This window comes from Monodelphis domestica, chromosome 4, assembly GCF_027887165.1.
Source record: "Monodelphis domestica isolate mMonDom1 chromosome 4, mMonDom1.pri, whole genome shotgun sequence".
NCBI classification, from domain to species: domain Eukaryota; kingdom Metazoa; phylum Chordata; class Mammalia; order Didelphimorphia; family Didelphidae; genus Monodelphis; species Monodelphis domestica.
The window spans coordinates 242,038,653-242,303,331 of record NC_077230.1 but is presented as its reverse complement, the minus strand read 5'-3'; the positions used below and the strand labels follow the sequence as shown (position 1 = coordinate 242,303,331).

General features: G+C 37.6%; 2 protein-coding genes and 1 non-coding gene across 4 annotated transcripts; 2 read left to right on the top strand and 1 right to left on the bottom strand.

Annotated features, from left to right (window-relative positions):
• Positions 1–30,932: 30,932 nt before the first annotated feature.
• On the top strand, positions 30,933–198,247 carry SIK2 (salt inducible kinase 2). Of its 2 annotated transcripts, XM_001371286.4 has the most exons (15): positions 30,933–31,281; positions 54,949–55,065; positions 58,656–58,719; positions 140,848–141,009; positions 166,825–166,949; positions 170,762–170,885; positions 172,290–172,510; positions 174,312–174,464; positions 178,584–178,748; positions 185,401–185,629; positions 185,973–186,257; positions 186,409–186,572; positions 190,448–190,558; positions 191,109–191,200; positions 192,023–198,247. In XM_001371286.4, exons 1-15 carry the CDS (start codon positions 31,147–31,149, stop codon positions 192,636–192,638), a joined length of 2,763 nt encoding a protein of 920 aa, XP_001371323.1. In that variant the 5' UTR covers positions 30,933–31,146; the 3' UTR covers positions 192,639–198,247. The 2 variants fall into 2 exon arrangements, with proteins under 2 accessions (XP_001371323.1, XP_056650393.1); XM_056794415.1 differs by lacking the exons at positions 30,933–31,281; positions 54,949–55,065; positions 58,656–58,719 and adding an exon at positions 136,095–138,017.
• An 11,211-nt stretch (positions 198,248–209,458) lies between these two features.
• PPP2R1B (protein phosphatase 2 scaffold subunit Abeta) lies at positions 209,459–235,664 on the bottom strand. Its single transcript, XM_001371255.5, has 15 exons — positions 235,450–235,664; positions 234,319–234,409; positions 233,783–233,883; positions 231,288–231,520; positions 230,897–231,044; positions 227,143–227,298; positions 225,327–225,441; positions 224,881–224,951; positions 224,440–224,574; positions 223,374–223,547; positions 219,302–219,362; positions 212,645–212,799; positions 212,134–212,276; positions 211,526–211,617; positions 209,459–211,087 (listed from the first exon to the last, which is right to left on the bottom strand). The coding sequence occupies exons 1-15, from the start codon at positions 235,561–235,563 to the stop codon at positions 211,071–211,073; spliced, it is 1,806 nt and encodes a 601-aa protein (XP_001371292.1). The 5' UTR covers positions 235,564–235,664; the 3' UTR covers positions 209,459–211,070.
• An 86-nt stretch (positions 235,665–235,750) lies between these two features.
• On the top strand, positions 235,751–235,806 carry MIR12351 (microRNA mir-12351). The gene has a single exon (NR_162907.1). It is a non-coding gene; the product is annotated as a microRNA mir-12351 (primary transcript).
• The last annotated feature ends 28,873 nt before the right edge of the window (positions 235,807–264,679 follow it).

The window sequence follows — 264,679 nt, the reverse complement described above, 5'->3', positions numbered from 1 at the left end:
CCATAAGATTCTTGGAAGTCTTCATTTTGGGATTTCTTTTAAGAGGTAATTAGTGGATTCTTTCTATGTTAACTTTGCCCTCTTATTCTAGAATGTCTAAGCAATTTTCTTTAATGGTTTCTTGAAATAAACAGGGGTTTTTGCTGTGGTTTTCAGGTAGTACAATGATTATGACAACCCTAACCATGTAACTTAGAATCAATATTAAGTATTGGTTCCAAGGCAGAAGAGTGGAAAGAGGTAGGAAATTGGAATTAAGTGACTTGCCCAGAGTCACATAGCTAGTATATTTATAAAGGAAGTATATTATAATGATTCCTAAATTATCTTTCTTTGATCTGTTTCCCAGGTCAGTTAATTTTGATATGAGATATTTTGCATTTAATTTCATTTTTCAATTTTTTAACTTTGTTTTAATACTTATTATTTCATAGTCACCAATTTCTGTTTGGTCCATCCTAATTTTCAAAGAGTCTGTTACTTGGAAAAGGTTTTATGCTGTTAATTCTTTTAAAGCCTTTCTTCCAAAATTCTCATTTCTTTTCATTTTTTTCCTTCAATACTTTCATTTAATTTATAATAAAAACTTTAAATTATTTATGTTAATCCCTGCTTCATTTCTCCTAGGAAGGCTAACTGATATTTTCATGGCCATGCTTTGAGGATTTGTTTATTGGTGTTTTGGAGTTGTTCTACTCTTCTGGGTTTGTATCTTGGATGTGCCCAATTTTATAACAGTACTTTATTGTTTTGTCATTCTTCCAGTCTTACTTTCCAGATTGTGACTTTGTGTTATGGCCAGAATTTACTCACTTCTGATGGAACCAGCATGGCATTATATAGTCCTGGCTTATCTTATCTGGGTCCATTTAGTGTATTATATTTCTATTGTGTGTATATATATACACACATATATGTATGCATGCATATATATACATATGTGTATACATACATACTATATGTAACAACATTCCTCAGCTATTGAGTGCTGTGTCCTTCAAAGATCACAGGAATAGCACAGGGCATAGAGCTGCAAACTTTCTGCAGATTTTTTGAAGTCTGAATAAGGGCACAGTCTGCTGCCCTCATAGGATTTTGAGGGTGTAGACCCTGGTTTGGGCTTAAGCAACATAACTACAAAATTTCCCCTAAGTGGAGTGCCAGTAGACAGTCAATATCTCTTGGCAAGGAGATGAAAGGCTCTGCAGTTTCTGAGCTTTATTACTACCAGATCATTACTATTCTGAGCCATGGCAGTTGAGTCTGAGGATCCTGTTCTGGAGTCAGAACAACAGTACTGCTGACCTAGGCCAGTTCCAAGGGTATGGTTTGAGTTGGCAGCTCCTCCTTTGGAGTTACCAAAACAGCACTGAATCCTAATTTTGAGACCAGGGCCTGGGTCCACAATCCCAGCCCACTCCTGTTCCATAGGTCTTATCCTGGTCACTTGCCTGTAGGATGAATCTGTGATCTTGGACTGGAAAAGTGACCCACTGTGATTTTTCCTTAGATTTCCCCATCACTCTGTTGCTCTTCTTAGATTTTTAAGGAATAGTTGAGGGGGAAATTTGGTTGCACTGCTTCCTCCTATTCCAGCATTTTTGCTGGTTTCAGTATTTGTCATTCTTTTCTGAGAATTCCCATGCCTAAAGCCTATTTCAGCTCTTTTGATATGCTAATCAATCATATCTAGTTGGCAAAACACAAAATTATCAAATCAATTGTCTCTCTTTTTGACAAGCTTGGACATTCTGGAAAGGACAACCAGATGACCAAATATTTGAATTTAGGTGAGTAAATTCCTTTTAGGTTCCATCATGCCCCTGGCAACTAACACCTAGAGGATCATTCAAATTATCTTGGAGCTTCAGCTAGCAACATTGGAATAGAGTACAAAGACCTTTGCTCTATATTTGTAGGATAATAGGAAGAGACCCAGGATTCCAACCTCTTCATTTTACTGATAATGAAGAAACTGAGAGATATAAAAGTTATATGACTTGCCCAGGGTCACAAAGCTAGTAAGCTGAAATGCTAAGCTACAGCAAGGTCACTGCCTTTTTTATATTTGCTTTCTTGAAAGACTAGCTAACTTTTGTTCTAGAAAGAGAGTGACTTCTTTTCTATAAGGAAACTTGCTTTTTTAGCAGGTTTTAGCAGTTTAATAAAGTTTTCCTAGATTAGATTTGGTTGAACTAAACTTATTTTCTCCTTTTATTTCTTCAAAGAAGTTTGCTTAGATTTGTTGAGTCAAGATAATTTCACATTCAACAAGCAACACTCTTCAGCTATGTCACACCAGATCCTTTCCCAAATGGGTGAAAGAGGATGTTTTGTCTGTAGAAGAGTTGGGTTTTTTTTTCAGCATTATAAACTCCCCAAAAGCTACTCCCCTGGGAAAGAATGGAGCATGATACAATGTACAGCGTGTTGAGAGCCCTGAAGTAGTTGGAACTAAGATGGTGAAAACAAGGATAAGTGTCCACTAGACTATTGACCCTTAAATTCTTTGCCATGGGGGAAAAAGTGCTGTCATATTTTTATACATAGGAGTCCTTTCCTCCTGTTTTTAGTTTCTTTGGGATACATGCCTGGTAGTAGTATCACTGGGTCAAAGAGTATGCACAGTTTAATGACATTTCAGGGTATAGTTCCAAATGTCTTAACAGTATTCAAAGGTCTTTTACTTCATCCATACTTGGTCTCCAACCAAAAAATGTGTTTGCATACAAAAGGTCAAAGTGAAACATAAGTTATTTGTTTATGCTGGCAGGAAAAAAGGAGAGTAAGATAAAATCTAAGAGTGTCAGCTCTTCATCTTTTATGGAGAACTGAATAAGAGGATATGGTGCATATGGTGCAGCCTAAAGGTATAGCTTAGACCTGCAGAAACACTTCCTAACATTGACAATTCTTAGACCCTGGACTGAAATGCAGAAGAGTCTATGGACATTTCTGGAAGATTACACAAAGGGAGCAAGAGATAGGATTAGACTGTCATCTAAGTTTAGCTAGTTTAATAGAGAGGAATGAGCAAGATGACCTTTCATGGGCCTGTCTAATGCTATTACTTTTTAAATAAGCAAAATAAAACAGAAAGCAGGGGATGAAATTGCTTTCTGGAATGGCTGGACCAAATCATAGCTCTACTAAGAGTAAACTAGTGGGTCTGTTCTCCCACAACCCCTCCAACAATGTCTATTTTCAACTTTTGTTATCTTTGATCTGACAGGTGTGTGGTAGAATCTCAGTTATTTCAATCTACATTTCTCTTACTATTAGTTATTTGAAGCTTTTAAAAAATATAGATGTTGATAACAGGTTTATTCATTTGAAACTTGCCTATTTCTATTCTTTGTCTATTTATCTATTGGTAAATAGTTCATTCTTACATATTACATATCTATATAGTTAACATATCAAAAAAGTTTACTACAAATATTTTTCCCAGTTTGATTCTTTCCCTTCTGATTCTAACTACATTAATTTTGTTTGCACAAAAGGCTTTCAATTTTATGTAATTATAACTATTTTTTTACATCTAGCCTTTGATTAGTTAAAAATTCTTCCCTCTAACCATAATTGTCTTCTTCCTTTCTCCCTTGATTTTTTATGTTATGATATTTAATATATAGGTCATATATATTTTAGGAGCTTATTATGATGTATGGTGTACGCTGTTGATCTAACATGTCATTTCTGATAGTTTTCCAGTATTCCTAGTGGTTTTTTTCAAATAGTGGCACAAAACTGATTTTTAGTAAGTGCTTGATGAATTGATTTGATTTAAATCCCCACAAACAGACTAGAGGATAGAGGCAGGATTGACCTAGAGTGGGGACCTGAGCAGTTCTTTTACAGGAATGGGGAATTGTCTATATACATGATTTAATTAGAAAATTCATGGGTCCATTGAGCTATACTGATTTATCAATGAAGATTTAGAATAATTATCTTATAATATTTACCTTTTCACATGAAGTATTTTGATCTAAAACACTGAACTATACAGAGACAAAATGATTGTCTAAATTTGGGTTTCTAATGTAGTGCAGTAGATCACTTGTTTTCCAGTTCCATGCAGTTTGCTGTTTAAAGAGTTAATCCCCCCACCCATCCTCCCAGCTATTAGAAACACTATTGGTTCCACTTATCCCTATGGACTTCCATTCCAACTTTATTTCTTTAGGCTCCCAGACATGTCCTCAGGCCTGTTCATGTCTTACATTGTCAATCCTTCCACTTCAAGCAAATAGCCTGGTGTGTGTGTATAATTATAGCCTATCCTATCCTATCCTATCATGTCATGATGTGTCATATCATGTCATGTCATGTTATGTTATTCTGGTTAGTGAAATTTACTAGAAGAAATTTCCATTGAACTTGGAAATGGAAAAACCCAGATTCAAATCTCACCTTAGATAATTACTAACGGTATGACCCTGAGCAACTCACTCCCTCAATTCAACTGAACTTAGAAATGAGAAAACACAGGTTCAAATCCCACCCGAGATAATTACTAGTTGTAAGACCCTGAGCAACTCACTCACCCTCATCACTAACCTAGGGATAACAGTAGTTCCTGCAGCACACAGCTTCCACAAGAATCAAATGGCAAAATGTACTTTAAAAATATTACGCAAACCTTATGTGCTGCACTCACACTAGCTATTTGTATTAATATTATTTCTGATGAATACGTGTTATTGTTCAGTCCCCAGCTCCAGTGAGTCCTTCAAATGTTTGCCTCACCAGCTCATACTCCCTGCCCTTTACTGGCTTATCTGAATTGTGATCATTTTCTGTACACATGCATGGGTGGATATGCCAAAAGTAAGTACAAACTCAGCAGCTTGGATTTTAGGCAATTTGGACTCTATCCGAAGGAACTGAAGTAGCAAAAGGTAGAAAGAGGTAGAAAGTGTATTAATATAAATGTTCTCTTTTTCCTTTACGCCTTTCCAGGGAAACTATAATAAATAATCATTATATCTAAGCCAAACAAATCCAAAAGAACCACCAGGAATCCCCAATGTGCAAATGGGCCAACATTTTTTTTTACAGAACATGTCCATATGGGAGGGAGAAAACAACAGAAGTGATTTACAGGACTTTCCTATGAATGGGAGCTGCCAATATAGGCTCTGAAGTCAGCCCAGAAGCGAAATACCAGCATTTGTTTCCCAAACATTGATTAAAACAAATATTTTTCAGTTGCCATAGCTTTTTGATCTATTTTTGCACAGAAAGTGAATGTAGAAATAATGTGGCTTTCTCATGCTTGTCTGACATTCAGAATTCTGCCTTTTCTGCCTAGAAATAGGAAAAAAAACAGGCTGATGGAAGCAAAAGACATTTTCTTAGTCTAAGATCTATGGGCTGATTAAGAACAGGTAAGTCCTTGGGGCATTCCAATCCCAAGGAGCCTCCTCCAAGAGGAGTCACTATTTATAATGCTATTTTTAAAGTTAAATGGAATTTTGGATCCCCTCCTTGTCACCTAAGGGCAGCTGTCCCTTTTCCACTAATCCTCTGCACTTGGACCAATATTCTGATCAGCTTTGAGGTTTGTTACATTGTTTGCGTTTTTAACTTTGACCAATGTCACATAGTTATACACAAACCATCTTTAAAATAACCTTCAAATGCTGATAACAGTTTAAATGAGTCAGAAATCAAATGTGTCAGAGGTGTCAAGGGTAGCCAAACCAGATTAAAATGGAAATAGAAAATATTTAACAAAAATAAATGAAAATACAATAGAATATAGATAATGTTAATATATTATTTTCTAAGACAACATGCGGCCCACAAAGATCCTTATATATGACTCCTGTTTTCCTTTGATTTTGATACTGCTGGCCTAGACAATGAAATGAAAACAAAGGCTGTGTTTAGCCCAGCTAAGAGAGGGCTGGATTTGGAGACCAGGCACCTTGATTTGAATCTCAACTGGGCTGTTTGCTACTTGTTTGGCCAAAGGAAGTCATTTAACCTTTCTTCAGACTCCTCAATTATTAAATGAGAAGATTGGGCAGGGTAACCTTTAATGTCCTTTCCAATTCTAAAACTATTTAATTTGGTTCTCAGTTTTCCCATCTGAAAAAAAAATGAGAGGGTTAGACTAGATGATGTTGAATGTCCTTTCTAGTTCTTGAGACTCTGATTTTATAATTGTGAGACTTCCCTACATCAAGATTATTGGCAATAAAGCTATGACTTAATAAAATAAATCCTAGAATATCATGTGAGATACTTAGAGGTTGTTATTTGCCCAAGGTAAATATAACTAGTAAGTTGCCCTTCTGAGATTTGAATTTATGTCTTCTGAGCTTGTGGTTCTTTACTCTGTCTACTATGCCCACACTGCTTCTTATAGGGAGAGATAATAATGTCTTAAAGAATTCTTTTGTCTTGAATTATCCATTTATTAATTCTGACCCAGCCTGTGAGAGTTAGTTAACAAATATTTATGGAATATTTGTTTATAGAACACACAAGAGATAGCCTTAAGTCTTCAAAAATCTCTAATTTTATCTTCTAATAATATAGATCACAATCCCTTTATATCTTAGGTAGTTTATGAGTTGTTATCACCAAAAGTATTTATCACCTGTCAGCCAGCCATTTAAACTTGAATAGACTATCCTTGAATGATAGATAACCACTTCCAGCCCCATATTGAAAGAATCGGATAGAATTTGCCAAAGTTTGCACTTGTCCAGCAGTCTTTGAGATCCCAGAGTACAATAAGGCACATTGTACAATCTGATATTAAAAATTTTTGGGAAAATAGACATTAACTAACAAGAGACACAAAAAAGAGAGGAGGATTAATACGGAAGTGTGAAGAAGCCATAGAAAGTTAGAGCCAGAAAGGGTCTTGGGTCAAAGTCCAAATCTTTCATTTTTTACAGAAGAATAAACAAAGGACAAGAGATTAATTTCACATGAGGTCACTCAGGTAATCATTAATAAAGCCATGACTAGAATTCAGGTCCATGGACACCCAGGGCAATGTCCTTTCCAAAATTCCTTGCTGTCTATCAAAAGCATAATTAGGGGAGGGTAACTAAGGGCTTTTCTCCAAGGCACTGAAATTTAAAGGCTGTTGACAACACTAATACACCTTTAGAAATTAATATAGTCTTGCCAAAGCAGACCTCTCTAAATGTACAAGTGATCCCATTCCATGTTGTCTTCTCCAGTAGATATCCCCCTCTACCCTCCCTACTCTCACTTATCTTCAATCTCTACCTGTATATTGACTACTTACTTATTACCTACAAATATGTGCATGTCTCCCTCATCCCAAACAACTCTCTATTTCTCTCTTTCCTGTTGAGACTAAACTCTTTGAGAAGGCTGTCTACAATAAGTGCCTCCATTTTCTTTCTTCTCATTTTCTTCTTAATTCCCTACAGTCTTGCCTCTGACCCCATTATTCAACAGAAATTGCTTTCCCAGATTACCAACAATATCATATTGTTAAATCTTTTCTCCATCCTAATACTTTTTGACCTCTCTACAGGCTTTGACCCTGTCACTCACCTTCTTGTCCTTATTACTCTTTTCTCTGGGTTTTCATCCTACTAGTACCTCTTGGTTCTCTTCCTACCGTTCCTTCTCTATCTCCTTTGCTGCATCTTCATTTAGGCATGTCCATTAACAGTAGAGGACCCTCAAAGCTCTGTCTTAGGACTTCTCTGTGTGTACTATATCACTTAGTGATCCCATTAGCTCCCACAGATCCAATGGTCATCTCTATTATGGTGATTCTAAAATCTACATCTCTATCCCTAATCTCTCTCCTGACCTCTATTTTTTAAACTTTCCAATTACCTATTAGTTAAGATGTCCCATAGACATTTTAAACTCAACATATCCAAAATAGAATTCATTGTTTCCCCAAAACTTTCCCCTCTTCCAAACTTCTCTTTTACTCTTGGATGTTGATTATCTGTGAAAACTTGGCTATTCCCAGCAATGCAGTGATCTGAGACAATTCTGAAGGACTTATGACAGGAAATGCTATTCACCTCCAGAGAAAGAACTGTTGGAGTCATCTTTCACATTAGTACATTTTTGGTTTTATTTGGGGGGGTTTGGTTGTATATGAGTTTGCTCTTAGGATAATGACCACTATGAAAATGTGTTTTTGCATGACAATAAAAATAAATTTTAATTAAAAAAAAGAAATTATAATTGAATACATATGAACCAATGAGATCACCAAGTTAGTATAGAGTGAAAAGAATGGGTTACTCAAGACAAAGGGTTTAGAGATACCCAAAATTGATGGGCATAACATAGAGACTAAGAAGTTGCAATTCAACAGATAAGAGAAGAACCATAAGTCAACAGTGTTATAAAAACTTAGAAAGGAGTGGGCATCTAGTTGGCTTAGGGGATTGAGAGTCAAGCCTAGAGATGAGAGGTCCTAGGTTGAAATCTGCCCTTAGCTACTTCCTAGCTGGTGACCTTGGACAAATTATTTAACCCCAATTGTCTATCCCTTACCACTTTTCTATATTGGAACCAACACTTAGTATTGATTCTAAGATGGAAGGTAAGGGTTTAAAAAAAATTTAGAAAAAGAGAAATCATCTAAAAGCAGAAAATGATCAATAGTGTCAAATGCTGCAAAGACCTTAACTGAGAAAAGGCCAAGAGATTTGGCAATTATGATCATTGTTAACTTTGTAGAAAGCAACTTCAGTTGAATGGTTAGGTTGGAAGCCAGATTTCCTAGGAGTTAGGAAAAAGTGAAAGGAGAAGTGGAGACTTGGATTATAGATCACTTTCTTAAGGAGTTTAACCACCTAGAGGTAGAAAGATATAGGACAGTGATGGTGAACCTTTTAGAGACCTTGTGTAGTGCTCCACCCTGCCATACTACTGCATGCCATATTCCACCTTATCCCAAAGTGTGTCCTCTTCCCCTCCCCCCCACCTTACCCAAGATGGGGGAGAGAGAAGGGGGGAGGGTGGTGGCAAAAGAATTCCACTCAAGAGAGGGAGTAAGTACAGGGAGGGGGAAGGTGAGGTGGAGAGTGGGAGGGGAGCAGCTACACCTGAGTTCCTCTGGCTTTCTAGTAACTAACTGGTGGGAGTGGAGCACACCACACAGAGGCACGAGATTGTACTTTTCAAGGACAGACCTTGAGGTTCAGTCCCCTTACAGATGAAGAAGTTATATCTTGTGGAGTCCAAAGAGTCCCAAAAGAAATAAGCAGAGGCATAGAAGCCCTGGCAGGAGGCTGAAATGTCTTTCTTGTTCTCAGAAGCAGAAGATAGAAAGTCTTTTCTGAAAGGCAGTTAGGAGATGGTCCTAGGGAGGGGCCCCACCAAGGTGGAAGACAAAAAGTGACTCCATAGACACACGTGTGACCCAGGAGAAGGCCCAGGAAACCAGAGGGGGGGGGGTCAAGAGTCTACTCTCTTCCTTTCCACTCCCACACATAAGTGAAGCCTAGCACTAGAGGCAGTTTTTACTCAGAACCCACAAAAAAGAAGTCAGCAGGAACAAAGACAGTTTCAATATGGTTTTTTTTTTTTGACCTCTGCTTCTGTTAGAATTAATACAATTAATTGGTTCCAAGGCAAAAGATCAGTAAAGGCTGTAGTCTGTTTAGAATCAATACTGCATATTGGTGCCAAGGCAGAAAAATGATAAGGATTAGGCAAAGAGTGTTAAGTGACTTGCCCAGGGTTATATCACTAGGATGCATCCAAGGCCAGATTTGAACCTGGGACTCTGATCTCCAGATCTCTCTCAATCCACTGACACCTAGCTGTCCCCTCAATACCTTTTAAGGAAAAACTAGTCTAACTTCTTGTGGGGATGGAAATACATTTAGCATAGTGTTCCAACTACACACCACTAGCAGGAAACTCTCCAAACCCTCCTTGTCATGCCTCCCAGACAAGTTCTGTGGCAACCATCCCAACAGGGCTCTCCAACCAGGGCAGGTTGGTGTTCCAGAACTGTTTCCAACTCTAGGGTGAGGGTCCATATCTTTCTTCTCTCCCAGCAGTATGATACAAAGTCAGAGGACCTGGGTTTAAACCCCAGATTTGCTAATTACTTATATGATCTTTGCTAAGTCAATTAACCCATATGGACCTTAGTTTCCTCATCTGTAAAATAAGAATGTTGAATAATTGACTTCTGAGATCCTTCCAGTCCTAGAGCTATGATCATATGACACAACTGAATTTGGCTTTAAAAGTTAATTCGAAGGTATTTTTTTAAGCTTTTTCCTCATTGCTAGTTAAGATGCTGTAGGTTCCCACATCACTCTCCTTCTTTCCAGAGCCCTTAACTTATATCCATCATCTAAAGAAAAAAACAGGTGCAAGTTAGGGAAGATTTCACTCAGATTCACTTAGGTAATTGAGACCCAAGAGTATACAGTCCTCTGAGTCTTTTACAGACTCAAAGAGAACACTACCTCTCTGCTCTTAACAGAAAAAGGATCTGTAGTTGTTTTTCTAGCAGTCACCATGAATTCTACTGAACCACACTTATTTTCTCCATTAATTTTCCTAATGACAAATGTCACCTATTTGCAAAATGTCTGGCCAAGATTGAAAGCTCCTAATCATGCAACCAAACACAGCTAATTAAACCATGTAGAAACTGAATCTATGACCTTGGCCTTGTTAGCAACACACACACACACACACACACACACACACACACACACACACACGCACCTACACGTCACATATAAAGTTAATTGATAATGTCCCAATGCCTTACTGCTCCTTTAATCAAGAAGTCATTTTTTAACATAACCAAAATTCCAAAATTTAATCTGATCTCCTTTTGGCCTTTTATCAATAGACCAAAAGAAAGATCACTCATTTTCCTTTATCTCAGGTAACCATAGGGATAGGGACTGGACTAGGGATTTCATTAGTATAAGAAACTCACAGATAAGGGAACTTCTTTGACCAACTCAGTTTAGCATTTTTCTTTCCTTAATAGTCTTAGAGAGCTGTCCAGAACACTAAAAGGTCAAGTAATTGACCCAGAATCACATAGCCATCATGTGCCAGGCATCCTGACTTTTGTCTTGCCTCTGGACCTGGACTACTCAGGAAGAGAAAGTGAGGCTGACAGCTCTGTGTAACTATGCCTCACATATAACTCATGGGCAAGTCAAGATATCACCCTGTGATGTCACTGGTCCTCTTCAAAAACAAAGAAGAAAAGCACAACTAGGTGGCTCAGTGGATTGAGAGCCAGATCTAGAGGCAAGAGGTCCTGTGTTCAAATCTGAACTTAGACATTTCCCACCTGTGTGACCCTGGGCAAGTCACACATTAACCCCCATTGCCTAGCCCTTACTGTTCTTTTACCTTAGAATCAATATTGATTCTAAGACAGAAAGGAAGGAGTTTTTTTTAAAGGAGGGAGAAAAATGTTTTAAATTTTAACCTACATTTTAACAAAAATCAATCATTTTATTGTGCAATCTGAATTAATACAGTTCTTTTATTTTAAAAGGTAACATCTAGAACCTCCAGATAACTTTTAAAACTTACTTTGCTTGGTAGATGGTATTTTCATGCAAATATATAAGGGAGGGACTTTATATTTTGTAGGGGTTTTTATCCTATTTTAATGTTCTTTGTAAGGCAGTATGTATATATGTGTTAAGTCCTCTAATAATTTCTTTCCTAAAAAATCTTTGAAATTATTACTTTTGTGCAATTGTTTTGAATAAAGCCACAACAGCTTTAAGTTTTTAAAAAAGAGGAGGGAGAACAACAGCAATAATGTATCACAGGCAGGACTTGAACCCATATACTCCTGGCTTTCAGGTCAAACCATTATAATACATTGCCTCCTTACATACTTTTTCAGTCATTTTTCAATGTCCAACTCTTCATTACCTCCCTTGGGATTTTCTTGTTAAAAATGCTGGAATGGTTTACCATTTCCTTCTCCAGTTCATTTTACAGATGAAGAGCAGAGGCAAACAGGGTTAAGTGACTTGCCCAGCATCACACAGCTAGTAATTGCCTGAGGATGGATTTGAACTCGGGAAAATGAGGCTTTCTAACTATAAACCTGGCACTATCCACAATACCATCTAGTTACCCTTCTCTATATACTTATTTTGGTTCAAATATAAGCCACCCCTGAGTATAGGCTGAATCCCTAATGAGAGGTTTATTTGAAAGGGGAAAATGCCTTGAATCTTGTAAATGGAATTAATAGTTCTAAAAAGAAAAAGAAGGGGAAGAGAAAAAAATGCCTATACATAGTCAAAAAAAACTAGATATCATATATTGTAGCTACAATGTAGGAAAAAGTATAGCAGCAGAAACACAAAAATTCAGAGGACATGAATCCGAGACAGAAGGCAGGAAACAAAGTAAGATACACAAACATGCAAACTATGGATAACATGCAAGGTAACCAAGAAATTGTAATATAAGAAAGCAAAAGTGATCTAAGAGCTACCATAGATAGTTAATGAGATGAGACTCCAAATTGGGGTCTCCTTCAAAAGGAATGTTCTATATTATCCAAAGGGAACAAGTAAAAGGGAGATTGATGCATAGTAGCACAGTAGATATGTAAAGAAGATATACTCATCTGAGGAAATCTAGGAGCTAAGAGAGGAAATATGATAGAGAGTATTTAGGTAAAGCTCTTTAGAAGCAGGAAAAGATGAAATTGTGACTGTATACTGAAGGCCACCCTACAGAAAGTGGAAATAGATGAGGAATTTAAGAAATGAATCACAAGCCTCAAAGGGAAATTTGATCTGATGGAGAAGTGAATAGGGTACTAAACTTGGAACCAGGAAAACAAGTTCAAATCCTACCTCAGATGCTTACTAGCTGAGTGACTATAAAGTCCTAAGCTTTCTCAGCCTCACTTTGCTCATCAATAAAATGGAGATTAATAAAACACTTGCCTTACAAGATTGTCGTGAAGACTAGTAGGGATCACCACTTTTCAGACCTTAAGGAGCTATATAAATGCTAGCTAACATTGTGGGACTTTCATCTGAATATCAACTAGAGCTCTCTTAACACCAGATGAAAGCAGCTAATTATTTAGTTGCCTTAATGTAAATTTCATTCTTTAAAGGCGAAAATTCTCTTCTGGATCTGGTTCACACTAACAAGAAGTTATTGGTTGCTTGGGTAGAAATGATGGGCAACTTATGGGGAAATGACTACTTCTTGAATTTTTGATAAAGGAGAAAAAAGCTGGACACTCTCTAAAATGCACTTTTGACTTTAGGAAAGCAAGTTTCAAAGGTCTGAAAGAAAAGAGTTAAAATTCCACAAAGAAAATAAACCCAGAAGGAATAGAAAGCTCTTAAGAATTAAAATTCTGAAGATGAAAAGAGATTAGAAAACAGAATGGTCATTTAAAAAGTGGTGTGAATGTACAAAGAACTCATCAACTAGCTTAACTTTGAAAAATAAACAGGAGGTAGAAGGGAGATCAGCTAATAAAGGACAAAAAGAAATGTGCCACAATTTTATAAGAATAGTGTAAGGTTGATAAAATTCTGAAAAAGCTGAGGCAAGTATGGAAAGCTAAGAATAAAAAGATATTTGTGGTGTAGTTTTCCTGATTAACTAAACTGAGGAAAAGAGGATGAACAATGGAGAAAGAACAACCACAGAAAGTCAGAATTTCAGAGTTGGAAAGAACCTTACTGTCCATCTAGTGCAACCCAGATGCAAAAAAAGATTCCCTACTATATTATATCTAACAAGTGCTCTTACAACCTTTGTTTGAAGAGGTATTCTGAGGGGTAGAATTCTACCTTCCAAAGAAATCCATTCCTTTCTAGGGTGACTCTAATTGTTGAGATGTTTTCCTTACTTCAAGTCAGACTTGGAGAGAAAAGATGGCCAGTTGCAATATCTTTCATGGCTTAGTGGCATACTCCCAACTCTTATGGGGATGACATTTAACCTTCTACCTCTAAGAGCTACTCTAAGTTCCTGCACAGTTTCTAAAGACAAGTAAAATATAAATAAAGAATGGAAGTGCAATCTGTGCATCAAAAGAGACTGATTACTGATCACATTATCTATAAGGCTTTTGTGAGAGATGGAGTTGAGAAGAATTTCAGAGAAGAGAGACCCTAATCCTTTGGTTTCTAGCTTCAAGAAGGAAGACATGGGGCTCTAGTTTCTCTTGTCCCTAGATAGAGAGAAGACTCTAGAAAGAAGTTGATGTGTAAAGGAATGGACACTTTTATCATGTTCCTATTCTGTTCGTTACAATAGAGGCTTTGGGGAACTTCTTGGGTAAAATCTGGAACTCTCACTCTTGGTTTAGCTGAGATATTTCTCCCATTCATCACTCTGTATATTTACAGACCGGTAATATATCATCTACATAACTTTTATGATGTTTGCTACTTCACTATTTGTGAAACTTTGTGAAACTTTGATGTTTGCTACTTCACTATTTGTGAAACTTTGTGAAACTTATATTTGGTAAGAAGGGGTTCAGGCCTTGGATTTGTAAATGGGAGCACCGCTTCCCCATTAAAAGATAGCAATCAGGAGCTCATCGTGAGTCTAAAAATATCATTTTCCCTAAGCTAACAATATTTAAAGGGGCAGACAGAAATAATTTTAACCTACTACCCTCCTAGGAGAACTTTGCACCCTGAAAAGCAGGAATCAAAGTCTTCCTTTGAAAAGAGTACCTCTAGAGATATCTATTCATGCTTCCTTGTGAGTAAAGTCTAGCTAGACCATGTGAACACACAAAACCTATATAAGATAACACAGTCCACACCATGCTTTTAAGGAAAAATAACTATGAACCAGTGGATGTTATTCTTTGTATGGGAACTTTGTGTTGCTGTATCAGGTAAAGGGAAAGGGTTTCATTATCCAATTATAGTCTTATGCCAAGATGTTTCCTGTATCTAATTAGTAAACCCTTCAAAAATCTGGAATCAGCCTCATCTAGTTTTTCCCTCTCTAGAAAATATTTCAGTGACAGTCTCAGAATCTCTGAATCTAGTTCTCTAGTGGTCATGTTCATGTTCGTCTTTCACTATTTGGATTTGGATTCCCCTGGGCTACTGGGTGGTAATGTTTCTGTTTCTAAGTGGCTGATTAAGATGGTTGGCTAAATAGTATAATTAGTATTTACCATTTGTTGTGCACCACTTGGGCACTTGGGGCTTTATGCACCAAAATTAGATGTAATCTCTGGTCTCTGGGCTCATAATTTAACTTTGATGGATCAGTGAGATGCTTAAATACAGGGTAAGGAAGAGAACAGTCTCAGGTTCTGAGGATACAATGCCCAGCATGAAAACATGTGCCTAATAAGTACTGTGTCATGAAGGTTGGAACTGGTGTTGTGGATTTATATTCTATTTCCAGAGCTGAGACTCTCCAAAAAAATTTCCCCCCAGAAGTTCATCTATATGGTACCCACTGCTCAGTCACATGTGGTACACATACTTATGTTCTAGATACCTAGCAACTCCTGATTAAACGCAGATCTGATCATATCATGCTCTACCTAAAAATGTTATTGGCTTCTAGAATAAAATATAGAATCCTCAGCTTGTCATTTAAATCCTTCCCCAATATGCTTCCACTTACTTTTCCAGGCTTACTACTTCCTTTTATACACCTGCTAATCCAGTCAAAAGCCAGCTGTACTCCACACATGATGTTACATTGCCCATTCCCAAGCCTCTGAACAGAGGTCAGGAATATCCTCCTTCATCTCTGCTTATTAGAATCTATGATCTCCCTCACATCACAAGTCTGGCAATGCCTCCTAAAAGAGCCTGTATATTGATTTCACTCCTTGCTCTCTTGCTACAAATTATTTTGTGTGACTTTATATAGGTTTTGTATTTGCTTAAATCTGAGCAGGACATGTGCTTAGAGTAGAATATAAGCTCCTCAAGGGCAAGGACAGCTTGGTTTTTGACAAAGTTACAGTGCTTTTAATGCAGGAGACATTTAATAAGTATTTGTTGAATTGAATCACATGGGTTTTTTTGTCTTCGAAATATGATTATATATAGAAAACTTTAGATCATTCAGGAGTCTAAACGTTAGAAGTCAAGGCATTTTGACTCTTTGCGACAGTCCTCTGTCATTCAGAATAGCTTTAGGGACATGATTATGATAGGATAGATGTCCTTGACCAGTAGAGGGAGTATTGGCTTTATAATCAATGTTCTTTAAGAAAAAAAAAGAAAATTGTCTTTGAACAGGGACTGGGGATTTGGGGATGAGATCACATAGTACAATAAATTAAGAACTTGGCAAAAATACCTTTAAAAAGAAATTATTGTGGTATGTGATAAAGGCTATGCCCCAAAATATAGCAAAAAAAAAATGTCATCGTGAGGCTCAAGGGGAAGCAGAATAGATGTATCTAGCCTTTTCTCCCCTCATATTTTTCCAAGGGAGACTTTATTTCCTGCCATTAGGGGAAACAGGACATTGGGGCCAGAAGCTCGATTATTCTGCTCTCCTCAGAGAGAGGGGATACCAGGATGAAATGATATCTATCTTCTACTTTAAATATTGTTGGTCTAGGGAATATTGTTTTTAGGTCCAAACTAACTTCTGGTCACTGCTCCATTATTGGTGGATTCAAGCCCTGACTCCCCACCAAATGCCAGTTCCACAATGAATATACACAGGAAGTAGGAAAAAACTCATTTATCCATCTCATAGAAAAACGGAAATTAAAAAAAAAAGGTATTCATAAGAGAATATGTTCCAGATATTATAGAGTAAAGGCGCTCTCCCATTGGAAGCAAAGTAACAGCTCCAAAGAGCTCTGGACCTCCCCCCAAGGAGTTCTTCAAAGTTCTTCAAAGGCTCTAATGTAATGAGCAAGAGATAGGGACATGATGGAGAAGAGATGCCACCTCCTCTCATGTTGGTTTCCTCTCCCAACGTTTTCCTAAAGTAGCCCAAAGTGGGGCTGGCATCTTCCATCTTCTTTCTCAACACAGGAAGGGAAGTAACTGTTGAGCTTCATGAGACTGGAACAAAGCTCAGAGAAGACTAAAGACACTACAGCTCTGTCCTGCCCTTCATGCAGACACAGAGTATTGATTTGCACCAATACAGAAAGAATCCCGTACCAATGAGCTTTAGGACTGGAATTATAAATGTTTCTCTTTTTCTCCTCATAGTCACATGCATTTATTTGTACACCTACATTTAACATGGGATACTGTGCTAAGGAAAAATCTCACATTCTTAAGCCTGAATGCATTAGAGAGTTCTCAGAATTACTTATATTAAAACTCCATATGAATGTAATGATATTTATTATTTAGACTTTAGTAATAACTGGCATTCGTATAGCATTTGCATAGATTATTTCATTTGATCTTCTTTAAGCAACTTCTGTGACAGATACTAAAGTTATCTCAATTATTCCTAAGAAAATTTCTTAAGAAAGTTTCCATAGAGATGGTTAATGACTTACTCAAGGTCACATAGCTACTAAGTGTTAGACATAGGATTTAGACTCAGGTCCCCTCTAAATCTGGATGGAGGTCTTTTCATTGCACCATACTGTCTCTTAGAATCTAAACAAACTTCTTAGAGTCCATTTAAAATGTCCTTCAGATAAGGAATCTGAGGTTCAGAGCTCATAAATGACTTGTCCAAGGTACACAGCTATTACATTTTAGAAGAGAGTTTACTTAAATCCAGATTTCATCATACTGACTCTTGGGGGTGGGATACACAAACTTTCTATAGCACTGCTTTGAAGCTTTATAATTTCCAAGTTTCACAGATCTCTATACCTCCAGTTCCCTGAATCTGACAAGTTAGATGCATGAGCTCTCATTTCACTTCTGCTAGGATTACATCTGATCCCATCAAAGTCACTCTTTGCTGGTCATCTTCTGGCTATATAAAAGAAGGCAGCAAGGTGACTCAGTGGATAGAGTTCTTGACCGGGAGTTAGGAAGACTCATCTTCCTGAGTTCAAATCTGGCCTCAGACTCTTACCACCTATGTGACTCTTGGCCAGTCACTTAACCCTGTTTGCCTCAGTTTCCTCATTTATTAAATGAGTTGGAGAACTAAATGGTAAACTACTACAGTATCTTTGTCAAAAAAAAAAAAACCCAAATCAAATGGGGTCAGTAAAAGTTAGACCTGTCTGGAAAATAACTGCACCAAAAAATGATGCCTATTTATAATTAGTGAGAAATAATAAAAAAATAAATAAAAGTAAAGTAAGAGTAAAATAACTTTGCAAATGAAGTGCTCATAAAATTAGCCTTTCCTGTGTTTAACAAGTCATTTCCCACATGAAATCTCCCCATAATCTCTCAGCCCCACAAGACTTTCCCACACCAGCTCATAATAAATTGTAACTGTGTGCCTTTCTTTTTAAATCACTTTCACATTCTTCTTTAAATAAGAGCTACCTGTACTTGTATATCTTACCTTCCTTACTAGACTGTAAGTTACATTCAGGCAAGGACTGTTTTATTCTCCCTGTTTTCCATAGTGCCTTGCTGGTACTCAGTAAATATTTGTTATTTAGTAAGTTATTATTGTTAACATGTGTGGAACCATCTCAGTCACTGAGATAATACTTGGCTTCACTCAAATGTTTCTCAATTTTTTTAATGATTCAGTTCACTTGTCAAAGCTATCTGGTTTTCAGAATAAGTTCCCCTAAGTGGAATAAATAGTACTATCATTAGTTATTATTAAAAACAATAACAATCAGCACAAACCCTTAAGAAGTTACAGTGGCATAGCTATTTGACCTTTATTTCTAAGAGGACAAATGGCTTTATGGAGTGATGTCTTGACTTGCATGTAAATTTGATTTGTGAGGCAGAGTTGCACAAAGTCATCAGTCTCACTCTCTCTTCCAGAGTTATCAAAGATCAGTGGCAAGATAAAAGTCTGGATAGTTACTGATAACTCAAGATGCAGAGGATGGAGGGTAGCTGGGTGTCTCAGTGGATTGAGAGTCAGATCTGGAGACGGGAGGTCCTAGGTTCAAATCTGGCCTTAGACACTTCCTAGCTGTGTGACCCTGGGCAAGTCACTTAACCCTCATTGTCCAGCCCTTACCACTCTTCTGCCTTGGAATCAATATGTAGTATTGATTCTAAGATGGAAGGTAAGAGTCTTTTAAAAAACAAAAAAGATGTAGGGGATGACCATGGCATCTTTAATATCTGACCAAGCTCTCTGTCATGTTCTATTAGAATGTAAGATCCTTGAAGACAGGGGGGCTTTATTGGTTGCCTGCATTTGTATCTTGAGCACTTAGCATAGTGTCCGTCAAATTATTAGTGCTTAATAAGTGATTTTTAAAATTCATTTTCCACTTAGTATGGTAACTCAGGCTCAAACTACCTCTTGAACTTTGCATGAGGCTTCGATCTTTCTGCCTCCAGATGCTTGAGATTTCTGATTATACCTAAGATAAACTTTCCATTTTCCCACCCATACTTCAAACCTGAATCTTTTTTCTAGGTTAGTTAAGGCAGAAATATTCTCTTCAGAAGGTCACTGTTAAAAAGACATCTAAATTACTTGGGAAGGTAGGGAAGGGGCCTAGAGATGTCCTTTGTTAGTCTAGCCCTCTTCTATTAGCACATATCAATACAATTCATGATCTACCCAGAGAACTTGACCTGGAAGAGATGAGACAATGGAAAGATAAGCTTTTAGCAAAGGCACTGCAAAATCCAGAAGCACCTCAGTGCCACATGAGAGGTTAACCAGGGAATCCAACCCAGATGGAAAGCTACAGAGAGACTTATGGGCCCAGGACAGTCAAAAGGCAGCATTATGGCACCAGCACAAAGAGGAAGCCTACATCAAATCTTGCTCTGTCCAGACTTTGTATTAAAACACATCCTTTCTAGGAAAAGTTTGTGAAAACATTTCAAAAGTCCAAAAAAGAACTTGGCATGAACCATCACAACAGAGATTTAAAAGTCGGCACGGCACAAGAGGAACTGGTAGCTCTACAAAATAAAACATCACTGCCTAGAAGTGGAAAGGCTTAACTCAACTGTTAGTGGGTTCCCCCTTATGGAGGTCTTCAAACTGGATCTAGATGACCATTTGTCAAGGATGATAAAAAGAGGATTGTTTTTAAGGTATGGGTTAGATTGGGTGGTCATTCAGATCTCTACTGTCTTCCAAAGTCTGTGGGTCAGTAAAAAGGTGTAAGGATAAGAAACCGAACCAGGGATGACAATAAGAGATTGACATAAATCTATAAAAATAATAAAACTCAGAATAAACTGAGATTTGTGAAAAATGCTAAAGGCAACAATGATCACTGCCATTTTCCTGGCCTTTCTTTATCTCTCTTGAATCTTACCTTTGTCTCATTTTTTCCAGGCCAAGCTCTGTGCAGACAGCTTGTTTAAGTGATTAACTTATTATTAGAGGAGTATAATGTTAACAGATGGTAAAAAGAGTACTGGAGGTTGAGTCAAGATGGCAGAGGAGTAGAAAAAAGTACAGCCAAGCTCCACCACCAAATCACCACAAAGTTCTATAAAATTCACCAGTCAGAATTCTGACCAGGAAATCCAAGAAAAAGTCAAAGTGAGTCATTTTTTCAGCTCAAATAAATTTAGAGAGATAGACAAAGAGGTCTGCAGACATTGAGGATGCAGTCTGGCCAGAAGCATGCCATGTATGGGGTATTCCAGTGTTCAGGAAATAAAGGAAAACCTTGACTGTGTACCAGGACAAGAAAAAACTGAACAAGAAGAAACCCCAGGGACTCCCTGAACTAGCCAGACTATAGGAATCAGTGTCATCTGGCAGTTCTGTCTCCTATTATACAATTCCAGTTGGGACTGAGGGAGAAATTTGTATCTAGAGGTGGTAAAGAGGAGAAATTAGTAGCAGAGCCCTGGATGTATACTGAGCAAACTGAGCAAGAAGTCTTGATGCAAATATAAGATTTTCATCCCAAGAGCAGAGAAAGGACATAGTTTTAGTCTCCAGTGCAGGTGTAAGCCTGCACTGGAATAAAAAGTTAAAGTGTCCCACAATAAAGGGGAGCCTGTTTTTCAGTCTTTATAACCTGCAGAGTCTCCTAGCAGGTTACAAGGAGCTGAGTGCAGCAGCAATCTATTGAAATTCCCAATCAGAGACAAGTCTACAAACCCTAAATTCAGTCAGAAACTTACAGAGCTCAGACCAGGTGGGTAATGAACAGACTTTACTTGGGAGTACCGAAAACTCACAGAAGCCCAATCTGAAATGTGAAAGTAGCAGAATGACTTTAGAGGACAGAAGCTCAGGTCAGACATTTCTGCCAGAAGTGTATACATAAAGACTAGCAGGCTGAAAGGATGTGCAACAAAAAATAATCTAAACAAAAGAAACTATTATAGTGACTGAGAAACTCAAGACAGAAACTGAAAAGAAGAAAATGACTCAAAAATAAATATACACAAGAAAAGTTTCAAAGAAAAATGAAGTTTGAATACAAAGCCAGCCAGAATTCCTGGAAGAGTTAAAGTAAGAATGCTTTTTTAAAAAGAGTTAAAATAATTTAAAAAATCAAGAGGATGGTAGAGGGGAAATGGTAAAATCAAAGTGAACTACAGAAGAAAGGTATGAAAAGATAATTAATAGCTTAGAAACAAAAGAGGTATAAAAGCTAAGAAAATAACTCCCTGAAAATTAGAATTGATCAAATAGAAGCTAATGACTCCATGAGATTTCACGAAATATTAAAACAAAGTCCAAAAATGGAAAAATAGGAGAAACTGTGAAATATCTCATAGCAAAAACAACTGACTTGGGAAACAGTTTGAGAAGAAATAATTAAAGAACCATTGGACTACATAAAAGCCATGACCAAAGCAAAGAGCCTAAATAGCATATTTCAAGAGATCATAAGAGAAAACTGCTCAGATTTCTTAGAATCAGAGTATAGGCAAAGTAGAAATTGAATGAATCCATTGGTCACTTCATGAAAGAAGCCCTAAAATGAAAAATCTAAAAATATTATATCCAAAATTCAAAGATCCTAGGTCAAATAAAAATACTGCCAAAAGCCAGAAAGAAAGAAAGAAAGAAAGAAAGAAAGAAAGAAAGAAAGAAAGAAAGAAAGAAAGAAAGAAAGAAAGAAAGAAAGAAAGAATCTATCAAGGACCCACAAGATGAGAGCTGGAAATATGATACTCCACAAGGCAAAAGTCCAGACTTTCAAACAAAAGTATTTACTCCTCCCTCCAAAAAAACTATAATCCTACAGCAGAAAAATGAATCTTTAATTAAGTCTTTCAAGTGTTTCTGATGAAAAGATCAGAGCTAAGTAGAAAATTTGATACACAAATACAGGAATCAAGAGAAGCATAAAAAAAATAAACATGATCAAGCAATCATAAGAGCCTAAATAAGATTAAACTGTTTTCATCACATCTGGATCAAAAACTAGAATCCAACAATATGATGGTTATAAGAAACATATTTGAAACAAAAAGATACACAGAGGGTATTTTTTTAAGGAGTTGGAGCTTTTTATGCTTTAGCTGAAGAAAAAAGGCAGGGAACTGTGAGCTCAGACAAAGCAAAAGCATAAGTAGACCTAATTAAAAGAGATAAACAGTGAAACTACATTTTGCTAAAAGGTACTATAAACAATGAATTCAAATAAAGATTAAACATATATGCCCTAAATGACATAACATCTAAATTCTTTAGAAAAAAAGTTAAGTGACTAATAGAGAAAAATAGAAAATAAAACTTTAGGAGCGGGGAGTCTCAATCTACCCTTTTGGGATACAGATCAATTTAAAAACAAAAAAAGAAATGAAAGACCTGAATAAGATTTTAGAAAGGTTAGATATGCTAAATCTCTGGAGAATACTCAATGGATAGAAAAGAGTATACCTATTCTCAGCTGTGTATGGCACCTTCACAAAAGTCCACTATGTATTAGAACATAAAAGTCTCACAAACAAATGCAGAAAGGCAAAAATAATAAATGCCTTTTTATATAATATAATGCAATCAAAATAATGTTCAATAAAGGATCTATGAAGCAAAGATTAAACACAGTTGAAATGGGACAGGTGGATGGCTCAGTGGATTGAAAGCTAAACTCAAAATCTATTTTGCTTCCTTCTTTTTTGGAAAAGAGATTTAGTAGAGCAAGTTTCATTGAGAGCAATAATGTCCAAGATAAAAGGGATTCTAGTCAAGTATCCAGACTCAATAAAACCCTAGATACAAAAAAACTCAGACATAGGTGCAATGGAAGGAATACTAGATATGATTAGAAGAGCTGAGTTCAAATCCTAACTATACTACTTAATACCTGTGTGACCTTAAGTAACAATATCTCTGGGATTATTTCCTCTTTTATAAAATGAGTTTACACAACTCATTTACAACTTCAAAACTATGATCCTATGGCCCTATGTCTGTAAATGTGCCAATATCCTTTTTTTTAACCCTTACCTTCTGCCTTGGAAGAGTGGTAAGGGATAGGCAATGGGGGTTAAGTGACTTGTCCAGGGTCACACAGCTAGGAAGTGTCCGAGGTCATATTTGAACCTAGGACCTCCCATCTCTAGGCCTTGTTCTCAAACCACTGAGACACCCAGGAGCCTTCCACTATCCTTTTTTTAAAAGGTGAGTTTCAGAAATGATTGAATTGTAAGATAAATATTTCATGTCAGTTTATTAAGAAAATGATTTGTGGAACCTTAGAAAAGAAATTAGTGCCATGAAGTGGTATAATAAATTCATTAAGAACAAATATTTAAAAAATTTCATTTCCTTTAATTTTACCCAAAGAGTGTTGACTAATGGATTGATGTCATCCTAGAAAGAGGTATCTAGAGGCCTTTCACAGCACTATGACTTTGGTTCTGTCCTGTTTATCACTTGTATCAGTGACTTGGAAAAATGTGTTCCTAATCACATTTATGGCAGACACAAAGATGGAAGGAGTAGTTAATGTAATGGATAACAGAATAAAGATTTTAAATTATCTTGATGAGCTTGGCCCAGAATCTACAAGATTAAATTTAATGGAGAAAAATATGAATAAGGCACAACTAGTTTGATAGTAGTTCATGTGAAAGAGAGAGGGGGGAGGGCAGTGGAGGATTTGACCATAAACTCAACACAAGCCAACAATATGACTTGTTGCTAAAAATGCTAATGCAATCTGACTGTACAGCAATAAATTTATAACATCCAAATCAAGAAAGATACTTATTTCATTATGTTTGTGCACTGGTTAGACCACATTTGGAGTATTGTAGTTAGTTTGGGATGCTACATTTAAGAAGAAAGGCTGACAAATTCAGAAGAGGGAATAGTATAGTAAGGTATCTAGGAATGATATATAAAGACATTTTAAAAGAGTTAGAGGTGTTTTAATTCTTTTTTTTAAAACCCTTACCTTCTGCCTTAGAATCAATATTGATTCCAAGGTAGAAGAGCGGTAAGGGCTAGGCAATGGAGGTTTAGTGACTTGCCCAGGGTCACACAGCTAGGAAGTGTCTGAGGCCAGATTTGAATCCAGGACCCCCAGTCTCTAGGCATGGCTCTCAATTCACTGAGACACCCAGCTGCCCCCTTCAACTCTCTCTTGAATTAATAAAAGGCAAAAATCTGGACACGGTCTATGAATAAGGAAGAAAACTAAGTAGCACATAGTTTATTGTCCTAGTTCAGAGACATCTGGTCTCAGCTATACCTTCCGACCTACCTACCTACCAACTGACTTACTGACCAAATGATCTATCTATCTATCTATCTATCTATCTACCATCTATCTATCTATCTATCTATCTATCTATCTATCTATCTATCTATCTATCTATCTATCTGATCTATCTGTGTGTGTGTCTCTCTATCTGTCTGTCTATCTACCTATCTGTCTATCTATCTATCTGTCTATCTATCTATCTATCTGTCTATCATATATATATATACACACATAGTGGTAGTCTCTCGGTGACCGAGAATGACTATTGTCTTTGTGCAGTTTCATCTACGGTGTACCCTCATGTGGCTTTGGAGTCCAAAGGCTGAGGCGCACAGTTTGTGGCACATGGGGCATGGGATGCCAGTTGTTACGGGAGGTGCGGTTGTGGCCCCTGTTCACTGTGTCGAACGCCTTTGTCAGGTCTATGAAGACAATGTAGAGACTTAGGTTCTGCTCAAGGCATTTTTCCTGCATTTGCCTCACCATGAAGACCATGTCGATGGTGCTGCGATCTGGTCGGAAGCCACATTGTGATTCAGGCAGGTTCTGCTCTGAAACAGATGACAGGAGTCTGTTGAGTATAACACGGGCGAGGATCTTCCCAACAGTGGAAAGTAGTGAGATGCCTCTGTAGTTGTCACAGGCTGCTCATGGGCCTTTGTTCTTGTATAGGGCTACGATGGAGGCATCTCTGAGTTCTGGGGGCATGTCTTCCTCTTCCATATGCTGGTCAGCACTATGTGGAATGCCTGGAGCACCTTTCCCTTTAAGGCCTTGTACACCTCGGTTGGGATCCCGTCTTTACCAGGTGCCTTGCCTGCACTTTTGTTTAATGGCTTTTTGGACTTCCTCTATTGAAGGAGGGACATCAAGTTGTTCAATGGTGCGGTTTTGGGGGATCTGGTCAAGGGCGCTTTGGTCGACTGAAGAGGGTCAGTTGAGAAGCTGATTGAAGTGTTCTTTCCACCTGTTGCTGATGCCTTTTTTATCTTTTATGAGAGTGTCACCGTCAGAGGATAGCAAGGGAGTGGTGGTGGGTTTTAATGGTCCATAGACAGTCTTGAGGGCACTGAAAAATTGTTTGTAGTTTTTCATATCAGCAAACTGCTGGATTTCTTCTGCCTTTTTTTCCCACCATCAGTCTTGCATCTTCCTGATCTCACGCTGCGCCGTGGCTTGGAGAGACTTGAATCTGTCCTTTTTAGGAGCAGAGTCTGGGTTATTTTGCCACTCCATAAAGGCTTTGTTCTTCTTGCTCAAAAGGTCTTCAATAGCAGTGTTGTTCTCGTCAAACCAGTCCTGGTGGTTGCGTTGTTTTGGGCCTAGGACTGCCTTTGACGTTTCCTTCACTGCGTCTCTGAACTGGTTCCAGTTCTTGGTTGAGCTTCCAGTGAGTGGTCCCTTGGCAGACAGCTTGTTGTCCAGGCAGGACTGAAATGTTTGCAAATAAGATGGATCTCTAAGATGACTCAGGTTGTAAAATGCGCAAACTGTCTGGGCCATTTTGGATTGAGGGGCAATGCACATTTGAAGAGTCGCTCTAACCAATGGGTGGTCTGTCCAGCATTCAGCTCCTCTCATGGCTCTGGTGATCTTTACATCCTGAATATCTCGCCAGCATACAATGATGTAGTCAATGAGATGCTACTGTTTTGATCGTGGGTGCATCCACGTTGTTTTATATTTGTTCGCCATTCTGAACACATATGTGTATATATGTATACAAACACACTATATATGTATATATATATATATATATATCACTGTGATTCAGGGGTTTTTTCATTCTCACATTTTTCTCAGTTTTTTCATTCTTTTTGTTTCCTTTGTTCTCAATGAACTCTGCTCTAGTATTTCATCTTCCATAAAGTCTCAAGTTTCTCATTTTTGTTATTAGTGTTATTATCATAGTCATTATTATTACTACTATTACTTTCCAAAGTGCTGAAGGAAAGGAAGCAGGGACTACTTACAAAGTAATTAAGTGGATTATTTATTGCTAACACTTTGGAAATAAGTGTAGCAAAGACTACAGAATCTTGATTCCAATTCTTGTAAAAATACTAGCTTTGGAAGACTGATTACAAAGAGTCAGCATGACTTCATAGAGAGCATGTCATGTCAGGCTAAACTCATTTCCTTTTTTGACAAAATTAGTGAGCTAGAGGATAAGGGGGGATGCTGTGGATAGCTTACTTAGTTTTTTAGCAAAGATTTTTCATTAAATATATCATACTATTCTTTTAAAAAAAAACCTTTATCTTCTATCTTTGAATCAAATTGATTCTAAGGTAGGAGAACACTAAAGGCTATAAGACTGGAGTGAAGTGACTCGCCCAGGGTCACAGAACCAGGAAGTGTCTGAGTTCAGATTTGAATCTAGGTCCCTTGCCCTAACCTCTAAGCCTGATGTTCTATCCATGGTGCTACTTAGATATCCCTTCTTACTATTCTTATGGAGAAGATGGAGAGGTACAAATAAAGGACTGGAATGGCAATTCAGTGCTATAGATAAATCCTGGAGAAGGGAGCCCCATCTACTAAGACAGGTAGTTTAACTTCATAGTTAAGAAAGACTGATAAACTACAGATACCTTTTCTACAATTTAGTCATAGAGAGTTGCCTAGAATACAGGGTCACACAGCCAGTACATATCAGAGTCAGATCTTAAATCCACCTCTTTCTGGATTCAAGGCTAGCTCTTCTCCATTACCCTATAGCTGCTAAACAATAATACAATCAAATGAATTCAGAATTAATTGTAGGGCTGAATTCAGATATTTATTAATGGTTCGTTGTGGATGTGGAGGTCTCCAGAGAAGTATACCAGGGATCTGTTCCTTGGCCTGTGCTATTTAACATTTTTATCAATGAATTAGAAAGCGAGATGGCACAGTGGTTAGAGCCCTGGCCATAGACTCAGGAAGATTCTTCTCAAATCTGGCCTCAGACATCAGTTTCTTTGCCTCAGTTGCCTCATCCATAAAATGAGCTGAAGAAGGAAATGACAATTCACTCCAGTATCTTTGCCAAGAAAATCCCAAAAGAGGTCATGAAGAGTCAAGCATGACTCAAAAACAACTTAAAATCAATGACTTGGAAATGGCATAGATTTATCAATTTGCAGATGACACAAAGGGAGGATAACTAACAGCGGATAATACAAAGGTGTGATTGAAAAAGATCTTGATTAACTAGAGAAGCTGAATTTAATAAGATAAGATTCAAGAGGGATAGATGTTAAGCATTGCATATGGGTACAAATAACTTTACAAGTGGTTGTTCTGAAAAAGATCTGGGGGTTTTAATGGATTGCAAGCCCAATATGGATGATACAGCAGCCAAGAAAGCTTTTGCAATCTCTGGATGTTTTGAGACTGGCAAAGCTTTCAGGAACAGTGAGGTGATGATGTCACTATACTCTGTCCTCATCAAACCTCATCTGGAGAATTGTCTTCAGTTCTGGACACCACAGTTTAAGAACAGTGATAAGCTGCAGAGTGTCCTAAGGAAGGCAATTTGGATGGGGAAGGGCCCCATGGAGTTCATGCCAGATAGTGGTCAGTTGTTTGACCTAGAGAAGAGATGATTCAGGAGACATTTAATAGATGTCTTCAAATGTTTGAAGGCCCATCATGTGGAAAAGAAACTAGATTATTCTGTTTGATCCCATAGGACAGAACCAAGAATGTAAGAAGGTTGCAAAGCAGGATGTTTAGGCTTGATGTGAAGAAAAGCTTCTTAATAAGCTGAATATTACTTGAATGGACAACCTAAAAACAACTCTAAAAAGGGATTCCCTTACTTGAATATTGTCAAGCAGTGACTGAATGACCACTTATTAAGTCTTCTATATTGGGTAATTCTTTCATACATGGGTCAGACTAGGGAGCCACTAAGATCCCTTCCAACTCTCAAATTCTGTGATTTGATGTTTCTCCCTTGCCAGCTAGGATGAAGTGGTGCCATCTATACTCTTTCAAGAAGAAGTCCTGAGTGGGTAATTTGAATAACATAAGCCATCTGCCTAGGAGAATGAAGGGTGGAGGGGATATGAGATATAAAGCAAGGAGAGAATGAATAGATACGCTTTTCCAAACTCCAGGATCCTGAGCAAGATGCTTATGAGCTGAAGATACACAGTCTTGTGAAGGGGAAAATAAAGGCAAGTAGTATTGACTCACTATAAGTCTGCATGAGGTTTTAAGACAAAAATGTACTTGAGTGGAGCAAGCAAGAAGCTCCTATAACTATGCTCTCCCCATCCCTCTATTAAACCTATCATGTGAGGTTTGGGGCTTTGTCCACATTGAGAATTAAGGATAAATGGAATGTAGAGGGTTTGAGCTACTAAAAAAAAAATACCCTCAGAGACTTATTCTATATAGGCAAGGTGACCAATCTGCTCCTGTTCAAAAGGAATCAAACACTATTTGAGAAGGAAAGCCAAATTGTGGAAATTAGTGAAATAATGAGAAGGGAGTGACAGGAAGCAAAGACTATAGAAGTAATAATATCGAGAGAACTGTCACCTGCTGGGGACTTAATTGAGACCTGTAGTAGAATAATGAAGGATGTGAACAAGTAGGAATAATGGGAAAGAGTAAGGGGTGATAGTTTTTAGGAGTGGAGGAGAGATATAAGTGGCAAACCATAGATAAACTTCTAGTGAAGCATTGATTTGGGAGGACAGTTCTCAATTCCCACTATCTGGAGACTTCTAGGTCAATATGATGTCATTGAGACTGTATAATTCTCTGGGGAAATATTACTCACTAGGGGTATTGCTACTTTTATGGGTTCAGATACAAATTGGATCTCTTTCCATTAACTTATAAATAATACTCTTCTTATTTTGAGCTTTTGAAGCTGAAATGGTTGTAAAGAAAATCTAGAGAGTACCTCAAGTGAATGCCAAAATGTTGGAATTCCTAGATCTTCTTTAAGGGAGCAAAAAACCAGAGAAGTAAGATATCTCGAAAGTTACTTGGGCCTTGTATAACTGGTGGGAGTCTCTAACAAAGAGTTATACCAGGAAATATAAACTACAGCAGAACCAAAGCATTTTCAGGATAATTATAAAAGTCTAGTAATAATGAGGGAAAGGGAATGATCTGGGATAAGAGGATACTACATATCTTTATATCTAGTTCCTTGTATTCTTCACTTTTGGGGGGCGAGGGGAATGGACTGAAAGAGAAGCTAACTTGAAAAGGAAGAATGTGACTATTATGGATTGAGGAGCCTGGGTTGAATCTAAGCTGCTTTTCAAAATTAGTTCTTTTCTAGTACCCCACTGAAAAATTATCACAAAAACAGCCATTAGGGACCTGGAAAAAATTGTGAAATAGGAAAAGTTTTTCTATGAGATGCTTTCTGAGCCTTTCTCCCACTTCTTGCATCCCTTTCCCTTGTTTCCTAATGCAGCTCGTCCAATAGCCCACTTCCCATGGGAAATGTGGCTTGCTCTGGCAACAGGAATTAAGTCACTGATACTTTTGCTTCAGGAAAGGTTGCATTATTATAGCTCTGGCGCTACATTTGTGTCACGCTTCCATTCCAACACCCTCCCCCCCCCCAAAAAAAATCCTTCCTTGTCCATCATACCTTCACACATGTTAATGCTATTAGAATATAAGTTCCTTGAAGGGATGGACCCGCCTTGTTTTTTGTACTGTATTGTATAACACTGAATCAAGCTCAGTGCATTGTCTCCTAAACTCAGATACTACTGGTCCTTGCCAGAATAGTCAGCTTAATCCTAAAACTGAGGCGGAAGGGCATTGAATCATCTTTCCAAGTGAGGAAGACTGCACTCTCAGCTAAGCAGTTTGGGCTGCCTCTGTCCCAGCAAGAGCGGGGGAAGTCTCTAAGGGGACTGCCGGGTAGAGGATCCAGGAAGGGGGGTGGTTTATACAGTCGTTGCATCCCTCTCCTCTGTCCACCAGGGCTCGCTCTTTCTCTTCGCCTCCTCCGAGAGCAACGCCACAACCCCGAGCTCACCTCACCTCCACCCCTCCCGACCCGGAGGGGAGAGGCGGGGGCGGGAGCAAGGAATCTTGGCCCCACTTGCCCCTCCCCATCCTTTACTCCCTCCATGTCCCAACACCAGTGCCGACGTCGGCGTTGGCTCCAGTCGCCATGGCGACAGATCGAGTATCGGACCCGCCCCCCTCTTTGCTTCCCTCCCCCTCACCCCCATCCCGGCCTCCCTGACGTCGGCGAACGTCAGCGGCGGCGCGCGCCTGGCTGGGCCCCGCAGAGCGGGAGGGAAAAGGGGCGAAGGAGCGAGCGGAGCCGCCGCCGCCGTCGCCGTCGCTGTTGAGCCCGAGCCGGAGCCGTGTCCGCGCCCGCTTCTGCCCGCCCGCCAGTCAGTCCTCGAGTCCGCCCGTGTCCAGCAGCGGGGCCCAGCATGGTCATGGCGGATGGCCCGAGGCACTTGCAGCGCGGGCCGGTTCGGGTGGGGTTCTACGACATCGAGGGCACGCTGGGCAAGGGCAACTTCGCTGTGGTGAAGCTGGGGCGCCACCGCATCACTAAGACCGAGGTGCGGCTCGGGGACCTGGGCACTGGGAAGGAGGGGGGGCGGCCAGGAGGACTGCGAGGCCGAATCACCTAAGCGGAGGCCAGCGCGGCCTGGGGGAAAGCCCGAAACGAGGGTCCGACCCGAGGGCACCGGGGCCGGGCGAGGCGCCTCGGCTGCGAGCGCAAAAACCTAACCTCCCCCAAGTCTGCACCCGGCCCGGGTCCCGGGGTCTCAGCCCTTCCTGGCGCCCGGTCCGGGGAGCTAGATAGCTTCGGTCCTCGTGGGGCTGGGTGGCATCACCCGCATTTGCAGGAAAGGGACCCTACTGCTTTCTTCCCTCCCCTTCGGGGCTCGGCTGGCCGGGTTTTGTAAAAGGGACGGAACATGAGATTCTGCGAAGCAGGGGTGGCGGAACTTGACCCTCCAGCGACCACTGAGAGGGTCTTCCCATTTCCCCGCACACCGAGAAAGTCCCCCACTCTGGGGAGATCGTGCCAGCCACTGTCCGTTTCGCCTCTCCGGAGAAGCGCTTTGCAGTCTCTGGGTTTGGGGAGCTGAAGTCTCTCACCTTGGTGGCTTTTGCATTTCAATTCGTAGACAATAGAACTGGCTCAAGTATTTAGTGCTTTTGAAGATGTCAGTGGTTTGTTACCTCTGGGTCTACGGAGCCGGGAATCTGCTCTTTAATCTAAGGGGTTGTGCCTTTGCCGCCGGCGCTTGGGAGTTGGGAGCCTATTCCTTTAAACCACCGAAGATTTTGACTCCTTACTAAAAACCGCTTCATTATTAACAGAAGGCAGACATCCTTCCATGCCCCTCACAAATCTCACTACCTTCCTTCAGTAGTCAAACTCATTCTCTTGCAATCTTTATTTACTACCTCAAGCTGCTTTCTTCTTTTTCCCTATTTTAAGTCTTTTAAATTAAATACCTTTGAAAAACCCTGGAAACAAAAGCCACTTTTCTTGGAGGGTAAAACCCTGTATTTTTGAGGTAGGCTATTGTGTCTTATTTTAGTTGCTAATGGACTCTTTATCCCTGGCCACCTTTTTCAATCTGTACTAATGGCCACCTTAGTTTGAACGTGGGGTAAAGTTAATGTACTTTCCCTTTCTAAAGGTTTTCAAAATGCCAAGTGGCCTAGAAGTGTAATTATTATTTTTTGCTAATTTTTTTTTTCGGTTGGCTTTCAGAATGATTTTTCTCCCAAATCTTTTTCTAATCTGACCTGGGGGGGCCTATTTCCTAGGAGAAAAGAGCTTTGTTGTTGTGTCATCTTCTATCTTTGGCCTCTCTGCTGATGCTAAAGCATCCCAAATGTGAGAGATACCTCCTTGTTCCTTTAACAGCTGGACCAAGGTCACAAGGTTGTTTCCTTTTGGTCACTAAATTTACCAGTATTAGCTATCTGTATCAGATTTGTGCTGACAGCCAGGAAGCAAACATAATGGAATCACCAGTTCCTTGAGCCATATGTCCTACCACCTATATAATTTTAAAACTAGCAACAACAAAAAATATCAGATTGCACACAAATTCATGCCATCCCTCAAAAATTAAGAGCTAACATAATGAATTAGATACATAGAAATTGTATTTTAACAACTTTTTGGTTAATAATTATCAGGAATGTAAACTAAAGATCAATGTTTCCAAGCAGAAATTCAAGGTATTTCATTATTTGGATCTACATGTTTCACACATTGTGTAAAATTCTAAACAGTGCAGTCTGGCATTATATTTTAAATCCATTCTGATGGATCTTAGCAGAATTTAAATAGGTCATGTCACTTGACATGGTTCACCTGGGTGTACATGACCTTCGAAAGATGGCAACTCAAATCCTCTCTGTATTTCCTTTTGAGCTGATATTGGATTAATACATTATTATGGAGCTAGGTGTCACTATGCTGTAGGTACCATCTTTTGGTAGCTGTATAAAAGTGAAGGCTCTGATAGCTTTGTGTTAGATATGTTGGAATTCTTTGTAATAGTATGGTAGGATCTAGTAAGGACTGAGTGTACTAGAAACTAGATTCGTATTCTACAGAGAAATTTATCCAGCTTTAAAGATGAGTTTATATTAGTAAGTAAAAAGAAATTTGAAGCTCATTTGGAAAAGGGAGGGAATCATATCCTCTTATACTACCCTTCCTTCTCCCAGTTCTTGGGCTTGTTTGTGGTGGTTTGGTGAGTGGCCTAGTAGTGTTAGCTTAAGTTAAAGAAATAATGTGAGAGGAGTAGAAGGGCAATAGTTAGCCAAAAGAGCAGGATTCCCTTTAGTTGAAGCTTTAATTTTCATGATGGCTTCTAAGTAAGAATTTCTTTACAAATAGTACAGATTCAGGTAGTACTTTACCTACCTCACAGAGTTTTTGTGATTAACAAATGAGAACATATAAAAGACATTTCAAATCTTAAAAAACTATAAATTCTAGATATCCTTAAATAGAGAATGACTTACATGGATAGGACCCAAAGAAAGCATTTGTTGTCTTGAGCTGTCTGAGATTTGGAATCATTTATAACCTATTCAGCGAAGAGCTATGGAATTAGTAACTTCATTTTACTTCCTATTTAACATGATGAAATTTTACTTCATGTGTTAAAATTTTCTTATATATTTTGGGATGGTTTTTAAAAATAGATTTAATAATAATTATGTCAAAGATTAGGAGAACCTAGATTTAAAAACAGCTATAAATTCAAGTTACTAAACTAGGCTCCTTATGGAATTATTTCCTACTTTTATTTTTAATCATTTTAAGTTCTAATGCCATTGAATGAATTATGAGAATTATAAGGAGAACATTTAATTAGAAATAAGTAACACACTTTGGAAGCTTACTTCTGTTTTATTTTTAAATTTGTATATATAGCAATAAAATATGTATGAACATAACATTATTAAATATATAATTTTATTTATAATTTTTGGGGAAAATTTTGTTTTGATTTGAATTGACTTCAGAATCTAATACTCTTGGTGTTAGTATATGCTTTGTAAGTTAAAAATGAGGGTTTGTTCCTGTTTGACCTAAAGGTAAATTCTAGGTTTTCCTTGAACATCATAAACAATTAGACACTCTGTTTTTAATTGACTTACCTTTTCCTCTTGTGTCTCATTTTTTAAAAAATAGCATATATTAGTTGTCCACAGGCAAGTCACATATTCTTTCAGTGTACCAGACAATTCTCTAAAACTAAGTTGCACTGAAGGTGCCTTCCTGCTTTGGTAGAGAAAAGATTAGTGAGAGGGAATTGCCTTTATTTGCTGAAATAATAGGTCCAGTTCCCATCCCTATATACATTGTAGGAACTTTAAATTTGGGTTTATTTCTGTGTCTCAATTGTAGCAAAACTCCAATAGCTAAAGTGAAGAACATTGATTTTCAAGTTTAGGACTCTTGCCTTGAAATCCTACTTCTGCTACATTCTCCATATGACCTCAGGCAAATTTCTTCTTCTGTAAATAGGGGTGGGGGTTAGTTTTGATGATCTAAGGTCTCTCTTAACCTTAAATCTTATTAGATGCTTTTCATTTTGTTCTAATCCATTCTACAATCTAACTGCTGAGCCACATATGAGTCTTTGAGTATGTACTTGCTTCTTTTTTAAGCCAAAATAAAGGAATGAGTCTGTACCTGTGTGACTCATTGCACCAACTTGTCCTGGATTAGGAATAATTGAATCACTAGCCTTGGAGTCTATTAAAGCTCAGGCTAGAGCTCTTAAATTTCCTTTTTTTCCCCTTCTTCCCTCCTAAGCAACTTCCATCTTTTCCATTCTCCTCTCCTCCCTTAACCCTCTCCCTTCCCTTTTGAAGTACTCTGCTTTGACGTTTTCTCTTTAGTAGTTAATTTTATAAATATTAAGCACCTACATGCTACATATGGAGTACTCTGCCATAATAAGGAAGATAAAAAAGTTTAACTTCGACTCTAGTCTCTTAGGATTTAAGGTTTATAGGGGGCATGATAGACGCCAGAGCTGTAATACAAAATAATGCTTATGAGATTTGTTAAAATGCTATATGAAGTCTGCAGGTAGCAAGGGAATATAAACTTCTTTTTTCAGGGTCCTTCCATCATTTTCTGGGCTAGATACATAAGCCTTTATAGCTTATAGGAACTTTCTAGGAAGAGATTATTATTTTTTTCTATTATATTAACCTTACAAATAATAATAGGAATTGACATTTGTAGAAAAAGTGCTTTAAAGGTTACAATGCTTTATAAATATTCTCATTTGAACTTCAATACAGTTATGTAAGGCAGGTACTATAGATTTTATCCCAATTTTGTTTTTGTTTACAGATGAATAAACTAAGGCTTAGAGAACTTTGATTTGCTGAGGGTTCTATGTTAGAGGTAGAATTTGAATCTAGGTCTGATTGATTCAAAGTTATCCTTCTATGTACTGTATTATGCTACCTCTTGAAATTAAGTTAAACAGTATAGAAAACAAAACATGTGGAATTAATGGAACATCCCTCACATTGTTTAAATACATATAATATGTACACAAAATGTTACCTATTTTTAAAACCATATTCTAAATCTTAAATAACTCTTCTCCCTTAAAACAGTTTTTGACCCCTTTCCTAGTCTTTCAAATCATTTCATATTAGCTAATACCTTTGGATTTCTGAAAAGGTTATTGTATCTACCTTTGTTAACTTAATTTTACATAAAAGAGGAAACTAGACATTATGGGAATGTAGCCTATTTTTATTATGGTTCAAAAAAAACTTTGTATTTTATTATGGCTTCTTCCAGTCTGTATCAGAGAAATAAATTGTATGTTTATATGTTATTGAATCTGTATAGATTTGATTATTGTTTCTCCTCTAGCTTCTCATCATGTATGATCTTTACCCATGTTTTCCCAAGTAAATCATCTTTTCCCCTAAATTGATCCTTCTTCCTAACATTTCTTTTTTTGACTAATTCTTTGAATTTGAAACATCAGCCCTCTTCGGCTCTTCAATCCCTACCTAATTAGTTGCTAAATCTTATGAGTTGTTCCACAGCCCAGATCTCTCTTGCATCTGTCCTTGTCTTTGTACTCACATGGCCACCAACCCAGTTCATTTCTCCCCAGAACTGTTGCAGCAGTATTCAGGCTACTTTTCCTGCTTTAAGTCTCCCCTCTCTAATCCATCCTCTACATATTTGCCAAAATAATATTCCAAGAACAGATCTAACTGTGTCATTCTAGGGGTGCCCTGTTTCCTGTAGGATAAAATACCAACTCCTCTGTTGGGTATTTAAAACAACTTGGCTGTAACCTAACCTTTCTAGATTTGGTACACATTACTACCCTTCATACATTCTACATTGTAACCAAACTGGCTTCTCTTTCCTTGCACATAACGATACATTGTTCATCTTTATGTCTTTGTATATGCTGCCTCCCATGTCTGGAATGTACGTCCTCCTCACTTCTGCCCCTTAGAATTCCTAGAGTCCCTCATAACATAACTGAGGTGCTGCCTCCAACCTGACACCTTTCTGGATTCCAAGCGTCTTTGCACATATGACTTTGTATATATTTTGGTTTCACTTACCTGTGTACATATTGTTTCCTCAGTTACAGTGGAAACTCCTCTAGGGCAAGGACTGTTTTCATGTCATAATGCTTGATATGTTTTAGGTCCTTAATGTGTAATTTTTCTTCAGTGTGTAGAATGGATCTTTAATCAACTTATCAATCATTTTTGTTCTTTTAGTGTTTCAGTATGCCTGTTTTTTATCTTGATTCTTCATTTTGATGTTTAGTCATTTCTTTAGTTGTGTCCAATTATTCCTGACCCCATTTGGGGTTTTCTTGGCAGAGATAATGGAGTAGTTTACCATTTTCTTCTCCAGCTCATTTTATTGATGAGGACACTGAGGTAGACAGGGTAAAGTGACTTGCCTAAGGTTACACAGTATCTTATTCTTAATTAGTCCATCTATTTTTCCAGGCATAGATGTTCTCAATAATGTCTTTTATGCTATTTTTCAAGAAGAAGTTATCATTTGTAACTTGCAGTATCCTGTTACTCTTTTTATTCCACTTTGGATAATGTGTATTTTTTATTTTTTCTACATTATAGTGTTAAGTGATTCTCAGCCATGTTACATTACTGGTTAAGTATTGCTGTTAAAAGAGATGAACATGTTGGAAAGCACTATATAACTTTCCAGCTCTGATTTGCCCTGATAACCTTTTCCAGCTCTAAGTCTGGACTTGGCTTATTGTCCATTCCAGTGCCTACTTGAGTGATACAAAATGCTGAGCTAATTCAGGGGATTGCCCATCTACCTGGATCTCATCTGTAATTAACATGCAAAATGAGTCACAACTCACTGACCCTAAGTGAATTCCTGTAGGCAAAAGTGATGGTTTATATGCTATCCAGGCTATGTCCTTGCTAGTGCCTTTTTTTGTTTGTTTTTGAGGGGGATTTTTTGTTCTTGCCCTGTGATTTCATCAGTAGGAAGAACATCCCTCACTTTAGATTAAGTTCTACTTAATTGAAATTTAGCTGTGGTGTTAGAACAGGAGTTTCTCTTACTGCTGAACAACAAAATTTCTGTTTCCTGATTCCCTTCAGAGTCTTTTCCCAAATGTCTCTCTTCTACTTAGTCCTTCTTTTCTCCTTCAACCTTCTATATCCATTCAGCTGTAGTTTATGATGGCCTACTAAGTGTTGGCATTGAGGATACAAAGATAAAAATGAAATGGGAGTTTACATTCTATTGGAGGAAAACATGTATGGTGAGAAGTAACTACAAAATAGTTTGACAGAATGTCTCTAGTGTAGAATCACAGGCCCAGAGGCTGAGCCCTTTGTATTTAATCTGTCTCTAATAAAGACTAGATAGCAGGCTTTTCACATTTGCAGGTAATACAGAGCTAGGAAGGAGAGCTAACACACTGAATGATAGAACCAGGATCCAAAAGGAGCTTCAGAGACTGGAACATTGGGCTGAATCCAGTAAAATAAAATTCAGTAGGGATAAATTTAAGTCTTAAATACTTGAATTTGTTTGTTTTTTTAATAGCTTCACAGGTATAAGACAGGGAAGCCTAGTTAGACAGAAGTTGTTCTGAAAAAATATTGGGAGAGGAGGAGAGTTAGTGGACTGTAAGCTCTTCATGTCAGTTAGCCAAGAAAGTGAAAGTGATTGAAGGCTGTATTCAAAGAGTCATAGCTTTCTAGAAATAGAGAGGTGAGAAGTCTCACTTTATTCTGCTTTTTTCAAACCTTATTTGGAGTGTTGTCTTCAATTTGGGTTGTTACCTTTTAAGAAGACTGTTGATAATCCAGGAGAGCCTCTGGAAGAGGCAGCCAGGATAGTGAAGGTTTTAAATCGGTGTCAGATGATTATCTGTTGAAGGAACTGAGCATGTTCATCCTGGACAAGGAAGGATTCAGGATGGGGTTAGGGGGGTGCTGCCGATGATAGCTTTCTTCAGATGTTTGAAGTGTTGTTATGTGAAGGAGGAACTTGACATGCTCTGTTTGGCCTCAGAGGGCAGAACAAAAACAATGAGTGGAAGTAAAGAGGCAAACTTGACTTTGGTGTAAGGAAAATCTTTCTAACCCATTCAAGCTGTCTAAAAGCGGAATGGGTTCCCTAGAGAGGTGGTGGAGTTCCCCCTCTTTGGATGACTTCAAGCAGAATTTGGATGACCACTTGTTAGTGATGATATAATGGAGGTATCTTTGTGCATGCTTTTGGACTAGCTTACCAAATTCTAGGGTTCTATATATAAAGCAATTTTGAGAAGGAACACCAGCCACTGGAAACAGGATATGCCTCATGTTGGAGAGTTTTGAAGGAAGCTAGGGAGTCTAAGATCTCCTTACTAGCTATCTTACTGAGAAAATACACATCATCTGCCCTTGATATCCCATTCTCCAATCTAACCCTCTAAATCTTCTCCCATTTTCAAACCCTTACTTTCTGTCTTAGAATTGCTCCAAATTATCAGTTCAAAGGCAGAAGAGTGGTAAGGGCTAGGCAATTGGAGTTAAGTGATTTGCCCTGGGTCACACAGTTAGGAGGTTGTCTCTTTTTCTGGATCATCACATCCATCTCTTGTCCTTTTAGTATTGATGTTCCCCAGGATTCTGCCCTATGCCCTGTTGTCATCCCTTTTTACCCATGTTTGCTTGGCAGTCTTATTGGGTGCTATGGCTTCAAGTGTCTTATCTTTAAGTTACCACCCAAATCTGTTTATCTAGCCCTAATCTTTCTTTTGTACTCTAGTTCACTTACTTATCTACTATCTACTGAATTTCTCTCCTTCCATGTTCCATAGACACCTCAAACTCAGTATTTCCAAAATGGAAGTCATTACCCCCTTCCATAAAAAACACCTTTTCCCAAATTTATGTATTTCTGTTGAGAGTACTATTATTCCATTACCTAGATTCATAAATTTAAAGTCATCCTTGACCCTTTCCCCCTCCTTATCCAAACTCTAAAGTGTTTTATTGATTCCACTTTTGTGGAATCCATCCTTTGCATCCATCCTCTTCTCTACTCATATAGGCCTTTATATTAAATGTTCAAGATCTTATTACTGTTTTCTGGACTTCTTTAATGTCTGAATTGGACTCACTTGCCATTATTTTTCTTTTCAAATCCATCCTCTACAAAACTCCTAAAATAATCTTCCTAAGGCACAGTTCTATTTATGCTATCTTCTTTTTCAAAATTCTTTTCCACTTAACTGTTTCCCACAAACTTTTTAGCCTTGTATTTTAAGGCACTCTTTTATTAAATAGTCCCCACCTACCTTTCCAGGCTCATTTTATATTATTACCCTCCCGGATGTTTTGTGTTTTCCAACCAAATACTAGCTGTTCCCTGAGCTTATTATTCCTCTCTGCTTCTCCTCATTCACACAATCCTGTCCCTGAAATGTGTTCTTTCTTCAGTTACTACTCTCAGAATCCTTATGTTTCTTTAATATTCAATTCAGGTGTCACCACACCTACAAAGCCTTATTTTGCACTTCACTGAGCAGCTAGATGACTCAGTGAATGGAGCACCTGACTTGGAATAAGCAGGATCTGAGCTGAGATCCTACCTCAGATACTTAATATTCATATGATCATGGCAAGTCACTTTATCTCTCTGAGCTTCAGTTTCCTCATCTATAATTTGAAAGAGTTGTGCTCACTGGCCTCCAAAATCCTTCTAGCTGTAAATCTGTGATTTTATATGATTTTTTAATACCAATAATATTCCTTTCTTATATGGCCATTTATTCAACCATCTCAAATTGATGCATTCTCACTTTGTTTCCAGTTCTTTGCTATGACAGAAAAGTGTTGCTATGCTTTTATATATGTAAACCTTATCAAGCCTCTGTCTTTGACCTCCTTGGAGTTTGTGCTTAGTACCAATATTGCTGGATCACATATGCACAGTTGAATGACTTTTTGAGTGTAACTCCAAATTTTTTACCAGAATACCTGGACCAGTTGACAAGTCACCAACAGTATGTTAATGTGCTTATCCTTTCACAGTCCCCATACACACAAAATTTCTATTCTCATTTGATAAGTATGAAGCAGGACTTTAGAATTGTTTTAATTTGTATTTCTCTTATCAGTGATTTGGAGCATTTTTATATTGTTGATAGCTTCTGTTTTTCCCCCCCAGAATTGATAGATATTATCCTCTAACCATTTAACTACTGAGAAAAAGTTCAAGTTTTTTTAAATTTCTTATCAATTCCCTAAATATCTTGGATATCAGACCTTTTGATCAGAAATTTGATGCAAACACTTATTTCTGAATTAATTATTTCCCTTTTGCTTAATGAATTAATTTTGTTTGTGCAAGAGCTTTTTAATTTGATGTAATCAAAATTGCTATTTTTATCTTTTTTTTATTTTTATTTTTAATAATATTTTATTTTTTCACCTATTACATGTAAAAAACAATTTTTTCATAGTCATTTTAAAAAATATTTTATTTGATCATTTCCAAGCATTATTCATTAAAGACATAGATCATTTTCTTTTCCTTCCCCCCCACCCCCTATAAACGACGCGTAAATCTACTGGGCATTACATGTTTTCTTGATTTGAACCCATTGCTATGTTGATAATATTTGCATTAGAGTGTTCATTTAGAGTCTCTCCTCTGTCATGTCCCCTCAACCTCTGTATTCAGGCAGTTGCTTTTCCTCGGTGTTTCTACTCCCACAGGTTATCCTCTGCTTATGAATGGTGTTTTTTTCTCCTAGATCCCTGCAGATTGTTCAGGGACATTACACAGCCACTAATGGAGAAGTCCATTACGTTCGATTATACCACAGTGTATTAGTCTCTGTGTACAATGTTCTCCTGGTTCTGCTCCTCTCGCTCTGCATCACTTCCTGGAGGTCGTTCAAGTTCACATGGAATTCCTCCACTTTATTATTCCTTTTAGCACAATAGTATTCCATCACCAACATATACCACAATTTGCTCAGCCATTCCCCAATTGATGGGCATCCCCTCGTTATCCAATTTTTGGCCACCACAAAGAGCGCAGCTATGAATATTTTTGTACAAGTCTTTGTGTCCATTATCTCTTTGGGGTACAGACCCAGCAGTGCTATGGCTGGATCAAAGGGTAGATATTCTTTTGTTGCCCTTTGGGCATAGTTCCAAATTGCCCTCCAGAATGTTTGGATCAGTTCACAACTCCACCAGCAATGAATTAATGTCCCTACTTTGCCACATCCCCTCCAGCATTCATTACTTTCCTTTGCTGTTATGTTAGCCAATCTGCTAGGTGTGAGGTGATACCTCAGAGTTGTTTTGATTTGCATCTCTCTGATTATAAGAGATTTAGAACACTTCTTCATGTGCTTATTAATAGTTTTGATTTCTTTATCTGAGAACTGCCTATCCATGTCTGTCCCTTGCCCATTTATCAATTGGAGAATGGCTTGATTTTTTGTACAGTTGATTTAGCTCTTTATAAATTTGAGTAATTAAACCTTTGTCAGAGGTTTCTATGAAGATTTTTTCCCAGTTTGTTGTTTCCCTTCTGATTTTAGTTACATTGGTTTTGTTTGTGCAAAAGCTTTTTAATTTGATGTAGTCAAAATTATTTATTTTTATCTTTTATAATAGAAAATGTATTGAATTTGGATTCAGACAACTGGTTCAAATCATAGTTCTATCACTATATGATAACTATGTGACCTTGGGCAAGTCACTTCTTTCTGTTTCCTCATTTGTAAATTGAGAGGTAGATTAGAGGTATGAAACTCATTCTTTTTTTTTTTTTAAGTCCTTACCTTCCATCTTGGAGTCAATACTGTCTATTAGCTCCAAGGCAAAAGAGTAGTAAGGGCTAGGCAATGGGGGTCAAGTGACTTGCCCAGGGTCACACAGCTGGGAAGTGTCTGAGGTCAAATTTGAACCTTGAAGACCTCTTGTCTCTAGGCCTGACTCTCAATCCACTCAACTGCCTCCGTGAAACTCATTCTTAACCTACACTAAAACATAATTGGGAAATGTTTTACAAAATAAATAAAAATACAGTTCAACATGGATATTAATTTGAAGTTTTCTATGCCCTAATTAAAATGTAATTGAGAGATGTTTATAAAAATATAATAATGGTAATTTGTATTTTTCTCAGTCAATATGCAGCTCAAAGCGGTCTTTCAAGTTTGACATCAATGGGCTCAACAACCTGTAGGTCCCTTTTGGCTCTGAATTTGAGTTTGTGATCTATCCTCTGTCACTAGATGGTTACATGAAGAGTTATTCCAACTGTTTTATTGTTGAGTAGTCACATTATCTAACATTTAATAAGCATCAAGTAAACATTGAGTATTAGTAGTAAACTTTATACACAGGGACTATTGTAAAATGGAGATTTGAACCCTAGACCTCAATCCCCAGAAGTTCTTGGTATTTCCCAGAATTCCCTATAATCTCACCTGAGTTTCCACCTGGGTGAGATCACAATGAGTATTTAACTGGCTCTCTGCCTAACAGGCGCCTCTCTACCCAGCCATTGCAGTGGTTTAGTAAGTAAGCTAAGCACAGGCATTCTGAATTGGCTAATCAGCCATGGACAGTGGTATATTTTCTTTATTCCTTGATTTTCTAATAATCCTTAATAAACCTCACAAAAATATACTATTAATATTACTAGAGACTAATTTAATTTTTTACACTATCCACATATAAGCAAATTAAGAGATTTTAGCTATGATATATTTGGTACTGAGGCAGCCAGGTTGCACAGTGGGCAGAGCACTGAGTTAGATCTGACTTTAAATCTGGTCTTAAACACTTACTAACTGTATGACCCTTGGCAAGTCATCTAACCTACTTTGGTTTGCCTTGGGTGCCCTTATCTGCAACACAGGGATTAATAATAGTTCCTGTGTCATAGGGTTTTTGTGAGGATCAAATGAGATATTAATGGTAAAGTTTTTAGAGCGGTGCCTGGTAGACATTATGTAAATGTTAACTATTATTATTACTCAAGGATTAATTCTGTAGGAGAATAAATTAATTAATACTTTAGCCACATAATAAAAATGCTATACTTAATATTTTATAATTTCTTTGTGTAATGTTGTATCACTAATTTTCAATAGTAAAGTCTGTGTGAAATTGTTTTTGAAACATTTTCTCAGAAAAAAAAATTTTTTTGCAGTGGAAAGATACAATGAAAATGCAAAGTGACTATTGTGTAAAATGTTGGCATTTTCTAGAAAATTTTAACTTTAGCAGAGTTTTAAATACTTCTGATGTAAAACCTTCCTCCTGGGAAATTCATTTACTTGACAGAAGGCACGTAAGAAAACATTTATTTGGAAATAACCAAAACTGACTTCTCTTCTAGGCGTCACATGAAGGCATTTGATTAATGGTCTATTGTAGATTGCACATTGATTTCTTTGAAGCTAAATGGATTCCAAAAGTTAAAACATTTTCTCTGTTTATCTCTTCCCCATCTTTTTAATATAAACTATTCCTATAAAGTGTTTTTTGTAGGAATATTGCTGAAGAATGTTTTTTGTTCTATCAGAGAAGATATAACTCAGCAGCAGTTCTAATTCAGTCATAAGCCATAGGGTTAACCAGAAAAACTCATAACATTAATATTAAACATTAATGTTAGATCCATAATGAAGCAAACTGAAAAACTGTACTGCAATTTGAGTTTTAAGTACTACTTAAAATAGTAAATTGCTGCAATTTATGTAATCCTGAAAAGCATAAGAATGCTACATTTTTATTGATATTAAAGTACTACTTTGACTTTGAATAGTTCTCCAATTCAGGAAAGTTTATACTACTATTTCATCAGCTTAAGATTTTGCCATTTATTTTTGTTACTAAATTCTTCCATATTTGAAGTATAAATTTGAAAAGAAAATCCAAAAACATTTATTCTGAAAAGTTTAGAGATCAATTAAATTTTAATCCAGATATAAAATTTTAGTACTCCTTTCACTGATTTTTTTTTTGGCTATATTCTTTAACATCCTGTATAGTGATAGGATTTTGAGTCTGGAATGATTTCCTTGATCCCACCTGGAGCTACATTTTTGAGCTTGAAAGACTGTATTCCTGCCTTGGCACTTCCCATTGTATATTGGGGATGGTAATGTTTGGTGCCTTGAAATTGAAGTTTTAATGCATTATTAACTAAATGGCAATAAAGCATTATCTGAACCAGCATATATATATATATATTAATCCTTTCTTATGTGATGGTCAGAAAAGTACTTCTAACTATGTAACTTCTTTGCAAAATCCCAAAGCCACTTTTTTGCAAGTCTTCCTTTTTTGTGTGAGTTGATGGATTCTCTGCAAAATGTATATTATGCCGGATCTGGTCTGATTGGGGGGAAAGGGGTACTACGGAACTAGCACTTCCTTCTTTTTTTTAATTATTCTTCTCTTGATGCAGCCGAAGATCACATGAGCATTTTGAGTTGCTATATCACAATATTGACTGGCGTTTTCAGTCCACTAAAATTCCTATTACCTTTTTTTTCTTTCAGAAGAATAATTATATAACTGTGCCTCCCCCATCTTGTAATTGTGAAATTGAGTTATTGAATCCACAATTAAGACTTTATATTTGTCTCTATTGGCTACCAACTTAGATTCAGTTCTAGCTTGTTAAGATATTTTTTAATCCCGACTCAGTCATTCTTGCCAAATGGTATCCTTTGAAAACTTAATAAATGTTATCTCTTATACCTTTATCCAAGTCATTAACAAAATTGTTAAATGACATCAAGCAGAGTGCCCTGGGTCACTTTACTGGTGAACTCCTACCAAGATGACATGAAATCATTAATGACTATTCTTTGATCCTGGCCATTCAGCCATTTCCAAATCTATCTTTCATGTTTTCCATCAGGACAGTATAAAACTGCAAGATTTAATAAACTTTTTTTAGTCCTGATCCATCTTGACCTCTATAGCATTTGACACTATTAACCATCCCACACTTTCCTTATATTCTTTGATCCAATGACACTGACCTCTCTGCTGTTACTGAAAGAAGACATTGCAGCTTCTGACTGGATATTTTCAATGGCTATCCCTCATGCGTGGAATGCTTTGTTTCCTTATCTCTCCTTCCTTCCTTCCTTCCTTCCTTCCTTCCTTCCTTCCTTCCTTTCTTCCTTCCTTCCTTCCTTCCTTCCTTCCTTCCTTCCTTCCTTCCTTCCTTCCTTCCTTCCTTCCTTCCTTCCTTCCTTCCTTCCTTCCTTCCTTCCTTCCAGTCCTAATTGAAATCCTACCTTCTTTGGTAATTCCCAATGACTCTTAATTCTAATGCCTTCCCTTGATAATTTCCTATTTATCCTGCATATATCTTGTATGTACACAGATGTGCATTTTTGTCTCCTCCATTAGATTATGACCTCCTTGAGGGCAAGGACTTTTTTTTTTGGCTTTCTTTGTATCCCTATCTCTTTTCACAGAACTTGGCATGTACTAGAAGCTTGATAAATATTTATTAACTTCTCTAGCATACTTTCTTTTTTCTGGGTTTTGTGACACTACTCTCTAGGGTCTTTTCTTACTTTTTCTGGCTTCTCCCTCCTTACCTTCACCTCTTAGAATCCCTGACTTTCTTCAGGACTCAACTGAAATGCCACCTCCTATAGCAGGACTTTCCTAGTCCCTCCAGCTACTAAGAGTCTTCCCTGCTAAGGCTGCCTTGTTGTCTATGTTTCTGTCTGAGAGAGAGACAGACAGAAGCTGAGACAGAAACAGAGAAGAGGAGAGGAGACAGAGAGATAGAATATGAATTCTTCTGCCCACTCCCCAATGGAATGAATATAAGGTCTTTGAGAGTAGGGCCTGTTTTTGCTTTTTCTTTGTAGCCTAAGCATTTCTTAGTATAGTAGTAAGCCCTTAACAATTATTTATTGGTTGCTTGAGATGTTTTAGCAAATCCTCTGCTAAAATCTAGTTAGGCAATATAAATAGCATTGCTTTGCCCAGACTGTTTGGTAACCAAATCAGAAGAGGAAGTAAGATTAGCCTGTTATTACCTGCCCTTGATAAAGCCATGGTAATTCTTTATAATCCACTTTCTTTTCTAGACATTGACTAGCCATCTCTTAATAAAATGCACTAGATTTTTTCCATAAATCCAGGTCAATGTCTCTGGCATACAATTTGAAGACTTCCTCTTCCTTTTTTTTGGCATTTGTTCCTCTAATCCTATAGACCAGTGATGGTGAACCTTTTAGACACCATGTGCCATGCCCCCCCACCCCTCAGATTGAGTCCTACACCCTCTTCCCCATCTCTCCTCACCATACCCGAGACAGGGGTGGGAGAAAGGGAAGGAGTAGCCCGGCTCTCCATTCAGGCGAGAGAGTAAGCACTTCCATTGGGTATCTGGGCAAAGGGGCAGGGAGGCAGGATGGAGAGGAGGAAGAAAACAGTTCTGCCTGAGGCCCTCTGCCTTTCTAGTAACTAACTGACAGGTGATGGCACACATGCCCACAAAGAGGTCTCTGCATGCCATCTTGGGCATGTGTGCCATAGGCTCACCATCGTAGCTATAAGTCATCTTCTGTTTTCCTTCTCTTTAATATATTACTGACAGTGTCTCAGCAGTTGACTAGCTAGTGAGCATTTTAAAGCTCCAATTATATGCCAGGTACAGAGTTCAGATATAGGTACAAAAAAACTGAAAAAGTTCTTACTGTCATGAAGCATATATTCTGTGGGTAAGACAACATATACATCTTTTAGTACATGCAGAATGAATATAAAAGAGTTAAATATAAGCAGTTTATCAGGAAAAGTTTTGTGTAAATTTATTTTTTAAAATCTGAACTTAAAAAAAAACACCAAATAAAGGATCATTTTCACATATGTTATAGAACTAACTAACGGACTTGTTCATGAAACTGGAAATATCTGTTGGGTAGAATTTGATCTTCTAAAAGGTTTTTGAGCTATTCCTTGAAGGAAGAAAAGGATTCTATGAACAGAGGTCATCTCCGCCCCTACTTTTAAGTGTGTTTCATTTGGGCCAAATAAATTATTTTAATTCCTCGAGGTCAGTAAGATACTTTCTAATTATCTCCTTATTTATATTGGATATCAACTGTCTACTAGCTAATTTATTCTTTCTTTTATAGTACAAAGATCCTTCTTAATAGAGAAAACTGAAACAAATTTAAGAATTGAACAACTTTGCTTTTTCTCTTTTTTCAGTTATTATTGCCCTATCTTCCCTAAAGAGTGGTCTTTTCCCTTTGGAACTCTTCTTTCCTCCAATAAAGCTAAAAAACAACAAAACTTTCTGGTGCCTTTAGCTTCCTTACTGGCCTTAGCTCATTATAAACCCTAACACTCTGGATAATATTTATATGAAATTGCTTTTGTATTCATCCTCTGTTATTTGCTTTCATCTTCTATGTTTATCTTTTTAAAAACTTAAGGTGATTGATGAGTTTTCTATTCACCTGCATTCATTTCTTTATATAACTTCCATTTTTCCTTTTCATTGGAAATTCATTCCTTCATTTCCATTTCATTCATCCTTTGTGCCTACATTTCATTATTTCATTCTTGAGAGTTTCCATCTCTCCTGGGCTGATTTTCCCTCTAGAATTTTGGAGTATGATGTTCTACTTGTCCTGCCTCTGAACCCTTTGAAATTGTTCTACCCGAATCTTGTTTCATGTCAGTCCATGCCCAGGTTTCCTTTCTTTTATCACAAATTATAAGAGGGAGTGGTCATTTCTCCCTCAGGATCCCCATCATTTCCTATGCCAGCAACAAGTTCTTTCCTGTTAGTGAAACTCAGATCTAGAATTGAATTTCTCTTTGTTGGTTCTTTCACTTTTTAAAGAATGGGATTATCATTAAAGCTGTTCTGCTTTTGACAGAGAAAGGCCCGTAGCAAATGTCTGGATAATTGAAGACCCTCATTACTATTCTTATATTTGTGCCAGGATTATAATCAATTTCCAAAACTCTTCATGTATTTCTTCTTTCTGTCTTAGTGGTATATGCCCATAACAAAATCTCTTCTGTTTTTTTCTTTCATTGATCTTTACCCAAATGTTCTCTATCACAGAATCCCCTCTGGTTCTCAGATTTTCTCACATGAACATATCTAATTAATATACAGCGTTAAATAACTTAATGGTCCAAAACTCTAGAGAAAGTCAACCCAGGTGAGATAAGAACTTCTCAATAATAGGGCACAGTTGGACATTTCCTATGAAGAGTTTGTAAACAAACATTTATTAAATGCTTACTATTTCCTAGGTAATGGGCTAAGTGCTAGGGATTCAAAAAAGGCAAAAAATATGCCCTGCATTCAAGAATGCTATATTGTAATTTGGGAGACAAGATGAAAATAATTAGGTACTTATAAACTATACAGAGTTGATCAAAGTAATCTGAAAGGGGAAGGCATTAGAAACAGGGAGATCAGGAAGGCTCTACAGCAAAAGGTGGATTTGAACTGAGTCTTGAAAGAAGACAATAGAAACTAAAAGGCAGAGGTGAGAAGGAGAGCATTCCAGGAATGGGATACATAGCCAGTACAAAAGCACAGAGCCAGGAGATGGGAGTATTATGTTTGAGGAACTGCAAGTAGACCAATATAACAATCATGAAGAGAAAGAAAGGCATAAGAAGGTTGGAAAGGTAGGAAGGGGCCAGGTAATAAAGAGCTTTCAATACCAAACAACTTTGTATTTTATCCTGGATGTAATAGGAAAGCCATTAAAGCTCATTTGGAAGGGTAGTAGTCATGGTCAGACCTACACTTGGCAGCTTCGTAGGATAGAGGATAGATTTGAGTGGGGAGAGATTTGAAGCTAGAAAATCAATTAGAACATTATTGCAGTAATAAAAGTGAGATATGATAAGGTCTTGAACTAGGATTGTTACTATATGAGTGGAGAGAAGAATTTCACTGAAGTTGGGAGCCTAGAGCAATTGGAATGATGGTGATACCCTCAAAAGAAATAGGAAAGGAGAGAGGAGGCAGTTTTCAGGGAAAGATAAGATCAGTTTGGGATATATTGGGTTTGAAATTCATAGATGGGACATTCAGTTTGTGATGTCCCAAAGACAATTAGAGGTGCATAACTTTAGATGAGCAGATATCCTAGACCTGTATGTAGAGATCTGGAGATCATCTACATAAAGATAATTGAACCATGATGATGAGAGGAATTCCTTCTCCTCCCTCTTTTTTAATGTACTATTTCTTTTGAAAAAGATACACTCATCCATAGCTATATCCTAGGTATGGGTCTCATTTCATCAAAATCTTGGTGATACTTCTTAGATCAAATTTGCCTTCTTGTATTACGATTTATAATTCATATTGCTTATTACTTAAACTTTGTATACTTAACATATAGACATTTGGGACCATAAGTTTTATTTTTAGATCTTTTTCTTGGTTCCTGTCTTCTGAACTTCCTGCATGTAACAACTGATATTTTTCTTACATTTTATCTACTTAATATGAGATCTAGTTTTGGGGGGGGATATATATATATATATATATATATATATATATAGGCAGTTTTCTCTCTCCTGTGTCCCTTGTAGAGTAAAGCCCTTTTGATTAAATTTGCAAGACACAAGACAAATGCATTTTTAAAAAAATGAAATTGATTTTTTTTTAACAGCAAAAACTGATATTCTTTCCTCCCCCTTTCCTGAATTTGTTTCTACTCTTTGTCTCTGGCCAGAAGCCTGTGACTCCTACTTTTTAAGCTATTATAGAACTCCAAATTATGTTCTCAGGTAAAAATTGAAACTTAAGGTCATTTCCAAAATTAGTTATTTCTTTACATCCCTTGCCTTCAGATGGCAGTAGTCAGTCAGATGTCATTTGTACCCATGTAGTCTTCATTTTATTATCCAAGACAAAATTATCTTTGGCAAGATAATTTGTACCACTATGAGTCAGCAGACATAGATAGTCATCTTCTGTTTGGGCATATCTTAAGAGGTTTTCTGTTATATCTAATTCATTCCATAGAAACTAGTAGACTTCTATGCTGTTTTCAGGTTGAAATATAGCTGCTCTAGCATCCCATGAGCTTGGAGTCACCCTCTGCCATTATTCTTCTCTTCTTCCTTTGAACCATACTGGATGATCATTTACTTAATAGCTCCTGTACTTCTGTTTTTATTCCTTGTAGGATAAGCAGCTGCTTCTTCCTCAAAGCATTGTGATTGCTCTTCAAAAAGTTTCATATTTGGGTTTTTTTAATTATAATTATACAGTGGCTCTTTCTTCTCTCCCCCTTTTCTCCTCTGTGTTTGACATTCTTCTATTTGCCAACCTTCTTTTTTTCAATAGTCAGTTTCATTGAAGTCCCACTTCTGGTTTGTTGTTGTTGTTGTGTGTGTGTGTTTTTTTTAAAGGAACACTTCCATCAATTCTGATGCCCTGGAATATAGTAAGATATTTCTTGAGTCTCTTCACCTTTTTCTAGGAGGGACACCAATCTACACTTTGAACATAGGGAACATTTATTTGTCTGTGGCAGACATACAAATATTATACAATCAGTATGAGTCATTACAAATTCCTCTCTGCTTTCTGTACTGATTGAAATTGTGAGCCCCACTTTTCACATTTTTAATGGGTTTTTACAACTCTCCTCCTCATTAATTCAGACCTTTCTAGACTTCTATCACTAGGACAAAGACAGCTTCATTTAACTTCCTTTCTCTTCTTTCACTAACTTCTTATTTGTTTTATCTACTTACCCTTGCCTTAGCACCTATCTTCTCCTTTAATTGACCAAGTTCCTAATTGCTGGAAGACATGAATAATAACACAGCAATTGTAGGACACTTTTACTATTCTTCTGATGAAAGGTAGAGAGATAAGTCTAACACTACCAAGAAAGGAAAAATCAAAAGGAACAAGAAGGTGTAAACATTAGTAAAAAAAAAAAAGACTTTAGTAGCTTCCAAGTGGTTATTTTTTTATGCATATTTTCAATATCCTATGGTATCCTTATCATGGGCAAGCATATAAAGAAGTAAAATGTAAAAAGGTACAAATAATGCATACTTCTTTTGCAGAGAATAATTTAAAAAATCATAGACAATGATTTAATTCTTATATTTGTCTGAATTCCTTATTATTGTTTTTTTTCTAGCTGTATGTAGACATACCACTTAATGCAGACCATCAACAATTATTTTAAGTGCTCCAAATCCTTAATAACAATAAAAATCAAAATCAAAACATACCCGAAATTTTATACCTATCAAGTGGCAAAAATGACAAAAAGAAATAGGACTGAAGGGGCTATAGGAAGATAGATATACTGATATAGTTTTGGAACTGTGAATTGGTCTAACCTGGAAAACAATTTGAAATTATATGAATTAGAAACTCCAAACTATTTATGCCATTGATGCAGCTGTCCCTATACTGGGTGTGTAGTAATGGGGGTGGGGAGGGGACCTTCAGAGATAGGAAGGAATGTCTCAAATGTATTTAAATATCCAGAGAAGTTTTTAGCCTGCTCCTCTTGCCCCCCAGAACCCTGGAAATGAAGTTAGTGCCTATTGATCAGGAAATGTCTGAAAAAATTGCATTATGTGAATTTAATAGAACATTATTACATTATAAGATACAACTCATGGAAAGTTCAGAAAACTGTGAGAATATTCATGAAATCATCCAAAGAAAAGAAATTAGGAGCAGGAGAACCATATAGAGTGACTGCAATAATGTAAATGAGTGTGACACTAAAAGGCAGCTGAACAAAATGAAATATGTTTGCCAGTACTGGCTCCAGATGACAAATGATGAAACATACCATTCTTCTCTCTGTTGGGGTTAGTGGAGAATATGAATACCGAAAGATACATAAGTTTGTTAGACATTGTGTTGATTGCTTTTTCTTAACTGTTTTTCTTTGTTAACAAGAGAGTACTGTATGTGGTAAGGAGGAATATTGGGAAATTACTGTGGAGTAAAACCCCCCAAAATTCAATAAAATTTAGAAAATAAAATTACTATAAAGACTACAGTTCCATAGGCCTTTACATAGCTTGTCAACTCTGATCTAGAATATTGTGTCTAGTTCTGGTTGCCAAATGTTGAGGGAGGGGGAGTAATTGCATCTATTAAGAGCTTACTTTGCCTAGCATTCTATGCCTGGTTGGTGCTACGAATGCAAAGAAAAAGAAAAATAGCTTTTGCCCTCAGCAAGCTTTCTTTCTACCTAGGGAAAACACAGCACCAAAGGGAGCTGAAAAGCAAGGGAGTGGCATTGTTGATTTAAAAAAAAATGCCCTGGGAGAGGTGGTATAGAAGTCTGGAAAATCAAGAGTACATCTGGAATGGAAGGAAGACTGACTTTCTTGGGTACTTCCACAAAATGGAGACCTCAAGAGGAATTCACTAGAATGAGAAAGTGACAGGCCTAATGGAAGGATATTCCAGGGTGGGAAGGCAGCAAGGGCAGTTGGATAGTCTAGAAAGAGGAGATCTTAAGTACTGAGGGGAATTCCAAGATGAGACAGTAGGAAAAGCATGGTTTTGAAGTCCAGAAGTTTGTTGACAAGCTGGAGAACATCCAAAGAAAGGACAGTAAGGATGTAAAGAAATATTGAGGCCATTCTATCTAAGAACTGACTGGAGGAACCAAGAATGTTTCTTCTAGAGAAGAGAAGATCTTTGGGGAACATGATAATTATTTTCAAGTATTTCAAGACTTTTCATTTGGGAGAAGGGAGTGTGCTTGTTCTGTTTGACTTCAGAGGGCAAGACTAAGAGTTGGGTATAAAATAGATAACTAAAACATTTATTAAGGGTTTTCTACTTGTTAGGCATTATGCTAAGTACTAGGAATACAAAAACAAGCAAGGTTCAAGAACAAGCTGTTCTTGGTTCAAGAACAAGGTTCAAAACAAGCTGTGCTCGAGAAGCTTACATTCTAGTTGGGGGGGAAGACACCTAAGAGGGAGCCGGAAGTATGGGTGTCTGTGCCAAGATATGGGTATGTATATGTCCTGGAAGTGCTTGGGGGAGAGGGATTAGTGGGGATGATGGATTCTGGGCAAGATAAAGCCAAAGCTGTTCCATTAAGTAAGGTCTAAGGTCATGCCAGGAGGAGAGACCAATTAATTCCCTGATTGAGAGGAAGAAGATGGCCCCATTAGGCCAAATCCCCATCTACAAATGGGATAGAAATGGCTACCAAGTGCTAGAGAAATGAATTTTAATTCACCATAAAGAAACACTTCCTAATGATTAAAGCTGTCAAAAATGAATATACACTAAATTAAGAGATAAGCAGACTGTCTTAGACATTTCCTAGCTGTAAATTCTTGGGAGAGTTATTTAAACACCACCCTATCCCCCTGAAACCTATGTTTCTTCATATATAAAGTGAAGATAATAATAACCTCTATCTCACATGGTTGTTGTTCTCCTCTTCCTATAGGAAGGATGGAGTTTTAAGACAAGTTGTTCAAACTATTATACACTTAGTCATTTCATAGGTTTTATCTACAGATAAATCAATTCTTGAAATTCTAAGTTTCAGACAACCCACTTAAAAATAAACTGAAAGCATGATGTATTTATAAATGGAGTGTTTCTTGTACATTAAGGGAGAAAATATCTAATACTTAACTTATTTATTTGTATTACTACAATTTTAATTTTCTTATAATTTATAACCTGATCTAGACACATTATTTTTCCTGTTTTCACTGCATTTCCTTATATTCTTACTCATTTTTCAGAAATATATCTCAATTTAATTAAGAAATATCTGTGAGTAGCATAAGTACTCAGTATTTAAATTGGTCCTTTCCTTACTTTTGGTGTCAGTTATTTGTTAATGATTTTGGTATAAAGCACTGAGAAATTTATTTTTGCTGTGTTTGTAAATGTAGTAAATAAATGTTAAGTTTTGTAAACTTAGTGGTATTAGAAGATAAACTGTTTTAGAATCAACATAGCACCATATTCACAGCATGATGATGATATCTCCAAACCAAAACTATATGTATGTTATAATTGTTGAATGAATAATTTCATCAATAAATATCAAAGCTAAAAGAGCTAATATAACTTGTGGTACTTAATGAAATTTCAGATATCCTTTTTGTAATTTTGTAAAGGTTAAATTCTCTAAACTTTTATTTTTTATTTTGTGATGCAGGTGGCTATAAAAATCATAGATAAATCTCAACTGGATGCAGTGAATCTAGAGAAAATCTACAGAGAAGTCCAAATAATGAAAATGTTAGACCACCCTCACATAATAAAACTCTACCAGGTATGATTTAAGCTTTCCAGTTTCAGCTGTACATTTTAATTACAGAATTACTGTTCGTTTTCCCAGTTGTAAAAGAAATATAATTCTAACTTTTATGTTCAACTGAGTGGGTTTGATATTGACTATTAAGATTATCTCTAAGTGGAAAATGTTGAAAGTGAAAAGTGAAATGCACTGATACTTTTCTACATCCAGATTGGACCTGAGGGTAATTTTATAAATTAGACTTGAAGATATTTTTAGTGAACATGTCTAATTATGAACCAGTTATGAATTTGGAGCATCTTAGTAATAGTGTCCATGGTGTGGGCATTTACTTTTTTAGCTTCAGAGTACCTTGTTAAAATTTTAAAGTTTATAAAGTCTATAACGTGTACATTCGTTATTTATTTTATCTATAATCTAGAAATAACTATGGCTTATATTTTATTTTAAATTATTTTATCAGCTATGCTTACTAAGATGAGTTTTTGAATGGAAAACGTCTGCTTTTTCTTAAGAAAATACACACTTAGGGCAGTTAGTAGTAGCACAGTGGATAGAGTGCCAGGAATCAGGAGGACCTGGGTTCAAATCTGACCTCAGGTACTTTCTGGCTATGTGACCCTGGACAAGTTACTTAACCCCAGTTACCTAACTAATCCTTGTTGTTCTTCTGCCTTAGATACTTAGTATTGATTCTAAGGCAAGGTAAGGATTTTTTAAAAAGAGAATTGATAATAAGATGGAAGGTAAAATATATCTAGTGTTTAAAAATTGTTATAAATATCCCAGTTGATAATATATAACATTTTAAAGTTTTCAAGTCATTAATATTTGGATTTTTTTCTGGTTTGAAAACTGTTTTTCATCTATGTATAACAATACATTTTTTCATATGCTTTAGAATAAAAGAGAATTGAAGAGGGGTTGTTGTTTCTTGGCAAGACAAAGCCAAAGCTGTTCAAAATATTATATATTCTCCATCTACAAAAAGGCATTATAAATATCATGTAATATCCCAGCTGGAAAAGGTCAAAAGACCATGTAGTTCAACCCTACTGCTTTATAGATGTGAAACACTGAAGCTTAGAGATATAACATGACTTGGCCGAAGTCACACAGCTTACTAGTAAGTGGTAGAACCAGAATTCTAAGCTCTTAAGTGAAAGCTGTGGTGACAGAAGGTATCCAATTATATAAATCCCAAGTATGAGAAACTAAGGCCCAAACTTATAGCTACCAGGGAACTGCTTCTACATTCAAGCAGTAACAGAAACTTCCTTTTCATCATTCAGTTCCAGGAGATTCACTAATTCTGTGCTTCCCTTTGAGTTGTAAGTGAAGCACATTTTAGTCAAAGTCTTGAAAGATCCACTCTTGTTACTTATTTCTACCCTTCTTGATCATCTACCATTGATAAGCTGGAGAATGTTCAAAGAACTAGAATGGTGAAGGGCCACAAGTCCATGCTAAGCAAGTATCAGTTGAAGGAAGTGTATAGTGTTATATGGCCTGGAGAAGGGAAGGTCTAGGGAGGGCTTGAAATATTATCACATCATTTGAAGACAAATATATCTTCAAGTATTTGAAAGGATATTATGTAAAGAGTGATTCAACTTGTGTTTGACTAGAGGTCAATTAAGAGCACTGGGTCAAATTTGCAAAGGGGCAAATTTGTAATTGATGTCAAGAAAAATTTCCTAACATAATTCAAAAATGGAATGGACTGCTTCAGGAATTGATGGGTTTTCTCCCTCATTTAGGTTTTTGTGAAGCTGGGTGACCACTTGTTGGGTATGATATAGTCAAGATTCTTTCTCAGATATGGGCTGGATTAGATGACATTCTGAGATTCCTTCCAAATCTGAAATTCTGATTCTTTTTATTTATAGGAAATAGATGAAGGAAAACAAAGAAGGATAAAGGAAGAGGGAGGGTTTTTTTTACCTTGTGTTTTTGCATTTTCTAGCAATAGGAACTTGTAGGATCTTTAAAAGGACTATGCACTTGCTTTAGGAGCAAGAAAAACAGCTAGAGAAAAAATAGTAAGAAAAACTATTGTTTTTCTCATTGAGCTAATGAAGGAGAGAAAACTTTATCCAACCTCTAGGCCATCAAAAAAAAGGAGATAAAATGAAAGGAAATCCACCCCACATAAAAAGTGTCCTTGGGGCACTTTATGCCGTTTCCCTACACAGTTCCTCACCTTTGCTTGCCATTTCTCTCCATCCTTCCTGTTCTTTCCTCTGCTCATGTCTTTGCTGCTGCCCCAAATCGTGGAAGCTGCATAAGTGACTTAGAGTTTTCAGAGTTGCTGTCTTGTTATTGGGGTTCAATTTCAGTGCAGTTGTGTTCCAACATACTTAGAATGTATTTGCTCCTATAAACATCACTACGTATAGTGCAAAGGGTTTATATTTACATGATGCAGAACTATACTCCAACTACTTTATGAATAGAGTATATTTTCATGGGGATAGCCTGGAACCTAACAACTGTTTGTGGCATTGTTTCTTTGGGAAAATGTGTTCCAAGGACCAAACAACCAATTTATGAATGAGCTTTTAGAATACAATTCTTTCAAAACTGGAACTGCCTTACAGCAGAATCTTGCTTTTCTTAGGCTATTTTTAAAGACAGTAATTATAAGCAACTATTCAAATACTTTCAAGATTGTGGTGAAACTAAAGGCCAAAGTAAGGACAGACATTACCAGTGAGTCACACAGATAATTTTATCTTAGTCGAACCAGAGAAGTTACAATCTTATTAGTGTCTAACTTGTTGAGGTCCGAATAGTAGGTAGCTCTTAACTCAGTCTGATTGAGGAATAGGCCATTTTACAGGAAAAATAATTTTTAGTCTTTCAGCAGGTAGTAGCAAAGTTGTATTCTTTCTAATGAACATTATAAAAGAATGAGGAATAGTAATTAGTTTATGTTTAACATCGTGAATATATAAAAATTATCTTTCCAAATAAGCATAGCTTAAGAAGCCACATTTAAAAATTTTTTTTACATTATTTTCTAAATTAAGTTAAATAATTGTTATAGAAACACAAACATCAGGCTACAGAGAAGAAGCTTCAGGATGGTCTCTTTGAATTATATACTAGGCAGGTGTATAAAAGTAGTATCACAATACACTGATCAATCAATGAGCCTATTTATTTAAGTGCTTGCTCTGTGTCAAGCACTATTCTAGATATTCAGAATACCAAGACAAAAGTGAAACTATTTCCTCCCTAGCTAGACTAACCATTTTATCTTTTTCTTCTATTTTGTGGGGAGGGGATAGGAAATCCATGAGGGCTTTTGTTGGTGGGGGGAAAATAAATCCAGAAACAACAGGGCGTTCTAGTACAATGTTACATATGTCTTTTCTTATTAAGCCAATAAGAGAATGTGCTATAAAATAGATATTCAGGACTTCTGGGATGTGGATTCTTCTTAATGACTGTAACATTTCAAAACGGTCATTTGGCTTCATCATAGTCAGCTTTCCATTCATAACTTTAAAAAGTAGTTTTAATTAGGTAATCATATAGACTTTGATGTGGCCATTTCTTTTTTTTCCTATTAAATTAATATGGAATTCTTTATTAAATAGGTGATGGAGACCAAAAGCATGTTGTACCTTGTCACTGAATATGCCAAAAATGGAGAGATTTTTGGTAAGCTTCTTTCTTTTTTCTTTTTTTGTTTGAAAAAGTGTTCTGATTAGAATACTGTTAACCAGATGTTCTTATTAATACAGTTAGCCAATACACCACTCATGAGCATGAATTTTCAAATAATTAAAATTTAAAATGCACAAATTTTTTTTAAGGATATAAAATATATTTTAATAGTCTAGTTCTTTGACTTGTGCTGTGGAGATTGTACTGTTGAAGACTGGAATCCTTCTTTGAATATATATGAAGTTGAAAGGATTTTTTCTCTCACAACTCTGTCTGGAGTGAAGGAAAAAGTTGTGGCTTCAGGTGTTGTATTTGTAGTCTTTGAAGTGAGAAGTGGATAATTGTTGTATATATATATATTTTTTAGAGGTTTGATAAATTCAAAAGTCTAAATATTTTAAATTTTAAAAAGCTTAGACATATAATTTTTCGAATATCTTGCAAAGCACTTACATATGGATTTTATAGAATGGAGACTGAGGTTCAGTGGAGTAGAAATGTTAGTACAGTATATGTCTAGAAGGCAGACTTACATCCTGGTTCTGACTCCAAGGTCAGTTCTTCCTTTTTTTGGTCTTTTACTTCTATATACTTCTGGTCTACTTTTTAAATTTACTTAAAAAATTTTAAGAATAACTGTTTAGCTTTGGTTGTGAATGTCACTTGACTTTCAGGAAATACAGCCTATCTAGCCATAATCCTCTCCCTTGCCTCTTTCATTAGATTTTTTTTTTAAGGTTAATTTCCTTCTTGGACCTACTAAATAGTTTTGTTTTGTTTTTTTAAACCCTCACCTTCCATCTGAAAATCAATACTGTGTATTGGTTCCAAGGCAGAATAATATTAAGGGCTAGGCAATGGAGGTTAAGCGCTTGCCCAGGATCACAGCTCAGAAGGGTCTGAGGGCAGATACTTAACAGTTTTTCATTCATTCAGTAACTACTTACTGATATATGATATCTGGAGTTCTATATTCAGGTATTGTTCTCTTTGATACTAATAAGATGATTATGTGATTGTTTCAGATTTGTTCTGAAATGGAAGGATTTCTCATAATTTTTATGAATGATAAATTACATAAGTTACAAAATTAATTGAGTAGTTTGAATCTTATGTTTTTATCAGCTTTTAACCCATTGGAAAGGATTCAGTGAAGATGTCCTTTTCCTGTATTTTAAATTTTGAAAGTGATCTTCCACATTTTATATTTAGCTTGTATTTGACACAAGGGCTCTTGACTTTCCTTATCTCAAAACTCACCAAAAAGAAATAACTATCACAAGTAAGATGTAATTGCATTGCAAATAAGGTGCTAGAGATTGTTTTTTGCTGTGGTCTTTTGATATAGATTTGGGTTACATTCTTTGATATAAATCAAACCACAGTTGGAACATTAATGTATAAAACTGATTTTTTTATGTGAAATCTTTTATGTGACATGGTGGAACTTAATTATGAAAAAAAGGATCTGATTTATAAAAGAAAAACTTGAATCATTTTATAAATAAGTGCAATGAACCTAATTAGCATACAAAAAATATAGTTTTCAACTTTTTTATTGGCCTGATTAAATTGAACAAGAAAGTTGATACCGCTCATACCACTTCACTTTTACTTCTCAGTGAAACCTGCTGCTTAGGGGAAAGATTTTTTTTTTTAACTCTCCAGATATTTATTTATCTTCAACTCAGGAAAGAGAGCAATCTTGGGGAGGGGCATCCTCAACTCTTTCTTTCTCTTACTGCCTATCTCTAGTCATTTACCAAGTCTTGTCATCATAAGTTCTCCTGCATACATTTTTAGTCATTCAACTCATGTAGTCACTATTGCAGTACAGGCTTTTATTATTTCAAACTTGGACTATTGAAACCTACTTTCTGATTGGTTTACTAATTGGTTTCTAATTTCTTCTCTCAATCCATCATCTACATAGACTAGAAAATATTCCGCTTAAAGTATCTATTACTCCCTGCTCAAGAATTTTTAGTGGTTCCCTGATGCCTCTAAGATAAGATAAAAATTTCTCATCTTAAAGTTATTTATACTATTTTATTATTTCTATTTTATTTATTATTATTTATACTGTTATTTTATACTCTGCTCTGAGAAACCACAAACATGGCAAATATAGATAAGTATGTGAGAAACAATAAACATGATGAGTATAGAGAATCACAAATTTGCATGAACTGATACAGAATGAAGCAAGCAGAATCATGAAGACAGTATAAATAATGACAACAATGTAAAGAACATCCACCACAAAACAACTGAAAATGAATATTGCAGAATTACAAAAAAAAAATATGCCCCCTAAAAAAATGAAAAGATACCTCTTCCCCCAGCTTCACTCTCATTTCCACTCTTTTGCAAAAGTAGAAAATCCACAGTTGAACATATTTTCAGATTTTTTTTTTAGATATATGTTTTTCTGATTTTTTTCTCTTTCTTTTAAAAATATTTTTAGTCATAGGGAATGGTTCTGTAGGAAGAAAAGGAGGAGGGAAATAGGGGGAAATTTAGTTCAAATAAAACCAAAATATAATAGATTTGGTTTTTTTTAAATAATGTAAACAGAATAACAGCAATTACAGTCAAAGCTGAATGTTATGACAGTATAAAGAACAAGTTGCTTCAAGAAAAGATATGAGAAGATACCTCTCCCTGTTCCTTTATAAAGGTATGAGGGGACTAGAGTTCACAGGTATGGAATGTACACATAATGACAGATTTCTTTTGGTGTATTTGTTGGTTTTGATGTATTGATATGGCACTCAGAGAAGCATACAAACATTCTTAAGAAATTATTGGTGTGACTTTATATTGATAGGGAGAATTACCAACTCATTAACATAAATAAGGAAATAAAATCAAAGGGAGGAGTGGATTAGAGCTAGAGTTCAGTTTTAGGCATTTTAAATTCGAGGTGCCAGTGAAACATCCTGGTAAGAATAAATAAAAAGCTAAGATTGGAGCTTAGGAGAGAATTTTCTGCTAGAAATATGTATTTGGTAGCCAAGATGTAATAGAACACTGGTATTGGCTGCCAGCAAGATTTTCCTAAAGCACAGGTCTGACCATGTCAGCTCTCTCATCCCCAGCTTAATCACTCTGGTGGTTCCCTGTTGTACTTTCAGGATCTAATATAAACTCCTCTGCTTGGAATTGAAAGTCCTTTTATCACCTAGTTCTTCCATGCACTCTATGCTCAGCTGTGCTGGCCTAATTGCTGTTTCTCATACACATCACTCCATCTCCCAGATTGGGTGTCTTGTGCCTTTTCAGTAAGTGCTTCTCTTCAAGTTCTTCCTCCTTAACTTTTTGACTCTTGGCTTCCCTGGCTTCCTTCAGGACTTAGCTCAAATCCTACCTCTGGCAGGTCTTTGTAGATCTCACACTCCTTGCTCCTTGTCCCTTTCCTCTGAGATGACCTTCTATTTTCACTGTCTATGTCTTATAGGTACATAGTTTTTTTGCACATTGAGTCACACATTAAAATGTAAGCAGAATCCTAGAGAGCTGGGAACATGTTTTTACTTTTCTATGTAATATTTACCTTCAAGTAGCCTCACTTACTGGCATCTTGGTGGCACAGTGGATAGAATGCTAGACCTGCAGTCAGGAAGACCTGAGTTCAACTCTTGCTTTAGTCACTTAGTTTCTGTTTGCCTCAGTTTCCTCATCTGTAAAATGGAGATAACAATAGCATTTACCTCACAGAGTGAGGATCAAATGAGATAATGGTTGTAAAGCAGATAGCACAGTACTTGGTGCATAGCAAGCACTATGTTGTTAGCTGTTATTATTATTAATTACCCCAGTGATTGGCACATACTAAGTACTTAATAAATATTTGTTGCCTGACTGAGTTTTGAGTTCCAGCTGTGATGATGAGCAGGTTACTCTCTAGAATCCATTAACCTCCCAAGCACACTATGGGCTCCCTCCTCAAAAACTGACTCAGAACTCTGCTGAGCTATTTCTCAGGTCCTTTTGACTCTTCCAGGACCTCTGAGTAGATCCTGGTACTCTCTTCACAACAGACAAGACTGAACCCCTGATCTACCTTCTCAGAACTTTCAGAGAAGAAAAGTTTTAGTGGGAAAAAGATATCTGTCTTGAAATATTTGAAATCTTGTCACATGGAGGTGAGATTGGATTTCCTTTGTTTGGTCCAGAGGACTGCTGTATGAGCAGTGGATGAAAATTTTAGGAGCTGATTTAAGTATAACATAAAGAAAAATTTCCCAATTATTATAGCTCTTCCTTCAGACTGAGTAGGCTGCCCAGAAAAGTGGTGGGATCCCCATCACCAAGAGACTATGTATAAATTGGATTATTAATTGTTGAGAGTGCTGTAAAGAAAATTACTTTTTTTTCATCTTTGGTTTATACTTTTCATCTTCAGTTTCTGAGGACCCTCTTTAAATTTTGTGACTCGTTATTCTTTCTAAGACTCAATTTTTTCAATTGTAAAATAAGAATAACAACACCAGTATTATCTACCTCATTTGGGATATAAGGAAAACATTCTGCAAACCATAAAAAATGCCATACATAAGTATGCATTGTTATTATTAATTATTCTATAAAAATGATTATTAGAACTGTAAGGGAAGAATAATTCAAAAAGACATTCCAAAACTAAGATAAGTAATTTTCTTTATACCAGCCCCTGTCCGTACTCTGGTTATTCTCACCTCTGAACCTGTGATTATGCTTTCTCCCCATCCTGAAATACCCATTCAAATAATATTTTTTCTTTAAGACCTGATTTAATTCTTGTCCAGAAAACATTGTCACTGGTATCACCCAGTATCATTGGTATTCTTTTCTTTGTTTTGTATTTTCTCAGCATGTATTATCCTTATTTTTTATAAACCTTGCTTAACCTTGTAATATCCTCAAGATACTGCCTGATATTTCATGCTTTTCACAGACAAGCTTTTTTAAAAAAACAAACAACTTGTTGCCTACCCACATATTTCTCAACGTCTTGCAATCTAGCTTCTGACCTCATTACTCAAAACATCCCTTTCTAAAGTTAACAATGATCCTTTAATTGCCAAATGTGATGGCCTTTTCCTCAATTTTTATCCTTGACCTTTCTGCAGCATTTAACAGAATTGACCAACTTCTACTAGATACTCTCTGTTCTTTGGGTTTTTATGAGATTACTCAGGTTCTTCTTTCATGTCTGAGTGTCCCTTCTCAGTCTCCTTTACTGGGTCATTTTTCATGTCTTGTCCTCTAATTGTGAATTTATCCCCAAACTCTGCCCTCAGTCCTCTTCCTTTGTCTCTCTATACATTCTGTCTTGGTGACCTTATTAGCTCCTGTGGTCCAATGATCATGGCTATGTATATGACTTCCAGATGTACATAACCAGCTCTAGTCTCTCTGTAGCTCTAGTTCTGTGTCACTAGACATTTCAGACTTAAGCATCTCAAATTCAACATGTCCAAGATAGATCTCACATCTTGGCCTACTTGCAGCCTCCAAAACTTGAATTTATTCTAACTTCCCTATTTCTGTGAGGACTCTCTTATCCTTCCAATTATGTAAGATTACAATCTCAGTCCTATTTGACTCCTCACTTTCCCTCTCCTCATATATGTTTCTAAGTCTTGTTGCATACATTTTACATCTGTCCTCTTCTCTCCACTCTAGGTCAAGCCCCCATCCTCTCTTGCCTGTACTGCTGCCTCTAATCTTTCTCCATTCAGATCCATCCTCACACAACTGGCAAAATAATATTCCTAAAGTCCAAGTTTGACCTATGACCATGTCAATCCCCTGCTTGATAAACTCTTAATCATTTTATATCATTTCTAGTATATATAAACTTCTGTTTGGCATTAAAAACCCTTCATCACCTGATTCCAGCCTACCTTTCCAGGCTTATGTATTCCTCTCTTTTACTCATATTAACTAAACTGACTTCCTGGCTGTTCCTCACATATCATACTCCTATTTCTGGTCTCTCTTTTTGAACAGCCTGTTCTCTGTGCCTGAAATGTTTACTCTCTTTGCTTCTGCTGCTTTGAATCCTTTATTTCCTTCAAAGCTCAGTTTAAAAGGTCATCTTCTTTTAAGTCTTTACCTGACCTTCCTCCCCCCCACCCCCAAATTACTAATACTTCCTTCTTTATCATGTCAGTTTAGTTTGTATGTGTTCCAAATCTCATAGCTATATAACAACACTGGTAGAACATTGGTATAAAATTTTTTGTTTCTAGGAGAAGCTTAAGGTCATTAAAGGATTTTTTCAATTTACAGAAGGCAATTCACCCCTCTTTTCTTCCTGTGAGGTCTTGGTCCAACTTATCTATCTGAATTGTCTGCCTCAGATATACATAGTGATTAACCCCTCTACATTTGGCAAGTAAGTGAAGTGTTTCCTGAGTAAGGTGCTTCGTAGATTCCTTTGGTCTCCTTTTTAATAGCATTTGATTTACATCCCTTAGACTCTATAAATTATTGTGTTGTTGACAATGTTCTTTCTGTTGTCTAGTATTCCATTTACTTGTTGAGGTAGTTTAGGTTTCAGTTAATTCAGTTGCATCCCATAGAATTTTCTAACTTTTCTGCCAACTTTTTAATAATTCTCATCTTTGCTTTATCAATGATTTCTCATATTATATTAAAGAAACTTTTCCTGTCTTTTAAAATATAATCAACTTAATTTTTGTACAATTTTATTTGGCTATCATGGTACGCAGGGCTTATGGATTTTTTTCTCAAAGAAAATATTTATAATGTAAAGCTATGAAGCTTTGGTGTCTACAAGTCTTCATTTTCTTGCATTGCTTCTTCTTGCCTTCTACTTTCTGATGTGTTTTTTTTTATCATTTTCACCCATCTCTATCTTTGTATTAAATTACTGAGTATCAGAGTGCATACTGATTTAATTTAAAAGGCCTTGTTGAATTCTTTTTAGAAGTTCTCATATCTTCATCTTCTGCAACCAATATTGAGACATAGCTGCAATTATTTTCGTGATGCTTTTTTTGTAAATATGTTGAAGCAATGCTGCAATACAAGATGAGATAGCCTATGAAATAATGTCTCATAGTTTTCAGTCATGAACTGCTTTAAATCTTATCTCTTTTTTGGGTGGGGAGGGATCCTTCAAGGAATACCATTTAACTGAAACTTACTTCTTTTTTCTAGTTTTGTCCATAGGGAGATTCCAAGATCATTACAATTTAGCTTCTCCAATTTTATGTTCACTTGTTGGTTATTGGATAAGAATCTTAGTGCTGAGAGCCAAGTTAAAGTTTATAGATGGCATAAATTCTATGTTATTCTTATCGACCTCTTCCCTCATTTTTGGTCACATTGCTACCACTATTGAAGAAACAGAAGAGGGCCACATCAGAACAAGGATCACTTGGTACTTTTCTGAGTTGCATGGATTTTAACAACCAAATAATTCATAATGAAGTAGCTAATCTACTAGTGATGAGTTTCTCCATATTTAGCAAGGCTAAGCAAACTGAGTCTGTTGTTATATTCAAAAAAACTTTCTCTAACACAATAGGCAGTCTACTAATATTTATTAACTCTATGCCAGGCACTGTGCTAAAACTGATGATCCAGAGAAAGGCAAAAAACAATTCCTGTTCTCAAGAAGCTCCCAGTCTAACAGGGGAGACAATGTGCTAGTGCAAAAAAGATATATTCAGGTTAAATTGGAGGTGAGAGGAAGGACACTAACTGACATAAGGCAGATTAGGAAATGTTCCTTACAGAAGGTGGAACTGGAGCTGAGACATGAAGGAAGGGAGAACAGTTCAGTGGTAAAGATGAGGAAAAAGGGAATTCCAGATAAGGGGTATAGCCTGTGGAAATACTCCCAAGTTGGAGAAGATGGAATGTTATATGTGAAGAAGAGCAAAGAGGCCAGGCTCCTGAGATTGAAGAGTAACTAGGGAACAGTGACAGGGATGTAAAGTATGAGAAGACTAATAGGGTAGAAAGGAGGGAGATTGTGGAGATCTTTATGAGTCAAACCAAATTTTATATTTGATATTGGAGTAAACAAGAAACCACTGGAGTTCATTAAATGGGGAAGGGGAAGGGTAGCACAGTTAGTTTAGGAAGATCAATTTGACAGGTGAGTGGAAGTTGGATTGGGCTAGGCTGCAGTGATGGCTAACCTTTTAGAGACCAAGTGCCCAAACTGTACAGGAAGTGCTCCCATTCAGTTGCTGGACAGAGGAGTGGGTGATGAGAGAAATGTCCTCAAGCTCAGTGGAACTGGGGAAAGGAGCAGCCCCCTCCGGTACACGTGCCATAGGTTCATCAACAGGGGATTAGGGAGAGACTTGAGTGAGCTTAGCTAGAAGGTTATTGCATGTCGAGGTATGAAGTGATGAAACCTGCACCAGGGTGGTAACAGTGTCAAAGGAGAGAAGGGGAACTTATAGGAGAGATGTTAAAAAGATAGAAACTACAGAACTTGGCAACTGGTTGGATATCAGGGGTGAGATAGTAGTGAGAATGACACTTGATTGTGAACCTGAGTGACTGGGAGGATAAGGGATACCCTTGACAAAACTAGGGAAGTTAGGAAGAGGGGAGGGTTCTGGGGAAAAGATAATGAGTTCAGCTTTGGACCCAGTAAACTTATGATGGCTGTTGGACATTAGTTCAAGGTAGGCAGTTGAAGATGTAAGATTTAGTATTTTAGACAGTGATTATATCGAAGTCTAAAGGATGCTTAGTCCTTTCCCCTGGTGGACCTATAACATTCTAAGAAAAATATTAATTTCTAGTAAAAACCTTATATAATTCATATGTATTAGAGACTTTGATGTTTTAAATCTTTTCAATTTTCTTAGTAGACCATAAATATAATTAATAGAGGGTAACACATGACTTCTCGAAATACTTTCCTGTATTTATCTTTTTGCTTACATGATATGAAGGTGCAAAAATCTTAGGGTGGTCTTTTTATTCAGACAATTTGGGTACTGTTCAAACAATTCAACCATTGGGACAGCCAGCAGATTCCAGCCCATAATTAAATTACCCTGGGATTTTGTTTTCAGATCTTTGCTCCTTGATATAACTATCTTTCCAGGCCAAGCATGTGCCTGAGGTTTGTTGATTCATTTCCTGTCATTCCTTCAGTGGTAACATACTAAGCTGCTGGCACTGGAAACTTTAGAAGGGCCTTATTCAATCCTAAAATACCTTTAGATACTTAGTTGCTTAGTAATAGGACCTACCAGGCAATGAAGTTACATTAGGCTACTATTTTACAGCTTAAAGGTTTTTTTTTTTTAAATTGTTATGTTCATCATCTCCAGCATGATTTCAGTTTTAACTATTTGAGCAGTAAGTTTAGCTCTAAATAACCAATGTTAATATACAGTAGATTTAGATAACTTTGCATTGTCCAAGCACCTAATTTTCAGACATTAGATGTTAGTTTTTGAGTACTCTTCTTGTAAACAGTGTTCTACTTATGGATTAAATAGTCTGGATTAGATCTGATCAAAGCTTTCAAATATTATAGAATCTAGTAGATTCATTTACTTGCTTGGGTCCTTTTTTGATTATAGGTGACAAGATTAATTAGTATTCTTAGTTTAAAATAGATTTTATACACATTTTAAGTTAGTGTGATTCCTTAATAACAAATTGTGGGGATGGTTTTCAAATGTCCAAAAGGTACAGGTAGCAGTTGTGATCTAATTCTTTTCAACAAATATCTTGACTTAGTAAACTACATTAACATTATCTATGCCCTGTTGTATTTTTATTTATTTTGATAAATATTTCCTGATTCTTCGTGCTACTCTGGAGTGTTGTGGGCCCCAGTGCATGTGTTTGGCACCTCTACTTTAAGGGGAGGGAGGTGGCAGCTAAGCAGTACCTGGTCTGGAATCAGGAGGACCTGGGTTCAGATTTCACTTCAGATACTTCTTAGATTTTTGACCCTGGGCATAACCCCATTTGCCTAGCTCTTACTGCTTTTCTGTCTTAGAACTGATACTAAGAGAGAAGATAAGGATTTTTTAAAATTAAAATAAAAAAATAAAAGAATCTTTGAGGTACGATTGAGAAAGGAGTATACTCTAGTATAAGCAGAATCACCTTTTCTGAAGCAGGATATGAAATGTGGTAACAGAAACAGGATATGAAATGTTAACAAGCTATTTTAACCTGAAAGTTTAGTATATGAATGGGAGGGATATGAAATAAATCTAGAGGTATAGTAGAGAGCCATATTATACAAGGTTTTAAGTGCTTATTTATAAGTAAAGCACTGTCCTAAATTTTATAGATACAAATAAACAAGACAATCCTTGCTCTTAGGGAAGAAACTTATGTAGAAAGTTTCAGCTATAAGTCAGATGAAAAGGCTCTTAAAATGCAAATGGAAAAGTAACTGGTAATACATCATCTTTCATATCATTTTTGTTAATAAAACCATATCAGTTTTGAATAGTGGACCATTTGAAAGGCTAGATTGTAAAAGGGAATTCTTTGTTCTCTCAGAGTTTACACTTGTGAAAAAGAATCCTTTATTCCCTTTGTCTATTTTGAGTTAAAATGTTAGTTAACACTAACTTAAGTACCCCTACTTAAATTGTAAAGATAGGATTAACTCCCATTTGTCTACTTTTGAACTGAATCAGCAAAATATTGAACACCCTACTTAGTACTAGGTGAGAAGCTAGCAAGGTACTTAGAGCACTCACAAGTCTCTTATTTAGAGAGCTCCACCCTTTTAACTCAGTCCCAAAATTGTGAATCCTATGATCATAGTTTATACCCTCAGAAACTCAATCAGCCAGGAATCTGTGAACCCTTTTGATGAATATTCACCCCTCTAGAAGGTGAGAACCAGTTCCTACAAACACTGCCCTCTGGGCAGTGCTAGGCAATTTGGAAACTGATTGGCTCCTGTGAAGAGGGGCAGGGAAAAACGTCACCATAGAAGCATGCCCCAAACTCCCTCAGAGCAGATTGTCTTTGAGAAGATAGTCTGAAGAAATTTTCTTCTGGAGATAGTCTTCTGACTGGGGAGAGTCTTGAAGGGAGCTTTGTTGGAGACTGTAGCTTGGATTATGGGCTTGGAGCTTTACTTCAACTTAGACTCTGACTCCTGGACCACTTTGTTGGGTGAGAGAGAAGGCTAACTCCTTTCCTAGCTTCCTAAGAGACTAGCTTCCATTTTGTAGGAGGCTGAGTGGTTACTCACTACCAGCCTTCCTGGTTGAGAGCTAATTAATCTCTGCCTTAATTAAGCAGACCCAGAATAAACTATAGGATAGATAACCTCTCCAACCCCCTCACATTTCTCTTCTTTATTGTTTCTTCTCTATTTGTATATATTTGTAAATAAATTTCTGATTTGAGATATCTAAGACCATCTAGTGCAACCCATACGTGAGAAAAATACCAGGTAAGTGGTCATATCTACCCTTTGCTTAAAGATCTTCAGTGAGTGGGAACTCACCACTTTCCAAGTCATCCCTATTCCACTTTTGGGTAACTCTTGTAGTTAGACAGTTTTTCCTGACATCAAGTCTAACTTTCCCTCTGAGTAACTTCTATCACTCCTAATTTTGTCCTTTGGGACCAAACAGACATTCCTAATATCTCCTTCTACATGATAGATATTCATGCACTTGAAGATAACTATCATGACCATCTCCCATCTTTATGCTAAACATTCCCACTTTAAATCAATTTTCAGATGACATGGACTCAAGACTTTTCACCATTTCTAGTTTCTTTATTTTGTATATTCTCTTTCTAATCAACAGTATACAACCAAGAAAGGTAAACATTATCAATCATATTGGGGCTTTCAGGACTCAGAGAAATCTGGGCCATTGATATATAGAGAGATCAAGTAGAATGAAGACTAAGAAAAGCCCACTGAATTCAGAAGTTGAGATCGCTAGTAACTTTGGAGAGAGCAGGTTTTGTCAAATGCTGCTGTCAGAAGCTAGACTGAAAACAGTTAAGTAGAGAGTAGGAGTTTGAGGAAATGGAGATAAAAATATGGATAACTCTTTCTAGGAGTTTGGCTACGAAAGTGAGAAATTATACAGGACAATAGCTTGAGGAGTTGGCAGGATCAGTGGCAGTTCTTTCAATAATGGGCACAGATGTAGGTGGTAAAGGTGCTAAATAATAAAGAGAGAGGAGAAAGGAAAAGTAGTTTCTTAAAGAAGATAGGAGAGCAAGATAAACTTTTTTGAGAGAAAGTATGATATAGTAGATAGGAAACTTAGTCTTGTAGTCAGGAAGATTTGGATTTAAGGCATGCCTCTGGCACCAACCATCTGTCATCATGGACAAGCTTTTTAACCTCTCAGTATTCAGACAAGTTAAAGAGTATAAATTGCAGGTTTCTGCTCTGCATCAGTGGAGGGAGTTTCCATTCTTGGAATTCTCCACATCAATGAAATCATAGTCTAGATATATACATATATACACATGCATAAATAGATGTTATATGTACTTTAATAGAAATTCTTTCTGAAATTGTAGATGCTAAAACTAGTGATTTTGAATTTTAGGGTCCAATATTCCCTAGCTTTAATCTCTTAGAGCACAATCAGAATAGGATTGTGGAATTATATTGATTGTAATCAGAGTTTGAATTTCTGATCAAAGATAGCATTTCTGCTTTCCAGATAATCATCATGTCTGAGGAAAGTGATAAATTTGAAGACTAGAGTAGACCTCATTATTGGTCACTTAAACTTTAACAATCAAAATTACATGTAAAGTTGAATCTAATATATAGAATTAAGTAGATTAAAAAAATCTAACATCTGTACAATATGACAGTATTTTGTATACATGAAATCTTGTTTTATTGGTTGGAAGAATGGAGAATGTTTACTTTAGAGAAGAGAAGACTGAAGGTAGACATGATAGCTCTATTCATTTATTTGAAGAATTGTCATATTGAAGAAATATTAGACTTGCTCTGTTTGTCTCCAATGATAGAACTAAGAACAGTGGGTATAAAACATTCCTAACAATTCTAGTGTCTAAAAACAGAAATGGCTACCCTGAGAAGCCTTATGTGAAAAATTTCTCTTAGGCTAGAAGACCATTTATTGTGGGCTGTTTAATAGTGTGAATACCTTTCTTGTATGAGTTGGATTAAATAGTAATGGAAGGTCCTTCCAGCTCCTAAAATCTGTGAAGTCCTGGCTCTGTTGTTAACTACCACTAACATTGGATGGATCCCTTAATCTTTCTGGACCTCAATTACCTCATTTTGAAAAGGTAATAATAATCACTTTTACTCATTCCACATATCAAATAAATTGTGAAAACTTGTCATTTCTACCTTCATGGCATGACATATCTCCTTTCTACCTATACCATTCTGGTCTAGACCCTCATTACCTTTTACCCAGACTCTTACAGTAACCTCCTAATAGGTCTCTCTGGCTCAAGTCTCTCCACACCCCAATCCATCCACCACTCCTCTATCAAAGTGAGGAACATTGGGATGAAGAGGAGAGGAAAAGGGGGGGGTGGCCTTAAGTTTTGGTCAGGTATGAGATGAGTTCCTCAGCACAGAGAATAAGGGGAAAATCTTGGAAGAGAGAAGAAATGATTTGAACTAATGCTGTAATGCATGGGATGGGAAATCACATAGGGAGGATTTCCTTGATGTAGTGAGGGCTAAGTTGAGTTAGGTTAGTGTAAGTTTAAAGTGGAACCCATCTGCACACTTGTATTATTTTGCTCAGTTCCATTTAGTAACATGTAGTGTGAGCAAAGGAAGTAGACAGAGTAATCCAGAGTTAGATTTTGTCAAGGTGTGATTGGCAATAGGTCAAGGGAACAAAAGGATTCAAGAGTGGAGAATAGTGCAGAGCATGGTTCTTAACCTGGGGTTTGCAATTAAAAAAAAAATAGTTCAGTAACTATTTTAGTATAATTTGTTTCCTTTGTAATCTTATGTGCTGTTATGCATTTGAAAACATTATTCTGAGAAGTGGTTTCTACACCTTTGTACATTGCCAAAGGGACCATGATGTCAAAAAGGTTAGGAACCTCTTGTGTACAGTTTTGATTTGAAAGAGATATCATTTCAAGTAGAAATTAATTATTAAGTTGAGGTATTATGGAGTAGTGAATAGAGAGCTGAACTTGGTGTTAGGGAGGATTACCAAGTCCTTCTCTGATGTTTCTGTTCCCAAATAACTCTCTATGATTAGAAGTTACAGATGAGTTGCCAATATACATGAACCTCAGGAGTCCCCTACATTTGTAAAATCATATATCTATCTAGTTCAGAAATCTGTGGTCATTCAAAAATAGAAAATTAATTCATGGCACTTTCTCTTTTCTTATAAAACTTATCCTTACAAATGTAAATAGACTTGACTGCAGGCATTTTGGTAGGTTTAAGTGAGATAATAATCATTGCCAAAAATAGAATATTAGTATTCCCACAACAATTATATGTGAATAGGGATACCTCTTCTGGGCAGAAAAATGTATGATTACATTCAGAACAGCAAGAGCTCAGCATGTTTGGTATGTCTCTTTGGTAATAGATATTCCTGGACCGAAAGATCAGTTCTGTGAAACTGAGGAGAACTAATATTTATACTTGTTGACTTAATGAACATGTTTTTCTTGTAAAGTGTTTTAAAATCAAAATGTAATCTATTGTGAAAATGAACTGGTAAATATTACCTTCTAAAAAATAAAGTAAAATGATAGAATGCCTGTGAGGAAAGATATTTTAAGGTTTTAAAACTTCAGAAGTGACGGCTATATATGCTGGAGGTGTGGATATGAAATTAAACCTTTTAATAAAATGAAATTTCTGATAATTTCTTTTGAGAAGTCATATTAATCTCAGATAGCAAACTGTGTAAATGATCTGTCTTGCAGACATCTCTACTGTCTCTTTGGTCATAATATTTTGTTTTGCTTTTAAAATAACAGCTCACTTTATAAGCTCTTTACAATTTATAATAACAATAACGTAATTATTAGTAGCAGGCAAAGAACAGCAACAGATGATTGGGCAAATTATTAGTATTTTAAAGCATGGTAGAATATAAGAATGTTGAACCATAGTTAGGAGACCTGGTCTATAGACACCAAGATTGTGATATTGAGTAAATCTTTTAATCTTTCCAAATCATAGTTTTCTCAACTATAAAAATATAAGATAAAAACTTCTGAATCCTATCAGAAAAAAAATCCACAGTTCTGCAAAAACTAGCAGGAATGTTGGTGTATGAATAAATCTATAAAAATCTGTGGTACAAAAGAAGAGAGTACTGGATTTGGAGTCAAAATTTAGATTAAAATTCCACCTTTATTACTGTTGACCTTTGTGATCTTGGCAAGTCACTTAATCTTTCTATGCCTCAATTTCCTCCTCTGGCAAATAAAGATATTAGACTGTAGTGTCACAACTGCTCCTTTGGATGACTACTAAGTTACCTAAGTCATCATCCCTTCATATTATTACATTTTTACATCCTAATATCAGTGAAATAGAACTGAAAGAATTTTAATGGCCATTTACTCTAATGCCATCATTTGACAGATGAGGAAACTGAGACACATAAAGATTAAGTTCCCTATCCTCAGTTAATTTACATTTTAGTCAGGGATAAAACATTTACATATGTTTGAATCAAGGAATTTTAATATGATTTTAAAATGTAATTGGAAAAATGAAGTATACAGAGTACTCCAAGAATATTTAAGTATCACTTTTTTCTCTTTAAAAAGTTTTATTGTTGCCCTTTTTTTTTCTTTGCACCACAATCATTTCCATTTGACTTCCCCACACATGGAACCCTTGGTGGTTATTTAAAAAAAAAAATTTAAGCAAAGCCAATTGACAAAGTAACATAATTTTTTACATCCCTAGACTCCCAGATCACTGCTAGGAGGAAGAGGGGTTATAGTATCATGATTTATAGATCTAGTACTAGACATCAGCTAGGCCAACCTTCTCATTTTACAAATGAGAAAATTGAGGTCCAGAGACATTAACAGACTTGACCAGGATAATGCAGGTAAGTATCAGAACCAAGTTTTGAACTCAGATCCTCTCACTACAAAGGTGTGTTTCATTAGCTTTCTAGAAATAAAAGGAGAGAGTAATGGAAGGAAAGAATGCCAGCTAAGAATTGGAAATATAACAAAGACATTCTCTGCCTTCATGTAGCTTACCAAGTTTAATCATCACAGTTCATCAGATTTGGACTGTCTTTTACATTATTTTAGTCAGTGTGCATATTTGCTCTTGGTTCTGCTTTCTTTACTTCATATGTCTTCTATATTTCTCTGGATCTTAAGTTCATTTCAACCCTAGGAAGGGGGAAGGATTCATGAAGAAAGTAGCATTTGAGTAGATTTTTAAAGGAAGAGAAGGATTTCTGTTGACCAAATTAAGGAGAAATTGGTTCCAGGTCTGGAGAACAAACTGTGTGAATGCAGAGGTGAGACAGTGCTAGACACGATTTAGTCTATTTTGTCAACTAATATGGAACATAAGAGAGATAAAAATGAAGGGATTAGAAAGTTGCAGAAAAGTTGTTTCTAACTGAATAATTTCTTGATCATGATAGTAATTCAGCTTGTGCATTGAGGGATGGTTTTGACAACTGGAGATAACCAAGAATCAGTTCACTTTAGATGCTTTGTACTAGTCTGAGAAATACTGCTTTCAGTCTTCAAGATGTGGGCAGGGACGGGGCAGCTATATAGCTCAGTGGATTGAGAGCCAGGCCTATAGATGGGAGGTCCTAGGTTCAAATTTGGCCTTAGACACTTCCCAGCTGTGTGACCCTGGGCAAGTCACTTGACCCCCATTGCCTAGCCCATTACCTAACCAATACACAGTATTGACACCAAGACAGAAGGTAAGGGTTTGAAAAAAAAAATGTGGGCAGGGAGTAGGAAAGAATTCTGAATATGAGCAACTCCCAAGTCAAGTCTTCAAATATGACTTCCTTATTTTTGTTTGAGATTTTGTGAACAAAACAGGAGGGAATTTCAGCTAAAGCATATTCTGACTTGCAAGCAGAGAATCTGAGATGGGTCCTCAAATTTCTGGGGGTAGTAGTCCATCTAAAAATAGCATGTTATCTACTTTTTGTGAGGGAGTTGAGTTCTGTTTAGCTTTGGACAGGATGGAAGCTCCTTGATAACTTTTTAAAAATCAAACTTGAGATTGTAGAACAAATCTAAAGAAATGCAGTTGTTGTTTTTTTTAAGGATTTAGTTGGGGGCAGCTGGGTGGCTCAGTGGATTGAGAGCCAGGCCCAGAGATGGGAAGTCTAGATTCAAATGTGGCCTCAGACACTTCTCAGCTGTGTGACCCTGAGCAAGTCACTTAACTCCCATTGCCTAGTCCTTACCACTCTTCTGCCTTAAAACTAATACACAGTATTGGTTCTAAGACAGAAGGTAAGGGTTTTAAATAAATAAAATAAAAAGGAATTAGTTATTAGCTCCCTGGAGCTTCCTGGAGATGGTGGGATGATATTGCTAAAGCCTCTTTCCCACATTTTCCAAGGTAGATTTCAGATTTTTCTTTTACTTTTCTTTTTTAGAAATCTAATCTGTTCTAAATTATCATTGCTTCTCAGAATGATTGTAACATGTTTTATTTGTAGTTCTTAAGGGAGAATTGCCTTTAATTTTAGACACTGATTAAATTTTGTGTATAGATTGTTATTTCCTCAATAAATTCTTTTCCTTCAGATAAAACTCAACTTTGGGTCCTCCTGTTTTCTAGTTTGTTACTGTCAGGAGCCAAAGTACTTTTGTAACTTGAATCACAGTACTTCACTAAATTTTTATGTTATATTTTAAAGCCATGAATTCATACATATAGAGAGATTTGCCTATTACTGTTACTTTTGAAAGCAGCTTGAAATTAATCATGTCGGTTCAACTTTGTTTTTGTCCTGTGCTTCACTAAAATCTCCAAGGAATTGTAATACAAGTTATTGTATATAACACATTTAAAATGATTTCAAACCAGACCTTCATTTTAGAAGCATCAAAGCAATTTCTATTAATGTTCTCATTTGTCTAGTTTTCATGACACAAGTAGATTTACTTATCGTTATTTAATGAATGGATTTCCTGTTAATTCATATAAAGGCAAGTATCTTTATGACTATTAAACTGCTTGTTTTACAAAAAGGCAAGTAAAAAAGTAACTCTAGCAAAGCCTCCTTTTCTCTGCTATACTTGTAAGTGGAAAGCCTGCTCTTAAAATGCAACATTTGTTTAACTTTATTTTCACTCCTTAACACTTGTTTCACTTGTTTTAGCTCTTCCTCTTTCAGGATGAGCATTTTCCTACTTAGTTTCAACCCGAGGGAACTTCTTAAATTTCAGCCGAAGTCATCAGACTCCTTCCTCTCCTCTACCCAACCCCCCCTCCACTTTCTTTTTCTTTATACTGTGAATTCCTTGTGAGTAAGGATTGTTTTTGTCTCAGTATCCCCAATGCTAATCCCCAATTAGCACAATGCCTGGCACATAGTTGACACTTTATAAATGCTTGTTAAATTAACATTGCTTCTCCTTTTCTTCCTCTTCTCCTGCCTCTTTTCCCCCATCTTTTTGGAGAAACTGGACATAATGAGGAGAAAAGAAACTGATTTCTATCGTAATTTAGATACACTTACTGTTACATGAAATATAACTTATAATGCACTCAAGAAATTCTCCTATGCCACTGTTGGAATTTTCATGGGGTAGTGAATAATGCACTGGAGTCAGTCAGGAAAAGTTGGTTTCAGACCCTAGTCCAAATAGTTATATGACCCTGGACAAGCCATTTTACCTCTTCCAGTCTCATTTTTCTTAAATATGTAAATGAGAGGGCTTTACTTGATGACGTCTAAGACCCTTTCCAATTCTAAATCTGTGATCCTAGCTGTAAATCTTTTTCTGCAATTCCTCTCTCTCTTTTTTAAGAACCCTTATCTTCCATTTTAGAATCAGTAATTTGTATTGGTTCCAAGGCAGAAGAGCAGTAAAGGCTAGGCAATGAGGGTTAAGTGACTTGCCCAAGGTACACAGCTAGAAAATGTCAATGCCAGATAGGAACCCAGGAGCTCCTGTCTTTAGGTCTGGCTCTCAATCCACTGAGCCATCTAGCTGCCCTCCTTCAAATTGCCTTTTTTCAGTTATTCTCCTTGACCTCTGTCTTCCTTGACTTTTCTGAAGTACTAGGCACTGTTAAATGGCTTTTTCTTAAATCTTTTTGTTACATGACTTCCTTGGCATGACACTTTCCTAGTTCTCTTTCTATTTGTCTTATTCACTTAAAAAAAAAAACTGTTTCCTTATTGTCTTTCCTTTCTAATTCACTCTCCAAAATGTATGCCCCTGTCAGAGTTTTGTTCCTTTTCTCTCTTTACAATTTTTACCCACTCCCATGACTACAGATATCATCTCTGTGAGCATAACCCCTAAATCCTTATCTACCCACAACCTCTCTTAAAGCACCTGTTGTATATTTCCAACAGTTAATCTTAGTGCCTCCTTCAGGGAGAAAGGGAAAGAGAATAAGCATATTATATCTATATCTAAATATAGTACTATGTCCTTTTTTCTTTTTTAAACAAATTCTGCAAAAAACAAATTTACTTATTTGATCCTCACAACAACCCTGGGAGATAGGCCCTGTTATTATCCCTATTTTACCGGTGAAATAACTGAGTCAGAGAGAGACTAAGGGACTTGCCCTAATTTTTACTCAGATTTTCATGATTCCAAGTCCATCAATCTTCTATTGAGTCACTACCTGCCTTGACAGTATTAAGGAACAGAAAAAATGTATTTTCATAACAAGGAAGGACAAAAATTGAATATTAATTCAATTTATCTTTAGCTATATAGATCTTTGTCTAATTGGTATTTTATTTTAGTAATATAATCACTATTAACAGTTCTGCCTCACCTGCTTGGAACTTCATTGTTATTGAAGCTTTTTCTGGATTGAGACAAACTCAAGCCATTCGTGGTTTTGCATCTTTCTAATATATTTATGCATATATATAATTGTTTGTTCAAATGAGATAATTTTAAAGCACTTAGCACAGTGTCTGGCATATAGCAAGTGCTATGTAAAATGTTAATTATTATTATTAGTTCACATGGTATAGAATATGTACAAACCTAAGTTAGGAGAGAACCAAGAAGAGCTGTATGTTATATGGTACATAGTCCTTGCCACGTTGGAGGAAGATAGTTATACTTGGCAGAACTCCAAACTAAATACTTCAATGACATTCTCTATTTTGCAACATTAACAAATATCTTTCCAACATCAAAACTTAAACTGTGTAAGCTAGTTATATCAATTAGGGCCATTAATATAATATATTTACTTTTAAATCTTGGATCTATGAAATTTGTATCAGCATTAGTTGTCTCATAATAATCTTTCATTTTAATACCTTCAATATTATGTCTCAAAAGCTTTTTTTCTCTTACACCATTTGATAAAGAAATGTTTGGGAGATGTATTATCTCATTTACATGAAGTGATTGCTAAAGACTATATGATCTTTGGAGAATTCTGAATTTGAGTCCAGGAGATATATTAATCGAATATAGTATTATTGATATTTCTAATCCTTGCACTTTTCCCTGGATATTCTCTTACCTACCCCTCCCCAATTGAACAACAAAACATAGTTAAGTAAAAACAATACAGTGATCTCATCTAATATTATATGTAACATTGTATCACCCACCTGTCTACCAAGAGAAGGGTAGTGTTCACTTTCTTTTCTTTCTTTTTTTTAAAAATAGAATCAATAACAAGTATCAGTTCCAAGGCAGAAAAGTGGTACAGTCTAGGTAATTGAGATTAAATGATTTGCCCAGGGTCTCCCAAATAGGAATTATCTTAGGCCAGATTTGAACTTCCCATCTCCAAGTCTGGCTATACCACTGAGCCATTAGGTTGCCCCACTCACTTTCTGTAGTAGTACCAAACTTAGTTATTAGTTCCTCAGAGTTTAGTTTCGTTTAAATGGTTGTTTCATCACCTTCTGGCTCTTACTTCCCCTTTCCTTCAGTTATACAGATGTTGACATGTTTCTTAGGATTCCATATATTTAGTTTTTCTTATGGCATAGTGATATTCCATTATATTCCTATACCGTAGTTATTCCAACCATTCCCTGACCAAAGAGTACCCACTTTTTCCCAGTCCTTTGAGTCTTTAAAAAGTAGTCTTTAAGGGGGCAGCTTGGTAGCTCAGTGGTTTGAGAGTCAGGCCTAGAGACAAGAGGTCTTCAAGGTTCAAATCTGGCCTCAGACACTTCCCAGCTGTGTGACCTTGGGCAAGTCACTTAGCCCCCATTGCTTAGCCCTTACCAATACATAGAATTGATTCCAAGGCTGAAGGTAAAGGTTGTTTTTTTTTAAAGTAGTCTTTAAAATAAATATATTGCTGAATACAGAGTGAATAGAAACAAGAGAATATTTTATATGATAACAATGTGGTAAAAATAATACTTTGAGAGAATTAGGAACTCTGATTAGTATATTGATTTGACCATGAGTGCAGAATGAGACATTGCAATTATTTTTTGACATGGCCAATGTAGAAGCTTGTTTTGTTTGACTATACATGTTTACAAACAGGTTTTAAATTCTCAATCAGGGAGACTGAGATAATTTTTTTCCTAATTGATAAAGTATATAGTTACTTAGCTATAGAGCTTGTTTCACTATTTTGTGTTTACTTCTTTTATAAAGAAAGCAACTGTATATAATTCAAGTAACTTTTTATTATAATTACTTGTCTTCTTCCCTGGATCTTTTTGAAGTATGTGTAGTTTTTGAGTGTCACCATGGATAGAGTTCTGGACTGAACCCAGGTTAATTTCCTGCCTCAGACACTTACTAATTGTAACTGTAGAAATCACTAAATCTCTGAGCTTTGATTACTTCATCTGTGAAATGAGGAAAGTTTTATAGTACTGATTCTTATTCTTAAGTCTAGTTAATAAACTCACTCCTTTCAGAAAATGGGCACTAAGATAGAAGAAAATCCTTATATCTCCTATATGTGTAACAGTTCCTTACTGTTATGTTCTGGAGAGCTAAGAGTGACTGGATGGGATGGGGAGGCCCAGTGTATCTATGGTTCCTCCCTAGCAGGTCAGTGATTAATTGAGATTACCAGACTTCTTTTTAAAAATGCAATGTCATATGGAACAGTTAAGCTTATTATTTATGTGTACCATGAATTATTATTTTGTTAAACCCTTACGTTCCATCTTAGAATCATACTGAGTATTGGTTCTAAGGCAGAAGAGTGGTAAGGGGTAGGCAATGGGAATCAAGTGACTTTCCCAGGGTCACACAGCTAGGAAGTGTCTGAGGCCAGATTTGAACCCAGGAGCTCCTGTCTCTGGGCCTGACTCTCAATCCACTGAGATACCCAGCTGCTCTCCCATGAACTATTTTAATTATATTGCATAATAATCAGCCAGGAAAATCTGGATTCAAATCCAAGCTTTGCCATATACTGGCTTTATGAAACTAGACAAGTCACCTAATCTTTCATTGCTACAGGTATATTTGTTAAGACTATAAGTTACAAAATAAGTGATGATCTGCATTAATAGAATGATCATCTATGCTATTTACTTCACAGGTTTAAGGCACCCCATTATGAAAATAATAATAATATAGTATTTTAAGGTCTAAGAAGACTTTACATTATCTCATTTAATTTGGTTGCCTAATATCCAAAGAAGATTTTTGACAATCAGTAAACATCTATTAAATGTCTACTGCAGACTAGGCACTGTTCTAAGCTTTGGAGATACCCCCCCAAAAAGGCAAAAGACAATTCTTACCCTAAAGGAACCTAAAATTAATAGAATCAAAATTTTCAATTAGAGAATGAAGAGGGGTCAATAATTTTAGAGCATGGAACATTTCCTGGATATACTATATTCATTCAAGTATGTCAAAACTTTCTTCCCAAATCCTCAAATTGAATGTGACAGGTAGTTGTTGCTGTCTTTACCGTATAGTTCTCTTCAGAACTATACTTGGAATTAGTAATAGCTGGATTCAATTCTTGATGGCAATACTAGCTATGTGACCCTGGGAATATGTCTTCCCATTTTCAGAAAAAGCATTTTACCCCGAAATATAATACCTGTGCTGGACACTTAGAGTTACCTTAAACAATGTAAGACACAAACTCTTCCCTTAAAAAGTTTACACTCCTGGGGGCAGCTGGGTAGCTCAGTGGATTGAGAGCCAGTCCTAGAAACGGGAGGTTCTAGGTTCAAATGTGACCTCAGACACTTCCCAGCTGTGTGACCCTGGGCAAGTCACTTGACCCCCATTGCCTAGCCCTTACCACTCTTCTGCCTTGGAGCCAATACACAGTAATGATTCCAAGATGGAAGGTAAGGGTTTAAAAAAAAAATTTACAATCCAGAGAAACTAGTGGAGTTGAAGGAGGAAATTTAAAAAAAAAAAAAGCTACACTGAACTTTCCTCTATCAAATCTAGATAAATCAAACTAAAAAAATTAATAAGAAAGAGATAAGAGATGTGAATGAAATCTTAGAAAAATTAGAGTTAATAGATATGTGGAGAAAAATAAATAGGGACAAAAAGGAATACATCTTCTTTTCAGCAGCACACGGTACATTCACAAACATTGACCATGTACTAGGACATAAGCAAACATAAGCAAACACTAGGACATGGCAAACAAGCAGAAATAATAAATACAACCTTTTCATATCATAATGCAATAAAAAATAATAATTAGTAAAGGTGCATGGAAAGCCAAATAAAAAATTAATTGAAAATTAAATAATATGATTCTCCAAAATCAGGTAAAGAACAAACCATAGGAACAATTAATTTCCTTGAAGAAAATTACAATGATGAGACAACCTTTCAAAACCTATGGGATGTAACCAAAGCAGTACTCAGGGGGAAATTTATATCCTTGAGTTCATATATTAACAAATTAGGGAGAGCAGAGGTCAATGAATTGGGCATGCAAATTAAAAAACTAGAAAGTGAACAAATTAAAAATCTTCAGATGAAGACTAAATTAGAGATCCTAAAAATCAAAGGAGAAATTAATAAAATTGAAAATGAACTATTGAATTAATAAATAAGACTAGAAGCTGGTATTTTGAAAAAACAAATAAAACAAAAGTACTGGTCAATCTAATACAAAAAAGGAAAGAAGAAAACCAAATTAACAGTATCAAAGATGAAAAGGGAGCCTTCACCTCTAATGAAGAGGAAATTAAGGCAATCATTAAAAACTATTTTTCCCAATTATATGGCAACAAATATGGCAATCTAGGTTATGTGGATGAATATTTATAAAAATATAAATTACCTATATTAACAGAAGAAGAAATAAAATACTTAAATAGTCCCGTATCAGAAAAAGGAATTGAACAAGCAATCAAAGAACTCCCTAAGAAAAAACCCCCAGGGCCTGATGGATTCACAAGTGAATTCTAGCAAACATTCAAAGAACAACTAATCCCAGTACTATACAAACTATTTGACATAATAATCAAAGAAGTTCTACCAAATTCTTTTTATGACACAAATATGGTACTGATTCCAAAGCTAGGCAGGTCAAAAACAGAGAAAGAAAACTATAGACCAATCTCCTTAATGAACATAGATGCAAAAAACTTAGATAGGGGGGGCAGCAAGGTAGCTCAGTGGATTGAGAGCCAGGCCTAGAGATGGGAGGTCCTAGGTTCAAATCTGGCCTCAGCCACTTCCTAGCTATGTGACCCCCATTGCCTAGCCCTTACCACTCTTCTGCCTTGGAACCAACCAATACATAGTATTGATTCCAAGACAAAAGGTAAGGGTTTAAAAAAAATTCTTAAATAGAATACTAGCAAAAAGACTCCAGCAAGTGATCACAAGGGTTATTCATTATGATCAGGTAGGATTTATACCAGGAATGCAAGGATGGTTCAATATTAGGAAAACCATCCATATAATTGACCATATCAACAAGCAAATCAACAAAAATCACATGATTATCTCAATAGATGCAGAAAAAGCCTTTGACAAAATACAACACTCATTCCTATTATAAACACTATTTAGTTTAGTAATAGACGAGCCTTTCCTAAACTAATAAACAGTATATATCTAAAACCATCAGCAAGCATGATCTGCAAAGGGGTTAAACTAGAAGCATTCCCTGTAAGATCAGGAGTGAAACAAGAATGCCCATTATCACCTCTATATTGTAACATTGTACTAGAAACACTAGCAGTAGCAATTAGAGAAGAAGAAAAATTGAAAGTCTTAAAGTAGGCAGAGGTATCATTCTTTGCAGATGATATGATGGTCTACTTAAAGAATCCTAGAGAATCAATTAAAAAGCTAGTGGAAATAATCAACAACTTTAACAAAGTTGCAGTATACAAAAGAAACCCACATAAGTCATCAGTATTTCTATATATATCCAACACATGTCAGCAGCAATAATTAGAAAGAGAAATTCCATTTAAAAATCACCCTAGACAATATAAAATACTTAGGAATCTATGTGCCAAGACAAACACAGAAGCTATATGAATACAACTACAAAACACTTTCCACACAATTAAAACTAGATCTAAAAAATTGGAAAAACATTAATTGCTCATGGGAGGACGAGCTAACATAATAAAAAATGACAGCCCTACCCAAACTTATTTAGTGCCATACCCATCGAACTACCAAGAAACTTTTTTACAGAATTAGAAAAAACCATAACAAAGTTCATTTGGAAGAACAAAGATCAAAGATATCCAGGGAAATAATGAAAAAAAAAAATATGAAGGAAGGTGGCCTAGCAGCACCAGATCTCAAACTATACTATAAAGCATTGATCATCGAAATAATATGGTACGTGGGGCAGCTGGGTAGCTCAGTGGATTGAGAGCCATGCCTAGAGACAGGAGGTCCTAGGTTCAAATCTGGCCTCAGACACTTCCCAGCTGTGGGACCCTGGGCAAGTCACTTGACCCTCATTGCCTAGCCCTTACCACTCTTCTGCCTTGGAACCAATACACAATATTGATTCCAAGATGGAAGGTAAGGATTTTTAAAAAAATAATTAAAAAAAAATAATATGGTACTGGCTAAGAGGCAGAAAAGAGGATCAGTGGAATGGACTTGGGGTAAGTGACCTCAGCAAGACAGTCTATGATAAACCCAAAGATCCCAACTTTTGGAACAAAAATCCACTATTTGACAAAAACTGGGAAAATTGGAAGACAGTATGGGAGAGATTGGGTTTGGATCAACATCTCACACCCTACACCAAGATAAACTCAGAATGGGTGATTGACTTGAATATAAAGAAGGAAACTATAAATAAATTAGGTGAACCCAGAATAGTATACGTGTCAGATCTTTGGGAAAGAAAAGATTTTAAGACCAAGCAAGAGTTAGAAAAAATTACAAAATGTAAAATAAATCATTTTGATTACATTAAATTAAGACAGTTTTGTACAAACAAAACCAATGCAACCAAAATAAGAAGAGAAGCAACAAATTGGGAAACAACCTTCATTACAAAATCCTCTGACAAAGGTCTAATTACTCCAATTATGAAGAGCTAAATCAGTTCTACAATTCCATTCCCCAATTGATAAATGGGCAAGGGATATGAATAGGCAATTTTCAGATAAAGAAAACAAAACTATTAATAAGCACATGAAAAAGTGTTCTAAATCTCTTATAATCATAGAAATGCAAATAAAAATAACACTGAGGTACCACCTCACATCTAGGAGATTGGCTAACGTGACAGCAAAGGAAAGTAATAAATGTTGGAGGGGATGTGGCAAAATTGGAACATTAATGCATTGCTGATAGAGTTGTGAATTGATCTAAACTTTCTGGACGGCAATTTGGATCTATGCCCAAAGGGCGCTAAAAGACTATCTGCCCTTTGATTCAACCAAAGCACTGCTGGGTTTGTACCCTGAAGAGATCAGAAGGAAAAAGACTTGTTGAAGAATATTCGTAGCTGCACTCTTTGTGTTGGCAAAAAATTGGAAAATATGGGGATGCCCTTCAGTTGGTGAATGGCTGAACAAATTATAGTATATGTTGGTGATGGAATACTATTGTGCCCAAAGGAATAGTGAACTGGAGAATTCCATGTGAATTGGAATGACCTCCAGAAATTGATGCAGAGTAAAAGGAGCAGAACCAGGAGAACATTGTACACAGAGACTGATACTTTGTGGCACAATCAAATGTAATGGACTACTAGCAACAATGCAATGATCCAAAACAATTCTGAGGGATTTATGAGAAAGAACACTATCCACATTCAGAGGAAAAACTGTGAGAGTAGAAACACAGAAGAAAAACAACTGCTTGATCACCTGGGTCGATGGGGATATGATTGGGGATATAGACTCTAAATGATCACTCTAGTGCAAACATCAATAATATGGAAATAGGCTTTGATCAACACACATGTAAAACCCAATGGAATTGTGTGTTGGCTATGGGAGAGGGTAAGGGGAGGGGAGGGAAAGAACATGATTCTTGTAACCAAGTAAAAGTATAAGACTCTCAAATAGGTGTTCAAACTCTTATGAAAGAAAAAAAATTACATAGTAGGCTATCAGTACAATTTTGATATCAATGGTTTTCCTCTTTCTATTGAACATTTAATTGGCTTGTGTTGAATTTCCCATTTGCTGCCTTACAATTTGAGAAATGATCTCTATTTTTCATCTTGTTCTTAAATTTTTTATTGTAGACATACAACTTAACTTGTATTGTAGGACATCAGTCATTATCAGTATTGTTTAAACAATACTTGGCCATGGCACACAATTCAGTCAAAATAAACATAACATTTAACCCATGCCCACTTTTCTTGAAAACATTTTTCTTGCCTTTACCATGTGGCCCTGTCACTCAGTACATCTGTGATCAGAGCTCAGTCAACATTAACATTAAGTGATTGATTGATAGAAGGTAAATTCTTTAATACTATTCTCTGTATAGTTAGTAAAATGACCTTTTAATAAGTGTTATTTTAGACATCTAAGACAGAACCATTTTGAGTAGTTTTTTAATTAGTCCCCCACACCTAAGTAAGACAAGTGAGAATTGTACATTTTCTTACTTGTCATCAACTACCTCCTCTCCTTAGTGTTAACCATGTCTTAGAAACTATGTCCATCTGTTACATCTTATTAAGAATCTGTACAGTCATCAATTCATTGCTTCTGGGGAATGTGCTACAACTACTTAAGAGATTGATTTTGTCTCTTAGATGAATTAAAGTATTTTCTCTTTCCCCAATAGGGATCCTTTCCTTTTCTTACTGTAGACAGAAATTAGACCCTTTCCCTCTCTTACTAGAGACACAGAAACTTTGGAGGTTAGTAACAGATATGAAATCTGATACTATAGCACATTTGGAGTGTAGCTGGAAGAGTTACTTAGAAAGCCTGACAAAATTTTTTAAAGTATACAGATAGAAATGAGAATGGTTTATTTCAGGGAAAATGAGACCAATCTAGCTGGAATGGGGAATAATAAGGAATGAATTCGGATATATAAAATGGAGCCATTTTGTGGAAGACCCTAAATGCCAAAATGAGGATTGAACTTGATCCTTTAGAATGGAGATCACTGACCTTTTAGAAATAAAATGCTGAGTTGTTGACACCTGTTCTTTTGTTCTTCCTAAATTAAAAGGGATTGGTAGCCTGGAGTAGATAAGGGGGAGGCACTATACTTAAAAATATTTCTTCCTTCTCACATGCCATCAAATGAGAGTCATTTGTGATAATGTATCTTTTAAAGTGGAAATAAAACCTCAGATGGTTAAGCATATTGGTCATTCACATCTTAGTGTAAGTAGTCAGATTGCTTTACTCAAAACTAAAATTAGCCACATTAAAGAAATGGGAGATTAGTGAGGGAGAAGAAAGGATGAAACCCAAGGAAAGAGAATATATTTTGTTGGAGTATGAAGCATTCACCATGGTAGTAAATAGATAAAGGATTCAACCCACATCCTGTGATTCTAATTCCAGTATTCTCTCTGCAACACTGGAGTCAAGAAGTTTTTGGAGTAGAGCCCATAGGAAGAGAGTTTTCAGATTTGAGTGGAAATTTAAAGGAAGGCACAAAGCCAGAAGGTACTAGGAGGTGGTGGGGCAGGTGGTGATTGGAGCAAAAGGAATAAACATTTATTAAGTACCATGCAATCTGCTTATTAGCATCTTATAGATTTCTCATTTGATCTTCATAACAACCCTGAGAGATAGGTGGAATTATTATCTTCATCTTATAGTTGAAAAAACTGACAGAGACAGTTTAAGTGACTTGCCCACAGTCACACAACTAGTGTCTAAGGCTGTATTTGAACACAGGTTCTCCTAATTCCATATTCAGTCATGGTTATCCAACCATCTATAATGAGCCAAGCAGACCACTTTACTATTCTACCTCCCATCTTCTTGCTACTGCAGTGGTTGTCCTCTGTGACTGGAATTCACTTCCTCCTCACTTTTCTCTTCAAATTTTTAATTTACTTTAAAGGTCAATTCAACTACTATCTCCTACATGAAGGCTTTTTTTTTTTAACCCTTACCTTCCATCTTAGAATTAATACTGTGTATTGGCTCCAAGGCAGAAGAGCGGTAAGGACTAGGCAATGGGGGCTAAGTGCCCAAGGTCACACAGCTGGGAAGTGTCTGAGGCCAGATTTGAACCTTGAAGACCTCTTGTCTCCAGGCCTGACTCTCAATCCACTGAACTACCCAGCTGGTCCCATGAGGGCTTTAAAAATTCCCTTCTGCTGCATCTACACACAGCCCCAAAAATGAGCTGGTGTTTTATGTTTACATATGTCTATTTTATGTACATATTTTATATATGTGCATATATTGAATATTCTGTCTCTATGTATGAACATATATGTCTTTATGTACATATGCATTTTTGTTATACCATCAGATTGAATGTTGTTAGCTTCTTGAATATGGAGATGGTTTCATTTTTGTCTTTGTATATTGGTACCTGGTACAGTGTGCTAGACACATAATAGTCACTTAATAAATGCTTGTTAGCATTTATTAGGAAATTCAGTATTTGTGGCTTCTGAGATCTCTTGAAGGCCTGCTACTGATATTTCCTGTTATCTACTTCTGTGCTTTCCAAATCAGATTACATTACATTAAAAAACCGCCTTAAATCTCTTTATAACAAACATTTTTAAACAATTTATGTAAAGTCACCTTATAGATTAAACTTTGGTTTTTAACTTAAAGCTCTGGAAAAGAAGACAATTTGTTAACAGCAGATTTTGGAGAAGGAAACAAATTCAGGCAACTTCCATTTTTTTGATACTTAAAATTTATCCCGTGTCAGTCTTCTGCCTCTCACTAGTTTTATCTCCGCTTTCCTTAAATTTGCCTTATCAATTCCAAGGTGCCATCTAGTGGCAAAAGGAAAGTAACCACAGGCTATATAGTAGCTCTGTAATAGGCAGTAAAAAAAACCCTGATTTTTCACTCCTTTGACATGTTTTTCAGAACTATATTGTGGCATACATCAGAGTTTGCTTGATTATGTATAAATTTTGAGTTATACTTAGCTCTCATATCCCTGTGAGTAAAGTGTGTGTGTGTGTGTGTGTGTGTGTGTATATATGTATGTATATGTGTGTGTGTGTGTGTGTGTGTGTGTGTGTGTGTGTGTGTGTATATATGTATATATATATATAAAATATGGTAGGTTTACTTAGGTTAAGACAGTTACATGACTTATAGTCATAGAATATTAGTGTTAGAAGGGATCTCAGGTATGTTAATTGTTGTCCATTATGGAGGGGGGACAAAGGTCAGAAGTAAAGGCATAGAAAATATGAGAAAGAATTAAGTTTCTGTTGTTTCTGAAGAAAAACTTGAAGAGCTTCTTGATGGCTAAGCTAACTCACATTACTGAGCTATATATGAGCCCCAAAAGGCAAGGCTCCAACTCTTACAACAGAGAAGGTCCTCAAGCAAGGAAGTTGTCTAAGAAACTATTTGGACAACTCATAATATGATTCTTTCTAAAGTATTCTTGTAGATGTGGCCCCCTAAATGCATTCTGTTAAATTTTTGTTTTTTCCTAGCCTAGCTCCCTTATTTTATTCTCTCAAGTCACAGCTTGGAACAAACCTAAGATTATCTACCTGGTCCTAATGTCCCTTGTTTACTATCCCCTCCTGGCCCTAATTATCCTCTCCCTCCTGTGATGATTACCATAGGTTATGATATATATTATTAAGGATTCAAGATGAATTAGAATTCTAATAAGTGACTGAGGAATATGAATAAACTTAGGGTATTAAGATTTATAAGGATTTATGAGAAAAATTCCAAATAGTACCTATGTGTTTTTTTAAAGAATTAGAAATATATTATTTTTCTCACTGGTTTGTGTTCATGCAAAGCTCTCATAATGTTTAATTTTATTTTTATAAATACTTTGATGTTTCAGGGATCTTATTTCATCCAGTTGATGTCTTAAGGCTTTGTTGAATTGCTTTTGTCAAAAACATTCATCATTCAGTGGCCAACCTTTCTTCTTATGATGAGCCTCTCCAAACCAGCCAGTTAGACTGGTCCTTAGACAACAGACTTAGTTTGTTTCTGGGACAGGACCCAAAGTCTTTCTGGCTTGTTAGGACCTGCCAAAACTTGCAGTCTCCTGGCATAGCTTTCTGTAACTCATAGTTCAGGGTTACCTTTACACCATGATGAAACATTGCAGTGGGACTAAATATTGAATGGAAAATTTGTGGTTGTGCTCAAGATGTCTAGATGTTAGCTAAAATGTGATCCTTATAGTTTGAATCATGTAACCTGAAGGCTCTTCTACCATGTAATAGCAGTATGTCATAATTTCAGAGAAAGTATCTTGGGAGAACATTCTCTTGAATTTTGAACTTAGAATATTAAATATTAGTAATATAATTAATTAATGATAAAAATCGACCAACATTTATTAAGTGCTGAAATTACCTCTGGGGTAGTGTTAGGGAATATAGTATAGCTGTAAGACAGATTACCACCTGTCAAGGAGCTAATAGTCTAATGACTGGCGGGGGTGGGGGAGATGGGCATGTGTGTGTGTGTGCATAGTAGAGAGATTATATAGTAGAGAGAGGTACAAAAAAGATCCTATAATAAATCTGAAAAGAGAACATCCATCTGTGGTAAGTTTGTGTAGGAAGAAAAGGGAGATGGAACAATTCTGGGAGGGCTTCATGGAACCAGAACCACTTGAGAATTGCCTTGAACTAGTGGAGTGGAGTAGGGGAAAGAAGGTGGATAGCATGGAGTGAGATGGAATGGGGGAGTTTTATTCAAGGCACAAGGGATGTTATGACCAAAAACATAGAGATCAGCAGCAGTAGGATGAGAACAGGGAACAGAAAGTTAGTTTGACTAGGACAGAGAGTACTGAAGGAAGTAGTATAAAAGAGAACTGGAATAATCAGAAAGATTACTCAAGTCATTATATGAAGAGTGGATTTGGGAGGAAGTAAAGCAAAAAGAGAAAGACCATGTGAAGGAGACTAATTTATGAGCCTTAGGCTCCTAAAACCCATGTAACTCTTAATTTAAAAGAAGGTACATGGCATGATGCATACATGATAAGATGGTAGAGAAGAATGATTATTAAAGATGATTTAAAGTGACTAGAAGAATAATTTTCAGAAATGGTAAAACAGGAAGGGGAAATATTTCAGAGTAAAGTATCAGAGAGAATGGTTTACATGATTTCAATTATAGATATATTGAGTCACAGTTTGAAGCAACTCTGGGCCATCCAAGTGGAAATGTCTGTACACAGATGGAAATATGGAACTCGAGAGGAGCACATGCTGCTGTTTGATGAAATTGAGGTCAGCACAGATTTTTTCTTGTCCTCATAAGCCCTCACAATATGGTCCCCAGCTGGATTTTAATAAGGGAAAATTTTGAACCAGCTATGTACATGGCATCATTGCCATTCTACTGCCTCATTGTTTCATGCCATAGCAACCACAAAATGATGGTTCCAGTTGCAATGTCTGTTTGTAGTGTTCTTAAAATATTCTTCACTTCAACACATTTTCAAGTAGCTGCTTAAAGACTATTAGTAGAGTGAAGTTGAGCTGCTGTCAGTGGTAACATTTTCACTTAGAAACATCACATTGGATTTGGAGTAAGGAGCAATGCAATATTCTGGGTTGCTAAGTATAATTTTATAAATGCTTTGTTTTTTAATATTGGCAGTGACTTTGAAATTTGAAATTAATTTACACAGAGATTGTATCTTTAAATTTCTATTTTGCTTTTGATCCAGTAGTACACAGGTACTTGGACATCACAGAATTTTCAGTGGAAGGGACCTCAGTGACTAACTAGTACAACACATACTTGGGGGGAAAAAATCACTTAAACACTTATTAATTAAACATTTCATGTGTCAAGTATTTTACAAAGCCTTGGGTATTCAGAGGAAAGACAAAAATGGCTTCTGCTCGTCAGAAGCTTATGTTCTAAAAAAGGTAGCATAAATATAAATGTGTATACAAAATACATACAGAGTGTAGATAGAAGATATACATATACAACTCCTTTGGAAGTGCCCTGTTCCTGAAGCCTTTCTTTCCAGGATATAGTGTGACGGCTGAGAGGGAATGAGACTCAGTCAGTCTTTATACCTTTATTCACTGTGCTTGGCACTGGAATAAGTCCTAGGATTACAAAGGGGAGTTTTTGGTTGTTGTTTTTTTAATTTTCTTCCTTCAAGTAGCTTACATTCTAATGAAGAAGACCTTATGTAAATAATTAGCAATGTGTAATGCTATATACAGAACAAATGGAAGAAGACTTGAGAAGGAAAGGCTCAGGCAGCCAGGAAAGAGACTCTGATAAGGTTAGATTTGAACTTTCTTGAAGGAAACCAAGGGAAATAATAAAGGGAGGTGAAGGAGCAGAGCATTCCATGATGAGTTACAACTAGTGAAAAGGCATAAAGATAGAGAATGGGGTGTTTTATATGAGGCATGGGTAGATCACTGGTTCGTAGAATTTCATGGAGGGGAGTATGTAAGAATGCTATAGATGTAGGAAAACTCCTGGTTGTAAAAAGCTTTAAATGCCAAATGAAGTTTACATATTTTTTCTTTTTTCCAAGTTTTCAAGTTTTTTAAGGTATTCATTTGAAAAATTTTGAGTTCCAAATTCTGTCCCTCCCTCAAGCTTTTCTTCCTTTCTTGAGCAGGCAAGAAATAGGATACCTTTATCCATGGGAAAACATACATTTCCAAACACTATTTCCAAATTAGTCATTGAAAAAAATCAAGAAAAATAAAGTGAAAAAATATGTTTTGATCTATACTCAGAGTTCATCAGTTTTCACTCTGGAGGTAGTTTGCATGAGTCCTTTGGAATTGTATTAATCAGAGTAGCTAAGTCTTTCACAGTTTATCATCCTTGCAATATTGTGATTACTATATACGATGTTCTCGTGGTTCTGCTCACTTCTCTCTGCATCAGTTCAGATAAGTCTTCCCAAGTCTTTCTGGAACCATCCCCTTTGTCATTTCTTACAATACAATAGTATTTTATAATAATCATATACTACAATTTGTTTAGCTATTCCTCACTTGATAAACCTCAGTTTCTAATTCTTTGCCACTACAGAAAGAGCTGGGGGTAGAGGGTGGGGTAATAGGTCCTTTCCCTTTTCTTTGATCTCTTTGATATATAGAGTCAGTAGTAGTATTGGTAGGTCAAAGGGTATGTACAGTTTTATAGCATTTTTATATGATTATTGATAGCTTTGATTTCTTCTTCTGAACACCGTTCAAATACTTTGATCATTTGTCAAATGGGAAATGGCCTTTATTTTAACAAATTTGACTTATTTATAAAATTGGCTTATTATATATTTGAGAAATAAGCTCTTTCTCAGAGAAGAGTAAAAAATGACTATTGTGAACATGGGTGTCTGGGAGATTGGAGGTGCCCTTAACAGTAACTATGAAGTCAGAAAGAGGAGTCTGAGGGGAAAGAATTCTGTTTTGGATATATTGAGTTTGGTGATATGAGACTAGAGATCAGGAAAGAAATTAGTACTGGATATATGGATATCAGAATCATCTGCAGAGAGATGATAATTAAAACAGTGGGAACTGAGATCACTAATCAAGATAGCATGGAAAAAGAAGGCACAAAGCAAAGCTCTCAGAGACATGCATGACTGGTGAATATGACCATGAGGAGAAGCCAGCAAAGTAAACTGAGAAATAAGGCAAGTAGGAGAACCAGGAGAGAGCAGTGTCATGAAAACCTAGGAAAAAGAGAATATAGTAGAGCCCCCATCTCTGCAAGGAATATGTTTCAAGACCTGCCATGGATGGCTAAAACTAGGGATATAAACAAACACTAGCTGATTGCTACAACCAGCTGATACAACTGATTTTCCTGCACCTACATACATATAATAAAGTTTAAATGGTAAATTAAATATAGAGTAAGATATTGCCACCACTAAATACAATAATAAAGTATATTGTATATTATTATACAGTACTGTATAGTAGTTCTCCTTCTTATTCATAGGAGATACATTCAAAGATTTCCAGTGAATGTCCAAAACCAAGGACAGTTCTCACTTTAATCAGTACTCTCCAGTCTCCCACTCCCTCCCCAACACTCAAAAAAAAAAAAACAAACCTAAAAATGTCCTCTAAGTAAAAACTGAACAAGTGGGCAGGCCAATCTTCAGGGCATGTGCCAGTCCCTTTCCTCATCTGGCAGCAGCCCTCTTTCTGCTACCCGACTTCCCTTGGAATGGACATGGGTAATGCAGAAAGTGAAACCACAGGTTGGGGAGGGGAGAACAAGGTGATTAGCATCATCACAGAAAATAGTGTGATCATTCTCAGGAGCTGTAGAGAAATCAAGAATGATGAGAAATGAGAAAAGGCCTTTATATTTGGCATGTAACCAGCTACATATTATGTATTTCAAACAGGATGTCAAAGTACTATCTTAAACCCAGTATGTCCCCAAAGGACTCGTTTTTTTTTTTTTTACATACTACCTACACCCCCTCCCCAAAATCCAGAGGTTTAGGGTTGGGGAAAGGCCATTAGATTTGGCAAGTGAGAAGTCACTCAAATTTACCGCGTTAGAATTCTTTGGCTTCTCACTCTCACCTTGCCAAATAGGCCTTTGCCAAGTCTTTGAGTCTACTAACACAACAGCTCTCCACCATTTTCTTTTCTCTGTATTTACATGGTCATTACCCTTGTTCAGTCCCATATATATCACACCCCTTTATTGCAGTAACTTTTTTTTTTACTCCTTACCTTCTGTCTTAGAATTCATACCAAGTATCTTTCCCTACTTTAATCCATTCTCCACACAGTTAGTGAAATGCTGTTTGCAAAACAGATCAGACCATATTTCCCTGCTCTTGAAGCTCCAGCCTACTTTTTAGGCTTACTGCATATTACTTCTTCCCCTCCATGCTTTTAGTCTAGCCAAAATGACCTTCTTGCTCTTGTTTAATTTAATCACAGCCATAAAGCTGCATAAAGCATGGGCCAAGCACTTTATCCAACTTCCCACATTGTTCATGTTCTATGCATGTCTATATCCACAACATTCTACCTCCTCTCCATGCCTTCTTTCAGGCTATCCCTCATGCCTGAAGTACATTCCCTCTACACCTCTGCTTAATAAATCTTCAGTTTTTTAAAAGCTTAACTTAATGCCACCTTCCAAATAATGTTTTCCCTGGTCTTCCCATATACTAGCACCCATCAAAATTACTTTGTATTTACTTGACATGTATAATTTTAACCACTTATATGTACATATAATTTTCCCCTATTAGAATGTAAACTCCTTGAGGGCAGCTACTTTCTTGTTTGTCTTTCTATCCATATAGCACATAGAGCTTAATAAATTCTTGTTTAATCAATGATTCCTAGTTAAAAATGATTGAAATTCATTTGAATTAGTTGATTTGTTTAAGTGTTCTCTAAACTTAGAGAACATGTTCTAAATGAGAGGGATAAGCAAAACTTTCAATAGGAAGTAATTGTGAAGTTAGTCCCTGGAATGTACTCCCAAGAATCTTAAGTTGACATTTTGGAATATAAATATCACTGACTTTATTCATAGATTTAAATAATTTCCTGTTCACAGGCAATGGGAGCTGACCAAATAATACATTGTAGCTGTAATGTTTAAAATTAATATACAGTAACTAAATATTATGTTTTATAAAGTTTTGTTAATAATAACTAAAGCAAAAAAACTGCCTGAATTCAGCACAGTTGCAGGTCAAAAAGAGAACATGGGAGGAGCATACATCCACTTAAATACCAATAATGTGATCTCGCCAATGTGGAGACATAGGAGAGATTATAGGGAATTTGGGGAAATACTAAGGACTTCTGTGGACTGTTATGGGTAAAATTTAGGGTTGAGACTGATTTTAAAAAATCTACACATGGATTTAAATTCTAAATCCCAATGAAATACTCAAGTCAGAATGGAATTTTATAGTGGTTTATTTACAATAAAAGGAAGAAATTAAGAATAAGAGAGAGAGAGAAGGAAAGGGGAGTCAGCTTTAATACTCACCATGTGATCATCTCAGGGAAGCAGTCAGAGGTCTTATGCTTGAGCTCCTCCAAGTCAAGTTCTACCGCCCAATACCTCTCACAGGAAGTGACGCAAAATATAAAGGCAGTTCATCACTTCCTGTGTCTCACATGTATCAATGGTGGCTTAAACTTGGCTTTGGACACCCCAGGGGGTCAGTCAGTTGTTTCTGTTTTGTTACTTGCTAGCACACACGGGTCATAGACCTTCCTCCCCCACACTCAATCCTTAAGTGTGGGTATATACATTCCTGGTTGCTAAAATTCTAAAGACTAAGCGAAGTGGAGTAAATCTAAAATTCACAGGAATTAAGTCAAAGGTTCAAAATCTCCATACTCCCCATGATCCTGTTGGGAAACCAGCTTCCCCAAAAGGGTCATGGAAACATAATCAACTTTAAAATTGCAATAATTTGTGGATAAAAGAGGAAAAAAGAACAAAACCAATGATTACTAAGTTGACAAAAAGCCAATTTGGAGGCAGTCCCCTTTGGCATAAGAGTATACATTCAAAATAAAGGCATTTCAACCCCCTCCATAGTTCAATTCACATCCCAAAGTTCATTCTGGATCTTCTGGTGCAGCATGTGGTCTCTGCAAGCATCTATCTTCATGGCACATTCGGGATTCTGGGAGGTAGCAAGTTTCCTATCCTAAAATTGCTCAAATTTAAATTAAGGTTCACAACAATAAATTGGCCCCCTGAAGTGAATAATAATAAACACAGGGATGCATGGCTAAGTTATAAGGTATACGAATCAATTTGCAAAAGAAAATAAAAAACATGAAAAATCCAAAGAAAAAAGAAAAATAACTCATGGATTAAATATAAAATGTAAGTCTTATGTCTAAAAAAATCTAAGTAAAGGAAAAACAAATCTATAACAGGTCCTTGAATCAGGGCCCAATTAAGATAATTTAAGCAATTATGCATTTACCCAATCAGTAGCCAGGACTATAGAAAGTTTGCCACACCATGAAAGACAGAAAAGGGACTAGATTCCAGCAGCAAATAGGAACCTAGAAGGTAGCGAAAAGGATGTGTTTGATAGAATGTGGCTCAAGGAAGTCCTGCATTTAACACATGTTAAACAGCCACAACCTCAAACCTCAAACAAGTTCAAGTCCTCTTGTTTTGGCTCAAAATTACATCTATCCCACTGGGATATGGTCTTTTTGACCTTGTGCTCCATAGGCACTATGCAGGTACTCTGTGCTTCTTTACCACTGTATAGTGGCTCTTCTGTATATTCCCTTCTTCTGGAGTCAGACAGAATCATGAAGCAATGTCTCATGATTCTTTTAAACAATCAATGGCATCATTTTTATAGTTTAAAACTTTTGGGGTATGCATTAATAGAACAAATGTATTTTGAATTTATATTATTGCAAAATTAAAAAAAGAAAAATCTCAATACTGTTGATAGGTGCTTCAAATATAAAAAGAAGAGAAAAAATAAAACAGATACTATACTGCATGTGCAAGGAAAAATAATAATAAAAACGCTTTAAAAATCAAAACTATATAGCTTAGGGGCAGCTGGGTAGTTCATTGTATTGATAGCAAGGCCTAGAGACAGGAGGTCCTAGGTTCAAATCTGACCTCAGACACTTCCCAGCTGTGTGACCCTGGGCAAGTCACTTAACCCCCATTGCCTAGCCCTTACCACTATTCTGCCTTGGAACCAATACACAGTATTGATTCCAAAACAGAAAATAAGGATTTATGTTATATATATATATATATATATCTTAAAATCAGTGACACCTGTGTCAGCCATGTGTGAGTACAAATGATTTTCAGAATAAAACACTAAAACAGTAGATAATGCACATTCAAAGAAGTACCAAAGTCCCCCAAATTCACAATAACCCAGTTATTTACAATAGCAAACACACTATCATTTTACCTAAGTTGCTGTATGACATAAAAAACTTATGAACTGATGCATATTTGTCACAGTTCTTACAAATGTAGCAAATCTTTCAACCTTGGCAAATATAATTTTAAACAAAGTAAAACTTATTTGGGTCTAGAACGTTACTAAAAAATCTAGATTGTTCTGGTGGAAGTAAATTAAACTGAAGAGTTTTGCAGGAGCTCTTTTTGACTTCTTGATTCATAGAAACACCTTGGTAGGAACATTTCTTTGTTTCTCTACCTTTAATACAACATTCTTTATAATATATATGTAAATATTTTTAAAAATCATCCATTCAGAAACTACTAGTTACTATTTCTGAAGACCCCTTACAATTACCATTTAAATTCTTAGCTCATTAAATTCTCCAAAGCTTGCATACAGTTTAACCAGTTTTGTTGAAATCCATCCATCATCATCTGTGTGACAATTAACAAAAGCAACATGTGATCTTCAATGGATCTAGTGACAAGGGTTTTGGGCAAGATGTTCATGGGCTTGTACAGTGATATTTTGTTCTTCAGCAGAAGTAAAGGTACAAATTAAAGATCAACATAGGCAAAACATAGTAGCTTAAAATGATAAAGTATTGCAGAAAGGTATTGACTAGATTAATACAGATAAATAAAAAAAAATTTAACCTTAAAACAATCAGTAAATACAATATTATAAACAAATGAGAAAGTGCAGGCAGGCAGTGCAGTCAAAATCCTTTTTTACCAATCCCAATAGACTTGTTCTATATTAAAGTTTCCTTCCCCTCCCCCAGTATTTATTATCCATTTGCATCTCTTTTGTCAGACCTCTGAAGTTTCTGATAGCAGCACTGGGCAGAATCCCCACTCTGTAAGTTGAGAGTATTTAAGACTTTTAGAACTTTATAAAAATATTTGGTTTGTAGTTTAAGTAATGTAGTTCCTTGCATATTCTTGAGTGGAAGTAAGCAGAATGGAAAATAGCCAATGAAAATACAAGCTGCTAGTAAGGGATTCAAGCAGAGTCAATATGTGCTTGCTAGCTCAAGCAATTCAAACTGTTCTTTGAGAGTTTGAAGAATGGTTTGGAATAGCACCCCCCCCCCAAAAAAAAGACAGAATGGAAAGGAATTAGGAGGCTTGGAAAAGCATTGCTTTTACCTCCTCCCTAGGGGCAAAACTTCAAGGGAAAATAATAAAGTATTTGCATATGATAGAAAAAGTTCTGCTCCTTGGTGTTTTGGGTCAAGAGAAAGAAGTGGGAAAAAACAGGCTTATTTCCCAAAACTGACTTTAAATCCAATAATTTGGAACTAACTGTGAAAAACCTTAGTAACACTCTTCTAAACCACAAGTCCAGGATCAGCTTTAAAAAAAATCTGCTTGAAAATTAGAAGGTGTGGGGTTCTTTTCTCCACACTGAAAAAATGGCTATGGCAGGCTAGAAACACACATGTGGAGTGTGGAAAAGGATTGAGGTAGAAAGATTGTTATACGTCACCCTCTGTGGGGGCGGGGGGGAAACATGTGGCTTGGAGTGGCAGGCAGGTCTGGTCATGGGCTGTAGGAGGGCTGGAGACTGGGCAGGTACAGTTCAGGCTAAATCAGGAGCAGGCAGAGCATAGTGTCCACGATGGTGTGAAAACAGGCGGGCAGGAATGCAGACTTGAAAAAAATATATCTATTCTATCTTTAAAATATTTGAGAATTCTATCCCTTCGTGGTCAGCCAAAAATGTAAAGATTAAAATTAATATACAATGACTAGATATTATATTTTATAAAGTTTTATTAATAATAACTAAAGCAAAAGAACTGTCTGAATTTAGCCCAGTCGCAGGTCAAAGAGAGAGCATGGGAGGAGCATATATCCACTTAAATACCAATAACATGATCTCCCAACGTGGGTATACAGGAGAGATTATAGGAAATTTTGGGAAATACTAAGGACTTCTGGAGAATGAAGTCAAAGGTTCAAAATCTCCATTTATACATAATTTTAAGGTTATATTGCTGCATGGAGGATTAAATTTGAAAACAGTTTGAAAATGGGATGGTTCTTACATAATGTCTAACTCACATTGATGTTGTTGATTCCTCTTATCCCCAAGAATCGTAGAGAACATAAAAAAATGAAAATTCTGAAATCAAGCTCTTAATGTTAAATAAGTTTATTAAATCTAATTGTTATAGAAATTACATTAATACCTAGTTAATATTAAGCATCATTTGTAGTAATTCACAAAATTAAAAAACCATGTAATAACTCATATTGATATAGCACTTTATATATTTCATCTCATTTAATCCTCATCATAATCTTGATGGTTGTATTTTTATTTCCATTTTACAAATGAGGAAATAGAGTTTAAAAAGTTATATGACTGGGGGCAACTGGGTGGCTCAGTGGATTGAGAGCCACATCTAGAGATGGGAGGTCCTGGGTTCAAATCTGGACTCAGACACTTCCTAGCTGTGTGACTCTGGGCAAGTCACTTCACCCCCATTGCCTAGTCCTTACCACTCTTCTACCTTAGAACCAATACCCAGACCCTCTTGGATCTGAAGAGTCTTGACACTCTGGTGAGATGTTCTCAGAGGTACAATGTTGTTGAAAAGCTTTGTAGTAGTTTCAGGGCTAATCATAGGTGAATCCCTGATTGACTCTTGGCAAGATCTCCAGCAAGGAATATACTTCCTGCCTCTTCAAGATTTCCAGTCAAAAGCCTCCAGAATTCTTCACGGAGCTCCTCTCAGTTCGTTCTTCTCTCCCAGCATCCTCTTCTACCAATGGTCTTTGCTGTCAATCTTTCTTTCAGTGTTCCATTTTTTATTTTGCAACCTGCCCTTGTAGGACCAATGTTTTCAGTAGCTTCCTTATCTATGATCATGGACCTTGAATATATTCAGTCAGTTGGTAGATGTGAGGTGTATTTTTAGGGAGAAACTAATTCAATGATTCATGATATCTAGGTTATTGTGTCTCATACAACTAAATGGAATATCTCCCAAGAGAGGAATAATTTCTTCCTCAAATGTTCTAAAGCAAAGTTTCCTTGGAAATTTTACAAGCAGGGAAATCTGCAACAGCAAGGAAAAAAGCAAAACTGTAATGGAATTTTCCTGCTCTGTATACCTTGTTTGATATATTCATACCCAATTTTGTTAAATGCAAAAAAGGACAGAGAAAATTCAAGCATTTTTTTTCAAAAGTAGTTTGAGTATAGAGGGGAGATAGAAGGATTAAAGATTGCTTTTTTAATCTTGAACATAAACTCTGAAATTGTAGCCTTCTCTAAATACCTAATCTTACTGTCTTCATCTAAAATTTAACATATCACTAATTTGTCTTATAGAGGACAGGAATTTATGCTTTTTTTAATTGATGTTTATAAGACACCAAGCAAATAGAACCATTTAGATTCACTTTTTTATTTATTTTTTATTTTTCTTTGTTACTCCAACCAAGTGCCTGGCACCTGGTAGGAACATAATATAGACTTTTTAAATTTACTTGTTGACTTAATGCCAAGAAGAATAAGTTTTCAGAAATCTGTGGAGGATCCCTTTGTAGGTTTGATTTGAGGGGCTAGAGAGAGAGAGACAGACAGACAGACAGATAGACAGACAGAAACAGAGAGACAGAAAGAATTTGATTTACTCAAGGTACCCTTGGACCATTTCTCATCCAGGATTATGGGTAGAAATAGCAGCCGAACCTGGGGTTACATGGCTGAGTGTCAAGGGGACAGGTCTCAAGTCAAGGTTTCCCTAATTCTAAGCCCCACACTGTATCTACTATATCTCACTGCCCCTCTGCAGACCCTTTGATCCTTCTCTGCCCAAGGACATGTATATCTCATCTCTTCACATCTAAACTAAAAATTAATCTCATAAAACTTTACTTGACTTCCACCCAGTATTACTGTTAACCTCCTTCTAGTAGCATTGATTAATATAATTTGGACCATATTGAACTTTTTGAATATTTACATTTTTTATTGGTGTTTTTATAGATTTTTCTGCATCTCTGCCATTAGACCCTAAGCTCTTTGTGGGAGGCATCTCCAGTCCTCCCTCATTTCTTTCTTAAAGAATCTCATCCTTTTAAACTATAGCGCAGGTAATAGCTCTTCCCAAGATATTTCTTGATTTCTTCTACCTCACCCTCATGCCCCTACTAGCATTTTCTTTCTCTTGGAATTACTTGTATTTATATGTATACATTCTTATATTCTACATCACCCTTTCTATTAGTAGAATATATTGCTTTCAGTGGTCAGGAACTATTTTGTTTTTGTCTTTGTATACCTAGCACTTCACAGAGGTATACAATAGGCACTTATTAAATGCTTATGTAAGTGAAGTCCCATGACCAATGTTATTAATCCTCTTCAGCTTCCTATAGTCACATTTTAGATCTCACTATTACCAATACTGTGCTGTCTTCTAAGATCTTTAATTTCCCACCTGTAACCATAATCTCTTGTCCTCAGTCCTAAACTTATTCCTCATCCTTACCATGACCACCTCTGTTCCTGTTCCAGTCTGTCATCCATGCTTCAGCCTCACTTATCCTTTCAATCTTAGCCATGCCAACTGTTTGCTGTTTTCTACTCTTGGAGTCCTTGTCCTTTTATATTATTGTCATTTCCTTATTGCCAATTCTGATATTGGACCGACATCACCATCTACCATCTATCTCCATTCTTACTTTCATGCTGCTCAAAGCTCCTGGAGAATTGGGCACACAACTATGTTAACTGAATCCATCATAACTATCTATTTTAAATTCTTCACTACTACATGGCATTCCTTTTATTATTCTCTGATTGATCACCATGTACCCCTCATGACTATTCCAAACTTTGTTCCTTGCCCTCCCTTTGCAGGAAAAAAAAAAAAGTTGAGAATATGTACCGTGATTGTTTGCTTTAGGAATAGGGACAGAATGCAGATGGAAAAACATATGATCAATCAGGTGGTTCAATGGGTATATGATTGGGGATTTTTACTTTAAATGGTCATTCTATTGCAAATATTAATAATATGGAAATAGGTTTTGAACAATGATACATGTATAATCCAGAGGAATAGAATATGAATCATGTAACAATGGAAACATATTATTAACTAATTAATTAATAAAAATAAATTTAAAAATAAAAAATAACAAGAACAGGGACAGAAGCAGGAACTAGACCTGTGATTTTTATTAGTATAGGAATGCCCAGGTGAGGAAATTCCCTTTACTAATGTAAGTCAGCAATTTTTCTACAATGTATAATCCTAGAGAACCACCTATGTCATTGAGTGATTAAGTGACTTGCCCAGAGTCACACAATCAATATGTGGCAGAGGTGAGGGTTGAACGCTGGTTTTGACTTGGAGTCAAGATTTTTACCCACTGAACCACAGTGCCTCTCTGCCTCTCTATTATATACCTCAAACCCCCTCTGCTTTGTTAAGAAATGATCTTTTTTTTAAATGACCAATCTTTCTTCTTGATAATGTTCATCTCTCACCTTGTGCCCTTGATCCTATCTCATCAGGGCACTTCTCTGAATCTCGGTCATTTCTCCCCTCTTTCTTTTCATCTTTACTCTATCCTTATATGTTATTTCCTTCTCTACTGCCTACAAAGGTGCCCAGATCTCTCCCATCTTTAAAAACCTTCAGTTGACTGCCATTCCCTTACCCTATCTTTAGACGGTTCTGTGTCTTCTTTTCCATAGACTGCTAGGAGTTGGCTTCTTGCCTTCATTTCTACACTTTCAAATAACTTCTCAATCTCTTGTAATCCAACTTTTAAATTTAACACTATACTAAAACACTCAAATTTTCCCATGAAAATTCCTCATTTCTTACAACTCTATAGTATTTTATTACATTCATGTGCCATAATCTTTTTAGATGTTCTACTTTAAGTGTGTACTTTGTTTTTAGTTTTTGCTACTAAAAAATTCTGCTATGAATATTTTTGCTATACGTGAGACCTTTATATATGTCTTTGACTTCCTTGGGTTATATGCCCACTTGTAGGATCACTGGGGCATAGGGTGTTAACATTTGCATAATTCCATATCATTTTCCAGAAAAGCAGAGTCAGTTCTCAGCCCTACCCACATGTTTCCATGTTTTGTCAATCTTCACCATTTTGATAGGAATGAGGTAAAACCTCCTAATTGCATTAGTTTCAATTTCTTTAATGATTATTTGTTTGGAGCTTGTTTTTATATGATTATTGATAGTTTTTAAGTCTTTTGAAAACTATTCCTTACTTACCACTTACTGAAAAGATCACTTTTGCTGGGGCATTACCTTAATATTTATAGCTTCTGAGATATGCAATTGTTTCCCAATCTCTGAACCACTAACCCTTTGACTGATTAGTACCTTGGTGCTTATGGAACAATAATATAAAGTAAATCTGATAGATAATATCAGTGAATCTGATAGCAGTGATGACAAACCTTTTAGAGACCAAGTGCCAAAACTGTAACCCAACCCTGACCACATATGAGCCCCCTGCCTTACTGCAGACCAGGGAGGGAGGAAGCACTCCCATTGAGCTGCTGGGCAGAGGGTTGGGTGAAATGAGAAACGTCCTCAGGCACTTGTGGAGAAGGGGAAGGGAACAGCCCCTGCTGGCACACATGCCATAGGTTCACCAACAAGACCCTAAAATGATGATGCAATGTCAGAATAATCTCTTTTCTGGAATACATACTCAACTGGATCTGAATTACCTTTTCATTACTCTTTTTTTGTGATAAATTTGTGTTCTACTAAGAATTAGGCAGTACTACTCTAGCTATCTAGCACTTGAGTGAGGAGGACATAGACACAACAGTTTTCCCCTCTACTAACTTCTTTAAGAGTTAGCACATTAGTAGAATACGTGAGAAACACCCACAAGAGGAGGTGCTACCTGTAGTATCCACACAACTCAAGCATTAGCCTCTTTTTGATATTTAAGCCCTATCCATTCACTTTCTAGATATCTTTCCAGTAAATGTAAATTAACATGAACATTAACAATCTAATTTACATTGCATTTTTTTTCAGGTCTGAAAGACTTACTTGGGTCATTTCTTTCCCTAATTATAAACCTGTTTTACCGAAAAGTATTTCTTAAGTTCCTATCATGAGCTGGGCACAGTGATAGACAAGAGGATAAAAAGGCAAAAATAAGGGGAAAGCAAACATTTCAAGGATCATCAAGCCCAGAATGAAAGTCATGGGAAGGTATGGTGGAAAACTGAAAATAGTGCCAATGACTGACAAACCGTTGAGGCAGAATAACCTAATTAATTCTCAGAGAACATGCAAAAATCTTCCAAAGGACCCATTAGTGGAAAGAATAATTTCAACTAACATACCAGAGTCTCAAACATCCCAGGGCATACTAGACTGGGGCCAGACTAGATTAGAGTATAATTGGGAAATCTTTAATTAAGCTAACAAAAATAAAGTACAACACAGGCAATGTTAATTCATGTTTTTTAAAGTCAATATGCCAATGGCAACAATCCTTTTCTATTTGAATCTACCACCATTCTCTACAGTGTGGGATAGACTTCTTGAAATTAGAATAACAATAACAATAAGTCACATTTATATAGCATCTACTATGTGTCAGGCACTAAACACTTTATAGATATTATTTTATTTGATCCTCACAACAACCACAGGAAATAGGTGTGACCTCCATTTTACAGATGAGGTAACTGAAGCAAACAGAGGTTAAGTGGCTTGCCAAGAGTCCCAAAGTTAGCTATTAGCTGAGGTTGGATATGAACTCAAGTCTCCTTGACTCCAGACCCAGCGCTCTATCCATTGTACCTCCTAGCTACTTCTAATAGAAGAATAGATAACTAAGTTAATAATAAAGAATAATGAATTTCTATTTTAAAAAATAGTTGCTAATTAGCAATGTGTTAGGGTCTAGAGGAGACCAGATCTGCCATAATACTCCAGTGCAACAATCAAAAAAGGATTAAGGAGGATCATCTGTGGATTTCTTTACCCAGTCCAATAATGCACTAAAGGACAGGAGGAATCATAAGAAAACAAACTGTAATAAATCTAAAGAAATAAAGAACTGAGCAAAACAGTTAATAGCCATTTCTATGAAGAATAAATTCTTATCATGTGCAAGACAGTACAAAAACTGTAGTACTTAGTAGTTTGGACAAACAGGGACAAAGGAAATTTGGAAAATAGCTATTCTCAACAGAAGTATTGCTGAGTTGCAGACTTAAAATATTCTTAGATCAAGAAAGGACTTTCTTAGGCCATCTGATACCACTCCTTACTCCCACCTCCTCAACTCTCTGAGGATTACTTCTCAATCTCTTGGGTTTTTTTCCTGAAGTCACAGTGAATCAATGTCCACAGTAACATAAATGGATAAGAAGAAAAGGGAAACAGAATATTGTATAATTATAATGGCTAAGATTAATCCTAGAGAAGTACTGAGAAAATTTATTTCCTTCTTTCTGCAGAGGTGTAGGACTGTGGGTATGGAATTTTGCATATGCTGTCAGAGTGTGTTGGTTGGTTTTATTGGACTACTTACTCCCTTTAATCATTTTCATAAGGTCTCACTGGTAAGGAGAGGGAAGAGGGGTATATTTGGAAATTAAGGTAATGTATAAATGAATAATAGCAATAAAAATAAGTCTTTTGAAATGCAAAGACCAGATAGGGTACTAGAAGTTATTAAAAGGTAATTTTTACCCATGAATATTTACTTTTTCATTGAAGTCTATACCAGGGCTGTTATCAGAAGAAGTACAGGAAAACCTGTAAAGTTCTAGACGTCTTCTTGAGACTAGAAAACATCCGCTTGAAAAAGAAAACATTTGGAAAGTTTTCTCCTCATTTCCAGTAGAGAAGTCTTGTCACCATTGAGAGCATGATGAACTCTTATAAATATATTGATTTGCTGAGGAAAATTGTTGCAGAAATTCCCAAACAGAAATGTAATACAACAACATGACTTTACACTATGCCACATTTCACAAAAGTTTTGAAATTCCTCCAAGAGATGACAGTAAAACATACTTAAATGGCTTGGGAATTTGCCTGATTTAAACTCCACTAAAAATCCATGGGCTATTACAATCAAGACTAGATATGGAAAATTGAACCATTCATCAAAGGGTATCTAATATCTCACATGGTAAAAGTATTGTTTGCTGGTAAAGGATTTAAGAATATGTGATGGAGTCTTATGGATCTAGTGCTAAATCAGATAAAATAAAATTATAGCAAAAGGACAAAGTAATGTATATTAAACAAATTCAAATTTTACATCAGACACTTACTAGTTATGTGACCCTATTTGCCTGTTTTCTCATCTTTAAAATGAGTTAGAGAAAGAAATGGCAGAGTACTCTAGTATCTTTGCAAAGAAAATTCTACATGGGATCATAAAGAGTTAGACATTACAAACAAATGAACAAAAAACAAAAAGTTGTAAGGTTTTGTATAAGCCAAGAAATTTAATTATTTTACTTTGTTCCAGTTAATTTTCCATCCTCTTCCAAACCCTGCCTTTCTTTTCCTTCTATCTAGTTTTCTTTTTTTCCTGCCATTCACCTCACTTCCATAGCTACCACCAATTTAGAATACTCTTCATTCTGTGAACCTATCACATTAATGTGAAACTATTACATTAATTACATATCAACTCAGTACTTTGTGGAGAACAAAGTTTGGATTAAGTCATAGTCATTGTCTTCATGAAGTTGAAAATGGGAAAGAAGGAAGATAAAACAAACGTTCCTTTGAACCCTTGGTCTTTAGCCATTTTCATCATTCCTGGGTGCTCGGAGACTTTATCATTTCCTTTTTAAAATTTTACATCACAGTATTCCTAATTCATTTTATAATATTAGCTGGTTCTTTATTGTGTAAACCTATTGAGAGCCAGGCCCAGAGATGAATGGTACTGGATTTAAATCTGGTCTCAGACACTTCTTAGCTGTGTGACCCTGGACAAGTCACTTAACCCCCATTGTCTACTGTTATTAAGAAATGTTTAAGGGGAAGAAACAAGAGGTAAACATCTAAATATTTTGAATTTATTACTGGGGAAATGGGATAGGAATGAGGGTAACAAGGAGAAGGGAAATTTCTAAATTGTATCCCCAAAACTAATAACTATTCTAAGCTAACTTCCTAAGCTAAATAAGTTAAGTCCCACATTAATAGTATCTCACAAAGTTGAGTCCCAGATGGGCCAACATCCAAAAGGAAAGATAACAGCTCCCAGTAAAGTAGACGAATCTTCCTTTTATTCTCCAGTCCAGCTGACCTGAAGTCTGACTGAAGTTGTCCTTCTCCACAGCTGATGTCTTCCAAGGATCAGTGGTACCTTTTATAGTTGAAATTGTAGCTACCAGCCACACTTACTTCTGCTCCAGAAGGAAAACCTGTTGTCAGTTGGGACAAACCTCCCCCAAATTCTTTGCTTAGAATTTTGACCCAGGGTCCCATGTGATTCAGTGTCACATGTCTCTGTCAATCAAAATGCAATCTTTTCTCTTCCTTAATACAGTCCCCCCCTTTGCATAAAGCCCAAATTGTGTTGGAAACACTATTTTGGCATTTGTGCACAACCTAAAATACTTATCAATTACCTAAACTAAGATATCTACCCAAAATAACAAACAACCTACACTCAACTATCTTAATCTTACTACTACTGACTTATTCTAGGGAATTTAACAAGGAAAAAGGAAAAGGAATTAAATAATGAACAAATACAAATGTCAAACAGAAGCAAATAACATCAAAACAAAAGATGAATATAACTTTCATGCAAACATCAAACTCAAAATACTATCAGCTAATACAGAACATCAAACTTAGAGAAAAAAAAATTTTGAAAATCCCAATAAACATAACATTGCATAAGTTTTACACTGAAAATCAAACCAAACATTAAACTCACTTATGCAAATGCATGTAACAATAGATATAAGTGAGCTATGCACATAATTTACACACATGTGTATATACACAATACATATAACATGCATATAAGCTATACCTGTGCAAACTGCATACACATATGTTACATGTGTGCACCCTATGATGAAATTAATGTGTGATCCTATTATACACACTATTCACATATGTTTGTGTGTATTTACGCTTTTTGTTTGATATGTGATATGTTATTTGTGTTGTGTAATATATGAAGTGGTGCAAGTCAGTATCTAATTTTCTTATCTACTTAATCCTACCTAACTAATCCCTATCTTCAAAATTCTAACTAGATTTCTATACTTAAACTAAATCTAAGTATCTAACTATGTTTTGTTAGTAACTAACTTATCTATAGCTAATTATAACAATGTTAGTACCCTAACTATATACATTGTTTCACTCATTTAAATAGTGATTCAATGTAACCTAACCATGCTTACATTTTGTGTTTGTTTTGTTATGTTGTTACTTTTGCTATGTTATGTTATGTTGTTTTGCTAGTGTAATGTCAGTGTTACTGTTATGTTAGTGTTATGTTACATTATGTTAATACACTACCCCTTACTGTTCTTCTGCCTTGGATGCATAGTATTAATTCTAAGATGGAAGATAAGGGTTTTTTTAAAAAATGTGAAGAGAAATGTAATTTTTAAAAATCGTCAATACTAAAGACTTCATCTGTCTGTATCTATAAATTCACATACCTTGAAATAAGTGTGACCATCTTTCTAACACTTCCACATATTTTATACATCCAAATATAGATTTTATTACTGAAACACAGGAAACGACCTCATTTCCAAGCATAAGACATGTTTCTTCCACCTATTGTTATGTAGTTGAGTACAAGGTAGTTTACAGTTTCTCTTGAATTACCATATATAAAACTAAAATAAATATGAGAAAATGTATGGTTCTTGCTTGCAACATCATGTATACATTATAGATCTATGTAGATCTTGCATAATTCTTTCAAGTAAAATTTTTAGCAAGCTCTAATTGCCTTATATGTGGAGAAGCAGAAAAAGGTAATTATAACTTGAAATACATTCAGAAGAATACATTGTAGAACATAAGGCATAGCTGGGAGAAACTTTAGAGACATCTAGGCTACTTATTCTATAGATAAGGAAAATTGAGAACTTAGAAGGTAACTTGCCTAAGGCCACACAATAAATAGTAGGGCTAGGAAATTAACTAAGTCTTCTCACTGCAAATCTGGTGCTCCTTCCACTATATCATCAGTGTCTTGTATTGTTGATAAGATAACCAAGAGAACCATCTTTTTTAAAAAAAAATTCTTAAAGAAAACTAACATTTTAAAATCTATTGAGAGGTTGTTTCACTTCTTACCTGGACTATTGCTATAGCCTCTTAGTTGGTCTCCTCTCTCCAATCTGTTCTCCCCAATTCATATTCCTAAAGCATGTCACTACTCAAGAGTCTTGAGTTTTATTGTCCCTCATATATAATATAACATATAATAATCTTTCTGGCATTGAAAGTCCTTTACCATATTTGGTCCATCTTTCCATTGATTTCTCATAACAACTTTGTATATATTCATTGATATGGCCAAAGTCACCCATTTGCTGTTGTCTGTATATGGTAATCTGTCTCCATCACCTTTTCTTTGCTTAGGTTCTCTCTATATGACCTGTGCCTGAATTGCTCTTCCTCTTTATCTCTACTTCCTGAAATCTTGAGCTCCTATTAAAGGTTAGCTCAAGTGCTCCTTCCTTATAATAGGCCTTTTTTTTATTACTGCTGTTATTAGTGCATTTATTTTACATTTACTTAAGTATACATATTTTTGCTCCCATTAGAATGTAAGCTCTTTGGATAATAAAGAAAAATGTTGGTACAAAAATATTCATAGCTGCACTCTTTGTTGTGGCAAAAATTGGAAGATGACAGCGTGTCCATTGATTGAGGAATGGCTGAACAAATTGTGGTATCTGTTGGTGATAGAATACTATTGTGCTGAAAGGAATAATGAACTGAAGGAATTCCCTGTGAACTAGGATGACCTCCAGGAATTGATGCCAAATGAAAGGAGCAGAACCAGGAAAACATTGTACACAGAAAATGAAACATTGGGGATGATCAAACATAATAGACTTTGCTACTAATAGCAATGCAATGATCCAAGACAATTCTGAGGGACTTACGAGAAAGAGAAGGAAATGTGAGAGCAGAAACACAGAAGAAAAATATATGACTGATCAAGTAGTTCTATAGGTATATGATTGGGGGGTTTCAGTTTTAAAAGATTACTCTATTACAAATATGAATAATATGGATATAGGTTTTGAGCAATAATACATATATAACCCAGCGGAATTGCTTGTCAGCTCTGGGAGGGGAGAGGGAGAATGGGAGAAAGAGAAAATGAACAGTGTAACCATTGAAAATACTCTAAATAAATAAATTAATTTTTAAAAAAAAGAATGTAAGCTCTTTGAAGGTAGAGACTATTTCATTTTTGTCTTTGCATATATACTAGTTTCATAATGTAGTATCCAATATATGTTAGTTGTATAACAGATTAATTGAATTACATACCAATTTGGTGGTTTTCCTATAGTTTTTATTATCATACAGGCAGTCTAAGGTTACCATAGAAGATTGCGCTGAGGTATTAAATAAAGTGCATGTGCTTGCATCTATAGAGCTGTATTGTAATTCAAAAGACTTGGCTTCAAATCCAGATCTCTCAGCCTCAGTTTCCTTTTCTGGAAAGTGGGACCAAGTATTTGCCTCTCTTTATATCCCCACTACTTAGTACAGTGTAAGCATTTAATAAATGCTTTATTTTAATTAATTAATTAATTAAACAAATTAATTAATAAATACTGACTGATTATACATACACATACATGTATTGGGAGAGGTATTCAGATTTGTCATTTCATCAGTGTGGCAAATGCCTCGTTAAGAAATCCCCATTAATGCAGAGAGTTAAGTGACTTGCATAATCATGTAACCAGTAATGCAGTAGGTAGAATTGGAAACTAGATTTCCCTGACTTTGAGACTGACTCTCCATCTGCTACTCCACACTGTCTCTATTCATTCATTCATTCATTCATTCATTCATTCATTCATTCATTCATTTAAAGCCCTAACTTTCTTTTTCCAACTCTAAGGTAGAAGGACAAGGGCAAGGCAATTGAGGTTAATCGACTTACCCAGGGTCATACAGTTGGGAAGTGTCTGTGGCCCTGTTATCACTCATGCCTTCCTGACTCCAGGTCTAGCTGCCCCCTATTCATGTATTTATGTTTGCATATACCTTATAGTATTGTTGTGAAGATCTAATGATATAATGTAGATAAAAGACTTTTGCAAACTTGGAAAAATTATATAAAGGTCAATTGTTTAAAGGTAGCCTAGATGAATAAATAGAACCTGATCTTAGAGTTGTGAATGAATGAATGAGCACCTGCTATGTGCTGAGTGCACAAACAAAATAAATCTAAAAATGAAATAGCCCCCAACCTAAAGGAGCATAAATTCTTATGGAGAAAACATTTATTTAACAATATGCATCATGGAGATTGCTATAATTTTGATAGTCTCATCTCATCTACCCCCTCTGAATGGAAGGCTGGAGAATGGAGCAAAACTTCCTCCTAAAGCCTTCCTTTAAAGAGGCTCAGTCAGTTCTTTATTTCCCAACAGCTACACTTTTTGATGATAACTCTACCATCATCGTGCTTGATTGCCAGGTACCCTTTGTCTCCCCTTCTCTTTCATCTTCCTTTTGTGTTATCTTGCCCCCATGCTATTATAAGCATTTTGAGAGCAAAGACAGTCTTTTTCTTAGTTGTATCCCCAGCACTTAGCACAGTACCTGGCAATAGTAAGTGCTTATGATTTATTATATTTTATTATACTTGGAAGAAGTGTAGTGACCCAGGGAAAGGAACTTTAAGTCTGGGTAGTTAGAGGGCTGGTAGTCATTTGTCATGCCCTTTCCAAAAGCAACAGTAATAATAATTACTGTTTCTAAAGCAAAAGGTGGAAAAGTGAGAAATAGAAAGCAAGATATCCAGGATACATTTTTCTGAATTGCTCTGAAATGAAATGTGGCCTGGGAGCTGGTGAGTAGGGAAAGTGAGTTTGTTCTCACTCATTCACCAACCAACAGAGCAAATAACAAGATATCTGGGGTAAATGAATGAGAAGCATGGTTTCATAGAAAGACCTCAGTTCATATCTTGTCTCTGACATTTATTAGCAGTGTGACCATAGGTGAGTTTATTTGACTTCAGCATCCCTTAGTCAATTCCTGGGAGTTTATCTAAGTCATAAATGGTTGGCACTGATAGAGAGGAATTCCAGATCAGTGGATCTACCCTGATATGACATGGATCTATACTTTCTTGTGATTGGTTTGTAGGCTGAACTTGGCAGAGACTGAGTGAAAGTAGCTACTCTTAATAACTCTTTTATATAAAGTTTCAGGATTAAGAGCTGAGGTATGGTAGAAGAAATCCAAAGCAAAGAGGATAATTAGCTCCTTGGCATTCTGGTGTACCCAGATGTCTTCTTAATCTTTCCGTGGTAGTTCCTGCACACACAATTTTTAAAGCCCTAGATCTCTCTAGCCACATTACTTTCCTCATTCTGGAATTTTTCATTTCCTGTTGCCCCTCATCCTTATTCTATAGACCATAATGAATTTTCGTGCTCTAGTTTCATATACATCTCCTAGCTTCTCAGTTGTATATTTGTCTAATGTCTGCAGTAATGGTAATGGTGAGTGATGGTGATAGCAATCAACATTTATATAACACTTTAAGTTTTAAAAAATGCTTTAGATATAATTCTCAAAACAGCCTTATGAGGTAAGTGCTATTATTATCTCCATTTTACAGATGAGGGAGAGAGAGGTTGTGACTTACCCAGCTGAGATAGGATTTTAATTCAGTTTTCCATGTTGCAAGTTCAGTACTCTGTCCAAAAGGCCATCTAGCTCTCTTCAATATCAGTTGACCAAGTAGATACTGCCACAGTAGAGTGTAAAGAACATTGGAATCATAGTTGAGGGACTATAATTTTAAGTCTGTGTGCCAAGACCCATTGCCTTATTATAATAATTAATATGTGCAAGTTGGTTAACTTCTCTGAAGCTGGTTTCCTTACTCCTAAATGGACATAATTATCATTGTAATGTAAAGGGCTGTTGTGAGAATAAATGAGTTAAAAAAAAGGAGGTACTTTGTAAGCCTACAAAATTTATATGTATCAGCTGTCATTAATACAAACTTAAAATTCCTTAAATTTAAAGTCTTCTAAAATCACAGAACTATAATTTTAGATTTACAAGGGACTTTACAAGTCATCTAGGCCCATGGAGTGTCAAACTTAAGTAGAAAATAAGGCCACTAGACCATACCTAAGGATCCCTGTTTGCCCACATATTGACTTAGAAAACTTTCTCAGAAATTTTTTTTCTTAGAAAAAACATTCTCAGTGTTCTATTGTAGTTTTATTTACCTTGTTAAATATTTCTCAATTACATTTAAATATAGTTCCAGCAATACTCCTGTTTTTGTGGGTAGAGAGGCCCAAGATTTGATTTGCCCTAGGACACACGGATAATAAATAACTGAGCTCAGTGGATACATGACTCAGAAGCAAAATGTCACATAATAATCAAATAATTCAGTTAAATTAGAAAGGAAACTGGTAAATGTGGGAGGGAGAGGGGAATCCTTATAGCAAGTTGATTTGATAAAGGTCTCAGATCTGTGATATATAAGGTATTGTTTCAAATTTCTAAGATTAAATAAAAGCCATCTCCCCATGAACATGCAGTTTTAAGAGAAAGATATCCAACCTATAAACAACCACATAAAAATGCTCTAAAACACAAATTATTCCATACCTGTCAGATTGGTAAAGATGACAAGAGAAGAAAATAAATGTTGGAAAGGCTATGGGAAAACAAACATGCATGTATACTGTTGGTAAAGCTATGAATTGGTACAGTCATTATGGAAATCCATTTAGAACTGACCTCAAAATTCTATTTCTAAATGTGCATACCCTTTGATCAAGCTATAGTGTTTTTAGGCTTCTGCCTAAAAGAAGTCAAACAAAGAGGAAAAGTATCTATAGCTACAAAGATATTTATAGTAGCTCTTATATTCAAAAACTGGAAACTTAAAAAGAGTCAGCCTCCTATTGGGAAATGGCTAAACAAATTTTACCTTATGAGTATACTTGGAATAGTTTCAGGAAACTGGAAGGACTTCTGTGAATTGAAGAATGAAGTGAGCAGAATAAAGAGAACAATTTATTTGACAACTGAAAGATTTTAGAATCCTAATCAATGCAATAATCTAATTCAAATCAATAATAGATCCCAAATCCATAAGAATGAAAATGAAATACAATAATAATAATATTATAATAGCTAGTGTTTATATAGTACCTACAGTGTGCCAGTCACTGTGCTTAGCACTTTACAATTGTTATCACATTTGATCCTCACTACAACACTGGGAAGTAGTCTCCATTATTATTCCTTTAACTATCTCATACTAGAGAGGTGATATTTTTAGACATGGACAATGTAGGTATTTCTTTTGTCAGATTATGCATGTAATTGAAGGCTCTTAAAAATTTTTTTTTGACTCATTGGAGAGTAAGAAGAAGAGACTTATGGAACAAATCAAATTGTAAAGAACAACTTATTTGAGGCTCAAGGGCATGGTTATGTATACTGTGAGGTGTTACAAAATTCTTAGTGCTGTTTTAAGCCAATAAAGCCTAAAGGAGATTTTTTTAATACTGTTCCATTGGTGGGGGAAAAAGATACATGCAACTTTTCAGTAAGATCAGGGTAGTACTTTGTGTCACTGCTTTTATTTAACCTCAAATTACACAAATTTTGGTCCCTTCACAAAATTGGATTTTGGTCCTTTGTGAGGGGACCAAAAGGGATTTCATTAGTATAGGATACTCCTTGTACCAATGAAGATTTGCACCTGCTCTGCAATTTGTAGGTTTACAGTAGAGGAAGGAAGAGGTTTACAGTAGAGGAAGACTAGTTAGGTGTCAGAAGTGGGACTTGAACCTCAGGTCTTCATTTCATAGTCTACCAATATAATTATTGTAATAATAAATAATAAACGAAAGGAAGTTGAAAGGAAAAGCATAGACAAAGAGGTAAAATCATTTCTATTTGCAGATAACTTGATGGTTTGTTTATAAAATTCTAGAGATGATGAAAAAAATCAAAACAATTAGTAACTTCAGTAAAATAAGTTGAAAAGATACCCATAAAAATCATTACTCTTTCTATATATTACTAACAAAACCCAGCAAATAGAGATAGGAAAAGCAATTGAAAGCAAGATATTTATAAAATGTATAAAATATATGGGAGTTAACCTATCAATACATACTCAATACTTAAATGAATTAACTGTAAAACATTTTTTCAAAAGACTTTAACAGTTGAAGAGAGATTCACTGTTTATGTTTGGGCAACATGAGTGTAATAAAATTACTAAACGAATTTGTACATTTAGTGCCATATTGATCTGACTGGTTTAAAGAAATAATTATTATGGGAACAAATCAGATAAGGAAGAACCAGAAGCCATGGTGTCCTAGTGTATCCAAGGATACTGACTACTTGAGTAAGAACTTCCTTTTCAACCAAAAGTTCTGGGTAAACTTGAAAAGAATTTGGCAGATCTTAGGTTTATACTAAGATTTTACATCATATTCTGTAATATGCTTCAAATGGACATAAGACAAATATAAAGGTCACATAATTTTTTAAAAGGAGAATTTTAGGTAGAAACTTCTATAGATATGGTTATGGTCAGATTTATTAACAAAAGAAGGGATAGAAATAATTATAATAGACAAAATAGTTTTTGTTAACTAGAATTGAAAAGCTTTTGCACAAGGAAAATGAACATAACTAAAATTAGAAAAGAAACAATTCCTTAGGAAAGACCCTTGCAGCAGATTTCTTTGATGAAGTTTCATTATCTAATATATATGTAGGAAAGGAATAGAAGCATTTATAAACAAGAAACATTTCTCAGTAAACAATTCATCAAAGGGTATGAATAGGCATTTCTCAAAAGGAGAAATGTATGTATCAACAATCATACATTTGTACCAAATCATCAGTAATAAATGAAAATTAAAGTAACTGAAGTTTTCCCCTCATTCATTAGATTGTCAAAGAACTATGCAGCAGTCCAGCCATTTTGGAAAACAGTGTGGAATTATTCTGGAATAATTCACTGAACCATGTACAAAGCACTTAGGATAACACTTTGGTAGTAACAAAAAACTGTAAGAAGAATGGCTTCCTATGAAATGGGAAATATTTGAATAAACTATGCTATGTGAATGTTAGTGGTTTATTTAGATATGATAATAGCATATGACATAATGAATATGCTATTAAAATAACAAATATGAAGAAATTACAGAAATTTAAGAAGGCTTACATGAATAAAGCTGGAAGAATAATTTACTTAGCGACCACACTAATATAAAGGAAAAGAATAGGTCTTCAGAGCACTGATCCATGCAGTGACTAATCATGACTTCAATGGATTTATGATGAAGCTTGCCTCTTGTCCCTTTGCAGAGAGGTGATGGTATGTAGGTATGGAAGAAGACATACATTTTCAGATGTGACTAATTAATGTGTTAATTTGTTTTTGCTTAATTACATATGTTACAAGGGAGAGTTCAGTTGAGGGAGGGAGTAAGTGATAGTAATGTTAGAAAAAGAGTATCAATAAAATATTTTTAAAAAGAAAACAAGGCTTTTAAAAGGAAAAGGGCCTGTGCATATAACAAGATTAAATAACATATCTCATAAGATAAGGATAAAATTAAGGTCACCTCCTTGGTATACAATTCTTTCATTTATTTTTTATCTTTTAACTCCATTTGGGATAAGGAAATTTGTTTTGCTTGTTGACTATTTTCCCCCTTTGATTCTTCTTCTTTTCTCCTCCTTCTCCATCCTTTCTGTCTCCTTGTTGAATATGATGTACAAATACCCCAAACTTTTTGTTTTTCTGTCTGTTCTACCTTCCTTTGTTCAGTTCAAGTAATAGTGAATTTCATATTTGTAATCTTGTCTTTTCGCACACCTTAATTATGAGATTTATTTTTTACCCCCTTCTCCTGCATCTCCTATATTACTGAACCAATCCACCTGCAGACTTGTTTTTCTTATTTAACTCCTTAGATACCCTTTGAAATCATTAAGGTTCTGAGGAAACACTTATTTCTTCTCCTCTTATTGGAATGTTAATACAGCATCATTCAAATATATTATCTTCCTAGATTTCTCTTCACTCCTGTTTCGCATTTCAGATATCCTTCTTAGCTTTAATCTTTTCCCCGGGAATGCCTAAAAACTTCTATTCCATTAAATATCCATTTCCCCCCTGTAGGATTACTCTGCATTTTGAGGGCTGTTATTCTTGGTTGTAAATACATAGCTTTTGCCTTTCGGGATATTGTATTACAAAATTTCCTCATTTTTAAAGAAGAAACTGCCAGATCTTATATTATCCTAACTATGATTCCTTGGTACTTACACTCTTTTCTGCTTACTCAATATTTTTTTTTTCTTTGATGTGGGAGTGCTGGATTTTGGCTACAACATTCCTGAGACATATCATTTTGTATTTCCTTTCAGGAAGTGATCAGTGGATTCTTTCTGTCTTTACTTTGCACTCTGATTCCAGTAGATGTAGGCAGTTTTCATTCATGATTGAAATATAGTATATAGGTTTTTTTAGAGTGGAAATATATAGACTTTTTAAAAAAATCATAGTTTTGAGTAGTTTAATGATTCTTAAATTCCTTCTCCTTAACCTGGTCTACAGGTCAGTTATGATCCATAGAATATACCTTAAATTTTCTTCTGGGTTTTTTTCTAATATTTTTTGTTTTATTCTGATAGTTCTTGCTTTCTCGTGCAATAATTGTTCTTTTTTGGTCTGTTCTAGTTTTCAGGGTATCTAATACTTGAATAAGCTTTACATTTTTTGTTCTAAGCCATTTAGTCTCCTTCTAGTTCTTTTCTACATTGCATTAATTATATTTTAAGTCTCTTGCTTCATTTCTTCCAGGGACTCAGGTAGTCCTTATGAAACATGGTTTTTTTTTCTTTGAGTCGCTGTAGTTGGTATAGAGTTATTTTCTCCTTGTTTGGATTTTGGCATATCTCTGTATCTACAACAATACTATGTAATCTATAAGATATTTTTCAATTTGATTATCTCTCCAGACTTGGTTTCTGAATTAAGCTTTGTGCTAGAGCCAGAACTTTTTGGTGGGATGGTCAACTTTATTTGGTCTTGACTTAGAACCTTGGATTAATTACTTAAAATCCACCTCTCAAATTAGTTGGCCCCATTCCTGATCCCCCACCTCCACCTCACCCCATCCGTATCACTGGGGTTTAGAATACTGTTTCTTCAGGGCTTCTCTATGGTATTTTAGGATAGTATTCAGGACCTTGGAATCCATAGTCATGGGTTGTCCCAGTCTAGGTGTTGCTATGACAGTATTCTAGTCACTTCCAAAGTCTATGTGGTAGTTTGTGATGTTCTTGGGGCTTTCTCAGGGGAGTTCTCCAGTTTTGTTGCCTCTAGATCCAGAGCCTGGTAAGCTCTCCATACCTTGGCTGAAAGGCTGCTAGCTTATTTTCCTGAACTGGCATTGGCTTTGCTGTTGGCACCTGTTCCTGTTACCCATGGGCCTCTGACTAACTTTTTATGTAGTTTTAGATTAGAAGTTACTGACACTGACTTGTTTCTAAGAATTCTTGATCATTATTGAGTAGATATGTTAGAACTTCGTTATTGCCTCCATTCAGGCAGACAACTTATCCAGAAGTCTAAGTATGTTCTTTGTGACATCACAGGATGAAGATCAATGAGTAGAAGTTATAAGGAAGCAGATTTGACTTAGTAACAAGAGCTTCTTTGAGTAGTAGACTAGAGATTGAATGTATTGTCTCCTGAGGTAGAGAACTTCCTATTATTGAAGGTCATTCAATGTTAGACGATAACATTTGGACCTATCAACGAGGGTATTCATCAGTGGGAAGGGGAGGTTATAAATGGATGCTTACAAGTTTTTGTGATTTTGTATTCAAAGGACAGTGTAATTTTGGGATACAATATAACATTATAGTATATAAGATGTTTAACAGTAACTTGTTTTAAAGATCTCAAAGCACCTTTAAGAAAGGAGAGCATCTAGTCCAAAACCGAAAAACTTGGAAATTTGGCCCCATGTAAAAAAGAATGCCATTCCCAAATCCTGCAGCTTCATCCTTAATTCCTAATAAAAATGAATTGATAAGTCTATCAGACCAAACTTATTTCCTTTTTTAGGAAATAATTACATATCAAAATAGCTATCTAGATATATTTGTATAAAGAATATGTTAGAGGTGTGACCATATTGCATTATAAATATTATTGTAACACCATAATAAAATGTGTAAATAATACACATTAGTAGTTAAGCATAGAATGATTCATTTATCAGTCCATTCATCTGTATTACTCAGATAAAAATTCACCATATACTATAAGGACCTGAAGAAAGAGTTGAGATAGATAGAGTAAAGATACATATTAGAAGGTTTGATGGGATCAAGAATATTTAACAGTTTATGCTGCTGTAAACTCTAGGTGTTCTTTCATTCAATAAGCATTTATTATGCACCTACTATATAGTGAAACTAATAATACAATGACAAAACTGAAATTGTTCCTACTCTTAATAAATTTACATTCTGTTAAGAAGAGATAACATGCACACATAAGTAAACACCACATATATAGAAGGGGGAGAAGCATGTTACATTACTATGTGCTAAGCACTTTACAAATATCTCATTTGATCCTCACAACAACCCTGGGAAGTAGTGAAAAACAGTGAAAAAAATTGATTCAGATAGAGGTTAAGTGACTTGCTGTCCTGATTCTAAGCCCAATGTTCTATATCCTGTACCACTTGGCATGGTGTGAAGGGGGACAGGATATACACTGAAAACTGAAGATACTGGGAAAGATCCCAAGTAGGAGGCAGCACTTGAGCTGAGCCTTGAAGAAAAGCAAAGGGATTTTAGGAGGCTAAATTGAGGAGAAAGTTACATTGAAGGCATGGGGAAGCAAGGATAAACTATTCAAAGGCATGGAAATAGTGAATGTAATAGTACACATAGGTTAAGTGACTTGCCCAGGTAATCAGCTTCAGAGTGGGACTTGATGTAAATCCTCAGACACCAGAGCCATTGGTATTTTCACTGACCATATTTCTTCCTAAATTCCTTTCTAAAACAAAGGCATTATTAGGGGCACCTAACTGGCTTCTTGGATAGTTCTGCCTCTGGAATCAAGAACTAAGCTCAGATCTAGATTATGAACTTTAGATTACTCCACCCTGCTTAGTCTTAACAAAAACAGGAATGTCTACACCCCTACTTAAGGATTAAGTATTTAGGAGGATGGCCTATGATAGATATGTGCTAGTAAATGACAAATCAGAAACAACTGACAGACCCCTGGACTGTCCTAAGTCAAGCTTAAGCTACCATTGGTACATGTGAGATGCAGGAAAGTGATGTAAAAACCATCAATATATTTCGCATCATTTCCTCTCTCCAGCCTCTTTGGTGGCAGAGAGGTGGCTGGTGTAGTGTGTTGAGCGTTTCGGCATCTTGGGTGGCAGCTGCTATTGTCCGTGTTTAGCGGTGAGTTTTCCTTGATACCATACTGGAGGAAGCTGAGTAGTAGCCTAGTTCAGAGTCATCTGTACTGAGCTCTATTGGAGTTTAGGCTGATTCTTTCTCCTTTACCTTCCAAACACTATTAGTGGCTCTTAAAAAGACACTAATCTTCTTCAGGGACCTCATGGTGGAGGACTTTGAACTCCCCCTGGCACAGGTCAGGCGGGAGAATTCCTATACCTTTTCCCTCTCCCTTCTCCTTAATTCCTTCCCTCTATATTAATTAAACCACCATAAATTAAAAAAAAACTAACTTCAGTATTTTATTTGGGATATTCCCTGGCAACCAAAAATAATTTAGATTAGGTCGCAACCCTAAAATTATCCTTACAAATCTCAGATACTAGCTATGTAACCCTGAGCAAGTCACTTAACTTCTGTTTTCATCTGTTTCCTCATCTGTAAAGGAAGGACAATAATAATACCTACCTTCAAGGGTTGTTGTGAGTATCAGATAAAATAATAATTGTAAAGCACTTAGCCCATAGTAAGCACTATATAAATGCTAAGTATTTATGAGTATCATTGTCAACGACTTACTGAGACAAAGTATGAGAATAAGAAACTGTCCTAGGATAGTTGAAAATAATATACATTGTTTATAGCAGGATCTCATCATAAGTCTTTCAGCCCACTTATAGGTTTTACATTTTATTATGCACTTCCTTGTGATACTGATTTCTTTCTTGAATTTTATTAAATATTTTCTTGTTTAATTGACTCCTCACATTTTGGTTTTGCCTCAACTAAGCACCATGATAACCAGAGATTTCTATGCTGCTCTGTATCTTCTTAGCAAAATACACAAAATGTATTAATTTATATCTTAAATAAAATATCACTTAGCTCTATCAAACAAGGGTTAATACCTTTGGAACGAGTATGAATGTCTTAAAAAAAATAGAGACAAATATTGCTACTTATCGCTATTTAGCTATCTATTATATCTGACTTGCAAAGGTAAGAAAAAAATTCAATCTTTCATTTATTTGTACTTTGATTTCCATTGCTGACACCAAGCTAGTACTATTTCATGACTACTAGTTAGGGTCAGAATTAAGGTAAAATCATTTTAGACAAGTTTCAGGTTGTATTGCATTGTTTCCTTGCTTAATATTTTGCTACTTATCAACTATACTTCCAAATAATGATGTCCAAGCTCAAGAACTTGAAATTGTAACACCTAAAATTGCCTTTTCAACTCAAAAGATCTTGATTTGGCTAAGCAATTTCATATAGCCTGAAGGGTTCATATGAAATCTGACTGATAAAAACTAGCCTCTTGCAGTGATATTGCTGAAAGTGCAATAAAATTATCAGAATACACAGACAGGCAATAACTTCCCCTAATTTTTGTCAAATACACAATATGAAAATGACTGTTTTTCAAAAAAGAAAAAAGTTTTTAAATTCTCCATTTGCATCAGTTGCATTCATAGGCACTCCTTGGGCTTAAAAGGTTGTAATTAATGTTTGAGCATAATGTTCTAGTTGTACTGAATGTATACATAAGCCAGTCTTGACTGCCCAGTCACAGTCCGCATTTGTTAGCATGCTTGGAACCAATCAGTTATTGCTTTGTAATGTTCATTGTTATTACTTGTGCTTTGTTTTAGAGTCAAATAAAATTGTGTGTTTTCTCTTAGGCACAATTCTACCAGAAACCATCTTTATTAATTCATGAGCTGGATAATCCACATTTTAGTCCTGCTTTACAGATAAGGAAACAACTGATCTAGAGAAGTTAAATGATTTGTCTGTGATCCCAAAGTTTAAAGTAGTTGTAGCAGGACTTTAATTAAACCCGGTTGTCTGATTCCAAATCTTATGCTTTTTCCATTCCACCAGGCTATCTCTGAAAAGGGTTCTGATTGGCCACCTGGAATCTATTGTAAGGGTTATAAGAGCTAAGTAAAAAGTAAAAGTATGATGTGTTTCTTTAGGAAGTCTTATTCACACTTCTCTCTGAATCACTTCAACTAGATTAGCAAATTACCATCCATAAAAATGGAAATTATGTTTGGAGGAAAGCTGAGGTCTTGAATGTCTAACCTGAAGAAGAAAAGACTTGGGAGGCCAAGGAGTATAGTGTAACTGCCTTCCAGCATCCAAAGTACTATTTAGGACAAAATGGGATTAGATTTGTTCAGACAGGCCCCAAGTGACAAAACTGATCAATATTGAGGGGCAGATTTTGGTTTGACAGAGGAGAATTCTTATCAGCAATTAAAGGTATCCAGAAATGTAGTGAATTCCATCAGGAAAACTAGTGGTCTCTTCCCCTCACTGGGGGCCTTTAAGAAAATATGAATTTAAATGAACAATTACTGTGAAGGAGGTTTTTATGTAGGCATTGCTTAGAGTAGATGACCTTTGAGAACATTTATGACTGACATTTTCTGTTTTTATAATTTGAGGAGGTAAAAGAAGATGAGTAAAGTCTGAAATTTGAGAGATTGGGTCACACTGCTTTCCATGGTGATTAGAAAGATAGTTGGTAGGGAAAATTAAAAAAATAAATGGGCTTTTTAACCATATGTTTTAGGCAGTGAGGAAACATTCAATTGTAACAGAAAGATGTAACCTTAGATGTTTAGAATGGTAAATCTGGAAATCATGTACATAGAAGTTGCAAGCAAGTGTGTCAAAATGAAAGAGATCCTGCAGTGGATATCGAAGACAAAGAAAAAAGCCTAAGCTAGAATGGTATGAAGAACCATGAAAGGGTTATATCTTGAGAATTACATCATGAAAATTCATGTGATTTCCTAGAGGCCAGTGAATGGAGGTGGGAAAAGTGTCAAAAGTTACCTACATTTAGGGCATAGACTATATGAAAAAAGCATGTATAGTAGAAAAAGCAATAGATTTGGATTACAGATTTGTGTGTAAATCTAAACTTTGCAAAAACTTGCTACCTTACTAGTAAATCACCTAAACTTTTGTGAATCTTAAAATTTCTCAGACTTGTGAATCTTAAAAATTCTCAGACTCTACCTTAGAACATTTGGTTAGGACCATTCTCCATTTTAAAACAATGAAGGGACTTTTGGTCAGGAATGTGGGAACTCTAACATTACTCCACCCATACTTAGGCATACTTTAGGGGAAGATAAAGTTGTAAACTCCTGATTGAACAATGAAGATTTTTGATTTTTTGTTTGAGATTGTATTTTTATGAAAATCCAAGATTTTGATTTTTGTTCGAGAAAAGATCTTCAAGGAAGAAGCTTGCTAATTTCTAAATCCAGATGCCAGAAAACCTACACTACAGCAAGAAGATCAAGAATGAACTTTGGATATGGTTGATTGAACTGAAATTTGATTGGACATTTATTGTAAATGTACACATTTATGCCAAAAGGGACTGCCCCTAATTTGGCTTTCTGTCAATGCGCCTAGCAAAAAATTGGTTTTTCTTTCTTTCTTTTCTATTCCTCCCTAACTACTCTAATTTCCTCGTATAAAATTGAATATTGTATATATCTGTAGTTAGAAGTGCACTTAGGACTACAAGATGATTATGTTAAATGATCAATGGGGAGACTAGTCTCCCAGTGATCATCCGGGGGGACTGTAAATCTTAAAATTTCTCAGACTTGTGAATCTTAAAAATTCTCAGACTCTACTTTAGAACATTTGGTTAGGACTATTCCCCATTTTAAAACAATGAAGGGACTTTGGTCAGGAATGTGGGAACTCTAACATTACTCCACCCATACTTAGGCATACTTTAAGGGAAGATAAAGTTGTAAACTCCTGATTGAACAATGAAAAAGTCCCCAACCCATACTTAAAGTGAAGCAAGAACCCTTAAGCTAGGACTATTTTTAGATCTAATACAAAGGGGTGCTAAGTACCTATGAAGATCAAATTAATCAGGCAACTTGCAAAGGACAAGATTAGTCTACTCAGGTGTGAATTACTCAAAAGTGTTAGTCTACTCAGGTGTGAATTAAGAATGGTCAGTCCTTTGGAAAACATCTACTGGGATTGGTAGATGTAGAAATTTAGGGGAGGTGACATAGGAGAAAATTTTCTTTAAAAGGAAGGAGCTAGAGGGCTCTGAACTGAATTCATCTTTGGTAGCTGAGTTGGAGCTCAGACTAGTTGGAGGAGCTGGGTCTCTCTGAACAGTAGAGCTTGCTTGGAAAAATCTTGTGGTGAGTGATTAAAGACTGACTTAGTTTTCTCTCTTAAAAAGAAAAGGGCTAGGCCATTGGCCTAGGCCCTAGCCTTCCTATTATTTCCACTTACTCTGTCTCTTCCTTTTTCTTAAGTCCTTTATTTGTATTAATTAAAATCTCCATAAAACCCAGCTGACTTCGGTATTTCATATTTGGGAATTTTCCCATGGCGACCACTTTATTTTTTTAATATAAAATCAAGACGCTAAAATTATCTTTACAGTGTTGGCAATTCAAAGTCTTGAAACCATATTTTTCGCGGTCACAGTTTATGGCAACCACTCTTTTGTCTGTAACACTTTCTAGAACTCAGTTTCTTCAAATGTGAAATTAAGGAGTTGAAGTGGATGACCTTTCTATTTCCAGATATATGATTCTGTGGATTCAGTACATAAAGATAATTTTAAAATACTCATAAAAACTCACATTTACGTAGTACTTAAACACTGGCAAATGTGTTACATATGTTATCTTGGTTGAGGCTTATCATACGGTTGAACATAGATATACATAGAGCATAAGCATATAAACTTTGATAATTTCCATGTCTTAATTATTTTTAATTTTCTATTTTGAAAATGATTTTCTATTTTTTTAAAAATCCTTACCTTCCATCTTGGAATCAATACTGTGTAAGGGCTAGGTAATGGGGGTTAAGTGACTTACCCAAGGTCACACAGCTGGGAAGTGTCTGAGGCCAGATTTGAACCTAGGACCTCCCATCTCTAGGCCTGGCTCTCAATCCACTGAGCTACCCAGCTGCCCCCTAATTTTCTATTTAACTAGTAAAAACTATGAAAAAATACACCGTGTTAAATGTGAAAGATATTTATGATTCAGTAAATTTTCATTTCCTGCTATTTTATACAATGACACTATAACTTTTTTCCCCTAAAGTACTTAGGACAAATTTTTAAATCTTTAATTTAATTTAATTTTTTCACTTTTTTTATTCCAAATTTTACAAAACCAAATGAAACAAGAATCTCCATATACAAAGAAAAATGTATATAAATGGAATCACAAATCTCTTATCTCCCATAACCAGCAAGCAATTCCACTGGGTTTTACATGTATCATTGATCAAGACCTATTTATATTATTAATATTTGCAATAGAGTGATCATTTAGAGTCTACATCCCCAATCATATCCCCATTGAACCATGTCATCAAGCAAATGTTTTCCTAATGTGTTCCACTCCCACAGTTCTTCCTCTGGATGTGAACAGCATTCCTTCTCATAATTCCCTCAGAATTGTCCTGGATCATTGCATTGCTGCTAGTAGAGAAGTCCATTAACGTTTGATTGTGCATAGTGTGTCAGTCTCTGTGTACAACATTCTCCTGCTTCTTCTCCTTTCACTGTGTATCAATTCCTGGAGGTCATTCCAGTTCACATGGAATTCCTCCCCTTCAGTGTTCCATTTAGCACAATAGTATTCCATCACCAATAGATACCACAATTTGTTCAGCCACTCCCCAGTCAATGGACATCCCCTCGTTTTCCAATTTTTTACCACCACAAAGAGCATGGCTATAAATATTTTTGTACAAACCCAGCAGTGGTATGACTGGATCAAAGGGCAGAGAGTCTTTTAAAGTCCCTTGGTCATAATTCCAAATTGCTTTCCAGAATGGCTGGATCCATTCACAATTCCATCAGCAATTCATTATTGTCCCAATTCTGCCACATCCCCTCCAACATTTATTACTTTCCTTTGTTGTCATGTTGGCCAACCTACTAGGTGTGAGGAGGTACCTCAGAGTTGTTTTGATTTACATTTCTCTAATTATAAGAGATGTAGAACACTTTTTCATGTGCTTATTGATAATTTTGATTTCATCATGTGAAAACTGCCTGTTCATGCCCCTTGCCCATTTAGCAATTGGAAAATTGCTTTAATTTTCATACAATTGATTTAGCTCCTTATAAATTTGAGAAATTAGACCTTTGTCAGAGGTTTTTGTCATAAAGATTTTTTCCCACTTTGTTGTTTCCCTTCTAATTTTGGTTGCATTGGTTTTGTTTGTACAAAAACTTTTTAACTTAACGTAATCAAAATTATTCATTTTACATTTTGTAATATTCTCTGTCTCTTGCTTGGTCTTAAATTCTTTCCTTTCCCATAGATCTGACAGGTATTCTATTCTATGTTCACCTAATTTACTTATAGTTTCCTACTTTATATTTAAGTCATTTACTCATTCTAAATTTATCTTGATGTAGGGTGTGAGATGTTGGGGGAGAGAGAATTTTAGAATTGAACTCATATCAAAATGTGGAGGCCATGGTTGTGAGGACAAGGAAGGGACTTTTGGAAAGGTGGCTAAAATAAGAATGAAAAAGTAAAGGGGAAAGGACAAGGGAGAGACTTTTGGAAAGGTGAACCAATTTGGAAGTAGGAGGGCAAAGAGAGAGGATAAAGAAGACTTGGGGGAAGGAATGTGAATTAGAAAACTATTGGTCAAAGGAAATTGGACACCCGAGGAGGGATATAGTGGAAAGAAAGGTAAAGAGAAGGGGAAGGGGGGGAGCAGACAGTGAGTAGGGAGCAGAATAGGTGGAAATGTATAGCTGGTAACTATGACATTTAATATAATTGAATAAATTCACCCATGGGAAGAAAATGGATAGCAAAAAGGATCAAAGACCAGGACCTTACAATGTGGTGTTTACAAGAAATGCACTGGAACTGAGAGGCATGCATAGAGTGAAGATGGGGGCTGGAGCAGAATATACTAAAGCTCAGCTTATCCAGAGAAGTCAGAGGTAGCAATCATGATATCTGACAGAGTTGGGGATAAAATGGATATAACTGGAAGGGATGAACAGGATAACTATATTATGTTGGGGGGTACTATGGATAATGAAACATTATCAGTATTGGACCTGTATGTACCAAATGTTACAGCATTCAGATTTTTTAAAGGAAAAACTAAATAAGGTAGAGATGGAAATAAATAACAAAATAATGATGGGGGGGTCCTTTAATTTTCCCCTCTAAGAACTAGATAAATCTAACAACAACAAAAAAAGAATCTAAGATAAATAGGTAAGTTAAATATAATGGGTATCAAGAGAGCCCCCACTTGCATGAGATTAGTAGTAATCTAAGCCTGAGCTTAGATAATCCAAACATAGTTTCTGGTGGGATAACAATGGTTTAGAGAGTATATAAATACTCTGCAAAAGACTTACTTTTGACATCATCATATTATGGAGGTAATCCTGGGGCATTCCTGAGGGGATGTCACATTGGAACAAAAGTTGCATTGGATATGACCAAGCTGGACTTTGTTTTGGAAAGCATATGGTCCTGACAACAGATTGTGTTTGCTGCCTAAGGACCAATCTTGCTAATATGTTACTGGTAATGTTTGTTAACTGAGAATCAGATGGGTTACAGTGATCAAATTAAATGCTAATAGGAACATGGAGAAACAGGCCTTTTTTAGACTATTAGACAACTATGAATTTTTTTTTCAGGAAAAAAAGATGAAAGTATACATTAAGAGTTGTAAAGTTGTTCATACTCATTAACCTAGGGCTCCCATTACTAGGATTAGGCCCTAAAGGCCATATTGAGAGGGTAAAAAGCTGTGTACATATGAAAATATTTATGGAAACTTTGGAAAGATAAAATAACTGGAAATAATACAAATGCAAGAATGGGAGAAATGACTGAATAGATTGTGATATTTGAATGTAATGGATTATGTTATTAGAAATGGCTAATATTGGAAATATAAAGAAAATAAGGGAAATATATGAAAAGATGAAAATAGAATAAGAATAATACATATTCTGTTTGCATTTTTTTAATTACAGCCACAAAATCAAGAGAAAAAAGTATCCAAGTAAAACAAATTCCAAGGAACTCAAAACCAGAGGATATTTCTATTAGCATATATCTATAATTTACATATTTGTAAAAAGTTATAAACAAAGTGAAGTTTGTGGTTTTGCACATAATTTTTTATGTACTTGTTTAGTTAGGTGTTTTGTGGTAGTGGTGGTGATTAAATATATAATTAAAATTTTAAACGATAAAAATTTTTAAAGAAAAAAAAGAATAAAAATCAAATAAGATCTAAGTAAAGGCATAAAATCTAAAATGAAAAATATGGGGGCAATGAGAGAGACCAAGAGTATCTTTGAAATAGGATTAATCTAGTAAAGAGGTACAGATTGAAGATTTACTAAAATGGAATGACTAATTCATCAAAGTCACAGAGGAAACAGGGAAAACTGGAAGAGGTGGTAGCTAGGGGATAGATGAATGATTTTGCTTTAGTAAAAAGCTGAGTCACCTTCTGCTGAAACTGGAAGGAAGGAAGGCAGTTACATACAGTGACAACTTTGAGAGGATTAGATAAATTCAGGAGCAAAGTTAGAGTTCATATCAGTGGACCTCAATCTTTTCAATAAGTTGAAATCCTATTTTGAGAGTATGAGGGGAAAGGATGTAGGGAAATGGGGGGGGTTAAAGTTTTAAAATAACCTTTGGAGGGAAAATGAGATCAAATAAGTAAGCTATTTAATGAGATGTGACAAGGATGGGGCAGTTGTGGTTATATTATAGAAATCAATAGTGGACTCGGTGCATTTTTGTGATTTCTTTTTGTATTATTCATCAGTTCAAGAATTTAGGGGCAAAAGAGACAGCCTGTATGAATTGTGTGGGACTAAAGAAGAGTAGCCTGGGAACTGCTGAAGGGGAAGAGAGTAAGGATTATTTAAATTACAGACCAATTAGGTAGAGAAATAATGTGAGGATAGAGTTGACAGATTGGATGAATAAAGAGAAATCAAGAAACAAGGTCATAAAAGCGAACCTGGGAGAGGTAACAAATGATAACCGTTTTTTAAAATTAAATTTTCTTTTTAGCTCCTTTTAGCTTAACAGACATCAACAAATGCAGACATTTCCTAATCCAAGCAATAGATAATACATTTTTTAAATAGTGTTATCATTGTATTACATAGTTGTTGTTTTTTAGGTATTTGATTTAACTTGGTAGTTCCAACTCTGCCCTACTTGTTTTTCTCCCCTTCTGGTCTTCCTTCTGCTCTCTTTTGTGTGTGTGTGTGTTTTTTTTTTTAAGTTTTGTTGGAGGTGTTTTTTTTTTTAAATAAAAACCCTTACCTTCCATCTTGGAGTCAATACTGTGTATTGGCTCCAAGACAGAAGAGTGGTAAGGGCTAGGCAGTGGGGGTCAAGTGACTTGCCCAGGGTCACACAGCTGGGAAGTGTCTGAGGCCAGATTTGAACCTAGGACTTCCCATCTCTAGGCCTGGCTCTCAATCCACTGAGCCACCCAGCTGCCCCTTTTTGCTTGTTTTTTAAGAAAAGTCCCTTCCCCAATTGACAAATGGTCAAGGGACATGAATAGGCAATTTTCACATGATGAAATCAAAACTATCAATAAGCACTTGAAAAAAGTGTTCTAAATCCCTCCTAATTAGAGAAATGCAAATTGAAATAACTCTGAAGAACCACCTTACACCTAGCAGACTGGCCAATATGGCAGCAAAGGAAAGTGATAAATGTGGGGAGGGAGTGTGGCAAAATTGGGACACTAATACACTGCTGGTGGAGTTGTGAATTGGTCCAACCATTCTAGAGGGCAATTTGGAATTATGCCCAAAGGACTTTAAAAGAATGCCTTCCCTTTGACCCAGCCATACCACTCTTGGGTTTGTACCCCAAAGAGATAATAAGGAAAAAGACTTGTACAAGAATATTCATAGCTGCGTTCTTTGTGGTGGCAAAAAAAAATTGGAAAATGGGGGGATGTCCATCAATTGGGGAATAGCTGAATAAATTGTGGTATCTGACAGTGGTGGATTGTGCTGAAAGGAATAATGAACTGGAGGAATTCCATGTGAACTGGAAAGATCTCCAGGAATTAATGCAGAGTGAAAGGAGTGGAACAAGGAGAACATTATACACAGAGACTGATACATTATGGCACAATCAAATTTAATAGATTTTTTCTACTAGTAGCAATACAACGATCCAGAACAATCCAGAGGAACTTATGAGAAAGAACACTATCCACATCCAGAGAAAGAACCATGGAAACAGAAATACAGAAGAAAAACATACAATCGATCACATAGTTCAATAGGGATATGATTAGGGTTTTGATGTTAAAAGATCACTCTACTACAAATACGAATAACATGGAAAAAGATTTTGAACAATGATACATGTATAACCCAGTGGAACTGCTTGTCAATTTTGGGAGGGGAGATTTGGAATCATGTAACCATGGAAAAATATTCTAAATTAAAAAAATGTTTAAAGAAAATAAGTCTTTTCTTACTTTTTGTAGTGATCACTCCACACACACACAACAAAAGCTCTCCCTTATAATAATTTAATCTCATCAAACAAAACAAGTGTACACATTGACTCTGAAAATTTATGTTTCATTCTGAACTTCTAGTCCATTTCTCTGCCAAAAGGTGGGAAGCATGATTCATTATCTCATTTCTGTAATCGTGATTTGTCATTGCATTGCTCATAGTTCTTAAATCTTTCACAGTTGCTTTCTTTTGCAGTTCTTTAGATATAGTATGCATTGTTCTCCTGGTTCTTTTAAATTCACTGAACTTATAGAAGGATATGGTCAGAAAAGCAATTTCACAGGTCAAGCTCTTGGAAACAGAACAGTTTCAAGTGATGATGAGGTATACAGAATGATCATCCTAGTGAGTGCCTAAAGTAGAGATGGTAAGAATTGGAATTTAAGAACCTGCAAGAACACAATGTTAGAATGGTCATCAACATGAATCCTTAGTTTTTAGGATGACAGCAAGGGAAAGGAAAAAGAGACTGAGCTAGCACTGTCAAAGCTTAGGAAGAAGGTGATATTATTAAACAGCATGAATTTCAAAGGAAAAATGGAAGAGATTGAGGTTGTTTGTAGTGTCAAGGGTCTGAAAGTAGGAATATGAAGCAAGAAGTGTGTTAATTACATCTTTATTCTATTATGAGACAGAGGGAGTGAGAAAAAGAATTGCTGTCTTTATGGGAGCATCCTCAGGAGGAAGTTTCAGTTATTACAAAGATATGGAAGCAGTATAAAAGAGAACCAGGATGAAGTAAAGAAATAAGGGTTCTAGTGGATAAGGAAGGATGGAGGACAGGAGGAACAGGACTGGGATGAGATAAGAATGGATGACACTTTTAGGAGAGATTATAGCAGGAACAGTTCTGTGTTAGAGTCATGTTTTTCTGTGATAGGGACAGGGGAAGTGGGAAATTGAAATATGACATAAAGAAATTTGTTAGACTTGGGAGAAAAGAAATTCCAAATACGTAAGATAGTTAATGAAGATGCTATAGGATCATAGCTCTCAAGTTCCATTTGGAATGCTAGTGTTTCTAGTTTGTGCTCCTTTGGACTCCCTTTGATTTCCTGGGTAAGTTCAAAGGAGGTAAAGCATCTGGAAGCTTCTGCTGAGATTAGAAGCATGGTAGTCTTCTCAGTCTTCAATGCAAATAGAAAAGTTGGGAAGATGAGAGTGTGTGAAGGAGAAAGATAATGTGGTTGCAACCCAATCATGTCTGTTTTTCCTCCACTAAACAATGAAAAGTTGGAGAGAATTTTATTCTTACTTAGAAACCAGTCTGCCTGCTGAAGGGAGCTTCCTGCATCTTGAAGTGATCATCAAGCATAGAGAAAAGAATACTGAAGGAATTGGGGAGAAAGCAAGGAATTTTGCTTATTTAGGAGCCGGGATTGGAATTGGTCACCCTATGTTGGCCCTTGCCTGATCCAGCCACTGAAAGCCAGTTGTTGGAAGAGCATAGTGGGGAAGTTTTGAAATCCTTAGTATTTCTGTAGAGGACAAGTCTGTGATAGAATGAAGGTCTTGGGTAGGATGTAACCCCTCAGTTTAAAATTGGTTGTTCATTTTCCCTTTAGGGTCCAGACAATCCCCTTAGTAGGTTTACTTCCAGCCATTGCTCTAGTCGGTGGTGTCAAACTCAGATAAAAATGTGTCCCTGTTGGCTATTGATTGATGTGGAAAACTACAAATTTACATTATCTATATTTGACATTATGTTATGTTGTATTGTTTTTATTTATTTGGTTGTTAAATAGTCCCAATTACATTTTAATCTGGTTCAGCTGCCCAAGAAAGTTTCGCCCATGCTTATAACCCAACAAGAGTTTACTACCTCTGATCTAGACAGTCTACTTTTATTATATAACCTAACAAGGTTGGAATGTTACCTGTGCTGGTTCAATAGAATATCATCTCCTTCTATGAACTGGTTCAATCATTTTGGAAACCAATTTGGAACTTGATCCAAAAAGTCACTCTACTACTGACTATTCTTTGACCCTGAGATAGAAGTTCCAGGCTTATCTTCCAAAGAAATCAGAGGAAGAGTGAAAGGAGGACCCCTGAGTATGAAAATATGTATAACAGTGTCTTTTGTTGTGGCAAAATTGGAAGCTAAAGGAGTAGGGACTTGACAACTGTTGGAAAAGACAAAAACATTAATTTTAAATTTAATAAAGAAAGCTAGGAATCTTTCGTTTTTGTCTCCTTAACCCCTAGTGCTTAGTACAATGCCAGGAACAGAGTAGAATCTTAACAAACAATTGTTAAGTTTAATAAAATTTGCTTCTGTGGCATCTATGTCACACAGTGGGCTCAAAATGAGGATGTTGATTAAAATTCCAAGTATTTTTTCTCATAAATGCCCTTCTGATTACTCTTTGCTATACCTATGCAATTGATTTTTTTAAACCCAAGTTCAGAACTTTATATTTATCTCTTTTAAATTTTATCTTATTAGATGTGGTCCACTGTTTTAAATGGTTTGGATATTTTTTGGTTCAGATTTTTTTCTTTCAGCATGTTAAATATTTTTCCTAGCTTTGTATTATATGTATCACTATCTAAGTCATTGACAAAAGAATTTATTCATGCCCTTTGTGTTCTCTCTCTAGTTTCTTATCTGACAACAGCCTTTCTTTGGTAACTCATTTTCTAAAACTTATCTTTTGGTATGGAATATTATAGAATGTTTTTAGAAAATCCAAATAGATATTCTATCCATATAGTTGGTTGGGCTCCCTGCCAAGTCTTTTCTTCCTAAAACACAGCTCTGATCTCTCTGTCTGTCTGTCTGTCTGTCTGTCTCTGTCTCTGTCTCTGTCTCTGTCTCTGTCTCTCTCTGTCTCTCTGTCTCTCTCTGTCTCTCTCTCTCTCTCTCTCTCTCTCTCTCTCTCTCTCTCTCTCTCTCTCTCTCTCTCTCTCTCTCTCTCTCTGTCTCTCCCTCCTCACTGCTTCCGAGACTTTTTTTTTGCTTCCTTCAAGTCCCAACTAAAATCCTCCTCCTACAGGAAGCCTTTCCTGAGCCACTTAATTCTATTAACCTTCTCTATTGATTATTTCTAATTTATCATGTATATAGGTGTTTGTATGTATACAGTTATTTGCAAATTGTCTCCTCACCCCATTAGATTGTGAGCTCCTTGAGAGAAGGGAATGCCTTAGTGCCTAGCATATAGTAGATATTTAATAAACAATTGATTAACAAATAGACATGGATATCTACTTACTCAAGAGCTCATAGGTGTGCCCCTTATAGAAACCATATTATCTTCCCTCTAATGTAGTATATACATCTACTGCTTGTTATTTCTAAATTCTGCTACCTTCCACAGAAGAAAAGTTAGACTTCATAGTTTATAATTCCATAGGTTCCTTCTCAAAAGTAGTTTATAGTTTGGGGAGAGAAAAAGAAAATGATAGGAAGATCTAATTAGTAGTGTAAGGATAATTTAGGGTTGTGACCTAATCTAAATTTGATTTTTGGTTGCCAGGGGATATCCCAAATAAAATACCCAAGTCAGTTTGGAAATATATGGTGGTTTAATCAATATAGAGAGATGAAATCAAGAAGAGAGAGGGAAAAGGTATAGGATTTCTCCCAACTGGCCTGTGTCAGGCAAGCCACGAGGTCCTTGAAGATTAGAGGCTTCTCTAAGAGGATAGTATTTGGAAGGTAAAGGAGAGAAAAATCAGCCTAAATTCAAGAGATCTTAGAGAAGAGCCTCTCCAAACTAGGTTACTAGGCTTCCTCCAGTATGGTATCAAGGAAAACTCACCACTAAACCCAGACAATAGCAGCTGCCACACCAAGATGCCAACACGCTCAGCAAACTGCTGCCAGCCACCTCTCCGCCATCAAAGAGGCCTGAGAGAGTAAGTGATGCAAAATATATAGATGGTTTTACAACACTTTCCTATGTCTCACATGTACCAATAATATCTTAGGCTTAAATTAGGACAGCCCAGAGGTCTGTCAGTTATTTCTAATTTGTCATTTGCTAGGACATGTCTGTCATAGGCCATCCTCCTAAATACTTAATCCTTAAGTGTGGATATAGACATTCCTGATTTTGTTAGACTAAGTAGGGTGGTGTAATCTAAAGTTCACAGTAGTCTTACTTTTGTCAGATTATAATGACAGAAAGTTTTATCTAATTATTTCACAATTTCTCACAGATATATTCATTTAAACTATATCAATAGAATAAATCCACTTTTCTTTTTTAAAAATAGCTGAATCTCTCTGGATAAATAGAATTTAAAAGACAGATGATAATTTTGGTGTATAGAATCAAGGAAAAAGGTGATGGATCAGGAAAGTATATGATATATTTTGGGTGGTGGTAAACAAATCAATGTAGATAATATAAAAGATTCTTATAAGTAAATAGGAAGGCAGCATAGCATAGCATGAACCTTTTAGAGACTGAATGCCAGGCCCCACCCCCAATCTGCCCTCAGACCCTGTACTGTGCTCACCCCCCCCCAAGACCTTGTGCCATGCCCCTCTCCCCATCAAGTGTCAGGTATGCCCTCTCTTCCACCCCTCACCCTCACCCCCCCCCCCAGTCCCTTACCCCACACAGGGGAGGGAGGAAGTGCTCCCATTGGCTGCTGGGCGAAGGGGTGGGTGAAGTGAGGAATGTCCTCAGTGAATATAGAGAGGGGGAGGGGAATAGCCCAAGCACTCCATTCCCCTCTAGCTCTGCCACCTGTAAGCCACCCACCTTACTCAATGTAGACTCCCATTGGGCTGCTGAGCAGAAGGGCGGGGGATGTGAAACAATGTCATAAGACACTGTGGAGAGGGAGAGGGGAGCAGCCCTGCCCGAGTCACTCTGCCATTCTAGTAACTGACTGTAAGGATAATTTAGGGTTGTGACCTAATCTAAGTTTGATTTTTGGTTGCCAGGGGATATCCCAAATAAAATACCCAAGTCAGTTTGGAAATTTATGGTGGTTTAATCAATATATAGGGAAGAAATCAAGGAGAAGAGAGAAAGAAAGGTATAGGATTTCCCCCGCCCAATCTGTGCTAGGCGAGTTCAAAGTCCTCCACCATGAGGTCCTTGAAGATTAGAGGCTTCTCTAAGAGGATAGTGTTTGGAAGTTAAAGGAGAGAAAAATCAGCCTAAACTTGAGAGATGTCAGAGAAAAGCCTCTCCAAACTAGGTTACTAGGCTTCCTCCAGTATGGTATCAAGGAAAACTCACCACTAAACCCAGACAATAGCAGCTGCCACGCCAGGATGCCAACACACTCAGGAAGCTGCCACCAGCCACCTCTCCACTATCAAAGAGGCCTGAGAGAGTAAGTGATGTGAAACATATAGACGGTTTTATTCCACTTTCCTGCATCTCACATGTACCAATGATATCTTAGGCTTAACTTAGGACAGTCCAGGGGTCTGTCAGTTATTTCTGATTTGTCATTTGCTAGCACATGTCTGTCATAGGCCATCCTCCTAAATACTTAATCCTTAAGTGTGGGTATAGACATTCCTGATTTTGTTAGACTAAGTAGGGTAATCTAAAGTTCACACAACTCTGGGGGTAGGTGGTAGGAGGTAGTGGGGAGGGTGGCCAAGTGCCCACAGAGAGCGCTCTGAGTGCCATCTTGGCACCTGTGCCATAAATTCGCCGTCACTGGGATAGCAGGAGTACTGTTGTCACCCAGAACAAATTGCATAACTTCTCTGGGCCTTAGTTATCTTCATCTATAAAGTGTGAGGGATTTGGACTAGATAACCTCAAGGTCTCTTTATTTATGATCCTTCAGATTCCAAAAGTATTTATATTATGTGGACTTGCATTATAATCATTTATTAATTTCTTATGAAATAATGAATGTTGGTGTTTGAAATATGATTTAAAATTTGGGAAAGATACCTTAAGTAAAGACATCTCAAGGAGTTATAATATATACCCCAAAAAATTATTTCAGAGCTCATTTAGCTTTTCAGGTAAAACAACTAACCTGAGCCTTATTTTTTTGTATGTGGATTTTTCGTGTCTTGAAATCATAGAGTACATGCCTTTACTACTTCTGTTCTTTGGCTTATTAAACCCTTCCTTCTATGGGAAACTTGTTCCTCTTGCCTTCATCTCCTTCTCTGGAAATCTTTTCTGTCTTTAAATACCCATTTTAAGTGCTCCTTAGAGTCAGTAATCAGTTTTTAAACATCTACTCTGTATCAAGTGCTATACAGGCACTGGGGATTCAAAGGTATAAGATAGCCCTCAAAGGAGCTCACAATCTACTGGAGAAAACAGCATATTGTAGGAGGGAGATGAAGTATCTAGTGTGGGGACTGATGAAGTCCTACTGTTCTTGTGAGGAATGATGAGGTGAATGGCCTCACAAAAACCTTTCATAAAAGCCTTTTCTGACTTCCCCAACCAGATCTGAATTCTCCCTCCTCTAAATCCACATAGGATGTTGTGACTCTATCCTATCCTCACACTAAATTATGATCTACTTGAGGGAAAGGACAAGTAGTTCATGTCAGATTATAGAACTATAGCTTAGAGCTTGTAAGAGTTTAAATTTAGGTTTTTATGCTAATATGAAAGTTCTAAAGTAATATTGTGGTCGCGGATTTAAAAATATTACAATGTAAGTCAAAATGACTTTTGGCAGCTTTATTTACAAAGAGGTGGAAAGAGTGAAAGTGGAAAAATGTAGATAAAGAGACATAAAGTACTACCTAGCTACAAATACCCTAAGTTTAATCCTAATGTCTCCAGACTGTAAATGCAAATCCAAAAGTGAATCTCACCAGAATCCAAAGTCTTAATTAGGAAGCTGAGTCTGAAGAACCAGGAGACACTGAAGAATCCTCTGAGATCCTTCAGTGCACACAAGGCTAAGACTGCCAAGAAGCTCACCAGAACTCACATTGAAAGGAGTGTCCCACTGAAGAGCCAACAAGCAGAGAGGGTCTCCTCACTAAAAAAACAAGGAAGGAATCACTCCACTCACCACCAGAAGCCAACGCAGGACCCAAAGAAAAGGTCTCCTCCAAGCCAGTCCAGTTCACCGATGAAGAGAGAGTGACTGAATCTTTGGACTGACCTTTTAAAGTAGTTCTCTCAACGTCACTTCCTGTCTCTCTCCACTTTACAGGAGTTTTTACACAATGCACTAGCCCTAGCACTGCCCAAGGAGGGAGCAGTGACCTTTGGAGGTGTGAGCTTACTCTAGTAAGTGACTTGTGAACTCTCTTACTTAGTGTCAAGTAGAGGTACTTTAAGTTCTTGATTTGGTTAGCTAAAAATAGGCAAGGGGAGAGTTAATCCTATATTCACAAGCTAGAAGATATTTTAGAAACCATATATCCCAATCCCTTTACATCTTTCTCTTCTTTAGTGTCCAGTAGAATGATTTGCATATACTATATACTCAATTTGATGAATGAATTAATGAATGATGTAGCAAATGTATAATGGGTTTAGAGTGTATGAGTATACTTAATATGCCCTTGCATTTATGTGGGGAGACGTCATAATTGTTCCTTTAAAATATATAATTAAATATATGAATTATTTCCTTCTAGGTAACAGATAAAATTTTTTTAAAAGTATGCTTAAGCCAAGGGTTCTTAACATAGTATCTATGAATTTGTGTTTTAAAAATGTTTTGATAACTGTCTTTCAATGTAGTTGGTCTTCTTTTTAATCCTATGTATTTTATGCACTTAAAATATTATTCTAAGAAAATCAGGTTAATAACTTGTAGTTTAAAAGATATTCTTTGTCTAATAGTATCTAAGCATTGGTTGTCTATTAATTTTCCTTCCCTTCTGCTAACTTGTAGTTTTCTGTAAAAAAAAAAAATCCTTAAAAATTTTCATCAGAAAGCTAAATACTGTGTTCGGATGTGAAAGAGTATGTGAACTATCCTAAAAGAATATATTACTTATTATTGTCTGATTTCAGGTTTTCACCAAATATCTGGACCCCCCACCCCCAAAGAAAAAAAATTTTGACTGACAATTCCAAAAGGGTAACAGATTGGGAAAAGAGAATGTTAATTGTAAACAATTCTGAATTGATTGAACACAAAGTTCTAAGGAGAAAAATCTTTAATATTAGAGCTATATTACTTTGGCTAATAACTCAAAACCTTTCTCTTCTAACAGATTACCTTGCAAATCATGGCCGGTTGAGTGAGTCTGAGGCAAGGCGAAAATTCTGGCAAATCCTGTCTGCAGTAGATTACTGTCATAGTCGGAAGATTGTACACCGAGATCTCAAGGCTGAAAATCTACTGCTAGATAACAATATGAATATCAAAATAGCAGGTAACTTGTTTGCAGTCTGCTCTATACAGTACTAAATGCTTTCCACAGTAATTCACATATGCTGTGTTATATCTTCAGTTATAAAGAAGGAGTAATTCTGTTTCCTGACCAAAGACAATTAGCAAATGGACTCTAAGCATATTTTCTTTGTTCATACTTGATGTTATATATAATTAAAAGCAAAGAAAATGTGATTTTGGTGCTAACATAAATGGTAGTGTGTTGAAGGCAAAATTCTGCGTAATCTACTTCCAATTGAAGGTATAGTCCTGAAAGGGAGGCATTTTCTTTTTTCTATCTATACATGCTCAATGTTGAAGGCACTCAGAAAGAAGACTGGTGCAGGCCTGAATGTCTTTATTACCAACTTTTAGTTTCATGATAGCAACTTGGTTGAGTACAAGGAAGGATATGTCTGATGAGATGTGGAGGTGGAAGAATGAGATGGGAAGAGCAGCTTTAGATATATCACACCTTGTCTCCATTATCTTTAACAATGCTCTACTTTTTATGATATTGATATAAATTTCCTTCTAGCACTAATATTCAGGAATTCTAAGAATCTCTGCTTTTGAGAAGTAGCAATCTAGTAAGAAGAAAATATTACAGTTGAAAAATACTTTAAAAGTAATGTAAACATTTGAGTTATGACTATAAGTAAGTCACTTAACTTGTATGTGCATAATTAAAATGAGGATATATAAATAAGGATAATACCTGTAGACCCCATGTTATTGAAGATAATTTCTAAGGTTCTTTCCAACTCTAATGCTTCTAAAATGCTTTATTTCTATCAAGTATAAATGCCTTTCATGCAACTTTATCATTTAATCACCCTAAGAGTCCAGCACAGTTTTTCTGCAAATGAGGAAGAACAGATGCTAAATTTCATGAATGAATGAATTCAAATCAATTAAAAGCAATTATGTAAGTTGAGAGGTTAAGAAAAAGGAGGAATAAGCCAGGTTAGGTTTAATCAGGAATGACTTTGTAGAAGAGATATGTCTTCTAAGTTGAAGAATACAAGGGACATGAGATAATAGATGTAAAAGCTTATATAATTATAAAGTATTGTATTTAGAATGCCAGGAAAAAAAAAGAGGAAAACATCCAGGTAAAGGAGGAAAATGAAAGGCAAGTAGATTTGTAGAGAACCACTAGACTCATCGGATGAGTGTAGAGAAAGAACAATTGCATTAGGCAGCTGTATTTATTTTTATTTGTCCATGTAATATTTTTGAGTGCCTCTTTTGTATACAGGGAAATATGCTGGGCCTTATGGGGGATACATGAATAATCATTGAATCTCAAGTTGGAGGAGAATTATCATCTAGCCCTTACCCCAAATCATTTCTTACCAACTGTCTTCAGTCTTTATTTGAAGACCTCCAATAAGGGGAACCTCTCAAAAACAAAAACAAAAACACATTTTGATCATTTTGATTATTAGGAAATTTTTCTTTGAATTATCTGCCTCCTACTATATTGACCCACTGCTGCTAGTTCTGTCATCTGGGGCCAGGCAGAACAGATCTGATCACTATTATACATGACAACACTTGAAATACTTGAAGATAGATAACATAATCTTCATAAGTTTTCTAGAACTTCTCTAGGTCAGGTATTTCCCAGTTCTTTCAAATGATTTTCATGAAGTAACCTCCAGTCACTTCACTGTCTTGGTCACTTTCCTCTGAAAATACTCCAATTTATAAATTTATCAATACTTCACCAAGTATAGTTCTTAGAACTAGACACAGTATTGTAAGGGGTAAATTTAGGGTTTTTTGACTAATGTATATTACTAGTGGTCACCAGGGATTCATTAAAATCCCAATAAAAATACTCAAGTCAGTTTGGGAATTTCATGGTGGTTTAATTCATATAGAGGGAAGGAATTAAGAAGAAGAGAGAGAAAAGGGTATAAGATTTCTCCAGCCCAGCCTCAACCAAGGGAAGTTCAGAGACCTCAGCCACGAGGCCTCCTCCAAGATTAAAACTAGCTCAGCTTCCAGTCATGAGGTCTACTCCGAGATGAGGGGCCTCCTAAGGATAAGAGGATAGTGCTTTTAGGAGGTAAAGGGGAAAAAAAGAGTCAACCTAAACTCCAAGAGAGCTCAGGGAAGACACCTCAGCTGACCACACCAACAGGCCAACACGCCAAAACGCCACCCAGCACAAAGAGCCAGAGCCACGTCTCTGAGAAAGACCCAGAGAGAGACCCAGAGCTCAATGCCTCCACCGCCAAAGAGAGCAGAGAGAGCAAGAGCCACGAAATATATAGACCGTTTTTTACATCACTTCCTGCATCTCACATGTACCAATGGTAGCTTACGCTTGACTTAGGACAGCCCAGGGGGTCTGTCAGTTGTTTCTGATTTCTCTTGCTAGCATGTCTGTCATAGGCCATCCTCCTCTACACTTAATCCTTAAGTAGGGGTGTTCACATTCCTGTTTGTTAGGATTTTTAAAACTAGTCAGGTCATAGAAAATCTAAAATTCACAGTATTCCAGATGAAGTGGGACTTAATGCCTTTATTCTTATAGACACTTATTCTTTTAATTTAGCCAAAAATTAAATTAGCTTTTGTGGTTGACATATCATAGTGTTGATTCATATTGAATTTTTGGTCCTCAAACTATTAAGTAGCTATGGCTATCCCTCCCCATTCTGTACTTAGGCAATTGATTTTTTCCCCCCTAATTATAAAACACCATTTATTCTTACCACCATATATTTGACCTATTGTTCTAGGCCAATGAGATCCTTAAAGATTTTGATTCTTCATTATCTAGTATTAGCTATCCCTTCAAGTTTTGTGTTACTTGCACATTTTATACTTATGATATCTATCCCTTTTTTCTAGTTATTATTTAAAATGTTAAATAGAAAAGAGCCAAAAAATATATATCTGGGATATTCCACTAGAGACTTCCCTCTGGATTAATCTACAGTGACTTCTCTTTAAATCTTATTATTCAAGTGGTTCCAAATCTACTGAACCATATTACCATGTAACTTATTTTTCACAATCTTCTCCACAAGGATAGATGAGAGTCTTTGTCAGCTGCTTTGCTGAAGTTTGTAATACAAATTAATGCTATTTCATTTATCTACAAATCTAGAAAGCCTACAAGAATTTAATAAGTACCCACACACACACACACTAGAGAGACCAAGTTAGACAGGTTTAATCTGTTTCTAAAAAGCCTCCTCCATGAGACCTTGGTCCCTACTTTCATGTAGTTTTCCATCTAATAGGAAATGTAAAGCATGTACCCCAATAACTTTAATACCAGCTATGACACAAAGATGGGCAAAGTAGAACAAGAGAATAATAAAATGCTATAATGTCGGTTCAATTCAACTGATTTTTTCCAATGTTAATTAAGGGCCTACTATGTTTTAAGAACCTATTATATTTACTGTACTAAGCATTGGACAGTATGCCACAGACTTCATTCTCAAAGAACTTTAAAAAATTTTAGGGGACAAATCCAAATAATTATGACTCAAGCAAAGGGAAAAGTCTAGGTAAAATGCCATGAGAAATTTAAGGAGGAAAAGATCATTTCAGATATCAAGGTAAAAGAATGGGCACCTGAGTTGGACTTTAAAGGAATGGTGGAGAGGAATTATATTCCAGGCATGAAGACAACAGAGAGAAGGATAAAAATGAGAGACAGAGAACAGTGGTAGAATGTGAAGGAGAATAATATGATATAAGATTAGAGAGGTATATTAGAGCTAGACTGTAGAGAGAAATCTTGAATACTAGCATCCAACAATTATACTTAATTCAGAAGACAGTGAAAAGACACCCTGAAAGAAGAATGATGTGAACAAAATGACTTCTTAACCAAGAGGTTTGAAGATAAAATTAGAGAGAAGAAATCATGGAGGAAGGTATAGCTATTAAAAAACTATTATAATTGAAGAGTAGATGGAAGAGCCAGGCAGCTAGGTGGCACAAGAAATAAAATGCCAGGCCTGGAGTTCAGAGGATCTGGTTTCAAATGTGACCTCAGACACTTCCTAGCTTTGTGACCCTGGGCAGGTCACAACCCCAATTGCCAAGCCCTTGCCCTTCTGTCTTAGAATTGTTACTGGGTGCAGCTGGGTGGCTCAGTGGATTGAGAGCCAGGCCTAGAGACGGGAGGTCCTAGGTTCAAATGTGGCCTCAACATTTCCTAGCTGTGTGACTCTGGGCAAGTCATTTAACCCCCATTACCTAGCCCTGACCGCTTTTCTGCCTTGGAACCAATACATAGTATTGATTCCAAGATGGAAGGTAAGTGTTTAAAAAAGAAAAAAAAAAGAATTGTTACTAAGACAAAAAGTAAGGGTTAAAAAAAAATAGATGAAAATCTGTATTTGGGTGGTTGGAGTTGGGAATGGAAAGGGGGCTCAGATTGAAAAAGAAGACAAAAGACAAAAATGTGAATGTTAAACAAACTTTCAGAAAATACAAATGAACTGTGGGTGGAGCTGTGAAGTGGTATGACCATTTTAGAAAATGATTTGAAATTATACTAAATGTCACTAAAGTGAACACTTTTGACCCATTGTTACTGTGACTAGACATATAACTTAGTAAGGAAAAGCAAGAGGAAAAGGTCTCAAATATCCAAAAATATTTATAGCTGTACTTTTCTTGATAGGAAACTTTTTAAGTAAAATGAATGCTCATTGTTTGGGAAATGACTGAACAAATTGTGATGTGTTCGGGTTATATAATATTATAATAACAAAGAATTCTGAAAAATTTTGGAATACTTCAGTGAAATGATGCAGAGCAAAATAAGAAGAATCAAAACAAGTTACACAATTACCACAGATGACATAAATGTAAAGGCAGGCACATGAAAAGACATGAAAACTGATAGTGAAGCATGTCTTCTGCCTCCCAGAAGAGAGGTATGATAAATTAAAAGTGGAGAATGGAAGATGATGGATTTTCATATATGGCCAGTGTATTAAGTTTTGTATTCTATTATTTTGCTTGACTGTACTTGTTTATTACAAGAATTCTGTTGGAGGCCAGAAGAATCATCAAGAAGTGGCAGTGATATGAAAAAAAGAATAGAGCATCAACAAAACATTTTTAAAAAGGAAGAAGTTGAGAGGTTTTGTGGGAGTAGAATTTATAGAACCTAATAATTGATAGAATATTTGAAGTGAGGGAAAAGGAAGGATAAAAGATGACCCTAAGGTGACAAGCTTAGGTGACTACAAGGGTGGTCATCTCTTCTACAAAAGCAAAAGAAGTCACAAGGAATAATTTTTGGAGGGATGATGATGATCTTGGTTTTGACTATTCTGAATGTGAGGTACTATTAAAAAAATTCAGGTACAGATGTCCAGCAAGTATGTAGATTCACAGTTGTGGGTGAGGGGAAGAAATACACAACTGTAGTTGTAAGTTTCATTTAGAGGCAAAGATAGAGATTTGGAAGTCAACTTGTAAAGGTAATTATGGAATCCAGGGGAGTAGATATTATATCGCCAAAGAGGAAATTTTAGAGAGAGAAGAGGAAGGGACTGAAGCTGCCCATATTTTAGAGGCAAGAGAAGAACAATGAGCCTGAAAAAGGAAATAGGTGCTCCAGAGAGAGATCAAGAAATATCGTTAGGGGGCAGCTGGGTAGCTCAGTGGATTGAGAGCCAGGCCTAGATGGGAGGTCCTAGGTTCAAATCTGGCCTCAGACACTTCCCAGCTATGTGACCCTGGACAAGTCACTTAACCCCCATTGTCCAGCCCTTACTGTTTTTCTGCCTTGGAGCCAGTACACAGTAATTGACTCCAAGACTGAAGGTAAGGGCTTCAATAAACAAAAACAAAAACAAAATAAAACAAAAAAAGAAATATTGTTAGCTGTTTGGGAGTGATTGTTTACCAGTAAAGGATAGTCTACCAATTTACATGTGGCGGATAATCAGATCTTTGTATCAATCCAATTTTAGCACATACTCTGACAGAGAGAAATGTATCATAATGAAACTTACTTGACCTAATCTAATAGAGTACATATAGGATTAAAAATGCATGAGACTAAGCTTCAGAATTGTGAATTTCTTTTCCTCATTGTATTCTGAGACCTCTTCCATTAGTTTTTTGTTTTGTTTTAATTTTTGTTAACCAGCACCATGATGTAGGAGACAAATTGAACTTATTACCCTTCTAATATATTTGTAATTGCATTAAAACATTTTAAAATAGTATTGCCTCAATAAGAGAAGAAAATTTAAACCACATTTGCTATTCTCAAATATTAATATTTAATAATACTATTATTATTTGATGTTTTTGCTGTGAAAATACTCTAAACAGAACTGTCTTTTTTATAAGAATATTGCCATTCATAGTTCCTTATGTGGGTTCACTTCTTCCATTTTAGAGTTTGGTTAATTTTTTTAAAAAGTTCTTTTCATAGGGAAATCTCCATTTACTCTCACTTATTATGTTGTGCCAATTTTATATAATTTGCTTTCCTAGAATTTATTTTTCACTTATCCTTAGAAGTGTTATCTGCCTTAAAGTTGCCTTTTCAGCAAAGTTATTTTTTTTTAAGTCCTTACCTGTGCAGGGAAGAAAGTAACCTTGCTCCCTTAACCCCTGCCTCCAAATCATTCTGGCCTAGCTGAAACAAAACAGATTCTGAAAACCCTAGTACAGAATCTCGGAAGATCTTTTAGGAAGATAAAGAATATAGATATGATATATACAACAATTAAATATAACCCACTTGCTATTTAGGATTCCAATTATCTTTTATTTGTGTTTTTTTAATTGATTACAACTTTTTCTGCATTATGGTTGGTAAAGATATGTTTGGCATTTCTACCTTTTTCTTTGCCTTTCTCTATGCCCTAATATGTGATTTTTTTTTTCAACTACTATGTGGTATTGAGAAATATGTATATTCTTTAGTGGCCCCATTTAGAAGTTAGTATAAGTTTTTTAGATCTAAATCCTCCCAACAATTTTTCTTTAACAATCTATTCTTTGTTTTCCTTTTTGCTTGTTTTTACATTAGATTTGTCTGACTGAGAAAAATAATGAAATACCCTAGGTCCATATTGTTGAAGTTGTGGCTCCGGTGCATGGGGAGGATTTCTCCCTTCCCCCTCTCCACAGCATGGAGTACATTTTTTGCATGCCCTGCCTCTCTGTCCAGTGCCCATTGCGAGCAACTTCCTCCTCCACTTTCTTACATAATGCAGGGGGCTCACTGGCAGCTTGAAGTTTCACTTCAGGCACATAATCTTGAAAATGTTTGCCAATGCTGCCCTAGTGTTACTTGTTTCTCTCTCTCTTTTTTTTTTAATTTAGTAAAATCTTTTCTTTATTTAAATACTAGGTCATTTGGCACATTTAAGTTTAATATTCATATTTCTTTCTTTGTCTATGGTTCCTTTAATCATAATGCATTTTCCTTGGTTATCTTTGCTTTTAGTATGAATTTTTTGGGAAGTGGGGGGGGGGGTCTCTCAAATCTACCAGTTCTAACTCTTGCTTGTTGTCCCTATAATCATTCTCTTTCTCATTTGCCATGCTGTCTTATCTCCGAGTTTCCCTTCTCTCAAGTCAAGATGTTATTCGTGAAGAAACAAATTTCTCAGAAAATTCCCTTTAACTTCCTCAAATTAAACTCATTGTAAGGTCCCTTTCTCCTTCCAAGTATATATTGCTTTCCTATGGGGGTGCTCTTCAATAGGATTCCTTTTCAGATCCTCCTGTTCCTAGACCTCCTCTTTTCATTTCAATCTTTCCTTTCTCCCACATCTCCCATCTTCCTGTAGCTCCTTGTCTTTAGGGATACTATAGGAATTTTCTTCCTCTTGTTGTTCACTAGTGTAATTAATTAAAGTATATATTACATTTTCTTCTGTCTTTTACTTCCCCCTCTCCTAATTCATATATCTTCCAATTATATAGTTTTGCCCCACAGAATGCATTGATTCATTTATGGGAGAAAGGGGTGAGATGTACATTAGGGTTTAGGCTGTAGTGCTTCAGGCCTACTTTTCCACTTTCACTTGTATTTCTTTAAATTCCATTTTTACCTTTCTCCTTTAATGTATTTTTTAAAAAGAGCTTAATAATGCTCTTTTTTGTTGTTGTTCTGTTTACCCCAGGGACTAGTTTTTCTCTCACTCTTTTAAAAAAATAAAATAATCTCTAGAAAAAGAGTAATGTATTTCATTACTTATTATTTCCTTGATTATACTTATTTACTTTTCTAGTCTTTCTGTTGTTTAGACTGTTCAAATGCCAAATATTGTGTTTATGTCTGTCTGTTTTTCAGTTAGCCTCAAATGTCTCCCTTTTGTTGAATGTACATCTTTTTTCTTTGATACTTGGGCTTTCCCTTGAAGAGTATGTCATTCTGGGTTTCATTTTCCAAATATGGTAGGTCTTCTGTTGTACTGGCCCAGAATACATAAAAATCCATTTTGTATTATAAGTGTCATGTGTGACAAGGAAATCACTTTAAAAGACTGATATATATTAATTTAAGGTCGCCAAGGAATTCAGCTATGTAATTCCTTATTGAAAACTCAAGTCAGCAGTCAACCTTTTATGGAGTTTAATTACAAACAGGAGGAAGAAAGGTATGAGAGAGAGGGGGGGGGGGAGGAATAGGGCTTAAATACCCCCTCTGTTTAGGCTGGGCCAAAAGGCCCAAGCCCTTAGATAGCTGAGGCAAAGAAAAGAGATCAGTCTCTATCACTCATGTGACCAAAATGGAGAAACAGTCTCAGGGGCCTCCACCTCCAGCTTCCTTCAGAGCACAACCTCTCAGAGCAAAACCTCTCCAACCACCTTCAGTCCTCGGACCCCGCTATCTTTAAGGACACCATCTCAGTTCCCTCCCCTCAGTTCTCACATCTACCAATCACTGTCCATGTCTTCCCTGTGCCAATGGTGGCTCTAGGTTAACCCAGGACCGCCCAGAGGTCTGCCCCTTTGCACATGTCTGTTGAAGGTCATATTCTCAAATAATTAAATTTTGATCTATGCTGCAGCCCTTCCTAAATCCTGTTAGGACTGAGTAGGGTGGAGATTGTAAGTTCTAAGACCTGGTTCTGTCATTCCAAGTATCTCTATTGTATCAATTCTAAAATCAATCATGACTCAAAGAACTTCCTGTTCTATGCTTAAGCATAGGTCAAAGCCCTTTCCATTGTTCAGCAAAAGGTTTCTGTCCTAAAGTAATCTTAAGAAGGGAGGAGGAGGAACCTCCCATGCCAAAGGGGTTCACATTCCAATAGACTATCAGTAGGAAATTTTTCAAGTATGAAATTTCCCAATGGTGAAATTTCCAACATTTATAAGTCTAAGAAATTTTAAGGTTTATACATGTTGGTATGTTTTCAGGTTCCCTGCCCTTTTCCCTTTGATCTTCTAGGAGATATTGATATATCAAATGTTTGAAGCTACTCATTTATGATTAAACTGAAGTAACAATGCGGAGACATTCTCTTTTCATCTTCACAGGTTCCTCACCTGGATATTATCCTCAATTTCTCACTCCTGCCTCATGCTACAGAACCACTCAGTTGCCAAATCATTCTGGTTCAATCTCCATAATATTTCTCCAATTTAACCACTTTTCTTCACTCACATACCTAGTTTAGGCCCTCATCCCCACTTGTATAAGTTATGGTTGGTCTCTAACTCAGTCTCTCCAGACCATTCTCTACACATCAACCAAAGTGATTTTCCAGAAGTGTACTTTGTTACTGTTTCCAGACATGATCATGTTACTCCTCAGTCAACTCCTGTGGCTCCATGTTGCCTCTTAGCTCAAAGAGAAATTCTTTCTCTCTCTCTCTCTCTCTCTCTCTCTCTCTCTCTCTCTCTCTCTCTCTCTCTCTCTCTCTCTCTCTCGCTCTCTCTCTCTCTCGCTCCCTCTCCCCCTCCCCCCTCCCCCTCCCCCCTCCCCCCTCCCTCCCTCCCTCCCTCCCCTTCCTAAGGCCAAACCTCTTTCCAGCCTCATTGTACATTATTCTGCCTCCTGCCCTCAGTGATCTAGCTAAAAGGGCCTTCTCTCTGTTCTTCTTGTATGACCTTCCCTCTGCTGTCTCCATAGCCATGCCACTTTCTAAATGAAGTTGTTCTAGGCCCCCTCAAATTCCAAGGCACTCCTTCCCACACTATCTTATTCTTAAATTATTATTTATTTGCATTTATTCTTTGTATACTTTGTATGTATGTACTTGCCTCCCTGAGTCAGAATAAACTTCTTCAAGTAAGGATTCTCTCATTAATTGTAGTTGTATCCTCAGTACATAGCCTAGTGCCTGGTATATAGTAAGTACTTAATAGTTGCTGATTGGTCTTTTTTTATATTTACCAATACTGTGTATTGGCTCCAAGGCAGAAGAGTGGTAAGGGTAGGCAATGGGGGTCAAGTGACTTGCCCAGGGTCACACAGCTAGGAAGTGGCTGAGGCCGGATTTGAACCTAGGACCTCCCATCTCTAGGCCTGGTTCTCAATCCACTGAGCTACCCAGCTGCCCCCTCCCTCTAGTATTTTTAATCATCACATTTTTTTTTATTAATTCATTTAGAGATACTTATTTCACAAGGTGCTATGTATAATGTAGAGTCCCTGCCTTTATGGAACCTTTTGTCTAGTTGAAAAGCTTTGTCCTCTGCTTGCTTTTAACATAAGGTATAGAATATGAAATTGCAAAAAGAAAACTATAATATGCTCTGGAGAAGAGAAAGAGTCCTTCCAGCTTTTGGAATCAGAAAACATCATGAAGAAGCTTTTAAGTTGCAACTTGATGAAATGGTTTGGCAAACTCCAGGAGGATTAGCATTCCAAGTGGATACTGGTGTGAGCAAAGTCACTGAGGCAGAAAAATGCCATATTAATCTGATAAACAGTGAATAATCCTCATGGAGAGTACATGAAAGGGAATAGTAAGAGGTAAGAAAAATTGGAGCCAAGATATTGAGAGCCTTATGTACCTAAGGTTATGAATTTTATCTCAAAGCTAATGGAAATCCATTGAAGGATTTTGTACAAATTATGCTAAATATTAATCTATTAGAGGTATATAGAATAGATTGAAGAGGGAAGAGAAAAAAGGTAAGAAGACTTGGTTATAGTCTTAAGCAAGAGGGAGGAGACCTGAATTGGTATCTACTCATAACAGAGAGAGGGAGACATGCAAAAGATCTTTTGGAGGTAGGAAGAATAAGACTGCGACTCTTTAAATTTGTCAGCTTTGGGGCACAGCTGGGTAGCTCAATGGATTGAGAGCCAGGTCTAGAGATGGGAGGTCCTGGGTTCAAATTTGACCTCAGGTACTAACTAGCTATGTGACCCTGGGCAGGTCACACTTAACCCCCATTGCCTAGCCCTTACTGCTCTTCTGCCTTGAAACCAATACATAGTGTTAATTCTAAGGCAGAAGGTAAGTGTTTAAAAAAAAAAGTTTTCAAGCTTTTATGACCAAGGATGGTAGTGACATTTGTAGAAGCAGAGTTGTCAGCAGTTAGAACTCTGTTAGATAGGATGAGGAAAGCTATGGTGTCGTGGGGTGGGGGGGAGGAACAGTTTAAAACAGGGTTGACAAAATTGAATGCTACAGAAAGGTCAAAGGAAATGAGGAAGGAGAAAAGGATTTTGGATTTCCAGATTGAGTTGATTAGTGACCTTTGAGAAGGCAAGTTCAGGAAGGTGGTAAGGATGGAAACAAGATTGTAAGATGTTAACTAACGAATATCATGATGAAAGAGCATCACTGTGAAGGGAAGAAAACAAGGAATTTCAGTAGCAAGAAAGAGCTGACTGGGTCTAGGGAAGATTTTTATTGTTAACTGATTTTTTTAACCTCATCTTCATTTCTCAGTATATCCCTCCCCCTCTGCCACCTAAAAAGCAATCCATTTGAATAAGAAAGAAGGCAGGGGGAGCAGTTTAGGAAAAGTAACCAGCACATCACTCAAGTCTGATGGCATGCTGTCTTCCACCTCCACAATTCCACCTTTTTTTGCAGGAGGAAGAATAGGCACACTTCAGCATATAAAAATGACAGGGGAAGGAGCCTATGGAAAGGGAGAGATTGAAGATTCAAGAAAGAATGAGAGGAAAATTGCACAATGGCACAAGATAAAGGGAAAGCTGAGAGGAAAATACTAGTGGAAGGATTAGTTTTGACCAGGAAAAAAAAAAAACCCTAGCTATTCTGAGAAAGACAGGGAGAGGGAGAATAGGTGAACATTCAGAAGTGTTGAGACATAGAAGAGGGAATTTGATATAGCTCATATGTGATCGCCTTTATTTTCCAAATATTATCTTCTAGTTCATACTTTATAACACCACAGCTCCAGTTTTCCCTCAACAGCATTAACTTCTGATTATCTGCTGCTTGGTGGTAAGGTGGATCCACAACTCTAGACTTGGATGGAGTCCAGAAGACTTGAGTTCATGTGTGGCTTCAGAGAACTTATTAGCTCACTTTCCCACTCTCCATAGCAACTTTTTCATCCTTTCTCAAATCTCCCATGGCTCCCCCTACACCACCTTCTCAGCTGAGAACCTTACCGCATACTTTACAGAAAAAATTGAAGCCATTTGCTACAAACTCCTACTTATTCCATCACTTGGTGCCTTTTGCCTCTCTCTCTCATCCTTTACATCTGTATCATATGATGAAATGACCTGATTCCTTTCCAAGACTAATCCCTGTACTTATACAAGTGATCCCATTCCATCCCATCTTTTCCAGCAGATGGACTCTCTTTGTCATCCCTACACTCTCATGTATTTTCAATCTCTCCTTTCCTGTTGTCTCATTTCCTAATGGCAGTCTTCCATGTCTGAAATGTTTTCCCTCCTCATCTCTGCTTATCATCTTCTCTGGCCACTTTCAAGTCCCAACTAAAATCTCATTATCCACAGGAAGCCTTTTCCAACCCCTCTTAATTCTAGTGCCTTCCATATTTTATTATTTCCTATTTAACCTGGATACAGCTTGTCTGTATATATTGTTTCTTCCCCCATTAGATCGTTAAGTCTTTAATGGCAAGGACTGACTCTTGTCACTTTTTTTTTTTATCCCTAATGCTTAGCACAGTACCTGACAGAATGGACACTTACTATTTACTAGTGATTGATTAATCCTTGGCAAGTTGCAACCTCTCTCTGTCTTAGCTTCTTCACCTATAAAATGAAGATAATAATAGCACTACCTCCCAGGTTTGTTGTGAGGACAAATTGAAGCAATATTTGTAAAGTACTTTACTATCTTCTAAGCACTATATAAATGTTAACTATTTCTGATGTTGAGTACCAAGTCACTCTGTAGAAAAAACAAGGGTCTATAGACAGATGGTTAAGAAAAGCAACAAGAAAACACAGATACTTAAACTTAAATATTTTTCTTCTTGGGAATAATAAATCAATCAAGTATTAATTAAGTGTCTGTTGTAAAGGGGCAGCTGGGTGTCTCAGTAGATAGAAAACTAGTCATAGAGACTGGAGGTCCTGGGTTCAAATTTGACCTTAGACACTTCCTAGCTGTATGACCCCATCCAAGTCACTAAACCCCAATTGCCTATTCCTTACTGCTCTTCTTCCTTGAAACTAATACTTGGTATTGATTTAAGACAAAAGATAAGTGTTTTTGGTTTGGTTTAGTTTTTCAGTTAAATGTAGAAACAATTTTTGACAATTGTTTTATGACCTTTTAGGATTCAGATTTTCTCCCTCTCTCCCTTCCCCTCCTGAGGTGATAGTCAGATATAGATTGTACCAGTGCTTTCACACAATATGTATTGTTCATGTAATGATAGAAGACACATATTACACATACAATTAAAAACTAATGAAAGAAATAAAGTAGAAGATGGCATGCTTTGATCTGCAGTCAGACAGTTCCCTCTTTGGCTGTAGATAGCATTTTTCATTATGAGTCCCTTGTGATTATCTTGGAGACTTGCTTTGCTGATAGTAGTTTAGTCCTTCACAGTTGATCGTGATATAATTTTTCTGTTACTGTTTACATTGTTTCCCTGGTTCTGCTCAATTCACTTTGTATCAGTTCATAGAAGTCTTTCCAGGTTTTTCTGAATTCATCCTGTTCATCATTCCTTATGGTGCATTTCCATTACAACCATATACCACTACCTGTTCATCTGTTCTCCAAGTGATGGACAACTCTATAGCTTCCAACTCTTTGCCATTATAAAAAGATCTGTTAGAAATATTTTTGTTACAAATAAATTCTTTCCCCTTACCTCTGATCCTTTTTGAATAAAGACCCAGTAGTGATATTATTGGGTCAAAGGGTATGCACAGTCTTATAGCCCTTTGGGCATGTTTCCATATGACTCTACAGAATTATATCAGTTCACAATTCCACCAACAATGAGTAAGGTTTTAGAAAAGAAAAAAATTATCTGTTATATGCCAAGCACTGCACTATAGGCCCTGGAAATAAAACTACAAAGAATGAAATCATTCCTATTGGCAATAGCATTACATTCTAATGGAAGAAATAAGAAGTGTCTGTAAAGAAACAAAGTAGTTTTCTTAATGAATACTTTTTTTGATAAAGATAATATGGAATAGTTTTGGGGAGGGGGATGTTAATCATTGTTGAAGAATCAAGAAAGGTTTGATGCAAAAGGTGATGTTTGAGCTATAGAGGGAAGGAGAGAATACATTCCAGGCATGGAAAAAGCCTCTTTGCCAAGGCACAGAGACAGAAGATGGAGGGTGGTGAATGAGGAATAAAAAACAGTTTAGCTGGATTGCTGAGTACAGGAGAGAAAGTCAAGTTCAATGAGGATGAAAAGATAGGCTGGGGCCAGACTAGCCTTATACAAGTAAACAGAGTAATTTCTCTCATATCCTCATAGTAATAGAGTCTGCCACTGTAGTGGATTGTGTAAAGGAGTTACATGGTCAGATCTGTGTTTAAGGAACATAATTTTGCCAGTATTATCTAGAATAGACTAGAATGATGAGAGATCTAAACAAATTAGGCCAATTAAGAGGCCATTGTAGGGACATCAAGGTGGCTCAGTGGATAGAAAGCCAGGCCTGGAGACAAGAGGTCCTGGGTCTATATCTGGCCTCAGATACTTCCTAACTATGTGACCCTGGACAAGTCATTTAACCCATCTAGCCTTTACTACTTTTAGGGCAGAAAGGTAGGGTTTTTTCCTTTTTGTTTTAAAGAGGTCATTGCAATAATACAGGTGAGAAGTGATAGGAGCCTAAACTAAGGTGGTAGCTGAGAGAATGGTAAGGAAGGGTCAGATGGAAGAAATATTGTAAAAGTTGAAATGGTATGATTGGCAACTGATTGGATGTGAGGAATGAGGAAGGTGAGGATTCAAGGATAATGCTGAGATTATGAACCTGAGACAGGAAAAGTGATGGTGCCTTCAACAGTAAATGCATTTATTTAATAAAACAGCCCACAAAATTACAATGCTCCCATGAATTAGAAGTCTCTAGTCCTAAATCTAAGGAAAGTCTTTTGGATTTATGCAGATATAGGGAAATGATTCCTATCATCTAAGATTTAGCCATTTTCTTATAAGAAGGAGCAGACAGATTTTTCTCTGTTAAACAGCTTCAGGCAATGATTTGTGCCATCCAGAACCTAAAGGGAAGAAAAGGGCAAAATGTTTCACACAAAGCATATCATTTTAATGGTAAAAATGATTCAGGAATGACTACTACATTATTGATGCTTCTTGAGGAAATTGATTTCTCTTAACAGCATAGATTGGGAGTCAGTCTTAGCTAAAATGTTCATGGGTATCATTTGGACCTGATATTTTATTGACTTAAAAGCATACTATGGTGTTTTAATCAACTGTAGCATGAACTGAAAATCAGCAAATATTGAAATGCTTTTTCTTAGACCTCTCAGAACCTGCACTGTACCAGCAGCACATATTTTTACATGTTCCAGATCCTGATAACGTTCCTTTGCTATTACCAAGCTATATTTCTCTTCTTTAATTTGAGGAAAGTGATCATTGGCTTCTACATACATTAAATTTGCTGACTAAGAGAACTGTCCTGTATTGCTCAGCAAGGTCTCTATCTTGACTAGAACTTTTTCATTTAAGAGATACATAGGAAGAGAACCAAGTGAAAATGGTATGCCAGAAATCTGCAAAAAAAAGAAAATCAAAGAGGAGAGACCAATAGTGTCAAGGATTCAGATAAGTTGATGAGAATGATTGAGAAAAAGCCATTGGATTTGGCAACTAAAATATTCTTAGACATTCCATACAGAACAGTTTAAGCAGAATGATGAAGTCGGATGCCAGATTGTAGGGGTTAAGAAGAGAGTAAAAGAAGAGAAATGAAAGCACCTAATGTAGATGGCCTTTTCTAGGAGTTTAACTACAAAAATCAGAAGAGATATAGAACAACAATTAGCAGTGATGGACAGATGAAGGCTTGTTTTTGTTACTGTTTTTTTAGGATGAACAAAACATTGTAAATAATAAAAAAATGAGCCAGTAGAAAGGGAAAGATTAAGATAAGGGAGAAAGTAGGAAAGACTGGTGGAAGGGGGGTTACAGAGCAATCTGTTGGAGAAGGTGGGATGAAATGAAATCATTTGAACAAGCAGAGGAGTTGTCCTTGGTAAGAAGTAAGGCCATTTGATCATTTGAGCCAGAGGTAAAGTAGGAAGAAGTTTCAGAAGGCAACTAAGCGATAGAAAATCAGGAAGAGGAAAAAAGGGGGAAACTCATAGCAAATATCCTCAATTTTTTTCTGTAAAAAATGAGGAAAGATTATTAGGTGAAAAGGTGGGGTTAGGGGGAGAGCCATGGGAGATTTGAGGAAGGATGAAAAAGTTTGGAAGAGCCACTTAGGGGAGTAGAATTAGAATTGATAAAGGAGGGTTTTCCTAGCAGCAGCAAAGGTCCACTTGAAATTGTATAACATAGATTTATGGTGTACAGAGTCAGAATGGTTGCATGATTTTCTCTGTTTTCATTCAGCAGTACATGGAAAGTAGGAAAGGCAATGATTGGTGGAAACAATCCAAGACTGAGGCTTAGTTGGGCTAATTACATATGAAATTTTTCTGAGGTCGAGACTTGGATAGCTATAAGAGCACTAAAGTGAGTTTGATCTTTTTTACTTTGGGTTTTTGGGTTGTTGTTTTTTTTCCCTGTCATGTTGAAAGTATATTGAAAATTTTAATTGTTCTGACAAATCCAGGATATGTGTTGAGGGTAAGTTCAAACCTATTTACTTCCACAGAGATGGCAAATTATTGCAGAGAGAAGTTACTTCATGGCTACTGTGATATGGAAATCACTTTAAAAGACTGATATATATTAATTTAAGGTCGCCAAGGAATTCAGCTATGTAATTCCTAAATGAAAACTCAAGTCAGCAGTCAACCTTTTATTGGAGTTTTTTTTTTATTATTATTACTAACAGGAGGAAGAAAGGTATTAGAGAGAGAGAGAGAGAGAGAGAAAGGGGAGAGAAGGGAATAGGGCTTAAATACCCACTCTGCTTAGGCTGAGCCAAAGGTCCAAAGCCCTGGATAGCCGAGGCAAAGAAAAGAGACCAGTCCCTATCACTCACGTGACCAAAATGGAGAAACAGTCTGTGGGCTCCTCCACTCCAAGCACCAGGCTCCAACAACCTCTCTCCCTCCACATAGGAAGTCCCCAGAACTCCTGAGCTGTCCTCTACCTCACTTCCCTGTGTCTCACCTGTGCCAATGGTGGCTCTAGCTTAACCTAGGACCGCCCAGAGGTCTGTCCTTTTTGCACATATCTGTTGAAGGCCATATTCTCAAATAATTAAATCTTGAGTTTTCCTGCAGCCCTTCCTAAATTTTGTTACCCTGAGTAGGGTGGAGATTGTAGTTTCCAAGACCTGATTCTGTTATTCCAAGTATCTCTATTGTTATTGATCAGGAAATAGCTAAATCCCATCTTCTAAAGAATGGTTTGAATAGGGTTGAGTAGTTTTGAAATTCACACTGCCAAAGTACCATTGCTAAACCAGTAATGTGTGAATAAAAGCTACATCAAAGTGAATTGAAAATTCCTGGAATTAAATTTTTATGACATAGATAGGACAGGAAAATTAATTGGGGGATGTATTATAGTTTATCTGAGAACTGCAGTAGATAGAGTGCTGGACATAGAATCAAGAAAACCTGAGTTCTAATTTGGACTTAGTCTCTTATTGCTTGCTTGTCCTAGGGCAAGTCAGTTAACCTCAGTCTGCCCCAGTTTACTCAACTTTAAAATGAAGATAATAGCACCAACCTCTCATGGTTGTGAGGAAAATCAAATGAGCTAATATTGTAAAGCACTTTAGCGCAATGCTGGGCACATAAGAATCACTTAATAAATGTTTGTTGTTTGTTTTTGTTTTTTTAATTCAGAGGAATTCTTTCCTCAGAATAAGTTGCCTCATCTGTTTAATGAAATTGTTAAGATCACTGGTCTCCAAAGAGAGGGATAATTACTATTCCTTTTCCAGGGTGGGACGACAGGTCACATCCCATCTTCACTTAGGTAGATACCTGTGGATTTCCTCCAACATAGCTTCATCTACTCATACTGATGGCTGGATGACACAGTGAATAGATTGTGTTGGACTTGGTGTCTAAAAGACCTGAATTCAAATATCCTGCTTGATTGGCAATTTAATGTTTGGATAATTTTGTACGAATCACTTGACCTTTTTCAGCTTGTTTTCTCATCTGTGAAAAGGGTGCTAATGCTGGCTGTTTTTGTTGTCCTCCTGGGCATCCTCTCCCAACTCTCCAGTCTTTGTTTCTGCTATACAGGCTTCCATCTTTTCCCATTCTAAGCCAAGTGTTGAACCCTTAGTGCATTTATAACCTAAAATGGCAGTTACCCAAAGCAGCAAGGAGGTATAAGGAAAATTCTACTTTCATCATTTTTGCCCCCCAGATCACCTCATAACTGTGGCAGACTGAATGCAGGCTCTATTCTAAGGAGCAGGCCCTACCTCTTTTTGCTTTTTAGGTAGTACAGTAAGTCACATAGGATGAACAGACATGGATTAGTTGTGTTCTGAATCACAAATATTATACTTCCCCCCCCCCCAAAAAAAAAAAACACACCATATCCATTTTCCAGACGACCTCATTACTCGAGCATTGCCAGCCTTCCAGGTACCCAGTTTTGGTGTCATCTTCTACTTCTGACTTTTCCCTCCCTTACCCCTCAATCTAATCAGTTACCAAATCTTGTCTATTTTAATGCCACATTTCTCACATCTTATATTCACATATAAGAGCAATATTGTCACTTCAGTCCCTCAGGCTCTCAACCTAGATATCACCCTAGACTCTTCATCATCTCATCAAACCCCATCCCCATATCAAATTTCACCTTTGTAATATTTCTCAAATAAGCCCCCTCTCTTCTCTGACCCTGCCACCACTCTAGTGCAGGACTTCACACCTGAGTTATTGCAACAACCACACACACACACCTCCAATGACTTTCTATTCCCTCTGGGATCAAATGCAAAACCCAGCCCCTTCTTTATACCTTACTCCATGACAGTGATCCAGTGACCCTGCCTTAGGTTTTCCAGAACAAGGCACTACATCTCTTGGCTTTGAACACTTTTTCTGGCTATTTCCTAGGGTAGTAATGCTCTCTTTCTCATGGCTACCTACTAACTTCCCTAAAGTTCCATTTTAAATCTTATCTTCTCTAGGAACCTTTTCCTAACCCCTCTTAATTGCTGCATCTTCCCTTTGTTCATTATTTCATGATTCTCTTCTATAGAGCTTCTTTATACATATTTGTTTATATGTGGCCTTCCCTGTTAGATCATGAGCTTCTTGTGTGCAGGGACTGTCTTTTTCCTCTTTTTGTATAACCCAGGGGGGTGTATGGGGTGCTCAGGGAGGGGTAGCATCTCTGGTATGGAGGGCTTGTCGTGCCCTCCTAGGGCAGCTCTCCAGCCTCTGACCCTCATCTGACACCCAGCTCTCACTTGTGGCTCCCAGTAGCTGCTAGCATGCGGCAGCGGCCACACCCCGGGCAACGGCTTCGACAGGCCGGCTAAACCTTGTGAGGGTAGCCATTGGGTCGTCGACCCCTGGTGAACCAGGGCTTTGCTCACCCAGCATGTGAAGACTGCTTCGGCCAAACAGACGGAAGAAACCAATAGGAAGGTTCAACGGCTGAGAGGGCGACGCAGCAAAGCACTGCAGAGTGCTCAGGGCATGTTGGAGCACAAAAGACAACATGGCCATCCAATGCAGCTGAGGAAGTCTCCAGGTGTAACGATTTTTCGTGCCACTGGACCCAGGCTTCCAACGCCAAGAGAGTGGGACTGTCTCTGTGCATCGGCTTTTCCACTTAAATCTCCCTCACACACAAGTGTCTTTGTGCACACTCATCTATACACCATAGATGAAAACGCACAAAGACAATTGTCATCCTCGGTTAACGAGAGACTACTACTATATAACCCAGGATTTTGCACAGTGCCTGACATCTGCCAAAGAGATGGTAAATACCTGAGTGAATCTGACTATATTTATGTTTCCAATTTCTTTCTAATAACTAAGTGCTATTTTAAGGGATGTTCCACTGTTTTATCTGTATTATGTATACCTTTTTAGAAGGATAATCAAAAGTGCATTCTAAATAACTGACTGGTTATCACTGCTGGGTTTATACCCCAAAGACATAATAAGGAAAAAGTCTTGTACAAGAATATACATGGTTGCACTCTTTGTGGTGGCAAAAAATTGGAAAATGAGGGGATGCCCATCAGTTGGGGAATGGCTAAACAAATTGTGGTATCTGTTGGTGATGGAATACTATTGTGTCAAAGGAATAATAAACTGGAGGAATTCCATGGGAACTGGAATTACCTCCAGGAATTGATACAGAGTGAGAGGAGCAGAACCAGGAGAACATTGTACACAGAGACTGATACATTGCAGTACAATCGATTGTAATGGACTTCTCCATTAGTGACAGTGCAGTGATCCTGAACAACCCGGAGGGATCTATGAGAAAGAACACTATCCACATCCAGAGGTAAAATTGTGAGAGAAGAAACACTGAAGAAAAACAACTGCTTGATCACATGGGTCAAGGGGGATATGATTGGGGATGTAGACTCTAAATGATTATCCTGGTACAAACATCAACAACATGGAAATAGGTTTTGATCAAGGACATTTGTAATACCCAGTGGAATTGCACATTGGCTACAGGAAGGGATGTGGGGAGGGGAGGGAGGGAAAGAATATGATTCTTGTAACCAAGGAATAATGTTCTAAATTGACTAAATAAAATTTCCAAAAAAATAAGCTAAATAACTGACTGGTAATAAATACAGCTTTCATGGCTATTTCATGACCTGGCTTTGCTTCCTTTTAGACTTACTTTACCACTGTTAGGGATAGAAATGTTGAGGGGTTTATATAAAAGGTTGGACTGGTTTATTCAAGAGTAGGGACTCCAGGAATTTTAATTAATTACAAAAGAGATTTATTTTAACAACTCATTTATAAAATATAGAAAGAGTAAAAGTAAGAAAATCAGAGAGAGGATAGGGTAAGATATCTAGGCTACCCACTAAGTATTTTGCTCTGGCCCTGGCTCAACCCAGGCAGGGCTTAGCCAGAGGGACCTTGGCATTGAGCCAAAGACCTGGGGATGCAGGGAGCCTCTCTCAAGAGGGTGAGTCTCTCTTGAGGCTAGTCCCTTCAGAAAATCCAGGAAAGGAGTCAGCTCTTTCACTCACCACGTGTCAGTCCAAAGGAAAGAAGTCTGAGATCTCAAGCCTGAGCTCCTCCAAAGTCAGATCAAAGACCAAAGAGAGAAGACAGCTTTAACAGGAAGTTTCTTGTCATTTTTAAATTTATTTTAAATTTTTTAAATTTCTTTTCGTCACTTCCAATGACTTCCTTCGTTTGATGTGTACCAATTACAGCTAAATCTTTTGCTTAGGACTGCCCAGGGGGCAGTCAGTCAATTCTGATTCATCACCCACTATCTCACACATGGGTCACAGATCTCTCCCACTCAAGTGTGAGGGGGCTATTGGTGATTAAATCTAAAAATGGGCAGGGGAGAGTTAATTTAATCTTCACATCACTTGCCTTTAGGAATAAAGTATCAGCCATAAGTCAAATAAATTATCTAGTTTCCTATTAGAAAATGAAAGTTATTTCCTTGGTTATTTTTACCCATTAGTGTTTACGGAATCCACTCATTAGTAGAAAGGTCCCATCATATCAATGCTAGAGAATAGGCATGTTACAGAAGGCCCCACCACAAAGAAAAACAGTAATGAAACTTTCCATGCAGTGAAGCAGATGTTCTTCCCTATGCATTTGAATCTCCCTTTTTTTTCTCATTTACTGAAAAGAAACCCAAGGGTGTGGGCCATGGTGGGATATTAGGGCCCTCATCAAAGGAGCCGACTTTGAGCTGTGCCTTCCCTGCAAAATGTCCAAACTAAAACTAGGTTGTTGGAGGTTCTTTCCTAGCTGTTCCTTTACTTCTTTTGCCTGTGAGGTATTCGTATGAGAATGTAGTAACATAGAAGAACCAATCTCCCATTCTTAGAGGAGCCTTCATTATATGGTCTTTAGAGTCAATCACTGGAGTCAAGGTGAGTCTCTCAGAGTGGCAAGCACCTCCCCATTGTCAGAAGCAGTAGAATATAAAGTGACTACTGGAAATGACAGAATTCATGCCTTTAAGTAGGCATTCTTTCTTTTCCTCTTGGTGAGGGAGGGAATGTTAAAAATAAGATCTTCATTGTGCTATGTACTTATACAGGAAGTTTAACTGATTAACCTTGGCTTTCAGGCAATAAAACCAATGGTTTAGTCCCTTTGAAGAGCTTTTCAAGTATGCTTGGCTAGAATACGCAACTTAATGAGTGTGTAAGAACTCATCTTGTGATTGGGCTGTGGAATAAGAGCCAACTTGGAAAGGTCCTGACTCATTCTCCTCACAGTACTTTTCTTTGAAGTGATTCACCACTCTATTGCTAGTTGTATCAGTACCATAAGTACGCTCGTCCCAGGTTTTACTTGTTTCACTTTCTTAGCATTTGAGTGAAATTAAGATTGTTCTTTTTAAATGACTTTGGACATCTTATTCCTGATCTCTAAAGGAAGTGTGTCATCCATTGCCCACCCTCCAACCCCCCCCCCCCCCCCCAGCAGTAAGTTAAACTTTTTTGAGCTATTATTAATCTTGTATTGTAGAATGACTAGAATCAGTGGTCAGTCATATAGGCAGGCTTTAGAAGAGTGGTATAGATAAGGCTTTTCTAACAACTTTGGAAATTCGTATATTGAACTAGCTAAGTAAACTTGTACAATAATTTTTTTTAATTCTCCTATTATTTTGGTGCCCTTCTTTCCTTTACCCTCTCCAACACATTCAATAACTGACATGTACCTAACTACCCAGGATCAACCATGAATGGTCTCTTTTTTGGGAGAGGGGGTTATCTCTTCCTTCTCTCTTCATTTTTTCTCATTTCCTGTTTATCTATCTGTCCTTTTTAATCAGGGACTTGATCTTGTGAAGTTAACAAGAGGTGATAAAGAATTAATTGGGGGACCTAACCAGTGCTAAACATTTTTAAATGTTTTTTAATTCAGTGCAGATGTACCAGTCTCTGGAAGGTTTTTGGGTAGCAAATCTAATTATGTACATTGTAAAATAGACACCAATGTCTATTTTACTACTTGGTAAATGATACTTTAAAATGCACTTTAAAAAGGATGGGAATTGGTTTTAAAGGAGTTAAGTCATGAGGAAAGGAGAAAACTAGAAGGCTATTCAGTCATCCAAGTAGGAATTAATAGGACAATAACCATATGAGTAGAGAAAACAGGGTAAATGGGAGTGATTTGTAGGTAGAGACAACAGCTGATTGAGGATCTGGGGTCAGGAAGTTGTCCTAATGAAGCTTATATTGAGGAATAAATCCTCTTCCTTGTGTATATGCTTTGTTAACAGGTTTAGGATTCTAATTTAAACTATAGATTTATCAATTAAGTTGACCTTCCATGTTCTAATCAATAACATTATATTCCTTAATGAAGAAAACTGGTTAGGCTTATCTTTCTGTTGAAGAATCCATTTATTCATTGCATGAGAGACTCATTGAATGCTCATACTCTAGCCAAAACTAACCATTATTGAGAAGAAATTGTAAAACTTTGATTGAGCATTTACAATAAAACCTATATAAAGGCAATTTGAATCTGTAATGAGGCATATGAGGAATGCATTCAGACATTGACATCAGATGCTAGCAATAGTACTAAGAACAAATTAGACTTGGAAGCTATCTTCCACATTCTTGTGTATTGAAGGCATCGGAACATAATAGAATAGTAACCTTTTCCATGCATCAGAACTGTCAGGTCAAACTGAATCTACTTTATTAGGTGGCCTTTTTTTGGTGCAATGGAAGCCTGAGTAATTTGTCCTCTTGCCAGTAATGCTGTTTGCTTTTAGGAAGCCTCAAGCTAAGATCTTTGGTCCTTGGTATATAGTAAATGCTGTTAACGACAAAGGCAATGGTAAATTTGGTATATCCATTCATCATTGGCACTGCTGTTTAGAATAGTTATGGACATTAAATCATCTGACTTTCTGGTACTGGAAAGAAAAAAGAAACAAAACTTGTTTATATAACATGAAAGTAGTTTGGGAAAGTATTAAAATTAATTTCACTAGGAAAAAATGTACATGTTTCCAGGGAACTAACCACTCTACTTTGTTGTAATGGGACAAGAAAAGTCTATTCCTCAGGAAGAAATTTAAATAACTTATTTGTTTTTAATAACTCATTATAAGAACAGATTATTTTTACTTTTATATACCCTTTTAAAATCCATCCTGGATTATGTCATGGTTTCTTAGTGTAGTTCCATCATTTAATTTAATTCCATGATAGACCTCTTGACACTAAAACAAGATTGTTCTTGTGTAATATGATTATATTTCAAATCAGATTAACTACATGGTACTGATAATGTCTGCAGATGACCATAACGACCTCATGCCTTGTAAATATCTGCAAACTAACACTGAGACTACCGTTATGTAGTAGAGAATAGCTAAGAAATTCTCTACCAAACTGTCAGGAAGAGTTAGGTGAAACCTTTAACAACCTGCAGCTCTGTCTGTAAGAAAACATTCATTACTTTAGCTTAAAATGGCTTTTGAGTGAGTGGACATGTTTTAGCATGGGATAGTGGAGAAAATGCTAGACTTAGAGTGAGAAATATCCAAGGGGTTCAAATTCTGCCTCTGATATTTAGTAATTTTGTGACTGTGAGCAAATTGCTTATTCTCTCTGAATCTCAGTTTGTTTCTCTGGCAGATGGGAAGAAAAACTGCTTCACAGGTCGTCCTTGGGATGATTGATGGAACATTTGGCCAACTTTAAAGTACTACATCAATGTCAGTTCTTAGTTCTTACTCTTTCTGTGGAGCTTTTGTTTTATTCTTAAGTATTCAGTGTCTTATCTTATTGATCCTCCAATGAAAATCAAAAGATAAAACACTAAGTGGTTGAAGTGGGGTGATTGAGGACTAAAATTATTAAAAATCAAAAGGATAAGCCACACAGAGGGATATTCCTTTAATTTTAATGGGGAGAAACGACTTGAAAGGTGGTCTTCCGTCTCTTGTTTTCCTTTAGAGAAGGTTCTTTATTGATATTGGCTGAGACAGACCTTCTGGCCATGATTCAGTATAGTTTCTCAGCTTTAGATGAAAGTAACATATATTTCCATCTCAACAGATTTTGGTTTTGGAAACTTCTTTAAGAGTGGTGAACCCCTGGCTACATGGTGTGGCAGCCCTCCTTATGCAGCCCCAGAAGTCTTTGAAGGACAACAGTATGAAGGACCACAACTGGATATTTGGGTATTTTCTTTCTTTCTGTATTAAATATCTTTTAGGTATTCCCTTATGCCCTCTTCTCTGTGCACTCTTCTTTCTACATTCTCTCCTGATGCCCTCATCTGCTTCTATGGGCTTATTAGAATTCCTGTGGAGATGACTCCCATATTTATATATGCAACCTCAGACTTTCTTCCAAGCTTAAATCTGCCATCACCAATTACTATTGTACATTTCAAGCTAGAGGTCCTGTACACATCTCAAACTTAACTTGGCCAAAACAGAATTCATCTTTCTCCATAAACCTACTTGTTTTCCAAACTTCTCGATTTCTCTTGAAGATACTAACATAAGCCTAGTCTCCCAAGAGGCATAACCTCATCATTATCTCTAACTGCCTACTATGCCTCACCACAAATACGAATGAAAAAGATAGAGAGAAAAGCAAAAATAGTCCCTGTCATTAAGAATTTTACATTCTGATGATGTAGACAGCAATTAGTAGGTACATACAAGGTGCATACTTTCTGTCTTCACATTTCTTGCGTCATTCTAGTGCCCCAGCAGCCACTTAAGTTCATGTCTTCATTATCCGTCACCAAGATCATTCCCCCAGTCTCCTATTTGACCTCACTGCCTTGGCTCTCCTGGATCCAGTCTATCAGACTTCTACCAAAGTGATTTTTCTTAAGTACAGATCTGATTATATCACCTTCCTTACTCATTCAATTTCATTGGCTTCCTTTTGGCACTAGGATCAAATATAAGCTCCTTTTGTTCGGCTTTTAAAAATCTTTTACAACCTAATACCAATCTCTTTCCAGAACCAGTCCCTCTCCCTTACTTTACAACCTGGCCTTTTCTCAGTTCCTCATATACAATACTCCATCTCCTATTTCTGAACCTCCCTCTGCCCTCTCTTATAAAATCCTCCTCTTTGCCTACAGCATGACTGTCAATCCCTTGACCCCTCAATTCTCTCCTGAGTTATCTGTTCTGCACTAGCCAATCTCTCTTCTTCTCCCCATCTTGACTCCTTTGTGAATCAGTTCTATTCTACACTATCTTCTTCTCTTGAATCTCCAGCCCCTTTATCCTATCACCAATTACACCTAGCCAAGCCTCACCCCTAGATCCCTCCCACCATATGCCACCTTAGTTTCTGCACATGTGCTACTGAATTGAAGCTGAAGAAAATCACACATCCTTTCTGAAAAATTACACAATCTTCTCTGGGCCCTCACTGCTACTAAGGAATTCTACTATACCTCCCTTATTCACTCATTCTCCCACTCTCTACAACAGCTTTTTCAAACCTTTTCATTCCTTCTCAGAGCTCATCATCATCCTCAGCTGTGCACTTCACCTCATGTTTTCAAGAAAAAAATTGAGGCCCTTAATCATGAACTTCCTCTTCTCCCTTTGCTCTTATCACTCAGATGCCTTCTTCCACTCTTTCCTCCTTCACCTCTGTCTCACACAATTAGATGGATCTTACTTCTATACAAGGCTATCTCCTCTACTTGTTCAAGCAGTCCCTTTCCATCCTGCCTCCTCCAACAGATTGTCTCTTCTGACATCCTCTACTCATCACTTATTTCCAGTTTCTCCCTTTCTACTTGCTCATTTCCTATGGCCTACAAATATGCCCATGTCTTCCCATACTGGAAAAAATCCTCACTTGATTCTTCCATTCCTAACTATTGCCCTATATCTATTCTGTCCTTTCTAGCTACACTTCTCAAAACTGACTAAGGTAGATGACTCCACCTTCTCTCCTCTCACTGTCTTTTTAAACCCCTTATAATACAACTTCTTACCAATATTCCACTGAAACTACTCTCTGAAGTTACTAATGATCTCTTAGTTGCCAAATCTAGTGACCTTTTCTTGCTTATAATTCTTCTTGACCTCCCCATAGCCTTTGACAGAGTTGATCACTCCTTGTTCCTTGATATTTTTGGATTTCACTTTCTCCTGATTCTCCTCCTACTTATCTGACTACTCAGTAGCAGTCTCTTTTGCTGGATTCTCATCCAGATTATACCCTCTAGCCATAGATGAGCTCCCTCAGCTTTCTGTCCTGGGTCTTCTCCTCTTCTCCCTTTATTCCACTTCCCTTGACAATCTCATCAGTTCCCATGGATTTAATTACTGTCTTTATTCTGACATTCTCATATCCACCCATCTCTGCCCTAAACTCTCTGCTGCCCTCTTATCTTGCATCTCCAACTGCTTTTCAGACATTTACTAAATTGGATATCCAGTAGACATCTTAAACTCAATATATTCAAAATGGAACTCATTTTCCCTTTTCCCTAGAGGGCAACACCATTCTCCTAGGAGTCATACTGGATTACTTAGCGTTTCTCACCCTCTATATCTAATCTGTTGCCAAAGCTTTTACCTTGGCAACATCTCTCCTATATTCTCCTTTCTGCTTTTCTGAGACTACCACTGCTCTAGTTCAGGACTTTATCACCTCATACATGGACTATAATAATAGCCTGATGGTGGGGTCTGTTTGCCTCAAGTGTGTCCCACTCTAATCTATCTTCCATTCATATATTAAAATGATTTTCCAAAAGCGCAGGTCTGAACACACACACACACACATACACACACCCTTTATAAACTCTAATACCTCTCTGTTTCCTCCATTATCAGATATAAAGCACTCTGGCATTCAAGGTCCTTCATAACCCAGCACCTTCCTACCTTTTCATTTTTCTTATATCTTACTTCCAGAAATATAATCTTTAATTTAGTAACTAGTTATTCCACAAACAAGACACTATATCTCTCAATTCTGAGCATTCTCTCTGACTATTTTTCCATGCTCAGAATGCTCTCTCTTCTCCACTCTGATTACTGACTTTCCTTTAAGACCCAACTAAAATTCCATTTCTTCCTTAACCCCTCTTAATTCTGGTGCCTTCCCTCTGTTAATTTATTTCCTATTTATCTTGTTTCCATCTTGCTTTGTATACATTTGTTTGCATATAGTCTCCCCTTAGATTATAAGCTCCTTAAAGGCAGAGACTGTCTTTTGCCTCTTATTGTATTCCCATCCCTTAGCATGTCTGGCACATAGTAAATGCTTAGCATATATTTATTGACTGACTAACTTCTTGGAACACATTCCTTCCTTACCTGCACCTAATAGAATTCCTCTTTTCCCTCAAGATGAAACTCAAGCACCACTTTCTTCTCCAAAGTTCTTCTGATTTGTCCTAGTTGCTAAAGCTTTCCCTCCCTACCTTTTATGTCTTCATTTTGTATTGATTTTTATTTATTGTGTATAATCGTCATAGAAAAACTTGTCTCCCTTTAGGATCTAAATGCCTTACAAATAGGTTTTATTTCATTTATTGTATTTATATTCCTAGTACCTAGTCCAATCAATACCTAATAAATATTGATTGGTGGATTAATAATACTCAGTCCTTTGGCCCATCCTCCAAGTTCTTAGCACTTAGGCAGTAAATACTGGGTTTTGAGGTTTTTTTCTGTTCACTGGCCTCTATGTGATAAGAGCTCATAGAACAAGATGCCCAAGGAAAGGATTCTGGCATCAAATGTGTGAGCCTTCCACAGATCAGCAGTAATTAAAAATCAGCATCCATCTAAATGACCAACCTCTTGAGATTATAGGGAAAAAACTCAGGGTTTCAGATTTCTTTGATTTATAACCATTCTCTCATTTCTGCAAAATTCAAAAATGAATTTTGTCTTTTTCAGTCAGTGAAATCTAATAGCAACTGAAGATACTGGAAAATGTAAGGTGCATTTGAAATATTAGGTAATCAATGGATGCATTATTATTTCTATCTTAGAGCATGGGAGTAGTTCTTTACGTCCTTGTCTGTGGAGCTTTGCCTTTTGATGGACCAACTCTCCCTATCCTGAGGCAAAGGGTACTGGAAGGAAGATTCCGGATTCCGTATTTCATGTCAGAAGGTAAGTTGTTTGTCTTGCTAATTGTGAGTTACAGATTTTAAGCTCTGAATGAAGTACCTTCTTAAAAAGCTGCATATTTTCTAAAAGTTGTAGGTGGCCAAAAAAAAAAGTGACTGAGTCACTTCAGAAGCCAAGGAAATGAGAAAGAAAAAAACCCTCTGTGTAGGTGAGACAAAAGAGTTCCAGCTTTACTTGTGACTGAAAACAGAAACAATTTAACAGATTAAAAGCAGCGAGTCATCCTCAGTCCCATTCACCCTGAGTCTATAAATGTCTCAGGTTTTTTAGACAAAGAAACATACTGTATGTTCACAGATTCACAACCATTTTTTTCTGAGTAGAAAATGGGTTTTCCTTTTTCCTTTGATAGGAAGCCAGAAACTAATAATTAATAATTGACAGAGTTATTTAATTGAATTGATAACTTCTTAGTCCCTGCCAGTCTCTTTTGGATTGTTATATAAGAGAAAGCTGTATCTCTTCTTTGATTACTTTTTAGATTGCCATCCTTGCTGTTTCCATCTGTGAACCCAGGCACTTTATAAAATGACTAACCTTAATTTTGTTAATAATAAAAGTATACCAGTAGTTTTTCCTGAGTTTACTATTGATCGCACATCTTTCAGTGAAGAGTCTCTTTAAAATACTATAAAATCCACCCTAGAATCCATGCAACTGCTAAATGGTGCCTGTATGATAGATACTCTAATCTCACTTCAGCTATTTATCTTCAAAATTATATCTAACAGTGAGAGGCATCAAAGTGCCCATTCTCTGAGAGAGATGTTATAGGATCCATCAAAGGTATCTGTTTTTACTTTCTGAAAAAACTGAGTAGAAGTTTTTCCCTGTTTATCAGTTGTTATTTTCCTCTCTTAAACTCCTTAAGAGACATGAATTAGCCTTAAGCTACTTAGGAACAAGTTGTTAAATCCCTGCTTTAAGAGTAATGTTTGAGGAACAGCTGGTGGCTCAGTGGGTTGAGAACGGGAGGTCCTGGGTTCCAATCTGACCTCAGATACTTCCTAGCTGTGTGACCCTGGGCAAGTCACTTAACCCCCCATTGCCTAGCCCTTACCACTCTTCTGCCTTGGAACCAATACACAGTATTGATCTGATGCGGAAGGTAAGTGGTTTTTTAAAAAATAGAGTAATGTTTGGTTTGTTTTTTTTAGGAGGAAACTAGGTTCATGACTAGAGGTTTGTTTTCTGATGGTAAGGAAGCTTATTTACCACAAAAATTGGAAAGATTCAGCTATGACCACTGATTTTAACTCTCCATATATTTCCAGAATACATTTAGCACCATTCACTTGCACATGAGCCTATATATCAAATGAGGCAAAGATGGTAGGACTTACCAAGTGTTTTGACTATTTCTTTTTAACTTTTTACTTTCCTTAGATTGTGAGCATCTCATCCGAAGAATGTTGGTTTTAGATCCATCTAAGAGGCTAACAATAGCCCAAATAAAAGAGCACAAGTGGATGCTGGTGGAAGTTCCAATACAAAGACCTGTTCTCTATCCACAAGAGCAAGAAAATGAGCCATCTCTTGGGGAGTATAATGAGCAGGTCCTGCGGCTAATGCATAGCCTTGGAATAGATCAACAGAAAACCATGGAGGTAAGGGAACCGGAGCTATTTTCTGATTTGATTATGCTTGGCATCTCTAAACATAATATGATAGATTCCAAGTGAGTACAAATAAATAGCGCAAGAAATAGAATTTTTTAAAAGACATTGTCTGCAAATAAGTAGATTGGAAGAGGAAGCAGGTCAGCTCTCTAAAGGGAGCAAAGAATAATAGCTGATAGCCAGAGTGCTGCACTGGTGTACTTGGAATAGTGAGATCTAGAGGATGACCTTCAGTGTATTGGGCATATCGTCTTTGGAAGGTTTGGCTGAGGGAGGTAGGAAAACCTGCAGGTGAGCTGTGATGAGTGCTAACATCCTGAAGTAGAGACATGATTATGACAGAGCCTGGCACACAGTAGGTGTGCAGTGAATGCTTATTCCCTTCCCTTCTTCATCAGTATTACTTAGTTTTCTCTTCAGATTATGTCAGTGTCCTGCTATCTGTTTACTTACATTATCTTCATTCTATTAATCCCTTTCCCTGTACATTTTAACTAAAAGTGAGAAGAGTTGTTAGAGAAAAGGGCTTGTTCTTTACCTTTCAGAAAAGAAAAAGGTGAAAATTGGCAAATAACAGGAAGATAATTTCTAGATGTCATATGAAGTTTTTTTGTTCATGTATCAGAAACAGTTGAAAGTTGGGTGGAAAATAGGATAAGGAGCTATAGGCAAAGAAAGGTCAAAGGAAACAAATGAGGGGAAAAACAGACAAATGAATGTGAAACAGAAGAAAATGTTAGCATGATTTGGAAGTTTTAGAAATCATAGCTCTGAGAATTCATAAAATGTTAGTGTTATTTTGTTCCTTCCACAAAGGTTACCATTTCAATAGGCTATATTCAGAAGGCTTTTGACAATAATTAGTGAACCAGGCCTAAGCTATTGTTTGGAAGGTGAAAAGGAGGAGTTGAAAAATACACTTGTGGCTATTTCAGAGATGAAGGCCTTCTCCAGCCTGCCATTCTCCATTGAAGTTTCTGAGAAAAACTATAAGTGTCTTTCTCGTTTGCCCATTGTTCTAGCTGGATATCTTTCTTTGCTGATTTCCATAAGGTATTCAAAGTGGTGACTTGGAGGAGAAGGAGGTCCCACAAGCTTGCTTTGGCTCTGTACCAAAAGCTCAACCCAGCAGTCATGCTGCCCTGTCCAGTGGAGTCACATGCCAAAGTAGCAATCAGCCTCTCTGCTCTGTTAGGGTTGGGAAAGTAGACAGACCAGAAGTAAAAAAAAAATTAGACGGAACTCTATTTTCAAAGTATCAAAATGGTGGGATTACAAAAACAAGAGAGAAAAATTACCTAAATGCAGAAAGAGTATCCCTTTAATCCAGCTCCTAGATTTTGCTTTCAAACCAAATAAAATCCATAATGTTTTCCCCAAATTCCATAATTCCTAGTCTAGAGTTGTGAGTGACTTGAGCCTATGTTAAGGCTACAAAATTATTATTATCCAGCTTAGATTGTTGACTGACCTGAATCAGCAAAGTTGCAACTGTAGAATGATTACAAGGTTGTTTCATATGAAGAAGCTGCAATCTCATGCCCTTCCTATGAAAAATAGCAAATTACCATTAATTAATTACTCATCATTTAAAGGAGCCAGTCAAATCTAAGGGGTTGTGACTTTCTCTTTTGTACTCTGGATATTTGGGCTTCACTTTGAGGCATAATTGATTTTTCCCCCATTTCTAATAATACATTGGTTTTCCCTGGTTCTTGAGGAAAGTGTAGGGACAGAAACTTGGCTAGTTATGGCATTGGGGCTCAGATACTTTTTTTCTCTTTTTCAGTCTTTGCAAAACAAGAGTTATAACCACTTTGCTGCTATCTATTACTTATTGGTGGAAAGACTGAAATCTCACCGGAGCAGCTTCCCTGTGGATCAGAGAGTTGATGCCCGCCAACGTCGGCCCAGCACTGTTGCTGAACAAACAGTTGCCAAGGTAGCTCCTGATCCAGCTGGTGGTCTTGTATGGCACACACATAATCATTTTGGATACACTTTTCATTAATTAGAAAAGGGTTGAAATAGGACTATTTACACTTATGTCATTTATTTTAATGCCTTTATATTATTGATTATCATACCTTTATACGTGCATACATATATCATACAATTCCTTTGATTGATATCTCAGAAGTTTCTCTTCCTTTCCCTTTTCTAAAAAGATTGGCTTCACAAATCCAAAAACCTCCTTTTTGTTTAACCTCTTCAGGGAGTTCTAATTGTTCGGCTTTTTTGGTTCACAATTGTCTGAATTAGGAGCATGGCCTAGTAGTGAAGTACTGGAATTGAAGTGAAATCTGTATTCCTTTCCCAGAACTGTCACTTAGTAGCCAACCTCCTTGGATCTGGGGCTGCCCTCCCCTGCCTCCCCTTATAGGATAGCAAGGAAAGGGCATTGGTGACTGTAAAATACCATGTAAATTTGAACTCATTATATTTGGTATTTGGTTCTTCATTTCTCTATCTCCTGATCGTAATAGCTTATGTTTGTATAGCATTTTTATAGTTTACAACCACTTCAACATATATTATCCCCTTTGATCCTCACAACAACTCTGAGGTAAACACACAGAATCAGATGTCGTAACTGAGACTCAAATTAAATGGCACTTTCCCAAGGTTTCACAGACAGACTGAGACTAGGACACACATCTTCTAATGTATTATTAAATCCTCTTTCCATTTTACCATATTGACTCCTATTTTAATGTATATGTGTATCCTTTTAGAGTTTTCATCTCATTTATTCCTCATAATAGCTCTATGACACAGGGAGGTCATTTGTCCCTATTATAGGGGAGAGGAATGCAAAGTTTCAGACAGTACCAAAGTTCCATTGTTTGTACCAGGAGTCTTCGAGCTTCTGAACTAATATTCTTGCTCCCCTTCCATGCTGTTTCTCAAAGCACAGTGGCTGTTGTTTTGTGCATCTCATGTGGCCCATTTTATGTAACATTTTAACTAGCATTGGTCCTTATGCACTATTTTAAAAGAATGAATATTCAAACACTCAGATATATCCATGATCCCATTGATGTACATGTTCTTTCTAGGGATGCTAGGCATAACTTATCCATTACTATTCTTCTAAGAAATTGTTGTCTGTGTTCTCCCAAAGGTTTGCCACAAGTTTGCTTGGAAAGGCAGTCCAGTCTAGGGGCAGAGACACGGGTCTTGGAGTCAAAAGACTCCTAATATGAACAATGATATCTTGTGCAAGTCACTGTCTCAGAATCTTAGCTTTCTTCTTCCTCTAACAAGGGTGTCTCACTATTATCATTGGGTACTTGATACCTCATAAAATGTTTAGAAGTTATTGTTAAGGACCTTTAAAAGGATTTAATGGGTAATCAGAAAGATTAGGTTAGAACATGATGAAGTATGCAGAACTATCTTTTTATTTGTACTTTATCAACTAGCAAGTATTTCTTTTCTTTTCCTGCCACCTTTTTGGCACCCCTCCCCACATGAGAAGGAGGGAGATGAAGAACAAAACAATCATCACAAATATTCTTAGTCAAGCAAAACAGATTTCCATTTTGACCATGTCTCATTCTGCATCTTGAGTCCCTCTCCTCTCAGGAGGTGGGAAGCCTGTTTCATCATCTCCACTCTGGAGTCATACTTAATCATTGCATTGATCAAAATTTTTATGGCTTTCAAAAGTTGTTCTTTTTAACAGTATTATTGTTGTGTAAATTTTCTCCTGGTTCTGCTCACTTTTTGCATCAGTTTACCCAAGCCTTCCCAGGTTTCTCTGAAACCATTCCTTTTGTCATTTCTTATAATGCAATAATATTTCAGTTCATCCATACATCATAATTTCCCAATTGATGAACTTCTTTTGTTTCTAGTTCCTTGTTGCAACAAAAGGAGCTTCTATAAAAATTTGTGTCCATTTATGTCTTTTTTTCTTTCCCTTTGATCTCGTTGGGACATGTACCTAATAATGTTCTCTCTCTCTCTCTCTTTTTTTTTTTTGGCACAGTTACAGATTGCTTTCCAAAATACATAGACTAATTCCTAACTCCACAAACAGTACATTAATGCACCTTTTTTTTTTCAATAGCCCCTCCAATATTTGTCTTATGGAATTTCAGTTGTCTTGATTTGCACCATGATAATTATTAGTGATTTGGAACATTTTTTCATGTAGCTATTGATCACTTTCTTCTCTTGAGAACTGATCATGTTCTTTGTCCATTTATCATTTAGGGAATAGGAAGCATATTTTCTTTAAAGGAATTTTTCATATATTGCATACTTCATTTCTGTGTTCCATAATGCCATATGAAATACTAGTGTACTCTCACTCTTTCACATCTCTCATCATGATGCCATGACATTTGTATGATAATTATTGCAAGGAACCAAACATAATGTTCCCTTTTCTAACTTTGTTGTTCCTGATCTTTGGAGAACATCACGTCAGAGTTTCATTAAGATTCATTAGGAATTCATTGGAATTTAAATAATTAAGGTACATCCATTAGAAATGTAAAGCTTTGTGTTAAATTCTTCACCTGTCAAATGAGAAAGTTGAACCTAGATGCCTTCTGAGTTAGATTCCTTCCAGGCTTAAGATTTTAGCACTCCATGACTTTCATTGTTAATTCTTTACCAAGCAGGTAGACACTTCTGAATACTTCTGGTGGCTTTTGTACACAAGGTAGTTTTTTGGTTGTATCTCACATCAAGCAATAGGAAAAACCATTTTAAATATTTTTTACTGCTTTATAAAAGGGCTACATTAAAGAAATCCAATAAAGTTTGTAGAGAAGTTCCCATTTTGGCCAAAACTTCACAGAAATTCACTAGTGTTGCCTTCATCTAAAATGGTGTGTGTGTGTGTGTGTGTGTGTGTGTGTGTGTGTGTGTGTGTGTGTGTGAGAGAGAGAGAGAGAGAGAGAGAGAGAGAGAGAGAGATTTAAATGTGTATTAATCTAAAGAATTGTTAAGTACCTGGTGAGGTGGTTGAGCCAACACATAACCCAATGACCATATTACATGGAAAGGAGCTTGCATTTGATGGAAAAATTTTGATCATTTGTTTCCTCTCATCCCCTTATTATAAAATGTATAGTCATAATCCCCTAAGTACTGATGACCCTGTTATTCCTTCCTTTGCTATTCCAGAGTTTCCAATATGGTGTAATTCCCCCAGGTTGTTTTGGGTATCCATACAATGAGCATAATAAACAGATAATAAGAGACCCATAATCCTGTTAGTTCTTTAAAGTAGGATTTTCCATGTTCTGTTATATTATGGGACCTGTATTCATATCACAAAGAATAGATACATTCTTCCCTCCCTTCTCTTCTATCCCCTTCTCTTTTCCTTTCTCTTACCCCCATCCCCAATTTCTCCCCCTGTTTCAAAAGAAGTATTTCTAATGCCAGTTAGCCTAGAAAAGCCAGCAAAATAGTTATGAAAAAGACAGGAGACAGAGCCACAGAAAGCATTCTTGAGTTCACTATTCCCAGGCATAAGCTCAGTACCACTCTGGTTACACAATTACTGGGTATAATGGAGATATGTGAGATAAATCTCATTCTCTCGTGGATGAATAAATAGTCTAGAAATGAATATTTTTTCCTACCTACCCCTGCTTCCCCTCATCTTTTTTTGCATTTGCTAACTCCAGCCATGGCCACAGAGATACCCTACCTCCTACCACACAAAAATATAAATATGAAAAACAGCATGGAATACCGTTCACTCATGTTCATAAGCCTGCTCAAACTGTCCTCTGCCACCCTGACAAAATCATGCCCCAAACTTGGAACTGTAGTAAAAAATAAAAGATCAAAGTCTAGCATTTGGACAATTAATACATCAAATCATTTCAGAACATATAGATACCTTATTAATACTACACATATCAGGTCTTTCTTCCTATTGTATAGTGAGAAATAACAAACTATTTACAATTCCAATATTTACCAACATCTAATTGTTTTTTATTTGCACCCAAAGAATATTAATTTCTTGAACTGTTTTTGTTTGTGATAGATCTGTGTTTATCTCATCAGAATACATCTTCTTGCTTTATAGGCACAAACTGTTGGTCCCCCAATGGCCATACGTTCACCAAACATGAGACTGATGAGGTCACCCATCCTCCCTCAGACATCAAATGTGGAGGTCTTTTCCTTTCCAAATTCTGGATGCCAGGCCGACGCAGCATTCATGGAAGAAGAACGAGTTGATACACCAAAGGTATGGTGTGTTATAGTTCAGAGCTAAATTCATGGGAGATTTGCTTCCCTCCCCACATTCAGCAGTGGCAGTTTTTCAGTGGCACAAACTGAAGGGTACTGCAAAAGAACCCATGGAAAAGTACCAGAGTCTTACCTCAGCACTAATCCATGTGGTCCTTTTTCTGGTCTAGAGATTTCATTAAGCCCTAATAACTGAAACTTATATAGCACTTTTAAGTCTTGCAAAGCACTGTGTACATTTTATTTTATCTTCACAACAGTGGAAAACACTCTAGTGTTATTATTCCCAGGTTACAGATGAGGACACTGAGGCTAAGAGATTAAATCATTTGCCTATGTTCACATAGCCAATCAGTGTTGGAGGCAGGATTCAGACTCAGGTTATTCTGACTCCAAATTCAGATTCTATCCATTAAAGCATATTACTCTGAAAAGCCTTTACCCTCTTCCTCCAAGATCCAGGTCCTTTCTTATTTCCTACTTGGTGGGTTTTCATGTTTGAGGAACTTTTTGAGGAGAGGGAGAAGCAAAAAGTACTACTTCTAAAAACCTGTGAAATTATGATTAAAAAGGACAAAGATTGGCCTATTTTGTCATTCCCACTAGTCTCAGATTGTCTTGTGGCTGTAAATCCATAGAAGTCTTCTTGCTAATTAAATAGATGGAGCTTGGATATACTTGAAGGAGAAAGATTTACGCTTATACTATCTGGCATTGCTTTTTGGATGGAGGGCAGACAATTTCATGCTAGGATGTGAAACAAGAATGCAGTACTTTGGATAAAGCATAAAACTGAGTTGCTGCTGACCATTAGAGGTTAGAACAATACTACTGCAAACATTATCCTTTGAGCAATAAGCTTTTCTTTCCCTACTATTTTACACTTGGGAGATTAATTTGTCTGCTTGGAATGCTGTTCAGTGTACACTAGCTGCTTCCCTCCCCACTTGGTTGGGAAGATATCTTATTCTATTTCTTTGCACACTTGAAATCTAGGTGTATGTTGGGAAGAAGGAGACAAGAAGGGTCCCCAAAAAAACTCATCCCTTTTGAAGTTCTGAGAAAAGACAAACTTAGGGTATTAAGATTTTATCTGTGAAGGCATCAGATCCCCAACATAAAAATGGGGCACTGTCTACATTATTATTTAGAGTGAGCTATCTTAAAGCATATGAATTTTACTGTAATTAGGGAACAAACCAAAAAGGATTAGGGGGAAGGTTCAAAATAATTCTTTCTTTTTTTTAGACCCTTTCCTTCCATCTTGGAATCAATACTGTGTATTGGTTCCAAGGCAGAAGAGTGGTAAGGGTTAGGCAATGGGGGTTAAGTGACTTGCCCAGGGTCACACAACTAGGAAGTGTCTGAGGCCAAATTTGAACCCAGGACCTCCTATCTCTGTGTCTGACACTGAGCTATCTAGCTGCCCTTTCAAAATAATTCTTAATGCTTTTGCATGGAGTAGGAAAGTCCTGGTATAACTCTGCTATGCAAACCAGCTAGGTTTATTTCTTGCCTGTTGTATTTTTGTTAGTTTATCCATTTTAATTTGTTCCCCTCCCTAACACTGCCTCCTTTGAGACCAATGAATCACTACACAAAGAAACTGTTAGAGCCTTTGAAAACTGTAGCTAGCTGACTCACCTGGTAGCACACTCCTTGCTGCTGGGAGAAGTTTAAGAAGATTACTTGCTGGGGTGGGGGGTGGAAAGGGGAGAAGGATTTGTATAGGAGTTGAGATAGATGACCACTGAGATCTTTTCCATTCCTTTAACTCTGCAACTCTATGTATTTGTCAAATATGACTATAGCTTATCGTTATAGTTGTTTGATTGTATATTTCCCACATATTATATTTTTAGGAAGGATTTCATAACCTTGTTTATTCACTAATTTCATTTCTGCCCTCATAAACTGACAATTTTTTCTAAATTTCAAGGGGACTTCATATTCCTACATTAAACCTGTGATCTTCATTAAAGGCTCATTAAAGGCTTCTTTAAAGGCCAGAGAACTGAGGATAGACATTAAGGAGAGACCCTATGATGTGATAGAAGATTCTGAATTTGGAATTAGGGGACCTGAGTTCAAATTCTGATCCAGTTTTATATGTATGACTTTCAGGAAGTTACTTCACCTCTTATAGGTCTGGATTTTGTTATCTGTGAAATCAATAGGATTAGGCTAGCTGTGTCTTAAGCTCCAATTCCCTTCTCATGATCCCTTCTCATCCATACTTCCTGATTATTTACAGTTTTCTAAAATTTGCCAGATAGACTACATTCATCCCTGAGGCTATGGTAGTAAATTATGGCACTTTCAGTATCCTGCATCTGTATTAATGATATTGATGATGATGATTTTGATTATAAATTACAACTGATTGTTATATAGGTTTTAATTTTTGCAAAAACACTTATGCATTACCTCATCTAAGGCTTATCACACCACTGTAATGGAGCTATTTAAAGGTATTATTATCACTATTTTACAGATGAGAAAACTGACTCTCCAATAATTAAGTGACTTGTTTATATGTTTATCCAGCCATTAAGTGTTAAAGGTGGTAAAAATCCATGGCTTCCTTTCCTCATTTCAAATCCTCGAAACAGCATAAATTTAGGGTCACTGTAAAAGCAACTACAAATGGACCCTGAAAACTGGTACTTGGCCTCTCATTTTAAGTTTATAAAATGAATTTTTCATTGTATTTGTTGTTTTGAAGGTAGTGAGTACTGCAGAGAAATGTTTCTATGTATTTCATAATCCCTTCCTGTTTTCATTTTGAAGGGACTACAGAAGCTAATAATAAGATTTTCCATATCACCACTCCTCTTCTGCCTGCCAGGGGGGAAATTGGGCCATGAAAATGGGTGTATGGTAATGAATTTTCATAGACTACATTGACATTTGTTTTAGAATGTAGTGGTATAATGTAGCTTTTTTACTTTTGCTATTTTTGTTGGCTATAAATGATACTATTCATTCTTGCAGGAACATCTTATTTTTCAAGTGTTCTTATTTATGATAGACCAAGAAGCTTTATTCCTTGTTGATAAGAACACTGACTATTTTGAGTCCTCTTTAGGTACAACACTCCAGGGACGTCTATGTACATGGGTTCTTATAATTGTGAACTGATTTAAAGGAGAATGAAAAATGAATGCCTTGTAAAGTGTTAGAGATCTCCCTGGCCCATGTTATATTTCTAAAGTCCTTTGATTTGCATACCTCAGATAGCAGAGTTTGTTTCTTAGAACACAATATCTTTTATTTTAAAAGGTTAATATTATACTAGAAGTGCCAGCTGTTTTTGCCATAGAATGTCTAAAAGTTTTAAAGTACTGTGAAGAAGGGAATCCCAAACTGCTGTTGAAAGCATCATTATACCCCACCTTTCATCTGATCAATAATCAATCCAGCTGCCAAGCTAAGATGCCTTTCATTTCCAATGTTATACAATCCCATCAAGCGCTTTTTGTTATTGCTTTAAGGTTATAATGTATGATAATGGTACCTCTGCCCATTTTGATGCCAAACTAAGATGGTCTGGACTAGGCACAGTCACTTCCTTTGGTTCTTAGACCAATCTGGCAAAAAAGGGAAGAAGGAAAAGCATGGGCCAGGGCTCTGAAAGTATGCTCCAAATTCATAATACTATTCCCCCTCTTATAATGGCATGGAAATGGAAAGAAGTATGGGACTTGGAGTCGGGAAGTTTGGGTTCAGGTTCCAACTTTGACATTTACAAAACAGGTAATCACAAGTCATTTAACATCTTTTGAGACTCACTTTCCCCACTTGTAAAATAGGACTAATACTTTCACTGTGCCTACCTCACAGTGTTCTTGGTGGGGAAAGTAAGCCCTATAACTCTATGTAAATGGAAATGGTTAGAGGTAGATTGAACCTAGGCTGTTGAGAATTGTCCAGTGTGGGGAGGCAAGAAGTTTCCTGTGGCCAAAGCAGCTGAGCCATAACCAGATTGATTGCCACATTTTACATGTTCTAACTTGATCAAGCCTCAGAGCAAGAGTTTATGCTATCTAATCCATCTACCAGAGCCTGAGATTGGACTAAACCAATTTTGTGAGGATGTAGGTTATAAAAACATCTGTTTCCTAAAATCCTAAGTGTAGTTAACTAATGTGGTAAGAGAATATATCCTTTCTAAGATGGTCCTGGTGAGCATAAGCTTTTCCTGGGTCCATTTGGTGTGCCATCCAGTTGCCCTTTTCCACAGATGCCTAGGGCCAAGTAGACAAAGTCTGAGTGCCAGAAATATGGGACAGAATGAATGTCTGCTATTTCAGGAAGCCCAAGCCCATTATTAAATGCACTTCTATCTTTTAAGTACAGGACTAACCCATAGTGCCTTCTCAAACCTGTCTCTTTCATCCAAGAAGGGAAAATTGGAAATTGTTTTTCTCCTGTCCCAGGAGTCATATCAGTATGTAGCAATTTTCTGTGAATGTGCAAGAGGTTGTAACAGATCCACTGCAATATCCAAATTAGTCCCTGCTGGCTAGTAATATTTTCATAGAAGTTATAAATTAAAAATTGTTGAGCAGCAAAATACTTAGTCTTTGTTCCACTCCCTGGACTTTGCAATGTGACCTTATTTATTTCCTCATCTTTGTGTCCTTGGAGCCCCTCAAACAAAATAGGGACTTAGTAAATTGAATTGTTACATACCTGACCAGTTTCAGAAAACTTAATCAGTAGAATAAGACAAGTCTCAAAAGCCAAAGTAGATGTACAAGATGCTTCTCAAGCAACTACTTGGTTCTGAAAGAAGACAATAAGCCTCCCAAGAAAAGGAGAAGAAGCTGGGTGGGGGTCCACACCAATAACAGAAGTGCTCTCAGGGTTAGAGGTCTTGAGATGCCAGGGACTGGGTAGGCCCTGAAGAAACACTCCTTTTGAGACCTCACTTGACTTCTTCTCCAAATACCCTTTATTTAAAATGCTGCAGCCACCCTGTTCCAAAGGATGGCACAGCCCCAGAGCTATTTTCATGGCATAACCTCTGCACAGGCAAACAAAGGTCTGAGTCACCCAAGTCTCCCTTTCCAAATAAAGAACCTAAAATTCCTCCAAGATGATTGGCTGCATGAAAAGGAAAGTGTCTGGCACAGGAAGGTTCCACGTCATCTCTCATATGGGTCTGTCCTGCCTCCAAAGAAAATACCATCTTCCGAGTGAAAGTGTTGCTTACAGCTGAGCAGTGTTCACAGGCTATACATGATTAGCTTACACAAAGAGGGACAGTTCAAGTAACAAGACAAAGACTTGCTTTTTCTTGGAGCTTTTGCCATCCAGGAGACAGCCAGGCTGCAACTTCCTTCTAGATGCTGTTGCTTCTGCCCACCCTACAGTAGATCTTTCAAGTGTCAGTGGCCTTTTCTTGGCAATAGCTTAGAAAGGCTTGGTCCACCATGCTAAATTCTAACCTCTGAGCAAGACTGAGCTAAGACTAGAGGTAAGATGTGGATTGTTGCATGTATTGTCTATGGAGAGTGAGTTCAGTGCTCTGGCACTCATTATAAACCTCTCCTGGATTTTGAGGCATGCAAGTCATTTATTATTCTATAATGGAAAGCACTGGATTTACATTTACATTTACAGGATTGTTTCAGGTCTTTGTTGTATTTCCAGCCTCAGCAAAGAGTGTTCACACTTGTGTACCACAGGCTTATGGGGCCATTAAAAACTAAACCCATCAGGCAGGGAGTATGATTGTGAACACAAAAGTGTATTGGAAACCTGCTACTATAATTTATGACTTTAAAACATGAAGAATATTGGCATTTCCTCCCTTCTGAACAGTGCATCAAATGTAAAGAACTCTAGTTCCTCACCACTGTTTTGCCCTCTCCCTCTTTTCCCCCTCTCAAAAAAAAAAAAAAAGCTGGCTAATTCCAATACTTTATTGAGTACCTCTGAGAGGGCAGAACCACAAAACACCCTGAAAGTAGTTGCCAGTTTGTGAAAGAGCAGACCTTTATCTTGTGGAGAGCACAGAATGGGTCTTACTGAGTTCTTTTGTCCTAAATTCTTAATAAATAAAAATGCTGTGTGAGATTTCCATATTTCACTCAGGTTCCAGTTTTCCCCTAAGCTTCTTTTATAGAAACATCTTGTATTTCAGCATGCCTGGATTCCATGTTATTTCAGGACTCTAAATATTTTTTTTTTTTATAACCCTTACCTTCCGTCTTGGAGTCAATACTGTGTATTGGCTCCAAGGCAGAAGAGTGGTAAGGGCTAGGCAATGGGGGTCAAGTGACTTGCCCAGGGTCACACAGCTGGGAAGTGGCTGAGGCCGGATTTGAACCTAGGACCTCCCATCTCTAGGCCTGGTTCTCAATCCACTGAGCTACCCAGCTGCCCCCCTCTAAATATTCTTAAACAACTGTCCAGTGTTGGTGATTTCCAGTGTACTGTATCTCTGTGAAAACCACAATTTTGCCTTTTTGTAATTCTATTTTGATTAAGTTGGAAGCTTACTTAAGCTTTATAGCCAACCAAATTTCTGCATTGACATCGTAACCATATTTAAGTGTTACTGTGACTTCAAAGAAGCTATTGATTCTGAAGTAGTGGGTTTTGATTGAGTTGATATTTTTTATTCTTATGCTGGTATGTAGGTGAATGGTTGTCTGCTTGATCCAGTGCCCCCCATAATGGTGAGAAAAGGATGCCAATCACTGCCTAGTAATATGATGGAGACCTCCATTGATGAAGGAATAGAGACAGAAGGAGAGTCTGAGGAAGACCCTAGCCATTCATTCGATGCTTTCCAGTCAACACGCTGTGGACAGAGACGTCACACACTGGCAGAAGTGACCAACCAGCTAGTCATGATGCCTGGCACAGGTAAATGCCAGGACAGCACTGTATCCTTACCACCTGAGAGTTGTTGGTTGCATTTAGGAATCAAGTCCAAAGTTTTAGTCTATATTTCATTCTTATATAGCCCAGATCACAACAGGGTAGAATCTTGGACTTGGAATATCTGGACCTTTTAAGGAGTTTTCATCTGCTAGTATTGTCCCCACTATATTTGTTCTCAAATTTGGAGGTTGAAGAAATAGTTCACTTCACCCCTTGAAGATCTAGCTTAGGACTGTGAAAAGTTTATAGAACCATTGGTTGATTAGTAAATTGTACATGACCAAAGAAAGATTGTTGGTTATATCAGTTTTGCTGTTTTTTGAAGGGAAAGTCTTTTCTGTGAATGACCACCCCTCCTTGGGCAGTGTGGATTCTGAGTATGACATGGGATCAATTCAGAGGGATCTGAACTTTCTAGAGGACAACCCATCCCTGAAGGACATCATGTTGGCCAATCAGCCTACACACCGCTTGACACCTCCTTTCATAAGCATAAGGCCTGCCAATCCAGCCATGCAGGTGCTAAGCTCACAGAAACGGGAGACTCACAACAGGTCCCCAGTAAGCTTCAGAGAAGGCCGTAGGGCATCAGATACCTCTCTCACACAAGGTAACTTATTTTCTCTACTTTCCTACCAGTTTTCAAAATTACAAATGATAGCAGTTCAGTGGGGCTTTGTAATCATTGATTGTTTACTAAAAGGCCTTAAGTATTCATCTGGACTCCTTGTTCTTTTTTTTTTCCTTAACTTTCTTTTTAGGGCTTGTAGCATTTAGACAGCACCTACAGAATCTGGCCCGAACCAAAGGAATTCTTGAACTGAACAAAGTCCAGTTGCTATATGAACAGATGGGGTCAGAGGCAGAACCCAGCTTAGCATCAGCTGCTCCCCAACTCCAAGACCTTGTCAGCAGTGCCTCACAGGTGGGTATACTAGATCCTTTAAATAATCACTGTGAGTCATGCAAATTCTGTATCAGATTGCTTAATGTTTCAGGCAGACGGAGGAGGGGGAGCCTTGGAAGGAGAGGGAGAATTTGAAACTTGAAAAAAAATTTTAAAAGAATGTAAAAAATTGTTTTTACATGTATTGGGGGGAAAATAGAACAATAGTTTAAATAATAATGACTGTGAATTCAAGGCACACATATATATACCTAACATATATATATATATAAAGAGCATGAAATAAACAGTTCCTCCTTTTGTCCAGAACCTTCCGGTTAACACCTAAGGGTTAAAACTTAACCTTCTCTTTCTGCTTGTTAGCTTAGCATTACTAATTACAGAAGTAATTACAGAAGTAAGCATTCCTAACCTATATTCCACAACTTAGACCTCTTGAACCATTGATTTTTCATACAAAAGTTACTACATCCCCTTACTCCTTTGTTATCTTATCCACTAAACTCTCAACTCTATCTCTCTCAACACCAGGGATGACAAATCCTCAGCTCCCTAAGTAGTCCTTCCCTTCCCTTTCTCTGTCCTTTCCTTCTGTATCTACCTTCTTAGATTTCCAAAATCCAATCTCTCCTGCATCTTCCATTATGCTTTCTAGAACTCCAGTGTAACAAACCTACCCTTATCTTAGACTTCTTTCTTGTGTTCCCTTCACCTCTGGCTCTAATAAGAACCTGAATTCACCCCAACTGGCATTCTTCTCTGTTCCCCAAAGATACTGATTCCTGGCTATCTTTTCCAAGGTTAAGTGTACCTTGATGATCCTCACCTTGCTGGTCCAAGAAGAGTAGGTATAAGCCTTGTTCCCTATTGCCATTTTCATACCTTTGCTACAGTTTCTCAGAATCTTTACCTCTGTTTAAGGTGACCTTTATCTACATATATCATCCTAGCCAGATCCTCATAGCGGTTATCTTCAAGTCATTCTCTCTTCTTTTTCAAGAAGTTTAGTGCCTAGCTTTCCATTTGGGCCCTATTCCCTCTTCACCATGCAAGCTGTTGTTCCTTCATACATCCTACAGTTACAGAGTTCCTTAGTCTCCTTGGTGGGCCCATACCTTTATTCCACCTCCACCCCACTAGGGCTGGTCATACCCTTAATCTCACCATCATCCACTAGCATTCTACTTCCATTAACAAGAATTTTGAAGTTCTCCTGTCCAACTGTGACTTTTTTTCATTCTATTTCTCTCTGTATCTCACTTCTCCTAAATCTATTAATTATCCTCATCATGACTTCTAGTTCCTCCACCCTTTAGTCATCTCCTAGTACATCACCTATGATGGTTTCCCTTCCCTCTTCCCTTCCCAACCTTAAACCTAGAGTTTTACCAATTCAGGTTTATATATCCTCTATTCTTAAATCCCTTGCCTGTTTGTCTTACTTTTGCTTATACCTTGTCAATCTTCAGCCTTGGATTATAGCTACCATATACATTCTCTCTTACTCACATGCTGCTAATTGGAGCTGGAGAAAGTCACACCACTGTATTGAGTTCATGACAAATATTAGCTATTCTCATCTGGGCTCTTGCTACACTGAATCAGTTCTTTGATCCTCCCTAATTGGCTCAAATAGATTCTCCAGAGCAGCTATATCAAACCTTATCCTCTGTCTTCAAGCTTCCTAAACAATTACCCCACCAACAGCCCTTTTAGGAAAGGACCTAGCCATATTCTTTACTGAGAAAATAGAAGCGTATCACATTGAACATCCTCTTCTCTACTTTTTAAAATTCTTCTTTCTTTCTTTCTTTCTTTCTTTCTTTCTTTCTTTCTTTCTTTCTTTCTTTCTTTCTTTCTTTCTTTCTTTCTTTCTTTCTTTCTTTCTTTCTTTCTTTCTTTCATTAGATGGTGAAAAGATGTCTCTCCTCTTCACAAAGGCCACTATTCCTCACACCCACAATCCTGTTTCCTTCTCCAGATTGGCCCAAGAATCATTTCTTATTTGTTTGTTTATTTTTTAAAACCCTTACCTTCCATCTTAGAATCAATACTATATATTGGTTCTAAGGCAGAAGAGTGGTAAGGGCTAGGCAGTGGGGGTTAATGTGCCCAGAGTCACACAGCTGGGAAGTGTCTAAGGCCAGATTTGAATCTAGGATCTCCCATTTCTGGGACTGGCTCTCAATCCACTGAGCCTCCAGCTGCCGCCTCAAGAATCACTTCTTTTCTCTAAGCTTCAATATTTCCCTTTCTGTTGGTTCCCTCTATACTGCCTATAAACAACACCCTTAAAAACTCTCACTTGACACTACCATGTCCTCAGAATATGACCTTATATCAGCTCCTTCCTTTCTCAGTTAAACCCTAGAAAGTACCTAGCTACTTGCTCCTCTGTTTCCCTTGTGCTCTCTTCTCACCCCCCAGGCAGCCCTACTTCTGATCTCAACAGTGAATAACAATTTATATAACCCACATAAACAACAGCCCTTTGAAATCCTCAGTAAAAAAATTGAGTACTACTGGTATAGGCAAGATCCCAATATTTTTTATTTTTTGTTGACCATTTCTAAAATTTGGTATGGTTGAACAAGATACAGTTTTGTAAAGGCTCTTCCAGTAAGGTATTTCTCATGCATGTGTTAATATCAGACATGATTCCTTAATGGGTACAACAGAGAGGATTTTGCCAATCAGTCCTATGATTATTAAAATCGAGTGAGGTATTAAATAGGGAAGATGTGTGCTCTCCAAAGTGTTTATTACAGTCATAGAAGATGTCAGTAAAAAGCTCAAATACAAAAAGTTCTCTAGATGTATGCAGTTGACATAAGAAAAACTAAGTGGATGAAGAATATCTATTATCTATAATACCCTGCTGAATCTACAGTCTATAGATCTAGTCCATAGATCTTGGGCAGGTACTACAGGTTGACTGATTAGCCTGACCTAGAATTAATTTGGAAGAAAAGAGTGAGCTATACTACATTTGGGAAATTATGCAGTACTTTCATTGACCCCAAGATTTTCCCTAAAAATAAAAACCTATTTTTAACACCAGTATTTTTTCTACAATGCTGTGTGGTTATAAATATGGAACCACTATCTCCAAAGAATCAAAACATCAGGTCATCCAAAGTGCCATGGAGAGACCATAGAGAAGCATGCCAAAAATTTATTTTATTGAACCCAAAAAAATAATAACAAAAGTCATTTGGAAGAACAAAAGGTCAAGAATATCTAAGAAATTAATGGGAAAAAAGTCAGAAGCATGCATGCAGAAGCAAGAGTTCTGTCAGCAGAAAAGACACTGGGCTAGTCATAGAGTGAGAGAGAAAAGGAGTGGAGGGTCAGCCTTTGTTCTACACTGACCCATGTAACATTGAGAGCCCTAGTGGAAGGCTCTCCCCTGCCCCTCCACAGCATGATGAGTAACACCACTGGACAGTTAGGGAAAGACAGGCAAGAATACAAAGGATTAGAAAACATGGATTCAAGGGCACACTGCACCTTTGGAGGAAGGGAATACCCCAATCATTGAAATGACAGAGTTGTCCAAGGGCTGAAGTCTTAGAATAGAGACATGCTTGTGAACCAGCAGAAGCATCTGAAGCATAAGAGCTTTCCCTCCTGGATATGGAAAGTGACCATGAGATGGGAGTGCTGTCTAGTCAGTACCTTTGGAGAAACTTGTGGTCTCCATTTGATATAACTATTTCCTCTTTTTCTGTAAATATGCCACAGAGCAGTTGACCCTCCCATTGCTTGGCACAAAGGAAACTGAGTGCTATATTATGAAGAATTGGGATTTTTCTTCACAGTCCTTAAAGATCCTGATACTGAGAATCTCTCTAGGAATTTAAAGTTGCTTTTTCTTCTCTTCCCCTCCTCAGGAGGAAGCCACTCAGCAACAGGAAAATGCCTCTGCTTTTCCTAACACTGTGCATCCACAGCTTTCCAGACGACAAAGCCTAGAGACCCAATACCTGCAGCATAGACTCCAGGTGGGATCCTTCCCCTTCTTTCTTTGCCAGAATCTGCCAGTGAGCAAAGCAAACATTTGCCCTGGGTGGTGGTGATATTGAGCTGCCGCATTTCTTATCATCATGTACTCTTTGAGGCTTCTGGGAATGTAATTCGACCCATAAGCTGGGCTGAAAACTGTCGTCAAGCCCCAGGAAATAAATGTCCCTGAAGTATTGATTGGTCAGAGACAGCCTAGCCATCTGTATTTCCCAGTGGACCCTAATTTGAAAAAGTAAATAAATTATTTTTCAAACCTGAGTCCCACAAATTATAGAAGTGAGGAACTAAGGAATGAGAAGAGTCCAAACTGAGAACAGGTATCATCAGTTCACTCAGCCTCATTCTGTCTTTTCCCATAAGGCTCTGCTGCCTTTTTGTCAATGACCTAACCATGAACTATTAGTCTTATGTCCTGCAAAGGTTCTAGCTGATCCTTCTTCAAGATTATCCTCCAGGCCCAAGGAGTCTTAATCAATAGGTCCTGGTAGCTCATTTTCCCTGAGTTCCTTTATTCAAATGTTGTTGCAGAAACCCAATCTCCTGTCAAAAGCACAGAACACCTGCCAACTGTACTGTAAGGAATCTCCCCGGAGCCTGGAACAGCAGCTGCAGGAGCACAGGTAAGAGCCTTTGTGCCCCAGAGTCACTGGGAAGCCCTTCTCCTGCCCTGCAGTGTTAGATTTGTAGAAAATAGCCTTTCTGTGAGAGCCTCTCTCACCTGAAGAGCTCCTAGTTCTGTGGTGCATTGATGGAGGTGTTTGCCTGGCAAGGAATAACAGGCATCAGTTGTGCCTCTCAGTCCTCCAGGGTTTTCCCCTCTATTCTTTGTCTGTTGGACTCCGTTTCCAGAGGGGAAAATGTAAACCAAATGAGGTTCCAGGAGTTCCAAAGAGGGAGCCAACAGTCCTGCTTCAAGGCCCCACTCGAGGAGCCTCCTATGGAGGCTGTCCCAAGAGAATGAATGCACTTTTTTCTGGATTGATTCCTGGGGTTGGGCGGTAGAGAATGGGAGTCTTCAGGGCTTAGAAACCACACTAGAGACTTTGAGGAAGGCCTGGGACATTTTGCTGCTTAGATGGGGCAATGACTGGCTCCCTCTGATGCTGTCTCGCCAGCAAGTGGTTATGACTTTGCAGCCAGGACGCAGACACTAGACCCAGGCCCAGCCCTGCATGAGCTGACTTGTCATGCAAAGTGCCCTGTCTGAGAAACTGAGAAATTGGAGCCTGGCTTTGTGTCAAAGAGAAAGGCTTGGGGGAAACCCTCCAATTTGTTGGGATGGGGAAAACTCAGCAGAGGTTTTAGATGTGAGGAACAGTTGCTGGTGTTGCTTTTCGCCAGGTGAGGGAAGGAGACTGGGGAACTTGGGCTGGGTCTGCATTTTTATTAAAGCTGGAATTCCAGGAAGCATTTATTCATTCTGTTTATTGTCTCTGATTCAGGCTTCATCAGAAACGGCTCTTCCTCCAGAAGCAGTCCCAGCTGCAAGCATACTTTAACCAGATGCAGATAGCAGAGAGTTCCTACCCACGGCCAAACCAACAGCTGCCACTTCCCCACCAGGAGCAGCTCTCCAGTCCTCAGGCTCAGTCGCCGCAGCCACCCCAGTTCAGCCTGGCTCAGTCGCTAAGCCCAGTCCTAGAGCCTTCCTCAGAGCAAATGCAATATGACCCCTTCCTCAGCCAGTACCGTAAACTGCAGCTACAGCCCCTGCCCTCCTCCCAGGTCCCCGGCTCTCCTCCTCCGCTGCCTTCCCAGCTGCAGCAGCAGCCGCCACAGCCTCCAGCAGCACCCCCACCCTTACCGTTCTCCTATCAGACTCGTGAGCTGCCAGGTGCTGCCCCCCCGGAGCCAGACTATCCTGCCCCCTGCCAGTATTCCATGGACCCAGCTCAGCAAAGCAATGTAGCATTACCAGACTGTCCCAGGAGCTCCGGGCCAAGGGAGTCCCCCTCCAGCTATGACCCGTTAGCACTCTCAGAGTTGCCTGGACTCTTTGATTGTGAAATGGTAGAGGCTGTTGACCCCCAGCCCAGCGGCTATGTCCTAGTGAATTAGCCCCAGCACACAGTGTTCGCGTCAGGAAGCAAGACAAGCAGGGCAAAGGAAAAGAGTGTGGATTTTTGTCTTTATTCCAACCTGAAATTCACAACTTATTTTCCTGCATTTCCCCTTTTGGGGAAATGTCAAAATTGCCCAACTGGAACTGTCAGGGCCTGGCTGAGGCTAGGTGGGGAGTTCAGCCTGGCCTTGTCCACAGGAGCTTCAGAGGCAGGTACTGGAATGTAGCTGTTGGGAGGAAGACCATGCACTTTGGGCAGACCGGAGCATCAGAAAACATTTTTGTAGGAAGAAAGGAATTCACACCTTCATTTTATACCAAGTTATACCAGTCAGTTATCAAGGGAATCTGGTGAATGCATGAACATGTGGCAGGGACTATTTCCTGGCAAAAAAAAAAGCAATATGTTTTTCACTGAAATAAAGCAACAAGTGTTAGGCGCTAAAAGGTAAACCAAGAATGCTTATGAATTGTGAGTACACAGGAGAGTTTAAAAGAAAGTTGTATCGTGGCGTTGAATTGTGGAGTGTGATGAGCTTTGTTCTTTGACTAATAGATAATAGCATTTCACAGATGCTGAGAGAAGCTAGAAATGAACCCCTGAGATGGGCGACTCGCCTCCCTTTGGTCGAAAGCGGCACACCTCCTCAGAAGGTGCAGGCCCCGCCAAGAGCCCTGCCTGAATGAGTCTGGGCTATGTAAGGATTATAGCACTGTCGGAGTCAGTGCTCTTTGTTCTCCAAAAGTATCATCTGTGTAACAGAAAGGAGAAGCCCCCAAGGCCTCAGGAAGGCCAGCCCTGAGTGGAAGAAGGACCTGGCTTCTGCACACCGCCCTGGGGAAGGCTCCTAGGCTTGGAGCAGCTGACCAGCAGGGTCCTGTGGGCTCTTAAAACGTAGATGACTGTACTTTACATTTACACTATACGTCGCTAGTGGTTTGTTAAGCTTTGTATGTTGGACAGTGGTGTAGGGTTTTAGCACGTGTTAAGGACGAGCAAAGTGAAGTCGGTGGCATCCCACATGAAGCAGCAGCATCGTGCCTTCGGGCAGACGTTAGCGCCCCATTTGTATCCATGCTGAATCCAAAGTCACATCAGAGTGGGCGTTCCACTGTGTGGGATGCAGAGTGCTCATGTCCTCCGTTGTCTAGACTTGCTTGTCTGCTTGAAATGTTCAATGTATGACAGCAATATTCAAAGAACTGCAGATGGAACCATTTCAGCAGACCACCTGCCAGTCCCTTGGCATCCATTAGTAGAACCTCGCCTCACCTCAGACCTTAGCGTTTGTCCAGAGTGAGTTAGAAGCAGTGGCGGTCCGGGAGCCCCGGACTGATGATTCCTCGTCTGGACGGTGTTCCCCCGGGCTAAGATTCAGTATTCTGTGGTGTGAGGATCCCTGTGCTCGGGCAGAGCGGGGGCACCCCAAGCACAAAGACCAGGGTGCTGTGCTGCCCTGCAGGGAGGGGAAGAACTTCCTGGAGCCGCCCTCCGCCTTGGTCACAAGGTTCCACGTGGGAGCGAGGCACGGGCTGGGAACTCCGAGGATTCCAGTTCAACTGCCCCACTTCGCTCTGTTCCTGGGGCCCGCAGTGTCAGCTCACGTGAGCCAAACTCGTCTGTTGTGTGACGTTCTGGGTCAGGTGGGCAAAGACGAGGGGCACTGACCCCCCCCCCCCCCACTGGGCTCATGAGGGGAAGAACAGACTCTGGGTTGGTCTCCACGTGATGGAGAAAGGGTCTAGGGGGAAGGATGGAAATGGCATTGACTATAGCTTGTAACCTAGGACGAGCGGCCAGCCTTCATCTACCTAGAAAATGTGTGCAGGGAGGCAAAGGCTGCATATGTGCATAGAATTGGTTCTGGGGAGGACTCCCCGTTGTCACATTAGAAGATTCCACAGAACTTAAGCCAGAAAGGAAAAAAAAAATTTGACATCAATAGCAGCGACTGCCTTACATTGCTTCCTAATTTGCTAGATGACAGACATTTATTTTGTTCATTGTGTTCTCTCTAAGGCGATATTGATCTCTTAACTGCTTCAAGTCTGCAAACAGTCGCAGATTCTAAGATGGCTTGATGTGTTTAGATTGAAGGAGGATGGATCTGTTTTCCAAAATGTCCTAGTGTTGTTCTCTAAATATTTACAAAATTTAAATACTTTCCATTTTGAACATAGGAGCCATTTCAAAAGCATAGGAACCATGTTGGTTATGGATTTAGAGCTCCATTTTCTCCCCGTGTCCCTTTCCCTCAGACAACTGACCCAAAATCTCTGCAGAGGCCAGCTGGGTAGCCGAGTGCCCGCCACCCCCAGAGCCCAATAAAGGAAGCAAGGAGCCACCATAGGGTTGCATGGTATCAGAAAGGCCCATGCATTGAGAAAAGTCATGGAGAAGTGATTCAGAGGTTAAAGAAATCAGGGACAAAGGGAAAAAGAACCAGTGCAGCGCTGAGCAATGTGGAGCCTAAGAGTATTGCCAAATAACTGAGCTTGGCTACAGAAGGATTCAGCTGGTAAGGAAGGAAAGCCTCTTCTACTAGCTGGTCTTTGTAGTCCAAATACCAATGTGTTTCAAGGAGAAATCAATAAATTCCTCTAACAATCTGTATTTACCAGTGTTTAAACTGAGAGGCAGAGAAGATTCTCCCTACTGGTTAGTTAGCAGTTCTCTGATTAGGTCGTTTGCTCTGTTCCTTACCCAGTGACCTATATAAACTCCGTATAGTTTTCTTTAAACAAATACTAAAATAACACTAAAAGGACATAGTACCACTGTATATTGATGCTACTTTGAAATAGCTGCTTCTGTTTGCGTCTGTTTGACATTAGCAGAGTGTACACTACTGTATAGTAATTATTAGCTTCATTATCTTGTAATAAGAGATGCCTCTGAAGAAACTTTGGTGAGATGTATATGGGGTAAAAATTTCACACAGAGGGAAGTGCAATATGTGTGTGGTACATATTTTTTCTTTTAGCTCATGGGAATTAGTCCTTTGCTTTGGGGGGGGAAATGGCACTACTTCTGTGAGTTCCAGTTGGGTGCGTTTGTCTTTAATATTTTCATGCAACTGATATGCTGGACCCTGTAAAGCCATTACAGTGTATTTCTAAAAAATAAAGAAGATGGATATACTTTTTAATCAGTGGTGGCTAAGCTGCACACCAGCAGGCCCAGATTCAGCACCCGCTCTCCCCATTCCTTTCAAGCATTACTTTCCCACCATTTATGACTAAAGGGGATGGACAGAGGACAAAATCGGGTCTGCCCTGGTAGCCTCCCCAAGGGACAGAAAACACCTGGACCACCACCAAGAAGAGACACAACTCAGGGACTCAGCCCATCCTAGTGTAACCATTTCTCACCCTGGACCTCTGCCTCATACCTTACTCCCTTTTGGTGGGGCTGGGAGAGAATTTGATGCTATTCTCTGGGCCCCTCTTTCCCCTTGAAAACGGACAGAATCAGGGTGGGGAAATGCTTTTAGACTATACACAAAAAACATTGTGGGGGGATTAGGCGAGCTCAAGGCTCCAATGCAAACATGGACCTTTTCCCTTATGTCTCCATTTTGGCTTCAGGATTAAGGAGAAGTAGTTAATCCCTCATGAAATCAGGTAAGAAGCCCGGAACACAGCCCAGCTAATAGGGAGCAACCTACTGAGTACTGGTGAGAAGTGGTATATATGGACCCATTAGTTATAGTAATGATGGCCTCAAAAGAAACCACCATTTGAGATGAGGTGGTAACCCTCCATTTGGTGGTGGTTCACAACCTATAGGGGAGGCATTACCTTTGTACCACCCTTTGTGCTGCTGCTAATTACCTTAGGCTCATAGGATTTTTTGAGGGGGTGGGGTGCAGCGCTGAAGTGCAGCTCACCCCGAAACCTTTAGAGGAAAAATATTTAGGTTACTTGGAATCCGGGGTAGGTATGAGGGTAGATTATTCCCCGCGACTTCCAGTTTAAACTCTTTCAGGTACAGGGTTATTGAGACATCCCTCACGTGGGTGTAGTCGGCTTATGGAAACTTTCATTTCTCTGATGCTATTACCTTTAGACCTCATAAGACCTTCACAGTCAAACTACCTACATTTTAGCCTCTTAATGCTTTCTGTTCTGCGTGCCACTCACAAGTCGATATCAGACTGTCGTCCCTTAGCTCACATTTAAAGTAAGTTCATGCTCTGGATAACTTGCATTCCAAACCTGATGAGTCACCACCTTCTAAAAGCAACCCTGCGGTAAATTCCCACTATGGGTCTCACCAGCTTGCAGTTTGGGAAGCTTAGTTCCCAAGCTTGCCCTTTCTTGTTCCCTGCTTTTCACCCAAGCATCAAGTGGGGAAAGAAGGACATTAAAAATATGAGGTCGAATGAATGCATGGATTCATGCTGCCTGCGGGATTCTTTGCTCCCTCCCTCCTGGGACTTCCTTCTCATCCGCAGAGGAGTCTCCTCTCTTCTGAGATGCTCAGCAGCATTATAAACAGGTGGTCATCCATGAAGAATGAGTAGGTGGCATTGACTTGAAGAGGTGATTCATATTATGATTCCCTGCTTTGGCCTACATGGTCTTGTCTTAGAGGAATGGCCCAAACCCTTCCAGACCCTTCCCGCTTCCCGATACTATGGCAGTACCCTCCTGCACACTATCACATCTTCCTGTGTTTTCTACCTTTTCACCTAATAGGATGCTTCCTGTGACTTTACTGGGTTTTGGAGGAGTTCTAAGGTTCCCATCACAGCTTCAGAGATTTTCATGGAGGGATTTCAGACTTCGGGTAACAAGGTTTCAGATCCACACCTCTTTAGATTAGATTCCCCACTACCGATGAAACCTTTATAGGGATAAAAAATATTTTGCTTTCATTGGACAAAACTACATAATCCTTTCAGGGAAAGGAGGCTGTTTCAAAACAGGTAGAAATACATGCTGTCATACAGAAGATGATCCCAAACACAAGCAGTATTCAGTTGGCAAAGTCAATTGAATTTGGGCTTACTACTGACAGTAATAAACTGCTTACGTTTTTGCCTAAACTAAGGCCATTCTGAGTGGCAGTAATATGCAGTCATGGGTGAAGTATAAAGCCAAAAACTAGAAAAGGAAGCTGTCAGGACTTCGAAGCTGCCATCTCTTTCTGTGCTCCAGAAAAGCACAAGCATGTTTTTTTCCCCTTGCAGAGAAGGGCCAAGCAAGCTGCTTTTGTTTCTGAGGGTGAAGAGGGTGATTCTTTGGGCTGGTCCATTAAAGGGTTAGTTTTGATAAAGTTCTATCTAATCGTGAGTTTTTCCTCTTTCATTTTGATAATGTTCTATCTAATTGTGAGTTTTTCCTCTTTGATTTGGGACTTTTTAATTTAAGAAAAATGGTGAGTTTGATGTTTTGGGGGATCTTGAAAGCAAATCACAAGTCTAATACAAAAAAAAATCAGAATGTATCCCCATCACCACTCAGTGTTAGGAAATTGTTGAAGATGCAGTGATCTTTGTACCAAAAGGTAATTTAATGGGGTTGTTTCCTGCTAGGAAAATGTTTTTATGTGTAATCCCTGTTGAATTAACAGAAAATAAAGGCAACTGTGTTTTTATTAGCACTCGAGTGAGCTTCGTTTGAAAGGGGCCTGACCCTGGGAGGCCCAGGACTGATGGTATCTGTTCCCCGGGCTTAACTCCTCTGCTGCGAAGCCCCTACATGGCACTGGAAATGTGTGGGGGGTGTCATGTCCCATGAGCTCCAGTGCTTATTTCAGGCAGCAAAGGAGAGTGGATAATGTGCTCTCATTGACGTCAGCAGGGTAAATAATACCTTGCATGTGTTACCCTTTAAAGCAGCAGATTGCTAACCACAGCACAAGCAGCTCCCCCACCCCCAAGGCCCCTGCCTCAGCTGTACTGTGCGGTGCACTCATCTGTCAGAGCCTTGACTGGAAGCCAAATACCAAGGCAGAGCGGCCACTCCATCATCGCTGACTGCGATCTGGAGAAATCCCGTGGCCACAGCAGAGCCTGTCAGCCGGCCCCAGGCTATCTGGGAGGCACAAATATGGGCACTGTGACTCCTCTGGGATAAAGCAGCCCCAGCCCACACAGACACGGGACTCCCTGGTCATTTTAGGACACGAAGGACAGAATGAACCGCTAAGGAGCCCCCTCACAGCCGCATGGATGGCTTAAATTCAGACAGCCGTGTTGGAGGAGTCACGGCCGTGCCAGACGAGATGGTCATGTTCTAAGGGTGCTTTCTTGCTAGATGGTACTCCTGGTACACGGGACTGAAACTTGGGTTTTTGCACTTAGCATGGTGTAGGCACTTGCTCAAATTTTTTTTGGATGAATGAATTTGCCACATTGCTAATGACTGACTCACTGGATGTGTGTAGGAAGTAGAACCTACAGAGATGCCTGGGGATAGAAGAGACTAGATCCTGGCCAAGAAGCAACTTCCCCAGCCAGCCTCGCAGTCCTTTAGACATGAAAACAAACATTTGCATCTGTACCTGCTGACCGCCCCCAACATAGCCACAGGAAGCTTCCATCCTGCTTCTGTGGCTCATTGAATTCTGTCATTTTTACACTTTTGAGTGGCAGCCAAAACCCCAAAGACAAAATAAGTTTGCTGAGACTTAAGCAGCCATCCATTGCTCTCCTGATTGCCCAGAGCTCTCTCCCCAGCTTTGGGGTCAGATGTGCAGGTCAAGAAAGGAGCCATTCAAGGGTCCCCGAACTCAAACACAGGTCTAGCCCAAGTCCCTCCATAATGGCCATAAGAGATACTGGCCTGCCTCAACTCGTGCAATTGTGTTAGTCGTTTTGGCTACCTTATGACAAACTGAGGGCAGGCAGGTGGCTCAGTGGACAGAGAGGGCCTGGCCACATTCAAATCTCACCTCTGACAGACACTAGCTGTGGGACCCGGGCAAGTCACTTAACCCAGTTTGCCTCCGTTTCCTCATCTGTAAAAAGCTGGAGAATGAAAAAGCAAATCACTCCAGTTCTCTCTACCAAGAAAACCCCCAATGGGGCCCCAGAGAGCCCAATGTGACTGAAATGACCGAACCACAAAAAAGGGATCTCGACCAGCAGGGACCGGAATTTTGAGAGTGCAGCCTGCTCTTACTCTCGCCAAGGGAAAAGCTGGTTTTGCCTGTCTACCATTAACATCCGAGATGGGAGGCTCAGGCTTGGCAGACACCACCAAGCCCAGGCCCCTCTCTGGAGACAAGAAGAGACGGGGCAGCCCCAGGGACAGCTCCAGCTGCTGCTCGATCACAGGGATGTCATTAACGAGCTAATCATTGAGGTCCCAAAAGCCATTTGTTCCTAGATCTGTCAGGATGGTCCTTGGAAGGTGTCTTGGCATCTTTGGCTAATCAGCTGCGTTTGTGGGCCTGGTGAGGAACAGAGGCCACTGCCAGAGGGATGGAGCTCCCAGAGCACGGGCCAGCCCCAGCCAGGCAGGGGAGAGAAGTGGCTGCTGCCTTGCCAGGTCCAGGGGTCCTTCCCAAAGATACTGGGCGCCTCTCATTGGAGGTTCTTACCTTCGAGTGAAGGCAAAATGCCCAAATGCACCCCAAGTGCATTTGAATGCATCTGTCCGTCCCTTGTCCAGCAGCAAGCTGGGCCAGCTCACACTGGCACCAGGAAATGGGAGATCAAAGCACTCTCCTGGCAGGTGGGCCACAAGGAAGCTGTTTGGGTGGAGGGAAGGACAAGACAAGAAAGGGGAAGCAGAAAGGCTACTGTTAGCCTCAGAGGCAGCTGCGTGGTGGAACAGATAAACGCTGAACATGGAGTCACAAAGTGCCGAGTTCAAGTTCTGCTTCAGACACAAGTTGTAAGGCCCTTCACAAATGGCTGGACCTCTTTCCAGCCCAATTTTCCATCTACAAAAATGGGGGATAACAACATTGCTGAACTTGCAGGATTCCGAGGGTGAATGGAGGGATTGTAGGTAAGGGCTTTTGTCCCCCACCCCCACCCCCCAAGTGCTGTGTGACCTCAGCTAGTCACATGTAGCAGGAAAGCCTGTGACCTGCGAGCCTCCAGGGCAGTTCCTAAGGGGAGCCCGAGGATGCTCCCAGTCCCAAAGAAAAATCAAGTTCCTTCCCATCCACTGCCAGATCCTCAGGAAGTCTTCCAAGGAAAGGTGTCTCTTACAGAAGGGAAATGGGCATCTGTGAGGTTTAAGGGGGAAGCCAGGGGAGGAGGGCATCCGTCTCAGGACACATCATTCCAGGGGTGGAGAAAAGCGACAGGAAGGGAAGACTATTCACATCCATAAACGTTGCTCTGGGAATAGAGAGCATAAAAAAAGAAAGTGCCACAGATCTCGCACGGCGACCCATCCAGCAGATAGCACTTCATTAGAGTCCCCGGGCCGGACAGAGCTATGTGCACGCTCTGAATGATTCTCTATTAGCTAATGAAAGGGAATGCATTCCCCTGGCACGCATCATGCAGGGCATCATCTTGGAGCCGTGGATGGAAAAGTGGGAGATGCATTCAGAGGTTTTCAACATGTTGGAAGATTCATCTTAGAATCTCTGGAGCTTTCCTGTCTCTGCTTTCCTTCAACACCCCACCCCACCCCCAGCCCCATGTGTGGATTACCCATAAACCATCAGAATGCTTTACTGCAAAGGACAGAGGGAAGAGAGTGAGACAATCTGGGTTCTAGTCCCAACTATGTCACCGCTAACAAGCTGTAAGAAATCAAACAAATCAGCCTTCGTGTTTCTGGGTTGGTTTAGGTTTTTTCCATCATGATAGTCCTTAGTGAGATGATTTGGGGAAACTGGTAGATTTCACAATCATTAAAAAAAAAAATTAGATGGGCAAATCGATGTATTTTCTTGTGAATCTCCAAAGTTGACGTCTTCCCTTGGAACCTATCCCTGGTTTTCATCTAGCTCCATTCTCCTTCCTAGACAGCTAGCCTTGTTCACTTGCTATATCACCCATTTATTTTTATAGCCCCTCCCCCCCACTCAGTATCCAGTTCGTTGCCCCTGAGATGGACGTGGGGGATGGTGGGAGGTTAGAATTTAGCCTTTTCTTTTGGTTTTCAGAAACTGGGAGTTTTCAACAGCCAACTTTGGGCACTTGCTAGGACTGACCAGAAAGGCCCATTAACCCTACAGCAGTGGCTGCTTGCCCAATCCCAGTGAAAAGCTAGCTGCAACTTTAAGATAAGGGACAAATCCTCTTACCTGTGTGACCCTGGGCAAGTCACAGCCTAACTGCCTCACCCTTGCTGCTCTTCTATTTTAGAATATACACTAGTTTAAAGAGGGTGGTTTTTTTTTTTAAGACGAGGGACAAATTTCCCAAGTGAACAGTAGAACTGGAAGAAACTAAGGAATTATCAAAAAGGAAAACTTTAGGGGAGCAGCTGGGTGGCTCAGTGGATTGAGAGCCAGGCCTAGAGATAGGAGGTCCTAGGTTCAAATCTGGCCTCACACCTCCCAGCTGTGTGACCCTGGGCAAGTCACTTGACCCCCCATTGCCTAGCCCTTACCGCTCTTCTGCCTTAGAACCAATACCCAGTATTCTAAGATGGAAGGGAAGGGTTTAAAAAAGAAAAGGAAGAGCCCTGTCCAGAGCAGGATGCTGAATGGGATGCAGGCCTTGCAGTGACAACCAGTCATACTTGCACCCAACTCTGGGAAGAGGGTTAGGATCCCAGGCAGTTAAGGAAAGTCGACTCCTCCAGCACAGGAGAGCCCCACACGTTTGGGCCTTACACTTATTCAGAGTTCTTGCTTCAGAAGATGGGCCAGTGTAGATGTGGAAGGAAATGAAAATTGTACACAGCAACATGGGAGAGGAAGGTGGCTCAGTGGGCCGAGAGCCAGGCCTAAAGGGGGGAGGTGCTGGGTTGCAATGAGGCGTCAGGCGCTTCCCAGCCGTCACCCCTCTTCTGCCTACACCCAGTACGTGGTGTCTTGATGCTAAGAAGGGTTTGAAAAGGTAGAAGTAGGAAGAGGCCAGGCAAAGGCTGCGGGGAGCAGAAGCAGGCAGACACGTCCTGCCTGGGTCTCCTCCCGGCTCGCTGCGGGGGGCTCGGGCTCCACTGCTATCTCTGCCCAGGACAGGCCGTCCTCGCTTGCAGAAAGGAAGAGGAGGAGCAGGGATTCGGTGACCCACAGTGGGTTTTGTAACCACTATTTATTGATGTTTCACTTGACTTCAGTCTCCAACTCCAACTCTGCATGGAGACTGAATGTCCCTCACAGCTGCTCCTTCCTACAATAACAAGCCTGACATCACTCGTTGTCAGGGAAATGGTGTTTTGATTAAAATCATGTGACAACGACTTCATGATTCAATAAACAAATTTCTATTAACCCTTGCCTGCCAGTGCCTGGTCCATGAGGGAGCCGCAGGGCCAAGCCCCCTGTGAGGGCTGGCCAGCTTTCAGGGCAGGGCAGGGAGGCGCAGAGGGCAGCGCATTTGGCAGCAGGGCGGGCACGCCCACAATGCTGCTCAGGATGCCCTACACAAGCCACTTGAACTCTCTGAGGCTGTTTTCTTGACTGCAAAAAAGGGCTGACAGCACAAACGGTGCAAGTCTTTATGCTCTATCAGTGGCCTAAAGATGGGGTTTAAAAAACACTAATCCAAGTCTTCTATCCATGGTGACTGAAATTTAACATTCACTTTCAACAGCATTTTTAAGGGTTGAGATTTTTAAAAACAAGTAAAAAAGGGGGGTAACTAGGTGGTACACAGTAGATTGAGATCCAGGCCGAGAGATGGGAGTTCGAATGGGTTCAAAGGAGGCCTCAGACACTTCTTAGCAGTGTGACCCTGGGCAAGTCCCTTATCCCATTGCCTAGCCCTTTCTGTTCCTCTTCTTCCTGGAACCAATACACAGTCTGGATTCTAAGACAGAAGGGTTTAAACAAGCTGAGGCTCTGGCATGCTATATTCTCTCCATGACCAATGAACTGGCCCAGTTAAACCTTTCTCCCAGCCCATGAGTGAGCCCCAGGCTCTGGTTTAACTGTAAAACACTCTAAAAAGGTCATCTTGTTTTATCCTCAAAACCACAGAAGGGGCTATCCTCTCATTTTACAGATGAGGAAACCTGGAATTGACTTTCCCAGAGTCACAGGTGCTAAGAGTCAGAGAAGATTTGAATTCAGGTCTTCCTAACTCCAGGTCCAGTACTCTCTCCACCATCCCACCTGGCTGCCCGATAGGTAAGGCTTTCCCGGTATAGACTGGCAGGAGCCAGTTTCTATTTTATATCACACCCTGGTTACATTTTTCTGATGGGAAGCAAACATATAGCTGGGCTTCTGATATCGGTTACAAGACTTCCCCGAAACTAAAATACAAGACATTCAAGAAGTAGAGAAAAATGCAACTTTCTGTCTCCTGCCAGTGAGGTGCTCTCAGCTCCCACAATCCTATCCTCCTAGGCAGGTGACCTGAATTTAAAATCGTGACACAGTACTGAATGGGCAGGAAAGCCAAGTTCCCATCTAATGGGTAGTTGAAGATTTAGTTCTCAAACAACTGTTACTATCCCAACTCATCTCGCCTCCGTGTCCTCCAAGTTCTGCAGGGCACCCGGCCGATGACAACAGGAAACAAAGCCGCCTGGCCATCTCGCCCCGCACCGCAACGTACTCTCGTGAATGAGTCGTGTTAGATCTCAACCCGGATACAGGTAGAATATGCCTATGACTGACAATCTGTTTCCTTGGCTGCGCTCACACTGGGTTTTGAGGGTTTTGAGCCAGACGCTTGGCGGTCTAAGTTCCAGGAATACATCTCCAGGAAACAAACTGTACAGCATCTCAGGATGGAGAGTTCCAAGATAAACGGCCACGACATTAGGGCGTTGAACTAGTGGAACACCAGGTTTCATGATCTCACCTTTGGTTCAGATGCAAGAGAGGGAAAAGCCAAGGGGATTTCTAACACAAACATTTTTTTTCCTGACATTTCCCCAAGCAAACATCACTTCACTGCCACAAGGAAAAAAAAATCTCCTTGTCAAGAATCCTTGCCCTTCATGAAGAGGGCTCACTGTTACAACAAACTACTCCAAGTAAACTAAACCCAAGTTGGCCAGCTTCACTTCCTCCCTCTAGCTTCTAAACTGAGTATAAATTGAATTTTTTTTTAATTTACTTTTCAGAGGTCTGAGGCTCATCATTCACTGAAAGAAATTCTGTCTTTCCAAATTGTGTAAATGAAAATTCTAAATCATTCTGTAACTTGCCGCCCTCAGGCTGAGATCAGCCTCAGCTGTATTTGCCTGGCCTCTACTTCGGACATGTGTCTGTTTCCTAAAGGGAGTTCTCTCCTCAAGGAAGAAGTGTCCAATGAGGCGTGCAGAACACTCAGGATCCCAAACAGTGAGCTCAGCCAATGCTTTTGTTTCTCTGGGTGGAAATGACTACCCAGGAGAATTTTTGGCAAATATTAACTTTTTTTAAAAATACCAGGAGATAGAACACAGCCTTCTCCACAGCAACTCCTCACCAAACTATCCTGCTTTCCCCAAGTCTCATACTTGAAGCTTTTTAGACTGATCTGTGTACGGCTACAACAGGAGACCTCTTCCAAAATACTCTGGGAGGTTATCCGAGAAACAGGAGTTTCAAAGATCTGGATAGGGTGGTCCTCTGACCTTTAAAGGTAGCATTCATTCATAGGAGCGGCTGGGTGGTGCCATGCCTGGAGTCAGAGACCCTGGGTTCAAATCTGATCTCAGACACTTCCTAGCTGTGTGACCCTGGGTTAGTCACTTAACTCATTTGCTTGGCCCTTGCTCTTCTGTCTTAAGTCATTACTGGGATAGGAAGTATTTTTTTCTTTAAAAGGCATTCATCTTTTTTTTTTAATTAAAAAAAATCTTTTAAACCCTTACCTTCCACCTTAGAATTAATACTGTGTATTGGTTCCAAGGCAGAAGAGCAGTAAGGGCTAGGCAATGGGAGTTAAGTGACTTGCCCAGGGTCACACTGCTAGGAAGTATCTAAGGTGAAATTTGAACCCAGGACCTCCCATCTCTAGGCATTCACATCATTGTAATCTGGGTCCAAATACAGAAAAGCATTGATACAGTTTTGGCTCTCGGAACTGGGATGTCCATTGTGTTGAAGAATATTTTTCCTAAAACTATCCAAGTTTTAGTGACTTTATGGTCACACAGTGATTCCAGCTACAATACCTCATTTGAGCCCTAAAATTCTATACATGAATGGTATCTCAATTTACAGAAGGACTGTGGAACTGGGTTTAAGTGATTTATCCAAGATCATCACAAGTAAGTGGTTAGCACAGTGAAGACACAAACCTAGAGGCCTTCCAACTCCTGGCCTACTTATGTTATACCATGTTGTTTCTCCTTAAAGATGACCTCAAATGTACTGGCCTACCTCCCCTATACCTTGGTTCTCTCAAAAAAAAAATAGTAATATTACCTCAAATTTGGAGTTAAGGACTTTGGGCTTGTGTGGCACTTCCCCCCCTCTAGGACCTGGGGATCCCAGGTGGTTCCTGTCAGCCCGAGTACCCTCAGTGCCCCCTTCAGGCAAATTTAGCTTCCCACATTTCCGTACCACTCCAGGGATACAGAGCAAGCTCTGTAACTCTTGCCAATATAATCCACTGCCCTGGCCTCCTGCCAAATCCCTACCCACCCTACAGCCTGGAGTATCTGGGCTTCCAAGCCGGCAACTGAGGAACATGGTAGGCACAATAACATATATGAATGCAAATGGTGTGATGAAAATATTGTTCATGCCCTTATCTTATGAAAAGGTCTAGATACATAAGCTAAGTGTCTTTTCTCTGGAATCGCTAAGAACCTACCACATTTTCAGCCATGAAGCTGACTGGGCCTGCATACACTCCAAGTTACATACAGGTGATGATACCTACACAGCCTCCAGCTTAGAGACCACTTGACCTTTAAAGGGATGGCCAGCTCAATATAAGGTGCACAACTTGAGAGGGGAAGCCGCTCCTTTTTTTTTACTTGACACTCCATTTTATTTCCTTTTAATCTCAAGATGAAGATTTATATCACACTCCAAAAGTATGAGTCCTAGGAATTAGCAAGCTTGAAAAGGTTCCTAGCTTAGAAGAAAGGAAAGATGAACACATTTCAGGTACAAAGCAGGGCAGAGAGACATGATTAAAGGAGGGTCACTGAGTCAAGAAATGGGGAAAACAGTCATCTACATGCTGTGTGATATAGAGGACAGCTAAGAATTAGTGAAATGTAATGTGGTGGTGGCGAAATGTTTTTCAAAAATTTGCCAAGGTGATTCTAATATACTAAAAGTAAATGAAAAAAGGCAGAAAGTGAAGAAAAGCTATTGAGTAACTTATATTCTATCCTTTCTCCTAAACAACTTCATACTGGCATTAGATTTCCCATTGATAAAGAATAATACTCTTGGGGGCAGCTGGGTAGCTCAATAGAGTGAGAGCCAGGCCTAGAGACAGGAGGTCCTGAGTTCAAATCTGAGCTCAGACACTTCCTTGTTGTGTGACCCTGGGCAAGTCACTTAACCCACATCACCTATACAATACCCAATACACAGTATTGATTCTAAGGCGAGTTAAAAAAATACTTATATGAATATGACCCTGCAAGCCATAGATTTAAGTCTCTTTCAGAACATTACTATGTCACATACAACATGCTTATTTCCTATAGAAGCAAAATTAAGATAGCTAAAGGGATCGATGACATAATGGGTCCAACAACTGGCTCACAAATGTCTGAAATTCATTAGGTAGTCCTGTATATACAGCTGCCTGGTTTCTGCCCAGCCTTTGGAAGTTTCTGATATTTGTTCTTTTACTCCTCACACAGTCAATACGTCCAGATTCATCTTGGAGACCCCATCATGCAATTGGTGCCAGGCTACTTCTTTGGGGGTGACTATCATCAGCTATTTCAACACAGCTTCAAGCAATACTATTAACTTGCTTATTCTTCCACCTTAACAGGTCAGTCTCATCATCACAAAAGCTGCTTTAGTAATCCTGATGAGGCCAAACCCAATCCATTAAGAAAGAAAACAATTGAGTTCCATGACAGGTGAGGTATTCAAATTTAGGAAAGGGTCTAGATTGGTACAAAAAGCTAAGTGCCTACTCTGGCTCTTTACATAATTCCTTATTTTAGGAGCACAAGTTTCTGAGCCACCAACATTATCTACTTGGTTTAGAAAATTCAACAAAAAGCTAAGCTGTGACTTGAGTAAACAGAGGTTGAACATGATGTTACCTGTGTCCATTTCTTCATATCCTAAAGGATCAAGTACTTGACTAGAATAGTCTACAAAAATAATATGTACAGAAGCAAACCTTCCTTCCCACCTCCCCCACTAAAACTGAAACAAGGCCAAAGTATCAAGACTTGGGTGTAGAGAAACCCACACAATCCCCCTCCAGTACTGAAAATAATAGGAGCAAAACCAGATAAAATTAAAGCTTTGGCTAAAGTGCAATTTGCTTTGTGGTAATTCTTAGAAGACAGTATACAAAGATGGCATACAAAAAAATAGGTGGGTACAAGAAATGATAATATATATATTATATAAAGGGTAGCTCCAGTGCCTCCTTGAGATATTGATGCCCCATTTTTTCTAAAGCCTCACCTTCCATCTTAGAATCAAGACTGTATATTGTTTCCAAGACAGAAGAGCAGTAAAGACTAGGCAATAGGGGTTAAGTGATTTGCCCAGGATCATGCAGCTAGGAAGTATCTGAGGCCACATTTGAACCCAGACCTCCCATCTCTGGGCCTGACTCTATCCCCTGAGCCACCTAGCTTGCCCTGACTCTATACTCTTAAAGGCTAGGTCAGAAGATCACAAATTGTGACAGGTCCTGCATCAAAAGTTCAGTTAACAAATACAAACCCAACCAAGGATTGTGTGTCTATAAACAAGATTAACTAAATTTTGAAAGGCACACCACTAGAAAGCCAGCCACCAAGTAATGAGATGCAGTAGACCAAAAAAAAAAATTAATCTATGAGGAGCAGATGAGTTGCTATCTACCCCTGGTAGAGGGAGTATCCTCACAGCCCTTTTAAAGTCCTGAAACACACAGGCAAGGATGGCATTTTAAAGTCCTGAAACACACAGGCAAGGATGGCATCTCCTTCATTCCATTGTATGTGCAAGGCACTAACGGTCCTATCTTTTTACAAATGGGAAAACCAAGCTAAAGAGAGAATAACCATATCAGAGGACAAGTAACATGGCTCAAAAACCAGAAAGGGAATTTATTGGAACATAACCCCATCTAGGCACTCCAGAAAGACATGGTTAAGTTCACCAAAAGCTCCCCTAAAGAAAAAGGGTCAAAGGTGAGTTCATTGACCCATGCTTAAAAGCAGATACTTTTCTTCCAGCTAGAAGAGCCGAGTCACAGAGGATGACATCCAGGGCTTTCTATGAGGGAGAAAAAGAACTTCTTAAAAACTACTTTAAGAAACAAAAATGAAATATTTAGTCAAATAGTAAGAAGTTGAATTTTCTTTCATTTGGTTCAGGTTTTAGCTTAAAAACATCACAATCTCTGGAACTTAAACATCATATTTAGTTACTTCTTTCACACATGAAATCATGTGAATATGATGTCAGACTCAAAATGTAATTAGAGTCTATTAGATACTAAGACAGAAAATTCTAAAAGATTTTTAAGATTAAATTCAAAAAATAAAAGTCTTCTTAAAAGGCACTTTGATAGTCAAAAGACAAACATAAAATTAATTTTTTCAATGAAGTTAAAACAAATTTAAAAGTACTTAGTCAGAATTTGGTTTTATGTAATTATTTAATATACAAAGTCACTAAGGATTCCGAGTGGTTTCACAAAACCAGGATACGTAAGTAAAGCTCAATGAGCTAAAAAGTTAAGAATTAAATTAACCCAAAAACAAAACCAAAAAAAAAAGAAAACAGAAAACCACATAGCTAATCTCACCCTCAAGAAAAATACTGTACAGCAAAACCTCCCTAATTCAAATTGAGGAAGATAAATTTGCTAGTGAAAAATCTAAATAAGTTAAAAATTTACAAATTTTAAATTGTTTAAATTTTTAATGAAATACAATTTTATTATTTTTCAAGTACACAAAGTATTGCCTAGGAGAGCTCTCAATGGATCCACTTTTATAAAATAAGAAAGATCAGTAATTAACAATTAGGGGCCATACAACTGAAATGGGTCCTTTTAAAGGACTTAGGAGTGCTTGAAAAGATTGTCTTCTTAAATAGTTCAAAAATGCTTCCTTCCATCTGATATACACAGGTAATTAAATTGTTTTAGCAAACCCTTCTACTGAATCCATCTTCACAAATTCCAAGAGGAATTAATGAGGTTTTACTGTTGATACACAAAAACAAATTTTAAGCTATAAAAAGACATCACCATATCAAAAAGAGAGCAATGAAACTTCAGCTTGAAAAGTTACTCTACAGTATCAATGACTGGATCTTAACATTATTGGAAGCAGAACCAGTTTATGTAGGAAATCCACACAGTATTAAACCCATGTTCCCTTGCTCTTGGGAAATACAAAAGTGAAATCTCACAATAAAATGGGAAAAACTACTGCTTACTAGTAGGCACTAAATTTAAGTTTCTCAGACAAGAAAGCAAATTATTTCTAAATGTATTCACACCAATGAGCTTCAACACAGTTAGGTTTCAACATCACAACAATAAGCAGCAATATGTTTCTGTATTTGGTTTCTGAATGACATGATTACAGTCAAAATCAAGCAAATGAAAACCAAAGCAACCAATACATTAAACTTGTGTTTCCACATGCCCCTTTCACAAGACATTGATGAAAGTCACCATCATCCAGTAAAAGGAGACTCCCATTACAGCCAAATCTCAATTATCCACACAAATAGAGAAATGAGGTATAAAATAACAGTTCATATTAAATCACATGTACTTAACTTTGGAATGTAGTCAGAGGGACACTCAGACAAACACATAAAAACACAGACACTGACTCAACTCCAAGTCCAGGTTCAAATTCACCCATACCCCACTCCTGTCCCCAATTTGGCCCTGACAAGAAGTCTCCAGGACTTGGCTAGACAGAAATTGCCATGAATAACCCATTAGTGGATAATTGAGAGTTGGCTATACTGAATGCTGAGAATTCATCAGAAACCATAAGAATGGCTTAAGTAATTATCCTAGCAAAGAAAACAAGTTTAAAAAAATAACCCCATTTCATCTTGAGAAAATCAAGTCACTGAAATCTGATTTCTTGTAACAGTTGCTGCCATTTGCTTGGATGAGATCTTGAAGGTTTTCCTCTTTTTTTTTTCTGCATCCCATTTAAGAACACATTGACTAGAAATCTGTGATAAGAATTGAGTAAAATCTTTTTCCTCTAGTTCTTCATTATGCCAAGGCAAGAACTGGAAAATTCCAAATAAAATATGATTAGTGATACAGATTTAATCTGACACAGGTTTACATACTATCTACACAAAAAATAAGACATGTCATCATAAAGCACAAACTTGTCAACCTCGTCAGGTCCCTCATTCTATACTAGGCTACCCAGCAATTAACTTGTTTATAACTTAAGATTAAAATGTAATCAATCCTTTCCTGCTGCTTTTATTATTAAGAATCTTTTTTTTTTTACCATGTCCTAGACAAAGGAACATTGAGCATATTCATTATGGAAAGGCAATGATAGAACATGAAGAGCCTGTTCTGCCTAAGGGTCATCAATTATTTCACCCAGAATAGGGAGAGGCACCTCTCCAAATAATGTTCACAGCATCTAAACAGAATTATGTCCTTCAAGTAGTGCAAAACATTACAGAGCACAAAAAAGAATTACCTACCATTTATGGCTTCCTGTGCAAAATATTTGACATCCATGTCCTCATCTTGCCCTAACTTCTGCAGCACTGGCTTGACTTCACACTGCAGTGCACTAAAACAAAACAGCATTACTAAAGAAGGAGTCTGTTATAAAAATATCTACTTAATTATGGTACAAATTCTGGCTTCCTTGAAAATCAGAAAGGAGAAATTTTTAAAAATTATAAATATCTGATGTATATGAACTAATTTAATTCCTCAGGAAACTGTCAATATAGCTATCTTCAGAAGCAAGTAATTTTCTGTAGAAGGTCTTGTTACAGAAAGTTAGAATGAGCCCCCTAAATGGTTGGTAAAACCTTACAATCAAATATTTATGGCTGGAAGGGATCATAGAGATCAACTCCCTTCTTTTTAAAGATGAGGAAACTAGGCTCAGAAAGGGGAAAGTCTTGCCCAAGGTCACAGATGCCCTAAGTAGCAACTGAACCCAGGAGCTCTGGCACCAAATCACTGCTTTTTCCATTCTATACTTTCTCTTTGGAAAACTACAAATTAACCTCAAAGACACTTCACATTAAATCCAAACTAAAAATTACATACAAGAAGGGAAACATTAAAATCATACCTGCTATCTAGAATTGGACCAATTTTTTGTAGAGATTTGGCCACATTGAAACGAACATTTGCTACTTGGTCTCCTGCCATTTTTAATACAATGGGCAGCATTTGCTTAGTTGTGATTTCCTGGCCACAGGCTTCAGACAGTGCCTTTAAAAAAAAAAAGAAAAGAAAAATCATCAAGTTTAAAAAAAACCTTCCAGGTGACAGTTCTAGAATTTAATGAAACTTTCAATTATAAAGGTAAGAAAATAAATAGCTAAGTTACTGACAAACAGAAATAAGTGTCTGGGTTGTGAACCATCAATGCACCTGGGATAGTAGATGACACTCTAAAAATCGAAGAATTTTCAAGAGCTAGAAAGGGCCTTTGAGATCATTTAGTACAAGACCTCATTCTACAGATTGAAAGGTTCAAAGAGTCATTCCAAAATAAATGCATCCTGAATTTGAAGAAAAAAAAATTGAAGGATCTATTTAATGTCATGATTCTACAATAACATACATTCCATACTTACATTAATACAGAATAAAGTGGTCATCCTATGTAAGTAGTTAGGATCATTGGCCATTACTAGTACTTTGGGAACAATGGTATTTTGGGCCCACTCAGCACCAAATTTCTCTACTAGTTTCATTAGGTTGTTTGTGGCAGCTTCCCGGATTGCATACACTAGAAGAAATGTGAACATATTCTGAATAAGTCCATAAAATATAATATACTTTATTAATAATCAAACACAAGATTTTTCTGCAAATTTAGTCACATTATAATGCTACATACTAAGGTTTGCCTCACAATAAGTTCCTTTTCTTTTATAGAGTTAATTCCCTTTCAGAAGAACCATATTAAACTCAAGGGAAATTATGCAAAACAACCATGCCACTCATCAATTAATCAAAAATTGTTTACTGAATGACCACCAACTGCTTAGCACTGTTAAAGATGCAGTAGAAATATATTATAAGGTCCCCGTTCCTCAAGGAATTTACAATCTAGTAGGGGTCATAAGATTGACATCATGAAATAAAATCACGCAACACAAAAACTTATGTAATTAAATGCCAAATTGAATGTTAAAGTGCTATAAAAAGGTTTGACTCAATAATACCATTACTGGGCCTATATCGTATTGACATCCAAAAAAGAAAAGGACCTATACATACAAAAATATTTATAGTAGCATTGGTTTTGTTGTTGTTACTGTACCATGTACCAAAGTACTGGAAAACAAGGGGGAATTTATCAATTGAGAAATGGCTAAACAAATTATGGTTAATGAATGTCATAGAATGTTTTTGCACCACGAAAAAGGAGAAAAAGGACAGATGCAGAGGAATCTGGCAAGACATACTGAAGAGTAAAGTGAGTAGAAACAGGAGAATAATTCAAGCAATAACTGTAACAGGGTAAAAAAAAAACCCAACTCTGAAAAATGTTAAAAGGTCTGATCAATGCAATAACCAGCCAAAATTCTAGAGGATCAAGGATGGGGCTACTGCCTGACTGTTTGGAGGAGACAAGATTTGAAGTGCAGATCGAGCTATAAATTTTCAAGTGTGGTCAATTTGTGGATGTTTTTCGTGAATATGACTTTCCTACACAGGCTTTTGGTGTTTCAGTGTATAGGAGGGAGATAGGGACTAGCAAGTGATACCAAAAAGATACCATTTTTTCATGTACAGAAGAGAACAGGAGGTTCAAAAGGAATCACGAACAAGTCAGAGAGCTTTGAAACTAATCATATTGAATTTATCTTGTTTTTAATGTAAAGTATAGACAAGACACATGGTTTCATCTTTTCTGCTGTATATATGGAAATGTTCATTTTTGTTATTGTTTGTCAAATTCAGAATAACTGAAAAGAGGTTAAAAAAGACTAGAAGAGTCAGATTTCATAGAAGCACAGTAAACTAACCTTAAAGGATAAGTAAAATTTGGATAGGAAAAGAAAAGCATGGAGGTGGAAATGATTATGATTTATTTCTGATAGAGTAAGATTGCCTATATAAAGTGGAAGGATTATTTGCACATTCACTCAACAATTAAACCCTTATCTTCTGTCTTAGTATCAATTCTAAGACATTGGAGTGGGCAAGGGCTAGGCAACTGGAGTTGGGGTCACACAGCTAGGCAGTGTCTTGAGGCCAGATCTGAACCCAGTTCATTTCAACTCCAGGTCTGGCACTCTATCCAATGTGAAACCTAGTTGCCACAGATAAAATTATAATTAGGAAAAAGTACTTTCTCTCATAAAGCTTATAATCTACATATTGGAAATAGTAAAAAATGAGTTTTGCTGGGTAGGGTTGGGGCAGTTTATGGAAGATTTAAGTCATACTGATAAAGTAGAAAAGGGGAAAGCATCAAAGGCTTTTTTAAAGCAAAGAACAGGATGATGTTTATTAAAGGAAGATCCTAGTAAAAACATGAGTATTCTGACATTTAGCTCAAATTGGAAAAGACCGAGGCTAGGAGTCAGGGAAGCCAGTGACTAGGGAGCTGTTAAGAGTATTATCATCACCATCATTAACAACTGACATTTATATAATAGCACTTCAATACTTAAAAAGCATTTTACTTTCAGAATCTCATCTCATCCTTGTAAAATCCTTAAGAAGTATCTATTATTTTCCAAATAATGAAACTTGAGATTCAGAGACATCAAATGATCTGTTCAAGGTCACTACTCTTCTCTTTTCAAAGCCAATGCTTTTTGGACTGAGCCTACTGATGTTTTTAATACCCTTACCCTTCTGCCTTAGTTACAATTCTGAGATAAAAGAGTGGCAAGGGTAAGGCAAATGGAGGTTAAGTAACTTGTCCAGGATCACACAGCTAAGAAGTGTCTGAGGCCAGAATTGAACCCAGATCCTCCCAACTCCAGGCCCGGCATTCTTGTCCACTATGCTACCTAGTCATCCTGAGTAAGGTGTTCTTTCCATGCATACTGTTTTTCAGAGACTTGGGAAGAATCTGGATAGACTAGAACAGTGATAATAAGAATGGAAAGGGACAGACACAAAAAATGCTGTGACTGGGGAGCAACTAGGTGTCCATTCATTTTATGCAAAAACTGGAGCCTTCCAGGAACAAGAAGGGGTCTTGCATTCATTTCATGCATCACTGTTTGCCTCAAGGACATGAGTAAGTGATACTGGGCAGCTCTAAGTTCACAAGGGTCTCTGTGCATTAATCATCAAGTTTAGCAGCTAAATCCTAGTCTTCTGCCTGGGACCTCTGATATAAGGAAGGAAAGCACAGGTCCATGACTTCTAAGATTTCTCCCAGGCAGCCAGGACAGCAGGAATGTTGGATTCTGGGCCTTGGTTTGAACACTCAAGTAGATGCTTAGTACCTGGTAACCTGGAGCAAATGACTTACTCTTTTCTGAGTTCGAGTTTCTTTTGATATGAGACAGTTGAACAAAGAGCTCTTCCCAGCTTGAGGCTCTTTTTAAAATAAAGAAACTGGGAGTAAAAACGTAGACTGATTCTTACAATGAGTCAACAACTAATGACCAACACATGCTCATGGCCAAGTTTTATCCTGATTCATCAAATTGTCTATTTCCTACCCACTACATTCTCTTGCTACTTTATATGTCATTTTATTAATTTAAAATGTGTTCAACAAGGTGTGAACTAAGTGACAACCAGGGTCCAGGAGTTGAGGGAAGTATTTATTTCAAAAGCACATGCAAAGTTCATTTTGGCCCAATACACAAAATATCCCTCACTAGTGGGATTTCAAGTTTCCTAAGTTCTGAAGAGAGTACAAACCATATGATTATCTTCTATTTTCTAGTGTTACTAGTAGAAGAAGGATAGGGCTTTACCTATAGGAAGTCCTCAAATTAACAAATGAGATAAAATATAACACTGAAGACTTCATGAAATTCTAAGGACATCAAGCAAAAATAACTGGCAAAAGAGGGACCAATGTGGAAGCACAAGGAGCACACCACCAAATTCAGATTGTAAAAAACCAAGGGCAGAAAATGGAAGAAAGACCAAAGTAAAAGAGGATGAATACAAAAGCATAAAATGGTACTTTAAAAAAACAAAATGGTTCAGTGTTAGGAATGCTTAACGTTCATAATGAGTGAAGGCTGATCAAGAAAACTAAAATCAATTAAAAATATTTGTTTTAATGAAAGAGGATAAAAAAAAAGGTAGAGCCTTTGCAGAGGGTGAGAGAGAGAAGGCAGAGATACTGAATTCTTAATGTGTTTCTTTCAACTTTCTCTGCCAAAGAAAATTACTTCTGGTCTGAAAAGAGAGAACAAAAGCAGCTAAGAGATGATACCCAAGATATATAAGGAGAGAGTAGAGAAAAGCTAGCTGCCCTTGGTAAGTTGACTATATCATAAGCCACTGAAAGAATTGGCAGATGTGGCTGCTAAGCCACTATCAGTGATATCTGAAAGATCCTAGAGAACTACAAATGTCTTGATTTCCATAAAAAGGAAAAGGATAAAATCTGCAAACTATATGTATATCAGTAATCTAGGCATTAAATACTGTCAAAATTCCAGAATACGGTTGAAGGAAAGGCTTAGTAAGCACACTGAAAAGGAAACTGTGGTCACAAGGAGCCATCATGATTTCAACAAGAACAAGTAATGCCAGACTAACTTTATTTCCCTTTTGGGGGACCACTATTACCAAACTGATAAGAGGGGGAACCCTACAGAAACAGTTTCGGCAAGGAATTTGTATTGGCAACAAATGACCCATATCTTGATTACTTAGTATCCAGGAATTCTGTTCAGATGAAGATCTGAACAAGGTCATTGTACACCAAAGCCAGAACAAAGTAACAAGAATATTTCACTTAAAATGTTAAACACAATACAACATGTTATCTCCAAAAATATATTTTGTCAATGATAACTATGTAATACTTCCAAGATATACCAGAACAATGATGATGGCGAATCTTTTAGAGATGGAGTGCCAGGCCCTGTCACCCTCACCTCCCAGAACAAGTGCAGTGCCCACTCCACCCCCACCTGCTGGGTATACCCTGCCCCACCCCTTTATCCCAATAGGGGAAGGTTCACATTAGACTGCTGGGCAGAGGGGTGGGGGGTGTGAAAAAATGTCATCAGGTATGGTGGAAGGGGGAGGGGGCAGCTCTACCCAAGTCCCTCTGCCTTTCTAGTAATGAAATCTGGGGGTAGGGAGAGCTAGGAGGGTGGCAAAGTGCCCCAGAGAGCGCTCTGCATGCCATCTTTGGCATCCATGCCATAGGTTCACCATCACTGGCCTAGAATGTTTATAAATAATTGAGTCCACTAGAGGTGACTTGGAAGCTACCTTCCAAACCAATGACTGCTACTGCTATTTTCTAATTCTACAAGTACAAAGCAAAAGAGGGAAAGGGGCTTATATTAGTTGCAGGTGAGGCAATTCCAATTCGGAAGTGGGTGCAAATAATCAACAGATTTTGAATGGACAGAAGGCCATTTCTAGGGAAAATATCAGGAATCATGGTTATACTCTAAGACAAAGGAAGTTTAATCTTTTTAATCCATTGTAACAGTCACTGACAACACATAAACATATATACACATGTAATTATATATACACAGATATTCTCTTCCTTATACACTTCTCTCATTCTTTTAACTATATACCTTTCTCAATACTCCAATATATCTACTACATTATTATGTGCATTTACTTCAGTCATGCACACTGCAAATTATCTACAGCTATTCCTCCTAAGCAAATCTCTATGTATTCCCATAAATTCATCATAAAGGTTCACCCAACATAAGAACTTTCTCCATATTGTCTAGATATTAATGAAGACCACAGACTATCCATTAGTCTTTCTTCTCTCTTGCTATGGTTTTTCTGATAATATAGGTTCTCTGATGATTTATTTTAAATTGAGCCATTTATGCATGGCAGCCTGCTCAGGCTCACCATATACTTCTTCATTGTCCTTTTGGGGAGACTTAGTATCAATCCTTAGGGAGCTGTGGTATTCCACAACTCAAAGTAGTACCTTATTACCAAAGAGTATTGATATTAAAAGATGAGCCCTTGTTTCAGTTAAATTATAGGATCATAGAACTTTTCTAATATCAAATCTACTCTTCTCTTCAATTCCAGAACCACCTCACTATCTATTTGTAGGTTGTCCCAGATACTGATGAACAAGCTCTACTAGAACAAGCTCTACTAGTTATTCAACTACATATGGACTCTAACAAGACACAAATATGCCTGTACATAAGTATCATATCAATTTCATACATGTAAACAGAGAAATCCATGTGCATCTATCTACAAAAATCTCCAACTACGGACCACTGCATTTTTCTAGAGGACAACAACAACCCATTGCATTTTCCAGTGTGTGGTATAAAAGTTGATTCTGCTAACATATTAGGGAGCCATATTTTGCTCACAAAGTCCTAGGAATACTCAAAGGTGGGGCCCAAAACTACCATAACAGATTTGCTTCCTGTATGAGTCTATCCATTCCTACTAGCACGGGCAAAGAGTATTCCTCTCCAACCAATAGATGCCAATAGGACTGCAATGACTAGTTACTACTACTTAGTAGATGGGTCCACCTCAGGATTCTTTTGTCTTGGGTCTAATGGTAAAACAAGAAACTCATCCCTACTTTCTTGCCAAAGCTCAGAATCAAATTTTCACTCCAACCACTAAGATTCACGTTAAATAATTTTTCTATTTTTTTATGCCACTTCCTCTATGACTTAAAATGGTTTAAATATCTTATTTTCCTACTTTTTGTCTGTCCCAAACCCTACAAAATTTAGTATTGTAACTACTGATGATATGATCAAAATGTATTAGTATGTGAATGTACATGTACACATGTGTATATTAGAGGGAAAATGCTAGAGGAATGATAGGTATTAAGTAAGAGAAAGGGATAAAGACTGGGTTCATCTCCTCAAAGGGAAAATAAGAATAGGAAAAAAGTGGAAATATTAAGCAGTCATATCCATAGTCAAAGCAAAATTTCTTTAATCAAAGCCATTCATCATGATATCTCATTGTTACACAAAAATACTAATGGTCATTCTAGGGTTTTTTTCTAAAAAGGAAATATGAATGGCTTAAAACTTTTCAGAAAAAGCAAATAAAATTTGCTTTTCATTATCTGATTATTCTTAACTTCTACTTACCATGATCCACAAGCCAGGCCATACACAAAGAATTCAGTTTCTCATCAAAGAATTCCACACCCTATATACAGAGAGGTCAGTTAATATGCAACCATCCCAATCCAAGAAAAAAGATAATCTATTTACATTATACCAAGTTATGATCTGAGAAATTTAAAGCACATAGGGTCTGAGATTTAGGTGTTATAGGAAATTCAAGGTGTGGGAACTCATTCCACCATCACATTTTACAACCTATAGATGAATCACTCCTAGGGAGCTGCCTAAGATGTGTAAAAGTTAACTGACTTATTTCGAGACACATAGCTAGTAATGTCAGGATAGAAGAGTTGAAGCCAAGTCTTCTTGACTCTAAGCTCAGCACTCTTTCTACTCTGCCCTGCTGCACAAGGAAGGCAGGAAAAGGAAGGGGAGAAGAAAGGGTGGAAGAGAGGAAAGGAAATGGGGATAGAAATCAAGAAAAAGGAGAAAGAAAACATAAATGAAATTATGAAAATATATGATGAAATAAAATGAAAATGAGATTAATGATATTTCCAAAGAAAAAGGGTGAAAAACAGTCAGGGGAGAAAAGAAAAAAGAAATGGACAAAAGAGAACTCTGCTGAACTTCTGAACCACTTTCTCGCATAATTTTGGTTTTGATAGTTCCTGAGAAAACAGAGTATAGATTAGAAACAGTCAATTGGCTACCTTTGTAGGCAGACTACTGAGGCTGATCAATTCATAATCCCTATACAACATAACATGTTGTGCTCTTTTTTGATAAGTATTTTTTACCTGCCCTGTAGATAATCAAACACTTAACACCAAAATGTCATTTTTGACTAGTGCTACTAAATTTCCTCATATTAATATACATATCTTTCATACTGACGTCTTGGAGAGCAGGTACCATAATTTTGCCTTTCTCTTGCATGGCACAGGGGAAGTACTCAAATGCAAGTTGATGCTGATGAAGTCCAAGGGATTTCCTGGTCATTATAAATTTTAATTCAATGCAAGATTGGGACTTTGGTCCTTTGTAAACAGGAACAATTTTTAAAAATAGCCTAATAGTACAATAAAATAGAGCTTCTAAGTTACCACACACTTAAAATGACTGTCAGCTTTGAAAGTACACCTTTTTATACCATGCTGCTATAATATCTTGCAGTATTTTCCTCAAATCTCGTTGGAATTTCACTGATATCTATGTTTTAAATTCTTAGCAAATTAGATTTAGGGGTTGATGTTTTATATTTCATTTTTTAGTCAGACCTGTGATTTCATTGGTAAAGGAAAAGTGTTTCCTCTACTAGTACAGATCAAAAGCTGTTCTGCAACTCTGTCTAGAGAACTGGCTAGTGCATTGACAAGTAACTTCCCCAGTCACACACCCTGTATGTGTGAGGAGAGATGAAATTTGGAACCAGATCTTTCTGACTTCAAAGTTAGCTATCTATACACTATAGCATGCTACGTCTCTGGGTTAGTTATCTTAAATAAAATGCTTTACAATTAAGAAAAAAGTATAGGAAGAACAACCATTTAATATATAAGAAATTATTTAAAACATTCATAATTGACTAAAGCAAAAGTCAATCAGAGATTATGACAGTCAAATGTCACCCATGGCCTTGGTTCCATAATAGTCTATGCTATTGCCAATTCCTGGATTTCAAGTAAGCAAAGACATAAGCAGGTTCAGTCTTAAATCTATCAAGAGAGACCTGATAAGATGAGCATTAAAGTCTCTGCCGTTTTCAACCTCTTCTTCCTATCATATATGGCTAGGACTACGTTGCCCAGCTACCACATGTTCAAGTCCACAGAAGGGAAAGTAAATAATAGGAAGACTACCCTGCTATGGGATCAGATGCTGAAAGGAAATATCACCAATTTTATCCTTTAGTCTTTTGGGGAACAGCTTCAACCCCTTGTAGAACAGCTGGTTCCTTCTGTGGGACTTACAAAGGATTGAAGCTGGATTCCCAGGCGGAAAGGGGAGTATGAAACACTGGGTCCCAAAGAATAGTCCTGAAAAGTGATTCACTTCAAAGTTCAACAAGATTAGTATATCTCTGGGGGCAGCTGGGTGGCTCAGTGGATTGAGAGCCAGCCCCAGAAATGGGAAGTCCTAGGTTCAAATCTGACCTCAGCCACTTCTTAGCTGTGTGATGCTGGGCAAGTCATTTGACCCCCACTGTCTACCTTCTGCCTTGGAACCAATACACAGTATGGATTCCAAGACAGAAGGTAAGGGTTAAAAAAAAAGATTAGTATATCTCTAAAAGTTATATTCAAGGGATAAATACACCAAAATGTGGTTATGGACCTAAGAAGGAAAAATAAATCCTAAATCTTTAGATCTGAAAGGAGAAGAAATAGATCATTTGTAGCACTAAACTAATAAACTACCTCCTCTTTTCAGAGGTTTTACTCTAAAACTCAGAGGGAGGGGCTATTCTCTTTTGATTAGATATCTTTGATTTTGTGTATGCATAAATTACATACACACAAATGCACACAAACTCCTAAGACAATGAAAACTGAAGATGAGACATAGCTAGAAATGAAAATCTTGGAATTTTTAGTGTTTTTTTTTTTTAACAACAGAACCTGAAAAAATCCGGACCAGCCAAGTTATAATGTGGTCATTAGCACAGACAATAGAATGTAGCATCACTATTTCCATAACATAGGAATTTCTCAATTTTCTTTAAACAGAGGATAGCCTCAATTAAGGGCTAGGTACAGTATGACCAAAAACAAAAAAAAAGGAGGGGAGGGGTTTATTCTAAACAAAGTTCAAAGACTTAAGAAATGAACCAACATCTTATCTTAAATCCCTACCTACTATAAGGCAAAATCATGTAATCTCAGAGCATTAATTTCTTACAACAAAATCCCCCAAAGGTCGTTATCTATATTCTATCAGAGTAGCTCCCTATTTTCAGAAAACCCATTATCTTCCAAGGCAATCTTTTTTTTAATAGTTCTTTTAGAAAGAACATCATTTATATTAAGCTAAAATCTGATTCTCTGTCTTCCATCAAACCCAGTTCTGACCTTGCAGAACAAAACAAGTACTGATTCTCTTTTTCATAAAACCAATGAAATACTAGAATACCAAGATTGTGTTTCCCTATGTTTTCTTCAGGAAAAATTTCCTGTTACTTCCACCTTGCCCTCATACCAACCCAAATGAACTTCAGCTTTTATCAGATCCTTTCTAAAATGCACAGAATTAGACATTATATTCAAGATGGAAATTAAAATGAGGGGCAGGGAAGAGTACCAATAGATTTATCACCTCTACCAATCTAAAAATTATATTCTTCTATTAGCTTTAAGATTACATTGCCTTTTGGGGGGTTATCACACTCATAATGAACTCTAAGTATCCAAAAAAGTTTGGTCTTTTTCACACAAACTTAGCCATGTCTCACCCCCAAAACTAGTACTTATCAATTATTCTAATCCAAGTACAAGAATTTAATATCAATAAAATATCAGATCATTTCCAGTCAAAGGGATTTTTGTAACCCAATTCTATCATTCATCATACTATTCATCCCACTCAACAAATAAATTCTTAAGCTGGAAAAACAACAAAATATACCAAACCTTTAATATATGATTAGCCAGAACTATAAATTTGCTTCTTTTAAAATATAAATATTTAAACACAGAATTTCTACTGAAGACCTCAAAAATAACACTTCAATAAGGCAAAGGGGACATTCAATTCTATCTTATAATTAGAATGAACACAATATGAGCTATTTGTACCTACTAAAGACTAGAACTGTAATTCCATCAACAAAGAGAATGTTGAGGAAACTCCCCTAATAGAGATAAACAAAGTGATTGCAAACTGTTATCTTACAAAACTGCTTTAGTCACTAGTTTAAGTGACTGGCCCCAGTCATGCAACCAGTAAGTGTCAGAGGTAGGGCTTGAACTCAGCATCTACCTGGCTTTTAAATCAAGTCTTCATTCCCTTATGTATGTGCCAATTACCTAAAATGATCCATTGCCTTTGCTCTCTTTCAGTCTACTACCAAAAAATAGCAACATAAAACACTCACCAGCTGACCTGCCAACAATGGCATGTATTCAATGATAGCCAATCGTACTCTCCACTTGGCATCTTCAGCCAACTCCACGATGGCAGGGAGGAGAGACTGAGAAAGCTGACGGATACCAATCACTTCATTTACACAGTCCAAATTAGAGATGATATTCAGGCGGACTTCAGGACACTAAAAGCACCAAACCAAAAAAAAAAGAAAATAATTGTTCAACTTAAAATTTAAAATGCTTAATTGCTCAAATCTCCACTAAAGGATAAGTTTGTCCAATAAGTATAAAGTAAAGAAAATATTAAACATTAAAGATCACAGTCTTAAAAGTAAAATTTGAAGAATAATGGCCTAAAGGATATACATACAAAACAGTAGATGCAACATTGAGTAATTCCCTCATATCAAGATCACATATTATTGAAAGAAAAAAGTATGTGATAAAAAACTAAGCAACTAAAGTCATCCAAAATTATTTATAGCCGAAAATATCACTAAAGAATTTAAATTTAGTAACATACTGAAACTAACAAAACAATTTAAGGAAAAAAGAAGTATATTATCTATCCCCTTTCTATCTACTTCCTTTGTGAGGAACCAGATGTCTAAATTCAGCATACTTCACAAAGGAACAGAGGCATAGTGGTTTCTCAAGAATTTCATTCTATTATATCCCAGGGGACATTCTCCTAGAGAAAAAGTTTCATAGAAAGGTTTCCATATCTCAATGGCAGTTCCTATTCCTGAGTTTTTAAATTCAACTAAGCTTTTCCTCAACCCTTACTGGTTGAAGTCCTAATTTGGTGATATATTATACCCACATTGAAAATATGACCTAGGTAGCTCAGTGGATTGAGAGCCAGACCTAGAGATGGGAGATCTTAGGTTCAAATCTAGCCTCACACTTCCTAGCTGTGTGACCCTAGGCAAGTCACTTAACCCCCACTGCCTAGCCCTTATCACTCTTCTGCCTTGGAAATAATACACAATATCGATTCTAAAGTGGAAGGTATGGGTTTAAAAAAAAAATGACCCTAGCGAACAGATAGGATTAATAAATTTCTAGACTCACCTCATCCTTTAATTGAGCTAAGAAAAGAGGTAGAAGGTGTTCAATGGTGTTCTCTTTGCCCAAAATGGTAGATAATCCCATGATTACAGAAGCTAGAGCAGACTTGACGTGCTGATTGGAATCAGATACTAATTCCTAAAAATTTAAAACATATATTAAAATTCTTTTATTTTATTGTACCAATGCGTAGAAAAGTTCTAAATATCACTTCTGAGAAACTTGAAGTCCACACTGTTTCAATATTCCTTATTTCAGTGTTTCCTCTTTCTATTAGGTTGCACATACAAAAAGGTGGTAAAGCACTTTGTTGTCATTGTAAAACCATGAGAAATAAGGAATGCCATACATTGAAATGTTGCACAAAATACTTTATTCCTATGCCCATGCTAGAGTTGAAAGAGTGTTTAGGAGAAAACAAAAATAAACCAACATTAGTCTTACCTTAACAAAGGGCAGAATGTGATTCATAATTATAGATTCTCTACCATCAACGGGCAAGTTCTCACAAAGTTCTAAAGGGCATAAAAAGAGAAAATGTTTGCTTGTTATCAAATACACAAAAGAAACTTACAAGTTTATCACAAGTTGAAAGCCAAACAATTTTATATATCTAAGCCAGATGGCGGGGCAGGGGAGGGGGGGAGAAATGGGAGACTACTCAATATATTTTTCCTTTGATTTGCCATTCATCTTCTAATAGCATATTCTTAAACATGACAATGCAATGACTTGTTTGTTCAAATATCTTGCCAGTATCTGATTTTTTTTTGCATATTGCATACAATCCTCTCTATTTAGGAAACACTTTCTGTAAGTAAAAACAAGCATAAAGGGCAGGAACATCGAGTTCCCCAATGGTGTCAAGCACCACTGAGCTTACTCTTTACCTTTCACTTTGTGGGCAGCTGCAGCTCGGACCTCTGCTTCACAGTCTTTAAGGAGGTTCTGAAAAGCCGGGACTAGGTCATTTTGGGTGATTTCTGGACCCACTGCCTTTTGAAGCTATCAAAAAATGTGTGTAATTTATTAGTGAATGCCTTAAATGGAATAAAAAAGACTGCATAAAAGCACTATAACTTTCCTTCCACCTAGAACATATGCCGTTATCTCTATTTACCTACTCTCTCCTCAATTCTAAGTAGTTTGTCACAAACTTTACCTAATGAGTTAACTTGAGGTCTTTAAGGACAATAACAATTGTCTTTTCTTGTTCTCATCCACCTATTTCTCTCAGAACTAAAATGGACACTGGATATCATCAAACTCAACCCTTTCATTTTACATATATGAAAACTTAAGCCCAGAGAGACTAGTTTGCTTGCTCAAGTCACACAACTAGTAAATGACAGATCCAGGATTCAAATGCAATTTTCAGACTTGAAATGCAGGGCTAATTCTACCCTAACCCACAACCTTCACTGGCTCCCCATCTCCTCTTCCTAACATCAAACACCTGTGATGCTCATGCTCCCTTCTCTCACTTTTTGCTTTTTTTCTCTGTACAACTCTTTCATTCCCCTAGCTTTAACTATTTACTGTCCATAATCCTAATTTCCTACACTGGCCTCTGTTCTAAGTTCAAGACATGTATCTCTAACTGGTTATAGAATAACACCACTTCCAACACCTCAAACCCAATCAAGTCCAAAGCCAATCTTATCCTTACTCAAAAAAATTATTCCTCTGAATTCATCATTTTGCTAAGTGGTACTACCATTCACCTAGTCTGCCTACTATATCAAAAACCTTGCTTTCTCCTTCATATCCCATTCACTAAGTCTTCTTGATTCTAATTCCATAAAATCTATGGTATCTATTCTTTCTTCTTGTCAGAATCCTGTTCTAAATCCTCATTTTTACCCACTTAAGATAACCTATCCTTTAAAGTCCAGTTCAAATGTCCCCAATGTATAAAAAGCCTTCACTGATTTTTCCTCCTAGTACCCAATAATCATCTTTCCCATTTTAGATCTAAGATAGCACTTGGTTTACACTTGTCCTCTGAATTTACATGTTATGTTATTTGTTATATTTCTCAATTAGATCATGTATGTTCCACAAGGGCAAGGGTTGGATCTATTCTAATCGCAAAATTTTCCTTATACTTCACATAGTGTCTTGCACATTACAGACCTTTAATTAAAATCGAATGAATTTGTCTGAATTAATGTTAGTGAATTAATAATAATCAACTGAATTAGGGTTCAGTTAGAACACCACATTTTAGGAAGGGCCACTGATAAGCTAGAAAAGTATACAGAAAAAGGCAACTAGAAAAATGGAGGATATTAATGATTAGATTGCTTAAATTGGAAACAAGAAGATGGAAAGGATGTAATAACTGTCTGCAAAGGCAGGCAAGCAAAAGAGGGATTCATTACATTCTATTTGGTTCAAGAGAACAGAACTAGAAATATGCAAAAAGACAAAATTAGGCTTGATGTAAGATAAAACTTCCTAACAACTGTATCCAAAAACTGCTTTAAGCCCACTGGCTTCTGTTCATCGTTAAGTTTTTAAGCAAAGGCTGCATGATCATTTGGCAGGTTATGGTAGAGAAGGGATTCTTGTCCAAATACTAATTGGAATAGATGGACTCTAAGGCTCTTTCTGTCTGATATTGGAAACTTGGGAGCTTTCAAAAGCTACACCAAAACACCCATGCCTTCCTATTTAATACTTAATTACATGCAGTACTTTTACCTCTGAAAACTTGTCAGCCACCATATAGCGAACTCGCCAAGACTTATCTTCTGCTGCCTGGCGGAGTGTAGGCATAACCAAAGTTTCAAGATCATCTTGGGATAGTAACTGGGCAATGCTGACACATGCTTCTACGGCTAGAAGACGCACAGAATCCTGAACAAAAAAAACTTCAAGTCAGTCAGTAATATTTGATGCATATCTGTTCTGTATGCTACTTTTTAAGGAATATTAGCAATATAAAAATAAAACTATACTCTCCTTTACCTTAAAAGTTTTCTAATCTAGTTAGGGAAGTAGAATATGTAAACACTGTACATACAAATAAATACAAGCTCCTTGTTTCAGCAGATTTGCAGTTTTATCAGTATAGCAACTTCTACTAGTGATTACAGTCTACTCCAAACCTAATTCATTCTATGTGAATTCTCATCTATCTATCTATCTATCTATCTATCTATGTAAATGCTGCAGAACATCCACTCATTGTGCTGAGTCAATCCTATTGGTATGCTGTGGACTGGTGCTGGAAGGCAACTCAATCTAACAGCATATGCTGTGGACTGGTGCTGGAAGGCAACTCAATTTAACAGCATATGCTGTGGACTGGTGCTGGAAGGCAACTCAATCTAACAGTTTCAAACATTTTCTTCTCTCCTGAAAATTCCCACACCAAGTCTCAGCAAAGAACTTCATTTTATACTTTAATGAGAAAATGAGGGCCATTCCCATGGAGTTCCTTCTCTACATCCTCAAACCCCCTTGACAACAACCCCTCTTCTGTACTCTTTAATTCCCATCTCCAATGAAAATGTGACCATCCTTTCTCTCCAAAGCTTCTGCTCCATAAATGGTATTCTTATTCCCATACTATCTAGCAGATTAATTCTGAAACCATGCCTCTATTTAATCTTTAATCTATTCTTTATTGGATCTTTCCCTATAACTTTTGTCCCCAACCTCCTCACATCTTTTAAAAATAAAAAACCTCTCATTTGACTTTTTGCCTCTGTATAGCCACTTCTAGAAGTTTCCAACTCTAATTGCCACCACTTTTACTCTTCAACCATTTACTAGCTGACCTCCAGTCTTCACTCAATTGAAACTGTTCCCTCCAAATTTACCAATGACTTCATAATTTCAAGTTTAATGGCTTTTTCTCAATATTAACCTTCCTTGAACTTGGCAGTATCTGATTCTTTTGACCACTTCTTCTACTGGACACTGTTCTCTCTTGGTTCTGCCCTATACTAGACCACTATCTGTGAACATATCTCATATGTAGGTTCTGTCCTTGGTCCTCCCTCTCCCTGTGTGCATGGTGACATCAACTCCCATCATCACTACATAAATAACACTCAGGACTACACATTCAACTTTAGTCTCCCTCCTGATGCCACTCATGAATCACTTTTGGACATTTTTAAAAGGGATGTTGTTCTATAAGCATTCCAACCTCAACATTCCAAAAAGACTCATCTTTTCCCCAAAACCTGCTTCATTTCCAAATCTCCCTATTTCTGTCAAGGATACCATTCCCTTTCCAGGCACTCAGGTTCAAAACTTCAAAGATAACCTTGACTCTTCATTCTCCCTTTAGTTTTTTTTTTTAACCCTTACTTTCTGTCCCAGTAACAACAGAAGTTACTGGGTTACACAACCAGAAAGTGTCTGAGGCCATACTTGAACTCATGTGCTCCCAAATCCAGGCTTGGCACTCTATCCACTGTTCCACCCAGCTACCTCATCAATATCATTTCCAACTGTCCCTTGCTCTCCACTCATATTTCCACCACCCTAGATCAAACTTACTGCTTTTCTCACATCAATTATAGAAATAACTGATCTTAACTGATTTCCTGCTTCATGTCTTTCCTTCTTCAACTTATTCTACACATGGCTAAAAAAGTGATTTTCCCAAAAGCACCATCTCACTCCCCTGTTTAAACTTCAGTAGCTCCCTATTACAAACTCCTCTATTTGGCATTAAAAGCCCATCATATTCTGGCTCCAACCTATTGTATATTGCTTCCCTTTATTCACTCTATACTCTAGTCAAAGTGACTTTGTAAAAGTTCCATATACCCTACAATTCATGTACCATATCTCTGTGCCTTTGAATAGGCTATTTTCCCCTACGCCTGGAAAGTTATTCCTCCTCACCTCCACCTCTCAGAATCTTTAGTTTCCTTCAAAGAGCACCTCAAGTACCACCTTCTATGTGTGAATTCTTCATCTCACTTTCTAATACATTCTTCCTTTTTTAAAAAAAAATGACCTTTACATATCTAGATAACAGATATGTAGATATACACATACAAATACATAGTATATATTCAGTATACATTTTACATATATGTAAACTGCTGTATTCCCCAATAGAATATAAACTCTTCCAGAGCAGGGAACTGTTTCATGTTTTCCCAGACCCCAGCTGACACATAATTAATGTTCCTTGAATGATTTATTTGTACCCATACAACACATATAGTGACTACTTATGTTAAAAAGATGAGCTTTGGATTCCTCATTTACTCAAATACTTTTCAGTCCCAAAGGCTTCTAGTTTATTATCCATTTCTAGGACCTGTCCAAAACATATATATTTATTGACTAATGCAACAGGCTGCTCATATAACTTCATTTCATAATCTGGAGATTCTACCATGCTTTAAATATGTGGATGATTAAGCCAATTGCTTTCAAATGATTATGGATTTCATTATGGTTATATAGTATCCTGGGGCACAATATAATTAATACAACTTTATCTGTCAAGTATAAGCATTTGAAAAACTTTGCTGTCAAAATACCTATCTAAGACTCTCCATGGCACAACCTCCATGCCACTAGCCTAACCGCTCCATTTCATTACCTTTCAGGTTCATTTACAAATGTTCTCAGGATCACTGGACTTGGTTGAGTTTCATGCTAAAATATCAATATTTATTTCCTCAACTGTTTTGAGATAGTAATTGCTTATAATCTTGAATCAACTCTCCTGTAACATTTTATAAATGAGCTTATGCTTTTAACTATTACTTATTTTTTTCTTATCTGTTCCTTGACAAGGAGATCCAGTGTTTCTTGGTTCAAATAACCTGAGCTATTTTGAACTCCCCTTGATGTGGAGTTTTAAGAGTTAAAATGTGAATAGCAACCAAATCCAAGCTAGTTTGACAGTTATCTACAGGGTTATAATAATTTTCTAGGGAACCAAAACCTAGAGATGTTAGACAAAAAAGGCTATATTCCTAATTTATGGTTCCTTATACTAAGAAATTTTAAACACTAGAACAGAAGGCTACCATGCACCAGAATTCCGAAAGATTATGTGCAGCAAACCCAAAATTACAGGAAATTTCACTGTCCCACAATATAAAGCTATGTTATTATGTTTTATAGCTTTGCCCCACCCTCCTAATTACAGTTCTCATTTCCTCTCTTTGACCCTTCCTTTCTTTTGCCCTATAAATTTATTTCCTGTTTGGGGAAGGAGGGTAAAAATGACATGAAATTGCTTAAAAAAAATTCAACATAAGAGCACTAAAATGAGCTAGACTAATCCATGCCATATACAAATCTTAATTTTCCTAAGGAAAAAACAAGGCAATCTTTGTATTAAAATATGTCCAGATTTGTTAGCAACAAGCAAGTCACTTATTCTCGCTGGACCAAGAGATTCCTGAAATATAAAGAGGGAAGAAGGTACTAACCCATCCAAATTTATATCTTGATAATAATTTATATTTACCTGTTCATCTGAAGCTAGATTAGTGAACAATGGAACAATTTCATTTTTAACACTTTCTAGTTCCAAGACTTTTGCAAATTCACCCAGTTTGGAAGCAGCAGCACGTCGAACCATTGGAGTGTCATCAGAACATAAGGAACGAAAGTGCCTGCAGCAAACAAAACACCAAATGTATTTCTCCTCCAAAAATTACTATAATAATCAGAAAATTCATTTTAGAATCTTTCAAGGGGGGAGGGGGGAAAATACCAATGCTTAAGGTTTCGGAGTATTACATACAAAGATTCATCACTGTTCCCACTATCCCTTTAGGGAACTCATAGATGAAATTATAGATTTCAATCACTTATTCCCAACAACCCAAAATAAGTGAAAAGATACCACATCTTACTGTCTAATTTCTGCCTTGACAGAACTTGAAGCCCTGGGATAGCAAACACTGAACAACCCACATGCAGAGGTGCGAGAAGTGAACCAATCCCCACTGGCCAGGCGTTTCACAAGAGGTACAAAATGGGCTTCTAGAGCAACAGGAGTGTGCTCCTGGGAGATCTGCCTCAGTGACTCCACTGCCTTGTCTCGAACTACAGTCTCCTCCACGGTTGCCAAACTTTCCAAAGGAGGCTGAGAGAGAACCAAAAAGGAAAATCAAAGAAAACTTACTGAATCAGGTTGGAAGCAGCAGAGTATCACCTTTTGTAGTGACTGAAGGGAGATGGAACATGTAACCAGAACTTTAACTACATAACATCAAACGGTAGCTTTGATTTCACAGTGGCAATAAAAGTTGTGTCCAACCTCAAGACACGACTTCTGTAGGATAGCCAAGATCTCGTGTCCCAGATGGCAATTCACAGATGGTGACTACAAATGACACAGTGAAAGAGACTTGCCACAATATTAATACTACTGAGCTGAACAGCAGTTTAAAAGACATGTAGCCAAATATAGATTAAAAGGATAAAACATATTCCAACAAGGATAAATTTAAAAAAAATTACAAAAAAAGAAACATTTTTCTTTATGAATATCTTATATAGTACTCAGCCTACAGTCCACCATTCTCAGAAGTCTAGGTGATACTAACATCAACCTCAGCATTAGCTCCACACCCTCCATTTATCCATTCCATCAAATGCTCCTAATGCATCACAGCTGCCTCACAACACTATACTCCAAATCCATATCTGAGAATCATCCATCACAAGGATACTTTGTCAGGAAAGCTGAATAAAGGACTTAAGGCCAATGTCATAAACAAAAAGGAAATCTCCCTGCTATTCTAGAAATAGCAGAAAAGACTCTAAAGGAAATTTCAAAAGGCATCATTAACTATGACACGGTCATATGAAAGGTAAATAATTTATGCAGGATTGCTCTAAAAGTCCAGGACTCTAGAAGCACCAAGTAACCTCCTACAAATCTGTTTCTTAGTTTGTAACCTTCATCTGGAAAAGCTAACACATATGCTCTCAGTTCTATTAAACAATGTTGGAAGGTACACCTGCAGTATTTTTTGAAGAATGATGTGAAGTTATAAAGAACATATCTACTTAGTGAAGTTTGTCCCAAACTGACAGTCAAAATTAGAAAGCACAGTATCCATAGTAAGGAAGACCTAGGGTCAAATCCTAGGTCAGGCACTTAATAGCTATGAAATTCTAGATAAATCACTTATACCCTGTTTCCCAAGTTGTAAAATGAAGGGTTTGAACTCAGTGGTCTCTAATATCCCCTCCTTTCAGCTCTAAGGCTATGATCCTATGATCTGTTGTTAGTTCAGTCGTGTCCTACTCTTCATGACCCCATTTGAGGTTTTTTTGGCAAAGATACTTGAGTTGTATGCTATTTCCCTTTCCAGCTCATTTTATACATGAGAAAATTGAGGCAGAGTTAAGTCACTTGCCCAGGGTCAAAGCTGGATTTGAACTCGTTTTCCTGACTCCACTATACCACACATGATACAGTTTAGTTTGATAAACCCATTAGGTAGGGCATCCAAGAAGCAATTTGGAAAACAATGCCTTTCAGATGTATATATGGAGAAACCAGAAACAGACCAAAGGCTTACTCATAAAAACATATACATTCATCCATCTGTACAAAGTCAACGTTAAGAACAAAGACAAAAACAATTTTAAAAAACCTAATGAGGTTTCTGAAGTTTCCCAGAGTGACTGACACACCTAGGAGAGAAATTTAAATTACTATTTTCTGTAAACAATTAAATTCAGGTTCTCCCTCTTCTGAATTTACAAATAAGCCCAGGACTGATCAAAGAACAGAGAAGCTATTGGCTCAAATTCTTGGATATTTTTCAAAGCTGAGAAGTCAATTTACTAACTCATAAGCTTTCCAGCCAACCAAATTTCTGTATTGTAGTCTTAACCATATTTAATTGTTACTGTTGCTTCAAACAAGCTATTGACTCTGAAGTAGTGGGTTTTGACTGAAGATTGTTTATGCTCTCAATTAGTGAAATGTGATCATCTTCCCACAAAATTATTATGAACCAACTTTCATTCAAAGTACATACAACTTTGCAGATAATGGGGTAAGGGTAATACATTTCCAAATAATACATCATTTAAGCAACAGTAAGCACAGAATAGAGCCGAGAAAGGAGGCCTTGGAACCAGGAAGGCCCAGGTATAAGTCTAATCTCTAACACAAACTGGTTATGTGTTCCTGGGCAAGACATTTAACCTCTCAGTGCTTTAGGCACTGCTTTAGTTTCTAAGACTAAAGGGAAAGGAAAAAAATTACCAACTCCCACTGGTAGTGTTTTCCTTTATCTGGATGTTCCTTTTATCAAACAAATAATAAGTGGAGTTCCTATCTCTATCCCTTAAAGTATAGAAATTACATAGAGAACAGGTCACTCACCAGAAGACAGTGGGCAAAATCTGGACCTCCTACAAGGACAGTGAAATTTCCCAGCTGTTCAGCAAGAGCCAATAATACTTCATCTTCATCATAAATTGTATCTAAAATAGTAACAATGGGGTATTCATAAACAGTTAGCTGACCAACAGCTAAACACTCAACATGAAACACAGAAGAAACAAATTAGACATTGAAATTGCAACATAATCAAATTATAATCACAAGACAGCGATTCTTCCTTCTTTCAACATAGAATAACAAGATCTGTCCCCTAGAACTGAGTTAAGCTCTGCTCAACATCCTTTTCTATACTATGTATTAATCTTTTGCTTGCTTAATATGATTGGACTATTTCTGTCCATATCATTGTAATTTGATTTAGAGCAAAGGCAAATGGTGTCTTTCTATATCACTTTGCCCACATAAGTATTCAATAACACTATTGATAATGTATCCTTATGAAATGGCTAAATCAATAAATATATGCTACAAAAACTAAAATTCCCACATTTTCTAAGAAAACAAAATTAACATACCAGTAAGAAATGGCAGCAGTTCAGTTCGAGTTCTCTCTACTCCAAGAGCTAAAGCAATTGTTGATAACTTCTTAATACTGTTGAGCCTTAGCTATTTAAAAAATAAATAAATAAATCATGATATGGAGATGCAAGTAGGAAACCAGGACAAAGCAGAGAAAAACGCAAACAAATGAAAAAAGTGTAAGTGGGCAAGTGAATTTAAATCTCCAATTTAAGATTATAGGAGAGGTTATTCTCAAATTAAAGGTTTTTTGAAATCAGGTTAATAGGACCACATAACAGGAAAATATTCACCAGGTTGAGTGGTCAGACTTTCTTGGAAGATACAAGAAAAAAGTAAAGGCTGGCCAATGATAAGTCAACAAGTGAGAGAATTTTAACAGAGAAGATGATTTTGACAGGAGTGTTCTAAATGATAATAATTATTATTGACAACTGCTTTCATTTCCCTTGTAATCTGAGAATGCACATCTCATGTCGCTTGATCATGCATCCCTCCTTCCTCCTAACCTGCTCTACCATTTGAAAACCCAGGACACATTTCAACTCTACAACTCCAAGGACTACCTGATATCCTGTTAATTAACCAGGGCTCTCCCAGGACATCATTCATTTTGCATGGGGGGGGGGGGGGGTGGGAAGGAGAAAGAGGAAAGGAAGGTACAGGACGAAGGGAGCAAGCAAATTGAGGGCAGGGGGGAATCCTGATCTGAAATCGGGACTCCCTAAAGTAGATCTTCTTTTCTTTTAAGTTGACACCGCCCAGAGTTTCACCCAGGACAGCCAGGGCAGTTTTCCCACAAACCAAGTGAAATGAACTCAAACTAGCCCCCACGAGGCGTCAAACAAACTGGTAGGCGTCTTCCCTGATAGATGCCTTCCTGGGCTGGGCCCCCCAGGCACTACGGAGAGCCCTGCGGAGCCAGGGTTAAGCACTTCGAGGGCACCAGCGTGTAACAGGAGGTAACTCTGGGGCAGTTTCTGGTTTCCCACCCCGAGCCCAGAGCCGGCCCGGCCCGGCTTCAGGCCCGCTGCTCCTCCCAACCCCCTGGGCCTTCCTGCCTCAGTCCAAACCTCGGGTTACCCAATCGCCGGTAAGGCCTCAAGATCCCGCTTCTGCCTCACTACCTGCACGTCCTCATTCCGGAGCTCGTCGATCAAAACCGCTATGGGATACAACGAGTCGTCTCCGTCTCCGCCCGCGGCTCCAGGGCCGCTCCCCGGGCCCGCAGCACCCGCCATGTTCTTCCTCCGGCTGCTACCGCCACCGCTGCTGCCGCCTCTTGCTCAGAGCGCCGACTCCGCCCCACGCACGCACACGCACGCACACGCTCACATAGCGCCGTATGCCCCGCCCCACGCACCGCGTCAGCATCCAGGCCCCGCCTCCGGAGGTGGCCTAAGAGGAGCACCGTCTCTCTTTCTCAGTACAGCGGGAGCGGGAGGAAGCTGCTAGTCTCAGCTTCACTCGATCAGCGCTGTCTTCAAAGCCCCAACGGAGTCCGGAGAAGCAAATCCGAACTCCTATCCCCAAGCAAGACAGGGATATATCTGGGTCCCTGGGACCGAGAAGGGCCATTGTCCGTTTGTTTCCTCACGAGGACTCGGCCAGCTTCAGCGTCAGGGCCTTCCTGATCCTTCCCTCTTGCTCAGACACCAGGCTGGGGCTCTTCTCTGTGAGTTCTCCCCGTCCTCTCCCACCGTCCCCAGCTCGCACAGACCCGGTCTAGCTCTCCCATCAGCGGCTCCGCCGATCTGGCGGGCCCAGCGAGAAAACAAAGAAAGACGACGGGGAATGAAATAGACTATGCTGGCCAAACCCCGCATTCAGTATTGCTTCCAGATTCACCAGATAAGCTGTTAAAAGCTGGTCGCCCTCTTGGTTTTGTGTTCCTTTTCGATCTCTGTCCTGGAATCGTGCCTTATGGTATAAACATTTTCTCCTAGTTCTTGTATTTTTTAATTAAACAGGATTCTCTAGGGCAGGCGCTGTGCTGGGTGCTAAGGATACTAGGACAAAAATGAAGCGGTATTTAGGTAATTACCATGTTCAGGCACAGTTAATCGCTAGAGAAGATACAAAGAAAGACCCCAACCAGTCCGGGCTCTCAAGAATCTCCCAATTCGATAGAATTGTCACCGCCTCAAAAGCTTATAGTCTACGAGGGGATAAAACATGTAAACAAATAAATAAATCCAAAATAATTGGAGGAAGGGAGGAAGGGAGATTTCAGATAGTAGATGATCTAAATTTCAGAGGAACCAAAGATTCTAAGGGATAAAAGTGAGGAGGGTAGGGCACTCCAGACACGGATACTGGAGAAGAATACCAATTTGGGAATAGCAAGTAGGTCAGTTTGCCTGGAAAGAAGAGTCAGTGAGTAAACAAGCATTTATTAAGCATTATAAACTGCCTTGTGCCTAAACTATGGTGATACAAATAAAGACAGTCCTCTGGTCTCAATGAGCTTATTTTCTAATGGTGAAAACAATGTACGTAATTAGGTGTGTGTAAAATACATACAGAGCAGATGGAAGGTAATCTGAGAGGGAAGGTAGCTGTCAGAACTAGGAAAGTCCTGCAGAAGGTGGGATTTAAATGGAAGCTTGAAATAAGCCAGGGAAACTTAAAGAGGCAGAATTAAGGGGCAGAACATTTCAAGCATGGGTGACAGCCAGTGTAAATGTACCAAAAAAAAAAAAGGAAATGAAGTGTCATTTAAGAAGAACAGCAAGGAGGGCAGCTGGGTGCCTCAGTAGATTGAGAGGCACACCTAGAGATGGATGGGCCTGGGTTCAAATCTGGCCTCAGCCACTTCCTAGCTGTGTGACCCTGGGCAAGTCATTTGACCCCCATTGCCTAGCCCTAACCATTCTTGGGATTGATTCCAAGATAGAAGGTAAGGGTTTAAAAAAGGAAAGAAAAGAACAGCAAGAAGGCCAATGTTGGATGGGAGTAAAGTATAAGAAAATTGGAAAGTCAGAAATCAATAAACATTTAATCAGTACTTATTACATGCCAGGTACTGGGGATATCTTTAAAAGGGGGGGGGGGGGCAAAAGACTGTCCTTTCTCTCAAGAAGCTTACAAAATCTAATGGAAGGGACAACAGGCAAACAAAGATATACAAAGCAAGCTATATACAACATAAATAGGAAATAATTAACAGACAGAAGACACAGAAATCAAGGGGGGGTGGCGGGGGTTAAGGGAAGACTTCCTTTAAAAAGTCAGATTTAATTTGGGACAAAGTCAAGGAGGCCAGTAGTAGGGGCTGATAACCAGGCATGCAAGAAAGCTAGGGAGAATGCTCAGAGCCAAGAGATAGAGAGCATCTTCTTAGAAAGGGGATAGACTGGGAAGGACTTTAAATGGCCAGCAGAAAATTCATATTAGAGCCAAGAGGTTATAAGGAACCTACTTGAAGTTTATTGAAAGAGGGAGGTGATGGCACCAGACCTCTCCTTTAGGAAAATCACTTTGGTAGCCTGATAAAGAGTGGATTGGAATAAAGAGAAGGCAGGAAGATCTGATTAGAAGGCTTTTAATAGTCCCAGCAAAAGGTGATGAGAGCCTGTGTAAAGAGTAATGACCATGAGTGGAAAGAAAGGTATATCTGAAATATGAAGGTAGATATGACAAGATATGGCAACAGAGTAGATATATAGAACAGTAAGAATAAAGGATATTGGCCTGGTTGAATTGGGAGGATGGTTATGCCCTTCATGGTAATTGAAAAGTTCAGAAAGAGGAGGTTTTAAGGGAAAGGTGATGAGTTCTATTTTGGACATATTGAATTAGAGATGTCTACAGAACATTGAATTCAGGATGTCCAAAAGCAGTTGGTGATACAGAACTGAAATTCAGAAGGCAAACTGTACTTTAGAATATAGGTCTGGGGATTATCTGTACAGATGATAATTGAACCCATAGGAGATAATGAAATAACCAAATAAGAGTATAGTGAAAAAAAGAGAAAAGAGCCCAGAAACAGTCAAAAGAAGGAAACAAGCATTTATTAAGTGTCTACTATATGCTAGTATTAAGAATTGTATAAATATTATCTCATTTGATCCTTGCAACAATCCTGGGAGATAGGCATTAATTATTAACCTCATGTTGCAGTTGAGAAAACTAAGGCAAACAGAAACCAAGTGACTTGCCATGAGTTACCTAGCTTGCAAGTGTCAGAGGCTGGATTTGAATTCATGTCTTCCAGAATCCAGGCCTTGTTGCTCTACTGTACCTAGCTGCCTCTAAGGGACACCTACAATTAGTAAGCATGACATGGATGAAGAATTAGCAAAGGAAATTGAGGATAGGCCAAAAAAATAAGAGTATGAGGAGAGAACAATATCATGGAAACCTAGAGAGAAGAGAGTATCCAGGAGGAGACAGTGATTAACAGTGTTAAATTCTGCAAAGAGGCCAAGAAGAATGAGGATTGAGAAAAGGCCATTAGACTTAGCATTTAAGAGAGCATTGGTAACTTTAAAAAGGGTAATTTCAGGTGAATGCTTAGGTCAGAAGCCAGACTATAAGAAGAGTAAGGTGAAATTAAATCTGGAAAGGTATGCTGGAGCCAGATTATGAAGGTTTTAAATATCACATTGAGAAGTTGGTATTTTTTTCCTGGAAGAAACCAATTACCACTGGAAATTTTTTAGCAGAGGAATGTCATGGTCAGGTTTTAGGAATATCAGTTTGGTAGTTTTTTAGAGAATGATTTTTGAAGGGGAAAATTGGAAGCTGGGAGACCTTGTAAGAGTCTCTTGCCTTTCAAAGGAGAGATATTAAAGGCTTAAACTAGATTGGTAGCTATGTGAATAAAGAGATGGTGGAAGATGTGAGAGATAATGAATGTGGAATCTAAAGGATAATGAAATATTGATGTAAACTTTGTTGACTAAAAGGATGGTAGTGTTCTCAACAGAAATAAAAAAGTTTGGAGAAAAATTCACTTTATAAGGAAAGATGATGAGGTCCAGTTCTGACTTTTAGGCTTGAGAATGTCCAAAATGAGATATCTGGCAAGTTTTTATAATATGAGACTATAGTTCAGGAGAGAGAACAGGATTGGATTTGAAGTTTGGGGAGTCATCTACAAAAGACCATGAACCCATAAAAGCTTATACAATTACCAAGAGAGGGTCTAAAGAGAGAAAAGAACTTGAGGGAACACCACACATGGGGAGAAAGAGATGTATGATAATTCATCAAAGGAGACTCAGAAGGAAAGAACAGGCACATATAAGAAATAAAACAAAGTATTGTTAAAGAAGTAGAGAAGAGGGAGTATCCATGAGGCCCTCCTTAATTTTTAAAGCTCCATGAGTCAAGAAAAGTCAAGACTTCTGAAAGACCACTGTACTTATTTAGAGGTCCCTGCTACCCTTAGAGGAAACAAATGAGTCAAGCAGTTGAATCAGAAGACATTTCAAACTGCTAAAAAGTAAGAATTTGGAAGCAATCAGTGCAAAAGGCTTTTTCTAGAAGTTTCCCTATGAAAGGAAGGAAGATAGAGGATGATTTCAGGGTCAAATGAAGGTTTTTTAAGGATGGGAGAAATATGGGCATTTGAAGACAATGGGAAAGAAGCCCTTAAGCAGAAGCTGAAAATGAAAAAAAAAAAGAGTTTGAAAGGCTGACATTGGCAAAGAGGAAAACCACTTCTTGGACAAGTTGGAGAAGAAAAGGAAACTTATGACACATGGACTTCATTTTCCTATAAAGTAAGATGGCAGCATAGTAAATTTGGGAAGAGAAAAGAATATTTGAGATTGCCATTATAGGAAATATGAGAAAGGATCAGGAAAAATAGAATTACAATGAAGAAGAAAAGGTTTAGCTGACATTAAATAACATGAATTTGCATGGGCCCAATCAATATAGATTATGACTTCATTGGTGTTCAACAGCATACTAGTAGGAGTGGAGAAGCCAAATGGTAAGCATAATCAAATGTTAGGGATCAACAAGGTATGAGCAGCAGTAGTACAAGGGGACAAAGGATTCTAGAGTACAGGACAGTATAATTAACCTGGTAAACTATAGTGTCAAGACTATGAAGGAGAAAAGGTTAAGCTAAAGCAAGGAAGATAAAGTGGAGAGCAGAAAAGTATATAAGTGGCAAGGTTACAGAGAGGCAAATAATAGGTTTAGTTAGAGTGGATTGTGCTAAGAGAGGAAAAGAAAGGAGATGAAGAGTTTTTAATATCATTGAGTGAGATGGAACAGTTATGGGTCATTGTGAGACCTCAGATGTGACTATCCCTGTGAGTGGCTTGAGGTAGAATAATCAATAATAACTAACATTTCTATAGCATGTTAAGGTATGCAAAGCAATTTACATATATTATCTTATGGAAGCAAGCCCTTAATCCAAAAACAGTATTTAGTACACATTTATTGAGTAAGAAAGAAAATAGATTTGGGAGTCAGCATGATATAAACACCAACATACAACATTGAGAATCCCAAGGCTTAGGTTCTAGGTCTAGACTCTCCTCACTAGCTCTGAGACCTTCAGCAAATCATCCAGTATCACAGGGCCTTTTCTTCCTTGTCTTTCAAATGAGATTGTGCTGGGAGCCATCAAAGACCATGCTGTTTGACACAGTCACACATGGAAACCAAGGAAACATCTACTGAACCCCCCCCCCCAGTGACTTTTCTTATTAACAACCCCTTATTATTGGAATTACTATGATTATTCCCCAAGAAAAATTGATGAGAGCAACATGCTCTCATCTCATAATATAGATGTCCCACTCTGTCCCCCCAGAATATTACCAGGAGATCCCACTTACAAAATAAAACCTAAGGATTCTTATATACCACTTAGATAGGACCCTCTTTTCTAGACATAAAAATTTCTGGCAAATCTGTGCTCTGAATTCCCCAACCTATATCTGGGTCATGTTGGTTCTACCCTCTGACCCCACACTTAGCAACAGTGTTTATGTTGATCATCTCCTTAGGCTTCTTGTCTGTTGTTAGGTTCTATGGAAACATGTATGTTGAAAAATGATTGTGTGCCAGAAAAGCATGTACTCACTAGAGCTATAAAATAAACTAACTCCTGTGTTATGGCAAAATGGCTGAATGACACCTAAGCACAGGTTTGAACACTTGGTCTTCTCTCATCTCTTATTCACCTGACTGTTCCACTAGTCAGAAGGACCCTGCACTTTGAAGGATCACAGGCTCTGCTCTCAAAAAGATTGAACTTCATAGTATTCAGGATTCATGTTAGCTTTAAGATTGAACAGGATTATGGATTCTCCAATTGAGTTCTCTTACTCATGAGCCAAAGGTCATTATAGAGAGAAAATCTGGTGTAGTTTGGAACCAGAAGACCTAGGTTTGAATGCTAATTATGTTACATTGTAAGGCTAGGATACCTCATCTCTCAAAGCCTCAGTTTCTTCATCTGTTGAAGTTATGCTAATGATTTCTAAAGACCTTTCCAGTTCTAAACTCTGTCATCATAAATGGAATCCAGTTCCATTATTTTTTATATCATAAAACTCAAAAGTGAGATAGGTCAGAAAGAAACAGATTAGATTAGTTTCTTGAGCCTAACTAATCTAGACAGCAACTGAAGCTTAACAGGAATACGTATTGATATTCTCATATAGGATCTAGAATTCCTAGAAATTTGAAAACTAAATACAGAACTTCACTTCATTCTACCATGTACACATGGTAGGCTAGGTTTACATTAGCAACATCTGATTGCTATATTAGCAACATCTGATTACTATACACTTCCAGGCTTATTAAGGTCTCAAGCCCCTCTTTTCCAGCAGTGCTTTTTACTTGAAATATCCAGATGTAATCATCTTCAGTTTTCTGCTTCACTTTACCATTACATAAAGAGCTATAGTATGAAGCACTTAGGATACCTTAAAGCAATCCCCAGTCTTGAGCCTGTCAGAAAGCAAGATTCCTTTACTGCCAAACAACAAAGGCAAAGCCACTAGGTCTGAAATCATAATTGAGGGCATTGTACTTGGAGAAAATTCTTTGACTTGGGTCATCCTAGATTCTTTTCCAACTCCAACTTTGCCTCCCTACAATCTTCCCCTACCAAAGCTTCAACTTCTCCATAAAATTCATATAACCACCTCTGGTCCCTTCTGTAGCTATTAAGAATGCAATAAGGATGAAAGAATAGATATAGAGATGCTAATAAAACCAGTGTATAATTATGTTATTTTCAACTTGAAATATATTTAAAACATCAAATAACCTTCAGTAAGTTTAAAAGATTTGACCTACATGGGAAAAGAAAATCAAATCAAGGGGGAAAGTTCATTTCATCACAGATCATGATTCCCATAGAAAGAGCTGGCTTAGTCACTGATGTAATGGAAAAGAAATGTAATGGAGCCCACCTGCTGCTGTCTCAAAGAAAGCTGGCTACAGGTGCAACTCATTAATAAGCTATGTATGACCTATTTACTGTAGCATATGCAAGGTTTAGCTAGATACCCACTCTCTTGCCTTATTATTGGAGCTCAGCTAAATACAGTAGCCAATACTGCTTAAATAATGCTTTGCAAACCTTAAGGCTCTTTAAAAAGATGAGTTATTATTACCAATAAATGAGTTCCATATTATCTCACCCACCTCCTAAAGTCCAAAGAGTGCCAGAGGCAATGGCTGAGAGCAGGAACCAAGACTAGTACTCTCAAAAAACAATGTAGCGCTCTTAGCACTGACACACATGCAGTTGTCATCTCCTAAATCAGGGAAGAGAGGATAAGGTTAGACTTCTCTTATTCCAGTCATTCATATCATAAAGAAATTTTAAAAAATTTGGAGCTGGAAGGGACCTTAAAAATCATCTAGTCCAACTCTAATTTTGTAGTTTAAAAAAAGGCACAACTAAGGTTAAATGATTTGCCAAGGGTGACACAACTAAAGCTGTCATTAGGAACACTGAAAGACTATTTTAGGAAAAATACATCAACAATAAATGTACCCACTATTCTAGAGAGCAACATGGAACCAGGCTTAAAGGGCCAAAAATCTATGTATACCCTTTGACTTAGCAATACTACTACTGGGACGATGTCCCAAAGAGATCAGAGATAAGGGAAAAAGATCTACTATACCAAAAAAAATTTAGCCACTCTTTTGGTAGTGTCAAAGGAAACTGAGGGGCTGCTTATCACGTGGGGACAGACAAGTTGCAGTATATGGTCAGGGAATACATTTGCACCATGAGAAATAACAAGATGAATTCAGAAAAACCTGGAAAATTTTATATGACTGATGCAAAGTCAAGTGAGCAGAACCAGGAGCAAAATGTGTACACTAACAATATATATACAGTATGCAATAACAGAAATATTATACATTGATCAACTGTGAAGGACTAAACCATTTTCATCAACAAAGCAAGTCTCCAAGGTAACCACAAAGGATCCATGATGAAAATGCTATCCACAGCCAAAGAAGGCATTTGGGTGCAAATCAAAGTATGCCATTTTCCACTTTATTTTTTTCATGAGATTTTTATTGTATGTTGATGTGTGCCTTCTATCACAACATAAGCAATAAGAAAATATACAGTCCATGAAAGTATAGGCATAGCTTATATAGGATTAATTTATTGCTTGAGGGTGGGGAGGGAGAAAAAATGAATTCTAAAATGTTGGAAAACAGTTATCAGAAATTGTTTCTACATGTAACTGAAAAAGAATTTAAAATTTTAAGAAGGAAAAAACAATAAATATACCCAAGCTGTTTCTCATAATTATATAGCCTTAGTAGCGATTCTAGAGATCAACACTGAGGCAATGAATCTAGATCAAGAAGATCAATCTTTAGGAAATATGAAACTTTACTCACTCAGAAAAAAAAAATTTTTATTTAAAAAAAATGCCTGTTACAGACTAGAACTGTGCTAGGCATTGCGTTGGATACAAATATAGATGGCATGCTCCTTTCAAAAGCTTAACAATGAAGGAAGGATGATTAGAAATATACACAGACTCTCCAAAGGACTCATGACTAAAAAGGCCATCCATCACCATAGCACAAACCAATAGAATCTGGATATAGATTGAAGCACACCATTTTTCACTATTTTCTTTATGATTTTTTTCTTATATAAGCAATATGTATCTTCTTTCACAACATGATGAACATGGAAATATGTATGCATGATAGTACATGTATAACATATTCATTACCTGCTGTCTCAGGGAAGGGTAAGAACATAGATTGTAAAATGTCAGGAAATGATTGTTAAAAATTAGGGAAAATATTGTAAATTACAGATTTCACAAAAAATGTATACAGATTGGGATTTGATGGCATGGTATAATAGCTAGAATGCTGGACTTAAAGTCAGAAAAATCCTTAGGCAACAAACATTTAATAAGCACTTGTTGTTCAGTTCTTTCAGTCAAGTCTGATTCTTCAATGACCTCATTTTAGGGTTTCTTGACAAAGATACTAGAATGGTTTGATGTGTCCTTCTTTAGGCCATTTTTTTATGAAGAAACTGAGGCAAATAGGGTTAACTGATTTACCCAGGGTCACATCTGGCTAGCCATTATGTACTGTGCGCACCTAGTGGCATGTGGGGCAGGTAAGGAGGACTCACACCTCTGGTGAGGGCTTGCCCACCCCTTTTCAGGACTGCTCATCCACTTTTGGTGTCTATCTGTCACTCAGCTCTCACCTGTGGATCTCAGAAGCTGTAGCATGCACTGTGGTCACACCCCTGCTAAAACCTCAGTAGACTGGATTAAACCAGGTTGAAAGTAACTGACAGGCTTCAGACCCATCAGTAAGTTAGAAGGATGTCCACCGCAAGCATGTGAAGATCCTCCAGCCAAATGGGCAGATGAGAACAGTTTGTTCCAAGGACCATGAAGGCAGCTGCAAGACACTGTGGAATGCCTACAGCTTGGCCAGACATCAAAGATGCCCATATCATTTGCTTTATCTCAGGCCATTCCCAATTATCCTAACTTTGGTCTTGCCTCTGAACTTTGATGACCCTGGAAGAGAGAGTGAGGCTGACAACTTCGTGCAGCTCTACCTCACTTAAATCCAATTTGCTCATAAGTCAGGACATCACCTCATGATTTCATGGGTCCTTTTTGAAATGGAGATGAACAACAAGAACTTATTATGTACCCAGCATTATGCTAAAACACTAGCAATTCAAAGAAAGGCCAAAATACAATCCCTGTTCTCAAGCTTACATTCTGACTGGGGAGGCAGGGTGGGTAGTGGAGATGCCTGACATAAATATTTACAAAATATATATGGAAGGTCATCTTGGGGAGAAGGGAATAGCATCTGCAGGGAATGGAAATGGCCTTCTGCAGAAGGTAGGATTTAAACTGAGTCTTTAAGGAATCCAGGGAACTAGGAGTCTGACATAAAAAGGGAGAGGATTCTAGGTATGGGAGACAGTTGGTACCAGTGCACAAAGAGAGGATGTGTAATGTTAATGTGTGTGTGCAAGTAGGTTAGTGTAGCTTAATCATGAGATTCATGGAAGAGAAATTGGAAAAGTAGAAAAGAGCCAGGTTTTAAGGGGCTTTAAATGCCTAACCAAAGATTTTATATTTGAGCCAGAAGGTAGTAAGGAGTCTTTGGAGTTTATTAAGGAAGAAGATGAAATGACAGGGTCAGACCTGTGCCTTAGGAAAATCATTTCAGCCATCAAGTAGTGGCTAAACAGGAGTGGGGAGAGACCTAGAGCAAGGAGACCAATTAGAAAACTTTTAGTGGTGCAGACAATAGATGGTGAGGACCTATGCACGTATGGCAGCTATGTGAGTAGAAAGGAATTATATAAGAAATGGTATAAAAATAGAAGTGACAAGATTTGGCAATGGCATAGATATGTGGAATGAGTGATAGCAGTCCAGAATAATACTGAGGTTGTGAACCTGTAATATTAGAAGGAGATCAAGACTCATCACACATCTGATGATAGGCTAGCTATGCGACCATTTACAAATCACTTAACCACTGTGCCGCCATCTCATTTGAAAAATGTGAATAAAATAAATTTTAAAAAGAAGCAAAGGACTCATATACACAAAAATATAGTATCAGGTTTTGTTTAAAAACACACACACACATGTCCATAATTGGGGAATGTTGTTCTGGGTGTTCTGTTATTTTTCAGTCATGTCCAACTCTACATGACCCTATTTGGAATGTTCTTAGTAAAGGTGATGGAGTGAGTTAGTTGCCTTTTCCTTCTCCAATTCATTTTACAAATGAGGAACTAAGACAACATTAAGTGACTTGCCCAGAGTCATAAGGTAGTAAGTGTGTGAGGCAAGATTTAAACTCATGAAGATTAGTATTCCTGATTCCAAGCACAGCACTCAATCCACTGTAATTGGGGAAGAGCTGAACAATAATAGTATGTAAATATAATAGAATATTATTGCACCTTAAAAATGACAAAAAGTAGAATTGCAGAAACTTGAGAGGATTTGTATGAACTGATAGAGTCAGTGAAGTGAGCATAACTAGGAAATCATTTATACAATGTTTAAAACATTGTGAAGTGAATGAAACAGTTGTGAAAGACAATAAATATAATCAATGCAATGACCAATCAGCTGGTGACACAGTGGATAGAGTGCTGGGCTAGAATCAGGAAGGCCTGAGTTGAAATGTGGCCTCAGACACAGATGTTTGATGCTAGACAAGTCACTGGACCTCTGCTTCTCTTGGTTTCCTCAAGTATAAAATGAGAATGATAATAATACCTACCTCACTGGTAAAGATCAAATGAACTAATATTTATAAAAAGCATTAGATAGTCCTTGGCACATAATAGGCACCATATATGTGGATATTCCCTCCCCTTCTCTCCAATTACATATCCAGATAATTGATATTGAATTATACAGAGAAATGATGGACTAAATGAGACAATACATTGTCAAACATGGTCAATGTGCAGATTGTAATAAATGAAAATAAAATTATTAAATGTAATATTAATAAAATATTGTGGTCGCTGTTATAAAATTAACTCTTAAGTCAGGAGTCTGTTAGTAGTTCTTAACAATGTAATTTTTTTTAACCCTTACCTTCCGTCTTGGAATCAATACTACATATTGGTTCCAAGGCAGAAGAGTGGTAAGGGCTATATAATGGGGGGTAGGTGACTTGCCCAAGGTCACACAGCTGGGAAGTATCTGAGGCCACATTTGAATCCAGGACCTCCTGTTTCTAGGCCTGGCTCTCAATCCACTGGGCTCCCCAGCTCCCCCCTGAAACCTTTGAGAATACCAGATTGGCAGTTTGGGAAAAGAGAGGTGACTGAGTGTCAGAGGCTGAAGTGAAAAAGACTGACAAAAGAAAAAAAGATCCTTTTCTCTGATCTCTGTGAGAAAGCTGAGAGAGAATAGGCTTTGGCCTATCCAAGCAGGTAGCTATTCCTGCCTCAACCAGAACGAACTTTTGGCTAGGCTGGCAATGCAACAGTTGCGGAAAAACCATCTTGAAACAGTATTTTTAAGATTTATTCATTATTTTATAAGATATTAGAAATAGGATTAGTTAGTATTTTAGGAATTAGATTAAGGAGTGGGAGAGCAGGTCTGGTTTTTACTGGACAGAAGAGGGCCCATGAGGGTCTTGGAGTTGGGTGTGGGTAGAGTTAGAAACTCCATAGTTTTTAGGGAACCCCTTATCCTTGAACCCTGTTATCTTTCATTTCCTTACAACTTGAAAATATTATAGTTATTTTTATATATCTGTCTCTGAGACTTTTTTTAAAGCCAGTCAATTTACTAGGCCCAGGAGTGTACCAACTGCTCACCTTCAACAGCTAATCTGGCCTTTTATCAGTAACTAAGAAGAGATTATCCAAGCAGGTTCAGTACCACCCTTACACCCTATGTCCCAAAATGTACACACGCAAAAATGCGGTGCTGGGTAGGAGAAACTTAGGGAGTGATGAGACTGGGGAGGGGATTCTATCAACAGGAGATTTATCTTACTTGACCAAATTTATTTATTTATTACTAGAAGCAGAATGGAGTAGTGATTAGAGAGCTGGCCCAAAAGGCAGAGTCTTGCCACTATATTATACTGGCTCTACTCCTTGGCAAGTCACGTAACCTGTCAAGGTTCTAGGCAACTCTTGAAGACTCTTAAGTTGCAGAAAAGGGGCCAGCCTGCAATGGTAGAGGGAGTTTCCTCACCAGGGAGTTTTCTATACCAGTTAAATCACAGGTCTAATTGTTATCCCTTAAACTTATTTTTTTCAGGAGAGGGCTTTGGAGAGAAGGAGAGAATGTGGGGTGGAGGGGTGGAGATAGTGATACTGATAGCAAAGAAGAAAAAAAGGAAAGAATATTAAGAAAACATTAAAAGAATATACAAAAGCGAGCAGATGAAAATCCAGGAGAAAGATAAGCAAAACAATGTTGTAACTATTGGGTTGACTATAACTTGAATAACTATATTGAATATGCTAATTATATACTTTAAAAAAAGCTTGATATAATAGAGATTTGTGATGTCATAAAATTCTGTTCTTTGTACAGTATAAGGAAATGTTTGTTTTTGTTGATATTTATCAGGTTCATAATAATAAAAACTTGAAAAAATTATTTTTTAAATGACAGTACTTACCTAGGTTGTTATGAAGGTCAAATATGATAATGTATGTAAAGTATAAACTTAAAGTACCATATACAAGTCACCTTATTATAAAGGGAAGTATATAAAGTACTATGAGAACAGATGAGGAAAGGAGACCAGGGAAGGTTTTACAGTAGAAACCTTTATGTGTTCTTTGAAAGAGGGATAAAATGTTCAAAGTCAGAGACAGGAAAACAGATTATTGAAGGTATGAAGACTAAGAAATGAGAGCAGTTTGGCTAGAAAAAAGAATATAAAATAGGAATAGTGTAAGATAAGGCTAGAGGTAGATTGGAGCCACAAAGTAGAAACCTTTAAATGTCATGGTAAGGGGTCAGGCTTTGTGCCTTAAGAATTGGGTATTTCCTGAATATTTTTGAGCAACAAAATAATCAGACCTTTGTAATAAAATGATTAATTTCATAGTGGTTTGTAGAATCAGAGGGAGGAGAACCTATAAGAGAAATCTGCAGTCTTAGTCCAAGTAACATCATAAAGACCTGAACTAGCATGGCGTTAATGGGAATAGCATGGAACCTATCGAAGTGAGAGAGAGCACCATTAAGAACTGCCATTTGTATAAGACCAGGGAGAAGGAGGAGGGATATTGTAGAAATAACATTGGACATGGAATCAGGAAAGTGGGGCTTCATTGACAGCTTTAGTTATGTGGCCACAGATAAGTCTTTTAAGCCTCTCTGAGCTTCAGTTTGTAAAATGAGAATGACAATAATTATACTCCCTACCTTGGTACCTGAGGGAGGTACTTTGTAAATCTAATTATACACAGATGTGAGATAAATTTAAACAACTACAAGTTTATGAATATGGTTGAGTGGCAGAAAAGATGTAGACTTCCATTTTAGCTATGTTGAAGCCAAAGGGAATCCAAGGATGTCGAATGGGCAGCTGAATATACAAATTTGAAATTCAAGAGAGAGGTCAGGAATGTACAGGGAAAAAACAAACTTTTAGACAATTTGGAGACCTCTGTCCCAGAATCAAAGCAGACAAATCCCCCTCTGGAGAGCAGCCAGGGTTCTCTTACTAGAAGGAGAAAAACTTTGACATCAGGTGAGTATGGAAGGCCTTCAATCCCTCAACTCCTCTAATGCCAATTGATATCATTAGAGCAAAGCCCCATAAATTACTAGATACCAAACAGAACTCAACAAAAACTCCTTGAGACAGTCACCACTCCAAAGTTTTCCCTCCACTATTCCATTCATCTATTCAACCCTTCTTAGATTTGATCGCCCCACAAAAGACTCCTTTGTGAACCCATGTCCAGAGTTCGAGTAGACCCTCTGCAAGACTGTAGGAGAGAAAAGACCCAACATTTGTGAAGTTGTAGGTTCTCTGCATTTTTCTCCATCTTTCAATATGCATGATCACTAGAGCCCTCTCCTTGCCCAGCTGTTCCCTGGGTCTTTGGCCAGACAAACTGGTCCTACATAAAAGGGTGTGGGCTTCCTCTTATTCCTCTTTTATTTTTGTTAAACCTAGCATCAATATTCCTGGTGTCAAAACTAAACAGCACAAGCAGCAGCTGTTCAGAAGCCTCCCAGTCCCAAAGCAGAGGTTCAATTTGACAGTAGCAAATCTTGTTTAAATACTCCCCATCTTCCAAACCCCCCCCCCCCAGTGGTCTCAGCTGGATATAGTATTCTTCTCCACTTCCTGTCCTGATCTTCTGGGCAACACTGCCGAAAAACCTGTGCCAAGATCCCTTGGACATTCTGTCCATGTCTCGGCAGGAATCCAACAGGGAATGAAATCAGACACCGGAATTTCCACTAACTTCTAGGACTTCAGGAAATCAGCTCCCTCTCTGATCCAGCCCTGCAATTAAACATTAGCCAGGGGCACATCACGTTCCAGACAGAGCCCCTACCAAAGGTTACCATGTCTGTACACTGCTTCTTCACCGGGGTGGCCTCGCAGAGCCCCTACCACAGGCCACAGCTATTTGGAATATGCTAAAGAGGTGATGGAAAAGTAGAAGAACTTGGGCCCAGTTGAACCTTATCAGTGTCCATCCAGTCTTATGGACTCTGACATAATACATGAGGAAATTAAAGATCAGAGAGTTTTCGACTTTAAAGAGATTTTAGACTTTGACAAATGTTGATCAACCGTTCTCCCACTCCCCAAAATGAATCTAACAATGAAGCTGAGTAGAAGTCAGACAGCATACAAATATGGGGGTAGGAGCATTCCCTTCTCTATCTGTCAGCACCTAGTCTACAAGGCCTAAAGAGAGTGCTAAGAAAGTGCTAAAGCAGAGGCTAAGGACTTTTTAAATGCAATTTAAATTCAAATGTCAAATGTTATTTCCTTCTGTAATATACACCATGACATCATCAGAAGGATTAATCCAAGGTAATTCGGGTGTCCTTTTTTTTAAATAACAAGTAACCAACCCAGGCTGTGTGCATGGAGACCAACTAAATACCAGTGCCTTTCAAAGCTGCTGCATTTAAACTAATGTATTCCTTCGTGATGTGAGAAATGGTTTATGTGGGCTTGGAGTATTTTCTGGCAGCAAGAATAAGCTAAATAAGCTAAAAGATCTTGGGTGTATACCTGGATTGCCTATGAGTCCTAACTCTTGAATTTTCTAGCAAGAACAAGTGAATGAATATTGGGTTTTTGATGCCAGCTATTCTGTCTCTTTCTGTTATATACATACACATCTAAACACATGGAATAATCAATGTTCTCAGTAGAATTAAAAGAAAGGAAGAGACATAATGGACTGCCTGTCAACTGTCCTAAGGGAGAAGCCAGAAATTGATAATTAAAAATCTCAGATGTTAGCATAATTCCATCGATAAGCCAACGACTGTTTCTACAGGAACTGTTTATAATGCTGCTGAAACATAGCAGTATGCCATTAGGAGATAGATTTTGGAGAAAAATAACCCAAAGATTCCAACCCTGCAGCTAAGTTCCCTCACTGAGAACTGCACAAACACAAGAACAAACAGGAAGTCAGTTGTCTAGGAGGAGACGGAGCTCCAAAAGCTTGAGTGAGAGAGGAGCCCCCTCTGCTGGGTGCTGGAGAAATGGAACTGTCCAATAAAGTAGTAGATGAAAACTGAGATAGGACCCTTCAGAATGCCTGTCCGAGCCTCTCCCTGTCAGACGAGAACTACAGAAGGAATGAGGGTGGGGAGCATGAGAGCCGAAGTCAACTTCTAAAAAAGCATCCTGGTGTTCTCAGAAGATCTCTGTTAAAAGATTCCCGTTTCAACAAAAGGTCTATGACCTCCTCCATGTGGGTATTTCCTCTCATGATTCAGACCACCATCCATCCATAGCTGTCAGTGATGTGTGGCTCTAGAGCCGAATAAGAACTAATAACTCATTATCAAATTACTTCTAATAAAATACATTTTTAAAAAGTTTCGGAGAGAATTTGCAAGTGTCTTAGATTCCTGTTTCCAGAACTTGGTGTTGATGTAGGTATTCAGAAATGTTGTCCAATACTTTATTTTCAGAAGGAATTATTGCAAGTATGCCAAGAATACTTGCTGAAGTGACCAGCCAGAAGTCAGAAGTCTGGCATTAAGGAGGTTTGTTTGTTTTTTAACAAAAATTAGATGTTTAAAGTGATTCTGCTACCAATAGTTCAGTAACTTTAAGCCACATGACATTATGGACAGGATATCTGGCTGAATGTAGTGCTGCCTGGGTAAGAGAAAGAGTGCTAGAATATTCTGAGAATGATGCACTTGAAAAGGTAGCTATGTCAGGCAGGTAGATAAATTTAACTATTATTGGAAAAAATCCAATCTAGTGTGTTTCAGTATCTAGGACTTAGAAGTTGCAAACCCCTGGCATTATTAAATAGAGATGGAAGAACTTAATGCAAGTAAACTTTTATTGAACTGCAAACTGGTAAGCCCTACAAACTTCAGTTTCAGAGGCTCATGATGTAATAGAAAGAGACAGAAAACCTGGGTTCAAATCCATGCTCTGCTGTTAACCAACTTTGTGTCTGTGGACAAATAAATTCCATCTTTCTCTGCTTGTTATCTCATCTGCAAAATGAAGATGTGGCCTGGGCTTTGTGTATAGCAATGGCCTTCTCCTACCTATAGCACAGGGTGGTCATTGTGTAGCTTGAATGGATACAGAATAGACATCTCTGTCTCCTCACTCTTCTCTATGACAAATTCTTGCCAGGAGGAGAAGCAGGAAGCTGAAGACAGAGTCTACCACTGGGCTGTCCTTAGAGAGAGAGAGAGAACCAGATTAGAATCATATTTATCTGCTCCCTTAAATATTGTTAGTCTAGGAGACAGGCTCAATTTGACTTCTGATCACTGTATCAATATTAGGGAGGAAGGAGGACCTCAAGCTTTATATCCAAATTTTGACTCCTTTCCCAACAAATGCCAGTTCCACAATGAAATCACATAGCAAATGGCCAAGAAATGCATTTATCAAAATCATAGCAAAACAGAAATCACAGGAAATGTACAGAGAAGAATACATACTGACAATACAGAATGAAGGAGCTCTCTCTTTGGGAGTGAGGTAACTAAATTGAACTGAGAATCCTAGACCTTACCCAAAGGGAAATTCCCTACAGTCTTTAGTGTAGCAAGCTGGGGGACAGGGGCACAATGGAGACCTCTAGCTATTCTCATGTCTTCCCAGTGAATCTGCAATGGCAAGCTTCACTCAATAAACCAAAGAGAGAACAATTGATTGGGAATGCAAAAACACAGAAGTGAAGGACAACCTAGAAAAGTGAAAAACAAAATCATTAAAAGAAAGGGTGCATAAGCAACTAAGGATCATAAATCTCCCAGAAAAACACAATGGGAGGAAAAACCTATAATACCATAATATAAAAAAAATAAGAGAAAAGAAGTACCCAAAACTGTTGAATGTAGAAAATGAAATCCCAATTGAAAGAATTCCTAGGAGCAGTTAGGTAGTTCAGTGAATAGAGTGCCAGGTCTAGAGGTTCAAATCTGGCCTCAGACACTTCCTAGCTGTGTAACCCCAGGCAAATCACTTAACCCAGTTTGCCTAGTCCTTACCATTCTTCTGCCTTAGAATAAATACACAGCATTGAGTCTAAGATGGAAGGGAAAGGTTTGTTAAAATTCACAGATTTCCTCCAGAGAAAAAAACCAAAGGTTGTAAATTTTAAGACATATAGTGGTTAAATTTAACAATTCAATTCAGAAACAAGTTCTGGAAGCCATGACTTGCAACTATAAAGGAAAGGACATTCAAAAAAATGTGATTCTATTCAGAACCCACTGGAAAAAAGAGCAGGAAATGGAATAATGTATTCTGAAGAGTATTAGAATCTAGGATACATCCTAGGGTGACTTATGAGCTTAAACATATAGGACCAAAGATAGACTTCAGTAACAAAGAAGACTTTGAAAAGAAAACCAGAAGTGAAGATATTATTTGTTTCTCAGATACCCCAAACAACAGAATTAAAGGAAGACAGCAACAGAATAACAACAAGAAGACCAGTAAAAGACTTCTTTCCAAAGGTCACAAGGAGTTAGAGATGAAAGTAGAAATCTAGTAGAGGTAACAGTGAAGAGGCAGACAGAGGGCATTATAGACAGAAGCTAGTGACACCTACCTACAGTTGAATACTTCTTTTGTGGGACTACAGTACAACATGGAAGGATACATATAAGAAGTGGAAAATGGGGGATAGAAAGGAGTAAATGATGTGCCAGGGTCAAATCAAGGACTAGCAATGAGGGGAAGGTAACTTCTGTGGTTCATCTTATAGAGGAGTGGGTAAGAGGAAGGTAGAAAGATTGAAAAGGTTGTGGCGAAGGGAAGAAGCTTTATTCTGGAGGTGGGAAGGCATTCCACTGATGAATGCTCCTATGGGTGAAGGGAGATGAGGATCTTACACTAGATGAGACCTGAGGGAATTTGAGGCCAGAAAAGTCAACATGTTCTAGGAGGCAGAGAGGTGGATCTCCTGGGAACAACTAGAGGATATGGGAGATCATGAACAGTGGGAGTTTGAGGAGGGAATCAACAAAAGAGGATATAGATCAATAAGATGAGGGACAGGAAAGTCCCTACCATGGAGCAGTGTCTTCTTTGACAGCTTCAATAATTGCCATTGTTCTGAGAGTGAGGTACAATATAGTATAGTGGTAGTCTCTTGGTGACCGAGAATGACAATTGTCTTTGTGCATTATCATCTATTGATTTACCCTCATGTGGCTTTGAAGTCCAAAGGCTGAGGTGCAGAGTTTGTGGCACATGGGGCATGGGACTCCAGTTGTTACGGGAGGTGCGGCTGTGGCCTGGTGTCAGCGTTCATGCGCAGCGGCAAGATGTCGACGTCGCTCCTCTTCAAAGGTGGTGGCGGCATGGTGAATGTGGGTTCGCCAGCTGCTTCTGACAGAGGCAGCAAGTTCTAGTTGCTTTGGTGTAATGCCAGCCCACTTCAAGTTGGACTTTAGCTGATCCTTGAATCTTTTCTTTGGTTGGCCTTGTTTCCTGAGTCCAGCTGACAGTTCACCATAGAATACCTGTCTTGGTATTCGCTGTGGGTCCATGCGGATGACGTGTCCAGACCATCGTAGCTGGGTGTTGAGGACCAGGACTTCGATGCTGGTGGAGTTGGCTCTGTCGAGGACTTCCTGATTGGTGATTCGGTCTTGCCATCGGATCCTCATGATTGACCGGAGAGAGTGTTGGTGGAATTGCTCCAACTGCTTCATGTGCTTCCGGTACAGTGTCCATGTCTTGCAACTGTACAGGAGTGAGCTGAGGACCACTGTGTTGTACACTTTGAGCTTTGTCGCAGTGCTTACACTGCTGTGTTGGCGGACTTTGGAGCGCAGCCAACCGAGTGCCTGGCTGGCATTTTGGATCCTGGCATTGATCTCATGGTCTAGGGACCCGTCATTGGTGATGGTGCTGCCCAGGTACTTGAAAGTGTTGACATTAGAAAGCTGCGTGCCATCGATTGTAATGCACGGCTGGTTAGTTGGCCTCCCTGGTGCAGGTTGGAATAGCACCTCTGTTTTGCTGAGGCTGATGGTCAAACAGTTTTGTTGCATTTGTGGGCACTGAGTGCAGGACGGCACTCAGGTCAGAGTAGAACTGCTCGATGGTCTCCTCTGTGCTGGTCAGTGTTGGGGCATATGCGCTGATGATTGTGGCATACCGGTCTTTGCTGAGAGGCAAACAGATCTTCATGAGCCACTTGCTGATGCTCACAGGCAAATCTGGCAGCTGTTTGAGCAAACTGGTCTTGATAGCCAGGCCAACACCATGGATTCTGTCTTCATTTGAGGCTCTACCTTTCCAGAAGAAGGTGTATTCAGTGGTGGGTTCGCTGAGTGATCCCTCTTCTGGTAAGCATGTTTCATAGTTACTTCAGTTTTTTAATTTTATTTTAAGATGAACCTATTCCTGCAGACTTTCTTCTCCATACCTCTCTTCCTCTTTTCTCATTTGTTACCTCTTTCCCTTTAGGGTTATGTTTATTAGTTCCTTTCTCCTGATGTTATATCGCGCCAGTTCTTTACCGATTAGAGCTGTTCTTCTCTCAGGTCTTGGAGTATTCTCTCTATCAAGTAATGTTCTGATGTTCCATGCTCCTAGTAGGAGTTTCTTTGTATTTTGTTTTCTTATGGAAATGGAAATGGAAAAAGAGAATTCATGGACTAAGTCCTACAAGGCAGTGGCAGAAAGCACCTAAAGGGCAGAGTCCAGAACAGATATCCTGAAAGTTTTGACTATAAAAAGAATACAGAAAAAAAAGAGAAAAACCTGATGATTATTGATTATGAATAAGAGTCTGGAGAAAACAGAGAAGATGAATAATAAAAGGGGTAAGAGAAATACTTTTTGGAAAAAGCACACAAAAAGTGAAAAATGTAAAAAGTAATGAATAGCACTAGCCAAGGGGGATGAGAGGATGGGGGAACCTACTTGACTGAGAGAAAATAGAAGGGGAAGAAATATTTAACCCATAAAAAGCAGGAGAAAGGAACTAATAAACATAACCCTAAAGGGAAATAGGTAACAAATGAGAAAAGAGGAAGAGAGGTATGGAGAAGAAAGTCTGCAGGAATAGGTTCATCTTAAAATAAAATTAAAAAACTGAAGTAACTATGATGATACTGTATTTAGAGCAGAAGAGGGAAAACCATAATTGGAGAGAAAAATAGTTTTAGAGACTGATGGTGGAAAATATGAACCTAGCCCTTTAAATGTAAATGGATTAAAAAATCCAATAAAGTGAAAGAGTGACAAATTGGATAAGAAAAAACTTCATTTTGCAATCTGTGGCTAAAAAAAAATACATTTAAAAACAAAGAAAATAAAACTATGGGGATAGAAAAAAGTTGACTTTGCCTCAGGTGAATCTAAAAATATCAGGAATTGTCATCATGCTATCAGACAGAACACTATATCATGTAGAAAGTAACTATAGACAGCAAACCAGGAAAAATATTCTCCAATTGTCCTAGCACAACTAAACAGCTAAGCTTCAGGAAGATATAGACACTAAGGTAATTGTGACAAGAGATTTCAACATGTCTTTAACAGTTTGGAATTAATAAATACAAACAAAAAAGAAAATATGGAAATGATCAAATTTCCAGAGAAAATGGAGTTAAAAGGCTCATAGCAGTAAATGTCACAGAAAAAGAGTAATTATTTCTCTATACCAAATAGAAGTCTTACAGAAATTGGCCATGTATTGAGGCACTAGGATAAGAATGGAATTAGTTAAATGGGGAAGTAAATCTTTATATAAACCGTCGATAAGAAAAACATACTGTACTGTAAGAAATGTGTGTAATGAATACAGAGAATCATGGAATGATCTATATGAACTGATGCAGAATGAAGTAAACAGAACCAAGAAAACAATATAACCAATGACTACAATAATGTAAATGGAAAGAATGACATGCCAAAAAATCAAAAGTAAATTTAACAAAATTATAATGATCAAATGGGACTTGAATGAAGACACTTCCAGCCTACCTTTTCGTGGAGGTGGGAGGTCCACAAATGTCACCCATTGCACATGGATTTGGACTTATGTATCAGTTGTGTTGTCTTTTTTTTCCTAAAAGAAATACCATCTGTATTATTGGAAGGTTCTTGGTAAGGGCTTATTTTTCTACTCTTTACTGTCCCTTGTCCTCAATATCCATTCAGTTCCCAAATTTTGTAAATTCTACCTCCACAAAAATGTTATTCCTAGCAGTCCCCTGTTCTCTGTACTCACAGCCCCTTAATTCAGATCCTCCATCACCTCCCAGTGACTATTGTAGCAGCCTTCTAATGGAGCTTCTCCCCTCTCCACTCCATCCTCCTCAGCTGTCAGAGGGATCTTCCTAAAACACAATCTTGACCATGCCTCTTCCCTGTTCAAGAAATTCAGTGACTCAGTTGGCATCTAGATGGCACAGGATACACAGGGCTCGGGGCCAGGAATTAGGAAGATCTAAGTTCAAATGTGACCTCTGGCACTTACTAGCTGTATCATTTGGGCAAGTTACTAAAATGATGTATGCCTCAGTTTCCTTAATTATAAAATGAAGATGATAATAGCTTCTAATTTCCAGGGAATTTGTGAATATTAAATGAAATAATATTCATAAAGCACTTAGTACAAGTGTCTGGCATTTAATAAGTAGTTAATATGTATTTGTTCCTTTCCCTCCATGGCATTTTATTGCCTCAAAGATAAAGTGCAAGCTTTTCTTGCTATTTGAAATTTAAAGTCCTTCACACTTAGAATCCAACCTAATTTTCCAGACTTATTTCTCCTCTGGACATACTCTACATTCTAGTTCTAAACTGGCTATCCCTAGTATACAACATTTCATCCCTCATTGCTCAGCCTTTGAAAATAAAGGCAGTCCCCTATGCCTGGAATGTACCACCTTTTCACCTCCATCTCTTCAAAATTGTTAGCTCCCTTTAAAGCTCAGTTAACTTGCCAACTCCTATAATATTTCAGTGCCTCAGGCAACTCTCTAAGACTATAAGTTGAACTGGTAAAGGAAATGCCTCCCTGGATGCTCCTTTGTAGTGATGAAATATCAGGTTAAAAAAAGTACTACTCATACTCTTCTACTATCCTACTCCATGAGATTTTACGAGTGTTTATGTTCCAAGTATTTACATCCTAAAGCACTGTTGCTCTTGGCTGCCACATTTTTCGGTGTGGCAAATAGGATAAATGTTTTTCGCTGATTATTAAGTTCTTTGGTCTCATTATGCAAGTTTATTTGCATCAATTTAACTTCTCCTTAAAGTGTTATAATCAATGATATCCTTTCCTCTATCTACTCTTCATTTTGGAGACATCAGTAACTCATTTAAATAGATCAAGTTAGCGTTGTTTTAGGCATGTGCTATATTTTTCATTTTCATTTTTTCTTGCTCTGTATTAGTTTTCTAGGTACAGTGTTGGGCCTGGAGTCAGAAGACCTCAGTTCAGATCTGGCCCCAAACATGTGCTAGCTGTGTGACCCTGGGCAAGTCACTTAACCTGTTTTCACCTCAGTTCCCTCATCTATAAAATGGGGATATTAATAACACCTACCTCCCAGAATTGTTGTGAAGCTCAAACAAGATATTTGTAAAAAGTGCTTAGCACAATACCTGGCATAAAAGTTGGAGCTAAATAAATACTTATTCCCCATTTTTAATTGCTCTTTTTAAAAATTACCTTACCCTTTTAAAAATTAATTTTGAGCTTTATTTCCTAAGAAGTCAGCGATATGATTCTTTTTAACTTTTGTTTTAAGTTAATAAAAATCTATCTCTTTCTCTCACCCTAGATTTGTCTAAATCAATCCTCTGAGTCCATAACACTGTCAGGAAATGAATAGTCTATTTCATCTTGAGTCCTTTAGAATCAAAATTAGTCATTGCTTTGATCAGAATTCCTAAGGTTTTCAAAGTTGTGTCTCTCTACACTCCTATTTTTATTGTATATATTGTTTTCCTGCTTCTACTCACTTTAAACAAATTCTTGTATCCTCCCAGGGCTTTCTGAAACCATCTCATTCTTCATTTCTCATCTGTACTCTCTTTACTATTAATTTTGGCCCTTTTTGCTATAAGAAGTAGGTGGTCTGATTTTACAGGAGCTAGACTAGGCCTCAGAAAGGAGACAGTCTGTTATTGGAGCCATACTTTAAACATTGTAAAACCTGCTGCTATAGGGTGTGCTTCATCAGCCTAGCCTTCAAAAACCTGGGGCATCTCCATGGCACAAGGCTTCAGAGTAGCTCAGAGTTCTCCCAATCCAGCTTCTTTTCTTCCAAACCTAAAGTTTATTATTTTTACTTTCCATGGTCCTTGAATGCAAAGGTAATAACTCAGCTTACCTCAGCTACCTCAGCCGTAGCCAAATAATTTAATCTTTCTGAGTCTCCATTTCCTCATCTCTGAAATGAGGGGATTGGACTGGGTGACTTCTGAGGATCTTTCCAGCTTCAAATCTATGATCCTCTAACTACAGTCAGCTTTATGTAGAAGAAATGATCACTGGGAGAGGTCTAAAACAAACTAGTTATCTGTTTTAGGAAGTTGCTAGTGGATTAAGAGTTTGTCAACAAAGAAAAGAGGAAAAAAGCAGAGCCAGCCTCTGAGACATGCCTGACTCTTATTGCTCTAGTGGACATTTCTCAGTTCATTTCTCCTATAAAGAAATTACCCTTTTGCCCTTAGTGTTTGTATGTAATGACAACATTTCCAAAGTGCAGCCAATATATGCCCACCATAAAAGTGCAGCAGGACAGTATAGTAGACAGTCTAAGCCTGTGTTTAAACCTGTGCACAAAGGTCTCTTAAATCTTAATTAGTCTCTTAAAAAAGAACAAAATATAGAGGCAGAATTGCTGGTTAGCCCTGTTCCTGTTCCCTGTGCTAAGTCAGGGGTCCCATGGGATCTCTTTATTTCTTTTTTTTTTAAATTAAATTTTATTTTATTCCCCCAAAAAATTACATGTAAAAACAATTTCCAACATTTTTCAAAGAAAAGAGAGTCTTGAATTGTCTCCCTCCCTATCTCCCCCGAGCCCCACCCACCTTGAGATGGTAAGTAATTTCATATAGATTTTATACATGCAATCATGTAAAACATTTTCCATATTAATCCATGGGATCTCTTTCAACCCCAGTGCTTCTAGGCCTCATGGTCAGTCACAACCTCTTATTGCCACAGACCTCTCTTTCTTTTTTTTTTTTTAATATATTTTATTTGATCATTTCCAAGCATTATTCATTAAAGACATAGATCATTTTCTTTTCCTCCCCCACCCCCACCCCCCATAGCCGACGCGTAAGTCCACTGGGCATTAGATGTTTTCTTGATTTGAACCCATTGCTTTGTTGATAGTATTTGCACTAGAGTGTTCATTTAGAGTCTGTCCTCTGTCATGTCCCCTCAACCTCTGTATTCAGGCAGTTGCTTTTTTCTCGGTGTTTCCACTCCCATAGTTTATCCTTTGCTTATGAATGGTGTTTTTTTCTCCTGGATCCCTGCAAGTTGTTCAGGGACATTACACCGCCACTAATGGAGAAGTCCATTACGTTCGATTATACCACAGTGTGTTTGTCTCTGTGTACAATGTTCTCCTGGTTCTGCTCCTCTCGCTCTGCATCACTTCCTGGAGGTTGTTCCAGTCTCCATGGAACTTCTCCACTTTATTATTCCTTTTAGCACAATAGTACTCCATCACCAACATATACCACAGTTTGTTCAGCCATTCCCCAATTGATGGGCATCCCCTCGTTTTCCAGTTTTGGGCCACCACAAAGAGCGCAGCTATGAATATTTTTGTACAAGTCTTTGTGTCCATTATCTCTTTGGGGTACAGACCCAGCAGTGCTATGGCTGGGTCAAAGGGTAGATATTCTTTTAGCACCCTTTGGGCATAGTTCCAAATTGCCCTCCAGAATGGTTGGATCAGTTCACAGCTCCACCAGCAATGAATTAATGTCCCTATTTTGCCACATCCCCTCCAGCATTCATTACTTTCCTTTGCTGTTATGTTAGCCAATCTGCTAGGTGTGAGGTGATACCTCAGAGTTGTTTTGATTTGCATCTCTCTGATTATAAGAGATGTAGAACACTTCTTCATGTGCTTGTTAATAGTTTTGATTTCTTTATCTGAGAACTGCCTATCCATTTCCCTTGCCCATTTATCAATTGGAGAATGGCTTGATTTTTTGTACAATTGATTTAGTTCTTTATAAATATGAGTAATTAAACCTTTGTCAGAGGTTTCTATGAAGATTTTTTCCCAATTTGTTGTTTCCCTTCTGATTTTAGTTATATTGGTTTTGTTTGTACAAAAGCTTTTTAGTTTGATGTAGTCAAAATTATTTATTTTACATTTTGTGATTCTTTCTATATCTTGCTTGGTTTTAAAGCCTTTCCCCTCCCAAAGGTCTGACATGTATACTATTCTGTGTTTACCCAATTTACTTATGGTTTCCTTCTTTATGTTTAAGTCACTCACCCATTTTGAATTTATCTTGGTGTAGGGTGTGAGGTGTTGATCTATTCCTAGTCTCTCCCACACTGTCTTCCAATTTTCCCAGCAGTTTTTATCGAATAGTGGATTTTTGTCCCAAAAGCTGGGATCTTTGGGTTTATCGTATACTGTCTTGCTGAGGTCGCTTTCCCCCAGTCTATTCCACTGATCTTCCTTTCTGTTTCTTAGCCAGTACCAAATTGTTTTGATGACTGCTGCTTTGTAATATAGTTTTAGGTCAGGGACTGCAAGGCCCCCATCATATGTGTTTTTTTTCATTATTTCCCTGGATATCCTTGATCTTTTGTTCTTCCAAATGAACTTTGTTATGGTTTCTTCTAAATCAGTGAAGAAGTATTTTGGTAGTTCAATGGGTATGGCACTAAATAGATAAATAAGTTTGGGTAGGATGGTCATTTTTATTATATTGGCTCGTCCTATCCATGAGCAGTTAATGTTTTTCCATTTGTTCAAGTCTAGTTTTAGTTGTGTGGCGAGTGTTTTGTAGTTGTGTTCATATAGTTCCTGTGTTTGTCTTGGGAGGTAGATTCCTAGGTATTTTATTTTGTCTAAGGTGATTTTGAATGGGATTTCTCTTTCTAGTTCTTGCTGCTGAGCTGTGTTGGAGATATATAGAAAAGCTGATGATTTATGTGGGTTTATTTTGTATCCTGCAACTTTGCTAAAGTTGTTGATTATTTCAATTAGCTTTTTGGTTGAATCTCTAGGATTCTTTAAGTAGACCATCATGTCATCCGCAAAGAGTGATAACTTGGTCTCCTCCTTGCCTATTTTGATGCCTTCAATTCCTTTATCTTCTCTAATTGCTACTGCTAGTGTTTCTAGTACAATGTCAAATAGTAGAGGTGATAATGGGCATCCTTGTTTCACTCCTGATCTTATTGGGAATGCATCTAGTTTATCCCCATTGCAGATGATATTAGCTGTTGGTTTTAGATATATACTGTTTATTATTTTTAGGAATGACCCTTCTATTCCTATGCTTTCTAGTGTTTTTAATAGGAATGGGTGTTGTATTTTATCAAAGGCTTTTTCTGCATCTATTGAAATAATCATGTGATTCTTGCTAGTTTGCTTGTTGATGTGGTCAATTATGTGGATGGTTTTCCTAATGTTGAACCAGCCCTGCATCCCTGGTATGAATCCTACTTGATCATGGTGAATGATCCTTCTGATCACTTGCTGGAGTCTTTTTGCTAGTATCCTATTTAAGATTTTTGCATCTATATTCATTAGGGAGATTGGCCTATAGTTTTCTTTCTCTGTTTTTGACCTGCCTGGTTTTGGAATCAGTACCATGTTTGTGTCGTAAAAGGAGTTTGGTAGAACTCCCTCTTTGCTTATTATGTCAAATAGTTTGTATAGTATTGGGATTAACTGTTCTCTGAATGTTTGATAGAATTCACAGGTGAATCCATCAGGCCCTGGGGACTTTTTCTTAGGAAGTTCTTTGATGGCTTGTTGGATTTCAATTTCTGATATGGGATTATTTAGGAATTCTATTTCCTCTTCTGTTAGTCTAGGCAGTTTGTATTTTTGTATATATTCATCCATTTCTCCTAAATTGGTGTATTTATTGCCATATAATTGGGCAAAGTAATTTCTAATGATTGCCTTAATTTCCTCCTCATTGGAGGTGCTGTCCCCCTTTTCATCTTTAATGCTGTGAATTTGCTTTTCTTCCTTCCTTTTTTTAACTAGATTGACCAGTACCTTGTCTATTTTGTTTGTTTTTTCAAAGTACCAGCTTCTTGTCTCATTTATTAAATCAATAGTTCTATCACTTTCGATTTTATTAATTTCTCCCTTAATTTTTAGGATTTCTAATTTGGTTTTCTGCTGGGGGTTTTTAATTTGATCGCTTTCCAGTTTTTTCATTTGCATTTCCAATTGATTGATCTCTGCTCTCCCTTGTTTGTTAATATAAGCATTCAGGGATATGAATTTACCTCTGATTACTGCTTTGGCTGCATCCCAAAAGGTTTGAAAGGATGTTTCGCCATTGTCATTTTCCTTGATGAAATTATTGTTTCTATGATTTCTTCTTTAACTAAATGGTTTTGGAGTATCATATTGTTTAATTTCCAATTGGTTTTAGATTTGGTTTTCCATGTACCATTACTAATCATTATTTTTATTGCCTTGTGATCTGAGA

Bases quoted from the DNA above. Each gene is read 5' to 3' on its own strand.
- PPP2R1B (XM_001371255.5), bottom strand. From the start codon at position 235,563: ATGGCGGGTGCTGCGGGCCCGGGGAGCGGCCCTGGAGCCGCGGGCGGA. The intron at 225,442-227,142 runs GTAAAAGTACTG...ATTTTTTGATAG, and splicing joins TGGCTGACAAGTTTTCAGAG to CTTCAAAAGGCAGTGGGTCC. The intron at 212,277-212,644 runs GTAAGTATGGAA...TTTTTTTTAAAG, and splicing joins CCACTTTATTCTGTATTAAT to GCACTGTCTGAAGCCTGTGG.
- SIK2 (XM_001371286.4), top strand. From the start codon at position 31,147: ATGGTCATGGCGGATGGCCCGAGGCACTTGCAGCGCGGGCCGGTTCGG. The intron at 166,950-170,761 runs GTATTTTCTTTC...TTTCTATCTTAG, and splicing joins GACCACAACTGGATATTTGG to AGCATGGGAGTAGTTCTTTA. The intron at 190,559-191,108 runs GTGGGATCCTTC...ATGTTGTTGCAG, and splicing joins ACCTGCAGCATAGACTCCAG to AAACCCAATCTCCTGTCAAA.